General features: G+C 40.0%; 4 protein-coding genes across 5 annotated transcripts in view; 2 read left to right on the top strand and 2 right to left on the bottom strand.

Moving 5' to 3' along the window:
• ptch1 (patched 1) overlaps positions 1-27,784 on the bottom strand; it is a 54,846-nt gene extending 27,062 nt beyond the window's left edge. Inside the window, exons 1-10 of the mRNA XM_034692835.1 lie at positions 27,078-27,784; positions 25,447-25,639; positions 7,768-7,957; positions 7,369-7,438; positions 7,128-7,219; positions 4,895-5,093; positions 4,654-4,775; positions 1,969-2,116; positions 305-436; positions 8-163 (exon numbers count right to left, since the gene is read on the bottom strand). Of these exons, the coding sequence (XP_034548726.1) occupies positions 8-163; positions 305-436; positions 1,969-2,116; positions 4,654-4,775; positions 4,895-5,093; positions 7,128-7,219; positions 7,369-7,438; positions 7,768-7,957; positions 25,447-25,639; positions 27,078-27,248 (1,473 nt within the window). The 5' untranslated portion in view covers positions 27,249-27,784. The remainder of the gene's footprint in view (positions 1-7; positions 164-304; positions 437-1,968; positions 2,117-4,653; positions 4,776-4,894; positions 5,094-7,127; positions 7,220-7,368; positions 7,439-7,767; positions 7,958-25,446; positions 25,640-27,077) is intronic.
• A 33,537-nt stretch (positions 27,785-61,321) lies between these two features.
• On the top strand, positions 61,322-78,253 carry ercc6l2 (excision repair cross-complementation group 6-like 2). Its single transcript, XM_034692112.1, has 21 exons — positions 61,322-61,397; positions 61,503-61,603; positions 62,370-62,791; positions 62,887-63,003; positions 63,102-63,295; positions 63,431-63,524; positions 64,073-64,140; positions 64,282-64,489; positions 64,606-64,746; positions 66,233-66,349; positions 66,453-66,572; positions 66,657-66,728; positions 67,302-67,447; positions 67,629-67,724; positions 67,955-68,054; positions 68,206-68,358; positions 69,758-69,853; positions 71,362-72,409; positions 72,493-72,647; positions 75,270-75,427; positions 76,756-78,253. The coding sequence occupies exons 2-21, from the start codon at positions 61,573-61,575 to the stop codon at positions 77,966-77,968; spliced, it is 4,749 nt and encodes a 1,582-aa protein (XP_034548003.1). The 5' UTR covers positions 61,322-61,397; positions 61,503-61,572; the 3' UTR covers positions 77,969-78,253.
• A 9,422-nt stretch (positions 78,254-87,675) lies between these two features.
• Positions 87,676-97,493, bottom strand: hsd17b3 (hydroxysteroid (17-beta) dehydrogenase 3). Its single transcript, XM_034692484.1, has 11 exons — positions 97,280-97,493; positions 92,165-92,211; positions 91,827-91,902; positions 91,603-91,710; positions 91,430-91,497; positions 89,168-89,212; positions 88,915-88,949; positions 88,726-88,807; positions 88,577-88,642; positions 88,326-88,475; positions 87,676-88,226 (listed from the first exon to the last, which is right to left on the bottom strand). Exons 1-11 carry the CDS (start codon positions 97,428-97,430, stop codon positions 88,077-88,079), a joined length of 978 nt encoding a protein of 325 aa, XP_034548375.1. The 5' UTR covers positions 97,431-97,493; the 3' UTR covers positions 87,676-88,076.
• Positions 97,494-100,988: 3,495 nt separating this feature from the next.
• ipo11 (importin 11) lies at positions 100,989-267,828 on the top strand. 2 transcript variants are annotated; one of them, XM_034691771.1, is made up of 30 exons: positions 100,989-101,143; positions 107,882-108,031; positions 109,645-109,745; positions 115,334-115,406; positions 120,092-120,295; positions 130,802-130,934; positions 131,205-131,263; positions 136,166-136,214; positions 141,128-141,198; positions 141,384-141,576; positions 144,876-145,028; positions 148,260-148,303; positions 150,915-151,005; positions 152,731-152,778; positions 158,035-158,140; positions 171,896-172,022; positions 179,787-179,820; positions 181,287-181,327; positions 181,463-181,579; positions 185,280-185,393; positions 186,552-186,667; positions 189,641-189,717; positions 214,267-214,346; positions 214,445-214,525; positions 218,178-218,273; positions 218,699-218,812; positions 219,348-219,469; positions 229,851-229,946; positions 231,767-231,851; positions 265,892-267,828. In XM_034691771.1, the coding sequence occupies exons 2-30, from the start codon at positions 107,894-107,896 to the stop codon at positions 266,054-266,056; spliced, it is 2,928 nt and encodes a 975-aa protein (XP_034547662.1). In that variant the 5' UTR covers positions 100,989-101,143; positions 107,882-107,893; the 3' UTR covers positions 266,057-267,828. The 2 variants fall into 2 exon arrangements, with proteins under 2 accessions (XP_034547662.1, XP_034547664.1); XM_034691773.1 differs by having other exon boundaries at positions 101,010-101,143; positions 107,879-108,031.
• Positions 267,829-281,083: the final 13,255 nt, after the last annotated feature.

Below are 281,083 nucleotides of genomic sequence, written 5' to 3'. Positions count from 1 at the left end.
GAGATACCTGTGTGGTGGCAGCATTGAAGGAGATGCCCAGGAGAGAGCAGAGGCCCAGCCCAGCAGCCACAGAGAGCGTCACCAGCAGGACACCCGCTAGCCCTACAGCCCCCTGAGACTTGGCACAGTCCCACCGCAACATGGTCAGACACGCATAGGCCAGCTGGGCACAGGAAGAAAACAATTGATCCATTTATGAATCAACTCACTGCATGTGTAAGTCAGGCTTTAAGCACCTTTTCTGATTATCATATCATATTTTCGAAAGATCCAACTCAGATTTTGTTGTTGGTTCTGCTCTTACCATCAGAAGGTATCCACTGGCCACACGGATGACACTGATGTCAGAGAAAGACTTGAGGATGTCTTCCAGAGTGGTGGTGGTGAAAGACAAAACCTTCTGAGAAGAGTTTGCTGCCACACTCTGCAACACCGCCTGAGGAGAGACAAACAGGTATGAAAAGTGAGGAGAGGAAAAGTAACATTAAGACTTACAGGAGAGAGAGGAAACATCATTAAGAAGGTTAACCAAAGCTGGTAATAAGGCCACAGGAGAACCTCTGGTCAGATTTGTTTTGAGTGTGGGGTAGATATACAGCTTGTACATTAAGGGCAAGGTAAACCTGAGGTCTCCCTCCACTTGTACTGTTCTCTATATCACTTTTCAAGGTTCAAAAAGTCTTCAAACAAACTTTCTAAGAACTTGAAAAACAAAGCATGCCTCTAGGTGTAAAATAGGTGCATGTCATCGTGTGTGTCTTCTAAAAAGCAAGGACCAATCACAGGCCTGAATCACGGGCACTGCCTCTGTTGCAGGGGGCGTTATGAGTAATCTGCAGACAGTACTCCAACCCATCCTCTCCCTCTCTCACTATCTCAGGCAGACAGATGGCTTCAACATTGTAGTGCAGTTACTGCTCAGTGGGGAGTAATGTCGGCTGACACACATTAGGAAACACACACTAGATCACACACACTCTCACACCCACGTGTGAACTTACACATGTGTCAGACACATACCAACATGCATACACATATATTCGTGCAGAGACTGCTAAAAACATAAATACAAACACACGAGAAGTCAGTACAATAGTTGGCATCTTTTCCTTCTTTTGAACTCAGTGATTGTCATTGACACAAACACTTCATTCCATTAAACCATCACACCTCTTTTCTGTCTGTGATGCCAGGGCCTCAAGATGAATGGGCACACATACGCACTTGTATATATCCACACACTTGCGCGCACACACACAACTAAGGTCAAGCCATGGCGAACAGAGGTTGGGGCCCCCCAAAACAAAGACCAGATGATGTCACACATGAGCCACCAATGGGGCCACAGCTGGGAAAGAGATTGGGTGTAAACTCTTGCGTGTGTCTGGGTGTGTGTGCGTTAGTGCATGAGTTAAAGAGAGAGAGAGAGAGAGAGAGAGAGAGAGAGAGAGAGAGAGAGAGAGAGAGATCCAGCAATCCCTTAATGTATTCCAGACTTGCTCGCCCTGTTGCTCCTCTCTACTGAGCAGAGAGAGGGGAGCTTTAGCCCTTTACCACACACCAACAGTGGTTCTCGGATCTATCAGGGGCCCCGGCTTTGGATGGGGCCTTTCCATGTTCACCTGTATCCGGCCGGTGATTTACAATGTGGTTGTAAAGGATTTAGGGTAGATTTCTTTTCCCTCCTCTCTTCCCTTGCCCCCTGTTTGTTCTCTCTCTCTCTCTCTCTCTCTCTCTCCCTCTCTCTCTCTCTCTGTGTCTCTCTCTGTGTCTCTCTCTGTGTCTCTGTCTCCCTCTCTCTCCCTCTCTGTCTCTCCCTCTCTCTCTCTCTCTCTCCCTCTCTCTCTCTCTCTCTCTCTCTCTCTCTCTCTCTCTCAATCTCTCTCTCTCTCTCTCTCTCTCTCTCTCTCTCTCTCTCTCTCTCTCTCTCTCTCTCTCTCTCTCTCTGGTTATATGTGAGTATCTTACCTCAGAGTATCTCCTCTGCCAGGCTTCCAGTATAGCTGCAGCCTTCTCCTCATTCCAGTTGATGTGAGAAACATCGTCGTAGCCCCGAAAGTGCTCAAACATCTGCTTGGGAGTCATCAGCTGGAACATGGTCTGTAAGGCTTGGGCACTGTGCAGGAGAGAGGGAGGGAAGGAGGGAGGGTGGCAAAGCAAGACGGAGGAAAAGAAAGGATGAAAGAGGGAGAAGAAAAAGGAGGAGGTCAATGAGGTGCAAGCCTTCACTGGCAATGTTATGTTGACATAACAAGGCAAAGAGCTTGATTTCAGGGTTGTACAAATAACATCAAATCCAACAACCCCAAGATACCTTGAAGAGCTTGGAGTTGTTGGAACTTGTAAATATTATATGTTGTGTAGGCTGTGAACCATACCAATATTTAATATATAAAATAACAAGATTCATAAGTGGGGATGATCCGAGTCGACTGATTTTCTAGTGTTTGAAGCAGAAATTTAACCTCAGACTAAACAACAAAGGGTGACGATGTCACGATGATGACGAAATCATGTAGCCGGCTAAACGCTCACATCCCTATTCTCAAGAATATACACTTAAAGAGATGGTACAGATGTAAAAATGACAAAATAATTAATAGAGCTTGTTATGCCAAAATTCCCAAACTGGAAAGCCTCTGAACAGAGGGGGTGCTAATGTAACCAGCAAAGGAAGAGAGAGAAAAAAACATCAGGACCACAGTGCCCAGAGCATGTTGGAAAAAATGCATCATAAACAACAGTGTGTTAAGTGTAAAGCGCACCTGCAGCATAAGCATAATATTGTTCCATCTGATGTGGCTGCTGAGCCAAGAATACAGATGCCCACAGCCATGAAACCTGCTTCATTCGCCACACACACCGCACACAACAAACATCCACTTGTTAAGCCATGTAAAATATTAGTGCTGGGTTATTTTCACTTGAAGTAATCCATGGATTATTTCCTGAATGAGTTACTAAGTAGCAGTGATGCATTAATAATGAGTGCTTTATACAAAACACAGACTCTATTTGCAGATCATTGAACATTAAAAAGGGTAAATATTAGGTGACTCCAAAGCATCATAAAGAATAAATTGATGTGGTTTCAGAATTTATTTTGCTTAATGATGTGTCCATTAAGTAGTTGATATTTTATAGTCATAGTGCAAAACAAGTCATGTACCTTTTAGCTGTAATGGAGCCATCATGTCTGCTTATATCCTTAGAATGACATGAAGTGTAGTGCTGGTCAAATTTTACCTTGCACAGCAAAGGTGTGGGACAAAGTTACCACAAAACATCTGGGTCCTTCCATATTTTACCTCTTTCCTGTCTTCGTACCAACTCAAACAAAGACATTGGACGGCAGGAAAGATAAGTATAATATAAAACGTACAGTCTGGGTTTTATAGCGTCAAAGGAAGGTGCCAGATCTCATAAAATAGGTATCCGGTCCTAATCTACAAGATTCCTGATCGTGTTCTGACAGATTTTAAGAGTGCCATGGTATCTAATGAAATGAGGAATGCGCCGTCCTCACACACACACCAGGAAAGTCGTAAAAAAAAAATTCAACTAATAAGTCATTAAGAAATTACTTTGGAACAGTCTGCAGCTTAAAAACTGTAGTGGAGTCAGTCTATGTGGTGTCAGGTCGTCAAATTTTACGAACCAAAGGAGTCGACATTAGCTCGTCGTTCTCTTTATGAATGAGATCTCTGTAATATGGTGATAATCATGGTAATGGTGGCAGTTAGTAAACAAGATGTAGAAATTGAGTGCCAGCAGTAACAGCCCAATGGACAGGGCGACTAAATCACACACACACACACACACACACACACACTCACGCACACAAACACACAGGCAGGCAGGCAGGCAGGCACGCACAGACATCCTAATGACCCAACGTTGCCAGGAAAAAACACGACCACAAAACAAACAACGCACCCCACTGTACTCTGTTACCAGTATGTGTGTTAATGCATCAGTGTGTGTGTGTGTGTGTGTGTGTGTGCGTGTGTGTGTGTGTTTCCCTATGTGTGTAAATGCTTGTGTGTGCGCCATCCAAACTAATTTAATATTTAAGTAAGTGGTCTATTAGCAAAATGTTGCATAATCTGTGTAGCTTCTCCCTTCTAAAGGAAGCTATTTTTTGCTAAATAAAAAGTGCATGCTTTAAAATCCTCTGTATATCTAATTTTAATATGTGTGACACTGTTATGGCATGAAGGATGTGTGGAGCGCATGCACCTTTTGCACACTTAAAACTGTACATATTATATATCCAATGGTACACCACATAATCTATAAGCTTTGTCCGGCTGCTTGTGCTGGAATTAAGGCCATGTACCTCAAATCGCTGTATATTTGGACAAACTAGCCAGGCAATAGATCATTCTTTGCACATGTGTGAGTGTGTATGTGTAGGTAGTGTCCAGGCAGAGCAGCCAGAGCTGAGCAGGAACAGCTGGAGCTCTAAGATTTCACTGGAATCTGCTAATGACTGCAAGATTTACAGCACAAGAGCGCACACACACGCATGCATGCACGCACCGTTCCACAGAGCGTGAAAGAACAAAAAACACACACTCTTTCCAGAATAAGCCCTGCAGTGATCACAGCAGTGTTTATGAGGGTGTGTATGTGTAAGTGTGGGTATGTTACCTGAGCAGGGGTCCGCTGCCGTTCTTGGTGGTCCCTCCTACGATCAGTTCCTCCTGCCAGTGCATGTACTTCCTGGACAAACCGTGGCAGCCTCCTCTTAAGGCCTGCGCCACATCGAATGGCTGGTGCAATAAAATCAACAGGCGAGAAAATGACTGTCAGCAGCTAAGCTCAAACTAAAGACTTGATGCTTCACCAAAACATATAAAAGTTGATATCTTGAGCCTACACATGTGCCTACCTTAGTTGAGTTCTTATTGGGCGCGGTAAGGGGACAGTCAGGGTCGGCAGGGTTCAGACAGGGTCTATCCATGTAGCCGTGTCCAACGCCCGCCTTTTCCAACATTTCCTCGAAACCTTCTACAGGGAAGTTTGCTCTTCGTAAGTCCTCAAGGAACTCTTTAGGGTCAAAGTTGGTCCATTGGAGAGGGTCTTTACCTCTGCAGAGAAAGTAGGGGTAAAGAAAACAGTTATACTATGGCTGACAGGATGTTTGAAAATGTCATGGATCTGTTTATTCGTAATGTTGGCTGTCCTTGATTATGGTATTTCCTGCTGTAAAAACTATGACTTACTACCAACATACAGGTTAGTGTAGTTAAGAGAATCTTGCTTTTGATCACATATTTCAACAACTGATATGTTTAAGTAACAGTGTTTCTTCTTGGTAAGCTACAATTATCTAACTCAGGGGTTCCCAAAATGTGGGTCGGGATCCCCTGGGTGGTCGTGTGACACAAATGGGAGGTTGTGAGATGTCTTCCAGAATGTTTTTTTTTAAGTTATCTAAAATTAGTACATTTTACCCATTATAGTAAAAAATATCGACAAAAATAGTAGCTACCCTTGAAATAAAACCTTGAAAGTAGAAAGTGTAATGAGTTTTCTGCCTTTCTTTTTGCCTGATGACACCTAAGTTTAGGGTTAGTGAACAGTTAAATATCGAAAGTATCAGTAGCAGCAGTAGTTTAATTCATAACAGCACAAGAAACACAGCCACATGCTCATATAGGTAGGCAAATTTTCTGCAGACCAGCTAAATGAAGCCACATTATATCACTTTGAGGGACAGTGGGGTTCGCAAGTCTTTGGCACCTATATTTTGCGGACCGCGAGCTGAAAAGTTTGGGAACCCCTGATCTAACTGATCAGAATGTATGATGTCCAAAACTAGATGCAAAAGGATGCAAGCACATCAATAGCGTCTTAAACTCTAATCAGTTATGTTTGTTGCATTGTTTGTTTGATAAGTTTGACTTTTTGGCTGATTCGTTTACAGAAAATATTGATATTGATATTCTTGTTTTTCTGCACTGTATGCAAAGTAGGTTTAATGGTTTACTTAGACTCTCTTTTTAAGACAAAAAAGGTACAGGAAGACAAAAAGTAAAAGACTGTAATATTTTTAAGGCTGTACTTTTCAGATATCTGGGTGCAATAACTTCAAGATTTAACCTTCAGTAACGGTCACATTTTTAATAAAGAGAATAATCTCTGTCTTGCTATGTGACAGAAAACAATAAATGGAGACAAATTCCCATCATGCAACGGTGCGGTACCGAATTCCTGCTCTAAACCAGTCCTTGTCTTTCTTTGCCTCACACATTCCAACCTCTCTTTCTCTGAATCTCTCTCTCTCTCTCTCTGTCATTCAGACTACATTGTATGTGCTTAACCAGGCTTGGGTTATTATTCCCAGCCTCCCAACCAGAACATAGTAAAAACCTTTTCACCATCTCTGATCGACACACACATATTCATAAGCTCTGATGACAGAGTCTGCTGATACACTTAAATGCTTTTTCAAAAACAAACATATATACCATATGCACCAATGGCAATGACACACACTTTGTGCATGCACACATGCATGCAGAGGTAAAGGTCTGCTGAGTATTACTGTAGCAGCAGGCCATTAGCAACAGAAGGGCCAGACAATAGTGTGAGGCCCAGGGCTGGAGAGAAACTATCGCCAGCGATACGCATGCCAGCAACCACTACAATAGAGCCTTCAGAGGGGACGAGTTCAGGACACACACACACATGCACACACACTCTTTTTTCTCTCCGGTGTCTCTTTAGATGGGCTGAGCGTGTTTGGGCAGCCTAAACCAAAGGGGGTAAAAACAAGAACTAAATCTCACATTCTCCCTCTCTCTGTCTTAAAAACAACCGAAAAAATACTCTTACAACATTAGTACTTCCATTACAAGCCCTCGTGAGCTCAGTGTTCAGGTCGTATTGTCCACACAGTGCATTTGAATCAGCTTGCAAACTGGCCTCACCGGGAGGAAAGCCCTTTCTGAGCCCAATTAGGATTTTTTTTCTTTTTGGAACATTAGATCATGTGACAGTGTGCTGAAAAGAGACTGGCCGATGAGATGTTATGCATGCCTGTGTTGGCACATTGTGATTGAACCAACACATCATAAAATACAGATTCAGTCTAGTAAAAAGGAGTTTTGTGTACTTACGGGAGATAGAGCATTCCAGACTGGAGCTTGGCTCCCTCCCAGAAACAGTCCAAAGGGGTGATGATGAGGCAGGGATGTAGCTTTTCTATGATCTAATTGGACAAAACACGGCCAAAACAAAACAGGTTTGACACACATTAACAACAGGGTAGGAAACACAGATAAAAAAAAACCAGAGACAGGAAGATACTGATAGAGTCTTAAAAGCTCAAAATACACATGAATAGTGTTTGCATCTTACCTGATTCATAAAATGAGTTTCTGTGACTAGTTCTCCTGATTTGTAGCATAAGTGTTCTAATTTCCATTGTCTGAAAAAGAGAACAAAAGAGTTTCTGTTCAGTTTTTCTCACTGCTTTATGACAACCAGCTCCCTGAGGCTAGACTTATCAAAGATGGATTATAAATAGTGATACATCTTTCATCATCATGATGAACAGCTAACAAAAGATGACTTAATGCAGACAACAATCTTTATCTTAGGCAAACATGGGAATGGGTTGAAGTTGAGTCAGTTTCAAATTTAAATGAATTTACAATTTACCATCAAAGGTGAAATTGATTGTTGATGATAATGCTTCAATACAAGTGGGAAAAGGGGCATGACCAGAAAGCAGGTGGACCCTACACAGTCACTTACCTATTATAAAGGTAAACATGAACTCTGCTGGCTCTTAGTGCTGAATCCAGGTGCTGCAGGAGGGCCTCTACCGTTAACACATTCGCTCCTTCCTCCCGCGGCGTCTGGATCATCAGCTGAGGGTTAAACATGGCCTCCTCTCCTATCTTCTGCCGAGTGTACCTCAGCTCCTGGTTCACACGCCCGCCAACTGAACAAAAAACAAACAAAGAAAGAGTGAATTTAATTTCATTATGCCAATCAAAGCTTCTCCATAAATATCCAAACACCCTCTTAATGATTTCATGAACACTGGAAACATGAGGTAATAATTGAGTACATGTAAGGTACATTATTTTCAGGTTTAACAGCTTTCCAAATAAAATACTCCCCAAAAAGGAGATGTAATCTGATTTAAACGTGGGTCTTATGTCCTCATACACACATCATTTAGAAAGAAAAACTTTGAACTTGGAATACTGATTAGAATTTTGAAGAATGTTTCTCAAGGCTGAATACCCTTTGCAATAGCATCATGATGTACTTATATTCCAATCTTAGTCCCTTATTTAGGTTGTTTTGTCCAGATGTTATGCAGTATGAATGATGTGCATTATATGTAGTTGGTGTATGTGCTGCTCTGTTTACAGATTTTTAATGTTTTTTAATGTTTTATTTATTTATACTACTGTGTGGAGGCAGACGAGCATGATTACACTTGAGTACAAGTTTCCCCAACGGGACAATTTCGTACCCTAGCGTATCATGGCATCATGATATTACGTGGTGTCATGTCATATCCTAACCTGTCGTGTGGTATCATATGATACTGTAACTTGTGTCGTGTTGTATTGTAAATGGGAGCAACATTCTCATAAGTAAAATCAAGCAATAAAATTAATACAAGGTTAAACTACACTGTATTGACATTGAATTTGTGCTTAACAATACTAAAATTAAGTTTAGTTGACTCAAAGCAACCCTAAGATGCACATTGATAGAATGTATTTGATGCAGTGGTAAATATATCAATCAATAGGTGATGTCATACTTATAAATACATTTTAGATTTCTTACCTAATATTTTTTACATAGGTTTAAAACCACACACTGAAAATAATGACTCCCAAACGTGATATATCTACCGTCTGAACACAGTAGTTATGGTCACACACTCCCACAGACACACATACAGGCAGCATCATGTGCTCAAACATCTGCAGCTCTAGAAGGGATCTGGTCTGCAAAACAAACCCAAAGACAGCTCGTCATCAGGGCCATGATTTTATCAGACATGTATCTTAAACAAGAGCACTTTGCAAGGATTGAGCTTGTAGCACTACAAAGTAAGACTTCCCAACCCCTCTGAATCCTGATGAATAACATCGCTCCAGCTGATCCACAACTCACAGAAACAGCTCAATGCTTCTTCTTTCATTTGCATCGCCTGGCCACGTTAACTGCATATGTGTGTCTGTGTTTGTGACAGTGTATGTGTTTGATAAAGAGTGAGAGAGAGACACACAAACAGAGGGAGAGTGCCTCTCTTCCAGGCTTTGCTCCCAGTATCGTGGTGGGACTAAGCCCTGTGCGTGCGCTCTGAGCTCTCAGCTAGCCCCAGCTACAAAAGCAGCCTTTCAGGCCCTTTAGCTGCCCTGCTCCACCCCAGTACAGCCAAGGCAAGTCTGGCAAAGTCTCCCTCACAAACGCTCACACACAACAAATGCAGTTGCAGACATGCAAGCCTTGAAAAAGGCAAAAAATTTCAAATCAGACAAATGAACGCATCAAAGCTGTATCAAATGCAGGTTTTGTTGCATGTGCTGTGCTCAGTTTCATGTGCATCCTGCAGTTTGCTGAAGCTGTGTCTGATTTGTGAGCAGAGGATTCAAGCTCTTCCATCATCAGTGGCTGAACGCTTAGTGAAAGCTTGTGCAAATTCATCTTCTTTCACGCACACACACACGCACACAAATAACATGAAAAAAATGCCCAGTGAGACAGCCTACTGTGTGAAAAATCTGTAACATTTTATTACGCTCTAATCCAATTGAACAATTCCGCTCAATTCCAGCAACAGCAGGCATAGATTGAATATTTTCAGCCCATTGCAATAGCATTAAAGTTGAACATAAGCATGCCTGTTCTGCTGAGCCGGACCACCCAGTCAGACCAATGGAACTAGGAGGGAGGGGGCCATGTCTTGGGGCATTAGAGAAAACACACTTGATTTCTTTTTTTCTGGACCCAAACAGCATTCTCATCTGATCCTGTCTGAAGGCATGTTTATAATACTCATCATTAATAGCAGGCCCTGGCTAACTGGAGCGACATGCTTTGTGCTGCTACACGTCTACGTTACACCAGTGCTGTCTTCAAAAAACAGCACGCATGGAACTGATTTAGTTCCAACACACACTGACAGAGCACTAACAAGTCGACTTGTCTGGTACACTCAGCGCTCGAAGGGAAATCTAGCTCGTGGATTGGCTAAAAAACACTGCCAAGGGGAAAAATGGGAACACAGGTTCGGAGAATAAAGTGTATCCATTCTCAGTTTTTCATAAGGAAGGAAAAAAGGAAGGGTCTGAATCAAATTTTAAAAAAGAGCAGGTTTAAGAGAAGTCACTTTCTGTTTTGAACACATTCCAAGTCATGGACTGCCACCCAAAGACCCTGAGTTTACAGCAAGCAGCCAGGAATGGGACAAGTTGAAGGAATGTACTCGCTCTCTCTACAGGAAACAGCACATCACGGCCTCAGGCTTAGAGAATTCCACACTTCACGAGGTTACAGCGTTTTGGGGTCAACACTCACACAGCCTCGGGGTGAAATTAACACCCCAGCTGGACCAGGGAAATGTGTGTGAGTGAGTGAGTGAGTGTGTGTGAGTGCGAGCATGTGTGTGGAAGTGTGTGTGCGTACACACAGCTGTGTTTCTTCAATGACACATATTCCCATATTCCTTCTGCTAAGAAAACTGGTTGACCCCGGCATGTGTTGATGTCTTGGAGGTGTCCCTCTCCGGGCTCAGCTGCTGCAACCTAAAACAAAGTGTCACCGACTTTCAAACACTTCCCCTGACACCTCCTTGCTTACTCATTTCCCTTTACTTCCATATCTGATCAAATCAAGTTGTAGAGAAGAGTCTGGAACATTTCACTACTGCCTGTTGACACTGGCAGAAACGATAGTTCTCCATGGTATTGGTAAACAACGTGAAGGATATTTTCAATATTAACTTTATATAATTTGGAGGGCACAAATCTTCAAAGTCGTGGTTAAAGGTTTATCAGTCACCGGCAAAGAAAAGACAAGGAGAGGAATATAGGCAAAATAGTGAGTGAGGTGCAACCTCTGTTCTAAAAATATGAGTCCAATGCGGAAGTGTTAAAAGCTGCAGTTCATCGAGAATCCGCTTGAGGCTGGCTCTGGAAGTACCGGAAGTCACATTCACATGAATGGGAAAAAGGCGATCTTTACAGCAGAAATAAACATGTTTACAGCCTGGTACAAAAGACGAGTGTAGTCTGGATAGATCATTTCTCGATCGGCTCTCACTGTGAGGGGGCTGAATCTTTTTCTAACTCGGCAATTTCAAAAATATTGAGATTACGAGTCTTCCAATGAGAGGCACAGCTGACTGCGAGAACACTGTAGCTATTGGCTAGGAGGCTCAAACTCCGCCTCTTTACATCACACTGGCGCCTCAGCAGCAATATGGCTGCCGCCGACAATTGGCCTCAAAACAGCTCTTCAGAAACAGCTGGGTGACGTCACGGATACTACGTCCATATTTTATACAGTCTATGGGTTCAACACGGGCACAGTCTTTGGTAGTATTGAAGTAAAAGAAAATGTCAACAGACTTTAAAGAGACAGGACAGAAGACCTTAACCAGGTGCTGCAGTCATTTTATACACATAAGTTCAAATTGCCGACAGAGGATGCCATTGTTTTGACTTTACTGTAAATTAAAATGTTAAATTTAATGTTTATTAAGTCCACAAGTGGGCTGATAAGAATATATCGTTGCCATGGATGTGTGCCAAATCATTGAATCCGAGGGACTAATTTTTTTATAGCTGGATAATAGATCATTTTCAAATTTAAAAAAATCCTCTTTAAATCAGTACGGGATGATGTATAATGAGCAGGTGGCTATGCAAATTTGAATCTCTTTCGGGTGTGCTTTGCTTTAGGTAGCTTTGTATTTGACTTTTGAGTTTGACAAGACTCTTTTCAGGGATGATAACAACCAATCATTAGTACTTATGTTTCAATATACTTATCAGTGAAGCAAGAATAATCGTCAGGTTGAGTGATAAGAAAAAACATATTCATTTCAGCCTTAAGACAATCATTCGACCAGTTATGTCAGCACTGCCCTCTAGCAGACATGTCTTATTTCACACCTTTCACAAGTAAGAGTGTTGTGTTAACTGGGAATGTATGATCTATTTGTATATGAGTGTTTCAGTGCTTGTATCAGCATCATTAAGCTTAGTGAATAATCAAGAACATTATTTAACTGAGAAAAAAACAGAGCTACACAGAAAAGGAAAAGAAATGAAGAAAAGAGGGGATAAGCAAAAGTAGAAAAAGAAGAGAGGCAGTCCTATGTGTGTCACTGTATTGGAGAACTCAGTGCGGGTATTCAGCATGTTGCATAACATTAACCCCTGGTCCCCCCTATTCTCAAAGTAGGTGAACGGGGGGCTGTGGGGACAAGGAGAGAGAAAGTAGGTTTCTAAGGAACTGACATCACCCCCCTTCCTCCTTTCAGCCTTAAACTCCCCCTCCTCTTTATACTCTCGTTTTTTTCCCTTTGCTCTATTCAGCTCTACTCTGTGATTGGCCAGATCATGATGGCAATCAGCCCGGCCCCTCTGTCAAAGCCAGCCCACCCCCCTTTCCTCTTGCCAACTTTCTCTCTTATCCAAGCATCACACAACAGCAAAGCCCCACCCCCTGCACATCTCTGACGCCTGACAACAGAAGCATCCTGCACTTTCAAGGAAAACACACAGCAGAAGTCGCAAGCAACTCCTACAGCTCTGATGTTTGTAATAAAACATGCAAAATGTGAAAGTTCTCTATGTGCAAAAATTACCCCTACCCCTAACAGAAACCGAGCATTGCAGTGTTTCTTTACCTGAACATCTTGCACATATAGTGAGTGATGTTATAAAGAATATGTTATAAGATGCTAATGGGATCATTCATTTGTGTGCACGCATGCATATGTAAACACCAGTTTACTGTGTGCATGAGCATGTGGCCAAACTTTGTGTGTGTGCTTACGTGTGTGTGCTTATGTGTGTGTGTGTGTGTGTGTGTGTGTGCAGAGAAAGGATTAGCTGGATTAGGCCCCCTCTCAGCAGGGACCCCCTGTGGTTAGGAGGAAGCCCCCCAAAACCAGGTCATCTCTCCGCCACCAAGTCTACAGCGACCTCCCATACCCTGAGCTGTACACTGACAGAGGGAGGACGATGACTACACAGATCTCTGCCGAACACATACAGTGATGCAATCAGGACGAAGAGACAACAATCCAAAAACTACTAAGAACAGCCAAAAGCTCTGTCAAGACTGCAAAGGAGGTTTATTAAAATAAATGAGACTGTGATGCAAATGTTTGTTTTGAATGCAAGATACAGATATTACATGTACAATGCACAATACGGGAAATTGATAAAAAATACTAAAATAGGAGCAGTGACACCTGATGCATGAAAATTATCATGATGTAAAATTGTTTTAAAAGCCTCTTGCAGAGCCATAGAAAACAAAAAAGAGCCTTTAGTTAGTAGCCCTGTCATAAAGTCTTGCCCACGAAAACCCAGTTTCAGCAAAGTAGCTGATGTCCAGATCAGCAAACAGGAGTTTGGCTTCCTCTGTGCGCTTTTGTGCATATGTTTGTACGTGTCAGCCTGACCTAGCAAAGCTCCGACATGCAGAAAGCAGAGAAGTAGAAGAAACAAGTTGCAGCTAGAGGAAAGTGCTGTAAAATTCGGCATAGTTATTTTCATTACCAGGACCATTTTGGTACAATTATTTACTTGTTAGGTAGCGAATGGACCTCTAAAATGTACTCACCAACTGGATAATCTTGTAATAGTTTTTGTTGGACTTTTTGCAATATTACAAAGTAAATCCTGTCAATATCACACACACCTGGGTATGAATTGGGCTGTCAAAATTGCTCCAAAATGATGTTTGAATATTCCCTCTAAAAAAAAAACCATAGGTTCAAACCATTCGAATATCTATATTTGCGCATTATGTCAATAACAGGTGGACAAACTAAAACAAGGAGACATAACTCCTTGTATAGGTATTTTTATTTCAGATTTAACATGCCTAAAACAAACCTACACATATACCTATACGGTAACACTTTTAAGACCATAGACCTCGCTTGCTCGCTGCCTAATGCTTCACACCGTGCGACTCCTGTGACCTGTCCCTGACCCGTCATGCAGTGCGCCCACTCGCAAAGCAGCCGCCCATGTGTTTTATTCCTACAGTCGAATATTAATTTTCACAATCAAATCTCTGTTTTTTTTTTAATATTCAAATATATATTCGAATTTAGAATATTCATTGACAGCCCTAGTATGAATGGGTGAATTTGAAATGTAGTGTTAAAGCACTTTGAGTGATCAGAAAGTCCTGAAAAGTGTTATGTAAGTACAAGTCCATGTCACACTTAAACCTGGAGCACAGATTGATACATCATAAGATGATGTATAAGCATAGGTGTTTATTCATCAAGTTGCAACAAATGTTTACTTAAAAAGAAGGTATAGAGGGTATACGTGGGGGAAGAAAAATACATAAATATGCACAAGTGTTTTTAAAAATCATTGACACATCATTCTTTGAAATTCTCTCTATTGACCTCACCTGGTGTCAGCATCTGATCACTATTTTCAGGAGGAGTTCCCCATAACAAGTCTCTTCCTTGAGTAACCACCTCCTCTTTTCTCTTCCTTCCTGTTTGTTTCCTTCTCAGCTGCTTCTGCCCATAACCTGACAGAGCTTTGATCACACCTGTTGCCTTCCTCTCCTATTGGTCTGTGTCGCTACCATCTGTTGTCACTCTTCGTCTTCAGATTGATGCTGCTCTACAGCTCGACAGAAGTCAGTGTGAATACTCAAATTTAGTGTTATTACTAGGGGTGACCCCAAATAGTCGAATATTCAACGATTCGTTCTAACGAGCCTTAGTCGACTGCCAATCTCATAGTCGAATATTTGCATATGAAACGTGGATCATTCCATTCAAACCATGGGGGTGCTCAATGTCTAATTTTACATTATTTTCCTGTTTCCCATAAAAATAGTGTCTCATTTAGCCTATTTTGATATAGATATAAACTTATTTAATGTAATTCTGAGAACAGCTCTTGAAGTGTTAAATCTCCTTAAAATGGTAATTAAATCTCCCCTGGTAATTAAAGATGGACCATTTAGCGGGACCTGTGGAGCAGACGTACCTCAGCTGGCCTTTATATCTTTCTACGTTCATGGTAGCTCAAAATGTCAGGAAATAAAACTTCAGTTGATCCTAAAAAATAGTGATGAAGATGAGGAGCAGCTTCATGAAGAGGGCTGTGAGATCAAGGATTACCGGACCACACAAAAACTTTACGGGGCCAAACGAACGAGCAGGAATACCCAAAGCTGTCCAAAGCCTCAAAAACAATCCAGAGCATCCCATCCACCTCCACGCCATCAGAGAGGATATTCTCAAAGACAGGATTTACAGTCAACAAAGCAAGGATCGCACTTCTGCCCGTAAACACGACGGTTTTCCTCACGTACAGTTTGAAAAGACTCAAGCGGACAAAGACGCGATGAAAGACTGTTTTATAAGGTACTGTTAAGATATTTAAAAACCCTCTAGCTGGTTCAGGTTTGATTTTGAACATTATACAAATGTTTAGACTTAAGTTGGACAAATAGCCTCCGCAGCGCTGCTCTCCGCTGTGTGAACATTGTTTAAATATCTCCTGATTCATTTCTCTATAGTGGTACGTTGTACGATGTTTAACGGATGGTGGCCTTATTTCAGTTTTCTCTCCTTCATCACCTTGTTGTTTTTGCGTGCAATATAGATTTAAAAAATCTAAGTTTTATGCTTATAATATTCTGTTGTCCCTTTTACTTTAAGCTACGAGTCTCTTAATTGTATAGGGTTATGTGTAATATTGTCATGCGGTCACCATCATGCAGACTTTGGGTCAATAAGGAAAAACAACAAACATTCGACTATTCGTCGACTATGGGCAAAATCTGATGAATTAGATTTGACAAACAAATCCTTAGTCGGGCTCACCCCTAGTTATTACTTAGTTAAGCAACCTTTTCTGAGATCAGGAAAATAACTCAAACTGAATCTACAAACTAAAAACACTGGTCCATTACCGCAGTTTTTAACTTGAGTATGTGTGATGCTGATGCTACACAACTGTGTTGTGGAACTATCAGATAAATAACCAGGAGAACTACATGCTACTGGTTGTAGCAGAAGCACACAAAGGAGTATGTAAAGCAGTAATAGTAGTTTTGAATGTGGCCACTGCAATGCAGGTGTGCACACAGCCACAAATATGTGCTGAAAGGCCTCACTGAGAGCTGAGACCCCATCTGACCCATGGAGAGCCCCCCTCACTCTGCAGCTCTCTCCCCCTCACACTCTCTTTCCCTCTCTTCTTTTAGCTTTCATAGAGGAGGGGAGGGGGTGCCACACAGAGGAAGGGTAAAACAAGAAAGATGGAGTAGGGGCGAGTACGAAAGGAAAATTCAACAGCAAGAAGATGACAAAAGATGGAGAAAACATAAGACACAGGGAGAAGTGCACTGACGTGCAGATGTAGCATGGCGTCCCCTCGTGCAGCTAGACACCCTTGAGCACCCCAACCCCTGACACAAATGTGACATCCCAGCTGCCAACCCCTGCCCCCCCCCCCCACAACCACACACTCTCTCTTCTCCAAGCCCCCACCCATGCCCCCCAAAACTCCAGCATTACCATATGTATGGCTCCCCTCGCCCCTGATTATGCTAATCACCTGTCCGGCCCCTGCAGCCTCTAAAATGGGTGTATTTAGCAGTCGGCTGGCTCCAAATGCTGCTTCCCCTGGGCCCGAGGTGTACATTCACACACTTCTCAATGGGCAGATTCTTCCACGTTGCTGCCTTCATTCAGGTCCCACTCTCTCCCTCCCATCCCCCCGACTGCACCAAAAAAAAAAACCTATTCAATACCAATGGACTCACAGAGCAGTAGGAGTAGTAGGGTAGGAAAACGCTGACAGAGAGTCTGTGTGTGTAGTATTTGCGTGCATGCATGTGTGCAGAGGTTGGGCAAATGATGTCTTAATTGGCGTTGGCAGAAACAAGGACATGAGGGTGTTTTTAATGAAACAGACAGTTATAACTGATGCTCAAGTTTTAGAAAACAGTGATCATTTATCCTTCTGTAAAATAACAGACATTGAAAAGAATAGAATTTGGGTCGGCTCTACTGCTCGCAGCCTGTGTGAGAAAAGAAAATCTCATCCTGTATCCCCTGTCAGTGCCTGTCCAATGCAAGCCAGGTGAGCGATCTCCCCATGTTGCATTTGCTGCCCTGTGATTGGCCCACAGCCCAGCCATAATAGACCGTGACATGAGCCTGAGCAGCCAATCTCAACCAGCCATCTCTCTGTCATTTCCTGGAAAGATGGCCCATGATTTCAGGTATCCGAAAAATCACACATTCCGAAGTGTGGAATATAAGACACACAGGCAGAAAAAGGTGATAGAGTGAATGGAGGGGAGAAAGTGAGAAGGAGTCATGAAAAGATGTTATCCCTTGATCTCTAAATTACATTTTGAGGTTACCTTTTGCACTTTTATGGTCACTGGGTCTTAGAACCCTGACAGAGTGAGAAAAGACCCCGACTCAAACAGAGTCTTGTCTACCCTGAAGGGGATTCTATTTTGCATAACCACCCGCATATTTTACATTATCCCACAGTAAAGTCTAAACATTAACGATTCTTCATTGGTGTTCTTTATAGATGCTGAAAATAACAGCAGGACCTGTATAAGGTACTCTACAAGTCCTCTTTCTTTTCATTTAACCAATCCTGTCACACTGCCAGACCCCATACCGTGTTGCCATTTGTGAGTGGATCGTGTCTGTTTTCTTCAATTTGGTCAACATCTCTTTGACACAGCTCCTTGTGTGTGTTAACATCCCTTGATGTTTCTTCCTGTCTCTCATCTTCTTTTCTCTGCTGGTGACTGGCTGCCAATTAACCACAAATCTAAAGTTTTGTGCTCGCTAAACAAATTGAGAGTGATTTCAAAAATATCTTACATATTGGCTTCCGATACTGTTGGAAACTTACGTTTGTCAACAAGAAGAGGTGAAATTAGAAACTTTAAAGTGTGCTTGACTTCTCAATGTTGCATCAAAAAACAATGGATTTGGGCACTTGAGGGCAGAGCTAAAAAACTGGAAAAAAAAAAATGCTGCCACATAAAGTTGATATGGTCTGGTATCATATGTCAGTGTTCCCCAAAAACTTGCTTATTTCGGGTGGTGTCTCATTGATATAAAGCTGTATTCACACAAGAACAAACTCCTAAAAATGTCCCAACAATTTTTAAGTTGGCTTCATTTATGCAGAGACATGTGTAAAGAAGCAACTTTGGAAATTTGGGAGCCGACCTCCTGGAAAATGTGCATGTGTGAAAGAGGCATGGAAGTCAGATTCAGACTCTGTGATTGTTCTGCTAGCAGCCACTAGTTTCTGAAAGAGATTTGTCTTTTTACAAATTAACTGTTACATAAACATCATGCAGCTGCAACCTTACTTCCTTTGTCTGTCTATTGTTTGCGGAAAACAGCCTCAGAGTTTGGCCAAAATGATGTAAATGAGAATCAACCAACCCATTCAAAACACAGGATGTCTTCAAAACAATGAGCTTGAGGTTGCAAAACTACAACGTAGGTTGATTTTTGTGAATTACACAGAGACATTTGAGTCGTTGTTTTGTTCAGCACTCACAGAGAGCAGCTTTGGACAGACAAAGTGTGCTGTAAATGTCCAAACAGATAACCAGAAAGACGATGACACTTCACAGTGATAGACAGCATTTGCCTTCACACTTTATAGTACAGCTGGTTATTGTGTTGTCTCCTCATGTTTCAGTCAGACTTGTAAGGCAGTATTAGTTCTTCAAGCTACTTCCCTCTGAAACATACTGAGTCAATCTGGAGCTTCAGACCTCTCAATCATCTGAGAGAGGAAACGTTTTATATCTCTGTATCTTTATGCCTTGCCTTTGCATGTGTGGTACTTGTGTAATTGCTGTTGCTGCCAGATTTCTATGACGTTGTGCTGCAGGAATTGCAATGAACTGTATTGCTACATACGTAAACCCATATGTGCCTACAAGTGGTCTAAAAAATTTCCATTGACACGCACAATTTGGAGACGTTTATGGTATGTTTGCATGAAAAATTCTCCGCTCTGCAGTCTGAGAAACATCAATCCACACCCCTGGTGTACGGTAGGCACTGCAGCCAAAACACAAACACACTACCGCTACTATACTCCTGCTTCTTCCCTTGCTTCGTCCTACCCCCACAAACACACACACACTTTCCCTCTGCTGTTTTGTGCTTTCTCCACCCCTCTGGCAGTCAGCGCTGTGAGGGAGGGAAGAGAGGAAAGGGGATGAGGGAGGGGAGGGGAGGGGAGGGGAGGGGAGGGGAGGGGAGGGGAGGGGAGGGGAGGGGAGGGGAGGGGTTGGGGAAGGAGGGAGGCCAGACCACCCTGCTCTCATGGCAGGCCTGAGTGTTTACATTGCCGTGGCTCACTCTGTAATACATCTGGCATTCTGGGGCCACTCTCTCCAGCCAGGGATGGGGGAGTAGTGGTGGTGGTGGTGGAGGGGAGGCAAGAAGGGGGAGAAGGAGGAGGCTCGAGTAAAGAGAGAGACCTTTCTGGCAGTGAGGAAAAGAGAGGGATACAGGAGAGAGAGAGGGGGAGAAAGAAGGAGGTAGAGGGGGAGGGTAATTCTCTCCACAGTCTCCTGTGGTCGGTCATTCGCAGGGCTCTGGTTTTTGAATAAGAGCGCCTGAAAGAATGCAAAATGTAAACAGAGAGCTTGGAGGCATCTCAGGATGTTGCTTGTGAATGGGACTGTGAGCACACACAAACACATCACAGTTAATGAGCAACATTTTAAGAGTTATTTCAAATTTTTACCTTCGCCAAGTAGGGCTAATAATATACACAAAAGTGCTTTGAAATGGGGGAGAGCTAGCTTGAGAAAACAGCACTGGAAGTCTGTGTACAGTACCAGAGGCGCAATGTTTCCCCACACTAAATCCCTCACCAGCTAGCCTGCACTTTTCATCAACTCGTAAAGTTTAACACAACACGCAGGAATGTTATTCCTTCTATGGAAGTTTAATCCTGTTTGTAGTGAACTGATAAACACAAACTTAATTGAGTCCAGTTTGCAAAATAAGAAGAAAATGTCAGAAGTGTGTGTGTGTGTGCACTCTGAAGCTACAGAGTAAGATCAATGGAGAGTGAATGATAGATGACTCTAGTAGTAGTTTTTTTTGTTCGACCTTGGTAAAAATATTGGGTGTGGGCGGGTTGGTGTGTTTGATTGCTTGTGGCTGCTGCATAAAAGTGGTGTGAGGTAGAGGGATGGCGAAAAAGGACAAAAGAGAGGTAAACAGATAAAGAAAATAGCATGTCATGCCAACAGTACTCAACTACCACTCAAGAACCTCTCCGCCTATGTGACTGCATGAAGTTATGTGTGTGTTCATCTGTGCACGAATCAATGCTCGCAAACACATCAAAAGCTGGATAATTCAATCATGCAAACCACAGTCCTCTCTGTGGAGACGCCTCCTCCTCCACCTCTTCCTCCTCCTCATCCTCATCCACAAGAAAGGATGTCAAGGCTTCTTCCGCATGCACTTAACATTATAGCCTACCGCTCCCTGCTCCACTGCTATTACCAGCAAAACAACAAAACAACCACTGACTCTGTCAACTCAGCTCTTAATCATGCTAGATACAAAACAGACATGCAGGGGAGGGAGAGCGTTTGGTCCTATCAGAGCGGATTCTGAAACCTTGAATGAGGCTCAGGACGCGAGAAACATGGATTAGCACCGGTTTGACTGTAACTACTGACCTCTTACACATTTCTAAACATGTACTGATAACTTTGTGTTGGATTTTGTGACTTACTGTTCACACTGTACTTGTTCCATTGGTTGGGTTAAATCTACTTTTATGTGCATTTATGTGTTCAAAATAAGGCTATAAATTAATACTCAGTATCAGGAAAAACAAATAAACTATGAAGACAGTAAAAAGACAGTATGCCATGAATATTTGAGGAGCGTGTGATGTGAATGTGCCTCATTATTATTGTGTTTTTCCTTGACAAATATTCAGTAAATAAAGCAGCAATGACAACTTCTTTCGAGTGAGAATTCAACATTTCAGAGTTAGATTTATTACCCAACAATCTAGGGATTAAATCAAACTTATATCTGATTCACTGCCCTCTGCTGGAGGACTATGTCAAAAGGTTAAACAGCAATTCATGAGTGAAGTACTGAGGCAGGAGAACACTGCATACTCCCCTTGTGATAACGGGCTCATGAGGTGCACTCACACAGGGAGACACAAATGTGCATAGATGGACAAACATGATCACACACAGGACACAAACAACGCCTGGTGACAGCTGCCACTTCTGCTGCTGTTTCTCTAACCCTGCCTCCCCCCTACTCTGCTGTGAGCCTTCACTCTGCACCCAGGCCACAGGGTGAGTATCAGGTGAGGTTTTAAATAGCGGGGCCTCCACGAGATGACCTCAGGGTCCCAGGGGTCTACCCCTGTGGCCCCTGGCCTCTTCACTTATGTCCCCCCAAGAAAGCGCTCCGGGACCAGAGGCCTCCTTTCAGTCTGTAGCCTTGAGACTACAATCCATAGTCCAGGCCATAAATCTAAGGGACTATAAACTCATTTCAAGTTGAATCGCTCACACATATCTCTGTGTAGGTCAACTCGAGTCCATGATGTAAACAAAAGACATGTTCTGAATGCTACAGGCCCCATCCTCTCCTTAGTCCCTGCTAAGGCTACAGGCTAACCACAAACCAGCAGGGATTAAAGTACAGATCCAGCTTTTCTCGCTGACAGTAACTCCCCGGGTTCAACTTCAACCCTTGCCCAAGACTTGAGCTTCAAAAGCCCCATTTCCAAATTTCTTCTCACCGCCTGTACCTTCTCTAACCCATCAATTCAGCCCCTTAACCCCACCACATCTCCTGCCCTCCTCTCAGCGCAGACACACAGGGAACAAGAGAGGGGCCGTCCTACAGGAAGGCCAATGTTTACGCGATACTGTTTTAATTAGACGCAGGCGGTGCTGCTATTTTCTTTACAATTTGGTCTAAGTTTGCCTTAACCCAGAATGCCAGGAGATGGCTTCATTTTCCATTTGTGGCCAGGAGGAGCTCTACAGGGGTTGTATTCTTCTCCTCTGTATCTCTGCTGAAACTAGTGTTTAGTAAATTACCACTAGATCGTCCAGAATTGTCTGCAATTTGAAACTGAGGTTGTATCTGAAGTTCTGACTTCAAGGAAAGCACACATGAGAGCAGCGAGCCACATTTGTGAGAGGGGAGAGCAAGATAGGAGCCCACAATACTACAACTTCCTGTTTGAGCTAATAATTTCCTGCGAGTGCCACAGTGGACACAAACACAACATTTATCTGCAGTGTGGATCTGACCTGAATACATGCCACCAAACAACAAGGAGTAAAATATGGCCACCATTTAGCGAAACTCAACCTCCCATACATTCTCTGAGGTTTGACACATTCAACTCTTTAGGCAGGCATGTGCTCACTCCCAATTGGTCTCTGTCACTTTGTCTAATAAACAGAACTTCCTGTGTCAGAGTGTTTATAAACAGTGCTGAGTGAGCGCTCTGTGAGAGGAGACAATCCCTGTGAAAGCTTCGGCACGTGACGGCGCGTAGAATAAACACACGAGCCAGCTACGATGTGCGGTTAAACGTCTAAACCGCCAAAAAGCAGGTGATGACAGACACAAAGTGAGATCACAAAACCTGCAGCTACAGTAAAATGTAATGCAACTGCAAAATTTTGTATGAGCTATAGTGCGTAGATGTGTGCGTGTGTGCGTGCGTCCACAGGCCACACAAGCTTCCAGGCGGGGTCGTCCATGGGTCGCCTGCGGAGGGCAGTTCCAAATGAAACATAAACAGCCGCTCTGTCCTCTCCTCCTCTCTCTCGTTCTCTCTCTCCTCTTTTTCCTTTCGTACGATTGGGCTGGTCCCCCTGCACAGAGTTCCACGGTCCAGGCAGAACTAATCTATCCCTCAGCTGTGCAGGCTAATCTAAACAAACAGATCTCTCCCTATCAACATCTGGAACCCCTCATGTACCGGGACGTAGGAAACCACCACAGCCCAGTCTCTTTGTGAGAGTCTGTGTGCATGAACAGGTCTCTGTATGTCGGTGTGAGCCAGGTTCTTTAGCCTGTTCTCACAATAAGACCAAGACCCCTGGGTCTAACTTCAGTGAGTGAGAGAAGAGTCAAAGATGGACAAAGCAAAAACAAGAATTTATAAAACTTTTAAAAATTCAGTGACGAGCAAAGGAAGTTCATCCAGTGGTGCCTTAGCTTACTGTACAATACTGATTCATGTGTCAGTCCACAGACCGCGTGACCAGGCCTGAAGTGCTTTGGTACTTTATCTGACAAACACTTACATTAGAGAGAACTGAAACTCACAGAGTCATCACACTTTGCACTTTTTTGCTAAAACAAAACCCTCTCAAAAGTCTGTCCAAGCTATTCATGTCTTTCATTATGAGACATTTTGCCCCCTGTAAACATAAATAAAGCAATGGGAGGTTTACAATTTACATATTTTTTACGATTAGAGTGCTTTTTGAAGGCCAAAACTTTCAAAGAGCCAAAGGGTATCAACAAAACCAAAGAAACTCAAACACTCAATAGAGCACAATGTACTTTTCTGCTGTCCATGGTGTGCCAAAACATGACTTAATACTCTACATTCAGAGGAGCTTCCAAAAGGGCAACAGTGGGACATGTTGAAGTAAATAAAGGGAAAAATTAATCATGAGTTAGTGGAGCCCAAAGTTGTGTTCTTCGATTTCTCATTTTGTTTTGATGTTAAAAAAACCCCAAAAACCACATTCAATGGTCTCATACTGACAACAATCACAACAAAGAGGCTTGCTCCGGCAAATGTTTGATTATATTTTTGATGAAGACGATCATTTCACAGAAAAGAAAGCAAATTACTTCTATGCCAAGTTATTTCTTGAACTTTTAATTCAACCCTGAAGGCTGCTCTGCAGCAGCTTAGCAGCAAATGATGCACTGTGAAGTCTATAATAACCCTCAGGTTCATAAAGGTGCCCCTCACTCTCGTACACATGACCGTGGTGTGACATGGGAAAAGGGTGTGAAAACAGTGTGTTCCTCTGACTACAATCCGGAGTCCTGTACTAAAGAGGCTCCCCTCTGCCTAAACCGCTGCCAACTGCGCCTGCGTCACAGATTAGACGAACTGCGCTGTCTGTCAGACCCCTGCAGCCGCACGCAATGCCACAACAGACGACCCGGGGAGGGGGTAGGTGTTTAATGTGTACTGGATTCAGTGTGCCTTAACGTTTGATCTCACAGATTATGAGATTTCAAATCTGAAGGTTCCTCAAACTGGGAGGAAAGAGAAAAGGTAGTTCCACAAACTTGGCATTAACTTTGCAAAGAGACGATTTTGTATCTTGTTATGACTCAACCATTACTTTTTCAATTCCTCAGCAGCAGAATCTACTCCTCCATTCATGACTCCTCCAGCCAACTCGAGCCCATAAGTGCAGGAATGCGGATCAAAGGAAAGGAAAAAAGCACAGCCCCTTCCCCTTGCCCCCCCAAGCACCACCCATACGCACAGTTCCCTTTTTTCTCTTTTAAATGTTCAGTCTTCATAAGTTATATCTGCACAAAAAAAAGAAAAGAAAGTGAGTGGCGTAGCCACTCCACAAACACAACCTCTTGTCCTCACTCCGCTTTTTCCCTGCAGCCAGAGACAAATCTTTCTGGAAAGTTGAGAGCTGTCCAACACAGGACCACACACAGTCTCCGAGCATTCAACTGCTGGGGGCAGGCAGACACACACTCACACACACTCACACACTCTCACAAAATGGCGGCTTTGACAAAAATTTCCTCTACCCCAAAAGCTGCTTATGAACTTAATTACAACCTTGCTGCTGAGTGCAGCTACAGTTGCCTCTTGCACTTCTTTAAAGTGGCTCTAGTGTAGTTTAGAGCATTTGTATGGATGTGCGGATAAATCAATTTATTTACAAGTTTCACTTGGCCTTCTGCCAGGGTCTAAACAATAAACAATCCCACAGGCTTGTTTGGTAGCAGCATCCAACCCACTTTCCTTCCATTAAACCATCCCATGCCCTTTCAAACATGTAATATCAAAATGTAGCCTCAATTACAGAAAATCATCATACATTCACACACATGCACATGGCAGACAAATCAAATACATCCAATAATAAATCAGTTTGTTTTACCTTCCACCCAGAGTTTCTCCACATCCGTCTCCAGATTAGCTGCCCGTAAGCCCACGGCAAAAGCTCCAAAAATCATGAGCCCCACAACCAAAAACTTTCCGCAGTTCTTTTGTATGTAACAGCCCAGCCTAAATAAAAGTCTCTGGAACTTCGCTCTCAGCCACAAAGGTGCCTTCCTCCCCGTCGCCTTCCCCTATGATGAGACAAGAGAACATGAGGTTACTTTTAGTTTCAAACACGAGACACTGGACTTACCTGGACAGGTGATCCTGAAGGGTTTAAGAGACAAAGTCATACACTGAAACAAGATTTGACAGACACAGGTGGTCCAACAGTAAAGTGTCTTAAAATACTTGAACCATAAGGCCCAGTTTGACCCAATGAACCTCATCAGAAAAACACAAGTGTTATGATTCAGAATAAGACTGACATTTCTACAATAAGTGCTTGACTTTCAGAAATTGGAGCCATGATCAAAAAAGTAAACACACTCACTACAATGACGTGATGATTGAAGCATGCACTTCAGCCGAAGCCTGCTTAGAAACCACTGAGGACTCCCTAGAGTGAGATCCCCAGGTTCTGTCATATCAGTATCATGTATAAACTGTAACCTTAGCAGGATACATGTAAAAGTCTGATATCTTACGCCCCTACACACACTGACACACACAGCCTGGTCCATTTCTGCGCTGCAGTGATGAGTTATGGAGATGCTAATTCAGACAGACTGATATTAGGTGTCTCAGATTTGTGTTGCTGTACTCCCAGAAGCTTTGCAGCTGTACAGAATGCATGGAGGTAAATGGAGATAGCTGTCAAGCCACAAATACCAGTAAGCAGCCATTGAGAAATATGTGTTTCTGTATCACACAGACACAGAAATATGTCTTAAAGAGTGCTGAAATCCTGCTTTGCATGCATACACTATGTTACAGCAGAAAGCAAAAGCTGTGCTGCAAAATGTTTTGGAAGTGGTGCAATTTGTCACCAAAGTAGCACCCGCACATCAAACTAAAAGGTGCATGGGGTAAAAACTCACAGATACCACCACACACAGCTCATCTCCCCGTGCAGCAGCCCGTGTGTTCCGGCCTGCGTGGGGAGTGGAGGAGCCATCACGGGGGGACTCACAATATTTGTGAACGGAAGAGGGCAGCCACATGGATTTTTTTTCTGCCTTTACGCGAGTCGCCCAAGTTTAGAGACTGTCATACAAACCTTACAATTCAAGCAGTGGAACTTTAAGACTCCTTAGAATATAGGTGATGAGTTTGGTGTTATGAAAGAGTCAGAGTCAGAGTACACTGTGAGTGAAAGCTGCATGTTTTGCCTTGCCTGCACCGTTATCGGCTGGGATGTTGTATTGGGAAGAACTGAGCGCTTGTACTTCTACAAACAGCTTGTTTCACAGCATTAAAAGAAGCCGGTTGCATGAGGAGTCTTAAAAATTGCCCATTGCACATCAACAAAACTTTCGGCTTACAACAACCTTGCCTTACCCCTGTGTCCCCCCTGCCCAGCCCGTCCCGTTACCTAGCAGCGACGGGACATAGTTTGGCCACTTTTTCGGCGATTACAATGAAACCAAGATCATAAAGTGTATCCAGGCTAAGATGAGAAATAAGCACCTCTGTTATTTGCTGCAAAGCGAAGCCCGCATCGCAGTAACTCGGCCGCTGCAAATACTCCAAATCCAGCGGTGTGTTGCGGGTATAGTCCCCCCTGTTCCTCCGCGTTATCCTCGGCCGATCGGGGTCTCTGTTTTCCTGCTCGGAGGGCGCATTAGCAGCCGAGGCCATGTTGCGGGGACTGCGAGGTGGTGACTGTTTCCCACTTTATTGTATCTCCCCGAAAGCGTGTAGCGATATCCCAAGGCAACAAAGTTTCACTCGCGGAGATCTCACACCCGTGAAGTAGGACTTCATACTCCTGTTGGAGACGGCGAGTCAAAGTCTGCGCCTTCCATCCCAACATTTCGTGATCCGGAGGTCTCCGCCGCTTTCACTGCATTCACCAAAGTCTCGTCAAAAAGTGTGTTTCTCTCAAAAAGCGAGCTGCGCAGAGTGATTCCCATACACAATTCGTCGGGTGAGAAAGCTCGATGGTCGTAAGCATTCTGGTGAGATCTATGTGGTCTTCCCATGGGCCGCGCGTCACGGCCAACTCTGAGATTCAATAGTAGAAGGAGAAAAAGACCTCTCTCCATTTGGAGGCAGAAAGGAGGAGGGGTGAAAATAAAAAAAAAGAGTAGAGATCCCGCCTCTAGGGCTGTCAGATAGCAGGAGTTTCTTGCATCTGATTGGTTCCAGAAGGGCAAAAATTACTCAGCAAACACGACTATTATTAGCTGCTTAGCAACAGCTCACTAAAGTAGAGAGACCACCCAGGCAGAAAGACCTCATGTGTGCATCTCCAACTTCAGGGGAGGCTCGCGGACAGCCAAACCCGCCTGGTGCGTTTGGTGATTTTACTTTTCACACAGAGCTGTGTCACTGGGGCGAGAGGTTTCCATGATAAGTCCCGAAGTCTGAGTTGAGGAACATGATGTGAGCGACAGGCAGTGGGAGAATGTCAGAACTGTAGTTTTTAACTTGATTTTTGTTTTTCTTCTTCCACCACCATGATGGTGGTAGTGCAGCCTCAAATCACAGCGGTTCAAGGGGAGGTGCTATAGCATACAGCCCGGCGTTGTTGCAATGTAGACGTCTCTATAGAATAGTAGAATGACCTATTAGTTAGTCAAATTGATTTATCCTATTTCTATGACATCGTGTCATGTATGAGATGTATGACACCTGTATGAGAGAGCTACATGAGCTAATATCAGATACAGCTAAAATGATAATATTTCTTGAAAACCAATTAGTTATATTAAGTGTCCTTGATTAAAAATAAAATAATCTTTTAAGAAGATTTCAGCAGACAGTTGGGAAAATGTCAAATTTGTGTCATTTTTTGTTAACTAGATTAATCTTTTTTTTTGGTTACTACTACTGTTTAATCGTAGGTAATGATTTTCTCTATTAAAGCTGCTGTTGGTAGGAATGGTGTAAAAAACGTTACTTTTTACGTTACTTAGGTGCCAATATCAGACAGAATTGTCCTTTAATGGGTAAGAGTGTACAAAACTTGCTGAGCACATTGACGATTCCCAACAAACCATTTAATTTAGCGACCATATGACTTTACTTCTGGCATCACTGCCTGAGTAATAAACTTCAAGCCCCGTTGGGTAGCAATGATGTAAGAGTTTGTTTCCTGAAATACAAAACCTGCCAACTTTGGGTATTCAGGTTTTTCCTTCATATTCAAGTTTGGTTGGGAAAACAGTTGGGAAAATGTCAAATTTGTGTAATTTTTTTGTTAACTAGTTTAATCTTTTATTGGGATACTACTACTAATTAATCGTAGGGTATGGTTTGCTCTATTAAAGCTGCTGTTGGTAGGAATGGTGCAAAATGTACTGTACTTTTTTCTGCTGGGTTTGGAGAAGAGGTCATAATGCCCATCTGTACTCATCGGTAAGTTAATTAATTTGAGACTATTGTGAAATCTCTGCGTTTTCCAATGCCTTTGTATCAAGCAATGTTATTATTCCCCTTGTTCCCGTTATGACGGACCAATCATAGCTAATCTCCAATCCTCTATCTTGATTGGTTAAGGGGCAGCCCCTACTACATCATCCAATTGGTTATGAGTCTGGCATTATCATGACTGCACACGCTGATCTGTGTGGGGGGCTAAGAGGAAATCTGGTTTGGAGGGATAGTGTTGACACTCAAAGTCCCTCTCACTGAACAGATGTTTACTCTGTGACTACCAACAGCAGCTTTAACTCTGGTTGAAATTAAATAAACGTAGGCCTATAAGCTAGTTCAAAGTAAAGCTACTCTAGGAAAAGGCTCACCATATAGGCCTATGGAGAATTACAGCTATAGTAGGGTATTGATAAAAATCTGTAATGCACTATTGAAATGTTGTGGGTTTTTCTTTTCTATTTTATTACATAGGCTATGCCACATCTGGGAAAAACTGAAGAGGACCCATGTGCAGAAAATAAAGATTTAAATAATAAAATAACAAAAGGTAGGCTACAAACAAACCTACTAAAATGTCCAAGAATCAGTTCAAAAGAAAACCCTGGAAACTCCGGGATAATGAAACATAGGAACACAAGGAAGACGTACAAAGATCCAACCCAGGACAGGGGAAACAGAGCAACTAATTACACAGAGTAATTAAGCAGGTATGGAACACAGGACACAGGTGAAACTAATCAGGTTCATCAAAAAGGAGGGAAACACACAAGGACAGGAAGTAAAACTGAAATGGAAACACGGGGATCAAGAACTACAAAATAAAATGAGAAACTAAGAAACACAAGAAAATACACAAAGGACTAAGACATGGATCACTAAACACTAGGAAGACATGGGTTTAACTTATAACAGAATAAACACTGGCAGGAACCAATTGGCATAAAGCACAAGGAAAAAACAAAACTAAAGAACAAATCATGACAACATATCTTTAAAATTGTAAAAGTGTCTTCACCGGACTGTTAGCCTATAATGGCTGACAATGTCTCCTTATGCACCTATCATCAAGCAGCCAAAACCATGCAGTGGCCTACCTGGATAACCAAACAAGTGTCGTGCATAGCCAATGAGTGCAAGACTTTCCGGTTAAAGAAATAAACGTGGACTTATGTTGGTTATCCTTTGAATAAGATAATAAAATAAATGGCACAGAGAAATTTGGTCAACTGGCATAATGTCAAAATGAAGCTAGTACACAAGTGTAATGAGCTTGACGTACCCATTTCCTTAAGAAAAAAAACTATCACGTGACTTAACCCAAATCCTACTTAACCTTCTTTAGGTTGCGTTAAGGACAATAATTAACCCGGAAGGTCATTACCACAGAATGTGTAAATAATGGACGTAGTATCCGTGACATCACCCATCTGTTCCTGAACATTGTTTTGAAGCCAGGCGGCAGCGGCAGCGGCAGCCATATTGGAAATGCGGAACTCAACCAGGCAGAGTGTGACGTAAAGAGGCAGGGTTTGAGCCTCCTAGCCAACAGCTATGTGTTACCGTCCGGGAGTCAAGTCAGTCATGTCCTTATTTGGGCAAATACACAAAATCTTAATATCTTCTGAACTGTCACATTAGAAAAAGATTCACCCCCCGTACAGTGTGTGCTGATAGAGAGATTAGCTACGTAGAGCCAAACCGTTTTTTTTAACCAGGCTGTAAACATGTTTATTAATGCTGCAAAGATCGTCTTTTTTGAATTAGTGTCTATGTGGTTTTCAGTGTTTCTGCAGCCAGCCTCAAGTGGATTCTCAATGAATTGCAGTTTATAACACTTCCGCATGGGCTTCATATTTTGAGACCGGAGGTTGCCACTTGGTCACTACAAAGCCATGGTAGTTAGGCCCTGTAGGCTACAGGCTGTAGCCACTTGATGGACCAGAGCATCAAACTTCCATCAGTCCTCACGTCACACATTTGAGCCTCGCAGTAAGCAGGCTCTCGTCTGGCTGCCAGCTGCGCACTTACCATCTTCAGTCCAGGTGGGGGGAGCTTTCAGAACAAATCCGAGATATCCACCCCCCGTGGAGTGCGAGACGGGTCCGTTATGATGAAGATAAAAAAAGAGCTGCTTTATTGTCACGAGGAGAGAAAAAAAATACATATCGTAATCCATCTTGGTTGCGGGCATCCTGCTCAGCAAAGGGAAAGGTTCACTCACAATTACTGTTCCTTATTGCCCTCCTGGGTGGTCCATGTGCAGGACCCCTTTGACTGTCACATGATTAATTCCACATTCCAACAAACACTATCCACCAATGCACAGCAACATCCCATGTGTAAGGTAGGAGACGGAGTACATTCTTTAAGATGAGTCAGTAGTGTTGTAACACACAAGAGTACATGTGCACAGGTGCAAATACAGATGAACTATGGACCAATGAGTTCATGCATACATGTAGACACAGCAACTATAGGCCTACACTTACATAAATGCATGCATGCAATTATGAATAAAGCATAGAAAACGTGTTTTAATTCTATAAGAAGGTAGGCTTTGTGCACACAAGTGTAAACTCCTGTATTGATATATTTATCAGTACTTTTTTATCCCCTGATTTTTCATTATCCTTTGACAGCTTAGATCACACAATATATCTGTATTCCTGATTGGATTGACCCCATCTTATTCAAAACTCAGATGATGCACATTTTTTATCTGAAGTTTGTTCAATCAACATCATGATTTTTAAGAATATACTCGACAGAATTAAAAAATACATTGTTTGGCATCTAAGTGTGTACAACATCTAATATAGATTAAAATGAGGCTGCAATGCCCCTTAATATAACCAGGTCCGTCTCAGTGGAACATGCCTGTCGCAAACATAAGCCTTAAGTGCTGCTCCATACCTGTGCTTGACATGTTCAGCCTGTTGTAATGATGATAACGCTGTAGGACTCCATCAGAGTGCCGTAGGTCATTGTGGAAAACAGTCCTATCCTTTGAATACTGTAGTGCAGAGGCAGTAAAGATATGCCAGTAAAAATGCTCTCAGAGATTATATTGCAAGCATCTGTGTGAACTAATGAAATACGTATGCACATAAGATGCCAAAACACCTTTGACCAAACATGAGCGTATTTCCTTATTTTTTTCATTTAACATCATGTGCTAATATGGATCAGATGGACTAATTCTTCACTTTAGGAATTATAAGAAGTGGAAATACATGTATTCCAAATCAGCTTCTTTTAATTTATTGACCCCAGGCGTGTGTCTGGGTTTCAAGAGGGACAATGAGTCTATTCAGGCCTTTGAGTTATTGTCAAAATAATGAAAGCAGCATTCTGTAAAGAGTCAGCAATGCAACTGAAGGCCAAAAAAACATTGAATTTACTGTAGAGCAGCAACAAATCATAGTAAATGTAGCAGCTCGTTTAGTCCTCTGTAGTGTCTCCAGTCTTTTGTCAGTGGCATGACTGTGACTGTTTAATGTTTTATGTTGTTTAATGTTTAGATTAATAATAATTAAATTAAATAATTAAACTGTATTTATTTTATTTTATTTTATTTTATTTTATTTTATTTTATTTTATTTTATTTTTATTTTTATTTTTATTTATTTATTTATTTTTTTTTTTTATTTGTATGTCTTATTCTTTTGCCTTGTACAAAGAGAGCACAGTTTACCAAAGTCAAATTCCTTGTGTGTTCAAGCATACCTGGCCAATAAAGCTGATTCTGATTCTGATTCTGATTCTGATGTTTGTTTTTATCAGCTGTTGATGTAATCCATTATGTCAGGCCAACAGTTTGATTCACAGAAAGAAATCCTGAAAAACTTAAATGCTTTCAATTTTGGTATAGATGTATCCATTAAATTACTTCACAATTTTAATAATTTGGTGACAGTCAAACCCTTTCTTAGGTGCCAATATTAGACAGAATTGTCCTTTAATGGGTAAGAGTGTACAAAACTTACTGAGCACATTGACGATTCCCAACAAACCATTTAATTCAGCAACCATATGACTTTACTTCTGGCATCACTGGCCGAGTAATAAACTTCAAGCCCCGTTGGGTAGCAATGATGTAAGATTTTGTTTCCTGAAAAACAAAACCTGCCAACTTTGGGTATTCAGGTTTTTCCTTCATATTCAAGTATGTGCCCTGTGGCGTTGCTGGTTGGCGTTCCAGTTGGATATTGCAGGTGAAAATAAAAACCTCAGATGCCACAGGTTCAGAGGAAAACAGCCTTAAAATGTGTTAATACCAAGGACGGCAAAACAACTGCTCTTCAATCTGGTGTTAAGATTCTCTTTGTTGTTTAAAGAAAGACTCTTTAGTTGTGGCTTCTCATGATAGATGTCTGCCTTTCATAGACTGATCATATTCATCTAGTCCTCCCCTTTATCCACATGGATGCTTGGTGAGAAAACAAGGTTTATTTGGGAGCTGTCTGAATTAGGCATCAGTCCAACAACAACTTTATTAACCAATCACCCTCTTTGACCCTTGGCAGAGCCCTTCACACCCCTGAAGGCTGGTGTCTGGATGGAGGCCATGGGAAAAAGCAGAAAATCCTTGTTCAGTGCATGTGCTTATTTATGATTTGCAGGTGGATTATAGTTCAAAGCAGAGGTGTGCCAACACATGAGTATACTTGAGTCAAGAGTCTCCTTCTAGGCAGTCTAGGTGTCAGCCTGATGTGGAGACAAATTCGGAGATACTTCAGTCAGGTGAGACAAACGAACGCATTAAAGATACATGAATTTTTACATAGATGATGTGATATTGGATTATAGTCAGAGTCTCTTTGGCACTTGAACTCTACAGGGAGATAGGTTGATCGTTGTATGCCGTGAGCTGCAGCAAAAAATCAATCCCCCTGTGGTGGAGGTGTTTGCCGATGACGTCTGAGGCTGATGAGATGATGAAGCTGAAGAAATGTGAAGACCAGGCAGTAAGAAAAAAACTGGCCAGGCTTTCAAAGATGGGTTTCTCAGGTGAAGTACTCTCTTTTGAACCCGGCCTCTATTGGCCATTGGAGGAACTGCAGTCATTGGCTCTTTTGTGGTTTTGAGACTCATAGATTCTTGCCTGTATCTTTTTAATGAGAAGTTAAACCATCACCATTATTTCTGTGCAGTCAGATATCGCAACTTGTATTCAGAAGTCCTTTTTTTTAATATATCAAAATAGTAACACAGTTTAAACATATTGCTAAGATGTTGGCTTGTTTGGAACATCTGACTTTCTGGACAATGTCGTTGCAATGTCGCTGTGTTTCCATTTTTCAGCGATTACTTTGATGAGTCAAATGGTTGTAGTAAGGAGGGATTGCTTAAACTTCTTATTTTAGATCTGAATTTATCCTTTAAAATGTGTTAAAAGATTTATACTCACTGGAAAGTGTCCCTGTCAATTCACCTGTACAGCCCTTACAGGTAACCTTTTCAATATTTGAGCCAAGTCATAAAACAGCCCCCTCTTCCTCCATCCTGACCCTGCTGCTGGTCCCCTTGGTCCATCATGGCTGCCTGTGAAGCAGTAGTGCACGGCGAGAGCCTGCTGGGATGTTTATGTTCCAGCTCAAGGTTGTCTTCAATCATACAAGGAGCTGTTTGACAGCTTGTAGCACCGCCTGGCCTCTGTTTACCTCTCCCAATTTCCGACCAGCTTTGTATGCACAATCAGAGCAGCACAGAGAGGATACAAGAGTGCAAGTCCAACATACTCATACAACATACCCATACAAGAAACTTAAAGAACTGGAGGAAAGGAATCTCACTAATACATGTTTGACTGACTTAATCTAAATAGCTTTTCTTGCAAGTGGAAAGAAACATGTTTGAAGTAAATTCAGGATGCTTTTGTTTCTTTTGGACCTTAAGATAGTGAGCATAGTTCATTGAATGCATCACTCCATGCCTTTATAATGACATCAAGATATACACGAGTCAAAACACTAAGATTAAAAGGATTTTCTTGTCAGATTATGAAATGCTTTGTGTGTTTTCTAGTATATTATAAGCTGTAAGTATTTTCAAAATCCACATGTCACGGTCATGTTTCAAAATAAAGTTGGTTGAATGTGGGAATGGGGAGAAAAGTGCGCCTGACAGAAAGTGAGACTTCAAACACAAAAAGTTTGAATATCAAGAATCTACAACTTCATTTAATGGCATTAAAGGGGACTCAATGCAGGCGTCTGCTTCTTTGTCAGGCCAGCATTCACTGTGAGATCTGGGACACAATGCTGGAACCAGTTGATATTTAGACAAGGCAGAGGTCTGTTCAGCACCACTGGCCTGAGAAGCTGTAATTTTTTTTAGTTCAGCCTCCAATGTTAACAGGAAACGTGTGCTGCTCTGAATGTATACACACGGCCTCAACAAATAAGCAGTATAATACAATATCAACGCTGTGGCTCCACAGAGAGACAGGGGGGGAAGAAAGAAGAAAAGTGAAACAAGCAGCGAGAGCCGTCAAGCAGATGGAACTGGCTGCTTAACAAATTCATTTTTATAAATTGTGTAAAGAAAGACAGGGAAATTTTGACTCACAGGGACACACACCCTAACAAACAAATAGATTTGTTAGGCATTCCAACATCTGCAGTCTTGCACATTTTGACAGCAGACATCCACCTTGGTGAAAGGTTTGTTTACTGAGGTGGGTCTCTGTGGGGGGCCGGCTGGAAAAAGTGACACATTTAAAGGTAAGCTGTCCAGACCTCCTTTTAGTCGAGACTTAACAACAGTAGGAGCTGTTACCTTCCACAATGGAATCCAAGCTCATAAACATGCAGCATCTACCTCCATTATGAGAAATTATTCCCACAGCACAGATCATGATGCATACTTGAGTGTCTCTCAATTAACCTAATATAAATTATCTTTTACATTTTTACGTCTTCATACATTCTCGTTATCAAAGTTATTATCAGTTGTCACTGAGCTCTTCTTTTGTGAGTAGGTGTTTGCTGTTTTGTATGAAGGGCCTTGTAAAGAGTGTGAGATTTGGCAGCATTTTAAATACAGAGCTATTGTGAGGTGTTCCTACCCGCATAATGAACCTGTAATCACAGCTCCATTTGAACGTTTTTCTGAAGAACATGAAGTGCACCTTAAAGTTGAAGTTCTAAACATGTGGTATTTCTTTTTGGGTCACCCAGGAGGAAATCGCAGAGTCCAACGGCTATCATCTTTCAATGATATCTCTTCAACCGCTAACTTTGGATTAGGTTGGGATATGTTTGGGGCTTCCAGTGTAAGCAGAATAAGCAATAATTGACAAATGGCCAATACTTTGTTTTTCTCTTAGCAAACTAAGAAGCACGAATTAAGTTGGTGTCGCTGCACTTGCATACAGAAATCTGTTTAAAGACATTTATTAAAGCTAAATTATTGTTTTATAACCACCCATGGTTCCAGGTTGAATTACAGGGGATTGCATTCTGCCTCATTTGCTTATAACACCAAGTGTCTTCTTGTGTACTGTCAAAGCCTGCAGAAAAGAATGCGGATGATGCCACTCGAGCTACAACGAGAAACCATAGCACTTACCAAAATGCAGTCATGTGTCCATGGACTCTACATTTTTCTACAGCTTATGGAGAATACTCCATCAGAAATGTCATTATATATATGAAGTGTGGTTTAAACAAATCCTACCAAAAATAAAGATGAATTTTTTTTTTGAAATATAGATTTTTGTTTCAATTCTGTTTTATTTATATGAAAACATGTTGTTGACATGTTACATTAGCATATTTTATATCCATTAAGACAAACTGTCTCAATCACAGCTGATTCTAATCAAGTAATCTGATTGGACAGGAGACATTTCAAGAGTGTGGTATAGAGTACAGCATTACTGGAACTTTTCTACTGTACGTATCACTTTGCCTCAAGTGCTCCGAAGATGTTTATTAACATTACAGCAGAAGGTCTTGTCAAGCTTGTACTTCAAAATCACACACAGACTCTAGTTTCACTGGTTGCATGATAAGTGGAAACAAACAAGATACAATTTCAACATAATGCAAATAGCTGATCTACTGCAATGTGTAGATATGTACACAGGAGCAAGAGCATGCAAAGAGAAGTTATAGTAGAATTGCAGAACTAATTGCATTAGCGGAGCAAAATGAACGATTAAATGAACAACAACAAAATCATTTATTGTTCTTTACTACTTATGATGTGTGTTGAATGTTGTATGAAAGCTATATCACACTGTTGCACTGAAAATCAGCATGCTGTGACTTTCTTCTGACCTCACCCTGCAACATTTTGCTTTTCCAAACTGCAGGTCATGTGGCTGTTCAGTACAGCATCACACCCCTGTGAAAGTGCTGAAACATTCTCAAGTGGAAAGCAAACGGGTTTAGTTTAGAGTAGTTGTAAGTAAATGCCATTTATGGGTTAATTTTGTTGAAGAATAATAATAAGACTCTTTTGTTTGTTTGCTTCTAAAATACAATAGAGATATAGTACTATCTTAAAAGCTGGTGGCCTGGCATGCTTTTTTAGCTTACATAGAGGCATCAGTATATAATGAAGAATATTTATAGCCAATTAAAAACTCCTGGAAGTATGTTTAAATGAGTTTTGTGTGAGAACCTCAAAAACAACCACAAAACAGAGGAACTGGAAAAAAAAAAACACAATCCAATACACAGTGGATAAAATTAGACAGCATGAGCCTGAGATCTCCTCTCACATAAATACTCTCTCATAACAAGGACTGGGACATTTCTAAAATGTTTAATTATGAGGTTATTTGCATCAGTTGAGATGGAATTTAGGCATCCTGACAGAATGACATTATTTCCTCTGGAACACGCACTTTTGTGCAGCCACAAAGGATTCTTAATTCCTGATTGTTTTGACCATCTCAAGACCTTTTTCAGAAAAAGCTAACGAGGACACATCAGCCTTGAAATGATAAAACTTGGATCAGTTTCTATAATCATTGCTCCTTGGTGAATATGCAGTTACAGCAGGGGAAAGATCGTTTTCACAATCAGAGCAGGTGGGAAAAATGGTTTCCAGTCATTTCAATGTCACTGATAAGATGAGGTGCAGACCTGTGTGTGTGTGTGTGTGTGTGTGTGTGTGTGTGTGTGTGTGTGTGTGTGTGTGTGTGGTGTGTGTGTGTGTGTGTGTGTGTGTGTGTGTGTGTCTGTGTGTCTGTGTGTCTGTGTGTGTGGCTCACAGCACCTGCAGCCAAACCACAGCGTCTGCATCAACTCTCTTCTGGCTCATCAATGCGCCGTCACAGCCATCATCTGCTTGTTTTCCCCATAGAAACATGAGGTCATAGCTTAAGTGGCCAATTAGCAAAAACACAGTTCAATCTGAGACCAGAGCCTCCAGAGCAATAGAAAGGCAAAGTAGAGGATTCAGGACTGCTTTGCTGGACATCTGTGAATGAAAACCTTCCCACTATAATTCCAGTCATCTTACTATTACACCTGCATTTCTTTATAGTTGATGACAGAGATTCATGTGTGGTTTAAGTAGGCTTACTGTGAGGTCTGACTGGAGCAGCGGAAAACAGTGTGTCGCAATAATGCATGCCTGTGTCCTTCCGCTTAAGTCCCTGTTTCTTAATTACCACCTGCTAACAATCTTCTTCCCTAATTTATGCTTTTTGGTCAAGATGTGGGCACTCTTGGCTCTTACCTCACATTCCAAACAAAATTGTGTGTGTTGGTGAACATTGAACCCACAGACTGTATAAAGAACAGACACTGTGACATCCCTTAGTGATTTCTAAAGAGCGTTATGAAGCCAAATGAAGGTGGTCGCCACAACGGCGTATGGTGTGTACGAATAAAGAAATGAGCTATTCAGACCAACACTGTTGTTTGTACCAGACTATACACATGTTTTTTTCTGCTGGGGTATTTTAATATGGGTGTTAATGGAGCTTCCTGGGCTTTTGGAGCCAGCCTCAAGTGGACACTTGCAGAATTACAGTCACCTTTTTAACATTAAGTTGCATCTGGTTGATCACACCACAAATAACAAGCCGTAACATTGTTGAACGCTCATCAATGCGGGCTGGGATCCGATCCCTCAGTCCACTTATGGCCCTTTTCCACTACACCAGTTCCAGGGCCTACTCGACTCAACTTGGCTCTACTCGACTCAACCCGGTTTGGGTACCTTTTCCACCAGCCCGAGTAACCGACTCATGGTGGGCAGGGTCGTTTCAACACTGCTGCCCGAAACTGCGTTCACGTCATTTTGAACGCAACACAAACAACAATCACAAACAATGGAGAACATGGAGGCAATGGTCTCTGGACCTCGACAACGGACCATGGAGAAACTTTGTGTGCAAACTTTTTGTACAGTACTGATGTCGTTTATTAAAAATTGCATCTGACATGAGGTACCACGTCCTTGGAATGCAATACAAACCGAGTAGAGTCGAGTTCAAGTCAAGTAGAGTAGGGCTAAGACGGGCCGGTGGAAAAGGGCCATTTATAGAGGTGGTCTGGTAAGCATGAGGCCACTTTGCTCTGGTGGGTGTTCGCTCATGTGTGCTGAGCCACATTTAGGACAGCCCACTCTCCCTGTATCCACATCAACAATCACATGAAGTAGCACATCCTCAGACATTAAAAGAGGTAGTGAGAAACAGTTAGACAGTATACAGACAGTATACAGAGAGAAAGGGAGAGACTCGTGACACTCCAGATGTAATGACTGAATGTACACACAGCTGGGATGTGATAGAAGAGCATTCACTGGCAGCCTGTTTAATTATTGCTTTGACTTTTCCATACACTGTGAAGGACTGTTGTGTACATGTGGCGACAACAGCTTATCTGAATCCAGGCAAGCACTTTTGGAGTTAAGGTGCACACTCAAAAGTCTTGGCGTCACTGATCTGCTCAGTTTAAAAGCAGCATTGTTCAGAGTATTTGTGGTCAAGTCAAGTGTGATGTAATTGGTTGCTCTGTGCATGTCTTTCGGCAGATATCTCTTGATTGTAGGACAAAAAGGGAGGGGTTGAGGGAGTTCTCCAAAGATTATTGAAAGAAAAGTTGATACAGTCACAAGTGATTTAACCTAGTCGTCATGAGATCGCAGTTGCAGGTTTGGGTCTGCGAGTCATAAAATAACACACACATAAATCTTTCCCTCTCATCGTGATACTGGTGTGTAGCACAGAAACGTCAAACAATCTGAAGCAAAGTCAACATGTGCTACTATATAGACACTCAGAGATCACCTTGCTTTAGGAATGGCCCATTGAAAGATGCTCTGTGTTTTTTTCGTAGTAAGAAACCCATGATGACAGGCCAGCACGGACCCAAAACATTTCACAAATGAAGTTTACGAACTTTAGTTACTACATCGAAATGCAGATGTTGAGCAGCATTCATCTGTCTTCACATCATAACATTTTAATGGAAAACTCAGCACAATGCGGAGCCGCCCTGATCCTGACATGCGCTGTGGACCTGTATGTGTAAACAGGATTTAAGGAGACAAAACCCAGCAACATTTGGTCCAAGCCAACAAGACAAATGGTTCCCCTTAAGTGTCTGGATGTAAAATAAGTAAAATGTCAACGATGAGTTGAACTCATTTGCAATCATGAAGTTTAAAAAAAAAAAAAAGGAAATCTGCTCATGTGCTGGTTCAACAAAACCAGAAAAAGATGGGGATGTAGTACAATCGTTAACAGCCTCTGAATTGTGCTGCAGAAACTAGAGAAACATACTGTATGTATGAGCCCAACATGTTTGAGAGCTGTCCCATGGCTAAAAAGTTGAAGGTTGAAAGAAGCAATGGTGTTTGTTAAATAATGAAGACACTGATTTCTATAATGCCACACTACTTCATGACATCATCAAACTGCTGCTGGTTATGTTTAGGCTGCTGTGCCCAGATCAAAAGTTGTGAAGGACATTCAGTGCGCTGACTAAAAAAAGTAAATTACCCTTTGAAAATGCAAAGATAATTAAAATAAAAATTCACATCCAGTGTGAACTCCTCTGCCTGTTTCTTTCACTTAAAGTTAAGGCTTATTAGTACACACTGCTGCCACATTATTACTGTTGCCTGAATGTCTGCTCCATCACTCAATTACCTTCCTCTCAAAATCCTACTACCAAAAGCTTTAAATCATTGCTTTGGTAGATCCTTAGAGATGCCGAGTGAATGGGACTGTTTTTTTTTACTGATTTAAAAATATCTTGTCTGGGTTTTGTGATACACGCAAGTGATCATCTGTTTATAACGCAAGGTTTTCAAAAATCTATCTCCTGAATTTGTGTGGTTTATTTGTCGGTCCATGGATTTCGTGACACAGAAGGTGTTCTGATCTTTGAAAGTGAAGAAAACAAAAAATAGGTCTTAAAAAAACTTGGTAGAAGAACCTTTATGTTTTGGGTAAGATGTTTGATTAAACGTAGCCATTATGTTGTTCTCTTCAAAGTCACTGAACTCTATTGACCAAAAGAATAAAATGTACCTGCAGAAACACAAGAGTAAGTTGTTTACCTCTGCCTTGACCATACCTCTGTCTGCTCTCTGGATTGTCCTGCTGGTCAGGAAAGTTCTGAGACTCTAATGTGACCTCGGGTCAAACTTCACCTCGTTCCATTGCCATGACTATTACTATGTGTGCACAAGGAAATAAGATTTCATACATTTAAAAAGTCCAATGTTCATATAACATTATCAACATTTCATATCTGAATATGTATTATGTAACCCTCTGTCACTCTGTGCAGAGTATGGAAGTGCACTTTTCTAGACCACACACTGACATGCTACTGTATTATAGCAACACATTAAAAGTTTTAAGACCTGACTTAACTACATCCTCCGTGATACAAGTTGGTGTAAGAGTTTTTTTGTAAAAGTGTATTTTTGGGCATTTTCACCTTTATGGGCATAACAGCCAAAGACAGACAGGAAATGTGGGGAGTAGAGAGTGGGGGAGGACATGCAGTAAATGGTCGAGGCTGGAATCAAACCTATGACCTCTGCAACAAGGGCTATAGCCTTTCTATATGGGGCACCGTACTTAGACTACTACACCAACGGCACCCCAATTTAAACAGATTTTAATGGTTTGCAAGTCGTTTCAACCAAGTGGCCACCTCCGGTCTCAAACTATGAAGCCCACGCGGAAGTGTTATAACTGCAATTCATCGAGAAGCCGCTTGAGGCTGGCTGCAGAAACACCGGAAACCACATAAACACCAATTAAAAAAAGACGATCTTTGCAGCATTAGTAAACATGTTTACAGCCTGGTTCAAAAAACGACTTGGGTCTATGTAGCTAATTTCTTTATTGGCACACACTGTATGGGGGCGGATTTTTGTTCTAACTCAACGGTTCAGAAGATATTAAGATTATGAATTTTTGTCCAAATAAGGACATAACTGACTTGACTCCCAGACGGGAGCACATACTGTATCTGTTGGCTAGGAGGCTAAAACTCTGCCTCTTGACGTCACTATGCCTGGTTGACTTCCGCATTTCCAATATGGCTGCCGCCATCGATTGGCTTCAAAACAGTGTTAAGGAACAGATGGGTGACGTCACGGATACTACGTCCATTATTTACAGTCTATGGTTTCAACTCTATATTTAATTGAAAATAGTGCAATGGCGAAATATGAAATGTTAAATGAAAAATTCTAATGTTGCCGAAAAAATATCTTGTTGGGCATAAGACCCTATAATGTTTTTTTCAAGAGTGCTGGGATATAATTCAGGGTCTAAAAATGCCTATTCAATAAACCATTCTAAAATCCTAAGTTGAAGGGTGCCAGTTAAGCTTGGTTGGTGCACCAGGTGTGCTATGTACAGAGGCAACAATCCTTGCTGTGCTCTCCCCCTCTCTTTCTCTCCTGACATTTCCTGTCCCTCTTGAGCTGTCATATCAAATAAAGAATCTTCAGTTGACAGTTTTGGGAAGATTTTTAGATTAGATAAAGAGAAAAGGAAACATTTTGCTCAATCACGGAGCTCAACAAGCAATAACTAGCTGTCAGTTAAAAAAAAGTTACACAACTGTACATCTGAACACATTCTGAAGAGAGATGGCACAAGACAGAAATGGCATGTCAGCTTTGAAGAAGAGGTCTTCCAGTAACAATCATGAAGTTTGGATGAAGCAAGTGGCCTCACTTTGTCTATGTTTTCTGCAATCGTTCCGCAGGAGGTCATGCATAACCTCAAACAGAACCAAGAAGGTCTGTGCACACACACACACACACACACACACACACACACACACACACACACACACACACACACACACACACACACACAACCAATCATACCTCTAGTTCCTGGTGACATACACATACACTAACACATAAAGACACACTGGACATAGACAGATGATCAAAAGGGCACTTAATGTCTTCACCTGCGCAAGTGAAAATACACACACACATGCACGTAAAATATGTATACACATGGACAGTCACACATGCCTGACATACCATAGAATCGCTCACACGCATACACACTGTCCACAGCTGACAATTGATCTGAGAGAACCCGCACACACATTTCAAACTGACTCCCAAATGACTCCTCTGACCTTTGACCTTAGGTGAAGACGGTTGTTGTCTGATGGTGTGGGTTCATTCTCTGTGTGTGAAGTCATTTCCTGCCGCAGTGACTGCAAGGGGCCAAAAGGGGCCATAGTGGTTGACCTCAAATGGGGGCACAGTGGGGGGCCTGATGATAACCCATCTGGACAACACAATATTTTGTAAGACATATGCTCTCAATGCTTTCACTTTTCTATTCCATGGTACAGACCTTCATAAGATGGTTGTATTTTACAAGTAACACCAACACACAGGAACAGAAATAATAGAATTATGAAATACCTTGTACTACGGGGTGATATGATACCTTTTGGAGCAACACAGCTCTGTGTATATGGTTTTATTAAGAATATCATGAAAGCTCAATTTCATTTTGGCTTCTAAGACAATAGTTTACTTGTCTCTCCTCATCCTCTTGCAAGAGTAATGCATCTTTGGAAAAAATATAATCTTCAGAAAATTTACTTTTAATCTCTGCTCCTCTTTTCAGTCCATACACTAAAGTTATGACCATTCTCACACAAGCATCTCCACTGCTGCATTGCTTCCATAAACTATAGGCCTGAGGTAACAATTTCCTAACAAACAGAGCCTTTAACATGTCAGATCCAGAATGCTCTTTGTTTGCAGTTTATGTCAGAATGATGGTCTGTGTATATAGATCCAAGGAAGGGAACAGAAAAACAGGCCAGAAATTGAGGAATCTGTTCTGAGCAGCGTTTGTAAACAAGACAAACATAATCAGCATCTTGAGAGCCACATCTGGCTCTGGTCGAGGCGAGCCTGGACTCTGATTGAGGGGCCCGGCAGGCTCCATTGTTTCCTTTGAGTTGTTTTGTAGCATGTCACAGGAGTGAAACAAAATGGAGGATATATAGGCATACAACGCTGTCAGTGTGTGGAAAAAAGGCTTGAATTTAGGAAACATCACAAGTCAAAATGGCACATTCAAACACTCCTATCATGATGATATTACACTGTACTTAAGTACTTACCCACTTACATTACGAATGTACATTATAGTGCCTGTGGCTGTTGGCGAAGAAGTTATTGTAGTTTTGATTTCCCGCTGTTTTAATTGCTTGTATCCATTTTATATTTCCCTCTGTGGTTTAAACTGTAGACTATTATGGTCACATCACAGACTTTAACTGTTTGTTGCTTTCAAAGGTGGGAATAATATATGTTCATTGTGGTAACATTGTATCATATCTCCTCTTACTTGTCTTTTTTTTCTTCATTTGAAAATGCTTAATGTATTGCTTGTTAAATGTTGCAATTCAAAAGACAAAGACAAAGATGAGAAGAGGGTGTAATCATCAGTTTGTAAAAACACATGATTATCATGGTTTTAAAATTGCCTGGCTGTTAGGTTGAAAACAACAGTATTCTTGTTTTGGTTAAAATCACAAGTCCTCATATTGCATTACTTGTGTTAAATTTTGTATCTAAATATTTAATTGTTGCTGTATCAAAAATGTTTTCAATCTTGGTCTTATTTATACCTGTCCTATTAAGGTATAGTATGAATAGTATGTTTGGTTTTTTTTATTCTTGGTTGATGAAAAAGCAAGTGATTGTAGATTGTAGATGCTCGATTGTGTTTATTGATTGGTCAGTTTTCTCTCTTTAATTTGTCCATCATCGTGATGAACACTCAATATAACCACACATTAGATGGATTGCTTTGAAAGGTCATACTGATGTTCATGGTCCCCAGAGGATGAATCCCTTTGACTTTTGTGACCCCCTGACATAGCTCCACAATGTCCCACCAAGTTGATATTTGGAGCTCAAGGTGAAATTTTGGATGGGTTAACAGGGGAATGTAAATACATATTCTAGATCTTCAGAGGATATACGAATAACACAAATTATTTTTGATTATTTGTAATTGGGTTATCATGCTAATTGGAGCATTTGTTTGAAGTATAGCATCAATGTGCAGTTAGAATGGCTGTAGGATATTTGTCATTATCCTTTAAAGTCAATATAACTGTCATGTGTTTTTCTTTTATTCTTTAATATGTTTAATGCATTAAAATACTTTTGGGGATTTTTAAGTTTAACAACTTTGTCAGTTCAAATTTGTCCTTTGGGGACTGAAAAGGTATTTTGTTTTCAAGGGCACGATAATGAGAGTTAGTTATGACAACATTTAAGTGGATTTATACAATTTTATCTGTCATGAAAATACATCCTTGTGCAGGCATGCCTCTGCCACTACTTACTCAAAGAGAGTGGTAACTTTGGGGTTTCATTATGTTCTAGCAATTTACACTGGTATTACAGCACACACAAAAAAAATGCTGCAACGCCCTTTAAAGAGAAATTAAACAGAACAGAACTTGAATTTTAAAGTCTCACTATAAAAACCAAGCCAATGTCAGATTGGGTTTCTGGCTTGTGTTTAGCAGACAGCGTGAAGTCATAGCGTATTCACAGAGCACAGTTATAGCTCTCCAGAACCCTGTGTAAAAACTATTGTGCTGCAAGGAAAGAGCCCCAAACGTGCCCCGGGGAACCCTCCTTTTCTTCTTTTTATAGGAAAGGCTCTAATTTATGGAGACAAACTGGGCTATCATTATATTTAACAGAGTATCATAAACATTCCTGCGTGCTGGATGGAAATGGTAAATACGTCCGTATAGATGGACGATTGGGTAAACATGGGGACGTGACCTTGAAACACGCACTCAGGTCTCTTTGCATGTACACCTGTATAAGCACCATAAGCAAAGGTGGGAATGTGCCCTGGGCTATGATCTAGCCTTGTGAAAGAAACAGTCTCCTCCTCTATCTTATTAAAGTTTTTCAAAAAACAATCATAGTCACTCGTGCAAATCTGACGTTTTTTTTCTTACCTGACTGAATTCATTTCCATACCACAGAAGAGGACTCCAAACAAACTCCAAATTAGTTTAAAGTCAAGCAGGATGATCAAAATCAAATGTAAAATCAAGCTGAACCAGGATTTAACATGGCTCTTGTAATGTTTTGATGTTTCTTCGATTTACTCAATTGAAGACAATTGTGCATGAAAGGAGTGCATGAGTGCATGATCAGTAAAATAACAGCGATGCAGCTCATCCCAGAGAAGAGGGTAAATAAGAAATTGCATCTCTTCACAGAGTTCAAGGATGACTGCGGACATTTGAAACATGTTGGGGGTTGTAAAAACATCTCCACATGCCTTTCCTCCATTTCTAACAATGCATGAAAACCACAGACTACATTGGCTTATTAATTAGCAATTTAAATGCATAAGTCAACTGAACATACTGCACAAAAACACCACTCACTATCGCCTTATTCTGAACAATAATAGTTGAATCAAACAAAAATAATCTGAGCTTCAGATGATTTCTTTCAATGCCATCATGCTATATTGCATTAGTTTGTACAGGTGTCATTTATAAAGTGGTAACTGTTAGGACTGAACTGTGACCTCTATGTGAGATGATCTAATGTTTTAAAGCTAGCTACACCCATCCAAATAAATCACTGACCCGTCACAGGCCTGTACATCTCCATGGGTTACTGCAGTAAAGATGAGGCCCTGAAGGAAAGCCACATGCCTTTGTGTGTGCGACTGTAATTGTGTTTTCAACAAGTGTGTGTGCATGTGAGGGTGTCACAGAGAAAGCATCAATAGAACTTTAATACAAAAGGTATCAATGTTGCACTCTCTTTTGTCCTTTGACTGTGCTCCTTTCATTTGAGTTAAACTGAAACCAGTCATTGTCTAAATCAAATTTAGTGGACAGCATCTCCTTCTTTAAGTCTGGATGCTTGAAGGAAGGGAGGAAGCTTTAAGTCTGGTTATACTTAAAAATAAATACAACATCTGTGTGTTGTAAAGTAGACTTGTCTGATAAACTTGGATAAATACGTTTGTTTTGCTGGTATGTTGGTAGTGTTCTAGGGTCTCTATGCTGACATATACATCCATATAGTGAGCCGTACACTTGGGTCAGGTGTCTGTACTCTGGTGTGTGTATGAATGTCTGCGTCCAGGCAGATATGTGTGACACCAACGTAAAGTGACTTATGAAGCTGATATTTGTACCCTGTCAGACAGGACATCCTGCGAGCCATGTGGGCTGCAGCTGATGACCTCCACACATGCTGTAATTCTGAGAAATCTACCTGACTTGATTTTTCACTTCATGCATACATCAATGTTTGGCTGCAGGGTTGTCATACTAACAGATTCAACATGCATGTCAGGTTAATATGTTTCACTCCCCACACAGCCTGAACAAGCTTTATAGGTCTGTGTTGAGTGTTGCCAGTGTGATTTCCCCATTTTTTTTTTAAATCTACTTACTGTATGCAGTAGTAGTAAGAAATACTTAAAGTTTTTTAAATTATCAGGAGCTACAAATTCTCCAAAGTTAAAGCAAATTCCTAAGAAGCAACACAACCACCTTATGAACTCTGTTATTAAGACATTCTGTTTGGATTGCTGTGCAAAGAATTATTGGATATATTAGGCCATGAAGAATGCTCCTGTAGCATCAACTGCGGCCTGAGAAAAGGGTTTAGGGTTATGGTTATGCATTTGGAGGAACCTTTGAATTTTTTTTGCATTGCATGACTCTTTCGGTCTTCAAATGCAGCCTTTGAAGGCTGTAGCCCCTGAATTGAGACTCACATTATATTTTTATCTAACAGCTGATATTTTAGGGCTGTCAAAGTTTAGGTGTTCATAGCGCATGATAAATGGTTAAAATGGACTTGTACTTATAGAGCACTTTTCTAGTCTTTCCAACCACTCAAAGCTCTTTCACACTCCTCGTCACATGCACCCATTCACACCACATTCACTCACTGATGGTCGAGGCTGCTTCAGTAAGCAACCATCAGTATTAGCTAATCTCATTCACACACCGCTGAACAATAGTGGGAGCAATTTGGGGTCAGTGTCTTGCCCAAGGACACTTCAGCTTGTGACTGCCGGAGCTGGGATCAAACCGCCAACCTTCTGATTGATAGATGGACCGACTCTAGCCACAGCCCCATGAAGCAATTCCTTTAATGCCACTCATTATCATGCAAGCATGTACTGACAATGACCTCAGCCCATTGCGAGGGACATCAGGAGCAATGCATCAGTAACAGGGATGGCAAACAGAGAGACAAATTCATGGGACCAAATCAGCAAAGAATTAAGATTGCACTCTGTTCACAGGGGCGCCAAAATCAGCATGAACTGAATTTCTTCGCTACAGCTTAAAGAAAAAGAAAGTAAATCTTAACCCTCATTACTTGCTTTCTGTATATATTAGACTTACACATAAAAAAACAAACTCTTAACATCACTTAAACCCTTTTAGTCTGAACTTTAAGACATTTTTCTAATGTTAACTATAAAAATGGGTAGAAGTGTGAATACATCATGGCAGCCAGTAACTTTATCTGGTTTGTATTCACATGGTAACTTTCCTTCATCTTGGACAGCATCTTTTTGGACAGCTTTCACATAGCAACCAGCATAACAAAAATATACACATTTTTCCAAACGTTGTCAAATAAAGCATTTCTTTTGATCTGAATAAATACATTGATTACAGATGGGGAAAACCTAGTCACATGTTGTATTTTTCCTTATTCTAAATACAGATCTGCTGTTATGACTCATGTTGTAAACTTATACAAACACAACGTCACAGTGCTAAACCATCAAAACACAATGTCTTGCAAGCAATGGTTCCATCGTATTTATTTCAGATTTTTTTTTGGTAACCCTGTGCACTTTCAAATACTGCATGTTGCTGTGCGTATCATTTTTCAAAGAATGTCTAACAGCGGGATTTATTGCAGAATCTTCTAAATACTCAGTTATGCAGCAGTTGATGGACAATTCCCAAATTTGGCCCTGATTTAGTGTGTGTGTGTGTGTGTGTGTGTGTGTGTGTGTGTGTGTGTGTGTGTGTGTGTGTGTGTGTGTGTGTGTGTGTGTGTGTGTGTGTGTAGTGTGTGAGTCGTTTGGATGCATTGTGTATACATCTGTTTCCCTCGAGGTTGAAGGTGGAAAAAGCGCTGGTTCAAGCCAACAGATGACTGATGGATTCCAATCAGAGTCTTTATTTGAAAAAGGTATATGGTTCTGTGTGTGTGGGGCACACAGCAGAGGACTCATATGTAACCCTGTCTGTTCAGCACCAGGCCTCTTCATTCCAGCTCTCTGCAGTCCCTTACACTCAGACGTGGCCCACATTTCACAGGAGGGGCACAAATGTCTCTGGAAACGCTTCAGGGTTTGAGGCCTCACTTAGTGTTGATTTTAATTGAGCACAAGTATGTGTGTGTTTGATGTATGTGGGCGTGGGCTCTCTCTTTTGGGATTGTGAGTTAGTGCACTTATGTGTTCAAAGTGTGTGCTTTTCTATAAATTTGTCCCAACCTGCTATCCTTTCAGATCATTAGGTTACGTCTTAACATGCATGTGCAGGGTTTTTGTGGCTCAAACACACTGCACACAGATCATCGTATAGTGTCTTAGTGCGTGTGCATTTTTGCCTGTGATTATACATGCAACTTGACAATAAATATACACAGAAAAGGCAACTACTTGTTCATCTGTGCTTGTGAAGTTTCATATAAAATTTGGTGGTTATGCCAAACCTTTAATTGCAACTTTCAAATTTTTATGACTGAAGTGATTCTGAGCTCAAATGATGCCAATTCAAAAGTGATAATGCATAAACAACTCCTTATCTGTATGCATGCTATGTATGCATGAAAACTCTGTTGTTATCTGAATCTGCAACAGAACAAACAAAACAAAGTGATCATTCTTGCAGAGTACTAACCCCAACCTAACTTCTAACCTAGATAAATTGGTGAACAAACTAACTTTCTATTTGGTAACAACAACACTTTGGGTAAACTATAATTAGAGAGCTTTCAAACAGATGCCTTTTCACACTTACCAAACACACACAGGTGCATGAGTGTTTTGAAAGCCCTATGGCAGTAAGTGTCAGGGAGAAAAGTTTTCATTCTCACTTGTTGATGCTCTGTGAAAAGCACATTTCTGGCAGGCTAAGTTGATATATCTGCAATAACACAGTAATCTCCCCATGGCGGGCCAAACAGCCTGTGTTACTTGCTTGTTCCACATAAAAGAACGGCTCAGTCATTCGCTCTTATACACAAGCAAGGCAAACATTCCCTTTATTGTGCAGACTCCTCTCTTTCTCCTTATATTATTTTCCCTTCCTCTCTGAGCCCAGGAAGGGCGCACTCATACACTCACCCCGGAACAAGCCTGGAGGTCTTTAGACCACACACGAGCATCTCAAGGATATTTCTAACTCTCTTCCTCCTAGTTCCCTCTCTCCTTCTCTTTTTCTCCATGTTTTATATTGTCACTCTTTCTCTGTCATTCCCACTTTTTCATATTTCTCTCCCTCCTTGTTCATAATTCACATTGGCTGAGCCCAGCACGGTGTACACAGAGTGCAGGTTGAGTGGCCACTGTTGCATGTCTCCATTTCCACTTCAGCAGTGGTGTTCTGCCATTTCTATTTGTTTGAATGTGCTGATGTGAACTGTGGACGAGATGGTCCACTTGGTATGATATTTATGCCTGTGAGACCACCCAGCCAGCTGGGCCAACACACGGGAGCTGAGGCCTTTATTTTTCAACGCCTCCACTGTTCCCAGGGCCCTCAGAGCTGAATGAGATTAATCCCTCTCTGTCACCAGTATGAGAGATTGTGACACAGTTTGGACAGGATAGTCATTTGTGTAACATCCAGGTGAAAGACAGGATGTGCAAACAGAGTGTGTCTTTTGCATTGATAAGCAGGTGAAGAAAGAATTGAGTGAGTCACATGAGACAGGATTTCATAAAGCGATTCCCTCTAGTGGTTAGGGATGAAAAGTCAAGGTTACAGGAAAAAAAATTAAACTCCTTCAGTAAGTCACTTGTCAAGGGCAGGGATTCCCAGCCAGGTGTCCTTGAAACTTCTATTATAATGACTTATGGCATTTAAGTTTTGCTTTGTCAATAGAGTGGTTGTAAATTACCTAACTTGCTAAAACAAAGTTGAGACATTTAAACTGTCACAAATACATATTTTTTTAAAGATATGGGAATCAGAGGTTAGCCAATATACAGCAGTTTGCTGTCCTTAAGTGTAATTCAGTAATAGTTAAAACAACTATCTTAGAGAATGAATACAGAGTTAGCTAAATTAGCGAATTATTAACCAGTCTAATGAAATAACTGGAAACCTAGCCTCAAAATGGTAGAAACCTTTGCTAATTTTATATTAAGGACAAATATGATTAAATAAATGATCTGACAAATCACAGCTACAGTTATACATGACAAATTAATTTAGCTGTTTGCAGTTAGCTCAGTGATTAAAGTACAACCCTTGCGTAAAAAGCTGAAACAACCAATCTTTGCTACATCTATTGCTAGCAAGCAAAACTGACCAGAGGAATTGTATGAGAATAGACTTGTACAGCTAGCTGTAATACAGGGAGATACAGGCAGACATGGCTGCCCAGAGAGGAGCGTCTATGTGCTCACTGCAGGGGACATAGAGGCAGAGATGCACTTCCTCCTCCACTGCAGCAAGTTCTCTTTACTAAGAGATTCCCACTACAGGGAAATTACTAAAATGGTACCAAACTTCCCAACATTGACCCCAGAAGAGAAACTGTCCGTTCTCCTGGGGGAAGGGTCAGCAGCTCCTCTGGCTGCTAAATATGTGTCTGCCTGTCATAGGCCTGAGGGACGCACCATCCCATAATATTTTATTTTAAGTGAAGGTTTTATTAGCATACCGCATCAAGTGAGGACATTGAGATATGCTGTAAACCATTGTTCATTAATACGTATAAAATATGTAATATATAATATATATAATATGTAATTAATATATATGTAATGAATATAATATGTTATGAATATATATGTAATGTATGGGGTGTCTGGGGTGGAGGTGATGTGAAGGGGAGCAGCATGTTCAGGAGTCTCACAGCATGGGGGAAAAATCTGTTGCAGATAATGTTCCAAATAAATCAAAAGATACTTAAATTTTTTAGCAAAGGATGTGTCTGATTGCACTAAACAAAGCACGAATTGAAGTTACACAACTGCAAATAATCCTCAGGTAAGTACAGTCTTCAGTAGAACAGATTATTGGGTGATTTAAGCAAAACTCATGGCAATGGAAATTTGTTGACTCTCGTGCAGGTGTTCTTTACGTTTTCTTGTGTTCCTCCTCATTTCTGTTAATGGGAGCTGCATTCATGACAGAGCTGTCAATTATGTACTTTGATTTTCTAGTTTGACCCATGCCCATCTGTTACGACTGATACTGCTTTCGCTCACTGCCAGGAGAGGTTGTTCTGTCCATCTTTTTGTACAGCCAGTGGTTGATATTCACTATTGAGTATTTCAGCTTTGACATCTGAAATCCATTCAGACTCTTTATCGATATGATGGTGATTTGGCTAAGTGTTGTATGCGTCTCATATGAAAAGACTGTGGGTTAAACAGATGGCGGCCTCTGGTTTTTCGGGGACTCCCTTGAACAGTATGTCTGAGGTCACTAAAATCCTCAGCTTTTCTCACACAAGCGAGCAGCCACAAACCACTTGAAAACATAAGACTAGTTTCATTACAGATGGATGGGAATAAATAAGTTAACAGTTGACCAAATCAAAGTGGTTCCCATTTCGTCTTTTGATGTTAGCGGTAAGAGTTCATTTTGGCCTCTTGAAGGGAGTATAAAGACATAAATGTCCTTGACCTGGTTGGTCTGAAATGGTAGCTGAAACTGTGGATAAGGAGGTCTGAGTATCACGTTGGGTGGCACCATGTGTGAGCTTGGGATTTAAAGTGTCTCCACAGACCACACACAGACAGACAGAGAGAGGGAGGAATGCATGAAGGAAGGAAAGATAGGAAGGAAGGATAGGGAGGAATCATCTCAAAAAATAGATGAGGAAGAGGAAGATAGAGGGAAGGAGAGAGACCTGGGGAAGTTTTGGGTCACTGTAACTGTAGTTCATCATAGTAACTGATGAGTTTATGTGTGGATGCTTCAATCCAAAACCCTTAAGCCAGCTTAATTATATATATTCACACCAGAAAAAACCCACATTTTCTGAACAAAATTAGCTTACTGCCTCACCCTGTCACTAGACTTTTGCCAGTTCAAGGCGAGGTATTCACACCCCTGTTACGTCTTGTCTGCAATGTGTGATGCACAGAGGTGTACTGGTGGGGTAAAGTGATTCCTCCTCTGATCTGCTGTTGGAGGAAACGGTGGCATAATGGGAGGAAGACTGTGACATTGAGTTTCGTCTTCCGCAACACACTGGGACACCAAAATCAAGTTATTGCAGAGTTCAGTGTGTAAGTACAAGGGTGTAGGGACAGCAGAACTTTGTTACAAAGCTGTTGCCGAATGCAATGTGTAAGCAACGACTATCTTAGAGGGCTGTAATAAAGAAAGAAGATGAAGTTTGACCACAAGGACAAATCTATGTTAATTAGTTGAAATGAGATGCATCATGTGCTTCCCTTTAGTTCTTACTTGGTTGTGGGCCAGAAAAATGAAGTTATCTGTCTACGCTACAGGTCATGCAGCGGGTCAGATAGATATAGTGCATTTTTAAAAATGACGCTCTCTGAACTGCAAGTCACAGTCTTTTTTAGAAGACGTATAACTGTACTCATTTCTACATTCCTCATCTGGACCCAGCAGCAGACAATGGACAAAGGATAAAAGGGAGTTTTATTGACAAATGAATTATCTGGAAAAACTGTCCGGTTTGAGGCTGGCTTGAGGTGGGCAGCTTGGGCTTGAGCTGTGACACAGTTGGGGCTGGGGAAGCTTCTCACTAGAAGCAGAGGCTGGCCGGTAAGGCTTGGGGCAGAGGACCGAAGAGGAAAAGGCAAGGTGAAGGCACTGGTAGGCTGTTGGTACTGTGAGTGAGGCTTGAAGATAGGCTTACGTCTCGGGCAATGAGATGCTGGGCGATGAGGCGCTGGAGCTCAGGGGCTGAAGCCACTGGATGCAAGGAGAGGAGACGGTGAAGGCGGAAATCTTGAAGTGTGTTTGAGCAGAGTCAGCATAGCAGTAATGCAGCTAGTGATTGTGAGATGAGATGCAAGTGCGCTAGGAGGGAGCTCCATCAATCCGAACCCAAGCCCAGCCTCTGAAAGAAAAAACAGGGGAACCAGACTAAAGGTGCACAGGGAAAACACAAAACATGTCTGAAAAAATACACAATAATGACTTACCAGCAAGAAGTCTGGATATTGTTAATAGCTAAGACAAAAGGATGCATTGCACTGCTGTTTTCACTGATTTGAGATATTGGATTTGACTCCATTGCTTGTACATGGTTACATTTACTTCCATATATATTGTTTGAAATAATCCATTACATTATATTTCCTACTTCAAAAGGTGTTCCACAAGGATCAATTGTGGGCCCCGTTTAACTGAAAATGTATATTTCAATATGCTGTCCCTTTTTAATACCAACTGTAATGTCTATCCTTATGCAGATGATACCATTCTGTTTAAAGACAAACCTAAATTATTTTCAGGATTTAAAAAGGTTTGAACAAATGAATGAATGAATAGTCTACTTTGACAGGCTACACTTCACACTGCAATACTACTAAAAGATTTACATACACGATATTGAACAGCATCAAAGCAATAACAAAAGAAAATGGAAAAATGTTCAAATATGCCAATAAACACAGACTTGTATATATTTCGAGTAAGACCCTCTGTGCCTTGTGGGGCCTTTCTCTGTGATTCACTGTAAATTTTTCCAGCTCTGACTTGAGTTTAGGGGGAGCGCAGTGCAGCCATGAAGGAGAAAGCAATGTGTGCTAAATGGTCCATGGCTCGTCCGGCCTCTGTAAGCCCCTCTGGACCCCATATGGTGAATGTGTGTGTGCTGCATGCATGGACGCATGGCCTAGCCCTTGGCAGGACTGCTCCCAACTGGATAACATCCCATAAAACCCTGACACACACATATAAGGGCACTATGCATACCTGTGGTTAAAAAAACAACAACACTTATACAGTTAAATATCATATGTGCCACCTATCAGACTATTATCAGTTTTATGTTGCTTTCTGGTGGGTTCTCATGGCTTTTTAGAAAACTTGCAATTACAGGCAGCTTATAAATCTAATCTAAACACATACCTTTCTAGCACATGTATCAATAACACACAAACAAGTACCCCATTCAACTTTTAATGTCCCTTCCTACCAAACAACTCCTGCAAACAAAATCCTTCCAATCAAGACAGCATGTACCCTTGTCTCCATATCTCTCTTGCAGGAGCTGATCTACTACAGACACCACGTTGTACTCCCCTGATCCCGACTGTGAAGTGGGGAGTGGAGGGGAACATAATTGCATGCTTAACGCCTGAGAAACGGACGTCCAGTTCTGCTGAGCTGGTGCTTTTTGTGTGGCCTCATTGTTGGGACGTGCAGTCATGCAGCTCTTTGAGTCCCTGTCGGTGCTCATGTTGGGTTAGAGTTGGTTCAGAAGAGTGGAAGAGGGGGAAATATTGTCTAGAGGCCAGATATTTCATTCCAAGACCAAGCACTTTGTGCCTGTCCAGCATGCCTGGCAGGAGGAGAAATCAGAGGCTTTCTCCTCTTTCTGTTGCATTTCTGTCCCATGGTCGAACACGGCTGTTGTTGGCCATTTAATCAGCTGATTTAAAGGGCCTGCTGAGCCTTTGATAACAACACACAAGCTACACAAACACAAGTATGTACACATCATATGCACATGCACACACATGCACAGACGCCACAGTGTGTTATCTTTTCTGCTTGATGTACTTAGTGTAACTGAAGTAGCAGAACAAAAGGCTCCTCTACGGGGCTGCAGTGTAATGAGGACCGGTTTGATCGTAAATATGTTGCTCTGCAGAGTTTTCCATCTCACTGCAGGACAAAAGGAACGGGCCATCAAATTCGGGTCATCAGAGGCTTCTACGTTGTAAATCAATTCACTGAGTAGAATCAGTTGTGTCATCACGGCTGTCTGTGGCCTCAAAGTGGTCAACAGAGGAGGAGGTAGGCAGGATTCCCCCTGAACAGGTGACAGTGACAGTAGCAAGTGACAGAAAAGAGGCTGAACAAAGTAATAACAAATGGTTTTCTTAAATTCTTGTGGTTACAGGGAGAAGCCAGGAGGTATCCAATTAAGTATGCCCTGTGTGAAACAAAGGGCCTCAATGAAAGAGGGTACGAGTGAATGATAGCAGTGATGATAGTTGTGTGGGAGTGAGAAAAACTGGATAATGTTCAAAATGCTTGGAGAAGATTCAAGGTTTGTACAACTTAATTAAAAAGCAATTCAGTGTAGTGTAGCACTTTTATTCTCTGGCACTGCTGAATGGACACCTTTTACAGTGACTAGTCCCAAATCTCTGAAATGAATCCCTGGAATTTCTGAAGATGATAAGTGAGACAAAGACATGAAAATAACCGCTTTTGAAATTTTTTCTAGTGGGTGTCTAATGGTCCCTATGGGTCTAAGTGGCATTTAAAGACTATATGAAATATTCAGTAGTTTGTACCTGTTACTTAAAACTGTTAATGAATAATTTTATTCCTTCCAACACAATGCAGAATTGTCATATTGAATCAGATGCTGATGACTGTAGTTGAGTCAGGTCACAGAGAGGATTTTAAGTAGCCAAAATGATCTTAACCATCGACTATATATAAATATGGACAACTTGCCTCCATCCCCTCCATTGTTAAAAAATGAAGCCAAAATACTGGTGCTGACATATTCTAAAGGAGACATATATTTTGGAGCCAGGGAATCTGCAGAAGTGGTCTGGCTAGAGTGGCCACAAGACTGACATCACCAACCTTCTGCTAACCAAAGTACAAATTGGAGTTACCTATGAAATAATGATGCCTCAGGTCAGACAGTGCAGTCCATAGCAGAACAGATTATTTTGTTGATTTGAAGTGGACACTCGTGACAATGGAAAATATAGTGACTCGTGTAAGAGTTATTTTTTCTGTCACTGTTCGTTCTCTACTCTGCTAAAGAATAAAGAACACTTTTCATTCACACTGGTGTGCCGCTAGCCAACCAAAGCTGGATTTAATGTTTCAAATGCTGTGATTGGATGACAGGTGTCACTTGATGGATGTGATCAACGCATGATAGACTATTGGCTGTTTCAGATCTCATCTAAGAACAGTGAAGTGTTGTCATGTGAATACAGAGAAGTGAAGTTATTATGCTGGACAAAGGGCGTCCTGCTATGGACAAGACGAGATGTCCCAGTAAATACAGGCCAGCTGCCCTACATGAGTCCCATCTGTTGGCACAGAGGAGGCAGGCTGTATGACCTATACTGCAACCAGTCACCAGGAGGAGCTCTAACTGTTTTGGCCTCACTTTGGGGAGCTGTTGTGCTGTCTATTTGTATACAGTCAATGGTCTTACCCAGTATCATTCATCATTTTTGATTAAAATCCATGTGTGGTATGATGACTTTAGACATGTTACATCATCCAGATCCAACTGTTTTCCATTTCTTAAAAATGCGGACACTCTCACGCCAAAACATGAACCATTAAGAACCTAATGAAGTGGACAGGACAGCATGTGTATGTGTAAGCAACAGACTACAAATGAAAGGAAAATGAAGCCTGAATTATCAACCTACTTTTCCATCTCTGCAATCACTGCTTATGAAGTTGAAACTGTCATTTTTGGCAGTGTACTAATTGCTTTTGGCCGGTGGCGTACCCTCTGACTCATGAGAGACGTGGTGGAACACAGATGGAGTGTTTCCGAAGCTCCTGAGAGCAGCACAAGACCTCCATTCAGGTCTCTGATTATGACCAACAACAGGAGTTTGGTCTGGTCCAACACTATGTTTTATTCAGATCAAACCTGGATGCAGCCAAATTAATCTGGCTGAGATTAAAGCCATGGCTGCAGGAAACACCTTGTCCACAGAAATACACTCAAAAATCAAGCTTAAGTCAATCCAGGTGGGTCTCGGGAAAGACAAATTACATAGCGGATGCAAACAAATGCACCTTCCTGACCTGTTTAGAATAAATTAAACTATATTTCCTTTTCATTTCTGTAAAGATTATGTACAAAATGTACTGAAATTTACCTTTTCTTAATTGGGAACCTTATAAGTTAGAGACACATTACAGCATCTATGTACAAAAACATTGCTGAATTATTGCTGTAAAAAGTATCTGAGCACATTTACTCAAGCTCTTAACCCTAATGCTTCTTTTTTCATTTCCCCACAATCATATATTCTTCCATCATAGACAATAAATGAGTATTTAAAAAAACTTTAGATTCATCTTCCTGACATTATAAAAAATAGATAAAATCAGCCTCATCTTGAACTTCAGCTATAACATATTAACACCTTAATAAATCTGTATCTCTAGGATGTGTTACTATGTCTGAGTTCTTACAAAACAGCCAAATAGATGCATGTTAGGCTGTACATTTTAAGTTAATGAGTAATTCATGTTTCGGTGCAATGTAGAAAATTATGATAAGATTTGAGATTTATGAATGAAAACTTGACAGCATCAACAGCAACTGAGTGTGACGGATTTTTGAGTTTTATTTTGATCAGGGAACAATCTAATTTTGATTAGGTCCGAGGCCTGTTGCAGGTTTTTAAATAACTTAGTGTCTTTTATGTCAGAAAATGTTTTAAAGTTTGCCATAACAGTGGATATGCAGGGTAATTTTGATACAAAGCAATAAAAGAACACATTTTTTTTTAATCAGTTAAAATTTCAGGAAAAAAAGTCCTAACAGAGCTCACTTGACAAATACTGACCCAAATGATGCTTGATGGGAGCTTCTTATCTGCAGCTACTGATTTCTTTATCTCCACTCTGTCCACTTGAGCCATAATATATTATTGTAAATGAAGCCAGAAAAGGCCCTCGTGGTTCAGTCAAAGAACAAGTGTGTGTGAGATCTAGTGTAGTATGTAAACCGTTTGACATCAGTGTTTGGGCCGTCTTTATGAGAACATCTGCGGCAGCTGCCCTATAAATTCCCTGTGTTGAGAAAACAGGAACAAAAAGTTCCATTTTTGTATGGCAGTGTACCATGGCGAGAAGCGGACCCAGTCGTGCCTCATCTGGAGCACCATGGCCAACGTTTAGGGAAAGTCAAATCAGGGATGTAGAGCTGAGGCACGGTTGCTGTGTGTTTACAAGTCTGTTCTTCATAGCAACAGACCTCAGAGTGAGCCTATTGATACCAAATCCAGAGGAAAGGCAAACCAATATCTGCATTGTGCTTTGACTTTATTTCTACTGACCACCAAATCCCAATTCTTCATTGGGTATTTTGTGAAAAACGTCCTAACTTTTATCTCCAGTCAAGGTGTGTGTTTAATTCTCTCAACTTCAGAGCAATATTTGTTGATATGATACTATTACTGTGCTTCGCCTCTGAGAGTGTTGTGCTCTGTCAGTCTTTGCACTTTACACCTACCTTACCCTCATTGGCAAATAATCCTTTTAACTATTCAAGATTTGTGCTAAATTAAATGACAAGGTATTAAAGTTATCCTTGTTAGTAGATTTTTAAAATATGGATTAAACCATTTTAGCAGATGTTCCATTAGTTTTAGTGGAGTCATACAACTCTTGCCATAGACACAATACATGAGGGACATTCATACTCAAAGTTGAAAAAGTTGAAAAAGTTCCCTGTACCGATCACAGCTGATACTGGCACCAAGGTTTCCTGAAGCTAAAAGCATAACAGCAACATATAATATTAATAATAACTATTTTTGTGCTTTCTGGTGTTTCTTGGTCTTGTCTTGTGTTGTCTGTTTTGTAGTTCTGAATCCCCTGTGTTTCCAGGTTAGTTAGTTCCTCTGTTTCCCCTGTCTCTTGTCAGATCATTGTATATCTACCCAACCGCATGTGCCTGTGTCCTCGTGTTTCTGTGTTCGAGCTGTTTCTGTGTTTTCCGTGTTTTTGTTCTAAAGTAAGTTTTGTTATTAAATTCTTTATTTTTTAATCTGCATTTTTCATAATTCAATTTTCCAATCATAATAATATAAATAATGGAAGGGATAAAAAAAAATGGCCTGAAATCACAAACATGTAAATATTTAAATTAAGAACCAGTTTTTCTCTGAAAATGTATTGGACATGTCATTACAATAATTCAAATTAATTGAATCCAATTATACTTTCAGTAATAACAATTTACAATCAAAATGCCGCAACATTAACACATTGTAAGTGAGCAGCATAAAGGAGGTTAAACCATTGAATATAATTCATTTTTAATTAATTGGTCATTACTTAACATCCTTGATGGTTAAAGCACTGGCAGTCATTGATCGTTATCACATGTTTGTTGTTATTCTGGTTTTATTGGTTACAGTCTATGGTTTTATTTGATCCTTATCATATGCTTAAAATGATTTTGATACCCTTCCCCTTTTGACTGTGACTTACATTTTTCATCAGCACTTTCGACACAGATACAACAACAGGCGAGAAGAAGTACGAAGTAGAATAAATATGTCCATGTATTTTATTTCAAACTATTTGGAAATATTCTTTTAATTTATTGAATTAACTTTTAAATCTTATTTTTACGTCATACACCAAATACCTCCTTCGAAAGTGCTGCACTGGATGGTAAAATACATAAACATGCATCAGGCTCAGCTGCAGTGGAGCTGCTCCTGTGTCTCTGCCTTCTCGAAAGATAAAGCGACTAAAAGTGGGGATAAAGTAAAAGCGACTTACTCAGGGTGACATGACTGAGACACAAAAGCTAAGTTTTATGTTTTTAATGGTTGTCATCTTTTGTTCGTGTGCTGGAAAGGATGGCAAAGCTAAGCAAGCTAGCTAGCTAGCTAGACTTCGACACAGGAAAGAGTGGATACTGAGGCTGCATGATCCTGATGGCTGCAGCTTCTGGAAAAGGTTTGCCTGCATGTTAATATCTACTTGTAGACACTGCTTTACAAATCCGTGGAGATTTTTAAGTATTTTCAGCTCGCTTATAACCATTTTTAGGTTATAATCATAGCACTGGGTGTTTTTAAAAGTAAACGTAAGACTTACCTTTTTATCTAGCTTTTAATTTGAAGTAATTTATTTTTTTCCCTGGACTGCATTATTATTACTTTTATTATTTTAATCATTATTATATTAATCATTGCTTTAACATTTATTTATCTTATTTAATTAATTATTTATCTATTTATTTCTTGTATTCATCTGATCTTGTTAACGCTACCTTATTTTTTTTTTAACTTTTTTTTTAACTATTACTTATTTTATTATTTTTAATGTACTGATTTTTTTTTTTTTTTAAGTGTTTTATTTATAATCATGCCTTTTATAATTTTACCATTGCTGTTGTTTTCTGTCTCTCTGTTATTCTGTGAAGCACTTTGGGCTGCATGTTGTATGAAAGGTGCTATATAAATAAAGTTGAGTTTGAATGAATAGAGCTGTGTCAACTGTGAAATCACAAGTTTAAAGAGTATAATATGAAATATACTCACCCTTCCCTGAAACATATTCAACAGAGGATATTTTGTGAACCTTCATTTACATCTTTTCAGTCCATTCAAATAACCCCAAAATGAAAATAGTGCTTTGTTTGACTAAAAAACTAAACTTATATTTCAAATATGTGTTGCAAAGCACTGCTAAGTTAACTACTGATATCTATGTTGTCCAGGCGCAACATGGCATGAAGGTGACAGATGTCTGGCTCCTGACCCAAGAGATGGCACCCTGCGAGAAACCACCATTAGGAGACTCCCCTCTGCCTCTCATGTAGATGATACCATGGCATGGGTGGTGTTCAATAATGATGGTCAAAATGAAGACAAGGAGGAAGCTGTTCCTGTCTCCAAACTTGTGAGACCAGACTTGAGTCACTTCAACCAGGAGAAACCTGTGTTTCCCAGGAGCATCACAGATCCAGGACTGAGTGTCCCCTTAGAGCTGAGTGAGGCTGAAGGAGACAAAGTCCCCTATACCATCAACAGATACTTGAGGGATTACCAGAGGGAGGGCATCAAGTTTATTTACAACAACTATGTCCGTAACAGAGGTTGTATCCTGGGGGATGACATGGGCCTGGGAAAAACTGTGCAGGTATGATGTAAAAACTGCTGCAGAATTTTCAAAATGTCAGCATTTTTCTTCGCCTGTCTGATCCTCTCACCTTTAACTTTTGGGTGTCCCTTAAGGTGATTGGTTTCCTTGCTGCTGTGTTGCACAAAACAGGCACATGGGAGGACATTGAAAACAACAGGCCTCAGTTTCTGCTGAGTCAGAAGCCCTCCAAGCCAAGTAGATCCAACAAAGTGGGTATTGAAATGAGATCCTTGAATCAAGTCTGTGAGGCAACAGGAATGTTTAATTTCAATAGCATCTATTGATGTTTCCATGATGTGATCTGAAGGTGTTCCTCATCGTGGCTCCGCTGTCGGTTCTTTATAACTGGAAAGATGAACTGGACACATGGGGTCACTTCCAGTGTGTGGTGGTCCACGGGTTAAAGAAAGAGGAGGAGCTGGCTCGCATCAGAAAGGGACGCACTGAGATTGCTCTCACTACATATGAGACTCTGCGTCTTTGTCTGGATCAGTTCAATAAGTGAGAAACATAAACACTTACATCACATGTTAGCTGTATGCATGTGTTTCTCAATGTGACATATTGTTTTTCTATGACAGCACATTCTTGGTATAAAGATATTGTAATTGAAATATACTCTTGCCCTACCTGCAGTATAGACTGGGCCGCTGTGATTGTGGATGAAGCCCACAAGATAAAAAATCCAAACTCACAGATCACTCAAGCAATGAAGGATCTGACATGTAAGGTAAGAATGTATTATTATGTAATGCCTTTACTGGTATGTAGCAAGTAAGAGATTCACTCGTGAGAATAAAATGATAATGTTTGTTTGTAAGAATTGTAAAGCTTACACACAAGCAGTTTCCATTTCTGTTTTTGAAACTATTGATTTGTGCATATGAAATAAGAGCTTTCCTGTACTTTAAAGCTAGGGAAAGTAGTCACAGAAAACTAGCATGAGTTTGAATGTAGCATGTCCTCAGGACTTCCAACAAACATGAAATGTACGCGCAGGAGGCGGGTAGAACGCCAGGATGGGATTTGATTGGTTTAAAATTTTGGGACCCAAAAACGGTGATTGGTTGGTGTTTTCCCAGGTTTACTCTGGCTGTAGAGTGCAGCTTTTTTCACTCTTTTTAAAGAACACATTTTGTATTGATTGACATTGGGACATAAAGATCATTTTAACCAGTATAACAAAAAGTGTATCTAAATCTGACTACCAACCCCAGCTTTAAGTTAATATTTTGATGCCTTCTTTGTACTTTGTATTTGTGTTTTTTTTTACATCAGATCAGAATTGGCCTCACTGGCACCATCTTACAGAACAATCTGGAGGAGCTGTGGTGTGTCATGGACTGGTAGGTCAAAAGGTTTTTATATCACAACACGTGTCATTTGAATACCTACAATCACTTTTGAGTTATGATATTCCACGTTGTGAGATTTGACAACTGTTGATGGAAGCAGTTCTCATCAGTTCTACATTTTCTTCTTATTAGGGCCGTACCTGGTTGTCTGGGCAGCTTGGGACATTTCAAGAACAAGATTTCAGATCCTATTGAACAAGCCCAAAGGCACAGTGCCACCAAACGTGCTCTCGCCACAGGGAGGAAGACTGTCAGAGCCCTAGTGAGGAAGATTTACCACTTTTTCCTCAGAAGGACTAAAGGTCTCATCAAGGATCAACTCCCCAAGAAAGATGACAGAGTGAGAAGGATTAAGTCAAGCAAACAACAGACTTTCATTCTCTTCATCATAGTTCCAGAGTGAAGGGTTATGATATCTGATCTCTGAAACATCTTCCGTGCTGTGTTTTCTCCTAGGTGGTGTATTGCTCACTCACAGACTTTCAGCAGACTGTGTATCAGGTGGTTCTGGACTCTGAAGATGTGACACTACTGCTGCGGGCTAAAGAGAAATGTGATTGTCAGAGTGGACGCACTCGCAGAAGATGCTGCTATAAAGTTAGTTCAACATATTTACTATTGTATGCTTTGGATGCTGTTTAATGCATGGGGATGAGGGCTAAGCTGTTTCCTAAAAGCACTTAATACTGTAATAGAGAGATGTAACGATACACTCAACCCACGATTTGATTCGAATCACGATTTTTGGTTCACGATATGATTCATTCACGATTCTCTAACAATTCTCAAGAAAACGGGATTGAACTCAAAATTTAAATAATTACTATTTTATTTCAATTCTCAGATGTAGACAGTTGCGATATCTATTTTTACTCTTATATTTCTTTGTAAACAAAGTAATATTTTTTCATTTTAAGTTGTGTTGTAACTCAAATAAAAGCAATGCACACTTTTTTTCAGTACCTTGCAAAAAAACTTAAAATGATCATACAAAAATACCTTGGTGGAAAATTTCAGAACAATTACAGAGAAATGGAAAGTGAACGATTCCCAAATGAAAGTATTAAATATTAAAACAACTAAGGTAAATCTATTTAAATTAGGGATGTAAATGTCAAGTATTCTCTTTGACCGTTCTTTGGAAATGTTAACGATTAATTATCGTTTAATCATTAAAAAAAAGGTGAAGTTTTCCATGTCAAAAACAATGCCAAATGCGTTATTTTCCCCCTAAAACAAATTTTCCTTCATGACACAATGTAACTGACGGTATTAAACAGCTATGGATCATATTGAGGTGTTCAAAATGTTAAACACGCTGAATATCAACGTGAGGAGCAGACTTATAAATATCTCCGCCGACGCATGGTCGTAGAGTGAAGACTTAGACTTCAACATGTGGATTTACTGCAACAGGACAACTGAACAGGATCATATTTTGGACTTTCAGTGTCCAGTTTTCTGTCGACTCGTTCTTATTGAGAAAAATAAGCATGTGAATGCAGCCATGTGTCAGCTGGAAGCGCAACCGGGTGAGAATCAGTCCAGCTGTAGAGGAAAAAAAGCGCTCGTGGAGACCTGTCACTCAGCTGCAGCCCACAGCTGAGCGTCTCCGCTGTGTGCAGTCAGCTGACTCTGAAACACGCTTTAAACTTAAAACACCTCCACTCAGTGAGTGGCGAGAGAGCAACGCAAGAGACTTAATGATGTTGAAAAAGCGGCGTATAATGCAGATATCGCCTTCTACTGTTTAAGAATAATATCCAGATAAAAATTATGTTGAATCGATTTTCATCCATCCTTATTTGCATCCATTTTTTTACCGATTTACGATATATCGTTACATCCCTACTGTAATAAGTAACATTTGTCTCATAAATAACTTGCCTGTTTTTGTATTTTTAACTTTAAGTTGTCATAGCACCCAAATCAGTCAAACATAATGGTGAACATTTGTGCTTTGTGTAATTTAGGTGAACTTGCCCTTTAAGCATCCCATTTGTACTTTTTGCAAAACCTTGTGTACAACGGTGAAATTGAAAATATAGAGCCATGAATTAATATCCGATTTCATTTCTTCCAGGCGAATTCACATGGTGTTGAAGTGAAGGGGTTGTACTTCAGTTACTTGGCCATATTGAGGAAGGTCGCCAACCATGTAGCACTGCTTCAGTCCACTGCAGGGACCAGCAAGAAACAGGTAAGAACATGTCACCCTCTAGAATTCATGATCCAATACAGTTCATAGAACATAATTTAATGAAAGATTTGGTCCTCAGTAACAACTCATTTCTCTCCACAAGGAAAAGTATGTGCGGGAAATTTGTGCAAAGGTGTTCCAGAAGTTTCCAGAGTTTGTGCAGAGATGCAAAGACGAAGCATTTGAGGCTTTATCCGACCCCATGTACAGTGGCAAGATGAAGGTACACATTTTGAAAGAAGGCTCTGTCGCTCGCTCATTGAATGCTGTACAAATGTCTTAAACAAACATCTATTTTCTGTGTCAGGTATTAGAGAAGCTGCTGAAGTATTACCTGAAAAAGAAGGATAAAGTGCTTCTTTTTTCTCTCTCAACCAAAGTAAGTTTGTTCGGGTCCCTTGTGTCTATTGAAATAAGACATTATTTTGTATAAATAAATGAGTATGCTGGTTTTAGAGATTTACAATCAGTCACATCCATCCAGCCTTTCAGCACATGCCTGAACATAATCTCAGATCATAGTGGGAAAGGTGTTGTTTTTTCATGATGATCAAAAAGTGATTTCCTGTGTTTTATAAGAGGGCGGTTAGAGTTGAAGGGATAATTAGACTATGCAGAGTGGAATAGTCGCTGTCACTCGAGCCTGTATGATAACATTACTGTCTGCTATGAGGTCATATTTTGATGGCTTATGTGTTGCTTTTCCTGGAATCATAGAATCCATTCTGTTTTGATTGTGCTTAGTATTATCCCTATAATGTAGCTAAACATACTACGAGGGGATATGCTGTTTATTTTTTATTAAACGTGTTTGTCTAGCATTTACGTTATGTATTTATCTTGAGCATACTTTTCAGACTTGAGAGTGAATTCACACAGAAGATGAAAGGATTAGAATTGTTTATTCTTGTACTTTTAAATCTTCACAATTTTATTCTGTCATGCCCATTAGTTGTTAGATGTGCTAGAGAGCTACTGCATGGCTGCAGGGCTGGACTACAGCAGGTTGGATGGAGCCACCAAGGCCAAAGAGAGAGTCCAGATCGTCAAGGAGTTCAACAGCTCATCTCACATCAACCTTTGCCTGGTTTCCACCATGTGAGTCAAACAAAAACTGTCATTCAGAGAAGTAGTGTTTCATCTTTGACTTAGTTTGAAGCCTTAAATGGCTACCTTAAATTCACAGAAGCTATACCAATGTGGGCTGTAGAGGAATTTCAAGCTTGCTCAAGTTGTTTCTTTCAAACATTTGCTGATATCTGACTCTCTGCTCTTTCAGGGCGGGTGGTCTTGGTCTTAACTTCGTAGGGGCTAATGTTGTAGTGCTGTTTGACCCCACATGGAACCCAGCCAATGACCTCCAAGCTATTGACAGGTATGTTTGGGCCACATCATGTATGCAGTACATAACACAGCATTCTGATGTATCTTACACTACCAGAGGGGGGACTATTTAAAGGTACTGAGTTGTTTCTTGTGTTAACTAGACTCAATGTTGATTAAAATAAAGCTCACCTTGTCATATTGTTTTGATTTCCTGACAGAAGATACGACATTTTACTTTCTATATGCATGATGACTGTGTTTCGATACATGTTTCTGCAGGGCATACCGTATCGGCCAGTGCAGGGATGTGACTGTCCTCCGGCTCATCTCGTTGGGGACTGTAGAGGAAGTTATATACCTCAGACAAATTTACAAACAGGTATCAGATTATTATAACCCCAAAATAATGCACATCTTTATTTATTGAGCTTCTCTTCTTTGCTGTCTGTGTTGCATGGCATTGACACACCCACAAATGTGATCTTTGTGTCCTTATAAGTACTTTTCTGTATCTGCTCGCTCATCTCCAGCAATTGCAGAGCTCAGTTGTGGGTAAGGAGAGTGCGCGGCGGTACTTCGAGGCAGTGCAGGGGCATGATGTCCATAAGGGGGAGCTGTTTGGGATCAAAAACCTCTTCAGGCTGCAGACAGCAGGGACGTGTCTTACCCGCAAGATACTCGAGGTAAGAAAGCCTAGATGTCCTTTGGCTGTTTGATCGATGATGTGTTAACTACAGCATACTGACTTTTCTGACCTTTTCCTACTGACATATTACTTGATTTTTTTGTTGTTACGAGTCACAACACAAACTTAATTTAAAGCTAGGGTTGGTAGTCTCGGAAAACTAGCATGAATTTGAATGTAGAATGTCTTCAGGACTCCGTCTAACCCCTCCCCCCTTCCCTTCAGAGCTCCTCCAAAACGACACCCCCGCTCACATGCACGAGCGCCACTGATTCATGACCATATGATCGTGACCGATTCAAAGCCGGTCCTCACCGAAACATTATCATAGTGAAAGTTAAAAACACAAACAAACATGGCTGCTGTTAGTACTCACAACTGTCATGCTAGCATTATCCAGTTGTACCGGTGACACGATATCAGGAGAAAAGTTATAATACATATAAAACTGTAACAGCTCTACTGTTTGTTAAACGTGTTCAGTGTAGATGTTCTTAATTCCTACAGTGTTGACAGTTAGTGAAGGCAGCATCAAGGAGGTGTGAGAGAGTGCGAGCGGGAGAGAGGAGAGACAAGAGGAGAAGTTCTTCATTCATTCAAACATTGATTGTTGCTTTGTTGGTTGGCGTGATCACGGCCGACAGTGACCGGTTATTAAAACTGAACGTGTTCACGAATCAGCTCATCATCCCTACAGCGTCCGGACGGACGCTACACCACATCTACATTTTCTGTAGGACTTACTAAATGTCATTAATTATTTTGCTTGTCAGAGCCCCCGTGGTGAGAGCTTTTTAGACTCTGATCCTGACTACATTCCTGAGCAAAGCATCTCATCGGGTCAGAGGGGACAGGCCTGGGGTCGAGAGAGGGGCAGTCAGTAGAGTCAGGGGAAGCAGAGGCAGGGAACGGGGAGTGCACGGAGGGGAAATGTACGCACAGGAGGCGGGCAGAACAGCAGGATGGGATTTGATTGGTTTACAATTTTGGGACCCAAAAACGTTGATTGGTTGGTGTTTTCCCAGGTTTACTCCGGCTGTAGATAGCAGCTTTTTTTCACTCTTTTTTTTAAGAACACATGATGTATTGATTGCCATTGGGACATAAAGATCATTTTAACCAGTATAACAAAAAGTGTATCTAAATCTGATTACCAACCCCAGCTTTAACTTATTTTTTGGGAGTTTTATATGTTTTGGTATCGTCAAAGTATTTATGGTTTAAATAAGGAACACTAAATGATGTTTCCCGAGAACATGAAAACAGCGGTCACACTCCGAAAACACTTGAAATATCACTCAGTGCTCACTAAAAGATAACAGAACTGATGATGTAAGAGTCTTTTGTAACATCATTGTGATGATTTTGTAGCTTACACTTTTTGCTCTTCCCGTCAGCGAGAAGGACAAGTGGAGTCGGGTGTAATGACAACCAGCACACACACAGGCGAAGAAAAGGAGGAGGAGGAGGAGGAAGCGGCCAAGGGAGCTAGCGTGAGTAAATATGCCCTTCTCAGGGACCCAGAACAGAGGGCACACATCTTTCCCATACCTCAATCTATCTTCTCTCCCGGGCGGCCCACTCACCCTCCCATTCCTGTGTGACAAAAAAGGGGGCTACCTCAAACAGGGACCTTCCTGCCTGTCAGTCAGCATAACCAAAATCTGTCATTTAACATTTCTGCCAAAGCTCTAATTAGTCTTTTTACTGTTTCTTTGGTTTTGCTTTGTTTTGTGATCTTGCTTGTCTTTTTAGAGTCTTAGTCAAAATTAAAAATGTCCCGTTTGTGAGAAAAACATCCTCTTGTGCAGCAGTATTTTGAAGGGGCAACAAAGAGAAAGTCACTCTGATGCTAAAATCTCACACTCACCTTAGCTATTAGACTGAAAGGCGGCTGTAAAATGTTTGCTGTTTTCTCACAGGAGTGGCATTAGCCTGAATCTGACAGCTATGATGGATACATGTAAGGATTGGACCATGTCACACCATTATTTTTGAACTAAAAAGCTACCTTGAGATAATTTATATGCCTGAAGTGCAACCTCCTGACTTTTTTCATATGTTTCCATAGAGAGTCTGGCGCTTTTTTCCACAAAAGCCTCTCACAATCAAAATCCACTGTATCAGATTTAGATGAGGCTGACCACAGCTTTTGTTCCATCAGTGTGAAAACTACCAAATTTAACAGCAGCCCTCTAAGGTCATAAGGCAGAAAAATGTAGCACTTTTGAAAGAAAACCACAATGCAGTAGATGTAGGATGGATTATCACTTTTTGCTCTTGGCTTACAGAAAGCTGTATGATGCTGAAAGTGCAGGATGAGGTTCTCTTTGTCCGTCTCTTTCTCTCCGATGCTGTGTGAAAACAGCTGGATGCAATTACTCGCGTGTCTTAATGGAAGAAGCAGACCACACTGAAGCCTATCTTCTGCTTTTCAGATATTTATTTACACAGTGATACCCCTTATCATCCTGTTCCCAGCCAGGTCCTTTTTTTCTTCTTTTTTTTAACAGGGCTGCTGCTCCACTGAGGCCCGTCAGATTCTTTCACAAATACAGAATACACTGGGGTGCCTTAACACGCACAGACAGAGGCATGAGGCGTGTAAGCACAAACATGCACACCAGTACAGCAGAAAGAGAGTCATCCAGTGAGCAGATTTTGGGGAATTAGGATCACTGTTGGTGGTCACTTGTGTAAAGGCCCATTTATTTGACACAAAAAAATCTTGTAACCCCCTTTTTTTCCTTTGATTACATCAACGTCATGCCACATATATTTTTAATATAACTTGTGTTGCAAACATGTGTTTTTAATACACAATGAAATCTATCACAGGCGGGTCTGCTGACAGAAAAGTAGCGAAGGATTTTGAGTTTTGTTGTATAATCTTTCTCAAACTGTTTTAACATACTGTATGTGCTAATTATTTTTTACACAATACAACAATTTGACAATCTTGTCCCACTTTTCTCTACCTGTTTCTTCTTTTTTATTTAAGGCGCTTGAAGTTTGTCTGCCAACAGATCTCCCAACTGATGAACCAACCAAGGAGAACAGAGACACATCAGAAGTCCCTGGAGGGGTGCTGGACTTCAGCAGTGGGAGTGAAATGGATGAGGAGGAACGGGGGCTCAGGAGGAAGGTGTCAAATCTCACTGCAGTGGAAGACAACAAGAGTGGGAACGTTTCCACTAGCCCTGGTCGAATGAGTCTCCTCCAGTATGGTTTCTCAAAACTACTAGAGGGGGTTAAAGGAAAACCAGACTCGGGCGAAGGGGACAGTAGTACAGCTATCGAGGAAATCTCCTCTGAGGATGATGACGAGGATAAAAAGAGGAAAGGTGCCTCGACTGGCTGCGGCAAGAGCCCCAGTACAGGAGGAGCAGTCAGTGTCACGACAATAGGGAGGAAAACCTGGGACATCTCCAGTAAGTCAGACAGAGAAGACCAGGAGAATGAAGATCAGGGGGAACGAAAGCGGGTTTCTCTTTTGAAACAGGGTGATGATGCTGCAAGACGGAAGCAGAATTGGAAAGAGAAGACAGATAAGAGAGCCATATTGTACGAGGAAAGTGGGGCCAAAAAGAAACATAAGCTAAAGACAACAGTGTCCAAGGTGCACCACTTTCGGAATTACTCAGATGAATCTGAGGATTTGGACATGGAGGCAGTGATGAGGCCTAAGAGTGCAACTTCAAATTCACACACCACAGGAGGAGACCAAAAGAAAGGAAGACCTGACCGAAGCAGGAAGAGGCAAAGTGCTGGTGTCAGGGACAAGGCCAGATCCAAATACACAGAAGACATCGAGACATTCACATCTTCAGAGGATGAACACACTCCTGTGAAGAAAGGGAAATGTTCCTTCAAATCTCCACCGACTGAAAGATCCAGAGCTGAGCTTCAGAAAGCTGGGCAAAGAGCTGCAACAAGCAGCAGGACAGAGAGAGCAGCAGAGACAACCAAAGCTGTTACATTCACAAATCTGAAAAGTCAAACATCCCAGGGAACCAACGGAAAAGATGGAACAATCGACAGTGTGTTAGGTTAGAGACAGTGTTTCTTTTATTTTCCATTACTTTTTGACATAATCATACTCAACATTAATGATATTTATTTCTGTTTAAAGGGGGCGTACAGGAGGTGGTGTATACCCACTCCAACCAGCGAGTGGTGGGAGGTAGCAGAGCAGAGGAGCTGATCAGCAGAGCTGCTGCACGCGACGTGTTTGAACGCAAGATGTACTCTCAGCTTCCAGCCAATCATCTTCTCGGCACCCTGGAGGTACATTCTGACTTTAACAATAGTCTGCTTCAGTGGTTCTCCAAACATATACATAATAGAGTCAGCGGTTACCTTGTCACCTGGAATGATATGGAAACTTCTGCTTGATTTGTCAAAATTAGGCGATGACCTTTTGATGACATCTTGCCACCACAGATTAGATTAGAATCTCAAATTTAATAAAAAAAAATACAGGAATATAGTTGTCCAAAAACCATGGCTGGATTAAACAGTAATCTGTTTAGCTCTCTGTATCTTTTAGACCTGTTTTCTGTCAAAGTTTGTCTGGCAGCTCCATGTTGGAGCTGGGTTTGCCAGAACTGTATTAGACACAGTTGCTCGCAACAAGATGACAATTTATGTAAACATATCGTCTTTTGGAGGATTAAATTAAGCTCAGAGGTGCAGAAGAATAGTCAGTGTTGCTGCTTTGGATTCTACCTGTATTCAAATCTATGCTCCTCATTTCTCAGTGTTTACACTCATTATTACTTTGACCATGACCTGTGTGTTTGAGGCACCAGTTCTGATTAGAGAGCCAGTTTGTGAACAGACTTTGCACAATAACTTCAAACAGATGGTCTGTAAGAGTGCCTTTGGAATAGTGTTTTTGCTTTGTCTTTGGCTTGGTTTTTAGAGTAATTAGAGAAGTGTAGTTATTCTGGTATAGGCCAGATTAAATGTCAGGCTTGATTCAGGAAAGGAAAACCAGAGTCAGGTGAAGGGGTCAGTAGTCCAGCTATCCAGGAAAGCTCCTCTGAGGATGAGGAGGATACGATTTACAACATTTCCTTGGAAGACATGTCCAAATCTGTGCAACCTTTTGGTCCATAATAGAGATGTACATTTTAAGTATTTCCTGTGATCGATTTTTTGAAATGTTAACGATCAATTATCGATTAGTCAATAAATAAAAAAACATTGTTAATCTTATGTCAAAATAATGCCAAATATGTTTTTTTCCCCCTAAATTATATTTTCTACAGCAACAAAATACATATAACTGACGGTATTGAATACTAGGGGTGTAACAGATCAAAAAACTCACGGTTCGGATCGGGTCACGGTTTTGAGTCACGGATCGGATAATTTTTCGGATCAGCAAAAAAAGAAAAAGAAAAAAAAGACAAATATAACTTTGTCCTCCATTTATTTTGTAAAACACTTTTAAACTTTTGCCCATTAAATAAAAACAACCATCAACTCAAAATTTACTGTGGGCCCAGTCCTGCCTCATTCACTGCATTTCATGGCATGGCAAGTGAAGGAGCAGAGGAACTTCAAAAGTTTCACTCCATTCTTCTTTCATTTGCTGATTTTCACCGTCCACTTTTCTTTGAGATGCAAACTGACCACACCGTTTTCGTGCATTCTAGGGTCCTACAGCTGGCAAAGTGCAAATATGCAAACTGCTCCATAAATGAAAGTGAAAGTTAAAAATTGCACTCGCAGCAGTGGACTCTAAGTGACCCAGTAACAGCCTGTCTGCGTATCGTTGACATGGAGACAAGTCCCGGTAAACACGACCAGAACACAGAGTGAAGGAATAACAGTTCGGGGGACATGAACAGTCGGCCGGATGCGGTCCGCGGGACGCGTATTGACGGCCTCTGGTCTAGTGGGTGAATTTCATAACGTGGCATCACATTCAGCATTCACTGTATTTCACAGGGAAACCAAAATGCCTCCCATACATGTGACTTAAAAGTTGCAGCAGGGTTTTCAAGTTCCTCTGCTCCTTCACTTGCCATGACTACTGCTGTGCTTGACGAGTGAGTGTGGATTGAACATGCAGTCATCACGTGAACACGCGCAACTTTTTTCATCAACCGATCCGCGGACCACGTCCGTGCCGATCCGTGGAGAGGCATCCGTACGGATCACGGATCAACGATGATCCGTTGCACCACTATTGAATACGAGTACATTTCCCACTGATGATCAACGATCAGACTTGTAAAAATATTCTCCATAGTCATAGTCTTATAATGTGAAGGCTCATAATACTTACAGAAATGGACTTCAGACTCACAGTGTCCAGTTTTCTGTCTACTCGTTCTTATTGAGAAAAATAAACGTGTTTTCGGTCAGGTGTCAGCCGGGAGTTCAACCAGGTCATAATCAGTCCAGCGCCAGAAGAGCTCAGACGGCTCTGATTTTGCTGGTTTGCAAACATAGCGTACTAGCAATTCTAACCAGTCTTTTGGATTTGTATCTAAAAGTGGGGAAATGTCCTGTTTAAAGTCGTCAACCTTTGTATCATTGTTGGCAGCAGTTGTGTATTGATCCTGTTGAAAAAGCAGAGACCTGACACACAGCCTCAGCCGCCAGCTGTGAGCAACACCTTTAACAGCTGATTCACATGGAAACATGCTTTAAACTTAAAACTGCTCCCTGATAGCTGAGTGTAATATGAGACCACATGATATTTGTTCCACGTGAATGAAAATTGAAAACAAAAATGCTTGTTTCGAGTAATTTCTTAACAATCGATTAATCGATAATCGATTAATTGTGTACATCCCTAGTCCTTAACTCTTAGCACTAATAGGATTAAGTTGTAGTTTAGCCTTAATATGGTCACGCCTTATCTAATACTTCACTCTTGTTTGATTGTACCAGAGCCTGTCAGAGAGCCCACCAGAGAGTCCAACATTCTCTTCTCCTGTCAGACTGGAGAAGCCCAGTGTGGACCATCCTGTCACCTTCACCAACAAGAGTGTGCACAACACCAGACACACCACCTTCATAATTGGAGAGACTCCCCAGGCTATATGCAGGTAAGAAAAGGGTGTGAAAAGAGCAGAGGATAGGGCAAAAACGCTGACAGGAAGAACACAAGTGTATTATAGAAGTTGAGATAATATGAATTTATTGTACAGGAAGTAAACAAGGGAGAGTTATGATAATATGACATTAAATAAGGTGCTCCTACAACAACATGGGAATAAAGCAGACCAAAGCATAGAAATAGGTAAGGCGTATGAGAGACTGTAGTTAAAAAGGAATTCCTGGCAGTGTCAGGAACTAGGCCAAAAACTCACTATAGATATGGTGTTGAGCGCCCCCACCTGGGCCTCGGGAATTGTGTGTGTGCGTGTGTTCAGTGAGAGACCACCTCTGAGCTTTCCCGTCCTACTATTTCCCAGCATCATGCCAAAGATTACCCAGTTATGTTCAGGCCCAACAGTGCAGACGTTTTCCCCTACTCAACCACAGCCCTCCTGAGACAAACCAAAAAATGATCGCCTGAGGACTTCCAAACCCACACTGACACACACACACACCCACACACACACACACACACACACACACACACACACACACACACACACACACACACACACACACACACACACACACACACACACGAGTCCTAACAAGCATTTACCCACACACACGTACACATACAACTAACAAAATACACACCTCTGTCCTGCTGCATCACCTCCGCCCCCTGCCTTCCCAAACACTCAGACACACAGACACCTCTGTGGCTCCAATCTCGCTCCCAAAGGGTAGGACCGCATCTCAGCCCTGAGACTCACCAGGGAGGGAAAACTCACACTACTTATATTGATTTCCCCTCAATTAACCTCGCTGTTTAATGATTTAAATCCACATGCACGTCTGGTTTTACTGCCGCTGCTTTTATTTATTGTTTTTCCACTGAGAAGCCACAAACGGTAATAACACTACCAAAATGCAGCTGTAGCACCGGGGACTTTGAAGTATTTCTGTCCCAGATTCTGGTTAGACCAAAGTTTTAATGGCTGCCTAGAAGCTCAGTAAAACACCTCATGCTGCCTGGAGAGGAGCCTGAATATGTGGAGCACTATTCATCTTACGCTCAGCATTAGGGACTCAGAGATATCAGATTGATCGTATAGGCCTTGTAGCTTTTAAAGACGTAGCTTATGTGTGGTTTAAAATACTTGAGTGTACTACCATGCCAACTTCTGACCTCATACTGACTGTACTATGTTAGTATGATGTCAATTCCCCTGAGATTAATCACAAAATTCCTTTTTATTTACATGTTTTAACACATTTTGTATGCCCGAGTGTTGTGTCACACTGGTATCTGTCTTTGTGTTTTTGTGTGTAGGCAGCAGCTTGAGGAAATGGCGGACAAATGTGGATTTTCTTCAGTACATCAGTTTGCAGAAGAGATTCTGAGAAGAGACTGCACCCAAAGACTTGCCTGGCTGCGACAGTATTACACTTCACTCAACCAACCTGGCCTGGCTGATGTTGTCAGGAACAACTTCCCACAGCCAGAAGCAGCAAAGACCTCCTCAGCATCCACCAAAACAACTTCAACAACATCTCACCAAGACACTAGAACTCCACATAAGGATGTGACAAAATCCAAGAAAAGGCCTGATTACACAAAGAGGAATCCTAAAGACAAAAAAAACAATGTGTCTGTGCCACAGAAGAAGTTTAGAAACCCACAAAATGATGATGTTCAAGAACCCCATAAAAAGCAAAACATCCAAAGAAAGAATGTTCTTGAGCTGAGTGATGTTACAAGCCTGGAGTCAGAGGAGCAGGAGGAGGCTGTCTGCAGTGCCAGAGGATATAAGAGGACAAAGAGGGGTAGTGTTTCTACTTCTGGGGCCTTCAGAGCTGGTGGTGGTCTTGGCTTGGATCAGGCCAGCAGCAGTGGTCTGGGGTCTGGGGAGGCTGCTGCCTTCCTGAACCGCACACACAGAGATATCCCTTCTTCTCCGGACCTCAGCCATGGCAGGTCCGCCATGATGTCCAAACCCACAGCACAAGGAACGGGGCAAGAGAAAAAACTGTCTTCAAGGACCACTGACCCTTTTCAAGGCCAAGGACAAAATTCTCCTCCTCCTGAGCCGGCCAAATCTACCTCCAGTCGTAGCTCTTTCCTAACAGATCTGATAGGAGACACATCCGTCCTCGATGATTTGTTTAAACCCAAACCCAGGGGTGCACAACAAAAAGCCACCCCAAAAACACCCCCTGCACTATCCTCCACATCGGGAGGCAAACATCTCAGCACACCTTCTCCATCTGGAGTCACTCTCAAACCCGATTCAGATTCAGCACAATCTTTGTCCTCACCAAAGTCTAACACAACATCTACACACCGTACATTATCAAAGGGCAGTCGCAAAGACTTCTGGGACATCCTGAACGAAGGTAATGAGGAAAGTATCAACAGGTTGACGGACCTAGCGGAGGTGCAGAGGGTCTGCATCAACACGAACTTTGCTGCTAAAAAGAAGTCAGAAGGAGAGGAGGGGAAAAGTCTCTGGAAGACTAATGACAAGTTCTTATGGAAGAGATAATACAGGAGAGGTGGTGTTTGAAGTTAGTTTTACAATTTCAAATTTTTTAAAAACATTTTTAAGAAATGTATAAAAAAATGTGTTCCAGGTTCTCCTACCATTGATTCTAAAGTTCTGTTGAGTTTTTTAAAATGTCTTAATTTGTAACTTTTAAAAATGAAATGTTTTTTTCACCCATATTTTTTAAAATTCTGCATTGTTTAAATTGCATTTTTGTTGAATGATATACCAGCCCAGTGCCTACTGTCAATTGAATAAATGGTGTTCATCACTCTTAAAATTTAACATTTTCTGGAAGTTATTGCCCTCTCTTTGCTTTATTTCTACATTTTTGAACTGACAAACAATGCCCCCTTTTATGTGTTGTATGGAAGCAATAATTACTTTATAAAACAGTAAAAGGTTAAAGTTAAAAAATGAAAGTGTAAATAAATAATAGTTGGTTGCAACTTATGATTAAATTGTATTATTGAATGATCATTGGACAGTTAATGTCCAACAAACATCACTGTAAAATCTTCAAATAGCCTTTTTTCTGTCCAGTAATTCAAAACATACAGCCTACAATAATATAAGACAAGAAAACAAATATTGATCATTACATTTTTTAAGGTTTAGCTTTTCTTTAAAAATCTTTAGATACTGTTGGTAAGTTTGTGTACATTTGTAGTTACAGATCTATGTCTGGGCTCAATCTGCACCTGATATATGTAAACAGTGAAAACCTGAATCTCAGGAGGCCTTAGCAATTAACGTTACCTGACACCGACACTGCCATCGTGGGACAGTTGATGGCCACGCCTGCAGAGATATCACTTGAAACTACTCTGGTAATGGATTCTAAATCTCTGTCACTGTGAACACCTCCCTGGCTCTCACTTCCCACGAGTGTGAGTAAATGGTGTTTTGGGGTATTCCTGCTGTGTGGTAATCCGATAGTTTGTGCCTAAAATGCTCTTCAGAGGGGAGGCTTCTGTGCCACAAGTAGAGTTGCCCGTCCCGTTTTTCACAGAATTGTTCTCTTTTTTTTTTCAGCAGCTGTCCCGGGAAAATAAAAATCTCTCCTGGGACACAATTTGTCCCGTTTTTTGGGGGAAAATGCGAAAACCTCATTTGATTTCCTTCGTTCTGTAGTCTAGAAAGGTCCCCCGTGCTTCTGCGGCTATTTAAAATTGTCTTTGTTTTTCTTCCCATCTATGCATATGTCACACGTGCACACCTCAGCGCTCAAAGCGGCCCAAGCAGGGAGGTAAACTTGACCGAAGAGAGACAGCAAGCTGAATTTACCGACGTACTCCGCGCTGAGGTCTTCTTTTCACCAACTTTTGGCCTTGACACTATGCTTCTTGTGTCCGGCGAAAATCTCCATAGGGAAAAACCCATTGGAAATCCACGCAAAAACAAAAAAGCATCAAGCTGTGGTATCAAAAAACAAAAACAGGCAGCCATTGCAACTTTTATGACCAGAAAAGATTCACCAGAAGAAGACAAGATTGGAGCGGCAGAGCTTACCAGTGTCCTATGTCCGAATTTTATGTCCATTTGGTCAGTCTGAACTGATAATAGTGGCCGAGCCCTCCGTCCCAAACAATTGGTCGAGTGTCCCTTTTTTTCATAAATCCAAGGAGGCAACCCTTGCCACAAGTGAAGTGACAATAATCACGAGAAGACTGGAAATTGAGGGACCAGGAGTTATTTTCAGCCGGACATTACATGTTCCTCTTGGTCACAGTTGATGTGTATTTAAAATGTTTTATGTTCTCATTTCTTTTAAAAAAATGTCTCGCTGTTATTAAATAGAGCAGGTGATGGGTGACAGTAAATTAGGTTGGGAATATACAGGGGGAAGACATGCAGCAAAGGAAGAAGGCCAGGAGTCAAATTTGCTTGCACTGCGACGAGGGTTAACCTCTCTACCAGGGGTGCACGCTTAAAATGTTAAGCTAACCAATGCCCATGAAGAAAAACAGTTTCCAATATATCTTACACTAATGTTATAGCTTAGCATTATTGTAAAAGGGCGAGTCCTCGCTATGTGTGACCTACTGTACAGTATGTGTGACCTCTTTCAGCTGCTGCATTAAGGTAAGTAGATCCCAAAGAGAGCTACTCTGTTCTGATGTGAAGTAGATATGAGATAGTGCTAATAGCTATCAATGAACAAGAGAAAGGTGTGTGCCTCAACCCAATATGCAGCTTGAAAATTGTTTGTGTGTGTGTGTGTGTGTGTGTGTGTGTGTGTGTGTGTGTGTGTGTGTGTGCATGTGGAGCTTCTGGGTGGTAGATCATGACTATCTTAACAGAGGCCACACACATCAGTCACACCTGCTCAAATCCCAGACTGAGCAGAATAGAGAGCCCTTTCTCTTCTCCAAACTCTCCCCTCTCTGCTTTTCTCTTTCAGTTTCACCCACAACTGAGACTTGCAGATCCCTATCTGTTTTTTGTTGTCATAGTCCGGTTCAAGTGAGATAACACAGAGGCTTTGCATTTTACTGACAATAGAGAGGCTCTCACATTGACTGACAGTGGTTGGGGGCTAATGGATGGCAGCTAACATGCCTCAGTGGCAAACAATGCTCTCTTATCCTAAATGTTAACTGCGAGATTCTGCAGAGGATCTGAAGTGAGACGTGCATCCACTGTGAGCAATCTGGGACAATGTCTCAAATCAGTGTGATGATTGCATTTTATTTTATTACATGCCATGTGGTGTGGATTTCCACATTCAGAAAGAGTCACGAGAAACAGCACCAAAGACACGGTGTGCTTTTCCAGTTCTCCCATTAGTGTCTCGTCCCTTTGTTTCAAGGGCAGGTTGGGAAGTCTGTTTATATTTCCTGCCACTCTAACCTATATTTCTGTGAGTCTGTTGTAAACAGAACAGTCAGACCAAGTGTCAGAGAGACAGTTCTGGCAATGGAGGTTTATTTGCAGAAGTCAGACTTTGACACTTAGTTTGATTTCATTAGTAAAAAGCTGTGAATGAGTATTGCCCCCTGCTGACCTGGGCCTCCAGTCATCTTTGGCTCAGGTTTCCATACTTTCACTCTGCAATGTGTTAAGAAAATTCACACACTTTGGCTGATTAATATCTAGCTCTTGTATAAATACTTTTAAAAAAGCCCTGGCAATTTGCCAACACAGCTTGAGTGTCTCTCTACAGTATACATATTCCTTATCAAATAAGCAACACGAAAAGTTCAAATGTTTTTCTTAAAAGTAACAAAAACTCATCCTTGTTATGGTATATGACAAACTACTGGAAAAAGTCACTTGATGACATGGTTTGATAGAAAAAAAGGCCTTCTTATACGACATTACACTGATTTTTAATTCTAGGTTATTACACAATCAGTCACAGGGTCTCAGTCAGCAAAAACTGTCTTTATATTTTCTTCAGAACATGATTTTTATCTAACTTAGGGAGGTTCGTTTCGTGGGTTAAGTTGCTTGCTGCACATATTACCTGGCTATGTTAAATACTTGTTCTTGATTGGTCAAAAACTCATAACAGTGATTCTCAACAGCAAAAGGGACATCATTGACAACCTGATCACACACATCATAAGTAATCAATCTGAGGAAAGGAGTCCAGCACATTTCACCTCTGCCTGTTGACACTGTGGCAAAAACTTTAGTTCTTGAGAGTCAAGAAATAATGACAGATAAGAGAACAGCCTAAGGAGCTACTGGACCCTGACCATCTCGGATAGGAAGAAATGGATCAAGATCCTGTCCTGCATCAAGGTAAAGGCGGCAGAGCAGGTGAACGCTCTAAATTGCTGATAGCTATAAAATAACTTAAACTGTAAGTTCCAGTGATAGTAGCAAGAATTAAGAAAATGTGATATTTGCCTCATTTATGTTTAAAGGTGTGTCAACTGCAAAGCCCTGAGAAGAAAACCAAGATCAAGATATGGCCATGGGTGCTCAGATGGAAAGTAGTCCTCCTCTGGAGATCAACGATCTGAGTAACGTTTGCTCTATTTTCAACTATGGAGACACATGACATACAGGTACTGCTACATCACACTCACAGAACTACACGAACACAATGTCTTGTCACATGGATTGGGTTTTAGAAAAGAAAAGAACCTTTATCAGCTGACTTCAGAGCAAAAGCAGCAAGTAACTAGAACATTCATAGAATGTAAAATATTGTGGACTCAAAAGTATGATAGTTGTGTCAAATGTAGTAGAGTAAGTTATATGTTTCCCCAAAAAACAATGCTTCAGTTAAGAACAGATACTCGTAAAATGGACGTAAGCCAAGTTATTTTATTACTGTCAGCCATGGATTACTAGTTTTAAAGAACTTCTTCAATGTGTCCAGAAATCGGTGAGTTCGTATTGAATTTTGAAAAAGAAGCTGATCAATGAAATAATGGTTTTTAGAGGGTGTAAGGGTCAACAAAAAAGATCTGAATGCTGTGTAACTCTCATTACAGCAACTGTGATAACACAACTACCAGGTATAAAAAAAATGCAATTAACTAACTCACACAGGTGTTTATGAGGAAACAGGAAAAATGGTTTCCACTAATGCACTATGAAAACACATTCAGGGGACTCAGTGAGTAAACAAATACTTCAGGGGGGTAGCAGAGTCCTCCAGTTGTTGCGGTAACTGACCTAGGAGGTCTCTCAATGTGAATTAGAAGAATTCCCCCCTTCATCAGAAAATTACTCAACATTTGCCACTCATTTCCATCCAGTTATTCCGGCAACTGTTAGCTGTTATTTGGGTAATTCAGTGGCTCCTGGACCCTTCCGTTCCCCGTTGTGTCCTATCACAAAAGACATATGACACAGATGCAGAATCACGCACATGCACTTGTACTAACAAGTTTCTGATGCAATGCTCACAGTCAGACTAATCCTCATTATGGGCCGTGTGTGTGAATAGTGATATGAATCTTTTCATTCCTCACACCTGTGCTCAGCTGCAGCAGTGACTAATACTTGCGCAAAGTTGAACAAGGAGAGCATCAAATTAAATTCTTTCATAAAAAGACACTTGACCCCGGATGATTGGAGAAGCAGGGATGGAGGGAGGTCTACACTTTTGCTCCGTGCAGAACAAAAGGGAATGGAAAATTGTGTGTTTCCCCATGGGGTAAATATTGAGAGCAGAGATATAAACGTAGGGAAGAAAGGCTTTTCTGAGCTGCCTGGCTCCTCTGTTGCACTGCCAAAGGTCTGTGCGTCACTTGATCCATTGTTTAGTGTAGAGAGGGTCTCAGTAAGCAAGCAGGCTGCCTCCCCGCTCCAGCTGCAGCCTCTCTACTGTTTATGTTTGCAGGGCCCTGCGCCTTGAAGTGAGGCTACACAAGCAAAGCCTGGCCATATGTGAGCACTGGGCTGTCACAGGAGTCACAGGCCTTTTCTTTTCCATCTCTCTCCCTCTCTGAAACTCTCCCTACTTTTTTTTTACCCTTTCTCCTTCCTACCTTTTATCCATTTTTGTCCCTCTTCAATCGTCTTTCTCATCCTTGACTGAGCGTTCTTTTGGAGAAGATGAAGCATTGGAATTATCTTCTTGAGTTTCAAAGAGCTCTATCCCAAATTGGAGAGAAGTGGTCAGTATTATTACTCCTGTGAGAAATAATTACCCCCAAATCTCCCCTTTGAGAATGAATCTTTGTGTGCTCAGCAACAAAGTTTGAGAGACAAGGTTGTAATTATGCCACAGAAATATTTCAGCTAGTGTAAATATTCATATATTTATACTGGTGTGTCTTACTGACAAGCTCTGCACTTTTTAGGAGATGGAAAACATTTGGAGAGAAAGCCACTGAAGAAAATACTGAGTCAAAAATGCAAAGTGTATATAATTGGTTGTTGGGGTTTTATGGCATGTCCTATAATTCACTGAAATATCTATACTGGGAGGTAATTTTTATGCAGTTTAACCGATTACTACATTAAATTGAAGTTTCTCTCAAGATCTAAGGTGAGTTTTTTCCACTTCTTTGACCAAAACTTTTCCAAACCAACCGTGAGCATATTCATAAGGCAGGTTTTCCTCAGTGTGTGTGTGTGTGTGTGTGTGTGAAGGTTAGTGGTCCTGACCTCGGCTCCTGGGTGGGCCGCAGTGGCTGTGTGCTTGTCTTGGATCATCTCTGGACCCGTCTGTTTATTGAAACAACAAGCAATCAGCGTCCAAGGAGGAGAGTGGAGTCATACGGGGAACGTCCTCAAAGGCAGCACCTCTCTCCTTTTCTTTCCTCTTCTCACACATGCATAGCCATACACACACACACACACACACACACACACACACACACGCACACGCACACATACACACACACTCACACACAGAGACACACTTGATCTGCGTGTAAAGACTGTCCTCAGAGTCCTGACCACCCACATAAGCTACGGTCATCGAGTGAAATGAAAACTACGACTTTCCCTTGACCCCCTTCCTTAATGAATCTCTCATCTGCCACAGGCGTTGGACATGTTGAAGCCAGCCTGACTTCATATTTGTGCTACAATATGATCCCATTGATGGTTAAACCATTATTCCACAAGTGCAGGAGAGACAGTCTTCCACCTCGATGCTCTATAAAAAAAGATCTCTAGTAATAACCTGCTATTAGAAAAGTAGTGGCATTGAAATTTCTACTCTGAGAACTTTATTTGATGTCAGAGTGGCTTTGAAACTAACAAATTAAAAGGTGTCTTAAAAGTGTTTTGAAGATAACCCGAGGTGAGGAAAGTCCCTGGCTGGTGCAATCAGGGTAAACAACTTTTGGTTTTAGCTGCAGGTGACACACACAGTGTTCAAAGTGTAGCTTTGAAGAAACATTACAGATAATAAATCTGGAAATTTCCATTGGCCCAGAGTTGTGACATTACACTTAGTTTAAATCAGTCACCTGAAAAAATGTTTCTGTAACAGGACATTTTTTTGTGTTGAGACTTAATTCAGATTTTTTTGCTACTTTCTTCTTTTTTTTGGAGCTCATATTACTTCTTGCTACTTTATATGAAACTTACATTACCCCAAGAAAGCAGTACTATATCCTTTTGCTAAAGTTATACTAGTGTGTCCTGACTCACCATTATATACTTAATAGTTCAGTATATTTTCTTACTGCGTGCAGGAGTAGATATTGATATGACACGGGCTTCAATCTGAACCTGACCCTTATGGGATTAAATACTGTGTGTGTGTGTGTGTGTGTGTGTGTGTGTGTGTGTGTGTGTGTGTGTGTGTGTGTGTGTGTGTGTGTGTGTGTGTGTGTGTGTGTGAAAGTATAAGTGTTTGTGTGTGTGTGTGAAAGTGTGTGTGTGAAAGTGTGAAAGTGTGTTTAATAGATTTATCTGAAATATAATCACTTACTGCCCTCTAGTGGTTATATTATATGTTACAGTTTGCATGTATCTCCTCCTGAACCAAATGTGCCACAAAGTGTGCATTTACTTTTCTTATGGCTGAGATGTTTCTGTGATTTTATATGAACTTCTAGTATGTTTACATTTATAATGGAAGTAAATTGGATAATGTCTGAAATCCAGTATCTAAACAGCTGTAGATGTTAAAACTTTCTGATCATGTTTCTGATCTCAAAGTGCTGAAAATATTCAAGAATTATACCGTTAGCACCACCTTGTGGTCAAATATGAAGTGTTGTGTTTTGGCTAATAACTTGTTAAGTGTTGTGCGTATAGCTCAATAGAATTTGCTTGGATGATGCTGATTTGATACACAACCTGTAGTTTATTTAGAAGTCCATCAGTCAATGCTTTTTTTAAATATGCAAGATACATTACAATAGATAACTCAACAAGTCTATCCTCAGATAACATCATAGTTTATACAGTTATTCTATCAGATATCACATGTTAAATTGCTCCTCCATACATCACTGATCTCCTGTCATTTTATGTTCCAGCCCGATCACTGAGGTCCTCGAGTGCTTCCCTTTTAAATGTTCCTTGTGTATCTCCCACAAGCACCGGCCAGAGAACTTTCTGTTTTTATGCCCCTAAACTTTGCAACTCTCTGCCTCTGGACATTAAAATGGCAAGCTCTCTGGGTGTTTTTAAGACTTTGGGCTGCATGTATGGAAGGTGCTATATAAATAAAGTAGAGTTGAGTTGAGTTGAGTTAAATATTTTAGAACACTCAACATCAATTATTTTTGTAACAAAAAACACAAGTTTTGCACAGGTGAGGTCACTATGTGGTGCTGTGAAAAAGTGTGGGACATCTATGTCTTAACTGTGGCTCAGTTGATTACACCACTGATGAGTCCGCTACTCTAAAGATTTCAAATTCAAAGTTCAGGTCTCAAGAGCAAAAAGTTCCTCTCTCAAACAAAGTAGTATTTTGTGCATGGGTGTGTTTTGACTGTTCATTTAATCAATTTGCACAATCAATGCACATTAGAAAGACAGTTTTATGGAATTATAAAACATGTAATCAAATAAGAAGTGAGTTTAGTTAATGGTAAATAAACTATACTCATCTAATTTCTTGTCTTGATATCACTCACAGAGTGACACTACACTGATTGCTGGTAGTACTACACTATGTGTCATCAGTATTAAAGAATCCACAGACCACTAGCACCATGGGGCAATATGGGGATCAGAGTCTTGCCAAGAACTATTCAGCCTATGGACTGTAGGAGCTTGGATCAGACTGCCAACCTTCTGATTGAGAGATGACAGACTCTACCACTGAGCCACAGCCACCCCTAAATGAGGTCATGGTATGAGGTCACAGAGGTAGTCCAGAGGTAGACTGAACTCAGTCTAAAAGCAGTCGGCGAGATCACTACTAGGTGAGCAGAGAGGACAGACAGTATGTTCAAAAACATTGAGGCACTTCACAAGTCTATGAAACTAAGCTTTTATTATTGTCTTTTTAAGTTACGGGACTTATCAAATTAACATTAAAAAACAACTTTAAACATGCCATATTACTTTGATTTGCTTTTAAAAGATGAATTTTTGAATGCCTTTGAACATTTCATAAAGGTTTATTATTATTTCTTCTCTTTTTATTTGTAAATTTCCTTTTCTTTGACTGTTTGGAGTATTTTTTGTATAACCTACCCAAAGAGGAAGACTCAAGACTTTTATTATGTCAGTCTGACTTCTCTTATTGCCTTAAGTGCTGGCTAGACATGGATGGTGGACTCACTGTCACTGTGACCTCTCTTAACTCTTTTTCTCTCTCTTTTACTCTTTTGAAAGCCCTTTTGCCTGATCCCTTCACTAACTCTCATGGGAAGGGATAGGTCATTCATCATGGCTAGCTAAACATCCTGGTCACCCCCATGATTAAGTGACTCTTTCAGGTCAGACATCTTGGTAGCACATACTATTTCAAATGGTTGTGTTGTCCTGCACAGATGAGTAAATGTTTGTGCATGTTTTTAAACTGTTCATCATCCTGTTAGCAGCAGGATATCAAACTCAAGTCTCTCGTGTGCTCACATTTGTCAGAAACCATGTAGTCACTAATCAGTTCTTTTCCGGCCCTGACTGGTTCTGTTGATTTTAAGGCAGTGACTGACACCTGGAGTCGTCTGCTGCTGAACTCGTCTGGTCTGGTGTTTCTTCCATCTTGAAGGGGGAAGGTTGATGCTGATGACAATTACAGGTGTGTTTGTGTGTATGCATCATGTGCATGTGAACAGAAAGGTCTTTTCAGCATAACAGATAAGGCAACAGACTCATAGTTATTCATCTGTTCAAGGTTTTATGATTATGGGAAACAGGCACACATATACAAAGTCAAATATCCTTGAATCCAAGGACATAGTTTCCATTTCAGCTGTTAAGAACTCAGATTTAATGTAAATATTAATATGAATGTGGATTAAAAGCTTTCAGAAATTTATCAAATTTGCATGTCTGTTTTAAATTGTGCATGGATACCAGCAGTAAAGGAAATAAGTCCTTTGATTTTAAATTTTACAAGCTTTTAACAAATGTATGAAATATTTCCTATTAAGCAGTTAATAATTAATGCACAAAAATGCATAGTTTAAATAATTTAACAGTCTCAAAATATTTAAAGAAGTGTTTAGTGGTGCAGTGTCATAGATGGCTAGATTATTTGCCATAGAAGAGGTCAGTGATGCTAGTTCTTGTTTACATTGTTTTCAGAAGTGGCACGTTTTGCAGCCATGGATGCATTCTCCACTCCTTTCTTCTTGACATAGTCTTGTAGGCTTTGTAACATGGACTCTGAATAGAGAATCGTGAGAGGAATAGACCGCAGCAACCAGCCCTGTATACACACACACAAACACAGGAACAAATCAGTCTCTTGCCTTGTCATTATTGTCATTATTTAGCCTCATTAAACAGTTGTAGAAGTAATTCTCACCAGAACCATGTGGCAGATGCTGCCATATGTTTTGTCTCCGGCTCTGATGTACTGCAGGGAGCTTTCCACAAAGCCTTCAGGAGACAGAGTCACTAAGTTGGTTTTTTGGTAAGCTGCCATTTGTGTTGAGACCCCAAATGGAGACACCGCCTGATAAAAAGAGATACAGAGAAAACTCTGACAGGTCATTGTAGCTCATTCTCTCTCTGTTTGATTTAGAGAACTTGAAATGGATAATAAAAACAAAGTACCTGTATAATGACCCCCTTATCTTTGTATTCAGCTTGCAGGGCTTGAGATAATCTTTCCACAAACACCTACAGGAATACAAATTATTGAATGTGTCATGGTGTAACCTGGTAAAAGAAAACTAAATGTAAACTGGGGGTGGTGTGCTTACTTTAGATGCAGCATATATGGTGTACATAGGAAATGGGACAGAGGCAATTCCAGATGAGATATTCAGTATCACCCCTCTTCCTCTGCAGAGGCAGAAAACATGGTTTTACTTTAGTGGCCAGAAATCCCATTCAATTAGTATATATCTTATCAAACATTACATATTATTAAGAAAACATGTTAGGGAAACCTGTTCTGCATGCCTGGAAGGGTTATTCTGCACATCTGGAAAAAGGAAGACGTTCAGATTAGAGACTATTATAAAGGTTGATAGAGTGCATATCTCTTGGAATAAAACAAACAATCCTGCACACTCTCCATCATTTCTTATACTGTTCCAAGATATATATTAATGATAACCTTGATGAGAGTCTGAAAATATAAAAGTAGCAAATAAGGGTAAGTGATGGACTATGTGAAGGATTACAGAAATATACACTTACCTTGGCCATAGTTTTCACATTGCAGTTAATCAACTTTGTAATTGTCTGAAAGCACAGTTTAAAAAAGCCACATGTAAGATGACATGATTTATAAAAACGTGAAATGAAATTGTGAGACATATAGTGAAAACAATTTTTTTATTATTGATGGTGCAAGATGGATTTATTGAATCAATAATAACCTGTTACTCAGGGCTGATACTGATGAGATTGATTCTTTACATTTTTTGTCTGTTTATGCACACCCGAGGGTAAGGAAGGCTTCGTTTCAGTGAGCAAAGATGCTTGCCAATTCTGACTGAAATCACTTTTGTTAAAGGTGACATATTATGCTCTTTTTCATCAAAATATATTGGTCTAAGTGGTCTTCTTTAAAGTTTATTGCTCAAAAAAACACTTTGAAATCAGATTTTGGTATGCCTGTAAACCCCTCTTTTTCAGCCCTGCTCAGAACAGGCTGTTTTCTGTGTCTGTGCCTTTAAATGAGGATGAGCTCTCTGACCACGCCCCTTCAGGAAGTGGATGTCCCCTGATCTAATGTTTACATGTTGGCTGAATATACACAGCTGCTCACAGACCCGTGTTACTTCAACCCTCTGAATTTGATCCAGAATCTGATCCTGACGGAGAGGCGCCTGCAGCAGGACCTTTCTGAACGATTGGTCACATATTTTGTGTTTCTCGTTGTTTTATTTGTCAGTATGTCGACGTGTGTCTTGGTACACAGCGACAAACATGTAGCTATGTGGCTATGCTAACTAGTGCTAGCACTTTTCCATGAAAAATAAAAATCATCCACTAGATCTTCAAATCTGCAGACATGGGGAGTAAAATCAACTGTTGTGTTTATCAAGACAGCCTACAACTAGCATGCCTCCCTCCTAAGCTCCTTGTTAGCACACGTGTGCAGGTAATGAAAAACGGAGGAGGAGTTGAGTTGTATTTTATACAGTCTATGGGCTGTCAAGCTCCGAGCTCTGACTTCCGTTAAAGACCGGATGTCATTGTGACGTATGAAAAACACTGAAAACTGAAACGGCTCATTTCAGCACACATTTACAGAAAGGTGGAGAAATCAGAACAGGAGCAGAATGGATTTTTTTCATTTTTGGGGGGTTTGTTGACATGCCAGGGACACATATTTCAGGTAGAGAACCATTAAAAAGTCGATTTTGCATGATATGTCACCTTTAACACACACAATACAACAGTTCTGACTCTTTACTGGACTAACATCAGAAGTCCATATGATGGTGGTAAAACGTGTGTTACTAAAGTTGTTGTAAAGAGTGTGAATGTGACTAGAGATCACATCATAAAGGGCAAGTAGGGACACATCTGCAAGTAGCAGTGACTCAGGATACTGTTCTAAATACGCCGTTACCCGGAAAATTCATTGGTGTTCCAGCTCGCGAGTCAAGTGTTATGAATTCAGTGATTGTGTTGCTTTAGCGTTTGGGTTGTCTCTGGTACGTCTTTGTTGCAAACACAAACTTTCACAGGACTTGAGGACTTTTTTTTCCAGCACATAATTTGCAAGTTGCACTTCTGTTGTCCTCTGAAACAGTGAAAAATGTCAACACATCCTATTTTTTCGCTATCTGATAGATTGCACATCACCATCAACTGTGTCAGGATGAGGCGACTTGTAACAACATGTATGAAAGCAACTTTATCGTTTTTTATCATAAGATATAAATGTATTATCAGAGCAATACATAATGAAGTATGCAGCCCAATACATAGGCTATTGTACATCCCTACTTAAAGCTGCTGTTGGTAGGAATGGTGTCAAAAACCTTAAATTATTTCTGCTGGGTTTGGAGAAAAGGTCATAATACCCATCAGTACTCATTGGTAAGTGAAGTAATTTGAGACTATCGCGAAATCTCTGTTTTCCAATGCCTATGTATAAAGCAATGTTATTATTCCCCTCGTTCCAGTTATCACAGACCAATCAGAGCTACTTCCCAATCCTCCGTCCTGATTGGTCAAGTGGCGGCCCTACTACGTCGCCCTGATTAGCTGGGAAGCCACTACTTCCCCCTTTATGGTTTGTTTCAAAGTTACAGACGCCTGTCTGCTATGAAGCAGCTTTCTGTGAGTGTGTCACTTTTTTTGTATGCATGAGGATACTATTGAGTGATGTAAATTTCATTTAAACATACAAAATTCATAGATATTTAATAAGAAAGGACATTTTTGTTTAATTATAAAAAATAAATCTACACAGAGCACCTAAAACAATGAGGTACCACTGACCTTGTCGAGCTCTGCTGACCACAGGAATTTGCTGGGGACGACACTTGGCAGCATGCCCACATTATTGACTAGTGAGAACAAAGAGGTTTGTGAAGAGAATTAGAAGATTTTGCAAAAACAAATAATGATCAACCTCTGACATTTGGTGTCTGTGGGAGAATAAGAAAGTCTACCTAAAACCCCAATGTCAAGGCTTCTAAGCTGATCCTCAATTTCAGAAAACACATTTTCCTTTATGAAGTCTGTTACGATCACTTTCACCCTCTGCCCTGTTGTTTCACCTAAGGAGGAAGAACATTTTTGGTCAACATCAAATAAAATAAACCAAGCAGCATACTTATAGATGTACTCAGTGTTAAGACTCACAAATAAATAGGGAAACAAAAAGCATGGTTACTTATTTTCTTGGCAACCTGGTCCAATGTTTCTTTGGTTCTGCTCATGATAACCACGTTCATTCCTTGTTTGGCCAGCTGAGGGAGGCATGAGCACAGTTAGGAGAAATGCATCACACAAAAGGTCAAATTCATAACCTGTATGATGAGTACATGAGGATAAAACTTCAGATGCAGTCAAAAACACAGAATACACACTGAAAACCTACTGGATATAAACAGATAGGACTTGTGGCAAGTGTTTTATCTTTTAGAATATATTCACTTGACCTTTACTTCAGATTCAAGTGCAGAAATGTTACAAACATGCAAAAAAGCTACTTTCTCAACAATGACATACCTCAAATGCATATGCTCTGCCTATTCCTTCTGAAGCACCAGTCACCACTAAAACAAGGAAATGGAATGCATGGAAAAGTGTTAAAAATCACTGGTTGACTTTATTATTTGCAGTTTCCATTTCAAACACTAGGGGTGGTGTTCATCATATCTACTGTAAGACAGATCCTGGGATTGTCTTTGTATTTGTTTTTGTTTACAGTACCAAACCCATCCTGTTACACACTGTGCTAATACAGTCTGTTCCCCCGAATCTGATAAAGAATTTGATGGGATCAGACAAGAACTGCCTGTTTCTGAGTCACCCCTCTACCATGTCCTCCTCATCATGATCTCATCAGTCTTAGGCTCTTTTCTTCAGTATTTCCAGAATAAAAAGAAAGGGCTATCTTATTCTAATAAGTAACTATCCAGATTTATGAATAGACTTAAGAGCACTGGAATAAAATGGATACTTTGGTTGGAGTTGTTTTTGGCTTGGAAATAAGCCAAGAGCATAATCTGAGATCTAATGCAACACTTGTACAAGCAGCAAAGAAGACTCTATTTATTTAATATTTCACTTCAACTGTGAATGTGTGCACAGTCTTTGTATCTTACCACACAAGAGCAGTGTCAGATGACTGAGCTCTAAGCGTCAAAACTTCAATAAGGCTCCTTTCTAGTCCTTTCAGCAACTAATTACATACCATGCAATCGCAAGATCAAAGAAATGCTCTCTTTTTATTTTTATTTTTTAGCATGAAGAATTTATTTCTCTAGTTTTTCTCTGACAAACTAAAACATGACATGGAACTCACCAAGGAAACTAATAATTTGCTGTAATGGTACTTTTCCAAAATAGCAAAGGCATGGTATTGACCATGACAATTGACAGTTTCTGTCTGTTTAAAATGTAATTAAGAAAATTGTAAAAGAGTTAATGCATGTTTTTGAATAGACTCAACTTTGCATGTTGACACTTTCAAAGAGTTGAAGTTTTTCTTACTAACTTTTGGTGGTATTTGAAAACACGGGTAGTTCTGTTGTCATTTAATAAGGTATAAAATAATCTGTTTTGATATGTCTGCTGTCACTCCTATACAGAGGAAGTTATTATTTGCATAACAACCTGCTCTCTATACATTATCTCGCTTATAACTCGGCTACAAACTAAGGACATAAACAATTTGACACAAAGTATGAATTAATAAACCCTCCGATTCCACTGTGGGTATGCTTCCTTGCAGGACAAATTAACACTAAAGTAAAAATTTCAACTCACACTCAAGTTTAAATGAAAAAAAAATCTATGTCTACATTTTTGTCCTCCTTTGACTTTTTCTTCTCTGAGCTTTGTAGTTGACACACCTTTAAACATAAATGAAGCAAATCTCAACCTTTTAACATCTTTGATTTAATCACCACTGTTTAGGGTTTACATTAATGTATAGTGTTTGGCAACCCAGTGATGCGCTCAGCAGCTGTGCTGATGCACGCAAGCATTGCACTCTCATGCAATGCTTGGATGCATGAGAGGACTTGCTTCACTTCTCTCTATCAATGATAGTCAGGGCCCAGCAGCTCCCCAGGCTGCTTTCTCATCTGTGCCCGGTAACTGTCATAGCTTGACATTGAAAAATCTTGTTTTTGCCAAATTCATTATAAGTTTAAAATGTTTATGGAAACAAATGTTTTTGCCACAGTGCCCACAGGCAGAGGTGAAATGTGCTGGAACTCCTTTATGTGGGTGCATTTAAAATGATGTGTGTGATAAGGTGTCCCTGGCATCACTTTTATTGGGATTTAATCATAGTTATCAAAGTTTTTTGACCAAGTAGAATCAAGTATTTACACAACCTGGTAACAAGTAAGAAAATCAGATAATGATGCATGGAAAAACCGCTAATAAGGCCTTTTCAAGAATGTGTGCACCTGAAACTGGATACTGCTTAGAGCTTATTCAAGCTGCTAACACTGGGTCTTCCTATTTTCAGGAGTTACATAAACCATGATTCTGTTAATAATTGTCCAGCCTAATTTATATTCAATTCACTTCAATTGTGTTGAAAGTGGTACAGGGACCTCAGATATAAAATACTTAACTTTAGGTTTACAGGTTTAGGTTTAGCATCTCTTTGAGCGATACAAAATAGAACATATCAGAATATGAACTTGGCTCAAACAATTATTTACAGAAAGTAGAGTTGTTAGTATAACTGTTTTTACAGTTTTCTTATTTTATGGTTGTATCCATCCAAGCATTGTTCAAGGGAGTAGTATCAGCGTGTATGTGTGTCAGCATCAGCAAAATCTTCATTACAGTAATTTCTACAATGGGTACTTAATAAATGACCTAAAGGCACAAACACTCACACATTATGGACTTTAACCTCAGCTGGCCTCTACATCAGATTAATCTCAGGCCTCTTGAAATAAAATAAAAACAAGGCTCTGGGTGCAGATTTGGTTTCAGATTGTCATGCTGATCAGAGGGACAGGGTTTCTCTAGGCTAGAACACACTGTTCTGATGGCTGTTTTCCCCCCTGTCCTGGAAAGGAATGAAAGTGGTCTTTAAAAAAGAAAAGAAGATCAGCCCAGTATTCTTCTCTTTTAATAGGGCTTCTTTTTTTTTTTTAGGTCTGTGGGAGACTGAATAACCTCTTATGAAGATGCCAAAGTATTTCTTGTGAGTGGATGAGATGGCTATGGGACCTGCATAGGAATGTTTTGGTGTGATGACTGTGACTTGTTTTGAGTGGTGAGCAAAGTTGAGTGTATCCATTCAGCTGTGTTTGGTTTAAAACATACTCAGGCTGCCCTCAAGTTTAAAGTACAGTTATATGTTTGGTTGCTTGCACCAGTTTAGGAATGTAGTAGCACATTCCAAATTATCTTTATTTCTTGCTTTCGGCGTACCCGGAGGGACTTCATCTGAATGTTTTAGGAAAGCAGGGCAGTTTGTTCTGTCTTGTGTACTGGGAGTGTTCCTTTTGGCAACAGTCTCACTTCTTGCCTTAGTTTTTCCTTTAAAATCCAGTTAATCTGTGCACCATTAGGCATTAGTGAACAATGTTTCCTTACTCCCTCACTGTCCTTATTATCCCAACAGATTGTCTTGTTCCCTTAAGTTCAATGCAATGCCTTGTTTCCTGGTTCTTGGATATTTGCCCACTCCCTGTATGGGGCTTAACTTCAGAACAAGTTCAACAAACCCAGGATACGGTTTCATTATCTCTGTAGCCCAAGTGTTGTCTACTGGCACCTTAGCAGACTTTAGCTGAATGCAGAAAAGGTGTTTTTTATATAGAGAAAAATAGGTCAAACACAACGTTGTGTTAAGACACATCTATATATGAGAGCTGCTTACAATCATGTCATAGACATTGTCTCTCAACTTAATCTTCGCATCTCAAGTTGTTGCTCAGACTGTCAAAAGGAAACAGCACACAGAAAAGTAAGGGAAAAGTCTTGATTGGGAAATCCATGATTGCTTATTTGTCTAAAAGGAAGCTCCAAACTATTGGCCATTGCTCTCTCAGGAGCTACATAGTCAACCTACTTTAGCTGATGGGTTAAGAGACTGCTTTCAACCCAACAACCACAACGTTTTAAGCAGCCACAGTCTCTCAACTAATACACAACTTGATAAGTAAATTATATTATCAAACAAACAAGAAAAAACTAAGCACTTCGTCCAGGCTCTAGCTACAATTTACAAGTGCCAAATGTAAGAAAGTAGGTATTTAATCCTGCTGTGAGATGAAAACACCAACCTAACCCAGAGAACACAGGCTCAAACCTGATGTGACCTCACCAACCCCAAATCCTTTTCTGCGCTTCTGGCCCCTTGATTTGTTTGTTGTTTTTGGAATGACTCTTGTGTGTGACTGCCTAATGTTCCAGTACCAATAGAGCCTTTTTTATTATCCTGCAGCTGTCTTTGTAATTGAGTCTCTGCTCAGCCCACTTCCATTGCATTCTCAAAGCTATCTTTAACAAAGCAGTGAATTATGTTGCAGAAAAGGTTAACTATTCTGATATTTTTCAGGGAATTTGGGCATCAAAACATTGATCTCTTTTGCAAGTCTTCTTCCAAGGTATGAACACATGGCTTTAGAGAAAAAAAAAGTCAGAGCTTGCCACTTAAGGCAAGAAGATTATGCAAGTTTAATCTTGTGTAGCCAAAAGTGAGAACTCATCCAAAAGTAGAACAGGAGCTGTGTTTTTTTTCTCAGCGGTTTTGCATGTCAAGGCACCAGCATGTGCCTTGACATGCTGTGTTGCATTTGATTGCACTTAGTTGTAAAGTAGGACAGCTATCTCAAGATTCAAGGTTCAAGGTTTCTTTATTATTCCCGGGGGGCAATTTGTCTTTCAGTCAGCGGTGACATAAACAAAACAGTACAACAAGTCACACCAACATCATAACATTCAAAACGGTAACAACAGTAACAACATGGAAACAACAGTTATGCAGCATCATTAAACAGGCTAGCTGCTATAGGTACAAAAGAGTTTCTTTTCCTATTTGTCCTGCTTTTCGGCATCACGAATCTGCGGCCTGAGGGAAGCCTGCGAAATTCAAGAAAAAGAGGATGGCACAGGTCAGCCACGATGGACCGGGCCTTGCTGAGGGGTTCTGGCTCAGTGAAGGCTTGACATGTCAGGCAGGGGTGTGCCCGCAACCCTGCCTGAAATGTCTTCACTATAGCCTGCAGTCTATTTTTATTTTTTAGACTTGTTGACCCATACCAGGACACCATTGAAAAGGTTAAAAGCGATTCAATAAAACAGGAATAAAATCTCACCACACAGCTTTTAAAATTATATGGGTATTTAACCAAAATGTAGTCAGAACCATTAAGGTTATTGTGCACAATTTGATGACTGTTAGAAAACAGCCTTGCTGGATGTGATGTCATTTTTATGTATGTATGTATGTGTTTTCTTAACATCAAAACCGTAATTATATAACCTGGAAAAAAATGAATCTGCTGTTTTATCACAAAGTTATTCATCTTTTTTTGACTCTTGAAGAAACTTAAATTGTCCCTTTGTTAAGTGTCCCATCCACAATATACAATACATGCATCAGTACACACTCTCACACATCCACATGCACACAAGACTCACCTGCCCACTCTCCCAAAGAAGTGAAGAAGCTCCTTGGTAAAGGAAAGAACAGTTTGGGAAAAAGCATCCTGCTGAAAAGCAGCAGTTTCCCTCCATAGTAGATAACAACTGCAGAACCAAGAGATATCAAACACAGTTCTGTCCAATCCATTTTTCTCCTCCACAACAACAAACAGCTGCGTCAAGCCTCCCTGTGCTTTTGTCTGCTCCTTGTAGTTTGGTGATTCAGTAAAAACAAAGAATGACAGAATGAAGGGATAGGTCTGCCAAAAGACACTCCCATTTCAAGAACTGACACACATACTTCAAACTCACTCACACATGACACACACACACACACACAGACACACACACGCACGCACACACTAACACACACACACACACACACACACACACACACACACACACACACACATACACACACACACACACACACACACACACACACATACACATACACACACACACACACACACACACATAAACACACACACATACACACAAAAACACACACACACACACACACACACACACACATAAACACACACACACACACACACACACACAAGGGGATTTCTTGGTGATAGAACTGTTCAGAACAGAGGTTGACATTAGGGGCTACATGTGATGAAGACTTTTACAAAGATAGCTGTAAAATTACTCTCCAGCAACCACAGTCATGAGTTATCCCTTTAGGACACTTTCATGGTTTTCTCCTGATCAAAGGTTTTATTGAATCTTAACCTCTCTTGTATTTTTATGAACACAAATTGGGCTATAAGTACAGAAATACAAACCTGTCTTAGACATCATCTCTGCATGCCAACTCCACTTTACATCTCAAGTTTCTTGTTGGATTTTAAACGGTGGCCAAAGCAGGGAAAAATAAGTCTTGGCCTGGATATCCTCCATTGCTTATGTTGGGGCCTTATCTGGAAGCCCCACAAATTTGGATATTTCCACCAGAGATAAAATAACTGTTAAACAATAGCCGGTAGGTTGACAAGAGTGACCTCAGACCAAGGTTATTTTTTGACCAAAAGACTTTGTTCTCCATCCATGTGATATCAGAAGGATTACATAGAAATGGACAAATCATTCCATTCAGTTTAATAAGGATTTGGGGTCATGCTATATGATGTCTTTAAGAGTGTTTAAATGATCATAGAACTAATATATAGTAAGCGCTATCATTTAAAATGTTTGTAATTTAATTAATGAGTGTTTTCTCTTTGAATAATAGATTTGGCCAGAGTGAGATGCCCCATTGGTTTGTTGAATGCCTTTGTGAAGTCTTGTGTTCAGCAGTTGGTCACAGTCCTGTATTTCATGACCTAGAAATTTGGACAAGAGAGTGAGCAAACTACACGATCAGACAGAAAAGGAGAAGTCCAGACTGAAAGTAAACCAGTGGCAAATGACAGATGCATAGAGAAAAGTGGTAGAGAGGAAATAGTTGACAGATATTTCAAAGTAGAATGTGTGTTTGGCAACTGGCCACTGCCCTGTCGGATTTCATGAACCAGAAGTTACCAAGCTAAACAGTCTTCTCCCATCAAATGCATTAGCTGCTCAATGAGTTAGTCACCAAAATGAGATTATGTTTGTGACAAAAGAAATTAGGTCAATTTGTGCAAAGTCCAGTCTTTTCATTAGTACGGAATGCTGTTTTCTCTGAGGGGAAAACATTTTTAAGAGCAAACTCAAGACCTACCATTTTACTCTCGTCTTTAACAGAGTTTTATTCTTGTAACAGTTTTATTAATTTATGTATCATCTAGTCAATTTTTATTCTATTTTATTTATTTTTTAAGTATAGCATCTTATTTTCCTTTTATGGTTTAATATTTTAGTGTTTTATTGTCTTAGTAATTAATTTTATTTATTTATTATTTTTAAATATAGCATCTTATTTTATTTTAATTGTTTAATATTTTAGTGTTTTATTATCTAAGAAATGTATTTTATTTTGGTGATTTTCATTTCTTGTGTCGGTTTTAACATCTTATTTTACCTCCAGTGTTTCCTCATTAAGATATCATAAGAGCGTTTCTATTTGTATTCATTTATTTTATTTTCATTGTTTTATTATTATTGTTGCATATATTGTGTTCTTCACCTTAGCATTGTGGGTGGGTTTTGGGGTCGGGCTGGGTTGAGATTAGGATGGGGGGGTCTTTTTGTTTTTAATTTTTTTGTACAGCACTTTGTGTTACAAAATCATTGTGTGAAAAGGCCTTTATAAATAAAGTCTGATTGATTGATTGATTGATTGATTGATTGATTGATTGATTGATTGATTGATTGATTGATTGATTGATTGATTGATTGATTGATTGAAAGCCAACATCACTCCTGTTTAATATGCACTGCCCAGTATTTACATCAATGTATGTCAATACAGAGGATGCAGACACCAGTACTTATCATATTATCATAGTTCTGGATTTTCATTAGATGACATACTTGTATGGTGATTGTGTGACAAATCTTCAGAAAGCACAAACAACCAAATCACTGCATGCTTGGAGGTTAAGATCAGAGACTAATGGTACAAACTTGAAAAAATGGAGGATCAAACATATCTTATGATATCTTACAGCCTTTTACCAGGCTGTAAACATGTTTATTTCTGCTGTAAAGATCAGCTTTGTTGAATTGGTGTGTATGTGGTTTCCGGTACTGCTGGAGCCAGCCTCAAGCAGATCCTCGCCGAAATGCAGTTTTAAGCACTTCTGCATTGTACTCATATTTTTAGACCGGAGGTTGCCGCTTGAATAGGAGCCATTGAGCAGCAGAAAAAACTGAGCTCTATACCTTTTTTAAAGGTCCTATGTAAACAAAGTATTATTTGAGTTATTATTTAGTAATATTAGTAATAGTACTTCTCATGCTATAAGCAAAGTGATTTGATCACACATCTGCACTTTGACACTTCAGTGATTGGATCAGATTTGTACATCCAAACATTGCCAGCCTATGAGCATTGGCAAATGTTGTAATGATGCTTGAGGCAGTGACTAGGGAGGCTTGCACCGCCTCCTTCAGCTGCAAAATCATGACCAAGGTATCTACATCTTCATCTCAACCTTAAAACAACGACACTGACAAGCTGTGGTACAAATTCTAATCATCAGTCCTTAGACACCCCCATATCCAATATTATATTCTGTTAAAGCTGCTGTTGGTAGTCACAGAGTAAACATTTGTTCAAAGAGAGGGACTTTGAATGTCAACACTTGTCTTTTGTACCAGGCTGTAAAAATGTTTATTTCTGCTGTAAAGATCAGCTTTGTTGAAATGGTGTGTATGTGGTTTCTGGTACTTCTGGAGCCAGCCTCAAGCAGATCCTTGCTGAACTGCAGTTTTAAGCACTTCTGCATTGGACTCATATTTTTAGACCAGAGGTTGCCGCTTGAATAGGAGCCATTGAGCAGAAGAAAAAAACGAAGCTATATATCACTGTGCAAGTGAACTATATGGTTTGAATGTCCTTCTTAAATATTTTAGAGTCTTTGAACTATCACCTTTTGGCATAGTATATTGGAAATGCATTTATGCAAAGATAAACTAGAGGTAATGCGATTTAAAAGTGTCAAGGGACATTCAATCCGTCTTCTAACAGCCTACGTTACAGGATTCAATCCCATTCATGAACTCAAACATACCACTGACATCTACATTCACGATGACGTCAGACCCCTGATTTGAGCGTTACCTCGTACGTCATCAGCACGCGACTCCAGTGTTGAACGCGCCATTCCTACAGGCGTGTGTTTCACTCTTCCATCACATTACCATCGGATCAACCTTAATAGCGGATAACGCTGCGGGACTGATTCTTCTTCACCGTCATTCTTTGAGGTGAGTCCGGTTTTGTATTTCTCTTTAAATACCTCTGCTCGAGAAAAAAAAAGAACGTTAACATGACTAATGACAGACCATTGCATCCTCTGAAAGTTCAGCGTGTCAGCTAACTTAAAGCTAGCTTCGATGTTTGGGGAATGATGAGAAATATTGATATCTCCCGTTATATTGGCGAATGAACGGATATCTTCTCAATGATGAATAAAGACAAAAGCTGATATATAGGGAGGGCCAGCAGCCTGTACGACGAAAATCAATTATATTTAGTGTGAACTGACACTCAACGTTTATGTATGTATGCATTTGCTGTTGTTGTCACTGAGCCTCCATCAGATCATAAAACACCTCCTTATTTGACACATACATTTGTATGCAGATGCATTTATGCTATGGTGTTGACATAGTTATCCCATTGGCTTAGAGCCTGATAGCTTGTGAGCACTATATCTGTAACGTAAATGTTATTTATATTTAAACAGGGCTGGACACAATGATTAATTAGCCTTAAAATAATTAAATCACAGATTAACGTTGTATCTATAGAGCTAACGTCAACGCTATATGCGTTTAGAGTTAATTAAGGGATAAAATGATGCTCCCGCTAGCTTACTTCTACACTCAGCCAGCATTTGACCTACAAACAATCACTCGTCTCATGGCAGAAACCAAAACAACTGATACGGCTGATAGTTGACAGGACCCAAAACACATGTTGTACAAGTGCCGTTCACAGAAGCTAACATGGCTAACGTAGCTGCACATGTTAGCAAGCTACCTGTTACACAATTTACATAGTTAACCTGTCAAACAAGTGTCGTGTTGACATGCAGCATGTAGTGCACGCGAGAAGGTACAGTTTGTGTTGATATGACGAGCAGACGTGTGTGTTAAAGGTCTCTAAAATCTGGGCAAAGATACAGGCCGCGTTTGCAACATTATTAGAAGGAGGAGATGTTAATGCAAACATCTGCTATCGTCCTGGTAATCTGTATGTTAGCTGACTGGCACACAGGCATGACTTGCTGTGCCACAAGAAAAAAATCTTAATCATCACTAGGGTTGCAAAGGGGTTGAAATTTTCCGGTAAATTCCCATGGGAAGTTAAGCTGGGGAATTTTGGAAATATTAAAAATTGGAAACTTTCAATGGGAATTTATGGGACTTACCTGGGAATTAAGGGTAATTTGATGGAAAGGTATTATATCCAAGCATAAATATGATTTGTTAAGTAGACATCCATCCAAAAGGATACAATTAAATCAGATGTATTTGTAAGTAGAACTTTATCAAGTGTTAAATATTAAATTAAATTGATCAATTATTTCATTGAAGAACAAAAACATGAATGTTGAGTTAAATATTACTCATCCCCCCAACCCAACCCATTCAAAAATTAACAAAAATGCAATCCCAACAAAGTCCCATTCAAAATGCAAATAAAAAAGCACCTTCCCTCCAGCTTCTCAAGCCTAGCCTCTGCATTTTTGCTAACCCTTTAAGGCAAAGGGGTCTTCCTGGGTCAACATCCTCCATGTCCTCTTCCTCAACATCCAACTCCGACTCTTCCCGTCAGTGTCACTGTCCAGCCTTGTTGAGGATGGCTCTACATAGATATTCAACTGTACTTGCATGAAATCTAGTTGTTTTAGTCAGGATTATGCTGAAATATATTTTCCCCAACTATATTTAAGTTCCCTGTTAAAAGCCAACCTTCAATTTAGTAAACTCCTGGTTTATTCCTGTTTAATCCCATAAATTCCCATGGAATGTTTCCAACTTTAGAAATTCCTGGAATTTTGCAACCCTACTCTCTCACTGGAGTTATTTATCTTCTGCTTGTCAGTCAAAAGCATCTGTAAACCATTTTTTTTAAAGGTGCTATGTAAACAAAGTATTATTTGAGTTATTATTTAGTAATACTAGTAATAGTACTTCTCATGCTATAAGCAAAGTGATTTGATCACACATCTGCACTTTGACACTTCAGTGATTGGATCAGATTTGTGCATCCAAACATAGCCAGCCTATGAGCATTGGCAAATGTTGTAATGATGCTTGAGGCAGTGACTAGGGGGGCTTGCACCGCCTCCTTCTGCTGCAAAATCATGACCAAGGTATCTCCATCTTCATCTCAACCTTAAAACAATGACACTGACAAGCTTTGGTACAAATTCTAATCATCAGTCCTTAGACACCCCCATATCCAATATTATATTCTGTTAAAGCTGCTGTTGGTAGTCACAGAGTAAACATCTGTTCAAAGAGAGGGACTTTGAATGTCAACACTTTCCCTCCCAACCAGATTTCCTCTTAGCCCCCCCACACAGATCGGTGTGTGCAGTCCTGATAGTGCCAGACTCATAACCAATCGGAGGACGTAGTAGGGGCTGCCCCTTAACCAATCAGGACATAGGATTGGAGCTTAGCTATGATTGGTCCGTCAGAACGGTAACGAAGGGAATAATAACATTGCCTGATACAAAGGCATTGGAAAACGCAGAGATTTCGCAATAGTCTCAAATTACTCCACTTAACGATGAGTACCGATGGTATTATAACCTTTTCTCCAAACCCAGCAGAAAAAAAAGTTTTGTTTTTTTTACACCATTCCTACCACCAGCAGCTTTAAGTTTTTACTTTGTACACCATCTTTAATTTCCTAGATTTCCTCCACCATAGCCTCCGGTTTTGTGCCTGCAATCTCTTGTACTCTTTCTTTATTGTGTCAGTCTTTTTTCTTTTTCCCCCACTGTAAACAAACCAGCATCAAAAAACAAGACCGGACTTCTTTCTGCACTTTGATGTAATTACATTTAGTTTGTGATTCAAGCTGAACCCATAGCAATATTATGCTGTCAAGAAATATCATACGGTTGTTTGAGTATTGACCAACCAGAATCAAGTATTTAACGCAGCCATGTAAGAAAGTATATTAAAGGCACCTTATACTGCTTGCCTACTGCTTCTGTTGGTTCCTTCTTAATCTGATGACTCTACATGATCATCTTAAAGAGACTTCTCCAGCAGTGTCAGCACTGATAATTTGCACCCTGTCCATTAGTTTACCAAAGAGACCTGACTGTTGTTAAAACTGTATTGCAATAGTAAGCCACATATTTAACATTTATTTCATTGTCCCACCTGTTGGTTTATTCATGCTGTGTCTTAAAATACCAAACTGCTCACAGATGTGAGAATACAATTTGTAAGAGTATCTTCTCTTATCCCATGACAGCACACTTGATTAAATCCTTTGTTTTTGCACAAGCTTATCTGCTAAAATACATTTGTAACATTTACTTTGTTCCAATCGTGGTTCTCTTTAGTATTAGCTGAAATAAAAGTTATGGATATAAGTTATTAAGTAGTTGTGATGCCAAAACAATACAGTGATCATGTTTAGGTTACTCTGCACAATACATGTTTGAAAGTCACCATAACTCAGTGTGTGCATGTACAGGGTGGTGTTTGGGCTCTGAGTTTGATCCTAATTTTGATCATTTCAAGACACTCAAGTGTAAGATAGGTGGTACATTTGTGACATTACAAACACTGGTCTTTGACTCTTCCACATACAGCCTTTCTATCATTTCAGTACCAGCTGACGAGGATGTGAAAAAGAGTGATGATTGGAGAAATCAGTGTGTCTGCAAACATATCTCTTTCTGCCTGATTTAATTTGGATAATAAGAGAAACCCTAAAATCAATGTCAGACATTTACTTTTGTTTTGGCATGAAACTCAGCTTGCATCACTAATTCTCCAACCATCCATCCAATATCTACACCGCTTATAATATCGTTCGGTCTAGGGGGGTTAGAGTCTATCCCATCACTATCACTGGGCGAGAGGTAGGGTGCACCCTGGACATGTTGCAAATCTATCACAGGCCTATACTGACAGGTAACCTGGCACATTCAGAAGAACGTTTTTGGACTGAGGGAGAAAGATTCAAGAAAGCTTTATGGCCAAGTGAGCTCGCACACACAAGGAATTTGACATGGTGAATGGAACACTGGTACTTTATAACAAGACAGTAAGGACACAACAAGACAGTAAGGACACAACAAGACAATAAGGACATAAATATATAAACCTAAACACAAATCCAAAAGTTCTAAATAAAAATGAAAATACCATCTGTACAAAGAAAGGTATAGAAGTACTTTTAAAGACATTCAATAAGTTAAATTAGCCTAAGCCAGAGTGCACATGTAGTAGATGAACATAATGATAAAATATGTTATGGAATAAATTACAATATTGCACATGGTTAAGAGGTAGTGCATCGGAAATCAAAGTATTACACATGTATGTGATCAGTCACAGGAGTCTTTAGTGGTTTACGGTCTGATTGTTCATGAGGGATACAGCCTGAGGGAAGAAGCTGCTCCGTTGCCGGGATGTTCTGGTGCTCAGAGTTCTGAAGCGCTGGCCGGATGGCAGCAGGTCAAAGAGGTGGTGACCCGGGTGAGAGGGGTCTGTGAGGATTTTCCCTGCTCTTTTCCTCATCCTGGAGGATTACAGGTCCTGGAGGGAGGGCAGGGGGGCGCCGATGATCCTCTCTGCAGTCCTGACTGTCCGTTGCAGTCTCCTCATGAAAGCTTGGGTGTCCCACCGCATGCACATGCAAACTCCATAAAGACAGGCCCAACAAAGATTTGAACTAGAAACCTTCTTGTACTGGGATGCAGCAGCACTAACTTGCAGTGATTTATAATTACTTTTTAATGTACTTTTTGGACAATGCAGGTACACATGTGGGGAGAGACAGCTCAGGAGCCTGGAGTAGATGTAAACATGCCACTGTATTCTATATTGTTACAGCTGCAGGCGTATTTGCTGGATATGAATTGAATGGTGGTTAAGGTTTCGGAAACCTAATCCTGAAAAATAGCAGTGCGTATACGCTGTGAATGCACTTGCTATTATTGCAGGTGTTTTGTTCGACAGGAAAAAAAATCACAGAGGAAGTTCAGATGAAGAAAAAAAAAGTGTGATGCCCACTTGAAGTAAAAATGGCCCTCATTAATCTCACTAAGACAAGGCACTACTTCATCTGTGATCACTCCTGATAGTAAAAGAAATAAATCTACACAGAGTTGTGACACAAAGATTTGTGACTGACTGAATAATTCATGGTCTGTTTATTAAATCATCAGTCTGCACGCGACAGTGCTGTGTCACTGCGTTCCTATGTGGAGATTGAAGGCAGCGTTTTGAGCAGCACGCAGCGATCATGGTGCTGAATATCTGTTTCCAGGCAGTAGATGGCAGCCTTGCTCAATATTTCCCCACAGTCATTCTGCTCCAGTCAGAGAATACATTGTTTATTCAAATATTACAGCCGTCATGTTGGTATAGTGTGTTTTGGAGTTGGAACAGAAATGTACTGCTTCTTAAAGCGCCTGACACCTGTGTCATAACAGGTTCATTACACAGACATGATGAGTAATGTTTTTCTTGTGTAGCTGTCTGCAAGTTTTACATCTGCTGCTTGTCTGATATGCTCTTTGAAAGAACAGGGGATGCACCCAGAAGCTGAAGAAGAAGAGAAGTTGGACAAAGAAGAATGTTATTTTCATCATTAGTTAGCCTGTTATTGACCCCCCCCCCCCCCCCCCCCCCCCCCCCCCCCCCACACACACACACACACACACACACACACACAAGGAAAATGTTAAAATCCTAAAATAGAAGCATCCATTGAAGCAGATGCTTTTGGATGATTAATGAATCCCTTTGAGAGACACAGAGTTGGCTGACTTAAGCTCTGTTGTTTAAAACGGTAGAACACCTTTAGACCTGTGAAGCTGTTTAACCCTCCTGTTATGTTACGGGTCAAATTGACCCTTTTTTAATGTTCAAAGATCTAAAGAAATTTTATAAAATGAAAAAAGTTCTAAATTTAAAATAAAATAAAAAAAAAATCTCAGTAATGTAAAACCACTGTATATATATTTAGGTCTTTCCAATTTCATAAAAAAAAAGTTTAACATGAATTTTCATGAAAAACGAGTGAGTTATCCTCATTGAACCATGATCTGTGAGGATTAAAAAACACCATCGCACTAAATAATGATTTAAATGGTTAGTAATGGAGTTAATAATGAGATTAAAATAATGTTTATTGGGATATTTTGGGTTTTGACACTTTTGGATAATCAAATATGCCTCGGGTCAAGTTGACCCAGGAACATTATTGCTGAACCTGAGAAACGAACATAACAGGAGTGCTAAGATGTGGACAGGGTCTTTGCAAGGTAGATTTGGTTGCCAGTGTTTTTATCAGGTGTTCCTTTCTTTATATCCAGAAGGATTTGCTTCTTTCTCCCTTTGTTTGACAGTGATTTTTAGCACTGCTTGATCTGTAATAAAAACAGCAGAGAAAGGATAAAGACAGACAAAACAGAAGATTCCTTGTTCTGACATTTTTATGTAGTTGTTATTTCACCGCCTCAGCTGTCATTTGCTGTTTTCCCTGCGGTGAAACTATTTTAAAATATGATTTTTTTCTGAACTGAGGAAGAACTTTTCACAACTCCTGTCTTTTTCTGCCTTCTCCCCACTCCCTCTCTCTCTCTCTCTCTCTCTCTCTCGCTCTCTCTCTCGCTCTCCCCCCCCTCTCTCTCTCTCTCTCTCTCTCTCTCTCTCTCTCTCTCTCTCTCTCTCTCTCTCCCCCCCCCTCTCTCTCTCTTATTCTCTATCTGTCTCTCTCTCTCTCTCCCCCAGCAGATATATCCAGCTATGGATATAGACGGTGCCAGTTCAGTGGTGCTGCAGGCCTTAACCCAAGCTACCAGTCAGGACACAGCTGTGCTGAAGCCTGCAGAGGAGCAGCTCCGGCAATGGGAGACCCAGCCAGGCTTCTACTCGGTCCTTCTGGTGAGGGGTGATATCAAATAAGTGGAGTCAATCTGCTTCAAACAATGAAAGCCTATATATGGATAGTTTTGATACACTTTGTTATTCAAGAAACTAATTGCAAACAATGAAGTCAGAAGTATAGAAAGGTTGTGTCAGGCCCTCTTCCTTACTTTTCCTGTCTATTTACCACAAAGCCGATGTGACCCTTGAAGGATTACTTAGATGTTTTATCAAACGTGTTTGTGTGCTGTCTTGGTCAGGCTTCAATGACAGGATGGATTTTAGTTTTATCTGTAAGCATTCAGCAGAGAAATTGGTTTAGGCTGTGTTCTACCCAGCTGAGCACAAAGATGTTCTCCAATCCCAGAAGAAAAAAAAATGATTTTCAATATTATGATAACTAGATTTTTGGAAAACACAGAAAACAATCTCCTTTTAGAATCAAAGTAGATATATAAATACATTTTCAAATAGAAGTAGTAAGCTTGTTTTGTCTGACTTCTCTGACACTCTAATTTTGGACTTTTAAAAGCTCAGTCTTAGTTTATTTTTGTCAGTCAAGTGCAACCTCCGGTCTCAAAATATGAAGCCCATGCGGAATTGCCGTTCATCTTGAGCGTCAGCTTGAGGCTGGTTGCAGAAACACTGGAAACCACATACACACCAATTAAAAAAAGACGATCTTTACAGCATTAATAAACATGTTTACAGCCTGGATCAAAAAACGCTAAAGAGCTCAGCGTATCAAGCATTGCTTCCGCCAACGATTGGCTTCAAAGCAGCGCTCAGGAACAGATGGGGGACGTCACGGATACTACGTCCACTATTCATACAGTCTATGTTCAAGTGTCAACGGTCTGGACACGTCACATGCTCCTGATAATATTACGTTTTCGCCTCTTGTTTTACAGCTGCTGTTCTTCCTCTTTCTGTAGAAATTGAAGCCAAAGATATGCAGTGTCTGATTTAATTCTGGAGAGTTCTATGTCTGTAAATCACTACAAAGATAAAAGGGAGGAGAAGCAGCAATAAATCAGTTAGTCAGCTATGCAAGCTAAATTTCAGCTCAGCTGATGGTTCTAATAACGTTTAGTGACTGAGGGCTGTTTTTTTCTTGAATTTATACTGAAGAGCCTTATTAATGGTGCTCTGTTCCTATGATACAACAGAGGGATGTTTTATATCTGTATTAAAACAAATATAAAAGCTAAAAATCTCCTTTAAGTCGTGTGTTTTCAGCTCATCCTGAAAATACAGGAGCCGAGACTCCAATAATTTTATATAACTGTGCTGCTCTCTGGAGAGCTCCTGCCTTTGCAGTGAATAACAGAATGACTTTGAGAACACTCTGAAAGTATTCAAACAGATGTTTTTAGGGTTATAGCTGCAATTTTCAGCTCAAGAATGTTGTGCCTATGACAGAGGAGGAAGTAAGTGTTACGTTTGCATGCTCTGTTTTTACATCTGGTCATTACTCTTCACTTTGTTGAGTTCAATTCTTCTTATTCTTTTTCTGTCATTGTCTGAGCTCTCACACAGAACATAACTAAGTCCTTTAATTACCTGGTGTAACCCATTTGAGTTAACAAAAATGACGCTAGCTAAGCATTTCTTTCTCTCTTCTCTCACAGAATATCTTCAATAACCACATGCTGGATGTGAACGTCAGGTGGCTGGCTGTGCTCTACTTCAAAAATGGCATTGACAGATACTGGAGGAGAGTAGCACCTCAGTAAGTGTCTGCCTGTGTCTCTTGTTCCACGTTGCTGTCAGCCTGATTCTCAGCCTGTTCCATCTGAGGCGCTTTCTTCTTCTCTTTCTTCTTCTTCTTCTCTCTTCCAGTGACTGTCTTTATTCTCCTCCTCATTGTCTAATTCACTCCTGCCGTCTCTATTCATCACTCTTAATCTCTCAGCCTTCTTCGAGGCCTCGTCGTTCTCCTCAGATCTTTTTAGTCACAGATTAGTATGGAGCTGCATTTTCCCGCCTTTGCTCCGTTGTCATTGCCTTCATTTCCCCCCCAATTGTCTTTTCTTTCACTATAGTTCTAGCTTACGTCTGTAGTTCTGTCCCCATCCCTTTCCACATCTCTCTTTTCTCCCTTCTTTTACCTCTCATTCTAATTTTTTCAAACCATTGTGCTCTGATTTTATACTCAGTTTATTCCTTTGTGTCCCGTTTGTCTGGTAGTAGATCCGCTTCGGCTATTCAAAGCTGCTGGTCTGTCTTTGGGTAGCTAGCCAGCTTTTGTTGGATTTGAATTGAACATTTGCTCTTAAACTTGTAGGACAGCGATTGGCCGGGGGTAATAAGTTCTGCTCAGTCCTCTGGAGCCACTCTTTGACCACTTCACAATTTTGCCTTTCTGTTCTTTCTTTGTGAACTTTTCTTCTCTTTCTAAAGTAGTTTCTCTGTCTTCAGTAGTTCTCTAAGCTATTTGTTAGAGTGCTGAGTAAGGGGTTCTGGTTCCTGTGCTGTTTGTGTGACTGTCTTTGGATCGTTGTCATTAATCCAGAGGTTGGACACCGTGCAAGACAGAACATAGCATTTATATAGTTACTCTGATTACTGTGTGAATTTCAATTTTTATCACATGAAAATGAGAACTTAAAATGCTGCATTATTGTTAAAATATTTAGAAATGTATATTAAAGCGTCCTTTTTTTTACATTTTTTAACTCAACTTTGTGAGAATTTAAGCAGCTAAATGTTGACTTCAGCTATTCTTAGTGCAGAGTTGTGCTGCTTCACCTCTGCTGCTGAGGGGTTATTTAAGTTTAATGGAGCCATCATTAACATTATTAGTTGCACCTGTCCTTTTATGTTTGGCAAGTCAAAAGGGCTGCTCCGAAAAAAAGGTCAATTGCTTTTTTCAAAACTTCCTCCTCTGACGTTTAATTAATGCCAGAACTTCTGGAGCAAGCCATTTGTCCGTAATGCTTTATGTAAATCATGCATACACTTCAATAAAGCATTTTCAGAACAGTATCTTAACCAGACAAGGAGAGAGAAGAAATGTGGGTCATATACTGTATTTTATTTTATTGGATCTATGCAGTATAAAGTAGTCTCACGTAAAAGCAGATATGGTTTAGAGACTGATTTCATGTCATCTCTATATTTTCATCCTCTTTTGATCTCTGCTCTACGTACATTCAGGGTCTTTTACGATGGTTAAAAATATGCTTTTTTCAAGTTATTGAGAATCGTTTTTTAATTTCCCAAAGAATTCATCACCTTATTACTACCTTCTGTGACATTTCTACCTATTTATGTATAGTTAGAGATATTTTAAGTGATGTGGATAAAGATGCACTGATTGTAAAAATCAGGGCTGATGTACGGATACCAATGTTCAAGGTAACAATTTACTTAACTAACTTTTTTTTTTAGAGCACCTCTCATACATTCAAGCATGCAGCCCTATGACAGAGGAGGAAGTAAATGTTACGTTTGCATGCTCTGTTTTTACATCTGGTCATTACTCTTCTATTTGTTGAGTTCAATTCTTCTTATTCTTTTTCTGTCATTGTCTGAGCTCTCACACAGAACACAACTAAGTCCTTTAATTACCTGGTGTAACCCATTTGAGTTAACAAAAATGGTTTTTTTTTCAAGTAATTGAGAATCGTTTTTTAATTTCCCTAAGAATCCATCACCTTATTACTACCTTCTGTGACATTTCTACCTATTTATGTATAAAATGTTAAAGATATTGTAAGTGATGTGGATAGAGATGCACTGACTGTGAAAATCAAGGCTGATGTGCGGATACCAATGTTCAAGGTAACGATTTACTCAACTGCTTCACAAAAGAACAGAGACAGAAAACGACAGAAATAGATAAAATGATACAAGACTAAAACAAGATAGAGGAATGTGATATGAAATACTTCAAAATAAAAACAAAATAATATCAATCAATTTAATAAAATCAAATAAATACCTCAAAAATCAAATCAAATCAAATAATTAAAAGACAAGAAGATAAGATAGAATAAAAATAAAAATTATGTCAAAGCAATGGTCATAAATGTAATAATGCAGTCCATGGCTAAAAGGAAATTGCTCTGATGTTAAATGCCAGATTAAAAAAGGTAAGTCTTAAGTTTAATTTAAAAAAACATCCAGCTTGCTGTTTTAATGTCCAGAGGGAGAGAGTTCCATAGTTTTAGTGCATAAAAACAGAAAGCTCTCTGGCCGGCACTTGTGAGGGACACATGAAGAACATTTAGAAGGGAATTTTAGCTGATTTGGTAATTCTGGTTCTGATGTCTTTTTCATTACTTTCTCAAATTCTTTGTGTCTGTTTTTAAAATAAACTACGAGATTTGATGTATATAAATTATTGCTACTTGTCCTGCCTCTTGACATGTCACTGGAACATATCTTACAACTTGTCTACAGGGCTCCCGCGTGGGCAACAGAGTACGATAGTGTTCTGTGGAATTGCTGCCTTTTGGCTGATTAGAGTGTTGGTTTGTTAGTGACAAATTCATCTTTCACCTGAGAAAGACACATCGGCTTCATAATAATAATAATACATTTTATTTATATAGTGCTTTTCAAAAAACTCAGACACTTCACAAATAACACACATTAAAAGACAATAAAAGAAACAAAATAGAACAAAACAGTGGATATAAAACAATAGAAAAGCAGTTCTGAAGAGGTGAATTTTGAGGTGGGATTTGAAAGTTTATAGGTCAGTGGAGTTGCATATCTGTTCTGGGAGAGAGTTCCAGAGGGCAATGTTATTAAATGTGAGGGACAAGTTTTGGGTGGTTTGGTGAGGGATTTGGGGCCGATTATGATATCTGATTTGTCGCAGTTTAGTTGAAGAAAGATTTTTGCATCCAGGTTTTAATTTCAGTGAGGCAGTCGGTGAGTGTGGTGAGGGTTGCGGAGGTGATGGATTTGGAGGAGATATAAATTTGGACATCGTCGGCATAGCTGTGGAAATGGAAACCGTGTTTGCGTATGATGTAACCAAGGGGTAGCATGTAGAGAATGAATAGCAGAGGACCAAGAACCAAACCCTGGGGGATGCCTTGTGACAGTGGAGGAGGAGCAGTTATTGATACGGATGAACTGTTGTCCGCTGGACATGATTGTAACCAGGAGAAGGCGGTGCCAGTTATGATGAGGTGGGCTTCCAGGTGGGAGAGGAGGATGGTGTGGTTTATGGAGTCAAAAGCTGCAGTGAGGTCCAGAAGGATGAGGATGTTGAGATGGCCAGAGTCTGCAGATAGGAGGAGGTCGTTGGCGATTTTGAGGAGGGCTGTTTCATAGCCGGGAATTAATCGTTAACACTGACATACATGTGTAATAATACCAATGAATATGAAATATGTCATGAGTGATAAGCTGCACCTCAGGGCAGTTTCTGTCTGTGATCAGACAATGGGGTACAGTCATGGTCTTGGGGTTAGTCGTGTAATATGTATGCATCTGTGTTGGGGACAGCAACTGGAGCTGGAGGCATTATTGGTTTGGGAAGCCTGTCAGCACATTAGTGCATACATGTATGTACGTCTGTCACATCCTTACAAACGTCTTGAAGTAATCTCTTTATATGTGGCACAAACTTGAATGTCAAATGGAACAAAATGTTAAAGTGAATGCATTTTCACACAAAAGGTGAACTTTGTTGTGGCATCAAATGTCCTGGAGGGACACTTTTCTGGGCAGCATTTTGGTCCTATTTATTAGTGAGATTTGTTCTGTATTAGGAACCTTACCTCAGCTACCCTTTGTTACTTTAAAGAGCTTTTAACGCTACTTTGCACTTTCTTTTGTCTTTTTAAAAATGGATTGAGATCACACACTATGCTCTACATTTCATTGTGAACTAATATCTCATGTGGCTCATATGAAATACGATGACAGCTGAAAAATGTGGCGTTGTGCTTTTTTCTGTCTCGTATAAGAACAGCTTTATACTCTTCCCTTTATGCCTCTTTATTTTCCTCCCCCTGTCATCAGATTATCTTGCTCTTTTGTGCTTACAAATGTCTCAGGCACACTCTAACTTATGTTAATATACATTTTAATCTCTCATCCACATTTCTTTAAAACCTGCCTCTCTGCCAGATTCCCAAAATGTGTGTGTTGTAAATCTTGTTTCCCTAATTCACGATTCCCCCCCCAGTAATTTGTCTTCCACCCATATCTCTTCTCTCCGCTCAAGGTTACAGCCTGATTTATTCCATACATCAAACACTCTCCCACTCCATCGAGCTTCAGTCAAGTAGCAGGAACAGGGTACATTAGGGTACATCTTTATCTTATTTTCTACAGATTCTGTTGCTCTGTTGCACATGCAAGCTTTTCTGTTTGCCAAAATGTACTCATGTTGAGGACTATAAGATGTGAGTAAGGGGAGAGCTGAGAGTTTATCCAAAGCTTACTGATTAAATCAGGCAGCTGGCAGGTCCTGCACTCTGGTGTGTCGTACAGGGATTTAAATGATCCCATAAAAACTTGGCAGATTGATGCCAAATTCATATCTTAACCATTTTAGAGTTGTTGTCCAGAGTTTGAAATTAAATTATAAGGAGTCTCTTAGGATATGAACTGTGCCAACCATGCCAGGCCAACTGGCACGCTCTAGTCACAATGCGACACGATGGCTCAGCAGCACTCTCACCTTGAAGTCAGATGGTCACTGGTTCAAAAAGAGGCTCTGTAGTTTTTACCCCGTGAAGCTGGTAGTGTTTGAAAGTGTGTTTACTGGTATTTGGTGATTCACTCTGATTTTTTCGGCTCATTTGTGGCGAGCACAGTTACTGAGGAATGTCCTTCTTCTGGTCAACCAAACACATTCAGTCGTTCTGCCCAATGAGGTGATTGGACCTTCGACACCTTTATGCGTTTTATCCGGAGTTCAAGTTTGTTCCCTGGCCTTGCCCTGTGGCAGGTCACTAAATGTTTCCACGAGAGATTTGATTTTTTTTCCCTCTACCACTTAAGAGATCCATGTTGAACAACTGAGAAAAGCTACAAGTGTCTGTAACTGAATCTTCTAGCTAGCTGAGGTTGCCTGTGATGATTACGAGGATGTATTGTTGACATCCCACTAAGCACAATTAGCGTAAAGAGCATTGACCTTCTGAGCTGCGGCACATTAACTTCTTTCTAGTTTACTGACATCTAAAAGCAACAGAACAAATTGTGAGGGTATCCAATCATAGGGGTCCACCAGCTAGCAACTCACTGGAAGAACCCTACACTTAATTAAGTAACTCCGCTCTTCTTTGATCTTTATTGACCCCCATTGCTTCCTCCAATCATCCTTGTGGTTGTGTTTTTTTTTTACAGTGCTTTATCAGAAGAGGAGAAGACATTGCTGCGTGCTGGTCTTATCACAAACTTCAATGAACCTGTCAACCAGGTGAGTGAATAAAAACTCATTTTTGAGTACAAATAAAATGCTAGGTATTTAATTTAAAAGACATGTTGTAAATTGAGTAAACAAATCCTGAATATTATAGCCATCCCAAATGCCCTATAGTTAAAGGTGACACATTATGCTCTTTTTCATCAAAATATATTGGTCTAAGAGGTCTTCTTTAAAGTTTATTGCTCAAAAAAACACTTTGAAATCAGATTTTGGTATGCCTGTAAACCCCTCTTTTTCAGCCCTGCTCAGAACAGGCTGTGCCTTTAAATGAGAATGAGCTCTCTGACCACGCCCCTTCAGGAAGTAGACGTGGCCTCGGCTGTCCAGCACGTTGTCCTAAGGTTTACATGATGGCTGAATATACACGGCTGCTCACAGACCCGCGTTACTTCAACCCTCTGAATTTGATCCAGAATCTGATCCTGACGGAGAGGCGCCTGCAGCAGGACCTTTCTGCACAATTGGTCACAGATTTTGTGTTTCTTGTTTTATTTGTCAGTATGTCGACGTGTGTCTTGGTACACAGCTACGAACATGTAGCTATGTGGCTATGCTAACTAGCGCTAGCACTTTTCCGTGAAAAATAAAAATCATCCACTAGATCTTCAAATCTGCAAACATGGGGAGTAAAACTGACCTAAAACTGACTAAAACTGTTTATTAAGACAGCCTACAACTAGCATGCCTCCCTCCTAAGCTCCTTGTTAGCACACATGTGTGCAGGGAATGAAAAACAGAGGAGGAGTTGAGTTGTATTTTATACAGTCTATGGGCTGAACAAGCTCCGAGCTCTGACTTCCTTTTTTTTTTTTTTTTTTTTTCTTCTTTTTTTCTTCTCTTGTCTGCATATATATTTCTGGTTTGTGTCATGTTTGTCACAAACTGTCAAATATTAATGCAATTTATTCTTGCAGCAAAAGAAAAGAAAGAAAACCTTTTTCTTCTGTGCTTGTGACTGTGTGCATGCAACCATCACCATCCCTCTGAGAACTCTGGCCTATCTTTTATTGGCAGCTAATATCATGTTCTGTAAAAGAGGGCGTGCACACCTAGGTGGGCCAAAAAAAAAAAAAAATAAGAGAAAGTGAAAGAAAGATTACATAAGGATATACAAAGGGACAGGGAGAGGGAAGGAGAGAGAGACCTAACACTCTTAGATGGAGAGGGACCATCTCACCATGATGCCAAAAAAAAAAAAAAAATCCGTGGGGTGATACTAATGACTAAGCAACCCTTAGTGTCCACAATCATTACTGAAGCTTGGGTCGCAGAGGGTTGCCGCCGTGCTGTGTTCTATTTGTGTAACAAGACCACCACTGGTGCAGATGAAACCACTTGGGTCAGATCAGCCGAGCGGTACGGCCCAGCACCCGGGCCGCGAGAGCAGTCAGACCGAAGGACCCAACCCGCCGCGGGAGACCCAGGCCAGGGGACGAGCCAAGGACCCAGACCGGAAGCAAGCAGGTACCGCCGGAGCACCCAGGGCGAACCCCAGGTCACCCAGTAGGAGGAAAGGGGGGCGAGGGGGGAGAGATCCCGCAGCCCCCCCAAGGGACACCCCCACAACACCGCCCCCACAGCCCCCCAAGACGGAGCCAAAGGAGCCACCAGGGCCGAGGGGGCCCGGCACCAGGAGCAGACAGCCAGGCAGACAGGCAGGACCAGGACCAGAGCCCGCCAACCGGCGTGCCGGAGTGGGGGGAGGGCGGAGGCGGCAGGGCCAATCCCCCCTGCCCCCCCCAGACGGCCTGACCATTCCCCCCGAGCTCTGACTTCCGTTACAGACCGGATGGCGTTATGACGTATGAAAAACATTGAAAATTGAATCGGCTCGTTTCAGCACACATTTACAGAAAGGCGGAGAAATCAGAACAGGGGCAGAATGGATTTTTTTCATTTTTGGGGGGTTTGTAGACATGCCAGGGAAACATATTTCAGGTAGAGAACCATTAAAAAGTCAATTTTGCATGATATGTCACCTTTAAAGTAATACAGTGTAAACAAAAAAAAAGGTTAAACAGAACATTTAAGATTGCGTTTGAGCATATTGTGACTTATTTTGAGATTAAAGAACCTTCTTCTTTACCAGATTATTGGGGCATGGTGTTTGGCAAGGAAAAATTTGGTGGTTAGTAAGCTCAAAGGAATTTGAATGTGAGAGATGGAGGGGTTATTCACAGCAGAGCTCACCAGTTGGACCCTAATGGGTGATGTTTTGGTCACATGCGCTAGCTCCCAATTTTCTCCATTGATCAAAATGAGCATAATGCAACAAAAATAGGTCCAGAAATTAGCCATGAGCTAAACATTTGTCCGATTGAACATGGAAGATGGCTCTGACTGTCGCCCTTCTATCCTGATCCTGTAGGGTTGCTCATCCCTAAGGGAGAGAGCTCTGACATCAGGACTGATAGCGTCCATATGGCAAGCAATGAATGCAATCGAAACCACATATGTCTCATCACTCTCCGCCTGTTCATGTCAAATCACAGCTCCAGAGGGAGTCGTGCATGTTGGTGCACATGAGTGCGGCTTGGACAAAATACATTGAGAAGTTCTTCAACCCTAGAAACTTTTGTGACCTCACCTGGCTTCTTGGAGAGAATTACTTATTGAAACTTTGAAATTTATTTGGCAGCCGCACTGATAAGTGATTACCAACTTTAATTAGATACTTGAAGTTTGTTGAAGCATGCACTGCTGTATAGATTGATATAAATTCTTTTTGTCTTGTTTCGTACTAATTGTAGCTGTAAAATAAAAATGTGGACCAAAAGAGTTGAAGTGAGCAATATACCACCACAGCTTACATCTGTCTAAAGTAGGGATGTACATTTTAAGTATTTTCCGTGATCGATTTTTGGAAATGTTAACGATCAATTATCGATTAATTGATTTAAAAAAAAACATTATTATTCTTACGTCAAAAACAATGCCAAATACGTTGTTTTCCCCCTAAATTTTATTTTTTACAGCAACAAAATGCATCTAACTGACGGGATTGAATACAGGCACACGTTTGACACGCAGAATATCAACGATCAGGCTCATTAAAATATTCTCCGCGGACATAATCTTATAAAGTGAAGGCTCATAATACTAACAGAAAAGTACTTCAGACTCACAGTGTCCAGTTTTCTGTCTACTTGTTCTTATTGAGAAAAATAAACATGTGTATTCGGTCAGGTGTCAGCCAGGAGCGCAACCGGGTCATAATCAGTCCCGCTGGAGAAAAGCCCAGACGGCTCTGATGTTGCTGGTCTGTAAACGTAGCGTACCAGAATTTCCCACCTGTCTGTTGCCTTTGTAGCCAAAGGTGGGAAATATCCTGTTTAAAGCTGTCAACCTTTGTGTCTGTGTTGTTGTTGGCAGCAGTTTTGTATTGATCCTCTTTTAAAAAGCGCACGTGGAGACCTGACGCACAGCCGCAGCCGCCAGCTGAGCGTCTCCGCTGTGCGCAACACCTTTAACAGCTGATTCACATCGAAACATGCTTTGAACTTAAAACACCTCCCTGATAGCTGAGTGTAATATGAGACCACATGATGTTTGTTCCACGTGACGGAAAATTGATAGCAAAAATGTGTGTTTCGAGTAATTTCTTAACAATCAATTAATCGATAATCGATTAATTGTGGTCATCCCTAGTCTAAAGCCATAAATTATGGGCTATATAAATGGATTTAGGGATTAAGAATGAATCTGCCCTGACAGAAAAACAAAATAACATCTTAAGTGTGTCACAACTAAATCTTATAGTTACAGACATGAAGCCACCCTGTAAGAGTGTGAACAATCAGAAACAGAGCCAGCAACTTGATCAAGCTTATTATAACACCTATAACTCCTAAAATGACCACAAAGTAACATCAGCACCTCTACAAAACTTTCTTTAGCTGAATATAATGAAAGGTAGAATTCACTGCTGGGCTGGATTAGTTCTGGCTGAGTGTACATAATAAACTGGAAACTGCAGGAGTACATCTGTTGTTACCACCAGGCACCAGATTTATTCGGCGTGCATACCAATACGTCTGCCCATTCAAACAGATGTTTATGCTAATATTATATTTGTGTCAGAAGCGTATATTTAAGCAGGATGTATGACCCACAGCTTTCCAATGAAATGCCTGTAAGTGTATACGGTGTAGGGGGGGACACATCCTGGTGTTCAAATGGTAACATAGCTCTCAGTCGTTTGTCACACAGTGCTCACTGACTGCTGGGCCATAAAGTGTCCTTATCAGTTGGGACACTCGACCTCCACAATTACGTTGAATGATTAAGTGTCAAACCCTCAGTCAATGTGAAAGAAAAGGGCAGATTTAAATGATAATTACTCAGCAAGTACGTGTTGTATAGTGTCAATAAATATGAGAAGTGAAGGTCATGTGACACACTTTATAGACTCAGCATAACCGCAGTAATGAAATATGTGAAGGTGAGTGTACTGTAACACACACCAAGTGTCTTCCCTGTGCGCCATTCATCATGATAGTGTAATCATGTCTGTCCTGAAAGCACTCATACGATATATCTTAAAACATTGTGTTGTACATGGGAGCAATCTAGCGTGCTCTGGATGTTCATCAAGTTTCATTTGTTGCAACCACCTTCTGCTGTGTCAATGCTTTGCCTCTGGTCATTTTTATTTCCTCTCTGTGTTCCCTCCACAGATAGCAACCCAGATTGCAGTACTGATAGCCAAGGTGGCCCGTCTGGACTGCCCCAGGCAATGGCCGGAGCTCATTCCTATTCTGCTCGAGTCCGTGAAGGGTCAGGATGGCCTGCAGCAGCACCGAGCACTGCTAACCTTCTATCATGTCACCAAAACACTTGCGTCCAAACGTCTGGCGCAGGACAGGCGGCTTTTCCAGGACGTGAGTTAACAGTTTCACCATTTTTATCTTATTGTTTTCTAACCACTCCCTGCTTAATACACAATCTTCTTTGTGCTAATCTTATAGTCTGTCATCATATGTCAGTCTCTGTTTTCTTTTCTGCCTTCAGGTGCTCACTATTTAATACAGAAGCTGAGCACACATGAACAAAAGTGACATTAGGTTAATAAGGAGGGGAAAAGAGATCTTAAATACCCTCTGAAATTGCAGCTTGTATTATTGTATTCTTCTCCTCTGACTTTGTCTTGCTCTTTCTTGTCCTATTTCCTCATTTATGCAAAGACTTCTGATCATGAATAACTGAATAGTATGATTAAATACCGACAGCGTTGGTTCTTCAGTTTCATATTTTGCCTGAAGGAGATGCTGTTTACCTGCTGTATGGGACATGTCAAATATGAGATGTGTGGCAGACATGTTCTCTGTGCATGCCTGTGATTCTGCTTTCATGCATGACCTGAGCTTGATTGACATGTGAGGGAATAGATATGTTTGTTTTTTTGTAGTGTTGTGCGCATAATAGACCGTGTAAGAGGAAAGGCTGTTTGTGTGAGGTAATACTTCTTTCAAAAAGGCAGCGAATCAAAGCAAGTTGTCTTAATTTTTTTCATCTGTGGTTTTGAAGAAAGTGAGACTTGAGAAGAGTGACAGTCTTTGAAAGAAGGGTTAATGTAAGGGACTGTGTTTGCCACTTCAAGACAGATATAACTACACTTTTGGTCTCTTTTTTCACCACCTCACCCTGCTTCTCAGATGGACACAACAAAATAATGCCAAGTATACTTTGGCAATAGTTAATATACCTGGGAAACACTTGGGTAATAAAATGATCAAACAGCCCAACAGAGAGTGAAAAGGACGGTGACAGAGACAGACCAGTGGAGATTATAGGCACTGACTGAGATCAAATAGTTGGACATTATGTAAAGTCCTCTATGCCAAAACATGTGCCCTTAGGCAATAAGGGGAACAAAGGCAGCCTGAGCCCCATTAAACAGTCCATTTTTCAAATGAACCACTGATGACTTTGACGCTAAATGGTCCATGCAAAACACCCTCTCCCCTGTCACGACATAACCGGCTTGGGTAGCCGGCATGTGTGCACACACACCACTCATTGTGAAGATTTGATATACAGAGGACAATGCAGCACTGTTTAATCCAGCTCCAGGTGGGCTTGACTTGGGTTGGAGTGGTTGTGATGTAAAGTCTGAGTGAACATATTCCACTCAACACAGCTTTATTTATACAGCATCTTACATACAAACATGCAGCCCTGCTTTACATAGGTAGAAACAGAATGATGGTGAAAAGCAAAACTGACAATAGACACAATTTTGAAATACTTACTTTTTATTCTTTATTTAGAATAGTACCATATCACTAATAACAAATGAAAGTCATTTAAAAGTGTGTATTCACCAAGCGGCAACCTCCGGTCTAAAAATAGGAGTCCAATGTGGAAGTGCAAATGACTGGAATCACCTTCAACAATCCCTAAAGCTGACCTCTCTCATTCCACTCGCAACTTTCAAAAAACTAATACACCCCATGACTCAACATCACTGCACTTGCTTTTAAATTGCTTTTAAGTTGTTCACTGCTGTCATATTTTTGTATTGTATTGTTCTGTCTCTAGGTTTCTCTGTATGTCCTCTCTGTTTCTTGTTTTGTCTTTTATTTATTGTCATGCCACCTGTGTTGCCTCCTCGCCCAGGTCGTTATTGCAAATGAGAATTGGTTCTCAATTAACTCACCTGGTTAAATAAAGGTTAAATAAATAAAATAAATAAAGTGTTATAAACTGAAGTCATCGAGAATCCGCTTGAGGCTGGCTGCAGAAACACACAAAACCACATAGACACCAATTCAAAAAGCCGATATTTACAGCATTAATAGACATGTTTACAGCCTGGTACAAAAAACAGATTAGGTCTGAATGGCTAGTTTAGGTCTGAATGGCACCCCTGTACAGTGTACACACTGTACAGGGGTGAATTATTTTCTAATGCGACGGTTCAGAAGATGTTAAGATTACGAGTTTTTGCCCAAATAAGGACATTACTGACTTGACTCCCAGACAGGAACACATAGCTGTTGGCTAGGAGGCTCAAACTCTGCTTCTTTACGTCACACTCTGCCTGGTTGAGTTCCGCATTTCCAATATGGCTGCCGCCGTCAATTGGCTTCAAAACAGCGCTCAGGTACAGATGGGTGACGTCACGGATACTATGTCCATTATTTATACAGTCTATGGTGCCATGCTGACATGCTCATTAATATGCACTGTCCCTTTAGATAAATAAATAATTAAACTTAATTAAAAATACCTCAAAATACACCAAGGATAAAAGTGTTGAAAAAAATCTGATAATGACTGAAGCTAAGGCTGTAAAAGTTGTGAGATATTACTAACTCAGACTGTAACTTGAGCTGGTTGGGAGGATGTAACCACTGTGTTGCACCAGTAAGGATGCAGGGATACTTGGCTGTTATCTTCAGTAGGTTTAGAGTAAACAGCAGCAGCAATGACAGGATGCATTAAGCCTCACTAGTACTGGCAAATGCTAACAGAATACCTAATGACTGAGTTAACCGACGAATGGCTGATTAACAGTTCATTTGGCTTCCAAATGACGTAGCTTAAAGTGACATTAGCATTAGTAAAGGAGATCTTTCTCAACAATGCTCATTGATATATAGAAATATGTTCAGAATACAGTTATACATGCAGGCTAATTAGTATTAAACCCTCATTAGTGTTAGAAGGCGGCGAGTGGACTTTATACTACTCGGCCTGGTAGTCTGTTAAGACTGAACATGTCACAACAACAATATAAACTTAAGGCTCATTTACATATATCAACAACCATGCTACATGATTCTGAATGCACACTTGGATGGTTTATAGATGACAGCTATTTATAATTTAGGGACACATCTGCCTGCACCATATCAAGACACAGCAGTTAGCAAGTTGGGGTGTTTGTGGGCAGAACAACAACAACAACAACAAGGGCATTGAAGGGCTGAGACCTACCACAAGAAACACCGAAGCCCTTCATAACAATGAGACTGTTCCAAATGAAACCGAGGTTTTGAATTTCCTTGTGAAAGTACTGTGAGAGAGAGTTTACTGTTTTGATGTTGAGAGGAAGCAAGGTCCAAAGTTTTGGAGCATGAAAACAAAAGGCCCTCTGGCCGGTACTTGTTTGGGACACATGAGGAACATTTAGAATAGAGCCACAACAGGACCTAAGTGATCTGTCTGGAACACAAAATGAAAGAAGATCTCTGATGTATGAAGGAGAAAGGTTTGTAAAGCTTTAAGAACAAGCAGCAGAACTTTGAAATCAGTTGTGAAGGAAACAAGTAGCTACTCTAAAGTTCAAAGTGTTTGTTTCAATCTGCTTTTTAAAACTACAGAGCATTAAAAGCAGTTATTTTATGCTTTTGTGTCGTCTAAATATTTGGACTTTTACAGGTTTATAGATATTGAACCTTTAATGACACATTTTTTTTCAATTTTCGGCCAAACAGTTACTAAGAAGACCACATTTTATATCACGACACAACAAAACTCAGTTTTTGATTAGTCACTGCTTTCCTAAACATTCCCTCTCTGACATTTACTCAAAGAGTCTGCATTGTCAGCCAAGTACCTCCTCGTGTCTAAGCTCACTCTTATACCCTCCATGTTTACACTATTTCTTCCTCACTTTACGTAGTACAACCGTAATGTTTGCATAAGTATCGTGGACGTGTGTGTAGGCGTTTGAGTGTGTCTACTCAATTTCGATGACTGTGTCCACTTCTCCAGTCCTTCAAGCGCGCTAAAACAGTTGGTAGACCATGTTGACTGCATCACTTGAGATGATGCATCAACAGTAGCGTGTTTCTTTGTGTAACAAGGACACTTGTTCAGGTTTTGGCAGATTTGCCAGACTCTGATCTAACCAGATAAAAGCAGGAAAAAAATGGGAAATGAAGGAGCGATGAAGAGGCAGAGCGTGGGTGTGTAGAGGAGGTTATTGAAGTAACCAACACTACTGTTGATGACGGAAGGAGGGTATCACAGGAGTAGTATTAGCGGAGTCGTGTTGGGAATGCTGTGAAGATGAAGTTGAGGCTGTATTAAGGAGAGGAAGGATGGAATTGGTACAGAGTGATTTCTGCCTCCCAGAAAAAGTGCAGATGTTTCCAACATGGATAGTGAGGAGGGAACTGGGTAAAGGAGAAATGCCTGGTGTCTAGAAAACAGACCCATAACACGTCAGTACTTGAGTAAAACCTCATAAAGACAAAGAGCCTTTGGCTAAATAGAAATGTGTCATAATACAGTTGAACAAATGTTAATATTGAGTAATAGTCTGTCATTGTCACCAAACAGAATGGCCGTGGATCCTCCGTCTCACGACTTTAACTGAGGCTGATTTTGCCCGGAGCAGCAGCATGGGAGACAAGATGACATATCAAAATGAATGTAACTCAGGGGTGTCTGTATCAAAGTGGATCTCAACACAGGAGTGTCAAGGCTGCTCCCAGCAGGCTGCATGATATCAGTCGCTGTCATTCATCCAGGATATGATACGTAAGCTCTCTCGTGTTTCATGGCTCGATGGCTCACGTTCAGGTACTCTGTAATTGCCACTATAGCTTACCAGGATATTACAAATACAACCTCACACAGGAATAAACAGATGATGTACCTTCAAATAGATGTATTTCTTAACACAACAGGTATTTTTATTCATCATTGGCCCGGGACCTCCTATCTTTTTAGTCTTCATTTCCATGGTACTGCATTCTCCAACAAACACACTTGATTTGGTAAAATTGGATTGCAACAGTTCTCTCTTGCAAACTGTGTTTCCTTACTGAAAAGAAAACTGATGGAGAGGTTACTCAGTGCAACAACTTTTCAAACGACTTTCTCCTGAAGACTGCATTGTCATAAAGACCCCACAAAACCATTATGTTGAGCTTGTTTGCTTCTTTTTGGCTCTAAAATTTGCAATAAGTGTGGAGATTAACAACACAGGTGAAAACCAGCTTCTAGCTTTTTTAGTATTCAGCGGCATTAGACAAGCAATATCCCACAGCATTGGTAGTCATAAACAGATTGTCAAGTGAAATGAACTGCACTTTTTGTGACTTCTGTTTGTGAGTTGTTTCTGCTGATATTGCTGAAATAGGGAATCATCTTGCAAATTGAGGAAATTGTTTGCTTTCACTAAAATTTCCCTCCCTGTTGTCTCTGTCTGCAGTGGCAAAGGGTGGGTGCAAAAACTGTTTATACACACACAGATAAACACAGATCTTGCAATTGTAGCGTTCCAGCTCATACACACGCACATACACACACACATCCCCCCCCCCCCACACACACACACGCACATGCACAACCTAATACACCACATGGATAATACAAATAATTTATTCTAAGATTCATCAGAATTCCCTCTTGAATAATTCAGCAACAATTCACAAAACCCATTTACTGGAAAACATATGGTTCCCTGCTCTCTTCAGCCTGCTAAATAACTGACGACTCTCCTCTATCATGCCACTTCAGAAAAACATCAATATGTGTAACCTTTTGTGACATATCTCTTGATTTTCAAGAGACGGGGCTGTCAGTTCACTCTTACAAAGTTGCATGTTATGGAGCTGTAATTTGCTGTAAGGCGACATCAGAATTTTCTAGTTAGTGTTAATTTTCAGCTGTGACAGGCGTTGGCTATAATTCCTGTTGAGCTATGTCATAAGTTTTTTTTTAGTGCAATACAACATCAGCTGCCATGATAGAGATTACAGTGTGGGGTGGTGAATTGTGTAAATCTCTGAAAAGTCTCACCTTCAGGCTCCAGCCATGCTGATCAAACATATTTTAATCATGACAAAATCATGTATATTGACCAGGGATGAAGCGACTCATTTCCTTGTGAACTGAAATTTCAATTCAAACTACCTGACTGGTCTACAGATAAGAAAACAGTCATAATTTAACACTTTTTTACAAAAAACATGGCTAAACACGAAATCAAAGCCTGTTTTCGAAACCGCCTACTATACTAGCAGTATATACTGATTTGGCCAAAATTCAGTATGTAGTAAGTAGTATGTGATATGCAGTATGACAAAACTCACTGGATGTTGTACTGATTCGGGAATATTCACAGTATGCATTGGACCAGTCTGCCTTGCGTACTGTTTCCCAAAATGCACAGCGCTCGGCCCCCTTTTTTTCTCTTCTTTTTTTGACAGGGGAACTCAGTTTATAGATTCTGTGAAAATTATTAAATTCCATATAAACCACTTCTTAACTGCTAAAGAAGCAGTTTCGCTATCAGCTTAGCCGTTGTTTACTTTCGCATTCTGAAACCGGAAATCCAGTGACATCTGGCCCAGCGTACTGCAACACCGATCGAACAGAACAGTCATACTACATACTAAATTCAAACGCAGTATGTAGTAGGCAGTAACTACTACATTAGTAGGTAGTATGTAGCAGGCCGTTTCGAAAACAGCCAAAGAGTCTGTTAAGGGGAAACCATGTCAAATTGTGGCTAACGTTAACAGAGCTAACACCACCAGGTCTTACAGCCAAATTTCACCAGATCTGTGTCCAGGCCCTCTCCGATCTGTCATGGCCCCGGAATTGCTAGGTTTCAATTTTAGTCAGTGTGTTGACTTCCACTGGATCTATTCTGATGCGTTCTGGCTGCGTCTCTGATCTGGCACGCCAGAGTCCACCAGAATCAGATACACAATACTTCTATTTTTGCCGTATTCCGAAGCACGACGCATCAATCTCAACAAAGCATATCTAGCGGGACAGGAAGTCAGGCACCAAAACAACACAAAATATTTGGTTGATTTTCAGAATAAAAAACTCCAAGTTATTGCCAGAACTTATTTCACTTAACTGCAACAACAAACATTCATAATGAGCAGAGCCAGGCCGTGAGGCAAGGCAAGACAAGGCAAGTTTATTTAAAAAGCACTTTTCATACAAAGAGCAATTCAAAGTACTTTACAGAGTTAAAAACAAAACAAAAAACAGAACAGTAACAATCAACAAAAACATACTGCAAACACTTAAGACTTTTAAATTTTATATGCGGCCAGTTATGTTTGATCCAATCTCTCTCTCTGTTTTTATATAACTTCATATATATATAGTAAATAGTGTTGGGTCTTATTATTTATTTGAATTAGGAGGATTATTCTAAATGATCAACCCCTTTCGCTGCTCTGGAGTCCGTAACTTGTAGAGTCTTACTCTCCCGCTGGACACAGAACCACAACTGATGTTGTCCCCGAAATGAACCCTTTAATCATTCGATTCATCTCAGAAGTTCTTCCCAAGGATTAAGACTCACAGATTGAATCTTTTCTGGTCAACAGGTCAGAGGTTTTTAGAGGCCAATAAAGACGACATGGATGAAAAGAGGAGTCAGATGATCGTTGATTCTGTAATTCCTGCGGGAAAACCTTTGTCTTGCCTCTCCAGTTGTCCGGCCGTCCTGCTCCCTGCTCCGTTCTGAAAAAACACAGCAGGTGGGTGTTGACTGAATAGCGAGCACCGTGTCTGACCGCAGCGGATCAGAGATGGACCGGACGCGGTTCTGGTGGAAGTCCGATGTTAGTTTGCCTCGTGAGCTAACGTTCACATGCCTGTGCAAGGGATAGATGGTCTACCAGTTTCAATACCATCACTGGTGTCATGTTCTGCTACGACACAAATTTTGAAGTACTGTCATCACAATGTTGTTTTTTGTACACGCTTAGTTTTTTACGAATGATTTGGATCTACTTCCCCTAACACCGATGCAGTCACTGTGCCAGGTAGAAAAAAGTTGTGTAACGAGGTGATTCGTGACCGCCAACAAGGTAGACTGTATTCCAGCCTTTTCCCTGTCTTTTCCCTAACTGAAGGGCACCGCCTCCTCGTGTCAGAGCAGATGTCAGTATTTACAATGAAAGGGAACTGTGGCTCAGTAATCAGGTGAACTTGTCTTTTCTCACCAAGTTTGATGTCCGCAAGATGCAGCGCATACAACTTTATGTCCATTTTATAGGTCAAAATACGGCCAAACCGCACTGCGCTACGAGGTGCCATCTGTTGTCTGTGCTTGTTTATATCTGGGTAGTGGAGCATTATAGGGTTATGGCAATAGTCATTAACCAGAGCTGCATCCCTGGCTAGTGGTGTGTGGTTGCATCACAGCTTAGACAGAGCATATGGTTGGCATTTTGGGCCTACAATAATAAAGATATTCATAAGTCTGATTAGTCATTCTGGTGTCGATGAGCCTGGGTGACAGCGTGTCAATAGGCTGAACGTGCACATCCCTATTGCCTGTCTATTTTTGTGCTTGTGGGAAAAAATGTTATCATACATCAACGTATAACGGAGACTGTTATTGGGTTTCAATACTGATTCATATTAGTATGAGGTACCTTGAGAATAGTCAGATGCCTGATTTTGGCAGGGTTGTTGGATTCATATTTTTAGATCATTTCATCCTTGTCCCTAAAAATATTTATCTACCCAGATTCTCTTAATAAGCTTTTTCAAATATGTTTTTAAGCAGCTCAACAAAGTTGTTTTCAAGAAGCCCTTGATGCTTGAGTTATTATTACACTCTTTGTTCCAATAATGTTTGTAATTTTTCACGACACCTTGATTACCCATTTTAGAAGTCTGTGGCACTTGACAATTATGTGAGATATTTATTTAATTTGGGTATATTTAAACTTGTGTTCAGTCTATGAGGGTTAAAGATTGGAAATATCTGGCTATTTTAGAAATAGGATGAAAGTCAGACTCCATGATTCATGCTCCTGAGTCATGCTTGAACATAAATGTGAGGTTAATGTGGTTTTTGCAATAGTTTAAAAGGGCAAAATAGGTAGCGGTGCATGAATTCTGTTTTCCTGTACACACATACGCAGGTCATAATATTGAGGAGCGGAAACAGAGTTGGAGGCAGGGACAAAACCATAGGCTTCACCAGAGTACAGTTTAAATTTAGATTTTTGGCCCTTTTGCCTTTATATGATAGGACAGCTAAAGAGAGACAGAAAATGTGGAGAGTAGAGAGCTGGGGAAGACTTGCAGGAAATGGTCGATCGGCCAGGAATCGAACCAGCGACCCCTGCAACGAGGACCACTAGGCCACCAGCGCCCCCAGAGTACAGTTAAATCCACTCCCACCCCCAGAATGATTACGTGGTTTGAAGGCGAGCATGCCTTAAAAAGTCCAGGAGCATTTTTGAACATTGCACTTTCTTAATGTAGACACTTCCATTAGTAAAGTCACATTTAACCCTGATTTCTGTTCATGTTACAGCACAGTTTGAAAAACCTGTGCTCCACAGAGCAGTAATAAGACAAACACACATCACTTAGTCGTTGATTTCCTGGAAACAGAACACCAGGGGTGAAACAGTCAAATAGAGAAGTAGACATTATGTCTTATCATGTTTTCATTACTTTTAGATGCCATGCTTTGGATTAGTTTGTGATCTGAGGAATGAAAAGTGTCAAGCTTCAGAGAAATATCTCCAAAGAAGAAAGTTGCCAGTGTTGCAGTTTTCTGAAAAAGAATCTATCAAAGCCGATGCTGTGCTGTCAAAGTAGGGATTTCTCTTTCAGCGAGCATACGTCACCAAGACCAATGCTGGTGCTTAGATTTGCCCCACTCAACGCATCAGTGTTAAGAACTAACCCATGGCTCTGCTGTAAATCATTTTCTCCCTAGTCTTCCTGCAAATTTCTTATGTTATGATTGAACTTGTGGACTGACTAATTCTGATATTGGTGTTTATTTTACTTCATCAGGAAGTGGCATTTATTGTAAGACTTCATATTTTATGCCAAACAAATGTTTGAATCCATATCAAACCCCATGTACAATTACTCCAATATTGACCTCTCCTCTGTTCTGTTTACCATTTTCTAAAAACACAAGCTGAATCATAATCCATTATTTTGCCTTGATAGCTTTACTTTATCGTCTGAGCTTCTATGGAGAACACAGCTGATGGCTCTCGGAGCACTTTCCTCTACCTTTGTAATGATCTTGTTTCGCTTCTAAAGGAGAGTGCCTTCATTGAAAGAGAAAATGCAATCGGCTCGGGCACAAATAATGTTTTGGCAGTGGTTGTAGTAGGAATATCATTTTCATTTTAAATTGAACATACTCCGAGGCCCCTCTTTGCCCTCCACGTGTGTATTTGGTCCTTGTGATTGTATTATGTGGAAGTGCTTTTGTTTTTGCCTCCACATTAGTGTCAACTGCATGACTCTGACAGTATATGTTTGGTTTACGTGCATAAAATCCCACTGTGCAGAACTCATCAGGATTTATTTCATGTGTTTAACAGACTCACCTCAAATGCCCGTTGTTATAAAGATGACCACTCATCCGGAATAATCTATCTGTGTGTGATTGACCGCCCTGTTTCTCTTCACAGCTGGCGTCGGGCATCTACAGCTTTGCATGTTCCCTGTGGAGCCATCACACGGACTGCTTCCTCCAGCAGATCTGTGCCAGAGATGAGGCCACAGCGCTCAGCTCGCTGGAGAGGACTCTGCTTTCTCTGAAAGGTAGCAACATTTGCAAACACGCAAACGCACACATGCTCACGCAGACAAAACACAGCTGCGTGACACGCAAAGCAGTGCAATTATCTTTTAGAATATCTCAGCCTTATATAGGAAATACCTTACATACTGCAATGTAGGAGAGTTGGATCTGCATCACTTTTCCAGCCTTTAACAAAAAGTCAAACAGACAATTTTCCACTCCACTGGGAATTTTTAATATGCTGTTTACTTTGAAATGAATGACTCTTCTGCACACTATTTTCTCTTTAGTGCTCCGCAAGTTGACAGTCCACGGATTTCAAGAGCCACAACAGAACATGGAAGTCATGGTGAGTTGTTTGCTTTCTGCTATGACTTTCCCATTCAGCCTCTTATATTTCGGAAAGCATATAGTTTTTCCGCTGTGGGTATTTTAGAGTTGAAAAATGGCAACAATCATAGCGTACGAAATGCGGATGGCTGTGAAGATTGAAAGTGCCTTAAGCTCTGTCTTCAACTCAAAAGTGTGGAGAGTTCTGTATGAGCTCTTTCTCCCGCTCTCTGTGAAATAAAAGTCCATCTCCATGAAACTGATAATTCAATTTAATTTAAATCTCTTTGGGGAAAAAGGGAAGTCTTCAACTTCAGTTTGGATTCCCTCATGGCTCAGAGTTAATTGGGTTATTTGCATATTTAGACCCCGTCCTTTGAACTCCAGCTGCATACTCTGACTTTAGCCAGTTTTGTCAGTCAAGGTGGGTGAAATAATAGCAATGCTCAAGGTAGGCAGGTAGGTCATCATGGTAATGAAAGTAAACAAGAACTGGGGAGATTTGGGGTACTTTTTATTCATTTTTTTCGTACAAATAAAAACATACTCTTAAATACAGAGATACTCAGATTGGGGTTTGGCACTGACCAAAAGAGGCAATACACTATCTGTACTTACAGTTCTATCTTCAGCACACTCAAGTCATGTGATGCTGCTGCTTACTATAGTTGAGTGCAAGGAAAGTTCACACAGCCAAGTTTATGATAAAGGCAGATGCTTGGATGCATTTTGAATTGAATTATTTAAAAGGGCTGTCAACTGATGTCAATGCAAATGGAATTAAACCAAGAAAGGATTTCTCATTTGTAACTGAGGCAGAGTAACTGAAAGACTGGAGGGAGAGCAGCCTCGAGATGAATAGGAGGTCTTTCTTATTGAAACACTGAAACATTCAAACAGAAAGAAAAAGTTTAAAAAGATACAGAACATATGAATTTGATTTACAAAATATGATTTGCTTGCATTTTTACATTTTCATGTAATTGGAAATTGAATAGTTTTTATTTACCTGCTTAATAAAATGCATTATCTACGCATTGTGGCAGCATAGTTTGGATCTATTTCATATTTTTATTGTATTTTATTCATATTTACGTATTTATTTTATATTGTTTTAAGTATTTATATTTTCACACTGAGTTGATAATTTCATAAAAAATATATTTTGTTTACTGTACTTTATTCTTCTTCTAACGAGACAGTTTTTAGCTTGCAGGCTGTACAGTGGTTCAAACAGTCACATTAAAATGTAATTTGCCTGAGCTGTCCCTTGTTATTTCAGCTCAGCGAGCAGACATAATGGTCTGGAGTTAATATTTCATGTTTAGATGTATATGCTTTTATTATCTCAGGCCCGCTACTTCTTACTTTAGCTTGTCAATACCATGTATCATTGTATAATTTATTAGATTCTGTATTAACAGCAAAGATGATTCCAAGGGCTGTATCTTCTACTATTTTAAATTAAAGTCGCACTTCTTGGGGATCATTTTGGAGTCAAACTTTTGAATGAGTTGTATTTGCATAACTGTAAAAGCTGCATTCTTTAAAGGATGGAGAAAGAGTAGTGGTAACCTCTAAAGTTCAGAATTTTTGTGGGAACACTTTTAAGACACATTACTATTCCAAGCAGACTGTTTTATGTCTGGGAGACACTTTAAAGATTTAATTTACCGCCCATAACAGCAGGTGGTGTAATCTTGTAAACAAAGCTGATTTTGTGGCTTTCTCTCATCTTCTCTTTGGCTGCTGTTTACACAAAAAAAGCAACATCCTGGAGTCATGCATCCAGCTCCTCACCTATCTCAGATTGATATCATCGTTTTCTGTGTTTTAGTCGTGTCTCTAGCTTTCCTCCCTATATTAGTTTTTGCTGCTGTAGTCTGTTATGTAATTCAAACAGTGTTTAGATTTCAAAATGGATGTGTCTAACTCCAACTTTTATTACCTGGAGCATATAAGCTGACATAAAGTTATTGTTTAGACAAACAAGCAAGGTGAGTCTTTTTAAAGAATAATGCAATGTAATTCAAACTTAGTGTGAAGAATTTATAAGCTATTATGAAACTCTCTCAGTTCAATACTGATGCCCCCATAGGACCTTCAAAAGCAAACATACCATCCGCTTCAATATTGACTTTTACTATATAGTTATTCTTCTTGTCTGTTGTCAGGTGGGATTCCAACAAGGCAAGACACAAAATGCATAATTAATACATAATATGCAAAAGCACTGTTTCTGTAAACAGCTGTGCTCCTTTTTAAGACTCAGATGACTCACGCCCTGAATTCAAACTTTTACAGGGTCACTTTTAAGACCGTAACCCTGGGAGAGACGCATTCGCGGTGGGTTTAGAGAAGACTACTGTTACCAAGCTGTTAAATCAAGTAAATCACAGCTTCTTCTTTTTGAAAAGTACACACACAAATAAAAACAAATTAAAGAAAGAGAAATCAAGTGAATTCTGGACAGACGGAAAACTGACAGAATAAAAACACTGCAGGTAATCTACCAATCAGACACGTTAAGCATTGCAGGCCCTGCTCCCTGAAAGTCCCAGGACCTTTGAAAAGTACTACCCCCCCAAGCAGGGGCTTCTCAGGGGGGAGATTAACTAACACTGAACTAAATTTAGACCCTGGTTCCTCTGGTCGAAACGCACGTAGTTCAGGGGTAAAGTTCCTCCGGTCGAAAAACGCCTTTTGGCTGTTTTCAAAATGTGTGAACTAACAAGTTCACCGAATGATTATTACTTTGGACCTAACTAAACAAATCTTTTGCAGGTTATTAAGGGTTTTCAAAAACTGGTGTTTGTGGTGCAAGTATTACCCAGACATCCGTGCAGACTTGTTATTATCAGTGTTATTTGTGGTTGTCTTCAGTCTAAACAGAAATAACATCACTTTTCCTGAAAATCTTTTACATACAAAGGTCATCAAATTGAGGGGGCGTCATGAGACATCTTCCAGAATGTTTTTTTTTTTTTAAAGTTATCTTAAAAAAGCACATTTTACCCATTATTGTAGAAAAATATTGAGAAAATGGTGGCTAAATTTGAAATAAAACCTTGAATATAGAAAATGTAATTCTTTTTTTGCCTTTCTTTGTTGCCAGATGATTCCTAAGTTTAGGTTTATTGAACAGTTGATTCTAAAAATAATCTTTTTCATACTAGCACAGGAAACACAGCCGCATGTGCATGTAGGTAGGCTAATATTCTGCACACAAGCTAAATGAAGTATTAAGTAATAGTTAATCACTTCGAGGGACAGTGGGGGTTGAGGGTCTTTGGCACCTATATTTTGGGGGTTTTGGGCTGAAAAGTTTGGGAACCCTTGCCTTAGGGTAAGAAAATACTGACTTGAAATTGTCTATTTCCCCTCTGACAGCCAAAGAATATACTCTTCTGTGTTGACAGTGTTTCATAGAGTGTTCAAATACAGCTAACCAAAGATGTCCCCTGCCAGAGCTGTCTGTTATTGGTTGGAGCTAGCTGTTTGAAATCTCCTTTTTATGTCTGGGCCGTAGAGCAAAAGTTGGTGACACTCACATTTATATCTCCAATTATACACCATGCAGTGTTTTTACATGCAACAAGAGCTGTCTGGATAGAGAACTTAAGAATTTTTACAGCACTGCAGGAGAATGGCAGTGGCTTGGAACGCATTGGCACAAAAACTGAACACCATTGTCAGTTTTCAGGCTGCTGCAGTCATGAATTTTAAAAGTTAATCAGCAGTTTAATATCTGTTTATCTCCTTTGCCTTATTGTTTCACAGGCACAACAACAGAGAGCTGAAAGCCATCACAATAGATTGATCAACAGAAACCAGAATCACTGCTTTGCTATTTACATGATATTAACCCCAAACCTCAAACCTGGAGCAAGTCTGTCCTCATGTTTGACTGCGCACAGCTCAAACATGTAATGCATTTAGTTTTACCAACACTCCCACTCCTCTCAGAAGAACTTTTTTCTTCTGTTTACAGTTTTCTCTCTTAACAAACTACTTCTCTCACCACTTGTGACGTGCCCATTTGATGCCCACCTATCTGTCTCCTTTTTCCACCTTTTTTTGAACATCTCAATTCATTTTCCAGACGTTCATTTACTTTCACTTCATCCTTGTGTATTCCTTCCCCAAAGTGCCATCAGCCTCTCTTCTCCTCCTCTTTAGCTGTCAAAGCCCTTTCATCATGACAGATGGAGCTAAAAATGTCTGTTTTGCACTCCTCTTTGCATTAGTCGTGTCTAATTTTTTGCATGCTCTGTTTAAGTATTTTTCCTCCCTCCACTTCTCCCACCTTTTCTTCACAGAATTTATCTCAATCCCACCAGTAGATTAACAAATACCTGTGATGAACTTTGCTCTCCATCATCTCCCACCTCTGTCTTCTCTGCTCTGCATGCAACCCCCTCTTTCTCCACTAACTCTGTTAGCTGCAATAGTTTGTGGCGCGGCTGTGTTGGCTGGATGTGTGATTAATGACACTGCTGTTGATCTCATGGCTGAACATTAATGCAGAACTAAACAGATAGCATCTCCATCGATCATCTAATTTCCAATGCTAAGTCCCGTCTACACCAGGCTACAGAAAATTGATTCTCTTTCATACTGTGTAGTTGGCACTTTTATTTAGAAGCCCAAGTACAGAAGCAAGTGTGCCCATACACACACACACACACACACACACACACACACACACACACACACACACACACACACACACACACACACACACACACACACACACACACACACACACACACACACACACACACACACACTCTTAAGTTATTCCCTTGTTAATATATCTGCTTCTGGGCAATACAGATGAAGCAATCATGAGGGATTCAACTGCAGAAATGTCAAAGAGATTAAACTTTATCTCACCCTCTCTTCATCTCCTCCTTTTCAGGGTTTCCTGAATGCTGTGTTTGAAAGGCTAAAACAGTTCTTGGAATGCTGTGAGTACTCGTCTCTTTCTCTGTCCTCAATCTCTGATCCGAGGCTTCTCCCTTCAGTAAACAAACTCAGCTACCGGTGCTTCATCTGATGCATGCAGAGGGCACCTACTTAAAAGTCAAAGATAATTCTGATGAAGTCTTGGTCTCATATTCACACAGAATAATCTAGGTGTCCAAATTAAAAAGGTTCAAGCTGAGTCATCCTCTCTTATTCATCCCTATTAAGAGTTTATCTTCTAAATCATTGAAAATCAGACCTTTTTAGTTCAATGTGTGCCCTCTTTACTTCATTTGAAGTTTGAAGTCTGGCATAAGGAGTATGTCATGGGGGTGCAGGTTAGAGACACCATGTGCTGTGTCTTGAGAAATACTTCATGGTGACCTCATCCTGCACTTGGAAGTGTGAACAAAAAATCCAAGAAACAAAACTGTTCTAAAATTATAGAGTAATCATATCCTTCACTCTGTCTATTCGAACAAAAAGGGGATAAAAAGTACTACAGACCAGTAATTGGACAGGACTGCAAAGAGCGAACAATCTGAAATACATATTCGCAGCCAACACATTTTAATGTGCATAGCTTCAGTGTGATTCATTCACAGCAACAAAATTGACCCTATACAACCTGATCACACACGCCATATCAAATCAATCAACACAAAGTACTTTAGCACGTCACTACAGGTCACCGGCAGGTCGTAAAATCATTTTTTTATCTCATACGCCATTGGCTAGTGACCTCCAAAAATATACTGGCCAAAAATATTTTCACCGGCCAAATAAAGAATGAATGGGTTATGCTTCCGTTTATCCTTCCTTTGTTTGTGGCAAAGGCTGCAGCTCATGGTGTGGTTTGTCAGGTCGTAAGTCAGCCAGGACGGAGTTTTCTCCAGCCTCGTCAATTTTCCAGTTTTCTTTGAAACGTTGTATAGTGACATTACTCTGTTTGGCTGTCTGTTCTTCCTCCTGATCGTCTCCACTCTCTTTGTTTATCCTTTTTGTGTGTTGTGGCTTCACATCGGGAATGTGTTGCCACATCTTCCTCGAAATGCTCTTCCCGCCATGCTTCTTCAAGCAAAGGGAATGAATAGAATTCCAGTAGCTGACGTCACGCCGTTCCCGACGTACCAAAGCACGACACAAGTACAGTGCGCTGCGAGGGTCAAAATAGCCTGACAGTCGGCAGAAATGGGCAAAGTATGAAATCAAAACCTCACATGCAAAACGAAAATTTCCATTGGCCACTGGCGGGTGTGTGTTTTCACTTTACACGCCAAACTAATTTTATTTATTTTTTACCCGCAATTGGCACTTGGCAGCTGTTAATTTTACGCCCTGGCATAACTGGTTCGATGTGAGAGCAGCTTGAGGAGCTACTGGTGTCCAATCATCTCAGATAGATAAAAGCAGAGCAAAATCCTGTCTAAGAGAATCTCCTAAGTTGATGATTACTACTAAATAATTTACACCATAGGCGGTAGTGATTATAGCAGCAACTTTAAAGGTAATGACTTTCCCTCATTCTGTTTCAGGGTGTGTCAGCTGTAAAGCCCAGAGAAGAAATAATGTAAAATAAAGACAGAAATGTCAACATAAATGTTCCTGCAGAAGTCCTGTTCCCTTTGTCTAATGTTACATTGAAGGGAAATTCAGTTTAACGAGAATTAAAATACAGCAGGCTAATGTTTTAGCATGATCATTAACTGAAATGTTCAGTTTGAAGTTAATTCATCCTGTGAGGAGGCTTATAAGATTCAGATGCCCTGGAAGCATAACTGACAGTAGAATCAGACAGACTACTTTTAAAATACTCTTTAAAATCAGTGAAGTCATTTTTAAATCATTATTTTGTGTGAGCTTGTTATTGTCTTTAGTTGATAGCCAGGTAATATGCGGGTGACCTTGCAAAGCAGATGGATTGGCCAGAATCCACATGTCATTCATGTTGCTTCAAGCTGATGCGCTTGTACCTGGTCAGAGATTACCAGACCAATCAGCGTCATTACAGGAGAACAAGGCAGTAGCTATGGGTGCGCTTCAGTTGTGGCATAAGCACAAGAAGTAACCCTACTGTGCTGTACTATTACATATCGCAGGTTTTCCTCAAATAGAGCAGGCCTACACCAAATAGATTGAGGTATTAGTTCACTAGACGAACCAGACTAAAGTCCCTTCTCTTTTTTAGTGTCTCTTCTAAAGTACAAAGTCTGAGTGTTGTGTTGTCACTCATGTCTACCCAAGTATGTAAACTCAGTCTAACAATTCAGTAAATGAGTTTTTTGTCTTGTTCAATGGCTTTGTTCTCCCACCAGTGTTCCCTCTCTTGTCTGTCATGCTGTCACTCCCTTCAAGCATCAGCCTCTCTCTCTAAAGTTCAGTCCTTTAAAAAGTTTGAAAAAAACTACAATAATGCAGGAAAAGTCAAAGAACGTTTCAAGAGATGTCCACCCATTGTCCGTATACTGATTCTAGAGTCTCCCCGAGTTGTCCTTTATTGCGAGAGGGAAGCTGTACTCAAGTTGAAGCACTGGAGTGTTATTAATTGAACAACCATTGATGTTAGGTAGAGCACACTCTGCACTCATAGGGTACTCCCACCAGAGGAGGAACTTTTTTGGCAGCTGGAACTTTGGCACAGCAGATAAACTTGGACTTGTCTAGTCAAATTTGTTGGTTCAATGGGGAAGTTCTTTTGGTGGAAAACCCCATGAGTGAAAGCTCTTTGATTGACAGCAGTGAAAGCTATATTAGCTCTGTTTCCTTGTCAGATCTCACTGTCCATTGGTCCCTTTATTCCCTTCCCTTAGAAGTTTTTCCCAACAATACCGAGCGAGTTAAAGATAACTTTCAGACATGACTCTGTGAGCTGCCTTAACAGCTGATGTTAACAAAAAGTATCATTTAAGATATCAGGCGCTGCTATCAATTCCAATATTTACTCTGCTGATGGCGATGGAGACAGGGTCAGGGTGCTGCTGGTATTTGGGCCTGGCAGATAGGGGAAATGGACAGGCAGCCCACAGCCGGGCTAGAGAGAAATATCAGCTCTGCACAGCCAGATAAGGTCAGCTATATAAACAGGTGTTTTTTGGGAAGTCTTTGTGGACCATTCAGATGTCTGGCCCTTCCTGTCAGATGTTTGTCCTCAGACTGAGGGCACCTATCTATTTCTGTCAGTCACCACGCAGGGAAACTTTTTGCTGGGCTTCATGTCTTTCAGAAAACGTTAACGTCCTTCAGTTTCAGTGTTTTGTCTTATCTACCCCTGCTTTAATTACTTGTTCAATGTATACCCTTACAGACTTTGACGACTGTGCACTACATCTCCTTACATTACCAGCTGTCATCAGCTGCCAACCAGGAAACAAAGGCACGTGCACAAAGTCAATAAGCACAATGTGCTCTGTTCTAATTACCATAATCCCCAATCAGTACAAAATCTAAAAGAAGCAGCACAAAGCAAACTTTGGCGAGTGCACTTTTTTAATCATTCTAGTGTCACTTTTAATTTGTGGTTGCTGATAGAAAAGACAGGTGTAGTGTATAGGGGGAGAGAGGAAGATGACCCCGGCTGCTCAAAAGTGATTGGAGGATTGCCAGAGAGCGTTACGGTCTGTGCCGATTTCATCAATGAGGATGACAAGGAAGTAAACTACAAGGGGCGTCTTTATAGGCTCCCGCATCATGAGTGGTTTTATGGAGGCAACATTTACATCACAGAGACTGAGTCATTCATGGTCATTTTTTAAGTTCCTTTTATTATGGTGCTTATTAAATACACCAATGCTTGTAATAGGCCCAAGGGACTTTCAAGGCAGCAGAGTGAAGTGGGAATTTGACTTTAAAGAGGAACGTTTCTTCTAGTAAGTTGGGCCAATGGGAACTGATCTCTGCATTTCTATATTAGATCTTATTATTTTCTCAACTTTACTTGTAATCTTGTGCTACTGATTCGTGTCATTAAAACCATTACCACTTTAAAATGATTCCATCACTACATAATTGAGTTGTAAACAACTATCCCAGATTGGATATCATCTGCTGCTTCATGTCACACACAGAATACTTTTAAAAATTGCAATTTATTTTGGAATCTCTTTATCAAATAATGAGTTGTTTGTTATGTGGGATCCCTTGGTGAAACATTGAGGAGGCGGGGGGAAAATTCAGTCCTATGCCAGTGTTTGACTATTCACCCTAAAATACTGTGCTAATTATTACTCAGCACCAATCATATTTCTTTTTCTTTCGAAATAAAGTGTTTCTACAGAGCCAATTACCTCAATAAAGCACAAAGTCTGAATTTAGATATGAGGGCAAGTTTGTATTTTTCAAGGACAATTTTAACATTTGGGAAATTCTGGTATTTGCTCTCTCATCATCACTAAAGATATTATGAATCCAAAAACAATGTTTGAGCTTGTGCGCCTTCAAGGGGGGCGTATACATTGAACATTTTAAATATTAGACTATTATTTGGTCCTGTAAAAACTTCAGATCATACAGGAAGTACTACTTATGTGCTTTCAAAATAAAAGCATGTTTTTGTCAACACAGGAAATAAAGCAACCCAATTATCAGGCAGCAAAGTGTCAAAATAAAAGCATGATAAATGCTCATTCTGAGGGGCAATCTGGGTTACTTGCAAAATATGAGGCTTGAGTATGAAAACTTAGCATAGTAAAAGAGAGGAAATGATGGGAAAAGGAAGCCCAGCTCTATCTAGAATAAATACAAATGCCTTTGGAATAAGAGGAGTAGGTTTTTTTTTTATCAAGAGCAATACATTACAACTTAATAACTCACTTACCTGAATAACTCATATTCCAAGCTCAAAGAAAAACGACCATCTTCTCATTGACAAATTAAATTAATAACCTGTGGGCACCGTCTTTTTTTATTTGTGTTTCAGGTCGACAGGTTGGTCCAGATAGCACATGCAGAGAGAAGCTGGAGAAGACGATCATATTATACACAAAAGTTGTGAGTTGACCTCTTTTATCGTACATCAATATAAAAGTGAAGTTTCATATTTTCAGTACTCATGTAATATTGTTTGTTTCCCAGAGCCCTTTAGCTGTTGAAATATCTAACTCGCTTCTCTCCTTCTTTTTCCCTGTGTTCGTCCTCTCCCCTGCATGTGCTTTTCTTTTCACTCTCCCATGTAGTTGTTAGATTTCCTGGAATCCCACCCATGTGCATTCATACCCCTGATCCAGCGCTCCCTTGAATTTGCTGTCAGCTACGTGTTCACACCTGCAGGGGAGGGAGTCACCTTCGAACGCTTCATTGTTCAATGCATGAACCTGATCAAGCTGATAGTGAAGAACGATGCCTACAAACCTGCCAAGAACATTGAAGGTAAGGCGTTAGCGTCTCTGGGAAAGGAGAGCCAGTGAGGTTGAAATAAAGGATGTATGAAGTGGTAACACAGGGGAGTTGAAAGGGCCATTAGGTGAGTGATGAAAGTTGCAGGCATGTAGGACGAGACAGAAGTTTCAAATGAAAGGAAGGCTTTCTAATCTGAATTCTAGGTCTATTATTTGAAGGCATCAGAAGACTTACCTACTCCTAAAACCTGACTGTGTTTTGAGAGGCACAGAGCTGTAATAACATAAGCCTTATCATACTTTTCCATGGCTCATGTTTACTGCAAGTTGTCACAGGCCTCCAGTGCATCATTAGCTGTGGAGCACAGCACTTGGTCTTTGTTCTGCTAGTGCGGGCTCTAGTGTGCCTTTATGTAAGATCTTTCTAATAAGCAATCTCTGTTTTTTTTCTTTTTTTTTTATAACTCAAGTTTTTATTGACTTTTGAAATATAAAATCCAACAACAAACAATCAAGAAGATACAAAAACAGGCCAGAAACTTTATAGACATTGATAAAAGGATATCAAAATTAGTTACAATAAAGTTCTGAGCATCACTTATACATGACAGCCACAATACATATGATATGTGCTGACAGTCCACTGACATCCTGACAAGTTCTTGTTATCTGCCCACATGTATTGGCTAAAACAGTCCCATTGTTCCTCAGACGTGCCATTTTTCTGCTTTATTTTTCCAAGCATCTTTTCACAAGCAACTATTGCCTTCATTTCTGATGTTCCACATTTTCCTAGAGGGGGGTTAGTGGCTCTTTCCAACATCTCAGATCAACTGAGCATATAATAAAATGCTCCCTATAAACATTTGCTTAACTGTGGCACAATCATTCTGTGCCCAAGGAGAGACATAACTTTGGCAAACTGAGGAGTTGACGGAACATTCCAGTTCAGTTCCAGAACATTCTTCTGTACAGCAATCTTCTAGCCTGGTATCGCCAGACCAATTAATCTCAGGGAATGGGTCTGGATCTGTTCAATTAATTGTCTGTTTCCAGTGGGCATTAGCCGCATGCTGAAGTGCCGCTGGAAGAGCAAAACAGCATGTGAGATAGCAATGGAGCAAATACATCTTTCTTAGTGATGAACACTGCAAGTTAGGGCTGAACGATTTTGGAAAATAATCTAATATTATTTTCCTTAATATTGCGATTGCGATTTTATATATGATTATTTTTTCAAGGTCCTCTTCTCATATATTTTTCAACAAAAACAAGCAATAAATCAATCTGTATTATAATAAACAATATCAGATGTATTATACACAAACTGTTGTTTCTCATAGGCTGTTAAGCTAAAGGCAAATGAAGCATGCATTAATAAAATGAAAGACGGTTTATTTATCTACTTGAATTAAAGTTGTAAACTTACTAAATATTTTGACTTGCAGTCTTGTAAGCGTTCGCTACAACTACTTAACATTCTGCCAAACAAGTGTTTTAAGTTTAAAGCATGTTTTGTTGAGAATCAGCTGACTGAAGGTTTTGCACACAGCGGAGACACTCAGCTGGGGGCTGTGGCTGAGTGAAAAGGTCTCTTTTTTTTCTCTGCTGCCAGACTGATTCTGACCCGGTTGCACTCCTGGCTGACACCTGACGTAAACATGCTATTTTTTCTCAATAAGAATGAGTAGACAGAAAACTGGACACTGTGAGTCTGAAATATGATTCTGTTCAGTTGTCCTGTTGCAGTAAATCCACATGCTGTCTGGGTCTTCACTGATTTTGCAGAGATTATTTATAAGCCTGCTCCATATGTTGATATTCAGCGTGTTGATTATTTTGTATGCCTCAATATGATTGGTTATCCTGCTGAGGCCATTTTTAAAGATGTCAACAACAAAACAACAAATCAAAACTTAACGTGACTGAAGTTGTTTTCTTCCTCCCCCGCTCGCACGTGTCTCGTTCTTCTGAGTTTTTTGGCCGTTGGCAAAACAGCTGAAAGGTGCATTACGGCCACCTACTGCATCTACTGCCACCTACGCATGTCACGTAAAGTTGCGTCTGTAAACATGAAACTTTTTTTTTTAAATTGCAGCCTTTGCAATTTGAAAATTGCATTCTATTACATTGCAATGTCTGATTGAATTAGATTAATCGTTCAGCCCTATTGCAAGTGCAGTTTTTGGTTCTTCCTATGCATCATCCAGTTCTTGTAAAACAGCCACAATAGCTGATTCAACAGGTCTCCTTTACAGCAAAAGCTGCCATCTTGATTTTGGCTGAAGCGGCGTTCCTATAGATCCCACCCCATTTCTAAATATAGTCAAAAGATTGGTCTGGTATATCTGGGATTGGCGGGAAATCATTCAGAATCCTAGCTGTTCGGTGCGCTGATGGCCTATCGGTATAAGCACCCCATATACAGAGGCTATAGTCCTCGTCACAGAGGTGGCTGGTTCAACTGCCGGCCGCATACCATTTGTTGCATGTCTTCCCCCGCTCTCTGCTCCCCACATTTCCTATCCATATCTATCTATCTATATAAATAAAAAGAATCCTAGCGGACCCACCCGCCAACGAAAATGAATATACGCTCACTGATGGGTCTGGCTACATCAGGCTAGCAATCTTCAGTCAATTGATGGAAACCAGGCTATGAGGCTGTTGTGGATACTTCATTGTTATATGAATGTTGCTTTGGTAATTGACTGCATTCCAACCTCAGGTTAGCATTCTTCTTCCTATTTCATCTATAGGACAGTGTGCACTTCCATGTAAAGTGTTAGAGGAAACCATTGCTGTGATTTGGTGCCATATTGATAGAAATAGACGAACGATTGAACCCCAAATAAGAAAAGTGAGTCTTGTAAGCAGTAAGCTTACATAGCTAAAGGTAGAAGTTGAGCCTTGACAGACTCAGCACAGCCCAGAGCAGCCATCTGAGGTCCATGCTGTCAATCAACTAGACGGACAGGAGGACTCTTGTGTGTCTGAGTGCATTAGAACAGAGCCCCTAGGACTTCACAACAGTGACATTGGGGTCAAGGGCCACAGGTGAAGTAGAGGTTTTAAAGTGAAATAACAAGCAATTTTTTTTCGTGGGTAATGGTTTGTACGTAATGAATGTACTTTGAAGTGATCATTTTTATAGTGCCCCACAGTACGCACATTCAAGTCAAGAAAATGTAGGGAAGCACAAAGAATGTATTGTAGTGGTTATATGACTGTAATGTATGGGCTGTCTTCTGTCAGGTGATTCATTTTTTTGGAAGCATATTTCTTTTCATCATTTTTTCCTTCCCCCTCTGTTTACCCTTCCTCCTTCAGACAGTAAACCAGAGAGTCTGGAGGCTCACAAGATCAAGACGGCATTCTTCACACACCCCACACTGACAGAGATTGGACGCAGGCTTGTTTCGCATTACTTCCTTCTCACAGAGGAGGAGCTGGCAATGTGGGAGGAGGACCCCGAGAGCTTTGGTAATGGCACATCAGCAGATACTCAGACTGAATCCAAATGTCCAGACTTATCCGGGCATGCCAGACTGGCAGAGTTGACTGGCATGTCTTTGGGTTACCCAGAATGAGGAGAGTGAGCAAGTCCTACAATTTTAGATAGATATTCAGATGTCGGTGTATAAAAGCTGAATCATAAGGCAAGGAACAAGGTAATTATTCTAATTGCAGTTATTCGTTCATTTTTAAATTTGTATTGATTGAGCTTGGTTGTGTGCTTTTAAATTTGAACAAACCAACCAGATTGAAGGTAAGAAAAAAAGGATTACAGTCAAAATGAAGCATAATTTATTTGAATGTCTGGACACAGGGTTAGTCTACAGTCAAGCAAGTTCAAAATGGTTTGTCAAGTGAAGCTAGTCCACCTTGCTGGTTAACAACCACCTGTCTGATGAATGGATTGCTAAACTGCACCGGTTTTTGAGATGCCGTTTGTAATCTGTGATTCTTTACGTCCAGATAGTAGAGCATTGTAGTAATATAACATATAGCATTAGCTGTTGACTAAAGCTGCAGCCCTAGCTAATGTCGGGTGGCTGCACTTACACAACATAATATCAATCATAATCTTGCCAACAATGATAAACATATATAAATAGCATTTAAGTGATTAGTACTTCCAGTTCTGACTAGAGAGGGTGACGACGTGTATTCGCTCAGTCAACTATATCCACACATCCCTAATTTAAACAAAGTAATCTACAGATTAGCTGATAGGTTTTGTGTATGGATTACAGCCAACATTACTGACCAACCCTACTTCGATTGCAAACGGGAACCAGAAGTTTTCCCACAAGAAAAATCCTGTCCCTTTGATTTGAACCTGACTTTGTCCATCAACTTTATGTTCATATTAGGGATGTAGCGATACACTCAACCCACGATTCGATTCGAATCCCGATTTTTGGATCACGATAACATTCACTCATGATTCTCTAATGATTTTCAAGAAAAGTGGATTGAACTCAAAATTTAAATAACTATTATTTTATTTCAATTCTCAGATATGGACAGTTGCAATATATAATTTTTTCTCTTATATTTCTTTGTAAACAAAGTAATCCTTTTTTATTTCTAAGGTTTTAAGGTCCAATGAAATAAAATTTGCAAACAAACTGAAATCACCATACAAAAATACCTTGTTGGAAAATTTCAGAATAATTATAGAGGAATGGAAAGTTAACAATTCACAAATTAAAGTATTAAATATTAAAACAACTAAGGTAAATCTCTTTAAATCTGGGATGTAAATTTCAAGTATTTTCCGTGACCGAACTTTGGAAATGTTAACGATCAATTATCGTTTAATCATTAAAAAAACTGTAATGTTTTCCATGTCAAAAAGAATGCCAAATGCAATATTTCCCCCTAAATCAAAATTTCCTTCATGACACAATATAGCTGAGGGTCTTAAACAGCTAAGGATCATTGAGGTGTTCAAAATGATAAACACGCTGAATATCAACGTGAGGAGCAGGCTTATAAATAATCTCTGTGGACGCATAGTCATGGAGTGAAGACTCAGACTTCAACATGAACTGCAACAGGACAACTGAACAGGATCATATTTTGGACTCACAGTGTCCAGTTTTCTCGTTCTTATTGAGAAAAAGAAGCATTTAAACCTGGTAAGGTGTCAGCTGGGAGTGCAACCGGCTCGGAATCAGTCCGCAAGCGGAGGGAAAAAAGCGCTCGTGGAGACCTGTCACTCAGCTGCAGTCCCCAGCTGAGCGTCTCCGCTGTGTGCAGTCAGCTGATTCTGAAACACGCTTTAAACTTAAAACACCTCCACTCAGCGAGTGACAAGAGAGCAACGCAAGAGACTTAATGATGTTGAACAAGCAGAGTACAATGCAGATAGTGCCTTGTACTGTTTAAGAATAATATCTAGATACAAATTTAGTTGAATCGGTTTTAATCCCCCCTTATTTGTATCGATTTTTTACCGTCTTGCGATATATCCTTACATCCCTAGTTCATATACAGAATCTGTTTTTAAAGATGAACCAAAATGCAATCCTTGGAGCTATTTGGTGACAATTGATGACAATAAAGGTTTTTTTTAAAGATACTATTTGGGCTATAGACGCCTGTGTTGGTAGGACAACTGAAGAGAGACAGGAATTGTTGGGAGGAGGCGCTGAGTGATGATGTGGTTGAGACCAGGGAGTCAAACCTGTGTCCGCGGTGTCAAGGACTATAGCCTCTGTATATGAGACACACAATACAACAACTGAGCTAAACCAGTGCCCAGTCCACAAAGCTTTGTATTAGCTTTTTGAAAGAATTCTACATTCATACACATGTATTTGTTATCAGCTGTAGACGTCACTCAACTCCAACTCTTTAATTTGTCAATATTTATGATTAGCAATGTAAACAATTACTAGCACACAAACAAGGTCTTTGCCCATATCTCAGTTTTCACTGGCTACCCAGGAAAGCTTTGTCTGCTGCCCTAGTACTTAGTTCATAGTCAATAACAGCCTGTGAGTACAGAGATTGCATATATTGAATCAGCAATGTCATTGGACACAAATTAAAGCCCGTAGAATTTCATGACCAATGACTTTAATTTGATAATGTGCAGAGTATAACAGTTGATTTTTATGTTACTTTCACCCAACATTGGTCATTAACTTGATCATTGCTTTGCTTTTAAATGCAATTAAGCAGTTAATGATGTATATGTAATTATGTTGGTATTTAATCTGCTGGTTAGTGGAGGAAATGTATCTAAAGGAGCAATAGATTGTAAATATGCTACTGTTTGCTGTTGTAAACCCCCTTGGGCAGCTGAAATAGATCAGAGTACATATCTCAGTGTTGATTAAAGCTATGGCAGCGGTGGAGGTGTCAATAATAGACTTTATTTTGCTTGTCGCTTGTAGCCTTGCCCCTGCAGACGTAATGTAATGACACTGATTGATCAGACACAATACTTTATAAAGCAGAGACCAAAGGCCCAGTGCAGCATTTGAGAATATTGACTTTTGGATTCAGTTCTACAGTCACACAGAACTACACACAAGTGTGGAGAAATACATTTGCACTCTTGCTCAGACATGAAGTACACTGCTGCTTCAGACACAGATAAAGATTTCCTTAACTCGGGATATGGACTTGTAGCAGTGTCAGACACCGACTCACAGCTCCTCTCTTCTCTTCTCTTTTCCTCTTGTTTTTTTCTTTCAGCTGTTGAAGAAACAGGAGGGGACTCTTGGAAATACAGTCTACGGGTGAGTATAGAGAAAGCAAACACTGAAATGTTGTCACATTAGTTACCTGGATAGTATAAAAACAAAAGATGTATTCAGTGTCTCTGTCTCTGTAGGAAATTCAGCAACCCTTGTATTTGTAGGTGCCCACTGAAGATGCTTTTACACTCTCATTTACCAAGTTTAAAGCATGGACTGTATAAAATATGGACGTAGTATCCATGACGTCACCCATCTGTTTCTGAACTCTGTTTTGAAGCCAATTGGCAGCAGCAGCCATATTGCTTCTGTCGAGCCAGTGTGACGTAAAGGGGCGGGCTTTTAGCCTCCTAGCCAACAGCCTCAGTGTTCCTGCAGGCAGCTGTGCCTCTCATTGGAAGACTAGTAGTCTCAATATCTTCGAAATTGCCGTGTTAGAAAAAAAATTCACCCTTCTCACAGTGAGAGGACATCGAGAAATTCGCTATTCAGACTACACTCATCTTTTGTACCAGGCTGTAAACATGTTTATTTCTGCTGTAAAGATCGTCTTTTTCCCATCCATTCATGTGTATGTGACTTCCGGTACTTCCGGAGCCAGCCTCAAGCGGATCCTCGATGAACTGCAGCTTTTAACACTTCCGCATTGACTCATATTTTTAGACCGGAGGTTGCCGCTTGGTTTAAAGTAATAAAAGAATCAAAACTAACAACGGCTAAGGTCTTTCAACTTTTCAAACATAGATTTAGAGAGCAGAGGATTTCTCTGAGCTCGGAGTATATTGAATGCATCGCAGCTTTGGATGCTTTAGCTGTGACATAATATTCTTAAAGGCTTCTGTTACACTGATTTACAAAATTATCTCTTATCAAATGTTTTAGTTTTGCCCCTTTGACCCTAGATTTGGTCATTATACTGGCTTTAATCTTTTTTTTAATTTTTTTTTACACTGCACTTAAAGTGGTAGTAGAAAGCTGCCTCTGTGTTTGAATCTGAATGGAATTTCTTTGCTCCAGGAGTAACAAATGTATGACATGTAGACGAGACAATACCTTTTCTCATTTACACTGACAAAGATTCAGCTCTCTTACTACCATGACTGCCAGATTAATAGTGGCTATGCAAACTCTCCTGATTTTTTTTGTAGTACTTCATTATTTTTTTACAGAATGGGTAAAATAATGTCATAACATTCTGGTTTTAACAGACTCTTTAAGCGGCTCTCCATACTTCCTTTATTTTAAAACAAATTACAATTAAAAAACACCACTTTTTTTTACATTTCACTAAATTCATACCATCAGCAATCCTTTTACTTGGGTAAAAGATTGTTTATTTTTCAACGATGAACACTTTTTAAATATAGTTAATTGAAATGTGGAGTTGCCTGAGATTTTTAAAGGAGACATTGAGCGGATGCACATCAGTGTCTCTGTGGATCTGTGGAAAGATGACGTGAAGACGAAGTTGCTTAATTTCATCCAATGCTTAGTACTTTCATAAAATATGATCACACAGTCTCGCTTGAGATTCTATAACACTGTTTCAGAAAATTCAGGAACTTGTAGATTTTCTCCACAGAGCATGGCCTCATTTAACCCTCACAATAGCATATTGAAATGCTCAGGATGGTCCATGAATCATATATCCCTGTCAGCCCAAGCCTTTCATGTAAACCAATTCTAATAAATGATTAAAGATGACCTCCCCCTATTTTGCCCAATAGAACAAAAGTGTGTCCTGGATTGGCTTTTTGAGAAGTGTCATCTGACCTCTGACCTCTTCCCATCGGAAAGTGAAAGCTGTAAGATGTCACAGACACGTGCTTGCGCGGAGCACACAGCAGGTGTTCATGAATTGACTCGACTCATGTCGTCAAATTTCTAACACCTTTATTTCATATTGATTTTTTGTGACACCTCAAACTCAATAATCTTCTGGAGGTGAATGGGCTACTGTTGCTTTGTTTGAACACTCAGACACACGGACACACACACAGAAGATTTCCCCTGACAGTGTCTTATTGTGGTTGCAGCTGCCTGACTTTTAACTGGAACAAAGAAGAGATGTGGCATTACTATTGTTCAGGCTGAGTTTCAATGGGTTTTCCACATTATAGAATTTACTTCCAGACTTAACTATTTGTTTTTAAAGCCTTAAATAAAGTGTAACAATACTGATAGTCTAATTTAATATTCAGGTCACTTAAGTCAGCTCTCACCAACTCCTCAGCCTTGTCCCTCAAAACTTAAGGTGTCTGCACTTTTACATTGCAGCTCAAAAGCTATTGAGCCCCCCCTCTCTCTCTACATCATGGTCTGTTCCACTATTTTAGATCAAATTCTTTCATGTTGTTACTCTGCTGCAGCAGTAAAGCACTTTAGGTTGGAGTGTCAGTGTGGATGTGCCTTTTGTATGTGTTCTAATGTGCCCATGTCGAGTATACACTCACCTTTTACCTTTATAGAAAACAAAACCACCACCACCACCACCACCACTTGGGGGGCCAATAAAACCACAGCAGGCTGCTAAGACTGGAGAGAACTGTAATATTAGGAGAAATGAGTGTGTTGACTTTGCATTCAGTTTACCATCCATTCTTCCAATTAACCACCTTTCCCTTTGTCCTCTCTGCTCTTTTCCTCTATTAAGCCCTGTACAGAAGTATTGTTCCTGGATATCTTCCACAACTACAGCCAGACACTGACGCCGGTGCTGCTGGAGATGGTGCAGAATCTCCAGGGTCAGTTAAATGTCAATTAATATATCATAAAATGCCAAAAGTACAGTCTTCTCTCTTTTCAGCAAACCTTTGACATATATTCAGAGTAAAGAAAATCAGACACCAAATCCTACCTTCCTATAGGCTACAAATTTCACCTTAATATTAAAGTTCATGAAAATTTCATGCTCCACTTGGATTTTTATATTACTCTTGGAGGCCTATCTAATATTTTCCCACCTAATGCTCTAAGGATCATCTTTTTATTCAACGTGTTTTATCTTCGTTGTCAGTTTTCATAGTTAATGTTTATATCCCTATGTGTTTAAAGACAATGTACTGTTGTTAAAAGACACCCTGCCTTGAGCTACACATACAATATGGCTCAGTTACAGCAACACAAAATGAGCCTCTGATGTCAGACCCATCGTTATATGTAGCCTGGCGTCAGAGGAGATGATTGATGCAGTATTTCATATATCTATTGGGATCAATTCATGTTGCTCTTAGCAAGATGTGCAACATGCAATTTATAGGCCTCAATGCACAAACAAGTTCCCCGGTGACGACCTCCTTCAACATTACAAACTCTCTTAACTCTCTAGTCGTCACATAAATACACTCATGTCACGCTGCCACCGTCGGTCCCCTGATGCCACCGGTGTGTAGTTCTTGTTCTGGTGTTGAATTATCAGGGCCATTGCTCAAACTGGCGGATTACAGAGCCTGCTTCCAGCCTGCCTCCCAAGCTGCTTTCGTTTTCAAAGTGACAGACTGGAAATGGGTTCTGCTGGAGCAAGGAAGATGCCAGATTGGGTAATTCTATGGTTGAGGGGAGGCAGCTATTGATTTTTAAGACCCGAGTACACAACAAGGACTAATAAAGAGAAAAAAGAGCAGTAAAATGACTGAGACAAGACTTATATAGTGGAGTACAGGACTATGTATGTTTCAATCAGGGATGTCCTGATTTGATACCAGCACTTGGGCTTTGGGTATTACTGATAAGGAGTACTGATCTGATACCAGGGTCATATTAATAACCTGTATTTATCTCTTTGATGATGACACTGAAAACCAATTATGTGTAAGGCAACATCACGCTATATTTCTACACTTTTTCAAACTTTCTACACCTAGGGATGACACCTTAGACCCTCTTACATTTTTTTTTAAACAATATTTTTATTGAATTTTTAAAACCTTTTCAAAGACACCAATTACAATTAAAGAAATTCTAAGGAAAAAATTAATAAAATATATATGCATACATATGCACACATATATACAGCTATAAAATAAAGGGAAACATCTATAAGAAAACAAGGGGGGGAAAAAAAAAGTAATTACAAAATGTTACAGCATTATTATTGTTTGTATTAACTACAGATAACCAAAGGGAGTACATTGCCATAGATGATTTGTTACTCACAAATATTCTGCCCAAAAACAGTTTCTGCAAAAATGACCACAATTATAGACATTGACAACTCTTTTCCAGCCTAGTTAAAGATGTGACAAATCCTTATCCTGATGAAAAGTAATAAATAGGCTCCAGATACCGTCAAATAATTCTTGTTTGTCCTTAAGTGTATATGTTATCTTTTCCAGAGCCAAGCGGGATTGGCACATTTAGTTGTATCAACTTTCTGTTGTAGTCACTGGGGGCTAAATCCTACAAATCTTTGAGTGTAGTTAAAACTGAATGCACATTTCTATTACACACATCTATGTCTGTCATTGCAGGGCCAACCAATGTGGAAGAGCCTGTTCAACTGCTGATGAAGGATGCAGGTGAGTCAGATGCTTCTGCTTTAAAGGTGACATATCATGCAAAATCGACTTTTTAATGGTTCTGTACCTGAAATATGTGTCCCTGGCATGTCTACAAACCCCCCAAAAATGAAAAAAATTCTGCCCCTGTTCTGATTTCTCCACCTTTCTGTAAATGTGTGCTGAAAGAAGCCGTTTCAGTTTTCAGTGTTTTTCATATGTCACGACATCCGGTCTGTAACGGAAGTCAGAGCTCGGAGCTTGTTCAGCCCATAGACTGTAAAAAATACAACTCAACTCCACCTCAGTTTTTCAATACCTGCACACGTATGCTAACAAGGAGCTTAGGAGGGAGGCATGCTAGTTGTAGGCTGTCTTAATAAACACAAAGGTCGGTTTTACTCCCCACGTCTGCAGATTTGAAGATCTAGTGGATGAGTTTTATTTTTCATGGAAAAGTGCTAGCGCTAGTTAGCATAGCCACATAGCTACATAGCTACATGTTCGTAGATGTGTACCAAGACACGTTGACATACTGACAAATAAAACAACAAGAAACACAAAATCTGTGACCAATCCTTCAGAAAGGTCCTGCTGCCTTTCTGGCAGAGGTCGGTTTTTCTCCCCACGTCTGCAGATTTGAAGATCTAGTGGATCATTTTTATTTTTCATGGAAAAATGCTAGCGCTAGTTAGCATAGCCACATAGCTATATGTTCGTAGCTGTGTACCAAGACACACGTCGACATACTGACAAATAAAACAACAAGAAACACAAAATCTGTGACCAGTTGTTCAGAAAGGTCCTGCTGCAGGCACCTCTCCATCAGGATCAGATTCTGGATCAGATTCAGAGGGTTGAAGTAACGCGGGTCTGTGAGCACCCGTGTATATTTAGCCAACATGTAAACATTAGATCAACATGCTGGACAGCCGAGGCCACATCCACTTCCTGAGGGGGCGTGGTCAGAGAGAAAACAGACTGTTCTGAGCAGGGCTGAGGAAGAGGGTTTTTCAGGCATGCGAAAATCTGATTTCAAAGTGTTTTTTTGAGCATAACCTTTAAAGACACGTTTTGGGGACCTCTTAGACCAATATATTTAGATGAAAAAGAGCATAATATGTCACCTTTAACAACTGCCATTATCATTATCACATAGTTAAACTTATAGATTCACTTTTTCAGTTGCAGTTTAATTGTACAATCTGTCATTGCTGCTCTCTTCACTCACTCACCTACTCTTTGATATCCAGGGATAACTTATTCCTCCCTTTTTTTGTCTCTCTTATGCCCTCCCTTATCCCTTCCTGTTTTTGCTATCCATAACTCTGAGGCAGAACAAGGCTGCCGTTTAGTTGCTTTTATGGCATACACAACTCACAGACAATCACAGACAGAAGAAAGCCTCTCTTAAAAAGGAGGAAACCTGTCGAGATCCCAGTAGCTTGTTGATAATGTTGATAATGTTGATAAGTAGCAGACCTGACTGGATGATGGAGCTGGAGTAGCAGCAGTGTAAGATAACTGTGAGCCACAGAGGTAAAGCTGCGGAGACCCAAAGTAGAGGTAATTACCAGCAGGTGTTGTTTTGAACCAATGAGACTGGTATGATAGTGCTGATGCAATTGTATTCTAACATCCTAGTCACGCTACTGTAAAAACAAAGCATCCAGTGTTTATCTGTAGCCCGTATTATATGCCAGGGCTTGAATCAGGAAGCTAAAGACCACTGTCGGTATATTTGTCCATCTGATGTGCAATCATAACATTTGTTACAATACGTAATAACATGCTATGTGACGAGGACCATCTGCCTGGATCCTTTTTTAGCTGACAAATGCTGCAAATGAACCAAGTATAAACCATCTTACAAGCATTCCTTTGTCTTACTTCTGTTGCCGCAGACATTCCCGAGCTGTTGACTTATATATTTGTGGTCCTTGCTTTAGTCTCACATCTGTCATTATAAAGCTGCCCTGGCATCAGCCATAACCACCCCCCAGAGTTGTTATACACAAGTATATCCATTAGCCCTCCCGGGTGCCTTTCAGAGAACGATAAAAACACATCAAAAGTGTATCAAAATCCTTACTTTACGTAGCCACAGCAATCAGACTTCTATAGAGCCGGAAATAACTATAGTTTGCCTCAAAGGAAAACTGAACTGTGCCTGTAAATACAAACATAGCTCTCTGTAATCAACAACACACAATGTGATTATTGAGGGACTAATGATGGCTGGGTGAGAGCAAGTATCCACACACAACAGCTAGCTACCCTCTTAAAGGGATTGCAAAATAAAAATGCACGTTACTCTCTCCGGCAGTTTCCAATTTCCTTTCAGTTTTATGTTCCTATAAAAAGTAACTCCTCACAGCTCCTCATAGCTTTGGTTTTTGTAATAAGGACAAGTCCACTGCTTCAGCACCTCTGGACTTTCTATATTTTCTGCCTACCCCTCCATCCATCCATCTCTTTGTCATGATGAATGAGTGAAAATATGTCTAAAAGGCATTTAGCTGCTCCATGGGTTTTGGATCATTTCTCTGAGAGACATTTTCAGTATTTTTATATCCCTCCCTTGCTTTCTTGGTTATGGCCCTCTCTTTCACACGCGCGCGCACACACACACACACACACACACATATACTGTAGAGCTCAATATACTCGGCCTAGCGCCAACCTTTCACAATGCCAGAGAATTAAAGTAATGGGAAAAGTTTCCGTTTTTCTAATAAATCTTTGCTCCGATCCCTCTTATATTCTCTTCTCTTTCTTTTAAAGATAATATATATATAGTAACAGGAGACATTGCTTTTAACTTGTATTGCTTCTGTCCCTTCATCTCTCTTCATATAACTGCTCTCATACTGTCATCTTGATTCTTATTATCTCATCCTCTGTCTTTTTCTGCAGTTATTTTAGTGCCACTCTCTACTTGCTTGCGACTCCTATATGGATTTGTGCTTTAAGTGTTCTTTATAGTGTTGTAACCCTGTTCCTTATGTGCACCCCAACAACATTAAGGAGCAGGAATTATTTTAATTTTTAATTTTGGTCACGACTTGGTTGCATTTTTAAAGGACAGATTTAAAGCCTGAATCATTTGCTCTATTCACACAAGCACAAACTCCTAACATTTTTTGGAAACTTTCGTGGTGGGCATGTGTGAACACAAACAGCCAAAATCACCCAAACTGCACTGCGATTTTCCTAGCCAGCCCTTTACAAGCATTTGCCTTTGGTGAGCTGATGAGGGAACATAGTAGGTAATATTTGGAGTGGCAGGCAGGGGATGACAAAATTTATATAATTTGACCAGTGTTCTGTTGAGTTTCGCTTCTTTGTTGAAAAACTAACTGTAGTCGATAGCTGTTAGTTGGTGCTATTCATTAGGGGTGTCCCGATACAACCTTTTCACTTCTGATACAATACCGATATTGCATCCTTGAGTATTGGTCGATACCGATATCGATCCAATAAAATGTCATCATCAATCATTATTACTAATTTTGTAGTATGGAATGTTAGAAAAGGCTTGATCAAGTGATATTACTCAAACAGAGAATGATAGTCAGCAGCATTAGGTATGATAAAAACTGACCCATGTATTATTATATTATGTATAGTTTTATCGACAATGTAGTGGCGGCGAGGCATAATGTAGCGAGGCTCGAGGTGCTCAATTAAGCGTTTAAACCCGACATTGCTCACCACCAACAGGGGCTGGCCATCGAGCACAATAAATTGGCCTATCTTTTCTGTTATAGCTAATGCCTTTTTGACGTCCCGTGGGAGTTTGTCACGTTTTGTAAATGTTTCGGACAGCGTTGGTTGTTAGAGGGAGCCAGAGGTTTGTTTCTTCGCCCACGTGGTCTTGCGAAAATTCTCATGCTTTTTTTTGTGATGCTGCTTCAAATGCGCGATGGTGTTGGTCTCATTAAACTTCCCTGGTTCTGTGCCACCACGGGAAACTTGTGCATGACAAGTTTTGCAGTCAGCTGCAACATATTTTTCAGACTTTAACGAAAAATAGTGCCACACGACTGACATCACTCTTAAGGCTGATTTATACTTCTGCGTCTCCCCTACGCAGCAGGGGCTGACGCAGACATGAGCCCCACATACTTATGCGTCGGTGTGTCTGTGTGGCGCAGCAATTCTCCGCCGAAACACTAGAGGGCAGTGCGGTCTCTCTGGTAGCCGGTCGCCTGCTTCCGGCCCCGCTACGATCTCTGTTTACTTTTCCACAGCGATTCAGAGCGTGTTATGTTAATCTACAGCTGATACATGTTGCTGTTTATCATACAGACATGATTACATGAAGAATAGAGAGGAGGAGATGAAATACACAGCCGATGTGCGGCCGATGTCCGGGATCCCGGAAGTGTTGTAAATGCGGGCAATACAAAGCCGCCGAGCGGACCAATCACAGGGCTTGAGGTCCACGTCGGCTCTACGGGGAGTTACATTTTGGAGGAGGTGCACGTCAGCTACGTGCGTAGGCCTCGGCGTAGGTACGGGAGCTACGCGGACCCCCGGCGTAGGGTACGCCGTTTATTCAACGCAGAAGTATAAATCAGCCTTTACTCCTTGCTACTTTGTTAGCACCTTAGCACACGCTGTTGTTGTGATCACGTAGGCTCTGCATGCTGAATCTGGGCGCTGCTGGATAGAAGTGCTGGAGCGGAGTCTGGAATGGACTGCTTGTATGGGAGTGCTTATATCGGAGATTTTAGATGCAGGCCGATATGCTGATATTGGACTGATATCCGATATCAATATTGGATCGGGACACCCCTACTATTTATTCTTTGTTTTTTTTTTTATTACAGACAAGAGTAATTATAGCATTGCACCACTACTCTCTTGATTTGCACTGTGAGAGTAAATGAAAAATGTTTTAATAAGATGTTACAAAAGCCTTGGTGAATATTCAAAAGAAGCTGATCTCAATAGATTGATATCCTCTATAAATGTATGCCCCCAGTGGTGGCAAGCGCCCAGGAACTAAATGATGGTTTAACCATTGTTTAAGTCAGACACAACTCTTGCCCAGTCACTACTTAAATGAATGGCATACATTTTAGTATTCTGTAGTCATAATAACAGTTTTTATAGAGTTTGAAATATTGTGTGCCCTTTTCATTTTCTCTCATAACTAAGAGTGTTCATGTTCATGTATGTGCCACACATTTTACAGTGTTTCATATTGTTGACAAAGCTGCTCATAAGTGCAACAATATCCTGACTTTTAACATTGTTGTTTGTCTGCAGTGTACAATGCAGTGGGACTGGCAGCCTATGAGCTGTTTGACAATGTGGACTTTGACCAGTGGTTCAAGAACCAGCTTCTTGGAGAGCTTCAAGTCAGCCATAACAGGTATTTCTAACATGTATATTCTTTCTCTTTTTAATGGTATTATATCACAAAATAGAAAAATTTCTAATTCAAAATAACGACTCCTTAAACTGAAAGTACCAGCTAAACCTCTGTGAAATAAGACAAAAACCTGTTTTTAATAAGGCTAGGACACCTCATGTGGCTGATCTTTGCAACTGTATATATGAAGCATCAAATTATCTCTGTAACACCTCTCTGTGTTAGATTTGAGAAAGTAAATAACACAGAAACCTGAAATAGTTTCTAACACAAATCAGTGATTGCTTGCAAACAATAGCACTGAGTCACCTTCTGCCTGATAAAGTCTCACCAAAAATTGGTTGTGAAAGGCTTCCCCGTGGGAAGGTGATACTTATTTGAGTCCATGGTTGTGTTTTTTTTTTTTTTTTTATTCTATTTTTTTATTTCTTCAAATATTTCCACCAGCCTCTGAGTTTCCAGTATTATTTCTAAATGCTGTTAGGAAGGTGATGACTCTTGAGATTGTCACATTCTGCTTCACAAACGTTATGAAGCCTTGAAACAATAATGGCAAAACTTGAGGTGGGTATGCAGTTCTTTTTGCACTGGCTCTTTGATTTACTGTTCATAAGTACCGTTCAGACTGAAGTGGTGATATGTAAGTTCCATACTTAGCATTCCTTTTATTGGAAGTAAAGCTAATTGAGTGTTAATCCCTGTCGAGAAATTGATAACAGTCAGCAGAAGAGTCAATGCAGGCTAAACAGCTCACATGCAGCAAACTCCTCTTTGAATAACCATCAGCCATGGTTGCACAACAACTGCTGCTCGTATTCACACAATCAACCCAAAGGCAGCTGTTGAATGTGTCAGAGGTCAGCGCTGTAACAGGTGAGTTTAGTTAGAAAATATTATTACAGACGTCATCTTAGGTCTACAGATGGTCAGATGATGGATGAAGACATTTGAAAAAAGTGAAAGTAGAGTGAGGACAGTGGACAGAGGCGAGGTGGTGAGACTGATCTGAAGAACAAAGATGTGCCCTGAACACACAGACACCAAGACAATCAAAACAAAAAGCCTGCAGCACTCAAAAAGGTCATTCTCTCAGGTTGATGCTGACGTCAGAGGCCAGACGTGCTTATGTCACTGTGGCTCTGCTCCCACTCAGCTCAGGTGTGAGAAACCTGCCCTCTTTGTACCTGGGTCCTTTTATTTGTTTATTATTATTATTTCATAAAGTTCAGCTCACCTCAGCACAATGTGGCTCATACTTTCCTTTAGATTCTGAAGTGTTACTGGATTTTATTTTGTATCTGAAAACTCAGCTTATGGAGACAAAATAACCAGATTGGGTCAGCCAGGCCTCAGGAGAGAATGAATAAAACATCCCAAGAAATGAAACCAAATGGCCAGACAGCACAGAAAAATGCTGACTATGTCATTTTCTCTGGATGTTGTGCATGCAAATACACCTGTACATTTATTAACTCTCCCTATCCAATATCAGATGACAAGAATAGGATAACTAATACATAGAAAAGTATATCGGAAAGCATTATAATATTCCAATAAATATATTATAACGATGGCTCAAGACCTACGTCACCTGCCAACCTTTTTCTTCCGTTGTTGCTCTCACTTTTCTGAATCAGCTGAAAAGCAGAGTTTGCCCATAGTCTCATTGGTGACAGCCATAAGTGATATCAGCTTATAGATGTTTGTAGTAACAATACAGTTTTTCTTTTTGTGTCTCCGTGAGATTATTAGTCATGAATCAAGTTGTCAGGATAGTAGAACTTTAAACTTTGACATGATACCAACAATCAAAGACATCAATATCTGTCTCAGTAGCAATAAAAACAATGAACCTCTAGGCACCCAGAAAAGGTTTAGTTTGTACTTTTAATTTCCAAGCTACACATTGTGCTGATACAGAAATATTCACTGAAGATAGACCACTATTGCCTTACTGTTAATAATTAAAGCATAATGAATGAGATGTTTCTGAAAATTATGTGTACACTCAAAACTAAATATTTCCTGTTAGTTTTTAGTTATAATTCAGAAGTAGTGTGTGGTTTTGTCTGTTTCTTCAGAGTCTCCCCTCTGTCTGTATTTCGTACTTCTTTTATTTTGGACATTTTATGGGTGCCTGCTCTAGTGTAGTGGTTTTGAGTTCAGCTAACAGCCTGCAGTTTTGGACCAATAAACATATATCAATCAATCAATCTTTATTTGTACAGCGCCAAATCACAACAAATGTTATCTCAAGACGCTTTTACAAACATAGGAGGTCTAGACCACTCTATGTCAATATATATCTAATCTATCAGAATAGATATCTAAAAAAGAAATGTTCATCAAAGACGACAAATTGGCCATAATCCTCCTGTCAGCCACCACCTCCACAGGGTCCAGGACTGAGCTGGCCTTCTTCACCAGTGTGTTCAGTCTTGCTCTCCTGTATCCTGTCCGCCTACAGCAGGTTTAATCCTTCCAATGTGACGTTCGTGTCCGGTGTTAGCTCTGTTAGCATGATGCTACTCTGCCAGTATTCCCTCTGGTGCTGGGTTAGCTCGTCCTCCTTTTCGTAGATAGATCTTACATTCCCCATAACGATGGGTGGAAGGACAGGTCGATGTCGTCTTTTCTTAGCTTGCACCTCAATACCAGCACATCGTTCTTGCCTCTTTCTCCTCAGGTCACAGGGAACATCCGGCCTAGTATCATTTAGCAACAACATGCTACGGGCAGCTAACAGCAGATCTCGTATGTAAACTATATGTATATAGGGACAAGGTTACATCACTGTTTTTCATTTTTGCTCTCAGTCTGTTTGTACCAGACATAAATGTAAAGGCACAACAAAATGTCAGTATAAGCCAACATGTGATTGTAAAAGTTAGCTGTGTTGTGTCTGTGACAGAGGGCAGAGCATAGAGACACACATAGCAGGAAGAAAGAGGTGTGACTTCAGCTGCAAACAAACAAAGCCAGCAATCATGCTGCCCATTTGTGGATGTATTTGTAAGTTCTTTGTGGTGTCACCTGTAGGGGTCAATGGTTATCTGGGACCTATATTCAGCATTTGGCTGATCATCTGTACAGGTATTTAATTTTACCGGTCACCACTAAAACTCACAACTGAAAAAGTGTGCTACAACGACCCCGCTACAGGTGTTCCTTTCCCTCTGCGTCTTTTTTCACTTATTACCCTGTGTCACCCATGTCATACCAAAAACTACTGCTACTTTTACTAAAGCGGAAAAAAATCTAAGCACTTGTACGACTGGTTAATGCATTCCTGTAGTGTCAATATAGTATATGTTATACAGATTTTTAATAATGCTTGCTCCCTTGACTTAATCTTCACGCTTTGGTCTTCTCCACATACTTGGGGCTTTTTGATACCATAGAACATAACATTTATTGGAAATCATTTTATAGCATGTGGTATCAAAAGGTATCATAGTATTGAAAATTTGAAAACCTTAATCACAAAAAGATAACCTCTAGCTTTGTCCTTTAACTGACAATATACTTCATTTTGAAAAACTAACAAGGGGTCCTTATATGATAACCCTTTCCTTTGCGTCAATTTAATTTAAAGATGACTTTTGGTCAAACAAAGGTTAGGTATATAAATGACTTTGGATAAACTCCAATTTTCTCTGCCCAGTGGAGCTGAATACTGTCTTGTCTTTGACAGATCTTAGATATCCCCACAGCCTGTTAAAGAAACATCTAAATGGGAATGTAAATTCAGCCTGGATATTAAAGCAGGGACGTTTGGATGATATCCCACACTGAACAGAGTCTCAGAGGCTTGTGTTTTATTTCTCCATGCATGTGTATCTGCAAACACATGTCTGCAGATTGGTTGAATGTACCTTTTTTTCCTAATGGGCTTCTGTAATCCTTGTAATCCTTCAACAACTTTTTGTCTCATTTTTAACTCCCAGTGGGCTGCCTTATTACTCACAAGTACACCTTTTCATATTTTGAGGGTAAAAATATCTCACTGGGGAGGTTTATGAAGCCATGACAACAAGGACTCTTACATCTTTCATTAACAACGATGTGAAAATGAATAGGAAATAAATGAAAGGCACCTTTGCCATGTAACCCGACTAACCATTGTACTATTCTCTTTCCTTCTCCACGAGACGTTACAAGTGTTTAATCTGAAACCACTAACATTTTTAAGCTCTTGTAGGGGTTTACAGCTGGATCTGAAACAAACTGAAACAAACACTGATGTCTCTATATGACCTATATGAACATTTTTAAGTAGTAATTTGAAATGCCTGTAACCACTGACACCAGTTATGTGTCGGACAATACCAGAATAGACCTTTTTGGCATTTTCCTCAGAAGATTCTTGATGAGTGACATGTTTTACTGTTAAAAGAAAGCAGGTATTCATAGGTTAAGATTAGCAGAGTGATGAAGAGTACTGCTTTGTCCTCATAAGTAGCCAAAACCAGACACAAGCTGAAAGTTGCTCCCGGGAGTTATAAAGCAGCATCTTCTCTAGCACAATCCGAGAACTTTTAAGACCCCATATTCCCTCCATATGCTGCAGCAAGTTCACCTTGAAATGATGTGTATGCTCTGAAGTTTAATGTGGTATTTCACACTTTATATACACTGTTTATTCACTCAGCAAGTTCTGAAGGTTACAAATCCCGGTTCCATACTGGGGTGGCCGGAGTTTAAGAGAGCTGTTACACTTTATGGCTGCAACTCAGCAAGGGACCGGCGGTATCACTGTGGACCACCCAGCTGACTTGTCTTTAGTCTGTGAGAGTTTGTTGTGTACTGGTACAATTGGAGACACAGCCACACATATGCGGCCTTAAAATCCTCCTTATGGGCACAAAACAAAGACTTACTCAGCAATTCTTTGTGTCTGTGTTGAATAACACAATATCACTTTTTTTATTGAAATATAATGTTGATATTTTATCAGGGTCTTTGGGATAGTGTCAGAAATCCTGTGTTTCAACAAAGCCAGCTGTCTATGTGACAGGGTAGAGAGGAAGAGACAGATAATCAAACTAGTTTACGACACAAGGTGCGCTCATGTTTGTCAGCTTGTCAGAAAGACTGTCTCAGCTGGAAAGCTGTCTGCTCTGACTTTATGAACCCTGGTATTATTTCTTTTGGCAATTTGATTGGCTGTTTGGAAATAAGGTCCAATCTAAGTGGACAAAGGCGTAGTCATCTGAAGTATGGATATTCTAGGTTTTCTGTCATGACACAAGGTGCGCTCATGTTTGTCAGCTTGTCAGAAAGACTGTCTCAGCTGGAAAGCTGTCGGCTCTGACTTTATGAACCCTGGTATTATTTCTTTTGGCAATTTGATTGGCTGTTTGGAAATAAGGTCCAATCTAAGTGGACAAAGGCGTAGTCATCTGAATTATGGATATTCTAGGTTTTCTGTCATGAAGCCAAGAAATTAAAGACCAAACTTTCTCTGTGTCGGTTGATTTTTTTTCTCTCAAAGTAGAGCAGAGTGCAGAGGAGTTATAGAGCTGATGTATGTTACATGTGATGCTATCTGATCAGGTAGATATGAGATTATTCCATGTCTATTTATGTGCAAAAATTTGTAGAGAGTTGTATCTTTTTATGCAACATCATATGCTCAATGTAAATATCTAAAAGCAATCCACTACTTACACCCAGGCAGTAATTCAAGGTTTAAAGGGATCCTTTGTGATTCATGGTTTTGGCATAATCACAAATTTTCGGTTGAAAAGTGTCCTTCTTTAAATATCTCTGATCTTTATGTTGTATATTTATTCTCTTTGAACTGTCATTTTTTTGGATTTCCCTCCGACGTTTTAGACGGCACTGAGTTGAAGCCTTTGTTTGGGGAGTGGAATTCAGCCCCATGGGCTGTTTGTCTAAGGTCTGTTTTCTTTGTATAACAATTTTTGTGTTGCGTCTTGGGAAATGTAGGCATTCTGCTGAGCCTTTCTGTTCCATTACTGTTGTGCTCCACTGCCAACAAGTTAACACATACTCTCACCTCACACTTTATCTGTGATAGAAAAGATGTATTTTATGTTAAAGAGAAATATGAAACAAAATAAAATAAGATACTCCTTTATTCGTCACACAATAATGATACATAAAAAAAAAAAAAATACACCTATAACCTCCCTTTTTAGATCTTACACAGCTACTCTAAAGTCTCCCGATGGTAGAGACAAGATGTGTGTTAATCTGTCGTATAAATTTTAGGGGCTTAAGGGGAATTTTTCAGGAGTGTGTGAGTAAGTGTTCATCAAAACTACTTTTACTGTACAGTCAGTGTGTCAGGTCTTAACGTACAACAGTCTGGCCTTCTCTGAATTGGTTTCCCAAGGCTTAACTAGTAAAGCCAGACAAAACAGAACCGGCATGTGGAAATCTTAATAAGAGACGGATATGCAATACTTATATAGGCAAACCCCTGAAACAGCATTGAAAGACTTAGATCCACATTAAAAAGTACAATCAAATTAGTAAACAATAACAATATTGTGTTCATGAGAAGTACAGACAACAAAAAACAAACCAGTTGTGCATACTTTCATAGCAGACCAGTCTCATTAAAGCAGCAAACTGAATTTTGTACATGAGTCTCTAGAGTTGAGACAAAAGGTCTGCATCCACCTGCTCCACTCCACACCTGCAGGACTCTCCACCACCTGCGATTTGTCAGTGTCACTTACCATGTTGTTTCCCCGAGTCCATGGTATCTTTCAGATTTTATTGATCCTGATTTTGTCTCATCAAGCCTGCCTCTGAATTGGTTTCTTGGGCATTTTGTGATCCTCTCCAGCGTTTTCACTTCCTAACTCTTTTGAATCCACAATCAGACATTTTCACTGAAGGGGGCAAATTTACTGTTTTTCTCATTTTCAGTGCATGCAGCTGTGATGATTTTCTCTCTTGCCAAGCATCTGTTCATGCTAAGCTGATGATAAGAACACACAATGCCCCATTAGTAGTTTACTCAAGTGTTCCGATGACATAGTTCAAGTGTTGCAAAGTTTTTACTTGTGATTTTAAAAGTCTCTCAGAAAGTGTTGCAGGGTTTTTTTTTCCTGCTAAATGTGGCATTCAGTTAAATAGCTCTACAGCTTCTGCAACAAGTATGCATCGCAGAGTCTCAATACCTCCCTGTAGGGGTAAGAAGGTTTATAGGAGATATTGGATGAAATGAAAGGGTACCATCATCAAGCTGTGGATCCGTGATGGAGAGTTTAAGTAACATAGTGATGCAAAATAAAGCACTGCTTTCTATTCCTGCAGGTTCAATCTTTCCAAGTCTTCCGTTTTTGACTGAGGAATTACTTTTTATGTTAAAAAGCGAGACCAGCATAACAATCATGAGTATCTGAGATAGTGCAACTTTTAATGCGGCCATATTATACATTGTTAAGCTCGGGATCTGTGCTTTAATGGGCCTAATACTCTTTATATTTCCGTTTCGAAGACTGTTATTAAGGTCAAAGAGGCAAGTTATCCTCTGTTCCACATGTAATCCAATACAATCATGGATGCACTACCTTTCAGGTTTCATCCCTTACTGAATATGCAGTCTGGTTTTTACTTGTTTTCTCACAGCTTTGTGCATCTCTTTCTCTCTTGGTGTTTGAAGTGTGATTGTGCCTATGAAAGGTTTTGCTGTTTTATGATGGTGTCCATATCAACCCATATGAATCAGCAGCAGTGTAAATATTAATTCCAAGCTCTGTCAACAAAACTATTGCATGACTTATGCCTTTGGCTAAGCCAAAGGCTGACTGTAATCTCCTTTTTTTAAAGAAAAAAAAGTTAGTTGTCACTTTTTGGCATCATGGCAACGCTCACACACACAGTTGGCACAGTTCAACTCTCACTTTCATCTCACACACCCAGAGTTTGACTGGTTGTCAATCTTATCCCCCCTTCTCCGCCTCAACCAAAAAAGTTGACATTACCTGCAATGAATCATCATGTCTGAGAGCACCAAGATGACAGCAAGTCATCTTTGAACACACAAACAAAACACATGACTCCTACCTGGACAAGGACAAACACCTCAATATCAATCACAGTGACACCGCAGAATAGCCAGGAGAAGCTTTCTGTGTCACCCAGAGACACACTGAGATACAGATACAGTGTGCTCCATCATTCAACTGTCACACTCTGCTAGCATAGGAGACTTGAAACACTTTGGCATTTTGACATAGCCTTTTGTCACTTAGTCCTTTGTGTGGTGTTCTCTCCCTGGTGACCAACAGATGCAGTAAAACCGTTCTGGGCTACAGCTTTCTGAGACTTATTTTTCTCTTTTTGATGGTTTTCTCCAGCCTAGGGTTCAGAACAATTTGTAAGCTCGAGTTAGATTAGCTCTGGCTTGTTAGGGTCCGAGCACCGACAAGGTCGGCAAAGGCCCTCTTGAAACCCGAGGAATTATTATTATTCTTCCGTATACGAGACCGCATTTTTGGACCCTTTAACATGCATGAAAGTGCATCAAATTTGACAATCATCAAGCCTCAAATGTGCTCAGTAGCGCACCCTAAGATGTTCAAAAACCCCTCCAAATAGTTATTTGTAGCTATATGCCTGAAAATGAATACACAAAAAAGCCTCTTACACCCATATCCAAAACTCAACAGGAAGAGCGCTACCTAGCTTTAAATATGAAAAATGGCGCCCAATTAAGGGTGTATACTTTTAAAATCTTGTCATAGTGTTTTACTCCAATTAAGTGTGAACAAGGCACATTCTATAGTAGACACATTGACGATTCAAAATTGTTAGAGGCATACTGTTATGGCTAAAATTGTGTGGCAGACTTTCAGGCAGTGCATCAAACGAACATGTCTCGCTTTAATATGCCCGAAATCCCACCAAATCAAACACAGTCATCTGGCCTGGTTTAAAATTTGAGATTATTTTGTTCTCGCAAAAAAAAAAAAATCTCAAAAATGTGCTCAGTAGCGCCCCCTACAATTTTCAAAAAACCCTCCCCATAGAGGTTATTTTGAGCTACACACATGAAAATCAATATGCATATTCATGGAATCAGGACGCACAAAAAAGTCGCTTACACAAGCGGTATATACTGTCAGATCTTGCTTTTACATCATGTGGTGGCTCATATCAGGTGATGGTTCACATGTGGCGGTGGCTCATATCAGGTGGTGGTTGCACGTGTGCAAGGGCCCGTTCATCACCACTTGCGGCTTCAATTAGCTTTATATTGCCAGTTCAAGGTGGAATATTTGCCTTCCTATAACATTTCACCTTCCCACTTCAGGCTCAGAGAGGTGTGATGGAGGAACTAAGTTGTCAACCTGACGTGCACAAGGACACTAGTACTCATCCATTGCAGGATCAATGCAAAAGTACTAAGGTGTAATGAAAAGAGAGCTTTAGTATGGGGCTGTATAGGACTCGCAATATAGAAAAGGCTAATTATTTAAAATTCCATTGTGATTCAGGTTGGGCCACTCACAACTAAAAATCCAAACTTGTGTAGGTTGAACTGCTGTTGAGGCATTTTTGTGAATAATGAAGATAGCTGTTAGTGATGTGGTGTTTTAAGTGCCATCGGTGTTAAATGAATTGGATGGTAGTCTTCCCTAAGCTGATAAGTGCTGGTTACTCATTCATGACATGCTAAAAGTCAGGATACTAAATTGCACTAAAAGCCACATACATCAAAGGACCTAGATGGACCTAGATTCCAAGCTAAGCTGTCTATTTTGCAGTTTTGCTTTGAATTTGAATTAGCAGCACAGATAACACCCCTTGGAAATTGGAAAGAAACAATAGGCTTCCTGACTAATATTCAGCTGTGTGTTTGTTCTCTGATCCCAAGTTTAATGATTTCCACCTAGGCTGGATTTTTGTTGGCTTTTTTTCCAACCACAGCTGAATTTGGCATGTTCACATGGGTGAAATTTGTAGACTTCTGAGCACAAAGCAGCACCAAATTGTGGTTTGATTGCTTCAGTGTGTGCAGGCTGGCACAATGAATCAGACTTTTCAAACAGCTGGATTCATAACTGCTGGAAAGACATTCTGACAACTTCTGGATTTTTTCTTTTTGTAAAAGCTCTTAAGCAAATGTCTGCGTTTACAAGTGGTGAGTTATTCTATAGGGAACAAGTTGGAGGCTCTTTACAGCTGAATGTTCAGTTGGTAAACTGGATCATAAATGTGGATTGATTGATGTCTGCATTTTAAAGGTTTCCTTCCGTATTCCCTCCGGCGTGTTTTCCTTTTATTAGATGGGACAGATTAAGAGAAAGAGGGAATGTGGGGAATGGAGAGTGGGGGGTGACATGCAGCAAAGGATCATGGCTAGGAGTCAAACCAGGGGGCGCTGCGACAAAGACATGGGGTGCACTTGAACCATTTAGCCTACTGGCATACCTCCCGGTTACCACTTCTTATGAAAGAGTTCACTCTTGTTTTCTTGTGTCTACTCCCATTAGGACTTTGAAGGGCTGTCACCTTCTTTTAACATAATTATATGAGCAGATTTCTTATGTATAGCCATTAAAGTTTGAAAGGCATAGAAGACTCTTTGAGAGAGTCTTGTATACTTCTACTGAATTATTTCTATATGAATTATTTACATGACATTTACAGCCAATCTGGTACTTATAGAATCATTACACCAACCTCGATATTTCAAAATAAATGCCCCAAAAATGACACGTCTTCAGACTTGTACCACTTCAGCTACTTCTTCTGTAACAAAACAGATGCAAAACAACAGTGCAACAACAACTTTTTCTGGATGCTTGGGCTTTTGCTACTAATTAACTCATCTTCTGTCCGTGTGGATTTCCCATGTAATTGTCAGATGATGAGCAGAGTAGCTGACAGCTGTTTGAAGTTCGAGAAGCTGAGGACAGATGAGTCATGTCTAACCTTTGACTCGCTGAAAAATACCACTGTAAACCTGCCTCTCCATCTGCCTCTCCATCCATTTTTCTACCACTCTGCCCGCACCACTAATAATAAACAGTACCAGCTGTATTCTCCCCAGCTGAAGCACCTACTCTGTATTTGTCAGTCATAGACATGCACCACTCTCTTATGCTGCATGCAGAGCTGGGACCAACACTTCTCCTTTAGTCACTTCAGCAGATGCCAGAAGTGAAGAATAATCAGCGCACGGATTAAGATGTTGTCAGAGATTATGCGGGTAGATTGTCAGGAATTGTTTTGTGTGCACTCAGGTCTTAACTCTCATATATACACAGAATTGATATGGTTGTATACTATTTGTTACAATGCTAAATAAAGCAGACTTTCTAAATGTATTGAGCCAAAGATTACACCAAAAAGCAAAACGTTTACCCTGACTGTGTGTTAGTGTAACCGTGCTTAATCATTTGTAATTTGGTTGTTTATTTTTAATGACACAAACTTGTTATCTGAGTGTCAGGGTTTTGATGCCAGCCTGTTGTTTGGAACCTGTTTATACAGAGGGCTCTGGGACTCTGCCCATGGTGATTGTCACCTGGCACTACCTCTCAGCTCTATTGCGTTGGAACCGTCCCACATGTTGCAAATTCAGATTGTTTTGGTTGCACTAGTCTGCCTTAGAAGTATTTGGATGCTAGTTTTCTCCCTGCATGCATAACTGCCTCTTAGTAGTTCAGCACAGGAGGGTCTAAATGTTGCGGTTTTGAGACAGTGGGAAATCCATGTAGAATTATCATGATGCCATAATTGATGGTTATCTAAAAGTCAATGTAATTATTCCATTTCGTTATTGGGAAATATATTAGGAAATCAATTTTATTGAAAAAACAGAAAAAACGGGACACAGCCCACACACACTCACAGACACACTCCCACATGCACACACACTGTTGCTCGCCATCTTCAAGTCCTGAGTCATGCTGTTGTTTAGTATCTTCTGGCTCAAGGCCCAGACTGTGGTCTCTCTCTCCCTGTGGATGTTTGACAAGAAGCCAACCCGAGTGTCATTCCTCTATCCCTTCATCCTCTCATCTCTCCGTTCCTTCATCCCTCCTTCCACTCAGATTCTGTCAAAGCAGTCCACAGACACACTCTCTGCCTCCGATACAAACAAGGGCAGCTGCCGAGGGACATGTCTTTTTCTGATACAACTTTTTAAAGACCATCATTTCCCAACATGTGGTGTCTCACATTTGGGACAGGCAGTGCACAACATTTTAATTTCTATCGCACAGCCTCAGTGGACTTTAGATCATTCCAGTTTTGAGCCAGACTATTCCCTCAGTTTTTCTGTCACTGGTTTTCATGTCCCATAGGCCTTGCTTGCAGTCATTTGAACAAAAATACACACAACATACTCACTTTTTATACTTTCTCTTTTCCTTGGTGAAACCCCAGGTTTTGCTCTCAGTCAGTTATAATTGTAAAACTATATTTTACTGAGGGCTGTAATCTGTTGGGGTACTCATAAGGGCTGAATGATTTTGGAAAATAATCTAATTGCGATTATTTTCCTTAATATTGCGATTGCGATTTAATATGCAATTATTTTTTCAAGGTCCTCTTCTCATGTATTTTTCAACAAAAACAAGCAATAAATCAATCTGTATTATAATAAACAATATCAGATTTATTATACACAAACTGTTCTTTCTCATAGGCTAGGCTTATGTTAAGATAAAGGCAAATGAAGAATTAATATGAAAGACGGTTTATTTATTTACTTCAATTACAGTTGAAAACTTACTAAATACTTTGACTTGCAGTCTTTTAAGCGTTCACCACAACTACTTAACACAATTCTGCCAAACAAGTGTTTTAAGTTTAAAGCATGTTTCGATGTGAATCAGCTGACTGCACTCAGCGGAGACTCTTTTTTTTCTCCGCTGCCGGACTGATAATGATCCGGTTGCGCTCCCGGCTGACACCTGACCACGTAAACATGCTCATTTTTCTCAATAAGAACGAGTAGACAGAAAGCTGGACACTGTGAGTCTGAAATATGATTATGTTCAGTTGTCCTGTTGCAGTAAATCAACATGTTGTCTGGGTCTTCACTGACTCTGCGTCTGCGGAGATTATTTATAAGCCTGCTCCACATGTTGATATTCAGCGTGTTGATTATTTTGTACGCCTCAACATGATCGGTTCTTCTGCTGAGGTCATTTTTAAAGATGTCAACAAAAAAAACTACAAATCAAAACTTAGCATGGCTGAAGTTGTTTTCTTCATCCCTCGCTGGCATGTGTCTCGTTCTTCAGAGATTTTTGGCCGTCGGCAAACCAGCTGAAAGGTGCATTACGGTCACCTACTGCATGTCACGTAAGGTTGCGTCTGTGTACATGAAACTAATCGCAGCCTTTGCTATTTGAAAATTGCATTCTATTACATTGCGATGTCGGTTTGAATTCGATTAATCGTTCAGCCCCAGTACTCATGCACCAAAACTTCCAAAGTGTTGGTGGAATTAGATACAGCCTTCGACTTGTGAACAGGTGTGATACAGGGACATGGATCAGGCTTTCTCCCTCAGAGCACAAATTATACCTCAGTCTCAACCATGCATATGCCGCTGATAAAAGACCTGAAAGAAATTGCTGTGCTGGTTTCAGAATATCTAAAACTGGCCCAGTCCTTGTTGATGCATCCATACGTACAGTCTCTACAGCATCTGAAGTTAAGATTAGAATACCAGCTGATTAATCTCTCTAAATTATGATATGGATGACGATTGCAGAGAAATTACAACCTTCCTCTCTCCTCTCCCCTTTCCAGGTACAAGTTGATCCGCCGACGAGTCATCTGGCTAATAGGACAGTGGATCTCTGTCAAATTCAAATCTGACCTCCGACCTTTACTCTATGAGGTCATCCTGAGCCTCATGCAGGATCCTGACTTGGTGGTAAGACAGCTACAGACACAAAGTCTGTCACCTTTAAACCGCTTGTTATGACTGGAGTGCCAGCTTCCCCTGAAATCATTAGATTCATAATGACTCAATCGAGCCTTTAGTGAGCAGTGGGCATTAAATTGCACAAACACAGTTCTCTGCCTAATAGCATGGAACCACAGCTATAATGCCTCCGGCTTTCTACAGACGAAGCTAAAGACATTCTTCAGGAGTTACAGAACAGATTTCTCAAGCTCCCTTTTGGAGTTTTGACTGGTTGTGTTAAAAAGCCAAAGCTCTCCTACGCTTATTAACATTTAACTCAGCTATGGCTCAGAAAAACCCCTGTACGGCCCTATTATTGTAAAAATGAGGCTATCATCATACCATATTTATGCACTATGGAAATCACATTTCAGCATCTAAGGCTTTATTGCCTCATGAGCCATGTATTTGATTGATGCGTTTCTATATGCAGAGCTCATATAAGGGAATGTGAAAAAAAATGCATTATTTACTATACAATTTAGCAAAACCTCCCTTTTGGATTACACCCTCATGAGTCACAGAGTTCAATCGATGCGTCTAATTGCCTGTCTGACTTCATAACCCATCTTTGTGTGGAGGAACTTTTGGATGTTTATCTGCAGTCTTCTCAGTTGCTTTTAACAACAGGTGATTATAATGTGATTAGAATCGTAATCTAATTAAGAAAATAATTCATTTAAAAAGGGGGCCCACGCAAACATGATGATCTGATAATTCTAATTAGCATTAACAAAGCAGTAATGGTGCAGCTCTTTAATTTGCTTGCATGTGCCAAGTTATGATGCATCATTTATTTTAGATACATAAATTATGGGAGCAGAAGCACATCTTTGGTACTAAGAAAGTTAAATAATGTAGATAAGTTTCTAACTAAATTTTGTTCTCATTTATTTACACTGAAACAGGACCTGTTATCAATGATACCAGTGAAATGATTTGTCTCTTATGTTATTGATTAAATGATTAACAGCTTAATTAAACATGCGTGTGCATGTAGTATTGGATGCATTGTCTCCCTTTGCATTTCACGTAAACACCTGAGCATGGAGTCATTCTGCATTAGACATATTGTACATGCCACAAAGGTTCCCAGGACATGATTTGAATATTATCTGTAGTTATTTGGACAGTTCATATATAGACAGTTATATTCAACAGTAGGTAATCGTTTCAAATGCTTCCTATTTCCTTTTTTTAAAAGTTATGTTTAGGCATTTTTTTCCCTGTGATGATAGGAAAACTGAAGAGAGACAGGAAATGTGGGGAGCAGAGAGCTGGGGTAGACACACAGCAAATGGTCGAGGCATGGCGGCGAACCTGCGACCGCTGCAATGAGGACTATAGCCTCCATATATTGGGCATGCGCTTAGACCGCTTCTTCCTATTTTTTTTTTGGTTTAAGTTGAATTTTGGGGCTTTAACACCTTTATCAGAGAGGAGAGGACAGTGGATAGAGCAGGGAAACTGGGAGAAAGAGTGGGGGGAAGGACATGCAGGAAAGGGGCTGCTAAAGGGACACCTGCTAACAAAGTCATATAAAGATGTGGATTATTCAAAGAAACACATTCTTTGTTGGTTTTACATACCCATATCTAATACTCTAATACAAAGTTAGCATATATTGATTTGATTAATGAACTAAAGGTTATTCAACACTCTATTTAGTCTCATTCCTCACATTGAAATCACAATAATAGGGATTATAACAGCTCTTACATTGGCCTCTTTAAGACAAGCTCGCTGTGACATCAGTGACCCGCTCACCAATCATAACGACGGTTCCTGGTCAATGTTATCGGCTCCAATTAAAGCCTCTTTGGAAAAATTAATTAATGACCATAAACCTTTAATGGCTTTATGGATGAAAACTGCCCTCTATAAATCAGTCCAAGTGCTTATCAGTATCTCTTTTTTATCTCTATGATCCCTGATATTCAGATGAAGCACTAAAGATAACAGCCATATTTATCTATGACATTTTAGTCCTTGGTGAATGCAGTAATTGAAAATAATAGGGACTTATTGATTATTTCCTGTGATCATGCCTCAGCTCAGTCACTTACCCTTATAGTTGCTTTTACTGTCTATTTTTTAAATCTGTTTATTTCTTTATTATTCTCAGATTTAAAGGACTGGGAGAATATGAGCGCGTGATAATGGGTGGATAAAAGTGATGTCCTTATTGTTGCAGTCATACTGAAACACTATGTAGGAAGAAGTGTCATAGTTTTTATCTTAATGTTTTCTTAGTGAATCTTGCTTCAGTAGGTACCATGTTGTCAGTGAATGTCAAAAAAATAAAAAGAAGTTGGTTTTGATTTTCCAAAATTGGGCACCACTGAAATAATTATTATTATTATTATTTTTTTTAATTAATACTGATGTTTTTACTTTCTCAAAGAGACAATTCTAGCTGCTTTGATCATTAAACCTTCTGGGCGTTTATTTGTGGCATGCTAACAAACATAGAGTTTGATCATTATTATGAACTGAATCATTGCTTCTTCCAGTGCAATCTCCTCTTCTCTCTATCAGCTACATTCTCTTCTGATGTTTCTCCCAGATTGTGACTCAGGGCTAAATATATTCCTCGTGGCAACTGTAACTCCTTCTATTTTCAGGCCATTTGTACTCTCAGTGGGGGTCGATAAGGTTCTCTTGAATTCGCTGTTAAGCTCGCTTTGACGACATCAAGCTGCAGCGTTTAAATCAACATTTCTCCTCCCGTCCTCAGCTGCAGCAAGGCTTTCAGGCATCAGAATCAGTCTCTGATTACCATATTTTATGAAGCTGCACTGTTCTCTTGCTAAACACAGTTATTTACCGTTAGTGTACCTTTTACAAGGAGTGTTAAAAAAAAGTTTTTGTAGTTAAACTATTTAAGACGGACCGTTAATTTCAAGAAACTACTCAAGTCCTTAGTTAGTTGTTTTCTCTTTTGGAAGCTAGCATAAGATGGCTTTGAACTTCCAGTGATATTGAAAGGGTAGTCGTAGTAACAGTTTATAGTTTATAGTTTAGACTTTAGACTTTAGACTTTATTGTCCCCTTGGGGAAAATTTTTTTCACAGCACCCTCTGCGATTCCACAGACATAGACAAAGACATTCATGAAAAACATACATTGCTCAACTCTATTAAACAAACTATCCACAAAGGCATCAACACTCAAACAGAGAAAGTGGTGTTATACAGCGAGGCCTCTTGTTCAGGGTCCCTATAACAGCAGGGATCAGGCTCCTGCCAAGGCAAGTCCTTCTACACCTTGGTACCCTGTACCTGCGTCCTGAGGGGAGTGGGATGAGAGTGGGTGTTTAGTGGATGTGTGATGTCCTGTTCTATTGAGGTTGCGATGCGTCTGATGGCCCTGTTCAGTTCCGTATTCAGTTCAAAGTCCTCCTGCTAACATTCAAGACCATCCACAACCTCGCCCCCCCCATATCTGTCCGACCTCCTCCATGTTCCAACTCCCTCCCGCTCCCTCAGATCCTCTTCCTCCATACACCTGTCTTTCCCCTCCGCCCGTCTCACCACTATGGGGAGCAGAGCATTCAGCCGCTCTGCTCCCTGTCTCTGGAACTCATTGCCACCTCAACTCAGAAACACAGATTCTTTCCCCCATTTCAAATCACAACTCAAAACATATCTGTTCGAAACCGCCTACTCCATCTGACTCCAATTGCACTGTCATTTTTGTTTCTATTCTTTTTCTTACCACTTTGTTAGTTTATATTGTTTTCATTTTGACTTTGATTTAGTGTATGTATGTATGTATGTATATATATATATGTATGTATATATATATATATATATATATATATATATATATATATATATATATGTGCGGTGTCCTTGAGTGCCGAGAAAGGCGCCTTTAAATAAAATGTATTATTATTATTACTGAATTTCCTTTGAATTCAGAATTGCCTTTTACTGAGTAGTTGCCACGATCAGGCTGTTTTTTTAGCTATTTTTAGACTCAGTGAGACAGCTCTATGTAATTTTCACTCGTTAAACTTTGAATCCCTTTAAATTCAGTTTAAAAATGCTGGGTTTTTTTTAAGTATTTCTCCAAGGCAGTTTGAGACAGAATAATAATGTGAAGTAAATGCGACTGAACCATTTAGGGACATTTCGTTTGTGCATGCGGTTGGATGTGTGTGTTTCTGTGTGTGCGTCGGATTATGAGACCCAGCTGAGTATTTCATCAAGCAATCTATTATCTTTCACACTTTGCTGTAGAATTGAAATGCATTTTCCCTCATTAGTCTGTTTGAATTGCCAACAAGGCCTGTGCTGATGGCAGCTGATGGGCCTCATTCATCTGCATACTCCTTTTGTTGCTTCTTAATGTATGCAGCATTATAAAAACATTATTCTCCACTTTATGATCTTGCAGGCACAGGGGAATTATTTTTACATCTCCGAGTTCAACTGTACAACAAATTCATCTTCGAGCAATTTTGTACTTTGAATGTACATTTCACGAATTCATGTTTGTCTTTATGTTTGCTGCACTTTTTTACATCCTAGTGAGAAGAGTGCAATTATTTGATGGATTAACAATGACAGTTTGAAGACTTTCCCAGAGAAGAATTTCAGTTTTGATGCTCTTTCATTTAACATGCAAGACACACAGATGCCTGAAATACGCACCTGCATATACAGGTTCCTACAGACATGCACTGCTAAAGAGATGTCAGAGCAAGGGGGCTGCACACGGACAGTTTGGTGTGTTGCTCAAGGGCGCCTTGGCAGTGCCAAGGAAGTGAAGTGGCAATCCTCAAGCTACCAGCCTGATTTCCTTACTTTGGTCTGTACTAGGGATGTACACAGTTAATCGATTATTGATTAATTGATTGTTAAGAAATTACTCGAAACACGCATCTTTGTTTTCAATTTTCTGTCACGTGGAACAAACATCATGTCGTCTCATATTTGGTTCAGCTATCAGGGAGTTGTTTTAAGTTTAAAGCATGTTTCGATGTGAATCAGCTGGTAAGGAGTTGCGCACAGTGGAGACGCTCAGCTGGCAGCTGCGGCTGAGTGAAAGGTCTCCACGTGCGCTTTTTAAAGAGGATCAATACGCAACTGCTGCCAACAACGACACAGACACGAAGGTTGACAACTTTAAACAGACATCTCCCCACCTTTGGATATAAAGCCAACAGACTGGTGGGAATTTCTAGTGCTCTGTGTTTGCAGACAAGCAACATCAGAGCCATCTGAGCTTTTCTGCCACTGGACTGATTATAAATCTGGTTGCGCTCCCGGCTGACTCCGGTCGGAATACCCATGTTTATTTTTCTCAATAAGAACGAGTGAACGGAAACTAGACACTGTGAGTCTGAAGTACTTCTCTGTTAGTATCCAGAACTTGAAAACTGATGACCTTCTAGTTCCCAAGCCAAGTATGTACAGGCTGGGCTTCTCCAGCCCCAGGCATTCAAGTCATTCAGAACTAACACAGACCTTTCTCTACTATGGTTCTTCCATCAGATGGGGAAACTGCCTTTGATTTAACTAGCAATCCTCAAGCTACCAGCCTGATTTCTTTACTTTGGTCTGCACCAGAACTTGAACTGATGGCCTTCTAGTTCCCAAGCCAAGTTTTTTGGCTTTAATCCTGTTGACTGTTAGGGGAAATCAGCGCTGCGGTTCCCAAGTGCTAATGATGCACTTCTTTGACAAAACCCTCTTAGTTTATGGATACAGATGCATCATGGCTGGGTTTAGAGTGAAAGTACCACAGCAGCATCTGTTTTCTTTTCAGAGCTTCTTCACACAAACTCCTTATAAGTATTAATAAAACAAATATTTGAGGTTTCATGCAGTTCAAAGCTTAAAATCTGTAGCTTTGCTGTTCTCATCCTCTGCGGTGGTGACAGGTCTGTGCTGAAGATGTGATAGTTGTTTTTCCGTGGGAGAGATTTTTAGAGCTCGCCTCTTTTTAAAAAAAGCACTCGCTTATCAACTTGAAATGCAGAAGTTAGTGACAGTGTGATACTTCTGAGCTAATGCTTTGGTTTGATGGGCAGAAATTAAGGCATGGTGCAAAATATGAAGCTGTTAAAAAGCAGGCTTACCTTTTGAAGTTAACTGATTGGCTTTAAATATTGAAAGTAGATACACCAGAAAGAGAAAACTCAGAGGAGAGGACATGTTTTTCAAGATACTAAGCAACAAGTATTTATAATATCACCATTTATGGACTGCTAATAAAGTATTTATCTAACACTTTTTCTCATTTTAAAGTGACACTGTCTATCAAATAGCATAGCAAGAATAAATTGATAATTTATGTGAAAATATGAACCTAAAAGAACCACGATTGATTTTTCCAGACAGTAATTACTAGAGGTAGACTGATTTATTGCTCAGCTGATTAATGGCATTTTGGAATAATCAACACTGGCCAATGCGTGTGCTTATGAGGCTGATTAAGAATATAAACAAATAATTTCTGCACACAGAACCTCTTCTGTATCACATCGTTGTTACCTCGAGTCAGTTGATAGATCTGAGGCGGCTGTGGAATGTGAGTGAATAAAGTAATCTTTAATGCATTCATTCACTAAGATTGGCTATTTGGCTTGTAACCGAGTCGGTCAACAAACTGAAACAAATGAATAAAAATATGCTTTGGACAGTTTTGGGAAGGTGGTAAGAAAGTTTAGCCCTATGCCTTTTGCTTTAACTTTCATGCACCCTGCCATGAATGTTGGCCTAAATTTCCTCTATCACCTTCGTCTTTTCTAAACAATAAAATAATGCAGTTTAATTTTGCTTCTGACTTGAATATCTGTCATTTTCTGATATCTATCAATCATCAACATCGTCAGCATCAGCAGTTAAAACTACTTAGTAATTACAGCGGAATGGTGTCGTGATATAATGCATTTGGTATATAAAGAAAAAGTAGCTCTTTTTAAGTCTTGGTTTCTGAACAGAGGGGAAGAAATACACACTTTAGGGTTCTTTATTTGACATACTGTGTGATAGCTTGTCAGGGCAATAAAAAAATACTTACCCTCAGTGAGTGAACCAAATGAACCTAAGGCTGAATTTTTGTGCCCTCTGTCTTGATGCAAGCTACAATAAAACATTGAAATCCCTCTCCAAAGACCAGGTATTTCTTGTAGCAGATAAAGACCCAAGGAATCAAGTATATTTTGCAGGAAATAAAGAACAAAATTCCACGATAAAACAGTCTTTGGACCTGAAAGGGTTTATAACATTTGTCTGCAACATTGCACAACATTGCGCAACACACACCCACAATCACCCTAGCACTCTTTCATCCACCTTCAGAGACTCCTGCCGTTTGTACTTCAAATGTGTTGTGAAATTGTTAAGAGAAGAAGTGGCTGTAATAGAGTTCTCAGTCCCTTACGTTTCTCCACTTGTTTACCTTCTTTAATCTCCTCCCATCCATTTGATCACACTCTCCCTGGTGGGCAGTTCCATCACTCTGACACTGTGAGATTACACTGCTAGAGTCCAGACGCGTGGAGGGTCACCCTTCATTTATAACATTAAAGAACTTGTATATAACTGACTTGCTGTGCACTCGCATGGTTAGAGTCTTCAGATATAACTTAAGCCTGAGGCACGCTACAAATTTAGTCAGACTTATCTCTGCAGCTCTAATAAAGACACATTGCATTTTTAAAGAGTGATTCTTAATTTCTAAATATCTACTTTTTCTGTCTCTTTTATTCTCTTACAGGTACGGATTGAGACAGCTACAACCCTGAAGCTGAATATCCTTCCTTGGACATAACTTTTTCAACATAAATCGTCATAATCATCATCAATGTTTCTTTTAGCCCTGACAATCATTGAGGTTTCCCTCATTGACAGTTCAGTCATACAAAAAAATGCACAACAAAAAAGAACCAAAACAAACAAAATCTGCATATTCAGTGAAAACATTTGCACACTGATGAAGTGGTTCAAGTAATAGACTTGAACTGTTAAAGAGCAATTAGAGAGTCAATCTTGAGAGCGTGTTGTAAATGATTCCACTTTCTGAGCTAAAAAAAGAAAATCAGATTTTGTAAGTTCAGAGTAAAACTGCAGGACTTGAACTATTAGACCATTAAATGAGTGAGGTTGGCACCTCAGAGCAGTCCAGTAGGGGAGAACGGGGTTGGTTGTCACACAGTTTGGTTGGCACACTAGTTATATCTCGCCATTGGGGTCAGGACATTTCCAGAATTAGGATCAGAGCTCACCTACACAGTCTTCTCTGTAGTAAGACAGCTGAACTTGAGGTGAGAGGACTTTTTGTGTTTTTCATGTCAAATTGTAAATATTCAGTTCCTCAGTATTTTTCTTCTAGGCTTTTAAACAATGGGTGTAAAACAAAACAACTGTTACCCTTACAAAGTGTGAGGTCAAAGCTATATTTTTAGATTTTTATTAGCTAGCTAAATAGTTGTTAGATGGTTGTTAGCCTTGATGCTACCAAACTATTCCAGTTGGAAACAACCAACTCCTATGTTGGCAAAATCACGCATGGTGAAATTAGTTGGAGTGCGCAGAGCCTACATTTGCCATCACTGTAACTCAGACAGTGACTGCATGTTGCCTAGATGAGTCGGCCATTATTGTTCAGCCTTTTTGTTTTGTTCTTTATGTTGTTATATAGGCTGGCCTAAAGATGTGTTTCCCGTTCATGTTCCTTGCTCATTTTATGTTAAAATGCATTAAGTTATGTAGGCCTATCACTTATCAGTGCAATTAAACTTTCAAATTTAGCTCTGCCTTCTTGCCTTTTTTAAAAGATTTTTCCCATTAAAACACCATTGTGACAACCAACCCAATAGTGTGTGACAACCATCCCCGTGATGGGGTTGGTTGTCACAATGTGTCAGAGCATCTTTGATAGTTAATTGCCTCTTTGTTACAATGACTTGGAAAATGAGAGGGATACACATTTCAGGCCAACCCCTTAAGCTTCAATTTAATGTAGGAATGACTATTGAAAGATGTTTTGATGATGAGCAATCATCAAAACAGTAAAAAGTGTGACAACCAACCCCGTTCTCCCCTACAGGGTTGCCAGGTCGAAAAGGGCAAATTTTTTGGGTGCAGATAAAAGTCAATTGCAGAAATAAATGACTGTCGTAATGCACAAATCCAAGAAATGTATTTTCCACCCAGTTTTATCCACAGGCAGTTGTAGAAACAATCCAGTGTATACTTCTCCTTAACTCGTTACCACCTGTAGACGACTTTGAGTTCAGGACTGAGCAGTTCCTCCCTGTAAGTATCACCACTGTAAAAATCCACGTAGATGTTTTTAATTTGGTGACCAATTTTTTTAACAGTAACTTGTAAATTGCTCAACATTTTTTTCAGTTTCCCTATCTCTACCTCTCATTTCTCCTCTCTGTTTAGTACCTGGAGTCGATCTTTGGGCTGCTCTTCCAGTTGTTGCAGCAGGTGACAGAGTGCGACACTAAAATGCAGGTTCTCCATGTCATCTCCTGTGTCATCGAGAGAGTTAATATCCAGGTGAGGTTTGCAAAATTTATGACAGGGTAAATCTTGTTTTATTTGACATTTATCTGTTACAGCATACAACCTGATGGTAAGTCATCCGAAATGTCTCTCAGTGAGCCCTTGTATTATAAATCCTCGGTAGACTCACTGTGCTGCTTTTTGCAGCATTTCGCAGTCATTGGCTCAGACACTGCAGGGCGCTTGTAGTGCTTTTCAAAACATCTTTACAGAGACACAAAACACATGTCACCCTGTATTAACCCCAGACCACAAAGGTAAAAACCCTTAAAGACTTTGAGAAATGAATGAATTTTATCGCCCTGAGACACAAAGACGTAGAGACCCTTGGTCCAGCTCTTGACTCCTAGAAAATCATAAGGCCTAAAGCAGCTCTTGTCTTGATGTCTTCTCTCATTTACCATGATGATAAAACCTCCCCTGCCACAACAGTGCTTTTGTGGCCATATGGATTCCATTTTTTCTGAGCATCCAATAAGTCATTCTAATCCACTTAACTGTCACCTTTTAAAAAATTGACCTTCTTCTCAACCCCCCAAGGCTCTTTACAGATCCATTTTGAGCACTTTTCCTTGAATGATCCCTTGACTTAAATCTGTCATAGAAATGGCTTTCATCCCTGCAATCTGTCATACTGGTTAAGTCTCCCACAGTCACTCACCCTGGCTAAACTTCTAGTGTCAGTGGAAGTCCCATTAATATTCTTACCCATCACACACGAGATGTTGAAGCCACAAAGGGTGGCAGCAGCTGAGAAAACTACTCAATGAAGCCATGAGTGCAGCTTGAGTTGAAAGAGACATGATGACAGATGATGAGATTTAGCTCTTTTTTTCTGCTCTCACTCTCACAAATGTCATCAGAGTGTGGTTTGTTGGTCTGTTTTTTTAACTTTTATCTTTCTCCTCAAGGCATTTTTAATGTCATGAGCTGCACCATGCCATGTAATTGAGCCAAAAAATCCCAGTGTGGGGTCTGCAGCCTGGCCACACAGACAGCCTCCTCAGGTGAAGCACATGTCTGTAAAAGGAAATGCCAGAACACTTAAAGCATTCTGTCATTCTGTGCCATGCTTGGATGTTGCACAGCAACAACACTTGGATTACAAAGTGTGCCATCACATTTTTAAATTTCACACAGGAGTGACAGCCTTTAGTTGCAGCCAGAACACAGAGTGCATAGTGTCCAAAACATAGGAAATCTTATTTTAATGGTAGAATCAAGATGTTTTGGAAATAAACAACCTGGGAAAGAGAACTGTGGCATACTTGAAGTCAACAACTTGTTACCCCTTCCACAACCAAGCATCTGTGTTGACCCGTTGCATTATCTAGAATACACAGAGTGATACAGCTTTCCTATGTGTGAAACTATTGTATCTTCAAATTGCAAGCTGAAGAATCAGAACATCATTCTGTATAGGACAGAGGAGTTGAGGTCTGTCAGTCACTTTTGTAGCAGCTGGAAATCACTGACATTACCTGTCAGTCAAATTGACTACCATCAGCACTTCTACAGATTGAAGAGTGGACACCTCAAGAGATCACCTAAGTGGAGTTTGGATTTTTACTATCCCACAAGAAAGGAAATTCATTTAATATTTTCAGCTTGTTCTTCCAGTTTCTTATTCCCACAGCTATTTCCCTGAAGAGTGAGGTAGCTGGTTTGAATTGATAGAGGCAAAGAGAAAGTTGGGTTGTGATTCAGTACAGCAAAAGAAAACCATGCAAAACTTTACTCGGAAAAAGTTTCACTAATCACTTAGACCTTTCTTACCCTGTAGTCTCAGTAGGGACACTCTTCCAGTAGACGTCACTTGAGTTGTTTTCAGCTGTGCCTTAGTATCTGACTTTTAAAGAGCGCATAATGCTTTGTCTTCATTTCCGCTGCTACGCTGATGACACCCAGATCTCCATCTTAACCAAATCTGTCATGACAGCAACCAGCTCTACACTGACCAACGGCCTTACTGAAATAGAACCATAGATGCAAGCCAACCTCCTCTAAGTCAGCTGTAATAAATCAAACATGATAATCATCTACCCACAATGGCTCATCAATACCGCCAAAAGCTTCGGCCTCACCATTGACAACTCCACACTGTTTTTGTCACCACACATTTGCAACATTGGGGTGATTTTGGACAGCAACCTCTCATTTTAACATCACGCTAGTCCTCACATCACTGAAACTGGGGGACCACATCACTCCTGTCCCGCAGAATCCCCACTGACTCCCTGTTCAACACATACAGTTAAAGGTAGGGATGCACCGAAAATTCGGCCACCGAAAATTTTCGGCCGAAAATGGCCCGAATGTGCATTTTTGGTTTTCGGCCGAATCACTTTTTTCACTGAAACAACACGGCCGAAACAGAATGTTGCGAGTCCTGCAGTGCAGATCACAAGTTCCCCGCGACATTCACTTCACACAAGTGAGTCTTAAAAGAGAACATTCCCTCTCATATAACCCCCTTTGAGCAGCTAACTAAAGAGATCAGCTCCTCTGATGCATCTGTAGCAGACGTTATTTCTTTAATTGCAGCACTAAAGCGTCTTCTAAGCAAAGAGATTGAGACGGACCACGGAGTGAAAACAATGAAAAGTACACTCTTAGAGTCTGTCAGCACATGTTTCACAGAGGTCTATTCGGATCCTCTGCACTTCATCACGACCGTACTTGATCCTAGTCATAAAGATCATTACTTGGATGTGGGAATAAAGCAGTGCGCACAAGAAATGATCCAGGCTGTGATGGATGCAGAGAACCCGCTTGGAGACAGAGAAGCGCACAGTGCAGGAGAGGGAGAACAGAGCGGCCATGGGGCAGGGCCGTGTCCAGAACTTTTTGACCAGGGTGGCCCAACTGAGGCTCTCACATAGGCAGGGGTGGCCAGTGCATTTACAAATAAATAACATTTGCCCTTTCTGTCTTCACAACCTACGTTCATTAAAGTATTAAACAGTTGTTATATTCCCTTTGACTTAAAAAAAAAAAAACATGACAAAGTTGCATACATCTTCTAAGCTTAATTCTTTAAGGACTTACAAAAGATGTTTTTTTCAAAGTCACATTTGAGGATAAAGAGCATAGAAAATGCCTGTGCAACACAAACAGAAAATGCATGGCTGAATCTCAAATCCAAGGAGTGAAATGTTACAACTGTCCCCGGTCTCCCTACTAATAATGGGCATAATAATTTATTTCGTTGTTTCGGTTTTTGGCCTTGGTTTCCTCATTTTCGGTTTTCGGTTTCGGCCGAGAATTTTCATTTTGGTGCATCCCTAGTTAAAGGTCTTTCTCCTTACCTATAAAGCACACCATAACCATAACCCAGCCCATTCCTACCCACTGACCTGCTCCACCCCCACACTCTTCTCCACAGTCTCTGCTACTATATTGCAAAGCTTCTCCCTCCATCACTCAGGACCTCCTCTGTTGCTGCCTCCTCCCCATGGACCTCTCCCCATACACATTCCACTGTTCTGACCTGCTGAGATTCAAACCACTTATCAAAACCCACCTCAGAACAGCTTCTGATTGCTGTTTTGAACCATTCTTTTTATAAATGTGCTATAGAAATAAACATATTATTATCATTATTCACATGCGTTTAATTGCTCTTCAGTGTATTAGCAGTTGTGGAATATGCAGGTTGAATTTCAAGGTTGCCATATCTTCTTTTCTATTACAGATCAGGCCATATGTAGGCTGTCTGGTTCAGTACCTGCCACTGCTGTGGAAGCAGTCTGAAGAACACAACATGCTAAGATGTGCCATACTCACTACACTCATCCACCTGGTCCAGGTATGGTGCATCCTGAAATTCCAGTCTCTGAGCATTGTGTCAAAGAAAGCACACGTAGGCTGAGTTTTTGTGCATTTTCAGATATGTGAAAAGTCTTATCTTTTTTTACAGATGAGTACCGACACAGTAACTGGCTTTTAAATACACCAACACCTGTTTGACTTATTGGATAGAATCAATCATAAGAGCAAAGTGAAACATCAGTGTATCACAATTAACATCAATAAGCAGCTGGTGGCTGTAAGAATGCAGGAAATTAGTTAATCATGTTATTGCTAGTCATCTGAGAAGGACGTTTCTCTCTATGAGACGACACAACAGCCCTATTAAGCAGCTTGAGCTTCGATGTTTGTCTGATATGTCAGGTAGAAATGTATTGCCTGAGTCAAAGTCCCCGCTCCTCAGAACAAATTTGGCTGGCTCTCCTTGGTTTCGCAGCATGCCAGCTCTGTTTTATCATAGAGGATCAGTGAAAACAAGCCCATTTCAAAACTAGTGGAGTGAAAATAAGAAAAACAGAAACAGAGGTGCTACTAAGGTTAAAGTTAACTTATTGTTCCACGTACTAGATAATCCTCATATTTCAATTTATGTTTATCATCCATTGTGAGTGGAACCACTGGGACTGGCAGTGCTCAGGCTTTGCTGATCTTGTCACATGCTTTGCAAAGGCCTATTTACCTTCTTGAATTGAGGTAAATAGGCTGACAATGTTTTAAAACAGCTATAAAGTGAGCATAAAAAATCCTTTAACACCTCTTCCACCTTCAGGCATGTAATTTGTAGTGGAACACAAGCCCTTTGAGTACAAGGAGCCAATATTTATGACACCTCCTCTTTATGAAAAGTAGTCATCCCTCACTGATCCCTCCACTATTTAACACTGTGATTTAAAATTCACCCCGGACGCAGTACATCTTCTGTTTAGCAAGTGTTGGGACAGCGTGTTCTGATGAGTTGTGTGTTCCCTGGGAAAACGATGAGTCAGAGCAGTGGTATATTGAACTTTTCTTTAAGTCTATCAATCTCTTCTGTGCCCATATGGTCTGCGATGAACACCCATTAATCCAGAGAGCAGTTTTTCAAGCTTTATATCTGCATTCTGTGTTAGCGTTCCTTAATTTGGTGTCCACTGTCTGTATATGTGTGTTCTCACAGGGCCTGGGGGCAGAGAGTAAGAACCTGTACCCTTTCCTTCTTCCTGTCATCCAGCTGAGCACCGACGTTTCTCAGCCACCGCACGTGTATTTGCTGGAGGATGGACTGGAGCTTTGGTATGCGTACACAAAGACACACACATACACATGTTCCATGTCCTCGTGCATACAGGCAACACGTTTGTTTTTAGAAAAAACCCACATAGACGAACATTTGTGGAGCACTTACTGATCTCATTTCCTTCCTTTCACTTCAGACCACACTCAATAACACACCTCCACCTTTCAGCCATACTATGACTACAGCGGTCTTTTGCTCTCTCTCTTTTTGCCTTTTCTCTGCTGTTCGATTGAGTCATGAGTCCTTTTTTAGGGTTACTTTAGTCATCAGCCTTTATTTTTATCGCTCAGTACATACAGTGTGTGTGAACGCTTACCAGTTAAATAGAGGAAATGGACTCAACATAACAGACCACAGTGGGGCTGATGATGCTGTTTTTAAGTTATGCCTCACAAAGTTTCCTTTTAAAAAGCTGGTTCCTCAAGAACCTGCTAAAAAATGTTCTGTTGCTGCACTCACTTTATCAAACGCATTACATCTGCAAAAGGTTTGTTGATTCCAAGAGAAATTGTTGGGTAACCTTTTATTTCCCTGCCATCATCTCTGTGCTTATCAAGTCCCATCTTTATCTCTTTTTTCTGTCTGGAGAGAGCTCCGGTTTTAGCAGGGTATATGTGCAGAGCAAAACAAAAGTCTTATGTCTCTGTCCTCTTTTTCCCCTGCCTGATAAACATCCATGCCTTAAATGTTTGCTTCTTTTTCAAAGTCAATTACTCCTTGTCTTGTTTTTATCAGCTGTTTTTTTCCCCCTTTCTCCGTCCTTTTCTTTATCTGTGTCTCGTTTTTTTCTATTAGGTTGGGAGCATGCATTCAATTATTCTCAAATGTCTCGTCTCCCCGATTATTTCTGCCAACCTTTGTCGAAGTTTTTGATCATTGAGTTTTTCCCTGAAGCCTTGAATGTAACATCAAAGTTTTTCTAATATACAGACAAGTACTTAGAGCAGGTCAACGTTTCAATAGATCTTATTCAGGAAGATTTGCAGCAACTTATTTTCTGGTTGTTTAAACCAGAAATTTAAATTTTCGGCTAACCAACTTGTCTCAAAGTAAGAAAACAATCAGAAAACAGTCAAAATTGAGCACAATTTGTGTAACACAGCTTAACATGGGACCCCAGAGCCTGCTCCGGTCGAGTGGTTATATATTGGTTTGAACAGACACAGCCTACAAACAACTTAATCTCCATTTTAAAGAGGAACTTACTACCGCATCTGACTGCGCTTTGAGATGCATTCTGTCATCTGTGCCTGGTTAAATCCGGGTAGTAGAGCATTATAGCATAATGACAGTAGCAAACCGGAGCAGGTGGCTGGTCTACAGCTGAGACGCAACATATGAACTTCATTTTGGACCTACAAAGGAAATGCTAATCATTTGTCTATCTAACTAGTAACTCTGGTGCCGACAAACAAGGCTGACTAGGTTTAGCTGTTCATTTTTAGTCAGCTATACGCACACATCTGTAAATCTCATTTAAGAAGTAACTTTGATTCCACACTTCCATTTGTGCAGACATCATAGACTTTAAAGTCATGGTTAGTCACTGTGATTAAAATCCATGTTACATTTACTAGTTTATAAAAATTAACTAGCCACGCTGGTGAGAAAGGGGAGCTGGAGAGTTCTGAAGGGAGGATGGTAAACACATTTTGGGTACCAAGCTGTAAAGATTTTTCATTTTGCTCTAAAGCTAAGCATTGTGATATTGTGATATTGGGATGGGTATTTACTCACTTTGGATCCATCCCCAACTGATAATTGAAAGAGCTGCAGGTTTTGGCACGTTTCTTGCCATTTGTCAGCCGTGGAGCTTGCTGCTATATACAGGGTTCCCACATGTCCTGGAAAAACTGGAAAACCTGGAAAACAGTTGACCAGTTTTCCAGTACTGGAAAACACCTGGAAAATAGAAGAAAAACTAAAATGTCCTGGAAAATCACGGATTGTCCTGGAAAATTATTCCAACATGACTGCGTGCGATCTAACAAGTTTAAAAATGACACATCCCTATTCAACATTTGTGGCCATTTTTGTCATTCAGATCTAATTTGGTTAATTATGCACTGTTCCTCTGATTATTATTATTATTTATTTATTTCAGTAAGGCAGCTTCCAGATTCTTTTGCTGGCTCTTTTGTTTTTTTCTTAGCTAATTTTATATTTTTTGAGAAAAAAGAAAGCTGAGATGAGAGTTGCCCATCAGTGTTACTTGGTTGCACTAATACAGTGCTGTACATCTGCGGTTGCATTATTCTGTTATCAATTTGCCATAATTTTTAAGCATGTAAGAGGTGATTTCATGGTTAGCCATAGACTGCACGTCTTCAATGCAGACTTCCACTGAGAGGATCATATTAGGCTATTTAGGAACTAAATTTAGACTGTCATACTAGCTTGATCATCACTGAAAATGTCCTTGAAATGTCCTGGAAAATAATCTCTGGAAATGTCCTTGAAAATAATCTCTGGAAAAGAGTGGGAACCCTGTATATAGTGATGGCAAGAGGGGTCTGATGATTTCATGTTACATATTACATTTTCTTGATTAGTCAGCCAGTGCTTCACTAAAGTCAATTTTATTTTCACAATGAGTGAAAAAAAATAAATAAATCTAATTTCTTTCAGTATGCTTTAAGTAATACGTCTGCAGATTGATATAACATGAATGGTTATGGAATTGGCTTAGTGCTGAGCAAATGACTAATATTATTTTTTCTCCTTCCTCTCTCCTCTTGTTTTTTTTACTCCCACTTCACCATGTGTTACTTTTTTTTTCTTTGTGATGTCCATGTGTTCTGGTCATCTTTTCTCTCTGTTATTTGTCCCACTATATTTTTCTTTTTCTATTTTCTTTTTCTATTTCTAATCTGTGTCTTCCATTTTCCTTTCTCACAACCCCCCCCTCCCCCCACACTATTTTCTATTTTATGCTCTCTCCTGCACCTTCCCTCTCTCTCATCATGCAGGTTGGTGACTTTAGAGAACAGTCCAGCCATCACCCCTGAGCTGCTTAGAATTTTCCAGAACATGCCAGCTCTGCTCGGTAAGCTCACAACAGATTATTTAGTTTGCTCGCCTATCCTGCTATATGTGTGTGTTAACACTTATGTATGTGACTTGTGTGCAAATGACTATGGATTAGTTTTTTCCCTCTACTAACACTGATGTTTTGCATTACCATATAAATTGAATTAATGGTTGGGGATGATATCACTGTAACATCCCAAAGAATATCGTGATGCATTTTGAATAGTTTGCATCAGGTTAAACTATAGTTTTTGTTTGTCATTGGAATACGTGTGTGTGTGTGTGTGTGTGTGTGTGTGTGTGTGTGTGTGTGTGTGTGTGTGTGTGTGTGTGTGTGTGTGTGTGTGTGTGTGTGTGTGTGTGTGTGTGTGTGTGTGTGTGTGTGTGTGTGTGTGTGTGTGTGTGTGTGTGTGTGTGGTTGAGAATATAATCACAAAAATGTCCACATCAAAGGAAAAAGCTGCAATATATCAAAGAACAAAACATGATTATTTGATAAAATTCTTAAAAATCCCTGCAAAACTAAGAGAAAGAGGAAATAAAGTTGATGCAATCCAAGGACATGAACTTGAATTTCAGAGTTTTATCACTTTGGGCTCTTGCAGCTTGTAAAGCTCACAATTATGGCTTTGCAGTACCCTCAAGGCACCAGGGCCAACACACTCTGTCTGCAGGCAGCTGTGAGAGGTGTCACATTGAATGGAACTGGCTGGATGATTTATCACAGGCCTGGAGCACCGGGACACCTCAGTCGCTGTATTGTGTAAAAATGTGTGTGTATGTGTGTGTGTGGCCTTCACTGGGATGAGGAACAGTATTGATTTGGTGCTTCTGAACATTACGAGGGAGTCAGACTAATATGAACACTAGAGTGACTGGCTTAAAGGAACATATGATCAGCTAAAGTGTGTAAAGGGAGTCCATGAAATAAAGAAGATCAAGGGCTGATGAAGAAGATGCGATAGGTTAGGTGACGTTACGTTACGTTACGTTACGTTACGTTACGTTACGTTACGTTACGTTACGTTACGTTACGTTACGTTACGTTACGTTACGATACATTAGTATAATACATTACATTGAACCACTTTTCTAATATTATGTCCACTCCGTTAGCATACATGAGGGGAACAAATGATAATAATTATGCCCACCAGTACACCAACACCACCCACTACAACTTTAATAATGAATATAAAGTACAATTATCACCTTTGACCATGTCAACAAAAACTGAAACTGTAGAAGCTTAAAAAAGTAGAATTTATGTTAGAGCTGTTGTATTGAATTGCATTAGATTGCACATGTGATTACAATGTTATGGCCGATGAGTGTAAAATTGCACATTATCCATAAGATAAATAAGGGAAAGAGACGGGCTCACTGTGAAGTTATTGCACAACCCCTACAGCCTCAAGAAACATGATTTGAAATTTGATTTAAGATCAAGAAAGGGGTAATGAAAAATGAACAGAGGTTGTCGGTGTAAATAAATGATTTCAATAAATGATGGCAGTAAACATTTGTGGAGAAAAAGTGGCACATACAGCAAGGGTAAACATGGGAGGTATGATCTGAGGAGCTGAAACACCAGAGCCTTTTTTTCCCCCTCCAAATAGTGTTGAACAGAGAATTAAAACCAAGTCAATAAACAAAGGAAACAGAGTTCTGTTTTTTACAGAGCAGCACAGCACACATGTTTAATTCGAGACAACACAGACAATTACACAGAGGCAGCTGGAACGTGATGAAAACTTAAACTGCAGCCAAGAGGCCTTTCACAAAGGCATTCCAAATCCCTGCACTGGCAAAAAATGATACTGCGCCTTTTATATTCAGTGTAACAATTCGGAACCATTTTTTGCTCTGTTTCTCTAAGCAAGGAAGATCAACCTAGGAAGAAAGAAAACTTAAAAATAAAAGCTGACCAATTCTACAAAAAAGTATGTATACACTCATAGTCTGACAGCACCAATAAGAGAATGTCAGTCATCCTTACATCACCATGATTGATGAGCTATCATGTAATTAGTGCTCACTGATCAACTGCCACATTACTAATGTATGTTGCTAATAGATTGAAGGAAGGCAGAGGGTGGGGAAGGAGTGTAAGATGAAAGAACAGAAAATAGAGGGTTTGATGGAGGGAAATGAGTCAGATGAGATGATGTAGGGTTATAGGTCGACAGATGGTTAACAGTTGGGGGTGTATGAATAGAATCAAGGATCAAAGGATGTATACAAATTGCTTGACGTTGTATTGGTTTATCTAAATTAAAAAACAAAAACTTTGATTGGTACTATACGTGAGTTTCCAGGCTCCCCTGCTGTTATACACTCATTATTCTGAATGAGTCATCTTAGATCTTCCAGTTATGAAATACAGACATGGAATTAAATTAAGACAATTAGTTTCTCATTAAAGGTAATTTACTAATCCAACGTTCCAAATTTGATGCTTCCAGATTCTAAAAGTGGAGCATTTCTTGCTGCTTTTTTCTTACACTGGAATCTGGGTTGGTCAAATACAACTGTTTTTGTAAAAAGATAGTTCATTAAATGCGAACATTTTTCAGAATGTACTTTTTTTGCAGTAACACAAAGGGAGCAATTTGGAGTTTTCATTATTTATAGATTATTATGTTATGATTTTACTGGTCTGGCCCACTTGAGATCAACTTGGGCTGTATGTGGCCCCTGAACTGAAATGAGTTTGACAACCCTACTGTAAACTCTGTTATCTGCACTATTATAATCTGCAAAATGTGTTTGGATTATTATTTGTTGGATTGTTTTGTTAAGGACAAAACATTGTTTCTCTGTACAAGCTTTCTGGTTAACCCCAACTCATCTTGGTCTGCATGACATTATATTAATGGGCTCATTTTTTTTAACCTGATCTGTACTACCGTTATTTTAATTTTGGTGTTTACTGCAGAGACCTTTTGGAGTCACATTTTGCTCCCTTTTTAGTGTGTAGTATGGTGGAAAGGGCCGCTGCTTTTCTTTTGGTAGTGACAAACACTAAAGCATAGAGAAGGGAAAAGCTTTCACACCTCTGAGGTACAAGCTAACAGCATTCCATAGGTACAGTTAAAATATACACAGTGATAAACAAACACATGGTGGCAGTATATATTCCCCTTACAACCAACATTTTGCTTTTTACCCAAGTCAGGTTTGTATATTCCAAAAAAAGAATGTCAACTCCATGTGAACATATCTCATACTGAGCATCTTCCACATGCTCTGATGCTGCACTCACATCATGATAACTCACAGTAATACTTTGTCTAAATGTCTTGCCATGTCACATTTGCATACTTTAATGTGCCCCTTTGTCTACAATCAATTTAACCTCCTTGATGTCTTTGGATCTGTGCTAGTTGTCATACATGACTGCTACAAGTTGTACTAGAATTAAGAAATCAGTTTCACTACAAGCTCCATTTAGTCGATGTATATTAGCTTTCAATCATATCACATAATCTCTTGGAGCAGATGGTATTCAGTGTTTTGTGGGTTGGAAATTTAAATGTGATGGTAAAGTGAGAGAAGAGTAGTATCAGAAAAAAACAGGGAAATAAATAACATTGAATAAGTAAGGGCTGATGCAGAGTGAGCAAGTAATTATGCAAAATAGAATCCCAACAGGGTGAGATAAGACCCCGACAAGGAGGGTGAATAATTAGAAGCAGACCCTCATTCCTCCACAATATTAATCCGCCTGCAAGCTGTAACCACACATTTAGCTATCGCTGTTGAAAGTTTGTTCCTTGTAGAGTTATCCAGGTGTCTTTATTGCAAACTATCCAGCGTGCCCTGCCTTCGGTGAGGCAGTAATATATATCCAGAATATAATATCCAGAAATGATAACCATTGTTACAAGACTAGAATCAGCTGGTCGTTAGTTAGAAACCCGGGTGATAACTTATTATTAAAGCGAACAGTAAAGGCTGATTTATACTTCTGCGTCTCCCCTACGCAGCAGGGGCTGACTTAGACATGAGCACCACATACTTGTGCGTCGGTGTGTCCGTGTCGCACAGCTATTCTCCGCCGAAACGCCTGAGGGCAGTGTGGTCTCTCTGATAGCCGGCCGCCTGCTTCCGGTCCCGCTACGATCTCTGTTTACTTTTCCACAGAGTTTCAGAGCGTGTTATGTTAATCTACAGCTGATACATGTTGCTGTTTATCATACAGACATGATTACATGAAGAATAGAGAGGAGGAGATGAAATACACGGCCGATGTGCGGCCGATGTCCGGGATCCCGGAAGTGCTTTAAATGCGGGAAAGACAAAGCCGCCGAGCGGACCAATCACAGAGCTTGCGGTCCGCGTCGGCCCTACGGGGAGTTACATTTTGGAGGAGGTGCACGTCAGCTATGTGCGTAGGCCTCGGCGTAAGTACGGGAGCTACGCGGACCCCCGGCGTAGGGTACGCCGTTGATTCAACGCAGAAGTATAAATCAGTCTTAAATGAAGACCTCTTTTCAGTTTGAAAATTTTATTTAAGAACTAAACACACCAGGATTGTGTCTCTATGAGCTCTCAGCAGGGTGTCCAATTATTGAAATACTGTGAAATAAATCATGCAAAGACTGAGACCTAAAAGGCTTTATAAGATATTCAATAAACATTCAACTTGAAAGAGCAAAGTTCAGACTACTTTCTCTTTGATCTCCCCTTTGTTTCTTTTCTTTCTGGCATCTCGTTTTTCTAAACTTTCTTTGCCCTCTAAACAGTAGTGGAGACAGTAAAATTAAAACACCAGATGTGTTTTGTTACTGATTCTCAAAGCTTTTAATCATATCAAGAATGGCTTTTGAACCAATCTGGGATTCTTTTTGCACCTGCGGGTTCCAAGGTCAATGACAATCCTTGAACATCAGTGATTCAGAGTTCAGACCGCCTTTAATCTGAACCTCGGTGTCACATCTTTGTTCTCCACACTTGGGTTTGGTGACTCCTGTTACCGTGGACTTGAATGAACCCAAACCCTTGATGTCTACTTTAGACCAACCTTGTGTAGTGAGGTTTCCTGCACACATTTTTCTTGTCTTAAATAGCTTATCTTTCTGCTGCTTCTTGTTATTTTAACAGTTCTTTGTCATTAGTGGATTTTGCCATATTGCAGCCCATCTTAGCACTTCAGGTTCTCTATCAGCACTCTTACCTCATCCTGAGTGTCTGTCTTTCTTGTTACTATCAGAAACTCTTTTTTAGTAGGGCTCATTTGCAAATTATAAAAAAGTCAATTGCATTCATGGTATGGATGAAAGAATGTTAAGCAGACTGAGCTTCTTGTCATTCCAGCTAGTCCCTCTATGCAACCACAGATCCAGCTTTGACCAATAGATCTCATGCCCACTAAGTCTGCCCTGAACCTGGGTCTTATGATTGATGACCAGTTGCCTTTTAGGTCCTTGTGCCCTTGATTTCTCTGTCATGTCAATTTTCCCTGTACAGCATCAAGAAGATCTGACCCCAGCATGATCAGCATGCAACACAACTCATGGGACAGGCTCTCGTGATGTGCCTGGGCATACACTTATCTGCATATAGTCCAGAATGCAGCAGCTTGGCGAATCTTCAACTAACTCTAACAGCACACCTTTGCTGTTCATATTCCTACACTTGCTCCCAGTCTCTTCTCCCATCAAATCAAAATTAGTTTCTTTCTTATGTCACGGCAACACCACCCTGGCACAATCGTTGTGTAGGGCAATCAAGCGTTGGCTGCCCGTGCCATAATAAAGGAAGAAAAACAAGTGGCTGTCGAGCAAAGGCAAAGGAAAAGGCTGAGCTTACCTGTAGCGACTTCTCTTTCCAGGCGACTATGTATGGTTCCTGGGAACAGCTCACGCTGCTTCCTTCTTATGACTTCTCAGGGTTTCAGATGAAAGTTCATTTGTGATAACATAAGGCACACGACAATAACTCAAACGCAATGGGAGAAGGGGGAGAACTTCTCAAAACCTTTTGACAGCTTCCGTCAACGGCGGTGTCTGCCTGAGCTAATCAAGACAACAGCTTCACCATCTCATTGGCCAATTGGTAGCATGACCAGGAAGGCCCGCCCACCTGTAGCTCGACAGCCATAACACCTATACTCAGGACAGTGTTGCCGTAACACTTATAAAACCGCAACTACAAAGACTCCCTCATCCAGGTCTACACCTACTACACTCTGCCAATTAAGGGAACCGGTACTCTGATCACAACAAGCTAACAAGCTGAACCACCAGCTAACTAGATACTTCACTTCTGTAATCCCTAGCTGGTGGACTACAACTCCATTCTATCTGCAGAGTCCCTTTGATGGTTTTGCTATTTGATATTTATTAGGATATTCACGATAGCAATGATGTGACTGATCAAATTTTAAATTGCTGCCATGCATTGCCTCTGTGCACTACTTGTTGGATGTTGCTTTAAAAATAGTGCCTGATAAACAAGATGAGCGCTCAGACATATGTCCACAGTTGCAAACAAATCAACACACAGTTTAAAAAATCACCACCCTTTTAACACAACAAATTATGTGTGGGAACATTTCACATCCAACACTTCAGCAATGATTTACATAAAGTCATGAAAACACTTCACGGAGGAAATTGAACTTGGCTTTTGTTTCTTGGTGTGTATATTCCTGCAAACTCATCTCTGGCTGGGTTCACCACAACATTGGGTGGCTCATTTATTAAGTCTGTAGAGAGCTGCGGTGGGATGTGGGCCATTGAGAGAGTCTGGCTCGGTATGGTGTCACACTTGCCAGGTGAGTGGCCTGGCCTGCCTGATAAAGAAACCCGCTCCATCATTGCTAAACCGGAGCAGCAAATTCCCTAATTAGAATGTCAGGAGCCTTGCCTTGGCTAAATAGCTACACTAGCACCACACTCTGTATTGCTGCCATCATGCTCTGAAATAGGACACATTTCACATTTCACACACATGATGGGGAGTAAGCCAGAAAGGTTTTCTTGTTTGCACTACTCAGATTAGTGTGAGCAAGTGATAGATCTAAAGTATTCATTAGTTTCAATGCCTTTTCATATTGCTTTCTAACTGCTCTTTTTTGTTGTATACACTTTGTGCTTTTTCACATTATTTTGGCTAGTGAGATACTTCAGTCTAAAACAGACAGAGAATATTTTGACGTTTTAATAACAGAGCAGCAAAAGCAAATTAACTATAATTGCATTAATTGGACTATATCAGGAATGAAGGAGACTGCTTTCCTTGTCTTACAAAACATGGAAGATTAGGTCTGTTTGTACTGAAAGACTTAAGCCGTGATTATTTTTTTTAACAAAAGATTCATGGTCTAGTTCATGGAAGAAAATACTAAAGGTCAGATTTTCCATAAATTTAAAATGAAGCAACCCCTTGCTCTTTTTCTGTCCAACAATAGGCTGTATGAAGAGATAGAAACTTTGATATCTCCACAGAGTGTAGCCAAAGCATTTAGGGCTCCCCCTATTGACTGGCTGCTGTCTAGGTCTTAAGCTACACCCCACAAAAAATTTGAATACACAACGTAGGGGATTTTCTCATACATGTTTTCTGTTTTTAAAACTACCTCTCATCAAGTGCCAGCCCTTTCTCGAAACTGAAAAATGATTAGGGGTCTCATACAACAATCTAAAACAAACTATAAAGCAGTCTGTCAATAAATGAGCCCTGCTCTCCATCTCCTGAATCTAAATGCAGTCAGTGCTTGAGTCTGGGTCATCTTATCGCAAGTGACAAGTCTTAAATCCAGGTGTGAACGCTCATCAATGCGTGCTGAGATCTGAACACTCACTCCACATACAGATGGTCTCTGGGAGGCATTTGTTCACATTGGTCTGGATGGGTGTACGCTCATATGTGCTGGGCCCCATTAAGGCCCACCCACTCTCCCAGTATCCACAGCAGCACTCACGTGGAGCCTGGTTTATACTAACAGACAGAGCCCTTGAATAGTGTCGATTTACATCTGAAGGGGGAGTGTAAGATCTGATCACTGGAAACCTATTGTTAATGCAAGTGTGACATTCATACTCCAAGCTGGTCACCTGTGTCCTGATCATTTAAATCCACTTGTTGATGCAAGGTCTGAACAGCCTTAAAGTCTTAAGTAATCAGTGCTTTAGTCCAAGTCCAGTCATGAGTCATGAATCATGAAAAATAGGCCTCGAGTCAGCCTTAAAGGTGACATATCACGCTTTTTTCATCAATATATATTGGTCTAAGAGGTCCCCAAAACATGTCTTTAAAGTTTATGCTCAAAAAAACACTTTGAAATTAGATTTTGACATGTCTGAAAAGCCCTCTTCTTCAGCCCTCCTCAGAACAGTCTGTTTTCTCTCTGACCACGCCCCCTCAGGAAGTGGATGTGCCCTCGGCTCTCCAGCACGCTCACAGATCGCTTTACTTCAACCCTCTGAATCTGATCCAGAATCTGATCCTGATGGAGAGGCGCCTGCAGTAGGACCTTTCTGAACGATTGGTCACAGATTTAGTGTTTCTTGTTGTTTTATTTGTCAGTATGTCGACGTGTGTCTTGGTACAAAGCTACGAACATGTAGCTATGTGGCTATGCTAACTAGCGCTAGCACTTATCCATGATAAATAAAAATCATCCACTAGATCTTCAAATCTGCAGACGTGGGGAGTAAAACCGACCTCTGCCAGAAAGGCAGCAGGACCTTTCTGAACGATTGGTCACAGATTTGGTGTTTCTTGTTGTTTTATTTGTTAGTATGTAGACGTGTATCTTGGTACACAGCTACAGCTACAGCTACAGCTACAGCTACAGCTACAGCTACAGCTACAGCTACAGCTACAGCTACGACATGTAGCTGTAGCTGTAGCTATACTAACTAGCGCTAGCACTTTTCCATGAAAAATAAAAATCATCCACTAGATCTTCAAATCTGCAGACGTGGGGAGTAAAACCGACCTTTGTGTTTATTAAGACAGCCTACAACTGGCATGCCTCCCTCCTAAGCTCCTTGTTAGCACACATGTGTGCAGGTAATGAAAAACGGAGAAGTTGAGTTGTATTTTATACAGTCTATGCGCTGAACAAGCTCCGAGCTCTGACTCCGTGACAGACCAGATATTGTTGTGACGTAACAAAAACACGGAAGTCTGAAACGGCTCGTTTCACACACATTTACAGAAAGGTGGAGAAATCAGAACAGGGGGAGAATGGATTTTTTTTCATTCTCGGGGGGTTTGTAGACATGCCAGGGAAACATATTTCAGGTAGAGAACCATTAAAAAGTTGATTTTGCATGATATGTCACCTTTAAAGGCACGCATGAAATTGCTGCATGAACATCCCATCAGCAATCGGTTTCCAATGTAGCGAAAGACATGTCACATCAACCTTACAAAGATAAATGACACTGTTTCAAGAGAGCTTCTAGCCTCAGCTTCATCTTTTGCTATTAATAGTCTTGTAAAGAAATCATTAACATTTCTCAGAATGTGAATCAAGAGGATCAAAATACAGTCAGTGCCCATATCAAGACAAAAAAATCCTGCGAAATCCTGGAGGGACTGCTAAGTCTTTCCAAACATATTTTCTCTGCTCAACCTTGTGAAGTGATTACATCAGCTGAAGTCAGATTTCATATGTGTCCTCGGGACAGCGTTTCTGCTTTCTAGTCATTGCTGTCGTCTCATATGTGGATGTCTGCCTCGAAAGCTGATTTTTCCCACTTCATTGAATCTGTAGCTGAGCTTTTCTCACTTCTTTTAGGCTTGATTACTCTCCAGAAATGTTCAAAGACTGGCACTCGAGCACAAGAGCTTTTCATCTCGCTGCTGCAGTTGAAGCCTCCTGTTGGCCATGATGTTTTCTGTGTTTTTTGCTCAGAGTCCTTTGTGTACATTAAAACCTCTTTTACTCTTAAGAGGCTCTTTCAGGAGTTATCCTTTGACGTCTCTTTGGATGTTGTGCATTTTAAGTTGTCTTGTCTTGAATTAAAAATAAATGGGCTATAAAAGTAATTATTTCCCCATTGTTTTTAAATAATGCATCTGTGCATTCACTTATGCTTTTATGCATGTTAAACCTTCAACCCAGGGCTTAACTCGGCTCCAACCATTTGTAGCTTGCAGGCTTAAATGTCCCCAACAAATATTTTGCATTTTTGCATATCAGTAAAGATTTTGGCACTAGTTTTTGGCATCTTTTAATTCCCCTCACTGTGCAGATATTATCAAACCAATCACACTCTGTAGTGCAAAAACTAGGTTGGGAGATGACCAATACTTGTGTCCCTACCAACCTTTAGAGGCATTTCAGAGGCCTTTATCAAAGTCAGATGTGACGCTCATTCTCCTGTGAATTTTGATAACTGAAGCGGATTGTGCAGCATATGCCCAGGGCTATGAAGGATGTACTGCCTAAACCTTAATCAGTGCTTTAGCAGCTGTTTTTGCAACTATTTGATTATAGCACATGATGGTGTGTGTGTGAATGTGTGCGGAGGGTGCGTTGTGTCCTCAGCTGCACTGTCTTTATGAAAATGTTATTGCTTATTATAATATTGATTTAAAAAAAACAGCCTTTTGTATCTTACTCTTAAATTCATATGAGCTTTCTTATATTTTGTCCATATTCATTTGCATGCATGGGGAACAAATTTAAACTTCTTTCAGTAAAATTAACCCAACCATTACAAAAGTATGAGTGTATTTGTTGTATTGTAGTTAAATACTTTTTTACACACAGTATATTTAGATGAGACATGGATCTGTATAATTTAATTCAAGGGTTTGTTCAGGGAATTTGAAAACAAGTATGATTAGAAAAATTAAGCATATGTTCAGATCTTTAAAATGTAAATGTTACAGTGTAATCACTAGCTCAGCTGTTAAAAGGAGTCACCAAGAAGAAACCACTGTAAGACTACAATATAAGTCATATATTTTAGGGCGTTGCAGCATACTAGAAAAAGAAATGCAGAAGCCGAATCCACCTTCTTTTTGTCCCTGTCACATTAGTGTCACACTAAGGAGGTGAGGAAATGGAAATGGAAGTGAATTTACTCCCAATAACCAGATGCTGTATTATTTTTTACAGGGTGCTTGTATTCATATGTGGACACTTGGGGTGCCTCGGGTTCATTTGCAATAGTGAGGGGAGGAGATTATGAAAGTCTTATCAAGTCCGGGCCTCAGTGCTCTGAACTGCCTGACCTACCTCCAGCCTAGAGTGAGAATTCAATTCATTTTTCCCTTCTTTATATGACTACTTGTACCTCTCCCTCCCCTCGTATTGATATGCACACAGAGCTCTCCTTCAGAGGATATTGCTACAGTACGTGCACAGCTTATCAGCAAGGCAAAGTAATGACAGAGGTGTGGGATGATGGAGGGACAGAGATTTGAAAGCTGTTATGAACATATATGTACCCCCCTTTTTGCCATCCGAATGAAAATAAGTGAAGCATGTGTAACTTAACTTACAGATGAAAGATGGAACAGTTTTGAGCGTTATCATAATCCCTCTCTCAGATGTGATAAATGGATTCAACAGCATTTTTATAATCACAGATTAGATAACACTTTGCCATGTTTGCGCTGGAGTCACACTTTTTTTTAAATTTGTGTCAAATTTGCATCAACAGAAATCTGTTTTATCAGATATGTCTTTAAAAATGCATGACCGGGGCCTAACCCGTTTGCAAAGGTTGAGATTTTAGTCAGTGTTGTGCTGAATATAAGAAAACTTTATTGACGTGTACTAGTTGAAATATCACTTTGAAGAACACTATATAGATATCTGTGAACTGCCGCTGAACTTTCAAGAATAACCTGCCTATAAAACACTTGTGACTTAGTAAACAGCTTCTTGCAAGATTACATTTAATATTTTATTTCATACATAAAACCCTCACAAATTCATGACTATATTTTTACTGTTACACCATTGTCTTTTTCATAAATCTTTGTGGATATCATCCACACTTTCCGGAGCCATAGAACTTAGAAATACATATCCAGGTGCAGACACTTTAAGTAAAGACTCCTGTGTCCAACGATAATGATAACGAGCACTGGAACAAGCGGGAATATAATGTTTTACAATCTTTCTCTCTTAATTCAGCTTTTGCCGTTGTATTTGTGACCGCAACAGCGTCACATGCTTGTGTACATTTAACAGTCATGTGACACTGGCTGAATCTTAGCAATTATTTCTTTTTTGTGTTCCAGTGAGCTGCTTTAAAGTGACATCAGACAGATTTTTAATTGTAGATTCATCATGTAAAACTAGAAACTGATAACAGCATGGTGTGTTTTAGGCAAGTGGCAACCTCAAAATATGAAGCCCATGGGGAAGTGTTATAAACTGCAGTTCATTGAGCGTCCGCTTGAGGCTGGCTGCAGAAACACCAGAAACCACATAGACACACCATAAACTGTAAATAAAAATGGACAGCGTTGCTCCGCCTCTTTCCGTTGTACAGTTCTGAAGCCAAAAAATCCCTCTCCTGTGCGCAGCCATTGTGCAGCCAGAGCCTCTGAAGCCACTGTAATAAGCTCCGCCCTACAGCGTAACGTCACAACAGGCTGTGTGCCCTTTGAAGTTTCGTTCTACGGCGGCTGTGAATCAAAGGATACCCGGAAGTAAAACCCCGTTTTTTAAACTCTAATAACTAACGAAAAAGAAACTTTTCAGAAAAAAGAGGCCTTGGACACAAAACAGTCAAATACTAACTACATATCACCACAGCATACAGATGTGAGAAACATTTGTACAATGTGTATTTATTTTTTAAAGTTTGACTGCTCCCCCATTCAAATGAATTCAAATGAATGGGGGAGACGGATTTTTTTACCTATACTGCAGCCAGCCACCAGGGGGCAGACACACGGCTGAAAGCCTTACCACCAGGGCCGTATCCGGCACGTTTGAGACACACCAGTTCAAAAAAGACGATCTTTGCAGCAATACTTAATCTGTCTACAGCCTGGTTCAAAAAACGACTTAAGTCTGAAGAGATAATTCAGACACACTGTACGGGGGTGAATTACTTTATAACGCGACAGTTCAGAAGATATTAAGATTACGAGTTTTGCCCATTTAAGGTCATGACTGACTTGACTGACAGGCGGGAACACTGTCGCTGTTGGCGAGGAGGCTCAAAGCACGCCTCTTTACCTCGCACTAGCTGGACAGAAGTTAGGTTGCATTCAGCATTTCCTATATGTCTCACACCGACGATTGGTTTCAAAACAGCGTTTAGGAACAGATAGGTGACGTCACAGACACTACGTCCATTAATTATACAGTCTATGGTTTTAGGTCCTTCGACTGACATCATGCACTGGAATGTGATTTTGCGCTTGCACACAATGTCAAATGACATATCATGCATCCCTTTTCTACAGTTAGGGATGGGTACCTTTCACATTTAATAAATGTTAATTTAAAAAAAAAATCTAATTTGTTTAATTTAACATATTTATTTAATTTAACATGAAATGAACAGAAACAGGATTATATAGGTGATTATATATATTAGCTGACACATGCTCGTGGCGTCTAATTGCTCTTTCGGGAGTTTATGAATGAACACACGTGAATGCCTGCGGACAGGAAAAAGTCAGTTCTCCGTCTCTTTATAATAACAGGACACACAACTTACTTGTTGGGCATTCACGCACACAGGAACGGTTATAAACAGGGCAGGTAGTCGGATCAGGAGGGTCAGATTAACCATAGACTGTATAAAATAAACTTAACCCTCCTGCTGCTCTGCTTCGCAGTGAGTGCGCGTGCCTGTCAGCTGCAGGCTCCATTTGGCGCGCTCCCGCGCAGATGCAGAGAGCAGAGATGTTCACCCGATCAGTTTCAAACTTTATTGCAGGGCGAAAGTATGGAAAATATCCTACTCTTCTACTCCCTCACAGTCACAGGGATGCGTTCAGGTACCGAAACATGGTACCGTTTGATGTTACGTGAGTTGGTACTTGGTAGTACCGACGGAATTCGGTCGGTACCTATAAAAGTACCGAATTCGGTACCCATCCCTATCTACAGTACATTGTTTCTGTACAAAAAGTTATCACTGGCTAAGATTTTTTCCTCTTTCTCTTACTCCTAGGTTAACTAAGCTAACTATACCCTGAAAAAATGTAATTTCCAGCTCTGGGATACTTCCTGAGATAGTTTGTGCTTCATACACAACAAAAATAACATTCATTATATTGATGTGGTTTTGGTAATTTTGTCTGGTCACGTTAATGAGAGAAAAACTGTTTTCTTGGAAATTAGCTTATACCCACCTTCTCTTCTTCCACAGTACACACATGTTCCCCTTAGTGGCCATTCAAAGCCATCACAGTGCCTTCAGACACAACATAAAAAAAACCCATGATCATTTATTCATCTTCTCAGCAGCATTGCAGACCTGTCATACTTTACTGGTCTGATGACTCTGTGTGTCCTTGTTCACCCACTGTTAAGCAATCTGTTGTCTTTGCTTTATTCTTTAAAAAAATGAACCGCCTGTTCTGACCACAGGAAATCATTTATTGAATTGGAGCTTTCATCTTTTCCCTGTCTGTTTCCTAGTGATGCTCTCTACGTTCCACTACCCATATTGCACAAAATGACAGCGTAAACAGGAGGACAAATGCTCTACTCTACACTTGATGTCACTGTGACCTTCCTGACCATTACTCTTAGTTGTATCTGCTTGTTGCTGTTTTCTTTTTTTTTTCTTTTTTGCCCGTCTTTTTAGCTGATTCGGTTTTAAAAGCAATCATTGTCTTCTCCTGATCTTTGCTCACGTCTCTGCACTTGCATGTGTTGAGCTCAATTTTGCTCCATACTACGTTTAAAGTGTTGAATATTCATACAGGCTTATCTTCTGACTAAATGGGTCACTGGAATACATTTTTGTACCTGCACAGAAAGCAGATGGCATCATACATTATCTTCATTACCTTGCTGCAGCTGGCAGATGGCTGTTGAAAACATATTGCTCAAATCAACCTTAATATCATCTGCATGAACCAAATGGCCATACTAGACCTAGTCCAGTAATACTCAGCACTGACTTGTAATCCAATCCCATCCATACATCTAGTTTATAAAAGGTTTGATAAGATTCAGGTTTGCTTTAAACTTTAGCTTTGGGATTATGGTTGATACTAACATGTAGCTGTGTCCACCCTGGGTTTAAGATCTGATTGAAGGAATCTCATTATCACACAAACACATGAAATATTCCTTAAGGCAAACCAAGTATGCCCAAGTCAATGAGTTGCTTGTGTTTGTCATTGTTTCTTCATTATCTGAAGTCATGCTAATGTGCTTTTAGGGCTGTCATCGTTACCGTGTTGATGCATGTTATTAAACCAAAGTCCTTAGTTGTTAATTATTTTCAAATGCAAATATTCTTATGACTTTCCTGCTTCAAATGCAGATAAACATGGAATTTCATTTACCAAAATGAGCCCTTAAAAACATTCAATAATGAAAACAGACCAGAGCTTGTGTTAACAAGCTGCAGAAGCAAACCAGTGGGTCATAATGAACGGCAGGAATGACGTTTTGACGTACTAAAACTTTGTTAAATCATGAAGCTTGTTTATAACTACACACTATCAGTGAAATATAACAACTGTGTGCTGCAGATTTGAGTGTCGTTTTACCATGAAAACCAGTCAAAAGATTTCAATGATTAACTTCCCAATTGCTGTAATGAAACGTATGCAACTCCTGAATGACTCATTAACAGCATGTTGAGACGTAGTTAATGCGTTATAATGTTGTGATCTGACTTCAAAACTGTCATCTGAGAAGATAGTGAACATTTATATCATCCATAACAAGAGCCTTCAGTTGTACTTGGTAGGCTGTTAATTCATTGTCAGTAATGGTCAGCTGAACATACGCTTACGTGTTCAAGTTGGGGTGTGCTTGGCTAAAACTGCAAAGTCTTGACTGATTTGACCTGAGTTTGCGTCCATAATGCTGCGTATTGTTTTGCACAAATAAGCAGGATGAGCTTTGATGATTTTGGCTGGGCAGCAAGGGAAAATCCAAGGGGGGCTAGGGTGGTCTGAGCCCCCATGAAATTTGATGGGCAACCCAAGTTGCAACCCAAAATTCTGAATAAATAATTTTGGCTGCATTGCAAGAGGCTGCTCGTAGCTTCCTTTAGCACATTTGGAGTATTTAAAAAATAATTGAAAGTAAGTACAGGTGTTTCTAGTTGTGTCTGATTGTAATTAATCACATAGTAGAATTTTTTTATAGCTATTGATTTTTAAAAAGGTCACGAAAACATGGCGTATTAGTGTCAAATATGGAAACAATGAGAGAAAAAAGACCCCATATATTTATCTCAAGACTCCCTTGGTGAGTCATAACCTCTTATTAAGATGCTATAACTCCACAAGAATTACTGCCCCTCCAAATAAAACTCTTTTTACTTTGCAGAACCCAAAATGAAGCTATTTTGATATGTAGTTTCATGTAATTACAAGTCTACTTTTCCGTAAATCCCCCGTATTAATGAGTTACTATCCTGGGAGTTATGAATTGGCCACCCTGTCAATTTGAATGAAGTGATCAACCATTTCTAGTTAAGAGTCAGCGACACTGTCAGTTCATATTACTTTTAATCTATTCATTGAGATGTTAGTCTTGGTGTATGTATAGAAGCATATGAGTGACTGGAGCTGCTTGTGTCAGCATGCAGGTGTGTGTAAGTGTTGCACTTTCCAGCTCTCTGAGGAGCTGTCTCAATCACCTCCCCATTTTCCTCACCTCTCTCCTGCTTGTATGTATATATTCAATTGATTTAGTGGACATTCTTATCAGTGGCATACAGTGACATTTCTAGTTGTCAATGTCAGCATTTATTACTGTCAAATACGCTTTATACAGAAGTGTGTATATGTTCAGGTTTAGGTTTAGAAAGAAAATTTCAGTGGTAACAGCCTCATACTTATGGCCTGACAGCTTGGGGATTTGTGCATAAACAGGGTTCCCATGCGTCCTGGAAAACCTGGAAAACAGTTGACCAGTTTTCCAGTACTGGAAAACACCTGGAAAAAGGGAGAAAAACTCAAATGTCCTTGAAAATCACATATAGTCCTGGAAAATTATTCCAACATGGCTGCGTGTGACCTGATCCTATTAACACACATCCCCATTCACTGAAAGTTGAGTGCACGCTGTGCTGGAAAAGACAGCAACACTACACAACTTTTTTCACATCTTTTCTCCTTCACTTCATAATCATGCATTCACAGGAAAAGGGGGTATATTGTCTAGTTTTATGGTACATTAACCTTGTAGAGTGCTCTTTTGATTCAAAGAGTCTTATATTTAAGTTAAAGTGTGACCAGTGGAGTCGGGCAGAGAGCTTGGGGGTCTGTGCCTCACAACTTTCTCTGCAGGCTGAGAGCTCAATTACCGTACTTTAGCTCAGTTGTTCTCAAAGTGGGGTCCTGGGACCCCTGGGGGTCCGCGAACAATAGCATGGGGTCAGTGAAATAATTTGAATACATTTCTAATAAATTATAAAATTGTGCTGTGTCATTACAAAACAGCATAGACACCATTGTTATGATACCATTTGGTGGCTCGAAGGGATATGCCAGACTTGCTACTGTTAATTTTCTGAAAGCGTTTAAGATCAATTACTTGAAAAGTATAAATGCTGTCATGATGAGTCCACAAGGAATGAAATGACCCCTGTTTTAAAGTATATAAGTCGTGATTAGGGTTCAGAGTTAGGGTTGTGATAAGGGTTAGGGTTAGGGTTATGATTAGGGTTAGGGTTGTGATTAGGGTTAGGGTTAGGGTTATGATTAGGTTTAGGATTAGGGTTAGGGTTAGGGTTAGGGTTGTGATTAGGGTTAGGGTTGTGATTAGGGTTAAGGGTTAGGGTTGTGATTAGGGTTAGGCTTGTGATTAGGGTTAGGTTTGTGATTAGGGTTAGGGTTATGATTACGGTTAGGATGAGGGTTGTGTTTAGGGTTAGGATTAGGGTTAGGGTTATGATTAGGGTTAGGGTTGCTGATTAGGGTTATGATTAGGGTTAGGGTTATGATTAGGGTTAGGGTTATGATTACGGTTAGGATTAGGGTTGTGTTTAGGGTTAGGGTTAGGGTTAGGATTAGGGTTAGGGGTTAGGGTTAGGGTTCTGATTAGGGTTAGGGTTGTGATTAGGGTTAGGGTTCTGATTAGGGTTAGGGTTGTGATTAGGGTTAGGGTTATGATTACGGTTAGGATTAGGGTTGTGTTTAGGGTTAGGGTTTGGATTAGGGTTGTGTTTAGGGTTCGGATTAGGGTTAAGGGTTAGGGTTGTGATTAGGGTTAGGGTTGTGATTAGGGTTAGGGTTGTGATTAGGGTTAGGGTTAGGGTTATGATTAGGGTTAGGGTTGTGATTAGGGTTAGGGTTAGGGTTATGATTACGGTTAGGATTAGGGTTGTGTTTAGGGATAGGGTTAGGATTAGGGTTAGGGTTAGGGTTGTGATTAGGGTAAGGGTTATGATTAGGGTTAGGGTTGTGATTAGGGTTAGGGTTAGGGTTATGATTAGGGTTAGGATTAGGGTTAGGGTTGTGATTAGGGTTAGGGTTAGGATTAGGGTTAGGGTTAGGGTTCTGATAAGGGTTAGGGTTGTCATAAGGGATAGGGTTAGGGTTAGGGTTGTGATTAGGGTTAGGGTTAGGGTTATTATTAGGGTTAGGGTTGTGATTAGGGTTAGGGTTGTGATTAGGGTAAGGGTTGTGATTAGGGTTAGGGTTCTGATTAGGGTTAGGGTTAAGGTCGTGATTAGGGTTAGGGTTAGGATTAGGGTTAGGGTTGTGATAAGGGATAGGGTTCGGATTAGGGTTGAGGGTTAGGGTTGTGATTAGGGTTAGGGTTGTGATTAGGGTTAGGGTTGTGATTAGGGTTAGGGTTAGGGTTATGATTAGGGTTAGGGTTGTGATTAGGGTTAGGGTTGTGATTAGGGTTAGGGTTATGATTACGGTTAGGATTAGGGTTAGGGTTGTGATTAGGGTTAGGGTTGTGATTAGGGTTAGGGTTGTGATTAGGGTTAGGGTTAAGGTCCTGATTAGGGTTAGGGTTAGGATTAGGGTTAGGGTTAGGGTCGTGATTAGGGTTAGGGTTCTGATTAGGGTTAGGGTTAAGGTCGTGATTAGGGTTAGGGTTAGGATTAGGGTTAGGGTTAGGGTTGTGATAAGGGATAGGGTTCGGATTAGGGTTAAGGGTTAGGGTTGTGATTAGGGTTAGGGTTGTGATTAGGGTAAGGGTTGTGATTAGGGTTAGTGTTATGATTACGGTTAGGATTAGGGTTAGGGTTGTGATTAGGGTTAGGGTTGTGATTAGGGTTAGGGTTGTGATTAGGGTTAGGGTTGTGATTAGGGTTAAGGGTTAGGGTTGTGATTAGGGTTAGGGTTGTGATTAGGGTAAGGGTTGTGATTAGGGTTAGTGTTATGATTACGGTTAGGATTAGGGTTAGGGTTGTGATTAGGGTTAGGGTTGTGATTAGGGTTAGGGTTGTGATTAGGGTTAGGGTTGTGATTAGGGTTAAGGGTTAGGGTTGTGATTAGGGTTAGGGTTGTGATTAGGGTTAGGGTTCTGATTAGGGTTAGGGTTAAGGTCGTGATTAGGGTTAGGATTAGGGTTAGGATTAGGGTTAAGGGTTAGGGTTGTGATTAGGGTTAGGGTTGTGATTAGGGTTGTGATTAGGGTTAGGGTTGTGATTAGGGTTAGGGTTGTGATTAGGGTTAAGGGTTAGGGTTGTGATTAGGGTTAGGCTTGTGATTAGGGTTAGGTTTGTGATTAGGGTTAGGGTTATGATTACGGTTAGGATGAGGGTTGTGTTTAGGGTTAGGATTAGGGTTAGGGTTAGGGTTCTGATTAGGGTTAGGGTTGCTGATTAGGGTTATGATTAGGGTTAGGGTTGTGATTAGGGTTAGGGTTATGATTACGGTTAGGATTAGGGTTGTGTTTAGGGTTAGGGTTAGGATTAGGGTTAGGGGTTAGGGTTAGGGTTCTGATTAGGGTTAGGGTTGTGATTAGGGTTAGGGTTCTGATTAGGGTTAGGGTTGTGATTAGGGTTAGGGTTGTGATTAGGGTTAGGGTTGTGATTAGGGTTAGGGTTATGATTACGGTTAGGATTAGGGTTGTGTTTAGGGTTAGGGTTTGGATTAGGGTTGTGTTTAGGGTTCGGATTAGGGTTAAGGGTTAGGGTTGTGATTAGGGTTAGGGTTGTGATTAGGTTTAGGGTTGTGATTAGGGTTAGGGTTAGGGTTATGATTACCGTTAGGATTAGGGTTGTGTTTAGGGTTAGGATTAGGGTTAGGGTTTAGAATTCAGGGTTAGGGTTCTGATTAGGGTTAGGGTTAGTGTTAGGGTTATGATTAGGGTTAGGGTTAGGGTTGTGATTAGGGTTAGGGTTATGATTACGGTTAGGATTAGGGTTGTGTTTAGGGTTAGGATTAGGGTTAGGGTTAGGGTTCTGATTAGGGTTAGGGTTGTGATTAGGGTTAGGGTTAGGATTAGGATTAGGGTTAGGGTTAGGGTTTAGGGTTAGGGTTAGGGTTAGGGTTTAGGGTTAGGGTGAGGGTTATGATTAGGGTTAGGGTTAGAACCAGAACTAAACTGAAGCAAACAGAACCAGAACCAAACCCAAGCAAACCGAACCAGTACTGACCCAGATCCAAACCAGACCTGAACCAGAACCGAACTAGAACCGTACCAGAACTGAACAAGAACCGAACCAGAACCAAATCAAAACCATACCAGAACCGAACCAGAACTGAACCGAACCAGAACTGAACCGAACCAGAATCGAACTTAAGCAAACCAGAACCAAACTCATGCAAACAGAACCAAAACCAAACCCAAGCAAACACAACCAGATCCGAACCAGACCCGAACCAGAACCGAACCAGAACAGAACCAGAACCGAACCAGAACCGAACTTAAGCAAACCAGAACCAAACTCATGCAAACAGAACCAAAACCAATCCCAAGCAAACACAACCAGACCCGAACCAGACCAGAACCAGAACCGAACCAGAACCGTACCAGAACCGAACCAGAACCGAACCAGAACCGAACCGAATCAGAACCATACCAGAACCAAACCAGCACCAGAACCGAACCAGAACCGAACTTAAGCAAACAGAACCAAACTCATGCAAACAGAACCAGAACCAGAACCCAACCAGAACCCAACCAGAACCCAACCAGAACCGAACCAGAACCGTACCAGAACTGAACCAGAACCCAACCAGAACTGAACCAGACCCGAACCAGAACCGAACCAGAACCGTACCAGAATTGAACCAGAAACGAACCAGAACCGAACCGAATCAGAACCATACCAGAACCGAACCTGAAACGAACCAGAACCGAACCAGAACCAAACTCAAGCAAACAGAACCAGAACCAGAACCAAACTCAAGCAAACAGAAATAGAACCTACTCAAGCAAACAGAAACATAACCAGAACCAAACTCAAGCAAACAGAAAACGAACCTACTCAAGCAAACAGAAACATAACCAGAACCAAATCCATGCAAACAGAACCAGAACCAAATCCAAGCAAACCCAACCAGAACCGAACCAGACCTGAAGTAGAACCGAATTGTATGGCCGCCATGCTGACCAATCAAAACAAAGTTCTGCTGTGAGCAGAGCTTGGGCTGAGCACTGAGAGTGAAAGGAAAAAATTGGGAGCCAGCTCTCTCTTGATGCGAGCCGGCTCTTCTGATTCACTATAAAGCATCGACTCTGAGAGCCGCAGCTTTTGATCATGACACATCACTAATGTGCTTAATCTGTGTTACAATTATGAGGGGGCCATGGACAATTTTCTCACCTGTAAGGGGTCCCTGGCTCCAAAAAGTTTGAGAACCCCTGCCCTAGCTAGTAGGAGCGCAAACTCCCGATAGTGAAAACAAGCAGAACAAAAAGAGCGACACCGCTGCACAGAAACTCCACGTTGTAGACATCGCTGATCATAATAGACATCGCCACGCAGGAAGACAGTTTACATTTTTTTAAATCTCTGAGAGATCTTTAAATACAGAGTGCATCTTTACACCATACGCTATTTTTTTCAGAGTTTACGATAACTCAAATGAAAATCCGTGACATTTTTTATATCAACCACTTAGCAGGATGAATATCATGATTAAGCAGGTATATTTTGAGTTTGAGTTGAGTTGAGAAACATTTGCGGCCATTTTTGTCATTCAGTTCTATTTAGGTAAATATTGCACTGATCCTCTGATCATTATTATTATTTAATTATTTCAGGAAGGCAGCTTCCTGATTCCTTTGTAGGTTCTTTTGTTTTTTTCTTAGCTCATGTTATATTTTTTGAGAAAAGAGAAAGCTGAGATGAGAGTTGCCCATCATTGTTACTTGGTTGCACTAATAAGGTGAAATGCTGTACATCTGTAGTTGCATTATTCTATTATCAATTTGCCATCATTTTTAAGAATGTAAGAGATGATTTCATTGATAGCCATAGACTACATGTCTTTCAATGTAGTCTTCCACTGAGAGGAACATATTAGACTATTTAGGAACTAAATTAGGAACTAAATTTAGACTGTCATACCAGCTTGATCATCAATGAAAATGTCCTGGAAATGTCCTGGAAAATGATCTCTGGAAAAGAGTGGGAACCCTGAAAAACTTGAACATTTTACTCGATTTTTCAAGCTGTCTTTCCTCCTTTCCCAAACATTTGCACATACGAGCATGTTCAGTTTCTGATAACACAACTTATTATGCCAGCGAGAGTTGTCTCATTCTGCTCCATGGATCAAGAGGCCATAAACAATTGCAGCCAAAGTCTGACTCCAGGAATAACACAGTCACTATCCAAAAGGTTGATACTTTGCATTCAAGCATTCAGTCGGTAATAATCTGCAACAAGTCCAAAGTGTTATGGCTTTGGTAATGCTACCTTAAGGGCATTTTTACTTCTTAGTGCCTAAGTATATCTGGGATGAGTGCCTCATTTTTACCTTTCATTGAGGGAATTGCTTTTAAAGCTACACTTGCCAAGCTTCTCCGAGCATGTGCTTTGTTACAATTTTAAATTTGTCTTTTTTTCATGCCCTTTCATTGCAGCTGTTGTTTCCATTGCAACCCTTTTTTAATCTAACCTCATGAGCCCTGCTGATGTTAAGTATATATAGATTCTTAAAGCTCCTGTGAATAGTTTTCACAAGTTATGAAACAGGCTGAAATTAACGCCGATGGGGGGTAGAGGTCAGACAGAGTGATGAACTACATGCTGCTGCAACAGCCTTTTTATTTATTTATTTTTTTACATTTTCCAAAGCAGAGATTCTAAATAAGCATTTCATTGTTTATTTATTTATTTATTTATTTATTTATATATTTCATTTACATCTGTTAAATAAAGCACAATGAGCTTTTTTGGTTAAAAAAAAACTACTACACAGATGCAGGTCAGAGTCAGCAAACAGATAGAAGGCACTGCTTTGTCCACAGGAAGTGCAAAGCCCCTCACAGGACCTCAAAGTCAGTGTAAAAACATTATAGAAATTCTAATTCCACAGTTCTCATCCGGCGGTAATATGTGCAACATCACTCTGTCTGTGTTAACAAAAACCTAGACAGCAAAGGTCAGACAAACACCAGAGAGAAAGTAGAAAATAGCTCATGTTTGGGTAATGATGTTGCGCAGACAAAAGTATGCTGAATAATTTAGCTTGTAGCTCTAGTTAATAGATTCTTGTGACAATACTGGCAGCAACTTTTTTTAGACAGCATTGAAATCCATTACCCAGATGTTCAATGCTTTGTATCAAAGGGATTCCTGAAAATAAGCCCTTCAGATCTTTATTAATACAGTTTTTTAATCATTATGATAATTTAATTGAAATGTATTTTCAGCACGTCCAAACCAAACTAGTTGCAATCTAATGAATGTTTCTGAAATGCATCAGACACATCTTTAGTTTCAGTTATTTTCAAGGAAATAACCACTTCGACTCCTCATACAGTATTTGACGTTAAAGTAGTTGGGAATTCCCAGTTAACTTATGATATCATCTTGGAAGACAAAATGAATACAACCTGTTTTCCTGTTTTTTTTCTGTCTGGGATTTTTCCCCCAATATGTGTAAGGTGTAATGGTTTGTTTTGTTCTGCACTATTTTTAAAGATCAATGGATATCCAGTGGCTGATATAAATACCTCTCTTCCCCACAGGCTTTCTTTATTAGTTATTTTCATACCATCATGAGTCAAAGTGGATTTACTTTGGAGTCTCTAACCAGTTCTATCCACACCTTGTAAATGCTTTACATTCCCAGAATCAAAACGTGTGTGTAGTGATTGCTCTTAGGGAACAAAGCACTAAGACCATCCATCCAGTCAGCAGTGCATTCTGAATGTGGTCAACACAATCATAAATCAACAAACGCCTATTGTTTCCCCTTTGCCTGCTGTTTTCTCCATCTCTGCCCACTCTCATCAATTTGACTCTTTCTTCCAGTTTAATAAAGTGCAACATCTGACGTTCTGTTTCAGAGCTGAGCTCCGAGAACCTACGCACCTGCTTTCAGATCGTGAACGCCTATATATACTTGTCTGCCACTGAGTTCCTGCAGGTGAGTAACACACAGACACTGAAGTTGACACAAATGAAAATACCTTGTATACAACTTCTTCTTGTTTATATGATGTGTTGTTGTTTTTTTTAACACAGAACTATGCAGAGTCATTGTGTAGATCTTTCTGTGATCTGCTGAAAGACATCACAAATGAAGGACAGGTCCAGGTGCTCAAGGTATTGTCACTCTGTTCTTCTCAGACACAGAAGTTACTTACTTCTGTTTATTCACTGTCTGTGTTTACTCATAGATCATTCTTTCATCCTACCCCCCTAAGTACCTCTGCAATATTTGTTTAGTCTGTTTGACTCTGTGAATGGCAGGTGAACTAGAGTTAGAATAAAGTGCCATATACAGAAACATATAGCGCTGCCTGTGAATTGAATATACTTTATGATGCCAGAGGAGCCTCGCTTTTCTCACTGCGGGTATATTATTTTCTCCCTACAACTTCTTCTTCAGCTCAGTCCTGACAGCTACCTTTACATCCAAAACAACAAATATTGTATTTGGCATAAAGACAACAGCATTTAAAACAATGCAATTAACTTAGTTCCAATTATTAAGTTTTATTGTTAACAAAAAATAAAATAAACAGACACTAGACTGTCAAAACATTTTTTTAGTCCCTGTAGCTAGTGCTTGGCGATAATTCGATAACAGTAATTATCACGATATAATTATTCTTGATATAAATATAAAACATTTTCGAAAAAAAATGTATATGAATAAAAATATAAATACACCCCACAGCCACTTAAAAGGGAGGGGGTGCTAATGAGCCTTAAACGCTAGTTGCCGCCCAACATTTGATCGAAGAAGAAGAGGCATTGGACAGCAAATCATTGTGGCGGGGTGAGAGGGGTGCGGGGCTTAAAGACGTTCAGAGCTGAATGCAAACACAGGTGAGACGAGGGACAGCGGCACGGATGAAAACTCCAGCTCAAAGCAGAGTCGTTAGTCTGACACTGAGTGGACTCTGCTTTAACTATTAACTTATAACCGTGATGCATTCACTGCACTGTGGGAAACAAAATCACTCTGCCTGTAACCTTTAGTGAACTTAAAGAGGAGAGCACAACTCAAAACAATACTCTACTAAACTGATACACAGTACATAGCCTCAACCAGAGGAAAATAAGAATCTACAAACTAAAACTTCACAAAAATCTAATTTTACACAAAAGACCTGCTTCCTGTTAGCACCTTCATAAATGATGGATTCAAGAAGTTTATCAGAAAACTAAATCCAGATACAAACTAACAAACTGTCTTGTTACTTCAACTTTCACTCAGGAGCAAAAATCTGACTTTACATTTCAATGAAATACCGATTTGATATATATCGTGATAATTGTTGATATCGACTGATATGAAATGTTTTATTGTGATAACATAATTTTCAATATCGCCCAGCCCTACCTGCAGCCTCCTCTGTCCCATCAACAGAATCATCTGTTCTGTATGGATCCATGTGTTGCTGAGCATAGTAACACTGAGTAAGTGCAACAACATGCTTGTTAAACATGCAACCTCAGACTTTTTGTCTGAGGTGGCCCATCTGGAGCACTGACTTATTCAGGGATGGCATGAAATATGTGTGAGCACACACCAGTAAACAGCATTTATTGTTGCACTCACTTTGTAACACAGTCCAATAGTTTTTTTTAAATATTTTATTTATAAACGTTTTTATACATTTATGACAACATACATATAAAGACATACACACAAAAAACAAAAATAAACACCACAAAAAATAAACACCACAAAACAAAACAAAACACACTGCCAGAAAAGAGGTAAGATCTGCAACCGTGTCAGTCCGTACAATGATGTATCCAAACATCATCATGTTGTCCACAAATAAATAAATGGCCAGAGTCCACAGAAAGTCCTTGTAAAGTTACGAGGGTTCCAAGGCGAGGCAAAAAGAGCAGGGATCAGAGAATATCACAACACAACATCATTCGGGGTGCAATCAAGTTGTAATGATGTGCATATACAGTATGCTGTCGTAGTCAGTTCCCAGTCTGACTTCTCTCCTTCTCACACAGTCCAAATAGTTCATTTTAAAACAAGTCCTGGCTCTGACAGAACAAATAGCCAAGCATAGTTTGGGATTTTGGTGCAGCTTCTAGGCCGCCAATCAGATTAAAAGGGGGTGCCCCACAGCCCTTGTTAACAACCCAGGGGATCTTAAAGATGCTGGATTTGATTGGCCAAGACTTAAAACTTAAAGTCAGCCCAATTATACAGTGACTTTATATTATTTGAAAAGTGAAACATTATTCAAGGTCTGTATTAAAATTTCAAATATAAATGAAAGTAGAAGCAAGGACAGTCTATTTTCTCTTTTGCCTGATATAAATTCCAGATGCTCAGCAGTTTAGAGTCTCCTCTTTTATAATTTTTGTGTTGTGAACCTAATGTTTTAATAGGTGACAAGTGGACTCTTCTACTACAGAGCCCTGCTGTTGTAGTACCAACAAAATGTTTTGTTTTTTTCATGCAAAGTCCCCCCTGAAAAAGGAATTATCTGACAGGCAGAATATGTTGCTCCAAAACCTTTATACACACCTGCACATCAGGCTCCTGCTAATCTTTTGTTCTCAGGGAGGAGAGCCAGCAGACAATAAAGCTGTCAACCGACATAGCATCACCCAGCAGCTCACCATACTCCTGAGATCAGAGGGTTTAGAGCAATCAGTGTGTGCTTCCTTGAAAAGTTCACATGCATCATTCCACCTTGCTATCTGTCTGGCTTGGTCGCTGACCTTTGAGTTAAATATTCTCATTTGAGAGTTTAATTTGTCAAAACGTCATTAGTACTGTTGCAGTGGCTGCAAATCATTTTTTGTTGTGTGTGTCTGATGTACTTTTCATGTTGTTGCTTATTTTAAGCTGTGCTGTACCACAAATTGCCTCTTTGAGGACATTCAAGTTTTCTAAACTAAAACAGTTTTACATCATCTCGGGAGATCCTCTAGTTGTTGATGTGGCCTCGATGATGTCACCCGGTGGCTGTGCCTGAGACCATAAACTATATCCTAACATTCAACAACAATGTAAAAATTGCTGTTGCTTATACACCTACGTATTTATTTGAGTATATTTAAACCACATGTAAAATAAATTGTATGGTGTCACTTACATTTATATGCCGCTTTGTGCTGGCTGGCCTGCTCCGCTCTCCGTCAGTTTAATGAGCTGCAAGGCATTTTAGGGTGGTTGAGTATAACTGCTGAGCTCATGGCTTATACTTAAGTATACATTCAGGCTTTTCTCACATTTTGAAGCCCAAAGAAGATGGTGGTCGCCATATTGGAAATGCCAACATCTCTTTTTTCAGATGAGCATCAAACTGGCAAAGGGTTGAAGTTGAAGCCGTTAGCATAGCAGCCTGGCAAATGGCTAAAATATGCCCATCTGTGAATCAATACAGCCACACTCCCTAATTATGCCTCATCATTATACATAACTCTTGCCTGGTTGTACACAGCTCTTATCTTGGACTTGGTATCATTTTAATATGAGCTTAGATTATATTTGAATATCTTTTTTGAACTAAAACCTATGAGCATAGGTTCGCCTGCTTCATAACAGTCAAGTCAAACCCCCAATGAGAGAGTCTTTTTAGCACTTTTGCCTCCTATTTTGATGTGTCTTTGCATCATTCTGTGTCTAATCCCCACTGACTCATTCCTCTCTCTCTTTCTATGTGCTTGTAAATCTGCCTTTCAGTTCTCCTCTTTATCCTTACTGCTGTTCCATACTTCTCTGTCTGAGTTCAGTCCCTCATCCTCCCTTCCCCGTCTGTCTCGGCAGGTGGTGGAGATAGCTTTAAAGGTTAGCCCCATACTGGGAGCCCACATGTTCCAGCCCCTGCTGCCAGCTGTCTTCAGAGGTATCGTGGACGGTGAGGTGAGTTCTACCTTTACATCTTGTGCGGATCTGGATTAGAGGTTATATAAAAAGGACAAACCAGGACAAACCAGGACAGACGTTTGAAATGCACCTGTAGTGCATTTCCACTAAACGTTATAACCTTATAAAGGCTTAAAATACCTGGTTAATAAGAAAACCCGCCTGCAGTCTTTTCAGTCTGTCCTTTTCTGTCAAGTAAGAATGAATTCTTACAAAGATTATGGTGTCATTTTATGATAATTTAACTCAGCTAAAGGTTAAAAAGGCTGCCTCTCAAGGATTCTGCTGTGTCAGTGTACCGATCTCCTTTATCCACATCATGCTTAATGACCTTTGCAAAGCATTGGTCCGTGGTAATGTTCCTGCAGCTGCTTATGGGGTTTTGTACTCACTCTCCATGTGTGTGTGTGTGTGTTGAACAGAGGTATCCCGTGGTGATGTCCACCTACCTAGGAATTATGGGTCGCGTCCTGCTGCAGAACTCCAATTTCTTCTCCTCTTTGCTCACTCAAATGGCCTCCGAGTGCAGTCAGAAGGTGAGCATCAACGTCTGCCCTTCATTTCTGTCCTGTCAGCACTGTCTCTTTGAATCTCTGTTAAAGACATAACTGCAAAGTACCTATGCAGTAATGAGCCAAGGAATCAGAAGTGCTTGCACTCTTGGTCTTAAAGTTCAGAGTTTCGCACCTTCATTTAGAGGGTGACAATGTTGTTGTTTGCCAAAAGCAAAATTAATGTTGCTTTGTTTTAACCTTGCTGCCCTAATGTTTATAAATAAGAGCCTAAGAGTTGTCTCTGCATCATTTTAAGCTGGTCTGTTTTCATGGCAGAGCATAGTGCAAGGAGGTAAATTTAGTCAGAAGGTCAGTTTGGTCCACTCCTGTGATGACAGCAGACACATTTTCATAAATGAAAACAAAGTTTTCCTTATCTCGAGTTGACAAACACTGTTTACATCACTGGTTCCAAGTTTTATTGTAGCTCCTTGTTATCTTTTCTCCTCTATATTAACCCTCCTCCCTCCTCCTTTTGTTTCATATTTTCTCCTCCATCCCCATCCCTCCTCATCAGATGGACCAGTTATTAGGCAGCGTGATAGAGATGTGGGTTGACCGCATGGACAACATCACTCAGCCTGAAAGGAGAAAGCTGTCATCCCTCGCACTTCTTTCCCTCCTACCATCTGACAACAGGTGAGAAATGTCTCTCTGTCATTTTATGTGCAGATGGGGCTTTGAGATGGAGAGAAGTGGAAAGCGTTCTACTTGTTAGCATAGCTCACAAAGGGGCAAATAAGGGGACAGTGAGAAGACATTTTTGACAGAGTATGTTATCAGCCTTGTAGACTTTAGCAGGTGGAATTATCTTTCTCTGGCAGGTCTAATGAAGATAACAGATGAGCAGCTTTACCAGCGTTGCCTTTGCACCATATGGGTGCCAGGGTTATGTGATGGCTGCACAAAAGAGGAATAAACTAACAATGCGGGAAAAGAGGTTTCCAGACATGCTTTACATGATGCTTACAGGAGAAAGAGAGCGTTGTGAGAGAGATAACTTTATAACTAACAGAGCATTGGGACATCATAAGTACGCTGCCAAAGCCACAGAACATGATGGCGGGCCAAGCAGCAGAGACCTATGCTATGATGACACTTTTTGCATTTATATCACAGCCACCAGTGCAGACAGATGTGTAGACATCTTTCCCTCTTCGATGCTCTTCTGGGTTCATGATATAAATGTCATCACCTTTGCCTGCTTTCTCACATTGAATTTTCTCACTCTTTCCGTCTGCTGTTTCACATTTGAAATCTTCTGCCAAAGCTCATCAAGAAAATATTACTGGGGTGCTGGCAGGAAAAATTCTGGGTGTATTGGGGTGGTGCAAATTTCAGCTGTGTGTGATTTCATTTCAGGAAGTTTTCAGGAGTTTTGTGCAAATCTGTGTGATCAGGTTAACAAAATGATCTTTGTTGTGCCTCTGTAAGTTAGTACGTCCTCTATTGCCTTCATTTTAGCGATTATTTTTACATGCTTAGGACCAAGAGTGCTGACTGTTACTAGTTGAATTATGCCATACTTTTATACTTCTACTCCAACTGGGTCACATTTTGCTTATACTACTAAGCAAACACAAAGAGGATAACCTTTCCTGAATTTAAACTTCTAATGTGATTGACAGTGATAGTTTGTCTCTAACCACTGAGAAACTCCTAGCTTTGTATCTGGGGTAAGAAGGATCCCTGTCATGTTATAGAACCTGTGCACAATGAGTCTGCATTCATGCAGGATAAAGCTAGGCAAGTCCTCACAAAATTGGTGGTTCATCCCGGCTAAAGAGGGACTATTTCTGAAAAATGTTTTGTTGTTCAGATTTGAGGCTGTTTGCTGCAGCTGAATCTGACAGGTGCAAAGAAGAGTGTGTCCCAAACTTTACAAAAAGCTGTTCTTCACTTTCCATCAAAAGAGAGACTTTGATTCCATTTTTTAAGTGAATCTTCTTATGAAATGGTTCAAAGGAGTCACCGTAGGGTTTAATGCTAAACTTTTCTGTGATGCCTCGGCTCACAGTACAGTGATGCATATTTTTATCAAGATGTTAGGGAGCTCAGTTCTTGCAGCCAAGATATGGTTATCAAAGATATGGACAGGCATGAAATCCTTTGTTATGCCCTCAGCCTTGGTCTTCTTCAGCAAATGAATGTCTGGTTATGTGCTGCATAAAAATTCAACTCCCTTGTAATATCAAAACTAAAATTGAAAGAGGTCCATATCTTGTTCACAGATGCATGGGTATTCTGAATGTGATCATTTTATTTTGTCTTGTCTTGTTTTGTTTTTCACAATCTGAAGTGAAGTTTCTCACTTTAAGTTAACATTTTAATGTAACCAAACAATGTAACTTTATCATAATGATGGAAAGTACAAGTATTTATATATTTTAACTTACTTAATCATAAGAACTCTGTGATAAATGCAACACTGGAAAATAATCAACTCAGCATTTTGCAACAAGACCTCATTCCTCTGTTCAGCAGATTGAAGATCAGAGCGTGTTAGAAAACCTTGTTGCATTACCATGTTATAAGAAACAGTCAGTCTGAGAAGTAGTGTTTCTAAATTGATATTCTATCAATATTTATATTTGCATTTTTGTCACAAACACATAACAGTGAGTATTTGAAGTATTTTGTCATTAGAAATCATGATTATATCTGGATAACAGATTACCGGTTGACATGCAACCTTCAATATTTTAATTTTACCTCCATACTTTGGTTGCCCGAAAGAGAGAATGTATTTAAGTATCATCAACTCAGGATATACACTTTATAGAGAAGAAATGCACAACTTGGATTTAGCCTTGAGCCATAAAGCTAAAAGGCTCTGCTTGAGGGCTGCGAGAAGGCTGCAGGCATGTGACAAACGGAGGAGTATTCAGCTTGGATTTCCTTATCACTCAGCGGAGGATACTGTGTTTCACTCTAGTGGTCCAGCTTAGAACTCTGCAGAAGAGAAATCAGCCTTCTTTTATACTCATTCAGCTTATTGCACCATCTGTGTGTTAGCTCAAATAATGCCGAGGTGTAACATACATTTTGTAACAACAAAAAAAACAAATAATAAACAAATGAAAGCATTAGAATATGCTACAAAACAACTCTTAGTTACAACTGCCCCTTGGGTTGGTGTAAATTATTTAATGTTACAGAATCATACTCACTTGTAGCACTTTCTCTCTCTTTCTTTCTTTCTTTCTTTCTTTCTTTCTTTCTTTCTTTCTTTCTTTCTTTCTTTCTTTCTTTCTTTCTTTCTTTCTTTCTTTCTTTCTTTCTTTCTTTCTTTCTTTCACACACCATCATTCTTTATCCCTTGCATGCCATTTTGCAACACAGAAATTCAACTGAGACTCAGTTTGAAACTTTGTCTTAGTATATATTTTCTGTCCCAAGTAGCTAGGTCATGCTTCAAGCTACTGTGTCTTGTTATGATAGTACACCAATCAGCAATAACATGATGACAACCTGTCTAATATTACGTAGGCCTCCCCACATTAGATACGTACCAAAACAGTCCTGACCTGACGAGACACGGACTCCACTAGACCCCTGAATGTACCGAGACATCAACAGCAGATCCTTTAAGTTGTGGAAGTTGTGAGGTGGGGCCTCCATGGATCAGACTAAGTTGCACATTACATCCCACAGATGCTCGATTGGTTTAAGATCTGGGGAACACGTAGAATAAGTAAACGCCTTGATGTAATTGTCGTGTTCCTCCGGGCCATCTTCTTCTATTGCTTCATGGTCTAGTTTCAATGCTGATGTGCTCATTGTAGACCAGGGGTGTCCAAAGTACGGCCCGGGGGCCAATCGCAGCCCAAGGTCCATTTATTTATGGCCCCAAGCTTCTATCTTAAAACGTGTTATTTATAGCACAGAAATTAATCACATTCTGAATCATCTGTACATTTGTAGTTTCTTTCAAGCGCACACACAAAACTAAAATCAATCCAGAAATGTCTCAAAAAGCTTCATATGGATTACTTGTATAAAGCCAAAGCCCTGAGAATTCTGCAAGACAGCAATATAGAAGAAACACAAGAACTCTTAAAGCTGACAGGTTTTCAAATTAATGTTTTTATCATGATGTGAAAATGTTCTTGATGAACAATAAAAGTTCAGAAGACACAAAAGAGGACACAAGACAAAATCTAATTAATGAAATCGTACAGAAAGGGCAAAATTTGATGCATAAAAATTGTTCAGAATGCAGGAAAATAATTATTTAGTTCTTAAAATGTTGTCTGCTGGTCAGAAAAGTCTTAAAAACAACATGAAATAGAAGTGTGATGAAATCTAGATTGTGATCCTGCCATAGGAAAATAATGATACAATATTTTTCCCACATCGCCCGACCCGAATGAAAAACATTTTCCTCCAGAAGAACTGAGGACTACCTAGTTGCTGATTTATTGAGAAAAAATGTAAAATAGTTGTTATTAAATAGATGTTTCATGTATAACATTTATGATTTCTAAGTCTCAGTAGGAGCCACTGGCCCTGAGGTAATCTGACAACATCAAATGTGGCCCTCTTTGAAAAAAGTTTGGACACCACTGTTGTAGACCCTTTCAGGGGTTGACAGTTGCATTTGATTATGTTTTGGGGTTTTTTCTCCAAGTGCCTGTGGCGTGCTTGATTGCTAGACATGAAAAAATAATATCCAGCAAGTCCTTTTTTGGTGTTACAAGTCACATCACTGTGTTTCCTAACTATTTTTTTTTTAAGATAAAGGACTTTCACAATTAGAGAGACAGTTTTTTTTATACCATAAACCTCAGCATTGACTGTTAAACCAGTGAATGAATAAACCAGGTCTGTTTGTTTTGTTCTTGGAGACACCTCTTTGAAGAATTCAACCCTCAGAATGAATAAAAACAAAAAACTGATGAAGACTTTTGAGTCAATTGGAGGCTTGCTTTACATGGTTAACAGCCTGCCATGTTGTTGCTACTTCATGCATGTTCAATGATTTTTTGTACCCTCACAGATTGATTTTAATTGAGTCTGTCAGCGTCTTTAGAACTTACTGATAGGTTTCATTCTCTAAACGCTTTAATGTCCTGTTTGTCCTCAGATAAATTGAACTTCTACTTAACAAAACTTTACTGCAATCTAAGGGCACAATAATCTTACATTTTGTATTTAGCATGCAAAGCCAGGAGGTCATTTTCACAGAACACTGCTTTAGCCATCAGGAACTCTTGCTCAGCCCTTTTTTCGCAGTACCAGTTCATCATCATTGACAGTTTGCATTTCCATGGCGGAGCTTCTGTTAAAAAATGTCAATAGTAGTCTAGAAGAATAAGGAGCTTAGTAAAATCATTATGCACATACACTTGAGGTCAAAATTATTAGCCCCCCAGGAATTCTGGAACATTTTCCTTAAATTCTGCCCAATGTTTGAATCATTGATAAAACTTGATATAAGCAAACATTCACCAGTGTTCTTTAGTAGCTTTGGTACATTTTGGAATGTTAAATACATTTTTAGGATAACTTTATATCAAATATAGTGAAAAATGGGTCGGTCAAAATTATTAGCCCCCCTGTGAATCTTTACTTTTAAAACACACCTGAGCAGTCAGTTTGTTTCCTAACAACAACTGTAGGTCTGTTGGCTTCCTAACGACACCTGAGCATTCAAACAGCATTGAGATTTACTTAAGGGACTCCAAACAGGGCACTTGAACACGTTATTGAGAGAGACTACTCATACTAACCATGCCAAAGACAAAGGAAATCAGTCTTGAGCTCAGAAAGAAGATAATGGAGGCTCATAATAAGGGGGAAGGCTATACTGTCATTTCCAGGCATTTTACAGTGTCTGGAACAGCTGTACGTTGCATCATTGCAAAGTACAAGGAGACAAACTCTGTTATAAACAAACCTAGGCGTGGTAGAAAACGCAAGATTTGAAGAACTTAGGAGAGGTAAGTAGTCGAAGATGTCAGCAAGAAGCCCCGGACATCTGCCAAGATGATTGTTGCTGACCTGACCTCCTCTGGAGTTGATGTTTGAAGGAGCACAGTTGTGAGGGGTCTTCATCATAGCGGGCTTCAGGACCATCGTCCCAGAAGAACCCCTTTACTCAAAGAGCGGCACATCAGAGCCAAACTGAGGTTTGCCCGTAAACATTTACGGGCAAAGATGAGTTTTGGAAGTCCATCCTTTGGTCTGATGGAACTTTTTGGGCATATGGATGTTGTTCATGTTTGGCCAAGAAAGGGAGAGTCCTTCAACCCTTAGAACATGGTCCTCAGAATTAAACATGGTGGAGGGAGCATCTTACTGTGGGGATGTTTTGCTGCCTCAGGCACTGGGAGCCTTGTTCGGGTGCATGGCATCATGAAAAAAGAAAGTTATGTTGACATTTTGAGGGATAATATGAAGAACTCTGCTCCTAGTCTAGGCTTTGGTCGCCGTTGGGTCTTCCAGCAAGACAATGATCCAAAGCTTAAGTCAAAATTGGTCAAACAGTTCTTAAAGGACACCAAAACCAAGGTCCTGGCGTGGCCCGTACAGAGCCCAGATCTAAATCCTGTGAAGAATCTGTGGCGGGTGCTCAAAGTGAATGTCCATGCTCAGAAACCATGTATTTTGGACCAGCTGGAACAATTTGCATTGGAAAAATGGGCCAAAATCCCTCCAGAGACATGTGCCAACCTTGTAAAGAACTATTTGAAGAGGTTGTTGTCCGGTGTGGCTCAGAAAGGGTGCGCTATTGACTACTTAGGGCCAGGGGGCTAATACTTTTGGACATGCCATTTTTACCTTTTCTTGTTTCAATTCATTGCATCAATAAAATATCCAAGTCAAACATAGTGAACATTTGTCTTTGTCATTTTGGAAACACATAAACTATAAACACTTGTTTTTAATGGTCATTTTCATGGAGAAATCAAGGGTTTTATCTGATTTCACAAGGGGGGCTAATAATTTTGACCTCAAGTGTAGGTGTTGCCATAGGCTGCTGTGTTCACCTTGTGTTTATAGTGTCTTCTTCAAGGTGGGACCTGATGTATAGAAGAATCAAGTATACTGCTTCTGTTGATTCAAACTTTTTTCTCATCAAAAGTTTTAATACCTTGTTCAATGTAGACATTTGTTCTGGTCTGTTGACTTACACTTCTTTGTAATACTCAAATAAGACATAATTGGAAAACTTTTGGAACCCTGTTGCACTCATCTTTTCATCACGAACCAATCAAAATCAAGAAGGGAATTGTAATATCAACTTTGTCAAAAACATCGTTGAGGAGAAGCCAACCACACTTTTTTTATAAGGTAAAATGTCCAGAGCTGCTGCGAATACTACACCATTTCTGTCAAAAAAAAAGTTTTCTTTGTAGAATTCCATTAAATAAAAGCTACTAAGAAGCGTACAGAGAACATCAAAACAGACTTTATAATCACATCAAGGGAAGTGGTTGTATTGCATAACAACTTTTGTAACCTAACAACAGTAAAAGACAATTAGAAGGGCTCCCAAATGTAGGTTGTGAGCATTGCCAGTGCAAAAAAAGTGACTGTCAGTGGACACAGGTCCTAAGATGCACACCTGGAAGGATAATACCAAGTGGCAACCACCAATCTTAAAATATGAAGCCCATGCAAAAGTGCTAAAAACTGCAGTTCATCAAGCATCCTCTTGAGGCTGGCAGGAACACCAGAACCGCAAACACCCATTCAAAAAAAGAGCAAAAATAGGCTTGTTTACAGCCTGTTCAAAAAATAGTTTATGTCTGAATAGCTATTTTTCTCTCTCTGCACACACTGTACAAGGGATGAGTTTATTTTTTAAAACTGGTTATTTTTGAAGTAATTAAACTTTAAAGTTTTGCCTAAATAATGGCATGGCTGACTTAATTGACAGGCAGACATCCTGTAGCTGTTAGCGAAAAGGCTAAAAGCCGGCCTTTTTACCTCTAGCTCGACAGACGTTTCGATCAGTTCAGCATTTTCAATATGGCACCCGCCGACGATCGGCTTTAAAGCATGGCTTCAGAAACAGATGGGTGACGTCATGGCTGCTATGTCCATTTATTATACAGTTTATGTAAAATATATACCTGTTAATTTGCATTTCTTGTTTTAGTACGTATTCCATCGTAATAGATAACTACTAGAAATCAAACGCTCCATATTTGTATTATACAATTTTGGGACTGATACATTTTTTTTTTAATCCATACTTTGAGTTCTTCATCATTTTTTTTTTTTTTAAGTTATGTTTTTGGCCTTTTTGCCCTTTATTAGATAGTACAGCTGAAGAGAGACAGGAAATGTGGGGAATAGAGAGTGGGGGAAGACATGCAGGAAATGGTCGACTGGCCGGGAATCGAACCGGCGACCCCTGCGACGAGGACTGCAGCCTCTGTACATGGGGTGCTTAGACCGCTAGGCCACCAGCAACCCCGAGTTCTTCATCATTTGTCTTGACATGGGTTATTTTTCAGTGCCGTCCCCTTTAAGGTCATGGCTTACAAATGGTTGGCATCAACTTTGGCGCAATGGTTGTTGCAATAGGGAGGAAGTTTTTCTCCTCTTGCGTTAGTCATGCCCTTACTGCTTATTACCACCAAAGCACTTGGGCTATTAAGGGTCTCATCTAATGATCCAAAATCAATGACGCTCAGCGGCATCAAATGTAATCAGTGATGCTTATTTGAAATCCATTTGCAACAAGCTCAACTGGAATAGATGTAATGTAACCTTTTAAAAGGGATACTGAAGAAGGAAGTTTTATTACTGTGTGGCAGCGCTTTTGAAAGGAGGATTTGTTGTTTGTAATTGCCACTCAACAGAAAAAATACTGAAAAATTTAATTGCTGAAAAATGTAGCTCTCCTTTTAGATTGACACGCTGGGGGGCAGAAATTCACATTTCATTCTTTTAGTGCTCTCTGTACTCCTCACCTCCCTGCAGCCTCCCATTGTTAATGGAGTGAGTGCGACACAGGGGCAGTTAGTTCAGATGAGGCCTTTATTGCTGTGACTTGTTTGTCTTTGCCCAAAGCACTTCAGCTTTCAGATCATGTTTCCGCTTTCATTGATTTGAATGGCAGGCACAGAGCTGTAGCATTAGTCAGTCATTAGAAAGTAATCACTGGAGAGGTGTTGAGCTGGATGGAATTACAACTGACTGACATGTTTAAATATGTGATAAAGGATCTTTAATAATGTGTTTGCATCCAGACGTCGCCCTGGATGCCAATTTAGCAACACTGTTTCGAGGTGCAGAGGTGTTTCACTATGTATTTTACACTCCCTGGATATTAAAAGTAAAGTTCTAGAAAGTAATATCATTTAAAGTTTTCTTCTTTAGTTATGTCCATCAAAAAATACACTTTTTCTTATCTTCATATCCTCATACACTGGGACTTAAACTCATGTATACATTTACACATTTGGTCACAACTGGGTAGCTTCCATTTTTTTCTCATGTCAGCTGGGTAATAGGCTTCTGGTATAAAGCCATATACTGCCTGGATGTATACCCTACTGCTGTTACTTAGCTTTCCCGTCCCCCCAGTCCTGATGGCATTATAAACAGTATATGAGCATATGCTTCAGTGGCACAAAAGTATGAGATAGGTCTCTATAAACTGGCTGGGCTTGTGTCTGTCATGCACTGATTCTCCATTTTTTGCCAGACTTCATGCTCAGTGAACTTTCCACAGCATTGCCTGGGGTCCATCCAGCCCAGCGCTTGAACTGACAGAGCCTTTGATGCACCAGTGCCCATACCCACACACTCACACTGCTTGTGTCTTTATATTCTTTTCCCTCACTGCTTTTTATACCAATTGAAAAAAGTCACTTCTTTTCCAGTGCTTTTGAGAAATGATTCGAATAATTCATCAGTGATTTCTGCTGGTCTCCAGAGTTTGAGTGGTGGGTTTCCTGCGCCCTCATATTTTTAAGATTTAAGGGTCTGAACGCTAGTTGGCCCTAGACTCTTAAATTAGTCCCTGGAAGAATCACCACTGTGGATTAAAGACATTCTGATGTGACTGATTTCTTAGTTGGTTCCTGGTTGATTTCCGCATTTCCAATATGGCTGCCGCCGTTGATTGGCTTCAAAACTGAGCTCAGGAACAGATGGGTGACGTCACGGATACTACATCCATATTTTATACAGTCTGTGGTGCCAATACTGAAAAAAGTTTCTGAGATAATGTTTTATTTTCAAGGATAATAAACCCTAAGCCCTGTTCTACATATTTTGCAGAGGAGGTAAAAGAAGTTTGGGTATCTTGAGTGATGCTGTATCTCTGCAAGTTTTTAAGTGTCTCCCTCCTAAAGTTTATACACTGCTGTCACCTCTTTTCATTACACTACTAAATGTATTACACTAAAAAGAGTGGAGATGTGTGAAATGTGATAAGAGGGAAAGTAGATTTTATAGCAACTGAGAGTCCTGGTGCATTAAGACCATACGCTTTATTGATGTAGATTTTTAGGAACTTGATAACTGTGTTCTTTTAGACGGTGAAACTGACCTTTATAGCTGGAAAATCACCCTGGTCTTGTCTTGATAATCAGTGCCGTTGGAACACTATATAAGTAGAAGAATGTTTCTGCGTACAAACATGATTGTTAAAACTGGGTTATATTACCCTACCTTTTCTCTCTTTTTCAATCTTTGAAGTGACTTTCTGTTTTACTAAATGTTTGGAAATGTGTCCCTTCCAAGGGCAAAAGGGTAACTAGTGTGAGTTACATGAAATTACAACAGTCTGGAAATTTGTGCCTCTGTTGGAATTGATGGATGGCATACAAAACCTCATCCTGAATGGCCATATGTTTCTTTTAGAGACAATTTATCACCATCAGTATATCCAGGCTTTAACCTGGACTGTTGCTCCCTGTGCTGCTGTGGCTCTTGATGACCATTTGATTCCTTGGATGTATCCCCATTTCCCTTTTATCCATCTCTCTTATTCAACACAGCTGTTCAATGAGTTATCCCATGAGTAATGAGCCTGTGTCCTCTGTGTTTTTACCAGTGTGATCCAGGACAAATTCTGCGGCATCATCAACATTTGTGTTGAAGCACTGCATGATGTTATGACGGAAGACCCTGAAACAGGGACCTTCAAAGAGTAAGTATCCATGTTTTTCTTTCTGTCCATCCACCAAAAGAAAAACAAATGTAGATAGTTATTACTCACACAGCTCACATCTTCGGATCCTTCTTTTCAAGAGTTTTTGTAATTTTGACAAAGCTCATCTGTGATGAATGAAGACAGCTGAAATATCAGTTTGGAAAGCTCTTGAAGCGGAGCGATTGCAGATGTGCAGCTGAAGTCAGGATTGATCGAGAGCAAAGCTCAGAAAAAAGTTTTAGAATATCTGATATTAAAGCAATCCCTTACTCTCAGATCATGACAGTGCGCTGAAGGAGGCTGAGTGGGAGTGTCGGACAGAACACATTTCTCTGGAAAAATAATGGCCTGTGAAATGGCCCAGAAAACACTCGGTCACTGTGAAGGGAGACACTAACCACAGCCCCCTTTCGGCTGTGAATCTCCTCTGCCCCATTACTCTCCACTCCGCCTCTCTGTCTCTGTATCATGGTTGCTCATTTCTCACAAGATGTTAACCTACATGCAGACACCTTTTCACTTCTGTCAAAAGTGCTCACCATCATCCTTAGAGGTGCCGGTGTGAAATGGGATGAGAGACATGGTGGAAAGGTTCCTGTAAATGTTTCTTTATTTGCAAGTGATGGGTTGCATTCATTTGGTTCCCTGCTGTGCTTCCTCTTAGTCTGAAACATTTCCTCTGAGTTTTATTCATAGTTTGTAAATTCAAACGACTGAGAGAGACAACACGGGGTATTGTGATAGCCCTGCTTGTTTTTAGGATACAATTTTGGCTTCAAACAAACATAATTTCCATGTTTTATGCTCTGTAAGTGTTTTCAAATTGACTTTGCATCGTGTTGAAGAAGAACAAAAAGTACTCTGCCATAAATTCAGTAAAATACAACCCCAACTGGTAATCTTAATTACCCTGGAGTACTCTAAAAGAAAGTCATTTGAATGAATTTGTATAGTTCTAAACCCTGCAGGACCGAAAGATCGACAATGATTGATTACTGAAATAAAACAACTGAAACAAGACTTAACAAAGAGGAAAGTAGTATGTTCAGTTCAACTCCCCCCCTCAAAAGGAAGGAACGTGTGGCCATATGTACAACTTTTAAACTAGATGTAATGAATCTGTTAACAGTAGTTACACAGCCACATCAACTCTCTCTCTCTCTCTGAGTCCTGTCTATGTCTATCTGATGAATTATAGTCCAGCATTCGCTCTCTCTTTGCTCTGCGTCTGGTCACAAACTCCTGAGGGAAATATGTGCCTCTTTGGCTGCCAAATGCTCCGCTATGTTCAACAGCTAGTAGCTAAATGTGCCTGTCTGCTGTTTGATGGTTTTCCACGGAGAGCAGCTGCCTGCTGCAGCTAAAAAACACTGATATGAGATCAGTGAGACTGATCCAGGGCAGTATTTTAAAACACTTCATTTTTAGTCGGTGAGTTCAGATGTTGTTGAAGTTTGGACGATGTTTAACTTATTTTTTTTCTATCAGTTATCAAAATGCTTCATTAGAAAGCCACAAAATACCACATCAAAGACATCATCACCTTGAAACAACTCGCAGTGAGGAACAAAAAGGACAAAGCAAAAAGACGACCACACACAGACTTTCGGACTGAGCACAAAGCTCCTGCCTGTAATTCTCGCAGTATGCAGATGAACCAATATGAATAGCAGATAGAGCTCTGCTCCAGAGTGCCAGAGGGTTCAGCTTTTGTTGTATGTCTGCGTGTGTGCCGGCTGACTATTCTGAGGTTGTCTCCTACTGTGCAGGTTTATGTGTGGTTATTAATATTGAGTTGAATATTATTGTGTTTGCAGCTGCATGCTGATGAGCCATTTTGAGGAGCCCAAGCTGAGTGATGATGAGGAGCCTCCAACAGAGCAGGACAAGAGGAAGAAACTGGTCAGTCAAACACACACACACACACACACACACACACACACACACACACACACACTTACACACACACACACTTACACACACACACACACACACACACACACACACACACACGCACACACTTACACACACACTTACACACACACACACACACACACACACACACTTACACACACACACACACACACACACACACACACACGCACACACATACACACACACACACACACTTACACACACACACACACACACACACACACACACACACACACACACACACACACACACACACACACACATACACCGTAAAGATTGAAATGTGCAATCACTAAAGCCTCCTAAAGCTCCATTCTCATTTAGATTCTACACAAAGAGCTGCAGTAATGTAATGATCTCTGTTCAGTTTGCTTTAGTGTCTCTCTTTCCTGTCTTCCTATCACAAAAACGGGTTCCTCTCCCCGTGTGGTGTACTTTATGTCACACTGGTTCTCATCGTAAAAGATTAAAATGCTCAACAAAAATAAACCCTGTTATTTGGGGCTGGAAGAAAACTCATTTCTCCTGTAGCCAAAGATGAATTACTTTTAACACTGCTTCCTCACGTGCCTATTCTTGGCTAAAGTTGCTTTTCACACACCACAACACATGAGCAGTTTTAAGTGCCTCCCTGAATTCATGCATGTGTCATAGGCAGCATGCATTGAGTCACTTTAGGTAAGAAAGGATGTTGATGAGTACCTTAACCGGCCCCTGGGTGGTGTAAAGCAATTGAACAGCAGTGATGCATAAATGCATGAGCATGCATTCTGTATGAGGATGTATTTGCTGCCACACTCTGTCACGCTGTAGAGGCTCAGAAATTTTAACACTACTTAACATTAGAAAAATATATTTGTTATTTATGATATTGAGCCAGTGGAATTTATAGAGAAATTTTATTCCACTGGTGCTAGAGTATGGGAATACATCTGTATTTATATTCTAGAGTGACATTGTGTGACTTTCGGTGTTTGAGCGTGTGTGTATTGCTGGGTGATATCCCGTTGCACTTATCACCTCAGCCCAGACCCTGACTCTTTGCTCCAGGGAATAGAGGAGAGCAGACTTAAAGTCGCACCTCTCTCTCTCTTCTTTTCAATGTGTGTGGGTGTGTGTGCTTGGGGATGTGCATGACTGAATGTGTGCGTGTAATGGGTGTGCCCACATAAGACAGTTTTCAGCTTGAGGAGAAAGTTAATGAGGAATAAGACCTCAACATTTGTTGACTCCAGTTTGGCTCTCTTGTGGCTTCTCTCCTAAAAACATGTCAGCATATATCTCTGTAAAAACATCAATGGGTATAAGTAAAAGCGAATTTATACTTCTGCGTCAAATCTATGTTGTAGCCTACGCCGGGGATTCGCGTAGCTCCTGTATCTACACAGAGGCCTAGGCACGTAGCTGACGTGCACCTCCTCCAAAATGTAACTACACATAGAATCGACGTGGAACGCAAACCCTGTGATTGGTCCGCTCGGCGGCATTGTATTTCCCGCATTTACAGCACTTCTGGGATCCCCGCTCATTGGCTGCACATCGGCTGTGTATTTCATCTCCTCTTCTCTATTTTTCATGTATCAGCTGTAGATTAACATAACACGCTCTGAATCGCTGTGGAAAAGTAAACAGAGATCATAGCGGGGCCGGAAGGAGGCGACCGGCTATCAGAGAGATCACACTGCCTTCAAGTGTTTTGGTGGACATATGCTGCGCAACATGGACACATCAACGCACAAGTATGTGGTGCTCATGTCCACTTCAGCCCCTGCTGCGTAGGGGAGATGAAGAAGTATAAATTATCCTTAAGTGTTAGCCTGAAGTAGCTGGTGGGAGACAGGGGAGATTTTGTTCATTAATGCCTGACATTAGACAGAGGACAAACAGCTGTGCACATCTGTGATGAATCAATCAATTGAACTTGAAAGTTTGTGCTGATCTTGCAAGTTTGTGTAACTTGATTAAAACCAATCATCAGAAAGACAGACCACACTGATATGAAAACTGGCACTTGGGAAGTGAAATGTCAAATCTCTGAGAGAAGCTTTACTGAGAGGTGAAGGTGAAGCAATAACTAAAACCTATTAGTAGAGCTAAGGCCCAACCGATATGGGTTTTTGAGACCAATACTGTTGCATCTGAAAAAATGCTTAGCCTGTGTTGAGTATTGTAAACCATTGACTTGCCTTGCTTGCCAAACTATGTGGTAACATTTTCAAATTAGCCATTTAGCAACCTCAAACATTGCTTTCTACTCTTAATGTTCTTTTCATCTCCTCTATCCCTCTTTCCAACCCAAACTCGGTCAAGGCAGATGGCTGTCTAACATGAGTCTGGTTCTCCTCAAGGTTTCTGCCTGTTAAAAGGAAGTTTGTCCTTGCCGCTATAACTTGCTTAATGCTGAAAAGTGCTCTTCTCATGGTGGATTTAGATGAGATAAGACTGATTCTTACCCGGACTTGATGTTGGGTCTTTGTTAATAATTTAACACAGAGTATGGTCTAGACCTGCTATGTTTGTAAAAGCTTCTTGATTTAACGTTTGTTGTGATTTGGCGCTATATAAATATAGATTGACTGATTAAAAAATGCTTTTTATCACTTCTCTTAGAAATCATAGAAACCTATGCTGATGTATCCCAACATGCCAATACCAGCCTCTTTTATCACCTTACTCAAGCTGTCTCCATTTTTCTTTCTGTCGTTGTAGAACACTTTTCATAACAACAGTATTGTAAAGCAAAGTGTTCTTCATAAAAACAGTATGAGTACCCCTACCATGCACACCATCCACAAGATTTTTTAAAAAGTTGATATTTGATCTTGATGATTTGTTACATGGATAACTAGGAGAACCAGTTTGCATACTTGTTGTATGTTAATGTATACAAGTAAAAAAAATACTGTCAGAGAAGAGAAACAACAATCACATCAACAATATTCAATATTTAAAGGTGACATATCATGCAAAATTGACTTTTTAATGGTTCTCCACCTGAAATATGTGTCCCTGGCATGTCTACAAACCCCCCGAGAATGAAAAAAATCCATTCTGCCCCTGTTTTGATTTCTCCACCTTTCTGTAAATGTGTCTAAAACGAGCCGTTTCAGACTTCCGTGTTTTTGTTATGTAACAACAATATCCGGTCTGTCATGGTGTCAGAGCTCAGAGCTTGTTCAGCCCATAGACTGTATAAAATAATACTGAATCCCCCCTCCGTTTTTCATTACCTGCACAAATGTGTGGTAACAAGGAGCTTAGGAGGGAGGCATTCTAGTCGTAGGCTGTCTTAATAAACACAAAGGTCGGTTTTACTCCCCACGTCTGCAGATTTGAAGATCTAGTGGATGATTTTTATTTGTCATGGATAAGTGCTAGCGCTAGTTAGCATAGCTACATAGCTACATGTTCATAGCTGTAGCTGTGTACCAAGACACATGTCGACATACTGACAAATACAACAACAAGAAACACTAAATCTGTGACCAATCCTTCAGAAAGGTCCTGCTGCCTTTCTGGCAAAGGTTGGTTTTACTCCCCACGTCTGCAGATTTGAAGATCTAGTGGATGATTTTTATTTGTCATGGATAAGTGCTAGAGCTAATTAGCATAGCCACATAGCTACATGTTCATAGATGTAGCTGTAGCTGTGTACCAAGACACACGTCTACATACTGTCAAATAAAACAAGAAACACAAAATCTGTGACCAATCCTTCAGAAAGGTCCTGCTACAGGTGCCTCTCCGTCAGGATCAGATTCTGGATCAGATTCAGAGGGTTGAAGTAACGTGATCTCTGAGCAGCCGTGTATGTTCAGCCAACATGTAAACATTAGATCAATGTGCTGGAGAGCCGAGACCACATCCACTTCCTGAGGGGGCGTGGTACAGAGTGTTCTGAGGAGGACTGAAGAAGAGGATTTTTCAGGCATGTCAAAATCTGATTTCAAAGTGTTTTTTTGAGCATAAACTTTAAAGACATGTTTTGGGGACCTCTTAGACCAATATATATTGATGAAAAAAGCGTGATATGTCACCTTTAAGCCATGAATACAACTAGAAAACTTTTGTTTCATGTTATTAGATAGTATTAGATGATAATATTTATTTGTATGTACTTATCCAGAGAGTTTTCTTGTCATGATATATGACAACAATTCTTGCAATATCCCATTTTTCTTCATTTCTGGTGTATCCCATCTGTCCTTTTTCATTTGTCCTAATACTTCTTCCCTTCAATCTCTCGTGTAGCCTCCCCTTACGAAGCAGTCTAATCTCAGTGTTTCTGCCTTCAGGTGATATTTGTATGATTGTGCTGTTTTGTCTTCCTGAATTAAAAGTTGCTACTTAGTTGCAACACCCTCAATCTTGCATAGAAAAAAGAATCACATTGAATATTACTCATATCTCTCACTATTTCCCTTCTTTGTGAAGTTAACTTGTCAATACCTTCTTCCACACTGTTATATGTACTTACTCTTCAAAGGCAGTGACTTTCAACTTGCAAGTACAAGTTGCAAGGGAAGCTAATTGAATATGTATGTACTTTGTTTGTCAGTAATGAAATTCACCCTAAAAAGAAGAGAGTTTTTCTGCTTACAATGCAAAAAACTTAGTTGTTTAAAGTTGTTTTGTGCTGAAATAGGGAAAGGAAAAGCAATTTACATATGTAATTGATATTTAAATGTGTTTTACTGGCTGGTGTTGAATCTGAAGCTTAAAGTAAATCAATAATGATTTCATGCAGATGTGTAAGTAGTTGGTGATTTTTAGCCTCTTAGACTCAAAAAACAAGTAGTTTGAATATTTATTATTTCATTGAAATTTATAATTTATATCAAACCTATATTTTAAGTGCCTGTTTATCACTCAGAAATCCATTTGATGAAGTCAGCGTGCCTACAGAGTCTCATTTTTACATTAAAACAATCAGCCCAGCCAACTAAACTGACTCAAGCTGTAGTTATTGGTGACAGAATGACATTCTGGTATCAGTGACAAATGAACTGTTGGCCATGTAGGACAATGTTTGAGCCAGTGATGACTTACAGCCACTACATGAAATAGTTGACAGCCTGCGTTTACACAGAGTGGACCCTTAAATTCAGCTTGAACCAGAGTTACTGTCAGACACTCTTTATCCCTCCTGGAAAGACTTGGAGTTCAGTGCAGAGATACAGTCCTTTTAGGGTGTCAGTGTGTGGGTGGCTGTTATAGCCTACCTATAAGCTTTAGATTTACTCTGGTGTGTTTTTAAATGGAGCATTTTCACATGTAGCCACCTTTTAATTGCAGTTAGTTGTACTGTTGATTTGTATTAGATATCTCGTCAAGCTCTGAATATTGCACAGATTACATTTTCTTACTGTTACTGAGAGCGGATATGTATGTGAGGCAAAAACTCAGGCTTCGGCTTACTGATGTACGACGTCTTTTATACTTGGCATGGCAGCTGACACAATAGGTGCTTTTTGACCAGAAGTACCAGGAACTTCTCTTTTAGGAACTTTGTGGTTCTTTTGGCCCGTTCTTATCTGCAACCTGAAGTCCTGTGAAGATACTGCAAATGTAATAATTATGTAATGCAATTTTGGACGATGGATGTAAAACAAACACTGCGGGTACTCTACCAATCAGAAAAATTCAGCATTGCAGGCCCTGCCCCCTAAAGTTCCTGGGCCTTTGGAAAGTACTACCCCTTGAGCAGGAACTTGTCAGGGGTAGATCAACTACCCCAAAATTTAATTTAGATCCTGGTTCCTGTTGTCAAAATGCGTTAAGTTCCTCTAGAGGTCTCTAGTTTCTGTGAAAAGTTCCTGATGTTGAAAAGCACCTAATGTGAGTCTTTGAGTTCGGTCTATTTTACAAAAAATTTAAGATATTTTCAACAAAACTTTTCAAATCCAAACAAAAACATATACATTGTATGGATTTACGGTAAAATGTACTCATTATTCATACTGTTGGCAAACCACATGTTTTTGATAGCCCAAAAAATGGCACCGTAGAAATACATCTGTTTTTAGATTGATCAATATCATGCTTGTATTTTCATCTTCTCCTAACACTATAAAACCCATGTTGATTCAAGCTCAATCGAGCTACGTATTTTACATGTTTTTCTTGCAACTTTGACTTAAGTTTTTTTACAACAAGTACTTTCTTAATTACAACTCATATTTTATTGATTACTAAAATTGGTGTAAAATAATTTTCAAAAACTTGAGTTTGACATCTAATAAACTTGCAAAGAAGCAAATGAGATTTTAAAGGTCAACCTTTGGATATTTGGCTTCATCTGCAGGATATTCTCAGCGGCTCAGTGTCTATCATTCTATTAAGAGATGCTGCTATAAAATGTATCATCCCTGTTTGGGGACTGAGGCTGCACCGCCTACACACCTGCAGACTTCAGATTTGCCCCTAGAGTTGACTTGACATGCTTTTCTCTCCTTAGAGGAGGAGTTTGTTCTGTGCTTTTGGGACCTCTTAACTGTCTCGACACTCTCTTGCCTGTTTTATTTTAAGGGACCCTCACTTTGATGTGAGTGTCTCAGGAAACTAGCCTGGGCTAACTGCTGCAGTGTCCATGCCTCATAACATAATGCATCATTTGATTCTTGTGCTTTAACAACAAGGCCAGCTTCATCAAACAAGAAAAAGGATTGGAGACATCAAAGACTTTTTTTCCACTGGATACTAATGACATGAGCCTCGTCTGTTGTTGTGGCACACACCCACTCGGCTTATGTTTTTCACACCAATGTGCATGAACGACACACGTGCAGGTTATTGTGCTGCATTTGTCTGAATATTTGCCAATGACCGATGAGTCTCTGGTGTAAAAATAGAAGACAAAGGTGCCCCATTACACATAATAGAGCAGGAAATGCTGGGAGGTAATGAGGGGGTGGGTTACTAAACATGACCATTGAATAGTGAAGAAGGGCAGATGTGGTGTTATTAATTCAATCAGGGCAAGCTGGGGGGCAAAACGCAAGCTTTTGTTCAGCATTATGGTTCATGCTACATGCAAGTGTGAGCTGGAAGGCAGGTCCTCATTGAACGAGGAGATTGGAAAGAAGTAGTCAGTCAGAATGTTTCAGTTTTCCTTGTAATTAATTTTTGTTAGTTTTCACAAATTGGCCTTCAGCAATATACAATGCTTTATCTGGGTTATTCCACTGACTGAGCAGTTAATTGTTTCATTAGGGAACTCTTTCCTATCAAATGTGTGAAAAAACATACGATGAAAACTGTTCATGGCAAGGTATTTTAAAACGATGATGTTTTGGGAAAGACACATTTCCATTCCTACCTATTGTGCTATGGGGACCATCAAGGTACCAGTGTGTTTTGTTTTTTGGCCCAGACCTTGGCAAAATGTCCTGAACATTTTGCATAGCAAGATGCCTCTAAATTGAATTTAATCTCATAGACTTCTGTAAACATTTTTCTCTCCCTTGTAGAGTGAGCCTCAGCAGTGAGGACAGTGTGAATGTCAAACTGAATACCTACACATTTATCCATTCAGTCTCCACTTCTTTATTGACAATGTCAACCCATGCCTCTTTTAATGCCTAGCCCTCTATTGTTCAGGCTATAGCATTTCAATAACCACCAATCAAATAGCAGCTCTAAATCCAAGCTAAAAATATGATTGTATTTGGGTTAATAGCCCAACAGGTCAACTAAATGTATGAAGGCCACCGTCTGGGCCCCCTAGAAATGTTTCCCTTTGCTACTGACCTAATAACAGAAGATTTGAAGTTAAACTTTTTTTGCCCATGACTCTGTGGTAGCACTTCTTGACATTTCCCTCCATGCAGATAAGATTACATATTATCCTGTATTATATCACAGCTGTACTCCAGCATCCCAGGTGCAAAACAATTACATAGCTCATTTTGAAAGTCCCATTTGTTGTATTCTGTTTATTGTTTAATGTACTTTTGATATATTTGAACAGAATGCCTGGTTTAGTCATTTAAAGCATTTTGCTCAGGATGTGCAACTGATGAGTTTTTTGTTCCAGACAATTAGGCTAATGAGCAGATTTTCAGAGGAGTATCTTTCTGCTATTGGTATTGGTAAAAGTGGGAACATATGAAAGGATTATAAACATTAAGCTCACAGCAAGAACAGTTGTTTTCAAAATGTAAAGGTGATTATGCTAATCATTGCAATGAAAAAGTATCCCTGCTGCACATATGGTAAATCTGAAAGCAGTAAATTTGGTAGCAAATTGTGCTTTAGGAGAGTGTTTGTTTGGGTAATGGAGAGATTGTGTCCAACAAGTGTTTTCCCACATATATGCCTAGTCCATTGACTGAAAGAGAAACAAAGGACAGATGTACATTTTTTTCCACTGAATCATGGTAAAGGAAACTGAGTTTTTGTAGTTCACAGGCTGATGTGAGTACAACAGAGCCACCACACACAGACATCTTCAAGAAAGGGAATAAACTGTCTTTTTCCTATTACCAAGCCACTCTTGGACCAGAGACAATGTCAGGGTCTTACATAGGGTAAGGAGGAGAAGAACTGGACTCTTGCTCAGTGGTGCAAAGTCATCTTTTTAGATAAAAGCACATTTTGCATTTTTTTGGAAATGAAGGTCCTACAGTCTAGAGGAAGAATAACAGGTGTTTGAAGTCCAGCGTGAAGTTTCTGCAGTATGAGGTGATTTGGGGTGCCATGTCATCTGCTGATGTTGGTGCACTGTGTTTATCTCAAGTTCAACATCAATGTAGCTGTCTGCCAGGATATTTTAGAGCACTTTGTGCTTCCATCTGCTGACAAGCTTTATGGAGATGTTGATTACCTTTTCCAGGAGGACTTGGCACCTGCCCACAGCGCCAAATCTACCACCAAAATTATTTTCTCACTATGATATTGCTGTGCTTGATTGGTGTGGACCCTATAGGAATCTGTTGGATATTTGTTAAGAGGAAGCTGAACATCTGACAGTTTGAAGCAACCTGGGCTGCAATAACACTTCAGCAGTGCTACAGGCGGATTGAATCCATGCCACTCCACACTGATGCAGTAGTACTGCGTGTATAAATGAACATAACTAAATCCTTCTTTTTGATTGGTCTTAGGAAGTATTCTAATAATTTGAGATACTGGATTTCTGATTTCCATGAGCTATGAGCCATTACCATCAAAATAAAACAAAAAAGTCTAAAATATTTCACTTTGCATGCAATGAACATACAAGAACGAAAAAAAAAAAGAAGAACTTCACGATATTGTTACGTGTTGAGATGCACCATGGCTCATCAAATTCACATGTTGTCACCTCCGATGTGTTTCTTGTGAAAAGTACTGAACTCTATTTTGCTCCCTAAGGTATAGCTGTTTGTGTGAAAGTGTGTTTAGATGTATTTCTTTGAAGTTGGAAATCCTAATGAGCATGCTCATATCACGGCAAGGTCATGAGGGTATAGCAACTATGTAAATAGGTTACAAGTAGTGCTAGCGGCTTTCAGTGGTTGGAAGACCAGAAAGGTGTTTACTGTCTTTTTTCAAAAATTGCTCCAAGTGCAAAATAAACAGATTACGAATACTTTTTAATTGTATTTGAACATTACAATTGTTATTCTTCTGCCTTTTATATGAGCAACAAAAGAAACAGCCCAACCAGGCCTGAAAAGATGGTTGATTATGTCTGTTTTTGTTTAGTTTTATTGACTGTCACTGCTGCCATCAGGCAGGATTCCAGTGAAGTGATTCACAGAGTACAGAATCAAAGGCCCTTTGTTTACATTTTCCTGGAAAAGTTTGTTGTAAGTAACACATTAGAAAGTTAAAAGGAAGTTAGATGAGATTTATTTTCGTGTTTAGCCAACAGAGAAACTTCTTTGCTGACAGAACTAACCGGATAAACACAAAATATAAGTTTTACCGTGTTCCTTTAGGATTGATGGTAAATTATTGATAAAAATCTTCAAAACAACAAGTGGATATTCACCTTTGACACATTTGAACTGTGTTAAAAAAGCTGAACTATAAGCAACAGCCATCTACCTGGTAAATATTCACCCACTTTACCTTGTCATCAAAATGGGACTTCAGTAAAAATTCCAATCAGAGGACTTCCTCCAGTAAAACTTTTGCTGATGAAATGGTGCTTTAAAAGGTCAACCCATTAAACTTTGAAATTTGAGAGAGGGAAGATAAAGTATTATACCTATTACACTGTTTCCCTGTGGCTGTTATTGCTCTGAGTGAAAGGAAAACATTTTTTCAGGACTTAATAATTAGTAATGAAATTGTCCCTTCGTTTTCATTATTTTGTGTAGATTAGCAATAAAACTGATTACTTCCCCTTGAATGACAATTCCATTAAACGTGCATGCTTTGATGTTTAAGAAAGGAAATTATGGAAAATGATAGGTATTAAGTTATTACCCAGTGGCTGTCATTACTTAAAATGAACTGAAAATGCGTTTTCCAACTTTGATGAACTGCCGATTAAACATGAAATTGTTTTTGTCATTCAAAAGTTGTTCATTACTTCATTTGAATGAACAATCTAACTGACTCCAAAGGTCCTCCAGAGGTAAATATTTATAGGAAATGAGTCTCAGCGTGTTATCACTTCACTATGGGCCACACAAAGCATTAGTAATGAAGACTTCCCATTCTTGCTTTATTATTGCTCCTAGTCTCAAGCAGACCATCGGTGTCAGCATAATTTGGTTTTGTTGAATAACAGACCTCTCTGACTGTGTTATTTTGCTGCACAAGATATAAAGATTCTCCATTGTGCTGCCTAAGGCAAACAGAGCTATTGAAATTAGTTTCCATCCCTGTCGCTTCTCAGCTTTACAGCCATTTGTCCATGAGAGTGCTGAGAGATGTAAGTGTGGCAGGATTTCAAATATGTTGCCATATATCACTTCTTGAATTAACCATGGATTAGCTCAGCAGGTATGCATGCCAGAGGATCATTTAAAGTGACTTTATATTACCCTGGTGATCTTTGAAAGACCTCAAGCCTTGACTTGTTATGAAAGGTAAAGTCTGGCGTAGTTGACCTTTTTTTTTAATGTCAAGTTATATGACGTTTAACTCTTATGTTGTGGAAGCACTATGGAAAAAAAGGTTGTTTACATTAATAAGTTCAACCATTGGCTGTATGACAAGTTATTTTTAATGTATCCTAAGCTTATTTCATTTTAAGAATATGTATTTTATTGTCAAAGTTTGCGATGAAGTTTATACAAATGTGTCAGTCAATTGTCCTCGTATTCACACTTATTACACTACGGGTGGACGGAAAATTTACTGGCAACGTGTGTTAAAGTCAGACCAGGTGAAGGATACAGGAACCTTTCCAAGCCGCTGCATATTCCTTGTAGTGCAAAAAGGGCAGTTGTGTCAAAACTGAAAAAATGTGGCACAGCTGTAAAACTGCAGAGGGCGACCTGTCCTTAACTGGGAGTCCCTGCAAGAAGAGAGAGGGGCAAAACCTACATACAATACATAAGGATACAGTGAAGTTCAAGCTATTTAAGCCTAATTTACAGCCATCATGTGGTCATCTAGTCTTTTCAATAAGGGAAAGGCACAGGGATAATTCACATTTTTACCCGGCAGTGTAAAATACTTGATTCTGGTTGGTCAAAACACCATAGCAACAATGATTAATTCTCGGCTGCAAAAGCAACACCAGCAAAGCTCTGCATTTTCTCCCTTATGTAAAAATGTCAATGGAGAAATGAATGCAGCCAATTTGATTGTTGACGATGTTCAATCTCGTCTCTTTTAACATAATTTGCACTTGGTCTTTCTCTGCTCAACATTTGCTCACTTTCAGCTTATACAGCATGGCTCTTTCTATCATAGGTTAGGACTGTTGTACAAAATGTTGAGAGATAAAACAATGTCCGTGTGCTTCATTCAGTTTTAACTGTCAGTTTGAAGTTTGACCGAAATCCTAGAGGCGTCTCCTTTCCTGACGGAGGATCTTGTCTAGTTTCCCTGACGCTGTATGTTTTTTGCACATCTCCTCTCAGAGCCACACAATAATATATATCAATCTTCATTCCCACGGGGAAGAGTCTGGCACATTTCACCCCTGACTTCTGTGCCTGCTCTGACATGTCCGTATAGTGTATCTGCTCAGAAGGTACACTGAATGTACTATGGTTGTTAAGTACACACTTGAGGAAAACCCACACTGCTACTTGTTCTTGTAGTTTACATCTCCCCCTACGGACTTGAGGGCATGTGGAGACTGTGCTTGATTAACATCTTCATGAGGTGCCTGTTAGCTCTGTTACACCTATTGAGAGTGGAATCACACCTTCATCATGGAGTATTGTGAGATTTCTTTGTTTTAGCCATACTATTATAACTTCATAAGCTTCAACCTCAGTAGTGTTTTAATCAACCAGCACCTATGAAGGCATGCAAGACTTTGGTAAGGATTCTGAGATGACTGTAGATAAGTCCTAAACGTTTATCGTTGTGTCACCAAACCAGCAAAGCTGTTTCATTTGTAGCATATGAACAACACTGCAACCTCCTTTGACAAAGACTAAAGAGATTAAAATGTAAGGCACGCACCACAGTGAATGCTGGGATCATTTTATACCCTCTTCTATCCCTGCCTGTCCTTGTGTTGTTGTACTGTTGCAGCTGTGCAGATCAGATGATGCTGAAACAGGTAAACATGTGTCGAGTGTTTTCATCTGTCAGCTCTTTGGATTTACTGAGAGTTAATACGTCTGATTTCATTGTTGAGATTAATTGATCTGTTTGTCTGACAATTCAGCTGTGAAATTGATCCTAATACATCTTAATTAGCATCAAGAACCTTACTCTAAGTGCCTTTGATTCATTACATTTGAAACCAATCTCTTTTAGTGCATTTGGTCTGATTCAGTTGGCTACCTGCTATGTAATCAAATGAGGGTTTGGTAGGTGACAAATTATTGTTTTACTTCATTTGGAGCTTCAGTTCTTACTCATGCTACCAAGCTGTCTTCAGCAGCACTACTGAATACATTTGTTTTACAAAACTGTAACACCACCCAAGTCACGTCTTGACCTGAATGTCAGGTGATCAGCATCCTGAGCCCAACCCTGCGGCTACAACAGACCTTTGCACCCGACAATGTCATTCAAGCTTCTTCAGCCAGCTGCTGAAATCTCTTCTCACAAATTTTTCTACCTTGACAGTCTGGTTTATACTTCTGCATCGCCCCTGCGAAGCAGTGGTCAACGCAGACATGAGCACCACATACTTGTGCGTCAAAGTGTCCGTGACGTGCAGGAATTCTCCACAAAACGCTAGAGGGCAGTGTGGTCTCTCTGATAGTCAGTCGCCTGCTTCCGGCCCCACTATGATCTCTGTATACTTTTGTGAAGCGATTCAGAGCGTGTTATGTTATGTTAATCCGCAGCTGATACATGTTGTTTATCATGCAGACATGATAACAGGAAAGAATAGAGAGGAGGAGATGACATATATGGACGATGTGCGGCCAATGAGAGGGAATCCCAGAAATGCTGTAAATGCGGGAAATACAATGCAGTAGCTAGTTTGCTAGCCACTCCAGCAGTTAACCTAACATACCATATAGTTACTCATAGCCTACAAAGAAGACCACAAGACTTGTGTCTTGTGCCTAGGACAGGAGCATGTGGAATTATCACTAAGTGAGCCCTTATGTTCCCGGCCCACCATTGAGCCCAACTCTTCATTCCTGCCACAGGCGGCACAATGCACCCTGAGGCTGCTAGCCCATGGATATTTGCTGACTTACCGACCCTTCCTTCCTCCAGTACACCTCAATCAATCAATCTTTATTTATATAGCACCAAATCACAACAAATGTTATCCCAAGATGCTTTACAAACAGAGCAGGGCTAGACAGTACTCTCTGTTATATTATTAACAAAGACCCAACTTCAAGACAGGATACGATCCAGTCCAATCTTACAGACAGGACTCTGTCTTATCTCATCTTAATCCACCATGAGAGAGCTCTTTGCAGCATTTAGCAAGTTACAGCGGCAAGGAATAACTTCCTTATAATTGGCAGAAACCTCAAGCAGAACCAGACACATGTTAAACAGCCATCTTCCTCGACCATGTTGGGGTTGGAAAGAGGGATTGAGGGAGATTCAGAGAGAGAGGGATGATAGTGTTGAGATGGATAACCTGCAGGCTAGCACTCCCCCCTTTAGTCCAGATTTCTATAAACAGGTGGATTGATTTATTCAACATAGTGTTAGAGTATACACTATATGTATCTATCTGGAATACTGCCTAACATCTGGTATTGTTGGATTTACCAGCTGACGTACATTATAAAATACCATAATAAAATGGGCCCAAAAATGCATCAGTCTTATTGTAGCCACAGTGTGTTGCTATCAGAGAGTGTAATGTGATACATAGCAAGAATATGATAGAAATCAGTGTATTTTGCAAATCCTCATTGGTATTGGAAGGGTAGTCGGTATTGGTTAATACTTAAGTGTTTTTTTTTTTTGAGTCCATTCTGGGAAAGAACTTTTTAACATTTTCATAAAGCATTAACCTTGTTTAACAGAGAGCAGGAGTTGCTGTACAGTACAAGAGGCCTTGGCACATATTTTCTGGCTCTGCAGTATTCTTTTGATGCTTTATGCCAAACCACCCTGCCATCAGCAGTGAAGCATAATAACTGATCCATTGATATTTTTTAGAACTGGGCTGCAAGTGTAAGGCTGGCACTCACACCACAGAGGCTTTTCTAACAGAAAGCCCACAGAGTGTGAGGTGCCCAGCAAACTGGAGCAAAATGTTTCACAAACGTCCTTTCACAATATGCTGTGCTGAGATTACAATCCAAGAAGTCACAGCAACAATATCCTTACCCTTATCTTTTTTTAATGTTGTTTCTCCTCAGACTCTCATACATAAAAACAGTCACTTTTATTTGTTTAAAGTATTTTCCAGTCTGCATTATGACTCAGGGTTTGGCGGGATTGGCAGCAAGCCAATAAGACAAACATAAATTCTGTCTTTCTCACAGTGTTGTTCGCAATATTGTTGAATCCTCAGTGCAATACATTTTACGGACCTCAGAGAGCCAACAGTATGTGTGTTATCCTTTTTTTTACACAACCGTCACATGTCCATTTTATACCTCTGAGAGAACAGCAGAACAGTCATGTGGAGGGAGTTCCTTGTCTTGTCTTTTAATCAGTTAACATATGGTATGTCTCAGTCAATCTTTTTGAACATGAATAAAAAAGATTGGATATTGGGTCATAGGTTAATTGAATATTTAATAAATAAAATTACTCTCCAAATACCAATATTGAAGCAATTCAAATTTTCCCCTCTTGTTAATATATCACTCACTGGCCGTCTCAGTGTAAAATATGTATGTCATAATTCATAAAAATGTATTGATTGTGGCTCAAATGAACATGACTGCCCTTTTCTCTGAGACTTTGTCATCTTTGAATGATAAATGGGTACAAATACCAGTTCTTATTTACACTGTACAGGCTGTGCAGAGGCAGAGTTAGTGCTTTGCAAAGAAACCTTTACACATCAACTGGATGAGGGGAAACATCAGAATCCCACAGAAGTGATTTGTTTACTTTCTTACCAGATCACAAGCCTGTAACTTAGTTTAGAGAAGCACTTATTATGGAGACAGGGTCATGATTTTGTTGAAGTATTGATATGAAGTCACTATGGTTAACTTTTCGATCTTGTCATAAGGTACTCATAATAAATGAAAAAATAAGACAACCTTTTTAGAGCACTTGATTAAGTTCAACTTTGGCCCACTACATGTCATGGCAAACTTCTTCTTTAATGATTAATAATAAACTTCAATGAATAACACAATTAAGTACTCCAGATGGAACCATAAATTAACCAGTTGATTCAGGTGTAACAAATCGTATTGCTTTGCAAATCTTGTCTTCTCGTGGCAGCTACAGCTGGACAAACCTGGAGTTAGTCCTTTTTAAAATAAATAATCAATGCAAAAACTTCATAAATCATTCCTCGGTTAAGCGTCTCACTTTTTCTCTGTTCATCAAAGAAATCCAAACTGCCAGCTTGCTCACTGCATCCCTATACTCCTGAGTCCTGTCTTCCAAATGCAGAAGTGGGTCTTTCAATGGCTGCCAGATGGCACAGCAGATTTCAAACAGGATGTCATATATCACTGTTTGACCTAGCTTGTCGCTCAAAGCCCCATTGCAAGAGTCCTTCAACTGACAGCCAATGGCTCAGCCCAGTCCAATATAGCAAGGGAAAGTTTGCTCCGACATGTCAGAGTTGTTTTCCAACTGCCAGAATTATTGCTAGGAATCTATTTATCACAGGCACCCAAAATCTTCCCTCAAGTTTTACATCTAAGCCTTCGCCATGCTCAAATGCATTCTGTTTCCATTTAATTGGATTTAAGAGGAAAAAATAAAGAAGCAAATTTGTAATTTGCTGAGAAAATTAATTAACATTAAGAAGGTTTCTTTGCATCATGGAGCAGAGGTAAACAGTAATACATGGATTAATTCGTATTGATTTATTTGCATAAATGTGCAAACACACTTCAGAATATTTAAGCCCATTAGTTATTTTTCATGGTTTTGGACTATCATTCTCCAAACTGTTAAACTTATCAAAAGCCCTTTCTACTAAGCAAATGCACAAAGGCAATTTCCCCACAGTAATGACACTATGTTTGCTTGATCCATTTAAATGCAACTAGTGCTTTTGAATATTGTTCGTCTTTGATTACTGTAAAATTTGAAATGTAATTGTTCACAACAGTTGGACAAATGAACTCCAGACTTTAGTTATGACACCTCGTTACTTTGACTGTGTGGTGTATAGTTGAGCAAACACAAATCATGATGCTTCCTCCACCAAGTTTAGTTGGTTCAATGACGCTGATGTGTGGTGTTTCCCCCAGCTGTGTTGAATACTTGATTCTGATTGGTCAATACCCCATAACAACAGTGATTGATTCTTAATAGCAAAGGTGACAACAGGGACAAACTGATCACACACCTCATATCAAATGAATAGTTTACTGAGATTATGGGATATTTCATTTCTGCCTGTTGACACTGTGGCAAAAGTGGTTATGCAAATCAGAATCCCTCAAGGCGAGACAAATCCCCTCAGCTTTGAATTGTATCCACATGACCACCTTCTCACTGTACATTATTGCTTGTATATACTGAAATGTTTGAGGGTTTTAAATAGAGATGTGTGCATTTAGTCGGCATGATTAAACATTGTCATCATTGCTCGTCCACACCTGACTTACTAGTCAGTAATGAGTTATTGATACTCTTATTATTGTAGGCCTGAAATGCAGATCTTTTCTTGTGTTTGAGCTGTAGCGCAGCCACCCACCACTATTCGAGGCTATAGCTCTGGTTGATAGCAACTGCTTTTTGGTTGTAAACAAGCACAGATGACAGATGGCGTCTCGTAGTGTGGCAGGGTTTGGAAGTATATTGATTTAGAAAATGGAGATAAAGTTGTATGAAGGCTGTGTCTAGTTAATTTGACTGGAGCAATGAGTAACAAATACAGGCATGTGGACGTTAACCTGCAGGGAAGAACAAAAGCTGGTGCCCTAGCTCTGCTCACATTAGCCACACTATAAAACTTGTTGGCATCATTGACCCACAGACTCTTTGATCCCCTGTCTAGCCGTGGTTAATATTTTTAGCTCAATTTTGCAAGATATTTTTCCAACCTTTAGACTAGTCGGCTAGTCTGAATTTAAATTTCCATCGAATCGACTAGCAAATTAGTAGCTTTGGAACATTCATAGTTATGAGAGTCGTAACGATTCTTTTTAACAAAGATTCGATTTGTATCTTGATTCATGGTTGCCTATACGATTAAAAGACAATATTGGTTCAGAACGATACGATCGGAAACGATTCAGTGACTTGAAATCTATTCAGTAACTTTTTAGTCAAAAATTCAACCAGTGTGAGTGTGAAATAAATACCTTGATACTGGACAGTCCTAAATTGGCGAGGCCTGAGGCTTCTGCAGAGCTGATGTTACCTTGTGCTGCTGCTGGAGCGGGAACGCTGCAAGAGGTGCCTGGACGGTCGGCGTTGTGTGAAATCCCATGGCACCTTAGCAGGTGGTTGGATAGATTTGTGGTGTTGCCGTGGTACTTTTCTTGACCTTTACATACCCTACAAACAGCGAGCGACTTATTTAGAACATCTCTGTCTTTGCAAAAGTCAAAGTGTCTCCACACGCTGGACCGCAATGGTGGCTCAATAATTTCTCGCCCCCCGGCTTCTCCTCTGCCATCCGCCATGCTATGTTTTGTTGTCTGCTGGCGCGTGGCGATTACATCACAGACAGGCAGCCTGAATTGAGTAACGTTTAACGTCTTTATCATTAAAAGTGCAAAAAAACACATCCATATAAAGTCTGCAGTGCTTAAATTCAATGCATTATTTCCTGGTATCGATACAATCGATTTATTACCTTTTAAAACAATGTTAGATTGATATATGTCGTCCAGAAGGCCAACCTGCCGACCACAGATCAATGTAGTCGGATCGTAGGAATATAAATCGATACATCAATGTAGTAGATGAATCGTTACACCCCCTAATAGTAATAAATGAAAAGACAGGGTTTTCGATCAAATCAGCCAATGGAACCTTCTTCCACTTGTTAATCTCTTGTTAAGCCTTTGAGAAACAACACAGCCTCTTCAGAATTTCTGTTTTCCTCCTTAGCTTCTCCTTCTCAACAGCAACACTAAGCCTATGAGGATGGTCTACCCCAGGCTGATCTGTGTTCCACCCTTATGATTAAGAAATACTTGTATGCTAAATGTATGTGCCCACTCCTACACTTATAGTCAAGTGTTTGGTAGTATACTTATGACAGACTGCAAAGGGCGCTCATATTTCCGCCCTCAACTGCAGTACTAATTAGGGTATTACAATTTGTGCCGCCTCATTTGGCGAGGAAAATTACTGCTATCAAGTTCTAATCCTCCCTCTAATTCAGGAGACCATGAGCTAATGAAGCCATAGAAAAAGAAAGGATAGTGTTGCTGTGTTTGGGGGCAAATGTTTACATTGTTTTCTTTGTTGCCCTGTGACTGTTGCTCTGACTTCTCCTGTCTAATACTTTTTAAATTCCACTAGTGTCCGTCTGGATGAATATTAAATGGAACTGTCCTTCTTCCTGTATGATTGATCATTCTTTGTTCCTAAATGTTAAAATACTGACAAATGTACATGACCTTATCTCTCGGCTCACCTGACCGTCATGCTCTGTTTGATCAGTGCAGCTTAGGACCTACTTGTCATTTAAGCCCAGTCCACACTTATGTGTATACATTTTAAAATGAGGATCAAACATAAAAAAAACTTAACATTCAGATTCACACTTTTTAGTTTTTTTCAAAAAGTTTGCCTTCAAAACTGAAATACCACAAAGGAGGGTTTTTTTTCCACATGTCTAGTTCTTGCTTTGTGTCACCACCATCAGGTGAGGTAAATGGGTTGGAAGATTGAGGGTTTGAAAAAAAGAAAAAGGGTTGGTTATTCCGCTTGGTTTTTAACACAGTCAGTCTTTGTTCTGTCGCCTCCAACTGTGTGATTGTCTGTTTTATGTTGGAGTATCACCGATCTCAATTATAGGTGTTGTCAGTCAAATATCCTGTTATTTTTTTTGCATCTTTTATTCCTGACTCACAAACATCTGTTGTGTTTTGGTATTTCAAAAGAGGCCATTAATTTCACAAGTTTATTCTCGTGCTGTCATCTGACAACAGAAAAAGGTGACAAAGAATGTATTGCGGTTTATTTGTCAGCTTTGCAGAAGTACTTCTGCCATTTTGGAAAAAGTTGACAGCTGTGTTGGCGTCTTTTAGAAGTAATTTACTCTGGAGAGCGTGTTCAAGTTTCAGTGGTAAAAAAAACAACAGCGGTGTTCTTCAGTTTGAAGGACAGGACCAAATGCTGGATTTAACCCAAGCAGAGCAGCTGACCTCACTTTGCTGGGGGGGATGTAGACATGAGCTCCGGAGTGTTTTAGCACACTGGAACCTCACTGATGGGTGTAGTTTCCAGTAAAACACAATTCAGTATACTTCTGACCACATCAAAATGTTGGTAAGCGGCACAACACATTAGAAACAGTATCAGAGTAAAACATTGCTTGGTATCCTGCAATTAACTGTCTCTTCAGGCTCTATCTTTGCAACCTAATATGTTGGTTGCATCACAAGAAGCAGGATGAAATTCCAGCCATTTATTACTCCGATAGATTTTCTGACTAGATAAGCGAAGCCATTGATTAGTCTCGACTGTCATTAGTGGTTCTTACTGCATTGATCTGATAGGTCATTAACACTAACATATCCTGCTCTTCCTGTCTACTCATCCAATAACAACACGTTTTCTTTCAAACGGAATTACACACAGAGACTTAATCACACCGAGTCACACAGTGAGTCAAACTTGCCATAAAAAGAAGTCTGCGTCCAAATGAGCGGTAATTACCCTCTCATTTAAATGATCATAGGCTAAGTAAAGTTAATCTTATTTATAACTTGGACAATTTAAAAGCTTGGAAATTCAGTCATGAGGCTAATGGTGCTAATTGTAATTTAAACTAATTATAAAAGGGAACCCCATCAATTTGCAGATTAAGAGCAGTTAACTAATCAAATGGAGTACTACTCTGCCTGTGAAAAACAGTTGTATGTATTTTCTGTTGCTCTGGAAGAGTTTGGACTTGTGAATAAAATACACAGTACCTTTGTGAGTGCAGAGTTTGGCTGAAACGCTGTCTTTCTGGTTTAGTGAGTGCCATTCAGTGAGATCATTTGCTATATCTGTTTAAATTTAGTTGGTGCATACTCCTTCCACTGGGCTTGCAAATATGAATCTATTTTTCCTGCGAGTGTACACAAATATAAGTCTGTATGTGTAAGCATTGAGGTGTCCTTAAACCATTGCAGTGTATGTGGGGACTGCATTAGATTGCTGATATTTGTAGGAGCACCCCGGGGTAACAGGATTAGTGTCAGATGTGGATTTTTCAGCAGACCCATTTCCATCAAGCCGGTGCCACTCTGCCAACAAATGCTCACATATAGAAAGACTCTCCCTCCCATGCATAATATCCATTAGCCACACTCTCACATATGCTTCCATAAATACTGGCTTACATGAATACAAACCATCCTTCTGCACATCAGTGATGCATATGATGACAGACAGGCGTGCTGCAAAAGTTCTGTATGCCACTTTATACCAAATACATTGTTTTCCATCAAACTCACCGATGCTACCTTTCTTCTGCATTTAGCTATGATGACACTGAAAGCTTTTTTGAGGTTATGCACTGTAGATTGAACTGGGAGTCCTGCCTAACAGTCAGTGATACATCAAAACCATATTTTCTCCCACTGTGTGTCTACTCTTTCAAAATACAAGCAATACGTACATTGAACTGGCTGAGGGTTTTACTGTGCATTTTGTCACTTATTTGCAACAATCATGTGCCAAAGTCCTCATCTACAGTGGATATCAAAAGTCTACACACCCCTGTTTAAATGCCAGGTTTTGTGATGTAAAAAAAATGTATACCAAAATAATCCCACTTTTAATGTGATCTATAACGTGAAAAATTCAATTGATTTTTTTTTTGTAATCTTTAAGGGGGGGAAAAATAATAAAAAATAATAATAATGTGGTTGAATAAGTGCAAACACACTTCAACAAATACATTTTTTTGAAGCACTTTTTGATTTTATTACAGCACTGCATTTTTTAGTATAAGTATTAGCATGGCACATCTTTTGAGTTGGTAATATTTGCCCATTCTTTTTTACAAAAAAGCTCTAAATCCATCAGATAGTGAGGGCATCTCCTGTGCCAACCCTCTTCAGACCACCCCACAGATATTCAACTGGTTTCAGGTCTAGACTCTGGCTGGGACATTCCAAACCTTTAATCTTATGGTGAAGCCATGCTTTTGTTGATTTGGATGTATGCTTTGGTTTGTTGTCGTGTTGAAAGGTGAAATTCCTCTTCATCTTCATCTTTCTAACGAAGGGCCTGGAGGTTTTGTGTTAAAACTGACTGGTATTTGTAACTGTTCATACTTCCCTCCACCTTGACTAAGGCCCTGGTTCCAGCTGAAGAAAAACAGCCCCAAAGCATGATGCTGCCCCCACCATGCTTCTCTGTGGGTCTGGTGTTCTTTATGTGATGTGCAGTCTTGTTTTTATGACAAACATACCTTTTGGAATTATGACCAAAAAGTTCAACCTTGGTTTCATCAGACCATAAAACATTTGCCACATGCTTTTGGGAGACTTCATGTATGTTTTTGAAACATTTTGCCGGGCTTGGATGTTTTTCTTCATAAGAAAAGGCTTCCGTCTTGCCACCCTACCCATAGCAGAAACATATGAAGAATACGAGAGATGTTGTCACATGTAGTACACAGCCAGTACTAGTAAGACATCCCTGCAGCTCCTTTAATGTTGCTGTAGACCTCTTGGAAGCCTCCCTGACCAGTTTTCTTCTCATCTTTCATCAGTTTTGGAGGGATGTCCAGTTCTTGGTAATGTCACTGTTTTGCCATATTTTCTCTGTTTGATGATGACTGTCTTCACTGTGGTCCATGGTATATCTAATGCCTTGGAACATTATTTTTGTCCTTCTCCTGACTAATACCTTTCAACAATGAGATCCCTCTGCTGATTTGGAAGCTCTCTGTGGACCGTGGCTTTTGCTGTAAGATGCAACTGAGGAAATATCAGGAAAATCCTCCTTGAACAGCTGATCTTTATTGGGATTAATCAAAGTCACTTTAAATTATGACAGGTGTTTACTGACTATTATTTGTCATGAGTTTGAATGTGATTGAACACAGCCAGATCCCCAGATATCAGACGGTGTGTACACTTATACAACCACAATATTTTATTATTTTTATTTTTTATTCTTCCCCCTAAAAAAAGAAATATATATATATATTCTGACGTGATTTATCTTGGTCTCATCTTTTTTTACATCACAAAATCTGGCATTTTAACAGGGGTGTGTAGACTTTTGATATCTACTGTAACTGGTTGGAGAATCAATTCCTGGTCCCACCAAGATTTGGTGTACGTCAACCAACCCCCTCCCCCACTTCCTGTCTGTCTCAAGCTATCCTATCCAAATACTGGACTAACCTCTAATTATTTTTGAGATACAAACAGTAAGAAGATGTATGTTATGATGTATTTATGAATGTATTAGCATCTGTTTTATCTGTGCTTATTGTGTTCAGCTTTTTTTTGTCCTGTACTGCTACAGAACACCTCTGGAAAAAGACCTTGGTCTCAGTGGGTTCTCCCTGCTAAAATTAAGGATTAATAAAAATTTAAGTAATATTGAAGTTTTATAAAAGCATTTAAAGGATACATCTATGTATTTATTTGTCAACAAATCTCATGAATAAAACAAGAAGCAAAATGAACAAGTTTTCGCTGGGGGAATTTTTAAAAGGGCCTTTATACGGTCCTAAATGATCTCTGAACCGCAGTGCTTTGTGATCATTACTTTAACAGGCGTAAATAAAGCAGACTGACTTTAACTGCCACATTTTGTCCCCATCACTGTAATCATTGTAATTATTGCCTTTTTTTCCCCCTCTGCCTCTTATCCACTGTCCTCTGCTTCTTTCTGTCTTCATTTACTCACCAGGCAACTACCAAACCTCCTCTTCTTCCTTTACATCTCTTCTGTCTCTCTCCTCCTTTTATCCTGCCTCTCATTTATCTTTTACTCTCATGCATGAAGGCATGAAGACTAGTGCTTCTTTATCAGTGAGCCACAGCAGGGTGCATGTCACTCTCCCTCTATACTTTCCTCTCATCATTGTTCTTTTACTCTCCTCATCACTCCTGTTCCTCTTCCTCAGCCTTGTGGGGTTTTTTTCTCCCCCTGCACAGGACTGTTTGGTTTATGCAGCATCAAGCTAGCTGTGATCCTTATCTTCATGCAGATTGCTTTTGTCCTTCAGTCAGCACTTGTGTTTTTTTTTCTCTGTCTTGTTTTCACTCGACTTATTATGTTGTTGTAGCTACACCTCCCTGCAGGGTTGAGCTCTGCTTTCTTCTCTTTGCTCATCAAACTTAAACTCCTCCTCCTGTCTTTCTGTTTGCCATTTGCTTCCTACACTACATGCCCAAATTTATCTCCCTCACAGTGAAGTGCACAATCGTTTCCGCTGTTGTGGACATTGAGCTTCAAGAACCCCAACTAAACATGCTTCAGATAGCTGACTACTGTTAACTTGAAAATAAATGGTGCCGATAACACCTACCCTCACTTCATTAAATCACCTTCATTCTGACATATTGATGTTGTATGTAACTAGGCGCATAAAGATAAGATGATTAATTATGGAAATACTGATACTGTTGCTCCTTAATAAAAGGGACAAGTGAGTTTCAAGGAATTATGAGTGCATTAGCAGGAGGATATAAATTGATCAAGTTCATAAGCAGAGGTAAATTCATCTTTATACTTTCTAACTGACCCAAGTCTGCTAGCTGCCTGATCAATGGCTGCCCTGATTTCCAATGAATGACGATATGAAAAGCAGATGCTGGTGTACAGTACACTGCAAAAAGTCAAATCTTACCAAGTGTATTTGTCAAATGTTGAGTCAAAATATATTATAACACTTTGCTACATTGACACAAGTCCAGATATAAATCTTATTCATGATATTACATGCAAAAAAAATTCAAAGATTTTATTGATTGTAATGACTAAAGATGGCTGCCAATGCAGCAAGCAAAATTGTATTGATGTATACCTCGAAACAATATACAATACTTATTTTAAACATTTTATTGGCAGCCATTATTTCTCATTTTAATCCATTATGTCCTTATATTTGGATTAAAGTGTTTTAAAGTTAGATTTCTAACTTGACTTTGCAGGTCAATGAGGCATAAAGTAAGTGGAATGAAATATTCTGACTACAAATACATTTGTTAAGAGTTGACTTTTTTTGCAGTGTTAATAGCTTACACTTCCTCTTTTACTCATTTATGACCAACAACGGCTCAAATCTGAGAATTTCAACGTTTGGGCATATCCAAACTTTATTTGCTAAATCTAATCAATTTAGATTATTGTAGGCAGGGTACAGCAGCATGTTTGTCAAATAAAGGAAGGTCTCAATTAGAAGCCTGTATACATTACCTGTTTATCTTGCTGTCCATCTGATAAAGCCCCAGATTTTTTTTGCTTTCTCTGAAAAACATATCATGGTATGGTTACTAATCCCCGGGGTAAACATTTAGCTCGATCACCTGTTTCATACAGGCGGGTTGAGTTTATAGATTAAAACAAACAAAAGCCCGGGCTTGTAATTGAAGTTGTACAGTAATCGATAATACAAAATTGTTAAAAGAAGGATAAAACTAATGCGAGGAAGTTTAAGCAATGCAAATTCTTTAAGGGATCTTAACAGGTCTTGTGCTCCCAAATATGCTTGCACAAAAAACAATTTGACTCCCCAAAAGGGATGTGGATATAGAAGTACAAAGTAAAGCAACACTTATGTGACCGAAATAATATGCATTACCAATATGGTAATCATATCTTTCATATACTCTTCTTTCTGTCAGTGTATCTCAGTAAACAGGTAACAGGTTTAGATACTTTCATTGCATGTATTACAGGGAAATGGTACCAACATATTCACATGTTTTCAACTCGCTATAAGTTCCTCTGCTCCTTCATCACTCTGTCTGGTGTCTCCTTTGTCCACGCTGTCACTTCTGTGTAATTTTATGCAGCCTTGAGGAAAAAAAATAGCATATTAACCTTGAATCAGCTCTCTGCGGGGCTTGTTTTATAAGACGCATCATTAGATACAGAAGGTATTTCCCTGTTTACTCAGTATTTGTGTCGAGCAACACTGAAGCTATAGATGTGCAGATACCATGGTAACTGTTATTCATTCGTTACAGGGTCAGGTTTCATAGGTCACAGTGACATTCAATTAGGTTATTGATTAATTGATTTGTACATCAACACAATGTAAGAGCAACAAGTCAATTTACAGAACATCAATATAAATCTTTAAGCAAACATACTGACACTATGTAGCTTTGTAATTGTGATGAGTTGTTGTAAGAAGTGATTTCAGTAAAATATCTAATTACAGGTGTCATGCTATATTTTGCATTAAGATTTGTGGGCACAACCGTGCATAAAAACAAAGGTAGGATTGAACCTGAAGACTTCTAAGACCATCTTTAACATAAGATGTGTTAGTAGATGTGCAGTGAATCCACTGACAGACATGAAGCCTGTGATTACAGTGGTACCTGCTAAAATAACACAGAAGGACAAATTCAGACATTCTCAATCACTCAAAGAAATGGACATCCGGCTAAAAGAGTTTGCCCGGCTAATTTCCACAATAAGTAATTGAGGGAGATGGTGATGAGGTAGTGGGTGGAGGAATGAAGAGGTGAATTGCACTTTGAGTGGATTTTAAATAATAGCAACTGTCACTCAGAGCACATCACAGCATACATTCGCGCCTCGTGTTGTTTAATTCTCATATCTCCCACTCGCTCAAGTGATGCCGAACTCCACATGCCAGTTGTAATTATCAAACTGGTTTAAAATGATTGTAATGAGAATGACAGGCAGTTAAAAAAAAAGGATCTGAGTCCTTTAACACCACCAGTGATAGATTTTATCTCCTGACTGTCCACAACAACCAAACTTAAACTAAAATAACAGAGAGAATTGTCAACTTGTTACACTCCATTACTTTCTCCATATAATACGGGCTTGTTGTTCTGGAATAAACAAAACGAAAACTCATCATCATGTAAAAATTCCTCTGAAAAATAAATGCTTTCTTGTCCTTAACAGTCACAATTGTGGTTATTACGCCTCCTCTGTTTTGACACAAAGCTGGAAGAGCTTGCCAAAGCTTGAAAATCATGTTAGCCCTGCCCATGGTGCTGATTAGCTAATCATTAGCCCCCTGCAGCGCTAGTTGTTGACTGTTTCATGGGACACTGTTAGACATCAGTCAGTTCAACAGAGTCTGCAGACTCGGTTATTTCGATATGGGCAAATGCTTAAACAGACTTGGAGAATCACTAGTCTGGAACCATGTGATGCTTTTAGCCAATTTTGACCACTTCAGAGCTGCTCGCAAGTCTAGTCAGCATTGCTGGGGGCGACAAGCTGCCAAGGGGCTGTGGATGGATGTGTCATGAATTAGTAGATGTAATTAACATCTGCCTGCAGTGTAATCCTCTGAACCCTGCGCTGTCAGCATCCCTTCACACAATACACTCCTTAGTTTACACTTCAGTACACCACACAGCCCTGAAGCTCATTACATCAAACGGAAGTCAGCGTATGTTCTCAGATTCTCACGAACATGCTAATGTACTGTGCATGTGTGTGTTTGCAGCGAGAAATGAGGCACCGTGGGATATGAAATAAAGCCTGGAAAAGGTTGTTGCATCATTAACTCAAGTTAGTGCTTGACTGCACTTCCCATAATGTCCTCTGACTCTTTTCCAATGATCAGAACAGCCTATCATGGTGCTAAAATGAAGCACAAGATGAATGGGAAGGAAACAGCACACCTATGAGGTCCAGTGGTTAAGAAACATGACTCTAATGGCCCAACATGTATTAATTCTGTGAATTGATAATGCAGAGAGGAACAAAGGCTGCTGGTGCTATAGCTCTGCTAGTGTTCGACACACATAACAAACCAATTTGCATTAATTTACCCATTGACTTTGTGATCACGTCAAGTTGGGCATTTTATTACCTTTGGACTAGTTGGCAATTCAACTTTTAACTAGTTGCTTCAGAGCATCCATAATTAAGAGTGATGATTGAAATTGAATACTGAGGAATGGGTCTATCAAAACTCTCAATATGCCTTTTGTAACTGTAACAGTATTTCAAATGAAATAAAAAAGGTGGTTCCCAATTTTGGGTGCCCAAGACTTATGTTTTTGTTTCGCTGGTATCAAAACCAGTATTGTTATTTTATTTACAGCCATGGACAATAGTATTGGCACCCCTTGAATTTTTCTACAAAATTCACCATTTCTCCCAGAAATTGTTGCAATTACAAATGTTTTTGGTGTACACATGTTAATTGCACATATGTGCATTGGAACAACACAAAAAAACAGAAGGAAAAAAGGCAAAATTGACATAATTTTACAAAAAACTCAAAAAACGAGCCAGACAAAATGATTGGTACCCTTTTAAAACTGTGTAGGTAAATCATTTCATTTCAAGCATGTGATGCTCATTTAAACTCACCTGTGGCAGGTAACAGGTTCTGGCAATATAGCAATCACACCTGAAGCCAATTAGAATGAATAAAAGTTGACTCAACCTTTGTGTTTGTGCCTGTGTGTGTCACACCAAGCATGGAGAAGAGAAAGAAGAGCCAATAATTGTCTAAGGACTTATGTCAATTTTGGCTTTTTTCTTCTCTTTTTGTCTTGTTCTAATGCACATAAATACAAAAACATGTGTATACCAAAAACATTTGTAATTGCAACAATTTCTGGGAGAAATGATGTATTTTCTGGAAAGCTTCCATGGTAGCCAATACTTTCATCCATGACTGTATATTGGAGTTCAAAATTCTGATATTATGACAATCCTGTGTTTTGATTAGTCTGAATGGATATTTTAGTTGATATAGTTTTACTAAGTTACACAGAAAGATGTTTTCTCAGCTCCACTTTCAATTTTTAGTTAATTATCTAGAGCATTGCAAAATGTATTTTATTGTGACCCATGTTTCATGATATACATCGTAAGGTCCTTGCCAATATCCATCCATATTGTAGACACCATCGTGATGTGAAAGCAGCTTCATGGGGGACAATTAAAAAGGGGCGTTTCAGGCCTGCAGGCCACTATCTGAATTTGACAATTTTGTAATGAGAGATTTTCACAACCTCAGTTTTATGACAGTTTTGATTGACAGTGATGTTTTTACAATACCAACAAGAAACCCTTGACTGTATTTGCTTTGGAAATGGGCAGCAGTTGTCCAGGGATTGTGTCTGAGATAAGAGCTTTCATTTCATCAGTCCTTTTTCATTTCTTCAGCTTCATCTCATGTTGCCTACTCCTCTCTTTTCCTCCCTTCTCCGTCCTCAACATGAGGTACAGCAGTCACTCTCCGCTCCCTTTGCCACTCCACTCCATCATCATCATCATGCTGGTCCCTATAAACATCTTTCCTCTGCTAATTCACCTTTCCTTTGTTGCATTATTTTCCCCTTGGTTCCTGTTTCTTTACTGACCTTTTCACCTTCCTTCCCTGCCTTCCAGTCACATCCTCACCTCTGCATGCTCTGCGCTTCTTTTGTTCCCTCTCCTCTTTATCTCTCGTCTTCCTCTGGAATCACAGCGGTTCATGCTTATTGTTCTTATTCATAGCTTCCACTCTTGGTGTTGGTTTAGTATCCATGCTGTTTTGTGCGCTGCGTCCCAGCACAGCAGGTGTCCTCAGCTTACTGCTCCTCATCTCAACACACTGTTGTTGGATATTAAAACATGCTGCCTTCAAGCTCAGGAGTAATACTCTCACGCTCTGTTTACACTCTGCTGTTGTTACTATTAATTTAACTGTCACTTCATCTGTTGCTTCCTTTGCAGCATCAACCTTTTAATGTACGCCGCTTCTGCAAACTCACTTGGAAAACTGTGTCCACCTGTGAACCCTTTTTGTATTAAAAGCCATTCATTATAAATGTAATCCTTTTTAAATGGACTGAGACTTGTGAAAGCCTATAATGTGTAATTACCCTTTAACTAATAGCTGAAATACGATCAGATATACAAACGTTTGTATTACTCATGTTTTCTCTATTAGATGACTTATTTCAGAACATCACACCAATAAGGAAATACTTACAAAGGCCTTGATACTTGGCTCGGAATACTCCTTGTTGAATTTGCTTGTGCAATAGTTTCCCTCACACTCTCACACACACACATTCCAGCAGGTCCTGCTGAAGGTAATTATGCAGTTTTGATGACAGCTTTTCCATTAAGCCCCTCTCCAACAGCCACTCTTCACTAGTTTGATTGCACTGTAATGACAAAGAACTAATTAGCATGACAAGTATTCTTTCCAGTGATTGGCTGCAGACCAAGAGTCATCATTACAACACTCAGCTTCTCCAAGGGCCCACACATTTGTCAGCGGGCTTTGTGGGGCTCTTTTGGGACTGTGTGTCAAAAGAGAGGACAGGTTTGCTCAGACAACAAGTTTGAGTGTTATACCTCACAAAAGAGGTGTTTGGTTTTTTTGAATGATCATTAAAGTGACCTGCTCTCAAAAGGTTTGAGGAGGAGGGTCAAGCAATGTAACACAATAACAATAATTAATCAGTGGGGAAATCAAAGCAACAAAAGTGGTAGACCAAAAATGGAATGGCAGGCGTGTGGTGCATACACAGACAAACACACATAGCAACACACCTTTATATTTACTATAAGAAAAGCATATATTTACCTATTAAACGTAAATACATAAAAATAAAATCAAGCCGCTGTACTGCTCTTACAATATTGTGACTGTAGGTGCATACTCGCCTGATTTATTTGCAAACAGCAGCAGGCATTCAAACTTTTCTGAGCTGTTGTGATTGTCTTTTGCTTCACTTCACAGAAAATAAATGACAGTGTGCTTGCCCAAGGAAATGTGTCAGCTCAAGTCAGCCATCCAACTTTCTCTGTCTTTTTTTTCCTCTTTTGTCGAAACATATTTTCCAGTGCTGTCTTCTGTGTACTGTAGATAATTGGCAGTGGTTGCATACACTCAATCATTTTCTCTGATGCAAGCCTTGTGTTTGCTGTACAGAATACCTCAGAGCACGGAGTGATAACAGGTCTGAGTTGCCTTTTCCTTAACTTTTTTTTAAATAGAGGAGAAGAGAATCTAAAACCCAGGGATGGCAGTTGAAGCTACAACTGTAGTGTCACTACTTCTTCAAGGACATCGTTTTACTGATCTAAATTTAAAAGAGTCAGGAAGAGTTGATGGATTTCTCTTTGCTTATGCTGACTTGATGTATAAATTACGGTGTTTTTTTTTGGGACAGCTATTGCTAAGTTTTCATTTTTTTCTCTGAACTATTTTCAGATTTGTCTGAAAAAAAAAAGTTAAAAAGTATTCTTTTTCGCTTTGAAACTTCTTCTGCTTGGCTTAATTAGTGTAGATATCATATAAAATGAAAATGGCTTGCCCAAGGACACTTTGGCATTTGACTCTAGGAGCTGGGATTGAAGAGACAAGCTGGCAGCCCTTAGAACAGTTAGGGACAAGTGGGTAGAGCAACTTCCACTACTCTATAACCCAGGCCCTAATGTCACAGTGGATGAAAGGACAGTGGCATTCAGAGGTTCCTTCATTTTAGGCAAAATATTCCTTCCAAACCAGCTAAATACAGCATAACAGTCTGGGCAGCATGTGACAGAAGGGGTATCTTGTGTTCATTTATCAACATCACTTCATAAAAAATAAAAAGTAAAATGTAAAATATAAAAAAATGAAAATCTATGTCATGTAAACCTGTTGTATTTGTATTTAGATCTTTCCAATGCACATTAAGAACATTTTTAACACGAATTTTCATGAAAACAAGTAAATTATCCTCATTAAACCATGATCTGTGAGAAATAAAGAACACTATCCATCCATCCATCCATCCATTATCTTGACCGCTTATCCCGTTAGGGGTCACGGGGGGCTGGAGCCTATCCCAGCTGGCTTCGGGCGGAAGGCAGGGTACACCCTGGACAGGTCGCCAACCTATCACAGGGCTAACACAGAGAGACAGACAACCATTCACACACACACTCACACCTATGGGCAATTTAGAGTGACCAATTAACCTGGTAAGCATGTTTTTGGACTGTGGGAGGAAGCCGGAGTACCCGGAGAGAACCCACGCATGCACGGGGAGAACATGCAAACTCATTAAAGAACACTATAGCACTAAATATTGATTTAAATGGTTAGTAATGGAGTTAATAATGAGATTAAAAAATGTTTATTGGGACAAGTTGACCCAGGAACATTATTGCTGTCCCTAAGAAACGAACATTACCGGAGGGTTTAAGATGTTTCATAAACTTATTGTGACACGCCTTATTGTATAAACACGCTGATGTGATAACACTTTTTACTCAAGGCTTATTGTGACCTTACATCTGTCCCATTTTATGTCAGCTCAGTGACATCTTGATTGTTAGTGTTTTTTTTTGGTCAAAGAGACAGATGCTTTCCAGGGTCGAGCTGTGGAGAGTCTTCCCTTGCTCTGCTTCTCCTGTATTTATGAGTTCTGCAGTCATGAGAGAGAGAGGGAGAAAAGGAGAGAGATAGAGAAGCTCTATCCATGCATGCACGAAGCATCTTGAAATTTTGGGATGGGCTGTGTTGTGTGTTGAACCTGGACAAAATATTTGCTCCAAATTTACCCAAACCTTTTCCCTGCAAGCCCCCTGTAAATAAAAATGTATGTAAGTCAGGGTGAGTCGATGTAAAAATGCAGCAGAAAAATTCAGGGAAATGGACTGTGAGTGAGTGGATGGGAGTAACGACGTTTGTATCATGCCACAGGTGAAAACCCTGACACATATGGAGAAGGGGAATCATTTATAAGACCAGAACAGCAAAGACATCAACACATCTGTTCCTTTGCATGCAGCATTGATGTAAATGCAAAAACTGTCATCATCATCCCGGACACCATCTCTTTCATGCAACAGGGAAGACTTCATATGTGTAGAGCAGAGCCTCTGAAAATTGTGGGAAAATGTTCAATAGTGCATGTCTGAAAGAAGGTAGAGGGACATGCCTTCACATTTTTGTGGCATGATGTAATTCTAGTTTAAATTATTTTTTTTTAAATGTTACTGTCAGTTTTATCAAATAAAAGCATATCTGTATGGGCCTTGATTTATGTGTTTGCATGTTGCACACGCCATGAAAAGGGCTTAGGTTTATTTTTTTATCCATATCTTATGCCACCCTTCTATAGTGGAATTGCATTCTTGCTGCAGACTGTAAGGAGGACAACAAACACGCATATAATCTGCATCTCATGACTGTTCATTCAAGGACAGTAAAATGAGCAGATAAAATACAATATGTTGCCTCCATCCTATTATTGCAACTTCACGGACTAGAGTTTACAGAAGTGGCTGAAAGATTGATGGCATGTAGTAAGAGATTTTGTGGTCTGCTGAGAAGAACTCTTCAGCTGAAATATAAAGCACTCACTGTGGGAGAAGCAGACCAGTGTATCCTGGCTGTGAAGCATGGTAGAGAGAGCTCACAGGCAAGCTATTATCACCTACCAAATCAAAAACGAAATTCCTTCTGAACATTTTGAAAGATCATTCCAGCTCTGCCAAAAGTAGACCTGAATCCATTTATTGGATGAAGCAGCTGGAATGAGCCAATCTGCAAGAAAGAATGAGAGAATAGTAAATCCCTCAAATCCAGATTTGCTACAACAATGCCGTCAGTGTCCAAGAAGAATCAAACCTTTACTTTCTGCGAGAATATTCAACCTCCCTGCAAAAAGAAAAGGCTTCCAGAAATGAGGCATGCATGTAATGTTCAGCATTTGTTTGTTAAACCAAAGATTTTGCTTGAGGAGTGTTTTGTTCAAGCAGCTGAGAAAAAGTCTGAATGTGTTAGGAATTTAGTATGCAAAATCACAAATAACTGTAAATTCCTTTGGTTTGGGAAGGTATTTAATGTCCAACAGTGCGTGAGAAGGAATATGAGCGGCTCATCTTCTGTTTGTAAATTCAATATCTTTGTGACTGGTTTTCTCTCTAATCAAAAACTGACTTTGAGACTCTTCCTCAGGCGGCATCCTAACTGTAACTTTTTCATTTTCTTTTGTTCCCCATGACAGTTGGCCCTGGAGGACCCGGTGCACAGCGTTTCCCTGCAGCAGTTTGTCTATGAGAAGCTGAAGACACAGCAGGCCCTCATGGGAGACCAGGGCTTCGGGGCCCTGATGGAGACGGTGGACACAGAGCTCGTCAGACAGCTCCAAGAGTTCCTGCAAGGCCTCTGAATGAAGTCCTAAAATCCTACCGTTCACAAACATCAAATGCTACCCCCTTTCCCCCCATTTTTCAAACTGTACTGGAAAGGCAAGTGGACACCTTATCCAACCCCCCCAACCTCTACCCATGCTATGCCTTATCTATATATACTAGCCTTGTTGACCGTCCCTAGCTAATGCCCCCTTTGTCCTGATTCCTCGCCATCTTTTTTTATCTACATGTGATCTTTGTGGGTACTTAAAATGTCTACCACCCACATAAAAGCATCACCAAACCAGAGCTTCCACTTAATTCTTCTAGTTTCTTCTCTTTCTGTGGTTTTAAGGTAGAACGGACGGAGGGATGGTTAGATCAGCTGAGAAAGGCTGAGATTATAAAGGAGAATATCAGAGCTGGAGCCTCGGACTATATTTTCTACATCAACACGTTCAGATTGTAGCAGAAATGTGGATAAGTCCGTACCTTAAAGGACCTGAAGCAGTGTTTACAGAATCTATTCTTAAAAGAGAAACAAAAAGAGATGTAATTTTGTATGTATGTAAAGTATGGATGATATTCTGCATGACGATGTTTTACTTTTTAGTTTTTACGTTGTGTTCATTTCTCTTCCAATAAATAAGAGTATTAATTTTGTCATAAGCAGAGGTCAAGCGGAGGTAACTACTGAGAAGATTAGAGAGTGATTTTCTTTTGTTAAGATTTTGGTTTTGAGGGAATTTTTTTCTTGACTTAAAAAAAAAAGGTGGATTTTTATTGTGAGAGTGCTGAACCACATTTCTATGTAAATACATACTGCTGCTAATTGATGGTGTGTCAGAGCACTTTAATAACCAAAAATTGTTTCACATGTTTTCTGTATGATACATCTTCTCACAGCTTTGGACTTCAACACAGTGGTAAAGAAGGCCTTTGGAGCAGTGCGGCAGGATTGCTGCTGTATTTCATGTCTCGATGCTAAATTACACATAAAAGCTGACTGCAAAATGTAACCCGTCGTTAGGTTGTGTATTTACAATGACTTTTATTTGAAAGCATTTGCTGTCCTCTAACCAAGGTGGCTGGTTGAGAAGTGACATTGTGTGCCAGTGTTACTTTGAGTCAAAAGTGATGTTTCTTTTATTTGAACAGTTATTTGCTACATTCTAGAAGTAGAAATTAAGTTTGATTTATTTGATTTGAGAGAAAATATGAATTTCCAGTCCTTTTCTCATAAGAATTGATTATTAAGGGGTTTGGCAGAACAAAAGAGTAAAGAAAGTAAAGTATAAAATAGTCATGTGGACCATGTGACAAAGAAGCAGAACTTTTCATCATTTTTTTTTATCATTTGAAGCTCATGTAGAAAAAAGAAACATGAGTACTCAGGGTCAGCCCTGCCGTCTTTATCAATCCTTCTGGAACTTACTGGATTCATGTTTGTGTTTTCTCTCATTAGGTTGGTCCCCCTCCCTGTGGGGAGATAATCCTGACACTAGCTCCTTTGACACTGTGATAAGAGATGAGTAGCAGTCAGAATTACGGCCTTATGCTTTCAGCCTTACCTATCCTTGAAACTCAAGACCTTTCTTACTCCTCTCTCCATTTCTTAAGTAGTTGATCAGTAGAGCTAGGATTTCTGTACTTCTGTTGATGATGGTAATTATGAAGTTTAGAACTCAACATACTCTAGAGAGATGTTTTGTTTTTGAGTCCCTAAGTTTGGTTGTGTTTTGATGGGAAATAATCTTGGTTTGCTTTTTCCAAAGCCTTCAATAAAATGCAGTAATCGGCCAAAATAGAAGTCTGTATCATTCTGTATCTGTTTGTGATAAGAATGTAATGCTGAACACTAACTGCATTAAGTGATTGTTACTTTTTCAAAATTCATCTGCTGTTTGTGTTGCGGTACCTCATGTCAGATACCAGTTTTTTGTACCTGCTCTGCTCTGGTTCCAAGCCACTGATTGGTCAGAGAATGTCGTCACCGAAGAGTCATGAGCGCGACGCCCAACACAGGAATAAAAACCGCCATCTTTAAAAAAACAACTGTACTGTACAATGTCTGCACACAAAGTTTCTCCTCTCTCGCTCAGCCTGCGACCAAAAGAGACAGACCAAACAGCAAGTACACCATTGCCTCTCCACTGTTTGTGATTGTTGTGTTTGTGTCACGTCCAAAATGATGTGAACGCAGTTTTACGCAGCTGTGTTATGACAACCCCGCCCACCGTGAGTCGGTACTCGTGCTGGTGGAGAAGACCCAAACCTAGTAGAGTCGAGTAGAGCTGAAGCGAGTCGAGTAGGGCTGGGACTGTGTAGAGGAAAAGGGCCATAAGAGGGGAAACAGAGAAATAGTTTCACTGATTGAAGCCCTGAAAAATAAATGAAAAATAATTAACTGAGAATTAAAAAATGAGACTAGAATCTACTGCCATGTTTGCAGCCCTGTAGAAAAAAATACACCATAAGACAAGACATCAAAGACGTGTAACTAACCTCAGGAGACACATACAACAGTAGACAATTGGGTCTTTAGTTTTTCCTCACCTACCTTAACCGAACATGCCTGTCTGATATAAAAGGGAGGACGGCTCCATAAATGTATGCACTGTTTAAAATAGCCTGCTCACCAACTGTCTTCTTTCTGACCTTTGTAACCCCTAAAAGACTGATCTCCTGGGTGCAAAGTGCCTGTGCAGGTATGTATGGGTTCATCAGATAAACCAAGTACAAGTTATTATCTTATGTTAACAGCAGCACCTGAAAGTACGCTCTAGCCTGAAGAGGGAGCCAGTGAAGGGAGGTCAGCATAGGAGTTATATGTTCAGACTGTGTCCAAATCCAAGCTGCTGTACTCGGAGCCTCATTTAGATCTTAGAACTCTTCTTTTGCAGACCTGAGAGAAGGATACTATAATAATCTAGTCTGGATGAGAAAAAGGCATCCATGAGAAGCTGAGAATCGTTAAACAACCAGATTGTAATGAGGATGATATTAACATGATATTTTGAGGGTGTAATGTGCAGCTGTGGCAGATACAGATGTCAGGATGCATATTTAAGCCAAAAGTACAAGGGAAGAAATGTTTTTTTTATTTTTTGTGGTTATAGTATATGTATATATTTATATATGAATAGCAAGCGGCAACCTCCGGTCTAAAAATATGATTCCAATGCAGAAGTGTCAAAAACTGCAGTTCATCGAGGATCCGCTTGAGGCTGGCTCCAGAAGTACCTGAAACCACATACACACCATTTAAAAAAAACCCTGATCTTTACAGCAGAAATAAACATGTTTACAGCCTGATACAAAAGACGAGTGTAGTCTGGATAGCTCATTTCTCGATCGGCACACACTGTACAGGGTGCTGAATTTTTTTCTAACCCAGCAATTTTGAAGATATTGAGATTACGAGCCTTCCAATGAGAGGCACAGCTGACTTGATTGACAGACAGGAACACTGTAGCTGTTGCCTAGGAGGCTCAAACCCCGCCTCTTTACACCACAATCGCTCAACAGCAGCAATATGGCTGCCACCAACAATTGGCCTCAAAACAGCGCTTCAGAAACAGATGGGTGATGTCACGGAGACTACGTCCATATTTCATACAGTCTATGGTGAATAGATATGATTTATTTTCAGTTTTCTTTCTAAATGTTCTCTTTTTGACCCCCTCTCTTCTCTCCCCTCTCACCCTTTTTATATATACATAAGCATCTACTTAATTTCTTTGTATTTGTTCTAACATTATGTTAATCTTTTTCAATATAATTTTCCCTGAGTATATCAATTTACAAAAAAATAATTAGTGGAGCAGGATACATTTGTTTGTCAAATTTCAAGACAGTTCATCCAGTAGTCTTTGAGACTCCTTTCCATACACTACTGCTCACAAATGTTCTCTCCATGCTGCAGTCAGCAGACGGTGAATGTTGCAGTAGAATGTAGGAGAATTTTACCTTTTTTCCCATTGGGGTCTGACCCTGTATACAGTATATATATAAGGAACAGATGGGAAACAAGACAGAGAGAAGGGTGTGGCGTGCAATAAAGGTCAATAATTGTACCCATGGTGCCTGGTCCACAACATTGCAGTGGTCATATATCAGGCGCAGTTACTAGCAAAGCAAAAAAATCTACTGCAATTTCCCACAGACTGACATCTTCTCCGATACGTTTTTTTTTTACTGACTCTTGCTTTTTTCTTTTTCAAAAGAAAACAAACTCAGCAGCCACCAGCATCAACCCATTTGTCTTTAACTGCAGAAGAATTAATGCACTACTACAAACTGGACAGCGGTCATCTGACTGGACTACAGAGTCGGAAAAGACAGTTTAAGATTCTACACCCATCTTCCCTTCCCTTCCTGCCTCTTCTATACCCTGAGCACTATTAATCCTTGCAGCTTGGTCATTCATCTTTCTTCTCCCACTCACTTTCTTCCTCACTCCTATTACACCTCCTACCAGTGTAGTGCTTTGGAGGAAGATAAGACCTGCAGGTAGACTGGCTGCAAGGCTTTGTGTTAATTATCTTATGGGATGCATGAGAGAGGAGAGCAGGGGAATTAGCTGTAATCTTTAACATATATCCTTCATTTGATAATATTCTGCCTCAAAGCCTATTATAAAACAGCAGCCTGTTAACCTTGTTAACTTTAAATTATTGGTAATTTTCATATTTATGCTCCTGTTTTATTTTTTACTGCATTACCAAGGACGATCAATTTTTTTAACATTTTATGCATATTAAAAATGAAAAATGTCTTTTAAAAAAGCTGTGGATGATACTGTAGCAACCAATAATAAGCAGTAACCCTAATTTGAACCCTAAATTCTAAATCCCACCATTTTTTGCAGAGTTCAACCACTTGATCTTGTTGTTATCCATATTGTGTGGAAGCCGTCCAGAGAACAAGAGCGACATGTTCACAATAAAGTCTGCTGCTGTATTCCTTCTTCTCTATCCCTTTTCGATAGAGAGCATATAGAGATAGAGAGATATATTTGTCTCCCAGCTCTGCACATGCAGCTAACAGTCTGTTCTTAATCAAATATTTCCACTTGATTGACATCCCAGCTTGACCCTCTTTGACAAATACAATCAGAGATAAGATTTCCCAGCTCTCTGGAATGCATCAAAAATGATTTGTCCATTCCCATTTAACAAGCAAGTTGTCTTCTCCTCTTGAGGACAGACCTGACAAAGCTTGCATTTTTTCACAAATCTACATTATGATGTTATGATTTTGGCAAACTTGAGACCAATACACCAAACATCTATATATATTTAGTAAACATTTTCACAATAGTTGGATGCGTGGAAAGGGGTGACCCCATGAAAGCTATTTAAAGCTTTTAATAGGGGGCCCAATTTCCCACAAACAAGTGAGCCAGAGTTTAGCCTCTGTTCAGATAACTTTTTACAGTGAAACTGAGACTCACCAGAAACACATAAACAGGTTTTGCTCCAGGGTAATACAGGGCTGTCGTCCCCAGGAGCTGTAGATGTCAGACAGCAGCTTATGGGTTCTGAGCATAGACTGTAATGGACAGCGTCGCTCTGCCTTTTCCCATTGAGCGGTTTTGTAGACAAAATATCCCGTTCCAGAACACTGACATCTTGCACATTTTCTGCAGCCAGAGTCTGCGCATTAGGGAAATTGTGTCCACGGTAACGAGCTCCTCCATATAGTGTACCGTCACAGGGTCCTAAGGAGTTTCCCTCTACAGCAGCTGTCAGTCAAAGTAAATCCGGAAGTAAAACCCCATTTTTTAAACTCTAATAACTAATGAAAAAGAAACTTTTCAGAAAAAAGAGGCCTTGGACCAAAAACAGTCAAATAATAACTACATATCACCATAGCCTACGGATGTGAGAAACATTCGTACCACGTGTATTTATTTTTTAAAGTTTGACCGCAGCCCCATTCAAATGAATGGGGTAGACAGTTTTTGACCTATACTGCAGCCAGCCACAAGGGGAGCAGCTCTTTGCGGCGGCCTCACTTCGAGCCGAGCAAGATGACGTTCATTTTTTTTACAGTCTATGGTTCTGAGGCTGAGCTGATCCTTGAACAGGCAATTTGCTTGCCGAACTAAGCTAGCTCCAGTTTTAGCAACAAGCTTAATGGCTGATTGAAACTTATCTCACAGACACAGGATTCTCTGCCAACACTCAACAAGACATTAGATTAAAAAATTCCTGAGGCAAAAACAGGAACGGAAGCACTTGATTAATTTCTCTGCAATTGGATATGCTGTGTTTCATGAGTGTGATGGTGTGACTCAAACTAACTTGCTGTCTTTTAAAATAGATATGGCAAATTAATATAACAATCATGTTAAATGCAGATGAGTTATAAGAAATATTGGTGACTAAAGCACATACACGACTTCATCCCATGGTTTGTCCTTGACTGTGTGAAGAAACTCTTGGACCCGGTTCGTCTTCTCATGTTGCATGTTATGTTCACAGAAGCCCTTTTTTTTCTTACCCTTTGACAACCACGGCAGAATGTCAGCTTCCTCCAGTCCTGCTGAACATTCAATAATCAGCAAGTTTACCCAAATTGATCACCTGAACTTCAAACACACATAGGGCTGCTACTAACGATTATTTTCGGTGTCGACTAATCTATCAAGTATTTTTTCTATTAGTCGATTAGTCACGATTATTTGGCTCAAGTATTTGAGGGGTGCATGAGCCTCTCCTCATCACAAACTCATCCACATGCCTGTGCTTAGCACAACTTTCACTAGCAAGGACCACACCAACAACAGAATGAGATTTGAAAGATAGTTTATTGATTACGGATTATTGTATTGATTGTTTTTGAACTCGTTGTCGCTTTGGGGAAGCTTCGTAAGGGATCCGCCGTAGCACCCGGGCATGATGAACCCCCTCGGGGCCCAATGGATAAGGAGGAGAGGAGCAGAAGGAGAAAGGGAAGGGAAGGAGGGATTCAGAAACAAGAGCAAGAAGGAGGAAAAGGTATGGTTTGAATTTATGGGAAAACGGAAGAGGTGTGTTTGAGGTGTGGCCCTGCTCCTGAAATTTTGATATCATCACCACTAAATAGAAGGAACAAAACAGAGTGTTGTTGTTATTGTATTATTTTACAATTGTAAGGCTATATATATCATGTTTTATAACAGTGCAGTAAGTTAAACAAATTGTCACCGATTTCTTACAGCGTAAATATTAGGGATGCACCGAAATGAAAATTATTTGCCGAAACATATTTAGACATCTAAAGGTGCTTTATTTTACTATTTGAGATTTTTGAAGTTACTGCACCTGACCGCATGCTGCTTCCTGTTATAGCCCTGTCAAAATAAAGGTTTTTGGACTACGTAACATACGGGGATGTTTATTGTGAAGGGTTCTTCGGGAACGTAATGTTTATCTTCAAAGCTTCAAAGTAGCTTAACGCCGTCAGGAGTTGAAATATGTACAGGTGTTCATTTAGCTTCAAGTCACAGTTACAGTCATCGATCATACACATGTTGGACTTTAGTAAACAGAGTTTTAACACACTTTGAAGCAGGTAGAGCCATAGCAACAAATGAAAATCGCTGCATTGCGTGCTACAGCTGAGCTGATAAGTGGCTCTGCTCTGTGTCACAGACAGGGGTGCATCTCGCTCGGCTGGAAGTGAAGCTTTCAGCAGAGTGTCTGCCCCCTGGTGGCTGGCTGCAGTATAGGTCAAAAATCTGTATCCCCCATTTATTTGAATGGGGCTGCAGTCAAACTTTAAAAAATAAATACATTTCGTACCAATGTTTCTCACATCCCTATGCTGTGGTGATATGTAGTTATTATTTGACTGTTTTGTGTCCAAGGCCTCTCTTTTCTGAAAAGTTTCTTTTTCGTTAGTTATTAGAGGTAAAAAAAATGGGTTTTACTTCCAGATTTCCTTTGATTCACAGCTGCCTTAAAGGGAAACCTCAAAGGACACACAGCGTCTTGTGACGTTACGCTGTAGGGCGGAGTTCGTTACAGTGGCATCACAGACTCTGGCTGCACAATGGCTGCGCCCAGGAGCGGGGTTTTTTGGCTTCAGAACCGTACAACGGGAAGAGGCGGAGCAACGCTGTCCATTTTTATTTACAGTCTATGATCACAGAGAGGAGGGGGTCTGGTTGTTGTCAGTCACATACACTGTTACGCTACTGTGTTTCCCTGCCAATTCACTGCTATCACACATACACATAGTTGGCCTAGTTAGCAATGCTTCACCACAACATTCTGTTGGCTGTGTTGCTTCGGCTGAAAACAATAATAATAACAACAATAATATGACGCAACAATGCTACTTTTTCCGTGTCGACAATTTTTTGCTGTCGACGTAATCGTTGCAGCCCTAAACACACACAAGCAACCTCTGTCAAAGTTAGTGAAGTCTTTGTAAAGAGCCTACATGCATAAAAGCAGCCATCTGAATTGAAAAAATAACCACAAGTAGAATGTTTTTTTTGGTCTAAAAGATTATACCTGTTTAAAACCTCTTTATTTCAGAATACTTTGAATATGTCCACCCTCTCCGCTGCTCTGACTCTCACCTGTCATGCTGATTTTGTTCAGGCCTTTGTGACAGCAAAGTATCAGTGACAGTGTGTGGGTGAGTGCCTGTTCGTCTTTTGATCCTGATTGAAAGTGTCAGCTCTCGTCTGCCCGTGGAAGTCACTAATTAAACCTCTAGTTCCAAGCATGTGCGATCATTAGTGGCCTTTCAAGTCAGTGTAAAACCAGGAACATTGAAGCTGTAGAGGTCCTGTGTGTACCCGTGTTTGTGCACATGAGACATGTAGCTTGTGTTCATCACGACAGAGAGTAGCAGGAATGTGAACAGTCCACTGATGAAAGTGTCGCACTTTGTGATTAATGACTTTCACTGGGTGAGTGAGACAGTTGTATGGAGGCACCTTGTAATGGTTTTTAGAACTCTGTAACCTAACCTGACTCCATCCAATTAGCACTGACATGAGACAGATTACCACATGTTCAACATAAATGGCACAGTGTGTGTGTGTGTGTGTGTGTGTGTGTGTGTGTGTGTGTGTGTGTGTGTGTGTGTGTGTGTGTGTGTGTGTGTGTGTGTGTGTGTGTGTGTAAAAATATTAATAGACAAAGCCAGGTGTTCTTCAAGACGGGTAGGCATGGGGAATTTTAGTCTTTTTAAGGGAGAAAAAAGTTTGCTCTAGCCAATTTTTGTATGCTATTTCATCAAATGTTGAAACCGAATAAGATTAGACGAATCAAAGAAGTTTAGTGCTGGAAAACCCACCCAAAATGCACTGTTTACCCACTGAGCAGAGTCTTTTGAGGGGTAAAACAAAGTCCCTGAGACTCTATTTTCACTCAGGTCCCTGCAGTGGAAACATACTGACTCTCCAAAAGTCCTTAGTCTCAGGGGGAAGTTCCTCGGGTGTTAACGCTGCGTGAGGGTTAAAAATAGAGCTGCTATTCAACAGTCAACCTGATGCCAAATAGAACCAAAGGATGATTTATTCATCACCAACTTTACAATGGAAAATTGCTGTTGCACAACTTGTCTTTGCACCAACTTTAACTGTATGTAATGAAAAGTAAAACCACCAGGGGATAAGAGTACAAGAAATGTAAAATATTGCAGTCCATTCTGTGCAGAAGACTGACAATAGAGCCGCTCTCTGATTTTACCTCTCATCCCATAGTATTACAGTATTTATTATGCTGCAGGCTGCAGAGAGTGCAGCCAATACAAATCAGACAGGTGGCACAGGATGTTCCTCTGGTTATTACGTATCTGTTTCTCTCTCGTCTCCCTAAGGCTCATATAGTGTCCACTGGGCTGCAACAGCCAATCAGATTACAGCCATATTTCCTGCGTTTTATCACTGCAGTGTCACAAAATGTGACTCAACACTTCTTGAAGTGATGCCTAGAGCTGTTTAGCAAACCTTACACTTCAAGTATCAAATAAAATATGTCTATAGCATCAAGTTACCGAGAGCTGATGATTGTATAAGGGTTTGAGTTTTCTTTCTTCTGCTTTATTTTTTATATCTTAGTCAGGACATTGCTTATTCAAGACAGTAGGCAAATTACTTTTCTTGAAGCTAGATTTTAAAAATATTTACTTTTGCTTTGGGGTGTATATATTTTTCAATACAATGTTGTTAAAAAATGTGTGTATCAATAGATATTGTATAACAGATGTTTGAAACAAACAAAGAAAGATTACTCAGGCTGTAAATCACCTGAACTATTATTTTCCCATTTATTTTCAAATCACTTCAATGAATGGGGCCTTGCATAAATGTTTTCCTGGCACAGGACACACATGATACATAGGATTGTCCATTTTATTGATTATCAATAAGGGTCAAAGGACCTGGTGACTTATGGGATTCCTTGTTTCCATGTAGTGCTGACGCCTTTAAACTGTTGATATGTTGCTGAGCAGCAGAAACCAATCATCTGTCCTATTGTTCTGCAGCACAAAAGTCTTTGTTTCCTGCAAATTGAGTTGCTTTTTTTGTTGTTTATTTTGAGCAGCGATCTCTTGTTTGTTCAAGAACAGTAATGATAAACCGTATCAAGTCCTGTAGCACAGCTGTCACTGGGTTGAATTGGATATTGACCAAGCAGTCAGTCTTCATTAGAGTTGACATCATCCAATCAGCTGAGTGTTTAATGAGTTACTAACGCTAATGTGATGCAGGTGAAATATTAAAAACTGTGGCTCCATAGAGCCTCCTTAAAGGCCAACAATTGCTATTCAATATTAAGTCTTTGACACTCCACAGGAAGGTTTAATGATCAAAAGGGTGTCTGTCCTGGGCGGCAGCAGGATATGTCCCACTGTGAGTCCAGACATAGGGGGTGGAGGTGTTGGCTGATGATTTCTGCTGTTTCTGATGAAGTGATGAAGTTGAAGTTTCAAAGACTGGCAAACATAACCACAAAATTAATGGAGTGATCTTTTTTTTTAAAGAACAGCCTCAATAAACAGCTAACAATTAGGCTGTTTTTTCAGTGCTGCTGGAGAGATTTGAACACCCAGAGGTATTGTGTGTGTGATATCTCAACTGACAGCCCTAAATAATGAAAGCAGGAAATGATGATTCAGTATGCATGAGAGGAGTAAATGAAGAAAAAAAGGGCCTGCAATTAATGCACAGTCTTCCTGACTAAACTTATGCCAATGCTACATTCGCTGTGAACTAATTTACCCATCCGTGCTGTCACTTTTTGAGCTGTCAGACGAGGGTTAGACGGAGTCCTGAGGAAATGCTACATTCAAATTCATGCTAGTTTTCCAAGACTACAAACTCTAGCTTTAAAGCTCCTGTAAGTAGTTTTTGACTGGGTATGAAACAGACTGAAAATAACAGTGATCCCTCTTGACGACCTATAAGAGCAAACAGGACCATCTGCGTCATGATTGGCTATCTCGTACATTAGTTTGTAGGATGATGTCATACCCAAGTCTTCTCTCAAATGTCAATTGTTTACTGGATTTGTGAGTGTTTTGTTTTAATTTTATTTGTCCTGTTTCTCTGTTTGTTTGTTTTAAGGGGGTTTGTCCCTGTGTTGCTTGTTTTGGAAAAAAAAGAAAAATCAATAAACATATCTATTAAAAAAAAGATTGTCCATCTCTATACTGTGATTCATAATGCCTGTAACTACTGTGAGGGGGTAGGTGTCAGACAATGATTTACATGATTTACATTGTGCTGAAGACAGAGCATTTTATTACATTTTAAATCAAATATTCACAGTTAGTGACACATTTCTCTGTTAAACAAAAGCAACATGAGATTGTTTCTGTCAGAAAACAGAAGTTATACATATCCAGGACAACATCTGCAAAGATGTAAGAGGTACAGGTTTTTCCACAGAGAGTGGAAAAATTGAGAAGTACCTCTTGGAGCTTTTAACAAAACAGTTTTAAATTAAAGTCACAAAAAAAACCTAAGGATCTTTGAGTGCTGGTTTGGCCTCGAGGTTCAGTTCCATGCCCCACATACAGAGGCTATAATCTTCAAGGTTCAGGTGCACAGGTTCAGTTCAGAGTTGCGGCCCCTTTCCTGCATGTCACTCCAAACTCTCGGTCCCAGTTTTTACTCTATCGAATGTCCTGTCCTTTCAGAATAAAAGCCTGAAAAATGTATTTTCTTGACCTTTTTCTTGTCCCTTTCTATTTATTTATTTTCTGCTTCTAACAAATAGTCATAAAAAGATCCTTGTAGTTAGACACTAACCAGTCATCAACAGTTACAAACTAAACTTTCTTCAGTAGTGTACTTACCATCCAATCCAAAAGACATTAAACCCCCCAAAAATGCAGAGCAAATGTCACTTGGATCAGATCATCATATCTGTTTTCATTTTAAAGGCTGCGTGAAGAAGATATTGGTCTAAGTAAATATGATTAAACTAATACAGCTCTAAGCATTTTTTCAAAAGAGAGAAAAAACTGTGTTGACAAAGATTATAAAAAACAATGAGCAGCTGTTCAGTGTTGCTACATAGATGAGAAAATACAGTGATAAATTAGTTGTTTTTTATTTTATTGCATAGCAGTGGGATTGCTTATCATCACAATATTAAAAAGAGTCTTTGAGGATAATGTGCACCTGCAGAGAAAAACGTAAAAGCCAAAATGATTATGGGCGTCTAAAGGCATCATTGGTTACCTACTTAGTACTTTTTTATTCATTTTTATAACCTTGATGTTCGGAACTGAGACAAATCATCTTTACTGTGGGAATGTTAGCTTTAATAACTACATTTTTATAATTCTGAAGTTGAACAAACAATAATAAATTAAGGCTTTATATTGCACTGTACAATATATCACAAGCATTCGTGCCAGTGTTGCTGAAAGTATTCCTTAGGAAGAAGGCAGAGGTGGATACTTTGAATTATATAGATCCTGTTCTTTCTTCATTAATTATTTGTCTTATGTGCACACCATTCAGAAATAGTCCAGTGAAGTGGATGTGGAAACTCTTGTATTACTGATAACTCCTCAGATCGATAAATAAAGGAACAACGTATTTGGCTTCCCTGTACACAAGACCATTTCTTATCCCTGGCCAAGAAGAGTTTAGAACATAAAAAGGTCCTGTCTTATCAGAACCCTCTGGACCCTGAAGTTTTTCACATAAGGTTTAAGGACCCTGTGAGGCCTTTTATCTGCTATGCCCATACAGAAAGATTCTTTTTATAGCAGTAATTTTCTATTAGAAATAACAAAACTTGAGAAACTGGACGTTATTCTCTCTGTGATTTTACATCATGGAGTCGAAGGATGAGTGCTCACTTTAAAAAGAAAACATTTGCTGGTCTGTTTCCACAAATAGATGTTTCAGGCTTTCGGTGTTATCATACCGTCCCTGACATGATGGTGTAAATGGAAGGAATTCCAGAAGAGAAATAATCCAAAAGTAAATCTAGTCTAATCCCCGGAAATGTCTGGAAAGGAATCATTGATAAGCAGTAGCCATAAAGGAAACCAGATAAGGCCTGTATCTAAAAGGACTGCAACAGCCTCTTATCAGTGGTATTATAAAACTAAATGTTCTCTTATCGGTTATTCACTGTTTAATGGCACTCAGTGCAAGGTGAATAAAGGGGAATAGATGCACAGGGAAGGTAGAGCAGACTTGTTCCTAGAACATTGAATGTGAAAGACACAGAAGGACTGATTGCGTGATAATGTGCATGTAAAGTCAACAGGGTTCATGTGTGTGTTTGAATGGGGTGGCATTAATTCACATTCAAGATTGAGTGGTATGTGAATTCAAGAAAAGGCATGTAGAAAGATGATGCTATCAATGTTCCCCTCCTTTTCCTAATAGTCTGTTCGTCTCAACAACACAACAGATGTGAAATAAAGCACAGCCTTTGTTAAGGATCTACTTTGGTGAGCAAACAGTTTCTTACCACAGGAAGAAGTTGCAGTAAAGTAAAGCCTCCCTTAGGCAGGATTTAGCTTGGTTAACTGAAGCTGCTTGTAAAAATGTAGTTCAGACTGCTTTGCAAAGAAAAAACAAGTAATGAAAAAAAAAGTGGTCAAATTTAACACGATGTATGATCCCTATAAATTCCTGTCTGAGTATATTATAAGTGTGGTCATGTTTATTGTTCTTCATGGGGAGATCCAGCACACATATCTATAATGATGCTGCCACTGTGTCAATACTGAGCAACACCTGCCCTACTGCAGGAGAAACATGTCAACATATTCACACATTTTTGACCTGCTAAAAGTTCCTCTGCAACCTTAACACTTTGTCTGGTGCTTATTTTGTCTCTGCTGTCACTTCCATTTAAGTGTGTTAACACAGTCTAGAAATAAATTGCAGTACACAAAGGTCAATGGACTTCACAGTGTTAAGGGTGGTTGGATCAAACAGGGAATTGGGTTGCCCAGAGGGGCTGATTACTGTGGTGGCACTAAGCAGATATGCATCTATACTAGTTATTTACTCAGTTTTCCTGTGAGAATGAGTTAATTTAAGTTGTTTTCTTAAGATCTCTTCTTTTATCTTCTTATCTCTGGGTTACTGATGGTTTCCATATCATAACACATACATTTATCTCATTATCTTGAGATAACAAGGCTTGTTTCTTCATAATAACAGAATGATTTACTGGTGATCTAGAAACCACAACAATTGGCTGATAAGACTAGATAACAACATGCTATGCTGCCAATTCCCAAATAATGAGGTAAGTAAGGCCTATTTCTGTGTGTTTGTTGGATACTCTGCATTAAGGCAAGGCCTAGATAAACCAAATAAAATTAATTGTTATCACAGGAAAAGAGAGAAAATAAAATGAATGCATGCAGCTTAGGGCTTCCGTTCATTACAGCACAAAAGGAATGATTTGGCTAAATGGAAATAAAATGTTATACTTTTTGTCTCACAATTATTTCTCTGGTTGCATCCTGAGTATTTAATCAGTCCCTCCAGGATTTCGCGGGATTTTTGTGTGATTGTTGCGGCCCAAAAAGCCTGAATTTGCGACAGCTTTTTGAAAAAATTGCGGTGAAAG

The sequence above is a fragment of the Notolabrus celidotus genome, chromosome 9 (assembly GCF_009762535.1).
Source record: "Notolabrus celidotus isolate fNotCel1 chromosome 9, fNotCel1.pri, whole genome shotgun sequence".
Taxonomy (NCBI): domain Eukaryota; kingdom Metazoa; phylum Chordata; class Actinopteri; order Labriformes; family Labridae; genus Notolabrus; species Notolabrus celidotus.
Note: the sequence above shows the minus strand (reverse complement) of the source record. Positions and strands in the feature narration are given on the sequence as shown.

Coding starts and splice junctions, on each gene's coding strand:
- hsd17b3 (XM_034692484.1), bottom strand. CDS start 97,430: ATGGATTGGACAGAACTGTGTTTGATATCTCTTGGTTCTGCAGTTGTT. Junction 91,903..92,164: donor GCAGAGCATATGCATTTGAG/GTATGTCATTGT, acceptor TGCCTCCCTCAG/CTGGCCAAACAAGGAATGAA. Junction 88,950..89,167: donor ATGTGAAAACTATGGCCAAG/GTAAGTGTATAT, acceptor TCCTTTTTCCAG/ATGTGCAGAATAACCCTTCC.
- ipo11 (XM_034691771.1), top strand. CDS start 107,894: ATGGATATAGACGGTGCCAGTTCAGTGGTGCTGCAGGCCTTAACCCAA. Junction 141,577..144,875: donor ACCTGCCAAGAACATTGAAG/GTAAGGCGTTAG, acceptor TTCCTCCTTCAG/ACAGTAAACCAGAGAGTCTG. Junction 172,023..179,786: donor TGCAGGATCCTGACTTGGTG/GTAAGACAGCTA, acceptor ATTCTCTTACAG/GTACGGATTGAGACAGCTAC.
- ercc6l2 (XM_034692112.1), top strand. CDS start 61,573: ATGATCCTGATGGCTGCAGCTTCTGGAAAAG. Junction 72,410..72,492: donor AACAATCGACAGTGTGTTAG/GTTAGAGACAGT, acceptor TTCTGTTTAAAG/GGGGCGTACAGGAGGTGGTG. Junction 75,428..76,755: donor ACTCCCCAGGCTATATGCAG/GTAAGAAAAGGG, acceptor TTTTGTGTGTAG/GCAGCAGCTTGAGGAAATGG.